Here is a 245110-nt window from a genome sequence, read left to right as displayed (position 1 = left end):
GATACTGCAAAATCCCCATTTCCTCCTGATCAACTGGGACTTGGGAGGCAGAGAATAGATGGGGACAGAGCCAGTCAGAATTTTTACTACCGGTTCTCCAAACTACTCAAAATTTCCACTACCGGTTCTCCAGAACTGGTCAGAACCTGCTGAAACCCACCTCTGATTACAGCCAGATTTATTGTCACAGCAGTTAAAATGAAGCAGCAATTAACATAAGTTAATTAATTAATTAATTAATTAATTTGTTTTGTTTTGTTTTGTTTTGTTTTGGGGGGGGGTTGTTTGTTTTTTCCTTGGAGCTGTTTGATTTCTCTGAAATTTGTTGAAATTTAAAGAGCCTTAGTGGAACTTACATTGCTCTGATTTCCAACAAAAACACCATAGTTAGTGTTTACACAGCCCATTTTAAATAGATACAATATCTTCATTTTTATGGTTAATCAAATCTCTATGAAAACTGTGCCTTGGAATCTGTCAAATTGGCTTGTAGGCCAGCAGCAGTACCAACTTTATTTTTTATTAAACCTTCCAGGTGGCATTAACTCCTTTCCACAAGAAATGCCTCTCCTGAAGAGCACATTCAGGCTGGGAATTCCGTAGGTGGTGCCATCACATCTGGAATGGGCCAGAGTAACACATCCTATTCTATCTTTCCCCGCCATCACTCAAATACCTATTGTATGATGTCTCATCTGTTTAGATTATAGAGGTGGCAATAAAGAGATCTCCAGATAAACAGTGTAACATGGTTCAAATAGCAAGGGGAGAATATCTATGACTTAATTCAACAGAATAGTGTAATGGGTTGAGTAAAAGCTGAGTGCTGTTACAATTTGCTACGTGTTAAGCAACTGAGTTTTATCTTTCTAGGAATAGCCTTGAAAGGAATTTATTCTGCAACATTACTAAAATTAAATGGCATTAATGCTTTAATGCGATAACTGTTATTGATGAGTAACTTCTTATGCTTACCAACTGTCCATACTGAGCTCCATACTTTGACACAGGATAGGCAATTGTAATCTGTTCAAGATACATTAAGAAAATATGTGGTTATTGCATGATTTGATACTTAAAAGGGATCACTGCTATATGTATCTGATAGAAATGTACACTATATTTGGGGTGATTCAGGCAGATTCATCAGCTATCCAACTGAAGCAATATTATTCCAAAGCAGTCCAGCTCAGACCAGAAGGTCTCAAATGTTGATCACTGAATTCAAGACATTTTTTCCCCACATATCTTTCCTCTCAAGAAAACCCCAGAAAATGGAGGAGGAGGAGGAGGAGGAAGAAATCTGGACTGGGAGAATACCAACAGCCCTTCACTTACAAGCATTTATTTAATGAGCATTCAAAATTGCAACAGCACTGAAAGAAGTGACTTATGACCAGTCCCTCCATTTAATGACCATTTGCAGCATCTTCACAATCATGTGATTGAAATTTGGGTAGTTGCCAACTGGCATGTTTTTATGTTAATTGCAAAATCCTGGGGTCACGTGATCATCTCAAATCGCTGGTTTCCAACAAGCAAAGTTAATAGCAATAGCACTTTGACTTCTACACCGCTTCACAGTGCTTTATAGTCCTCTCTAAGCGGTTTACAGAGTCAGCATATATTGCCCCCAACAATCTGGGTCCTCATTTTACCCACCTTGGAAGGATGGACAGCTGAATCAAACTGGAGCCTGGTGAGATTTGAACTGCCAAACTGCAGGCAACTGGCAGTCATGTGGGAAACTGGATTCGCTTAATGACAACATGATTCACTTAGCAACTGCAGTGATTAGCTTTACAACTGTGGCAAAAAAGGCGGTAAAATCAGATGCGACACACTTAACTGTATGGCTTAACAACCAGTAGTGGGTTTCACTTATCTTTGCTACTGGTTTGCTCACGTGTGCGTGCATATGCTTCACTATCGCGCCACTTCTGCACATGTGCAGAAGTTTCTGTGCATGTGCAGAGCGTATTTGATGATGTCTGGGTGGGTGGGCAGAGCCTCCCACCGCCACTGCTACCAGTTCACCCAAACCAGGGTGACCGGTAGCAACCCACCACTGTCAGCAACAGAAATTCTAGTGGTTGTAAATTGAAGACTACCTGTATAACATTAGGTCTTGTTTCAAAAAAGCTAAATATTACCTCTGTATGTTACCTATTTAATCTCTGCTCTACTGCACTTTTTAGGACTGGGATGCCAGCTGAATATTTATTTATTTATTTATTTATTTATCAAACTTATATACCGCACCATCTCCCGTAGGACTCAGGGCGGTTCACAGGCATATTAAAAACAATATAAAAACAATATAATAAATAAACATTAAAACCCAGTTAAAACTAAATATTATCATAGCCTGATCACTAAAACAGTAAAAACCAGTAAAACCCCCATTAAAATTTAGCTAAAACATTTTGTTCTTAGGCTAGTCCCGCACGCTGAAATAATAGAGTCTTCAGTTCACGTCTGAAGGTCCGGAGGTCGGGGAGTTGTCGTAATCCCGGAGGAAGCTCGTTCCACAGGGCTGGTGCCGCCACAGAGAAGGCCCTCCCCCTGGGGGTCGCCAACCTACATTGTTTGGTCGACGGCACCCTGAGGAGGCCCACTCTGTGGGAGCGCACAGGTCGTTGTAATACAACAGTCATTATCTTGTATCCCTTATTTGAAATTTTCCTCTTTATTGTTTAGGAACATATCCATAATGGATGCTATTTTAATATAAATTACTAAAATATGTATGAAAGAAGAAAATGAGGTGCCCTTTTGTCTTCTTAGCTAGGACTTTCACTAACTAGTGCGCTTTTTATTCATAACAAAACCTTAGCAGCAAAAGGTCAACTGAAGTGGAAAGGCTACTTCTACATGAAACATAATCATGATTACTCTGCTTAGAGGAGTAAATTTTTCCTACAGATTTCTTACAATTTTGCTAATAAAAACGCCTTCTTTAAAAGACAGATTTGTGGTGTGCACAAATGTATAAATTAGTACCCAAATTTGGTACTCTTTAATTTCTCCATAAAAGATGACTGATTCTACTCATTGCATTCAGACGAAGAAGAAAAAAGTCTGTTCACTGTCAGTCAGCAAATAACATTATTTAGTGGCATTAACCAAGTCTGCCCCTCTCACCATGTTTTAAAAATATATATTTCTCAAGAAGCTTCTTATTACTTCAAAGTCTGAGTAAGTTAGGTCAACATGTTTTCCTTCACCATTAAGGCATTTAAACCAGACATCTTTAGTACTCCAAATACAAGGAATCTTCTTTCTTGATGATTTGTGTTGCCAAGACCTTCCCTTTAGCTCAATCCCAGCCAACCTTTCTCTGAAATAGAGTGGCTTTCATGCTGCCTGTAATTGTCCCTTGGTTTATCTTATGAATGATTGTAAATCAGGATTCTGACATTGTGAGTTGTGACATTGGGGTGAGGGATGAGGTCTAAACCAAACATGAAAGGGTTTGGTTGAAATATTTTTAGGCAATCTGTACATGGCTCCAACCAGGGGTGAAATGTAAAATTTGTTACTACCGGTTCTGTGGGCATGGCTTGGTGGGGGGAGGTTGTAATGTGACTGGATGGGCGTGGCCAACTTGTTTGTGGGTTTTTTACTTTTAAAAGCTTTTTTTTCTACAACCTCTTCAGCTGAAGAACTTGTAAAAAATGCTTTTAAAAGCCTCTGATGATCAGGCAACTCAGCTGGGATCTCCAGAGGAGCCTTTTAAAAGCATTTTTTAAACAATCTCTTCAGCCAAAGAGGTTGTAGAAAAAAATGCTTTTAAAGGGTTCTGACGATCCAGCTGAGTTGCCTGATTGTCGGAACCCTTTAAAAGCATTTTTTCTACAACCTCTATAACTTCAGCTGAAGAGGTTGTAAAAAAAATGTTTTTAAAGGGTTCTGATGATCCCAGCTGAGCCACACAATCATCAGAGGTTTTTTTCTTAACTTTTAAAAGCATTTTTTCGGCCGAATAAAAAATGCTTTTAAAAGTAAAAAAAAAAAAAACCCTGATGATCGCACAGCTCAGGTGGGCATGGGGGGAGAGGGATTTTTGCTACTGGTTCTCTGAACCACCCACCGCCATCACTACCTGATTGGGTGATCTGGTTCGAACCGGGAGCATTTCACCCCTGGCTCCAACTATGCTTCATCCTCTGATGGGGAAAAAATTGTATAAAAAATGCTCTCTTTCCAGAAAGAAAAAGAACTAGGGTGAAAAATCATTGTTCAGGAGAGGGGGCCTATCTTATGAAAGACTTGCAATAGGCAAGTTGTTCCTGCTGAGTGAGAGCATTGTAGTTAGGGAGGCAAAAGGAAAGAGCTGCAACGACTCTGGCTGGAGTTTCTGCCAAAACCACTGAAGGACACAGTGGGGGATTCTGGCTTTTTTTCCATTTTTTGCTTCCAGCAGTAAAAAGCTTGGAAGTTGACAAGACTTAGCATACATTAATATGTCTTCCTTGGAAACTGACTTTCCTTCAGAAAGACAGTCTGTATCCTTCCAATTATGCTATGCACCCAAACCTAGTATACATAATCCTGTCTATGGCTGCTTTAGTTAGAGTTTCACAGTATCTGGAGTGCCCATTATAGACTGAAGTGTAATAATTTGAAACACCATGAATTCATAATTTTATTTCATGGAGAGGAATTGCATTCATTTAATAGTGCCTCAGAGATTAGAGTGCCTCAAGATTTGAGAATCCCTATTGTGAATTACGGTCAGGTTAATATTTTAGTTTTCTGCTGTCACAAATAGTGTTAGGTTGTAATTGTCACAAGAACCTCTAAGGAGACGTAGCACCACCTACACTGAGACTGTTATTTCACCACTGATTCCTGGCTGTACATTGCAAATCACCACCAAAACTATTTTCCTTTTGAAATACTGAAGCTCTGGAAAACTTATAATTAGGGATTTTTTAGCAAGTCTTGAGTAAATCTGGCTCTTGGTTCCTGATCGAATGAAGAATTCTGGCAGTTGAGGTCCATACATTTTATTTATTTATTTTGTCACAACAGAATATATAAGCATGAGCATGAAACAACTATATAACATATAAGCATATATATGATTATAAGTATGTAATAACTACATTAACTGGATATAATGAAAGAAAACAAGAGGACAGGAACGTTAGGCACGTTTGTGCTCTTATGCACGCCCCTTACATCTTAAAGTTGCCAAAGTTGAGAAACACTGCACTAGAATATCCTGGTGAGATATTTTAATTTTACAAAATTATTAAGCCTTTGGAAGTTTGCTCCTCCTCCTCTCCTCACTCAGATTCTGGGGGGAAATTAAAAGTGGACTGAATGTTGGCTTTTGTTCTGAAGACCAAAGGTAGATTTGACTTATGGTTTTCTCAGCATTTTGAGACAAACAAAAGCCAAGAGTTACTTGGAAAAATTGGGAGTCACACTAGTGGAGGCATGGATATGCTGACTGTGTAAGAGAAGAAACTGCTTATACATTGCTATCGGACTGGCATTTAAAATCCAGCCTCCAGACTCAAAAATCATCAGGAAATAAAAAGTAGTTTTGTGTTGCATTCAGAACGAAATGAAAGGATTCTCTTGGCAACTGAAATTAATTCACTATCAACAATCAAGAAAAGGTGAGGATGGTTGCAGTTGTGATCTACATTGAGAAGGAGAAGCATTTGCTTATAGGCTGTATATTTGTCATTCTCCACTTCTTGCACTTCTCTTTGCAATTTACTTTGCATGGGAATTGGGAAGACATGGGATAGGGACAATTAATGAATAGCTGCTGTCTGGTTCTAGAGCTTTTGATGAAGAAGAATATACAGTCCACTATTTCCAGATAAATTTGCTGCATGTTTCAAACCCAAGGAATCCAATACTGATTGCGCTACTTGATTCAGGAACATTGGCAAATACTCACAGATAAAAACATGAAAATCCCAAGCAGGAGGAAATACACGAATCTGAAATTCATTATGCTGAATACCTGCCAGGAGAAAAACAAAGAAACATTTAAACCACAAAGTATCTCCTTTTTAATTTCCCAGTTCAGTTCAGTTCAGTTCAATTTTATTATACCCTTTAGCCAGGCAAGTAAAACAGATAAAGGGGGAGAGGAATGAAAATAGGTAAACAACAACAACAAATATAGACCATAGACCTGCTAATATTAAATAACAAATTTTTTCAACATTATAGGTTGCATAAAACTTTTTCAGCAAACAGAAAACAGAATAGAATAGAATAGAATTTTTTTATTGGCCAAGTGTGATTGGACACACAAGGAATTTGTCTTTGGTGTATATGCCCTCTGTGTACATAAAAGAAAAGATGTTCATCAAGAATCATAAGGTACAACACTTAATTATAGTCATAGGGTACAAATCAACATAGGAGCTGTCTGATTGTCCAGAAATTACTGATGGAAGAAAAATAAGATTTAAAGCTAATGTTGCATGAAACCTGCAGTATAAAAGAATGTATGCTATTGATTCTACCTCTTGTGAACCACAGGAAAGACCACGAGCCATTGGGAGTCTAAAATATCTACAAAACTATGCAGAAGGAACAGTATTACTGTGAGTCCTGGTCAGAGCTGAAATCCAACAGGTTCTGGAGAACCGGTAGCAGAAATTTTGAGTAATTCGGAGAACCGGCCCCAGTGGAAGCTGGCCCCAGAGTGGGGTGGGAATGGAAATTTTGTAATATCCTTCCCTGGAGTGGGGTGGGAATGGGGATTCTGCAGTATCCTTCCCCTGCCATGCCCACCAAGCCACCAAGTAAAAAAAAATTGGATTTCACCACTGGTCCTGGTAAAACAAAACAACAGAAACTCAGAGAAATCAGGGAGTAGTCAGGTAAATGTAAATGTAGGGAGCCATCATTTTCAACTAATTGTTTTTGGTAATGCTATATACAGTCCTTTCAACTTATACGTTATCACTGGAGATAGTAAATATTTGCTGGATAGGTATCAGGCACTTTATAACCAGGACTCTTTCTGGGAAGATACAGTTGAAGCTGGGCAAGAGGTGATGCAAGTACTTGCCGATAACTAAAAATCGTGATGGTGGATGTAGATCAGCTTTGAAAGCAAACCATAACAAAAACATATGGATGTCACAGGGACCAAGTAGTCAGCCAGCTGCTGAAAAATGGGGAAAAAAGTAAAAAGGTGTAAAAAAAAGTAAAACGTAAAAAACAGCCATCTGAACAAAGGAATAAGAGGAAGGGCGATTAAATACTCCTTTTGTAGTATTTGAGCTGGAGGAAGCTATAAAGACTATGAAAATGAATAAAGCAGCAAGTGTTGATGATATAAGAGCAGAACCAATAAAGCAATTTTGTCCCCATACTCTGGATTGGCTTCTACAATTGATGAACAACTGTATAGTTTAAGATCTCAAAATTGTGGAGGCAGCCTAGAGTTGCACCCTTACTAAAACCTGGCAAAGATCCAGACGATCTGAAAAATTACCGACCAATATAACAGAATGTAACAGAATCATCAGTGCTTGGAACACTTTACCTGACTCTGTGGTCTCTTCCCATAATCCTAAAAGCTTTATCCTAAAAATTTCTACTATTGACCTCACCCCATTCCTAAGAGGACCATAAGGGGCGTGCATAAGCGCACAAACGTGCCTACCGTTCCTGTCCTATTGTTTTTCTTTTCTTCTTTCTATATATATGCTTATACCTCCTTATATTTACCCATATATGTTTATATACTATATAATCTTTTGTATGATTCCTACATATATTGTTGTGACAAAATAAATAAAATAAAATAAAATAAAAAATATCACTCCTCTGCCATCTCTGAAAGACACTAAAATGGATACTTCTCAACTGTATCTCTAAATTTATTGATTGAAAAATCATAAGAGAGCAAGCATGTTTTAGACTAGGGAGGTCAGAAAAACATAGTATATGTAACTTACTTAAAAGTTTAATTAATTTAATTTAATTAATTTAATTAATTTCAACAAGCATTTCTGTAATGTATCATTACATTATTTTCCCTGAATTGAGCAGGAAAGCACTTTAAACTTTCCTTTTCATTATTCAATCAGTAGAATAAAGACATGCCCTAAGGAAACTTTGGTTTGATTTTTATCAATATTTGGAAACAAACATTAATCAGATCATAGTACTGGACACTCTCAATTTCTTAAACTCTTAAGATATGGCATTCTACTTCCCAGATAGCAGCCCAATAGTAAAAAGGATAGAATGGGAATAATTTGTCTCGCTCCATAATGATGTTCATGCTACACAATTACTTTCTAACAAGCGAGCATATACACAGATATTCATGACAATCATTTCAAAAATATTTCTTACATTTCACCCAATGTTATATGAATATTACAACAGCATAGGAAGTAAAAAAAAAGTGGGTTTTTTTCTCCCCCTTTGCTTTAAAATTCAAAAATTATGTTTCCTCTACTACTTCAACTTTAGATATACATTTGATTAAACTTGTTTACAATGTGGTTTGGCCATTAGTAGGGGCTAGCCAAATCATTTGATTTTGAAGCTCCTGGAATTTGAGAATCGGCATTTTTATCCTGTGGCTTTCCTTCCTCTATGAAAAGAGATCTCTCTAATACAACTGATAGGGTCTTGCCACTAAAGATGTATATTTTTTGAGACCAGATATGTTTTTTGAATTGTAGCCTGTACATTTCCTCCATAGGAAAGAATTCAAACTTGCACACTACAATGCAGACTCATCCTGCCTTTAGAAAACTTTGATTATGAAGTTCAGGCACAAAGAGATGACCACCAAGCTATTATAAACACCAAGCTCCCTTCAAATCCAGCTTTATCTCATTCAACTAAAAGGTACTATAAAGACCAGCCTATGCTTACCAGATGCATCTTTGCCATAGTTCCTTAACAAAGGTGGAGTTCTTTTCCCTAAGATTATCCTAAAGAAGGTCCATGTGATGATCTTGCCAAAGCTCTGGATTCAGGTAGTTATGGAAAGTATTACTTTTTGACAGAGAAAGAGACCCAGCCCAGCCAGGATGAATGCAGGGTTTGATGTTCTTAATAACATCAAAATAGCCTCTTTGTCTTTAACCACAGTATTTCTCATGAAAGAAAACATATAATTATCTCTGTGTTTATTGAACACATTCCTCCTTTTGCAGGTCAGGTTTGAACTGTAACACTGCTATGTCTTTTCAAAAAGTTTCTCAGTGGTTCATTTGGCTACAAAGACTGTGAGCAGCTGTCTTTCTGATTCCCTGTTAATGGGAGTCTGGCTTTTAATAAACTGATGCAGCTATAAGGATTCTTATTCCATGTTCCAACTAGCAATCTACATACCAATCTTTTTTTTTTCCACCAGACTTTTATTTCCCACCTTTAGTAAACAATCAGTATCCTGTAGCTATTCTTCGTGCTACTTTCTCATAGGCTATTAGTTTGTTTAACTCTTTAGGATCTTACTTGCTATTTTTCTTCTCTTCAACCTTGGGGTCCTGCACTGTACACTCTAATAGTTCTCTTCCTTCTTAATGCCCTGTTTTAAGCCCTCAGGTCATAGTTCTTAGGCTGGATTTTAGAATAGAATAGAATAGAATAGAATAGAATAGAATAGAATAGAATAGAATAGAATAGAATAGAATAGAATAGAATAGATTTTTTTATTGGCCAAGTGTGATTGGACACACAAGGAATTTGTCTTGGTGCATATGCTCTCAGCGTACATAAAAGAAAAGATACCTTCATCAAGGTACAACACTTTCAACACTTAATGATAGTCATAGGGTACAAATTTAACATCCCCAAGTGGAACCTACAAAGTATGGTAACAGAGTATGGTGTTTTTCTTCATGAAAGTCTTCTGCTGTACTTCTAGAAGTGCTCTAGATGAGTCATTTCCCCGCCCCCATCTCTTCCTACTTCTCCCTTTCTCCCATAGTAGCCACTGAAACAACCTAATATTTTCAGTCTTCACTCTAGCTTTCTCTCCCCACCTTAGAATATAATACATTAACTAATTTGATTTATAATTTATAGATTTTAATAAAATTTATAAGTTTATGAATCTTATGGTTTATATAAATCTCAGCTACCCTAAGCCTACTGATACTAAAGACCAGAATCTTTAATTGGCACCACTTATTTCACCAGCCAGGAAAGGCTAAGAAAACTGACAAGGAAAGGCATCGCATTTCTTTTCCTTTTGCTGCTATCACTTTGTTCATAGGCATTCTCTTCTTTGCTCGGTTGTCAGAGCTCCTTTTCTTAAACTGAGGGTGAGAGTTCACTTTTCGGTGACTGGTACATTAACTTTCTGGTTGCTGAGTCAGAGAGAGGAAAGCCACACCTGCAACTTTAGGGGAGTGGTTTGAAGTGGTATCAGATTAAGGCAGTCTTCTCCCCTCCTTTTTTTCTGTTCTGATTAAACTCTCCTTAATCCTGGAGACTATCTGTGAAATGCAGTTCCTGTTTTTTTCTCAGGTTGTTATTTAGTTTTCTTTTCCACCATTGCAAGAAGTCTGACTTAAAGTAGGGCTGCAGACATTAAGGCTGTAATTGCCATGTGGAAAACCTGCACTCCTGCTGCGGGTAGACTTGTGCCTCTCCTTCAGTGCTTCGTGTGTGTCTGGACAAGTGGCGGAGAGTGACGTGATTCTCTCGCACACAGGGCCAGCACTGATTCATGCCGGGAGGCTTTCCAGCCATGCTGAAGCAGATCCTGTCCGACATGTATGTGGATCCAGAGCTCCTGGCTGAGCTCAACGAAGAGCAAAAGCAGATATTGTTCTTCAAGATGAGGCAGGAACAGGTCAGAAGGTGGAAAGAAAGAGAAGCAGTAGCTACCACCCCAAAGCCAATACTGAAGAAAGGTCAGTGCATGACCATTTTCTTTCTTATTTCTTGTCCAGAATTTTATCTCACTTTCCGAGCATTGACTCAAAGTTTGCCATAGGATACGTTTTGATGATGTTATTGAATGAAAAAGCAATATTCTGTAGCTTTAAATGATGTGTGCTTTTACATAAATCATTAAAAATTAAATCGGAATAACCAGCTGATTAGATAAGTGAGTCTTTTTCCTAAATTCTAAGTATGAAGTGAGATTGACCAGCGAAGTTGAGCAAATTTGACTGGAAGACTTTTTCATAGCTTCCTCGTAGAGAACATCCATCCACGTGGCACTTTGTCCAGTTCTCATCCCTCTCAAGCACTTTGAAGCAGACCTGTCAATTACCTTTCCTCCTTCTTCCTGCAGGACATTGAGAACACAATAAGCCAGTTCAGCTGGCCAAGAGTAGCCTGCAGAAAGAATGGGGAGCTCTCCACCTGAGCTACTTCTGGTGCAATTAAAAAAACCAACCCCTTCAGCATTATTCCACAGAAAAAGGAAATGAGATACTGTAAATTGCTAACATCGCCCTTCCATATTCTAGTACATGTACATGTGAAGTTTTTGTGGAAAGGAGGGAGTATTAGCAATATGGTGAGGCTTCCTAGCAACCAATCCCATTGATTGTGATATGATATTATGCCACATATGTTGCAATCAAGCATTTTTTTCAACAATCACGTTGTTGATTCTAGCAACAATCAACAGGAAGAGGATCCCATTGGGATGGCTGCAGGGTATGATAAAAAAGTAACACAGTGTGATTGAAGCTACATGATGCATATTAAAAAAACAGGCAATAAAGAAATAAGGCACATCCAATTCTTACGACAGAGTCGGGATCAGCCAAAATTATTTACTTTTCATTCCTGCTTATCACACCAGCATCCCCCACCCCTTTCCACTCAAAAGTACAAATAACAAAGGTGACAGTGAGTCATTTTAGAAGTAACTTTCCTGGCTTAGAAAAGCAAATGCAAATGCTTTGCCCTCTTCTTTACGGTGTGAAACATGTTATTCTTTTCAGTGGAATACTGAAGCTGGAGTTAGAGGGAATTTTATCACTGCAGAATCTTAGTGTGTGATTTTTATTTTTATTTCTCACTGTTCAGAAGTAAAGATGAATAGAAACTTTGTTCAGACTTCCTTGTAGAGGTTTCAGAAATGAAAGTTTCATGGTGAACAAAGAACTGCCCTTGTGTTTCATTCTTTTGCAGAGAATCTGGAGATTTTCCTGCAGGCTGAAAATATATGCAAAACATAGAGAGTGATATAATACTGCAGGTATCTTTTAAGTGATTATGTGCCATGAAGTTGTTGTTGGCTTTAAGTGACCACATAGATTTTTTATTGGCCAAGTGTGATTGGACACACAAGGAATTTGTCTTGGTGCATATGCTCTCAGCGTACATAAAAGAAAAGATACCTTCAGCAAGGTACAATACTTTCAACACTTAATGATAGTCATAGGGTACAAATTTAACATCCCAAGTGGAACCTACAAAGTATGGTAACAGAGTATGGTGTTTTTCTTCATGAAAGTCTTCTGCTGTACTTCTAGAAGTGCTCTAGATGAGTCATTTCCCCGCCCCCATCTCTTCCTACTTCTCCCTTTCTCCCATAGTAGCCACTGAAACAACCTAATATTTTCAGTCTTCACTCTAGCTTTCTCTCCCCACCTTAGAATATAATACATTAACTAATTTGATTTATAATTTATAGATTTTAATAAAATTTATAAGTTTATGAATCTTATGGTTTATATAAATCTCAGCTACCCTAAGCCTACTGATACTAAAGACCAGAATCTTTAATTGGCACCACTTATTTCACCAGCCAGGAAAGGCTAAGAAAACTGACAAGGAAAGGCATCGCATTTCTTTTCCTTTTGCTGCTATCACTTTGTTCATAGGCATTCTCTTCTTTGCTCGGTTGTCAGAGCTCCTTTTCTTAAACTGAGGGTGAGAGTTCACTTTTCGGTGACTGGTACATTAACTTTCTGGTTGCTGAGTCAGAGAGAGGAAAGCCACACCTGCAACTTTAGGGGAGTGGTTTGAAGTGGTATCAGATTAAGGCAGTCTTCTCCCCTCCTTTTTTTCTGTTCTGATTAAACTCTCCTTAATCCTGGAGACTATCTGTGAAATGCAGTTCCTGTTTTTTTCTCAGGTTGTTATTTAGTTTTCTTTTCCACCATTGCAAGAAGTCTGACTTAAAGTAGGGCTGCAGACATTAAGGCTGTAATTGCCATGTGGAAAACCTGCACTCCTGCTGCGGGTAGACTTGTGCCTCTCCTTCAGTGCTTCGTGTGTGTCTGGACAAGTGGCGGAGAGTGACGTGATTCTCTCGCACACAGGGCCAGCACTGATTCATGCCGGGAGGCTTTCCAGCCATGCTGAAGCAGATCCTGTCCGACATGTATGTGGATCCAGAGCTCCTGGCTGAGCTCAACGAAGAGCAAAAGCAGATATTGTTCTTCAAGATGAGGCAGGAACAGGTCAGAAGGTGGAAAGAAAGAGAAGCAGTAGCTACCACCCCAAAGCCAATACTGAAGAAAGGTCAGTGCATGACCATTTTCTTTCTTATTTCTTGTCCAGAATTTTATCTCACTTTCCGAGCATTGACTCAAAGTTTGCCATAGGATACGTTTTGATGATGTTATTGAATGAAAAAAAGCAATATTCTGTAGCTTTAAATGATGTGTGCTTTTACATAAATCATTAAAAATTAAATCGGAATAACCAGCTGATTAGATAAGTGAGTCTTTTTCCTAAATTCTAAGTATGAAGTGAGATTGACCAGCGAAGTTGAGCAAATTTGACTGGAAGACTTTTTCATAGCTTCCTCGTAGAGAACATCCATCCACGTGGCACTTTGTCCAGTTCTCATCCCTCTCAAGCACTTTGAAGCAGACCTGTCAATTACCTTTCCTCCTTCTTCCTGCAGGACATTGAGAACACAATAAGCCAGTTCAGCTGGCCAAGAGTAGCCTGCAGAAAGAATGGGGAGCTCTCCACCTGAGCTACTTCTGGTGCAATTAAAAAAACCAACCCCTTCAGCATTATTCCACAGAAAAAGGAAATGAGATACTGTAAATTGCTAACATCGCCCTTCCATATTCTAGTACATGTACATGTGAAGTTTTTGTGGAAAGGAGGGAGTATTAGCAATATGGTGAGGCTTCCTAGCAACCAATCCCATTGATTGTGATATGATATTATGCCACATATGTTGCAATCAAGCATTTTTTTCAACAATCACGTTGTTGATTCTAGCAACAATCAACAGGAAGAGGATCCCATTGGGATGGCTGCAGGTATGATAAAAAGTAACACAGTGTGATTGAAGCTACATGATGCATATTAAAAAACAGGCAATAAAGAAATAAGGCATCCAATTCTTACGACAGAGTCGGGATCAGCCAAAATTATTTACTTTTCATTCCTGCTTATCACACCAGCATCCCCCACCCCTTTCCACTCAAAAGTACAAATAACAAAGGTGACAGTGAGTCATTTTAGAAGTAACTTTCCTGGCTTAGAAAAGCAAATGCAAATGCTTTGCCCTCTTCTTTACGGTGTGAAACATGTTATTCTTTTCAGTGGAATACTGAAGCTGGAGTTAGAGGAATTTTATCACTGCAGAATCTTAGTGTGTGATTTTATTTTATTTCTCACTGTTCAGAAGTAAAGATGAATAGAAACTTTGTTCAGACTTCCTTGTAGAGGTTTCAGAAATGAAAGTTTCATGGTGAACAAAGAACTGCCCTTGTGTTTCATTCTTTTGCAGTGATCTTTATGGTATAGCCAATTTCCTGTCCATTCTCTACAGCCATCTCCTGTTTGGCGCATCAAGTACCAAGTAAATGACAAAGACCAGAACAATGTTTTCATGCCAAAATGCCCTGAGTACCAAATCTGTTGAGTTTTGAAGTACTACCACTGTAACACATTTTTAAAAAGAATAAATCTTACTAATTAGATATAGTTTGACAAAAGCATGGAATTATATAAGGAAAATAATAACAATTATTTTCAGCAATTTCACCATTAACCTCTGTCTCCAACGCCTTCAGCAAGAATTGTTCAGTGAAGATCAGAATCTACTGTGATTTATATATTTATAAATTGCTAGAACTATAAAATGACAATTTGGATAGAATATTCCTTATTTAAAGAAAGAGGCTCTTTGTGTGTATATGTCTATATCTCTCTCTGTATGTGTGTGCATATATGCAGTAAACACACACACAATATGTATATATGTGTATGTATGTGCATAATAAAATTATGAGATATCAGTGTTTAAGAATGGAGGAAATAGGACAATGGATATTTAGTAAAGTATGTGGTCAAGTGCTATCCTTTAGAAAAATGGTTTACAGAATGTCAAGGTTATCAGTCCAAGAATGCAACCAATAGAATGAAAATTTTCTTTCTCAACCAAAATTAAGTTAGAAACAAATATTGTAATAAATAGGCAAATGAAGACAAGAGCAGAACTATCAGCTTAGAGTCCATATGGGTATCTTTGGAATTTAGAACACTTCTACATGCAAAGGCAACACAGTGGTTTGATCTCTGATTCACCCTACCATTATTTTAGTAGGAGCATGAGTTAACTACTAGCCCATATCAATACTGTCAGCACATGTATGGATGAAGATAAATTTATTATATGAAAGCTTTGCTCACAGTTAGTTGCTAATGGTTCTTATTGTTACAGGACAGTTTTGTATTGTTTATTTTACTGTTTGTACTTTTATTACAAATGAAGGTGAATATATGTGTTGCAGTATCATGCTGCACGATCTGATCTGGGTTGGTACTTGACTAGAGGTTTTGTCTTCCAAGCTGGATTCCAGCATGAGTCTGAAAGCTCAGAAGACAAACCTCTGATCCCAGTGATTGACCCTGATCGGATCCTGTACTTGTATTGAATAAGTAATTCATTGGAATTTAGAACACTTCTACATGCAAAGGCAACACAGTGGTTTGATCTCTGATTCACCCTACCATTATTTTAGTAGGAGCATGAGTTAACTACTAGCCCATATCAATACTGTCAGCACATGTATGGATGAAGATAAATTTATTATATGAAAGCTTTGCTCACAGTTAGTTGCTAATGGTTCTTATTGTTACAGGACACCTGTACTAGGGGTTCAAACTGCCGAACTGCTGACTTTTCTGATTGACAAGCTCAGTGTCTTAGCCACTGAGCCTTGGTGCAGCCACTTCATTGCTGCCAGCTGACCACCACCAAGTTGCCTCTGTCCATTCACAGCCACCAAGTCGCCACTTACCATGGGTGGCAGGAGGAAGAGCTGGATGGGTGGGCAAGCAAATGTGGGCTGGGGGCTCCCCGTTTTCATACCTCCCACCACCTCCCCTGCCACTGGGACGAAGAGGCTGGGGGCAACAGCGGCGGTGGACGGAACGGGCAGCAGGGAGGTGGTGGCCGCTGGGGGCATCCATTTTCACAGGAGACTTTTTAAAAAACATATTGTTATGGTCAAAATCAATGTACTTTTTATTTAGGCATTGGCCAGTTTTATGTATCATAAAAGATGGAATTTGTGGTATAAAACAGGACTATTTAAGTCTCCTTCCCTCAAGATACCCATTGGTTATGATAGAGGGATTTCTCCCTATCTAATTTCATGAAGATGTTTTGCAGATGGCTTTGAAATAACAGTTAAGATAATTGAGGGCTTGGATAATAGTATTTTTCATGACCAGCATGTGCCTAAATGTTTAATTAGATGTTATGTCTATATCTCTCTGTATGTGTGTGCATATATGCAGTAAACACACACACACAATATGTATATATGTGTATGTATGTGCATAATAAAATTATGAGATATCAGTGTTTAAGAATGGAGGAAATAGGACAATGGATATTTAGTAAAGTATGTGGTCAAGTGCTATCCTTTAGAAAAATGGTTTACAGAATGTCAAGGTTATCAGTCCAAGAATGCAACCAATAGAATGAAAATTTTCTTTCTCAACCAAAATTAAGTTAGAAACAAATATTGTAATAAATAGGCAAATGAAGACAAGAGCAGAACTATCAGCTTAGAGTCCATATGGGTATCTTTGGAATTTAGAACACTTCTACATGCAAAGGCAACACAGTGGTTTGATCTCTGATTCACCCTACCATTATTTTAGTAGGAGCATGAGTTAATTAACTACTAGCCCATATCAATACTGTCAGCAACACATGTATGGATGAAGATAAATTTATTATATGAAAGCTTTGCTCACAGTTAGTTGCTAATGGTTCTTATTGTTACAGGACAGTTTTGTATTGTTTATTTTACTGTTTGTACTTTTATTACAAATGAAGGTGAATATATGTGTTCCAGGATCATGCTGCACGATCTGATCTGGGTTGGTACTGGGACTAGAGCAGGGATGTCCAAACCTGGCAACTTTAAGACTTGTGGACTTCAATTCCCAGAATTCAGCAAAGCTGGCTGAGGAATTCTGGGAGTTGAAGTCCACAAGTCTTAAAGTTGCCAAGTTTGGACACCCCTGGACTAGAGGTTTTGTCTTCCAAGCTGGATTCCAGCATGAGTCTGAAAGCTCAGAAGACAAACCTCTGATCCCAGTGATTGACCCTGATCGGATCCTGTACTTTTATTGGTCAATGACTAAAACAAACTTTCTGTCTGGATGAAATTACTACAGATATTTGTTAGTTCATGTACTTTAGCTCTGTTTATTCTATCAGCAATCTCTAAAGTCTGTGAATAGAATCCCCTGATTTCCATTAAAGTAGTACTACAAAAATATTGGATGTCCTTTTGACTTTTTTTTTTAATGGAAAGGCTAAATGGGTGCCTTTGAATTCCTTATGGAATTTATATAATTTCTAAATTCATTTGAGCATGTAAAATATTGGAGGCCACTTTGCCGTTCCATTAAAGAGTCAACCAGATGGAAGTGGACATGGATGGTAGAGGAACTTGGTAAACTGAACATACTTTGGATTACTGATAATTTCATTGATGTTAAAGCAGTTATATTGTTATTGTATAAATTATATTTAATATTATTATATTTTTATACAATATGATTTCCATTTCTTGGAAGAATAATATGTCAATATTAGTTTGCTCAACAAGGGCCACAAGCAAGATAGAATAAATCTTTTTAGTTTTTTCCACCAATATATATTGCCCTTGATTTTACAAACAGATCACTCCTCGTTAAATGCTAGAATGTATCTGGTATAGTAATAGTAATTCTGCTATTATAATAATAGAATTACAAATTTCTGGCCTGGAGCAGCTCTAGACAAATTGGTTCCCTACTTAATCTTCTACCAAGCTGCACTAGATTAAGTTTCTTGGACACTGCCATGACAGATATTTTTTAAAGAGTGGTCCATGGCAGGCACAAACATTGTTTAAGGGAAGCAGAAATTTCAGTGGGGATAACAGAAAGCAATCATATTGTAGCCTCTTTTTTTTGTAAATTGTAGACAGGCTGTAGACCTCCTCAGCCGGTTACTTAGCCTTCGGACCGATTTTTCCTCTTCTTCTTCTCTCCTGCATCCAGATGTAATTATCTTATCATGAAATATGAAGCATTTTCCTTTATGGCAAATGGTGAGGGGAGGGAGATGAAGGTAATGAATTTATCAACTATTTTGCACCGTAAATATTAGAAATGAAAATAGTTTGTGCTATATTTCATCTCAACTAAGTAGTCTATTGTTCATATGAATCAGTAACTGACCTCAATGGGCTTATGTTCTATTTTTTTCTTTTTTTGCAGTTTGATCTTGTTTTCCCCAAACAACTCACTTTGATCCTCATAGAACAAGGGCAGGCATTTCCAAACCAAATTGTTGCTTAAGGGACAAATTTGAAGGGAAACTGTGGAACATTAAGAGGTTAATTACCGACATGAACTATAAAATCTGATTTTAAGAGTGGAAGGATATTAAGAAAAAAGACAGAATTCAAAGTGCTTATATAAAATAAAAAACATCTGCCAGGTCACATATACACAAATCCCTACTTAATCTTCTACCAAGCTGCACTAGATTAAGTTTCTTGGACACTGCCATGACAGATATTTTTTAAAGAGTGGTCCATGGCAGGCACAAACATTGTTTAAGGGAAGCAGAAATTTCAGTGGAGATAACAGACAGCAATCATATCGTAGCCTCTTTTTTTGGTAAATTGTAGACAGGCTGTAGACCTCCTCAGCCGGTTACTTAGCCTTCGGACCGATTTTTCCTCTTCTTATTCTCTCCTGCATCCAGATGTAATTATCTTATCATGAAATATGAAGCATTTTCCTTTATGGCAAATGGTGAGGGGAGGGAGATGGAGGTAATGAATTTATCAACTATTTTGCATCAGAATATTAGAAATGAAAATAGTTTGTGCTATATTTCATCTCAACTAAGTAGTCTATTGTTCATATGAATCAGTAACTGACCTCAATGGGCTTATGTTCTATTTTTTTCTTTTTTTGCAGTTTGATCTTGTTTTCCCCAAACAACTCACTTTGATCCTCATAGAACAAGGGCAGGCATTTCCAAACCAAATTGTTGCTTAAGGGACAAATTTGAAGGGAAACTGTGGAACATTAAGAGGTTAATTACCGACATGAACTATAAAAATGACAATTTGGATAGAATATTCCTTATTTAAAGAAAGAGGCTCTTTGTGTGTGTATATGTCTATATCTCTCTCTGTATGTGTGTGCATATATGCAGTAAACACACACACACACACAACATGTATATATGTGTATGTATGTGCATAATAAAATTATGAGATATCAGTGTTTAAGAATGGAGGAAATAGGACAATGGATATTTAGTAAAGTATGTGGTCAAGTGCTATCCTTTAGAAAAATGGTTTACAGAATGTCAAGGTTATCAGTCCAAGAATGCAACCAATAGAATGAAAATTTTCTTTCTCAACCAAAATTAAGTTAGAAACAAATATTGTAATAAATAGGCAAATGAAGACAAGAGCAGAACTATCAGCTTAGAGTCCATATGGGTATCTTTGGAATTTAGAACACTTCTACATGCAAAGGCAACACAGTGGTTTGATCTCTGATTCACCCTACCATTATTTTAGTAGGAGCATGAGTTAATTAACTACTAGCCCATATCAATACTGTCAGCAACACATGTATGGATGAAGATAAATTTATTATATGAAAGCTTTGCTCACAGTTAGTTGCTAATGGTTCTTATTGTTACAGGACAGTTTTGTATTGTTTATTTTACTGTTTGTACTTTTATTACAAATGAAGGTGAATATATGTGTTCCAGGATCATGCTGCACGATCTGATCTGGGTTGGTACTGGGACTAGAGCAGGGATGTCCAAACCTGGCAACTTTAAGACTTGTGGACTTCAATTCCCAGAATTCAGCAAAGCTGGCTGAGGAATTCTGGGAGTTGAAGTCCACAAGTCTTAAAGTTGCTGTTTGGACACCTGACTAGAGGTTTTGTCTTCCAAGCTGGATTCCAGCATGAGTCTGAAAGCTCAGAAGACAAACCTCTGATCCCAGTGATTGACCCTGATCGGATCCTGTACTTGTATTGGTCAATGACTAAAACAAACTTTCTGTCTGGATGAAATTACTACAGATATTTGTTAGTTCATGTACTTTAGCTCTGTTTATTCTATCAGCAATCTCTAAAGTCTGTGAATAGAATCCCTGATTTCCATTTCTTGGAAGAATAATATGTCAATATTAGTTTGCTCAACAAGGGCCACAAGCAAGATAGAATAAATCTTACTAATTAGATATAGTTTGACAAAAGCATGGAATTATATAAGGAAAATAATAACAATTATTTTCAGCAATTTCACCATTAACCTCTGTCTCCAACGCCTTCAGCAAGAATTGTTCAGTGAAGATCAGAATCTACTGTGATTTATATATTTATAAATTGCTAGAACTATAAAAATGACAATTTGGATAGAATATTCCTTATTTAAAGAAAGAGGCTCTTTGTGTGTGTATATGTCTATATCTCTCTCTGTATGTGTGTGCATATATGCAGTAAACACACACACACACACAACATGTATATATGTGTATGTATGTGCATAATAAAATTATGAGATATCAGTGTTTAAGAATGGAGGAAATAGGACAATGGATATTTAGTAAAGTATGTGGTCAAGTGCTATCCTTTAGAAAAATGGTTTACAGAATGTCAAGGTTATCAGTCCAAGAATGCAACCAATAGAATGAAAATTTTCTTTCTCAACCAAAATTAAGTTAGAAACAAATATTGTAATAAATAGGCAAATGAAGACAAGAGCAGAACTATCAGCTTAGAGTCCATATGGGTATCTTTGGAATTTAGAACACTTCTACATGCAAAGGCAACACAGTGGTTTGATCTCTGATTCACCCTACCATTATTTTAGTAGGAGCATGAGTTAATTAACTACTAGCCCATATCAATACTGTCAGCAACACATGTATGGATGAAGATAAATTTATTATATGAAAGCTTTGCTCACAGTTAGTTGCTAATGGTTCTTATTGTTACAGGACAGTTTTGTATTGTTTATTTTACTGTTTGTACTTTTATTACAAATGAAGGTGAATATATGTGTTCCAGTATCATGCTGCACGATCTGATCTGGGTTGGTACTGGGACTAGAGCAGGGATGTCCAAACCTGGCAACTTTAAGACTTGTGGACTTCAATTCCCAGAATTCAGCAAAGCTGGCTGAGGAATTCTGGGAGTTGAAGTCCACAAGTCTTAAAGTTGCCAAGTTTGGACACCCCTGGACTAGAGGTTTTGTCTTCCAAGCTGGATTCCAGCATGAGTCTGAAAGCTCAGAAGACAAACCTCTGATCCCAGTGATTGACCCTGATCGGATCCTGTACTTTTATTGGTCAATGACTAAAACAAACTTTCTGTCTGGATGAAATTACTACAGATATTTGTTAGTTCATGTACTTTAGCTCTGTTTATTTTATCAGCAATCTCTAAAGTCTGTGAATAGAATCCCCTGATTTCCATTAAAGTAGTAGTACAAAATATTAAAGTTGGTATGCAACTTAATCAATAATATTCAAGATAGACAAGTCATACATTACTATAATAAATGTTGGAAATACCTTGAAATAAAAAAAAATCCACATTAAAAAAAAACCTGTATTGTACTGTACTGTATTATTATTGTTTGTACATATTAAAGATTTTAATATTTTAAAAATCTTTAATACCATGTTTCCCCAAAAATAAGATCCTGTCTTACATTTTTTTTAACCCTGAAATAAGCTCTTGGCCTTATTGCCATGCGCTCAAAAGCCCGAATGGGCTTATTATCAGGGGATGTCTTATTTTGGGGGAAACAGGGTATGTACAAACAATAATAAATAGTAATACAGTAGAGACTTCAGTAACAAATAATTTGTTGTATTTTGCAGTTGCTTATTAAAGTCACTTTTATCTTTGGATGCAAAACTTAATACTAATATAAACTTGCATCTCTAAAGGCTTAAGCCATCTAAATGGCATGAGGAGTACTATTAAAGTGTTAATAATCTCAAATCAATATTGTATAAATACCATTATACTCAAATTATAAAATGTATTATAATACAGGGGTACCTCAGAAGTCATTGTTAATTGGTTTTGGAAGGTATGAGGAGTACTAAAAATGACGAGTACTAAATGAACCTCGTAACTTACTACATGACCCTTTGTTTCATGTCTATCCATTTTCCTATGTCAGCAACTTTTTCAGCATGATCGATTTCCTGTATGTCTTCTGCAGCTGTCCCCCACTTTCTTTTGCAGTGATCTTTATGGTATAGCCAATTTCCTGTCCATTCTCTACAGCCATCTCCCTGTTTGGCGCATCAAGTACCAAGTAAATGACAAAGACCAGAACAATGTTTTCATGCCAAAATGCCCTGAGTACCAAATCTGTTGAGTTTTGAAGTACTACCACTGTAACACATTTTTTAAAAAAGAATAAATCTTTTTAGTTTTTTCCACCAATATATATTGTCCTTGATTTTACAAACAGATCACTCCTCGTTAAATGCTAGAATGTATCTGGTATAGTAATAGTAATTCTGCTATTATAATAATAGAATTACAAATTTCTGGCCTGGAGCAGCTCTAGACAAATTGGTTCCCTACTTAATCTTCTACCAAGCTGCACTAGATTAAGTTTCTTGGACACTGCCATGACAGATATTTTTTAAAGAGTGGTCCATGGCAGGCACAAACATTGTTTAAGGGAAGCAGAAATTTCAGTGGAGATAACAGACAGCAATCATATCGTAGCCTCTTTTTTTGGTAAATTGTAGACAGGCTGTAGACCTCCTCAGCCGGTTACTTAGCCTTCGGACCGATTTTTCCTCTTCTTATTCTCTCCTGCATCCAGATGTAATTATCTTATCATGAAATATGAAGCATTTTCCTTTATGGCAAATGGTGAGGGGAGGGAGATGGAGGTAATGAATTTATCAACTATTTTGCACCGTAAATATTAGAAATGAAAATAGTTTGTGCTATATTTCATCTCAACTAAGTAGTCTATTGTTCATATGAATCAGTAACTGACCTCAATGGGCTTATGTTCTATTTTTTTCTTTTTTTGCAGTTTGATCTTGTTTTCCCCAAACAACTCACTTTGATCCTCATAGAACAAGGGCAGGCATTTCCAAACCAAATTGTTGCTTAAGGGACAAATTTGAAGGGAAACTGTGGAACATTAAGAGGTTAATTACCGACATGAACTATAAAAATGACAATTTGGATAGAATATTCCTTATTTAAAGAAAGAGGCTCTTTGTGTGTGTATATGTCTATATCTCTCTCTGTATGTGTGTGCATATATGCAGTAAACACACACACACACAATATGTATATATGTGTATGTATGTGCATAATAAAATTATGAGATATCAGTGTTTAAGAATGGAGGAAATAGGACAATGGATATTTAGTAAAGTATGTGGTCAAGTGCTATCCTTTAGAAAAATGGTTTACAGAATGTCAAGGTTATCAGTCCAAGAATGCAACCAATAGAATGAAAATTTTCTTTCTCAACCAAAATTAAGTTAGAAACAAATATTGTAATAAATAGGCAAATGAAGACAAGAGCAGAACTATCAGCTTAGAGTCCATATGGGTATCTTTGGAATTTAGAACACTTCTACATGCAAAGGCAACACAGTGGTTTGATCTCTGATTCACCCTACCATTATTTTAGTAGGAGCATGAGTTAATTAACTACTAGCCCATATCAATACTGTCAGCAACACATGTATGGATGAAGATAAATTATTATATGAAAGCTTTGCTCACAGTTAGTTGCTAATGGTTCTTATTGTTACAGGACAGTTTTGTATTGTTTATTTTACTGTTTGTACTTTTATTACAAATGAAGGTGAATATATGTGTTCCAGGATCATGCTGCACGATCTGATCTGGGTTGGTACTGGGACTAGAGCAGGGATGTCCAAACCTGGCAACTTTAAGACTTGTGGACTTCAATTCCCAGAATTCAGCAAAGCTGGCTGAGGAATTCTGGGAGTTGAAGTCCACAAGTCTTAAAGTTGCCAAGTTTGGACACCCCTGGACTAGAGGTTTTGTCTTCCAAGCTGGATTCCAGCATGAGTCTGAAAGCTCAGAAGACAAACCTCTGATCCCAGTGATTGACCCTGATCGGATCCTGTACTTGTATTGGTCAATGACTAAAACAAACTTTCTGTCTGGATGAAATTACTACAGATATTTGTTAGTTCATGTACTTTAGCTCTGTTTATTTTATCAGCAATCTCTAAAGTCTGTGAATAGAATCCCCTGATTTCCATTAAAGTAGTACTACAAAAATATTGGATGTCCTTTTGACTTTTTTTTTTAATGCAAAGGCTAAATGGGTGCCTTTGAATTCCTTATGGAATTTATATAATTTCTAAATTCATTTGAGCATGTAAAATATTGAAGGCCACTTTGCTGTTCCATTAAAGAGTCAACCAGATGGAAGTGGACATGGATGGTAGAGGAACTTGGTAAACTGAACATACTTTAGATTACTGATAATTTCATTGATGTTAAAGCAGTTATATTGTTATCTTGCAGACCATGGAAAATCTGTGCAGTGGAAGCTTGGTGCAGATGGTGATATCTGGGTATGGATAATGGGAGAACACATGCTGGATAAACCATATGACCTTCTGTGTAGTGAGATTCTTGCTGAAAGAGTGAAGCAACAGTCACTTCAGCAAGTAGAGACAAAAAGGTTAGTACAGTCTTCCAATACTAAAAATAAATAAAATCTGTCATTAAAAGGAATTTAATTTGTAGTCCTTTTGCTCTGGTATACTGTCTAATATCTCTATTTAATAGAGAGGATAAAGGATGCCCTGCCTTGTTCCCTTCTGGATTTCAACTGGTTTTGTAAAATCTCCATTCACCATGATTTGAGCCTTCTGGAATGTATAGATCCATGATGGTGAACCTATGGCCTGCATGCCACAGGTGGCAAACAGGTGGCACACAGAGCCATATCTGTTGGCACACAAAAGTTGCCCTAGCTCAGCTCCAGTGCTCCAGCTGATTTTCAGGCCTTCCGGGCCCACCTGCTCAAGAAACAGGCTGTTTCCAGCCTCCGGAGGGCCTCCCGGGGGCTGGGGAAGGCCATTTTTGCCCTTCCCAGGCTCCGAGAAAGCCTCTGGAGCCTGGGGAGGGCAAAAAACGGGCCTACTGAGCCCACAGTGCCATCGTGTGCCAAAAGGGTGGGGAGCATGGGGGACAGGGCATATTGAATTATGGATGTGGCCATGCACACGCATGATCCCCCCGTACTCCCCCCGCTTTTGGCACGCGGTGGCCAAAAGGTTAGTCATCACTGGTATAGATGGACTTTAGACCCTGTATAAAGCCCAATCGAAATTCCACCTTTTTCACTACTTTAAATATAAAGGTCCAGTTCAAATTGTCAAAAAAAATTTCTGTATCCAGAAAAATTGATGCAACCTGTTTGTCGCTACATTGTTGTAAATATTCACTTATATTAAAAATTACTCTTACATTATGTTTTAATTGTCTTTTAGGTAAGAAACTGGCTGGGTTCGAGAATTGTTTTCTCCTTCAGCTTTTTTCCCAATCTCACTGCCTCAATATCCCATCCTCGTCACCAATGTTAAGTTTGGGCAATGAAGAGGCAGGAGACCAGTGAGTGACAACAGCTCTTTAGTTTATAGTGATCCCAGCAAAAGCAACAGGCAGAAACCCCTCTTTAAATACTCTTTTGGCTGAGGCTTCAACCAATTAGCAACGTGCTTTGTTCCCGCCCAAACTTCCCTCCTAAAGTTTAAATACATTACAATAATAGCAGACTTAGAACACAGCTCTGAGGAGAACCTGTGCTCAAGAACATGGTGTTAGAAAATTAGTTGCACTTACTAGGGTCTATCAGTGAGAAAACTAAGAATCCAGTTGCACAAAGGAGTATTGAAGCCTAAAAGACCCAGATTATCTATTAAATGTTGAGGAATGATTGTATTAAATGCTGAACTTCTCAAGCGCTCCAAGATCAGATGAAGAACAGAGGAAATAGCTTGCAGGGTAGAATTTTGAAAGTTAAATGAAGTCACTACACAGCATACTGACAAGAACATTCAAGAATGTGGAATGAAAGAAGGAAGAAAGAGGGCACCATTCATCCTTAGTTTCACCTGTGAAATGTTCAGGACAGGAAGAAGAAACCTATATTGATTAAATAAAACAGGAGTTCATTATTTAGTGGGCAGGATTGTTGACAGATCCTTGAGGCAGGCAGAAGCGCTGTGTTATTCTTTATAACTGCAATTATGCAGCTGCTAGTGATTGACATTTTAGTCCAAATGCAGATGCTGGGGAAGAGGACATTCAATTCCCACCCACCCCAATATCCAATTCTAAATCTAACTTCATGAAGCTGATGTTGACTTAGAGGCCCAGCTCTGTAATTTTCATAGCAAGACTATCAATACTTTCTATAACAGAGAAGTGCCATTGACCAGAGGGAGGGAGGGAGGAAAGAATCAAGCAATTTCAGTTATATTCATATGAATCTTTCATCTAAATGTGCGAAAATGTTAACAGTGATTTATGTGTCTTGGATAATTCAAGAGCCAACCTACCAGTGAATCACTTCAGTACTATGTAACATCCAGATTTAGGATATGAAGGTAGAGATATAGCTGCCTTTTTTTTTACATTAACTCTTATTACAGCTTCCTGTATTTGCTGCACATGCAAGTTAAAAAAACAAAGTTGTTTGAAAAGCTTCTGTTTCCTTGAAAAGCTCTTTCTTTTTCTTATTTTATAGAAGAACACCAATGGAAAAAGCTACAGAGAGTTCAGTATCATCTCCTCCACAGTTTTTATCAGAGCTCCAACCTGGATCTGAAATACAGCAAGACAATAAAAATTTTGTGCAAAGATATGTACCAAAGGGAGTGGAAAACACACCAACTGTTGGAAATCACAGAAATCTAGAATGTATCCAGGTAATGCTGTTGTTTCTTACTATTCAAATATTAAAATAAAATTTAGCTGAGAGGGAAAGAATTCCATTGTGAATCCAATGAATGATGCTTTTATGAATTACTTGGAGTCTCAGTGAGCATTCAAGTGAATCAACACTGAGTTAATCTGATGAAGATTAATTTACTTGTTTGCTACAGTAAGTTAAACCAAAAAAGCCTATTTGTGCCATAATGCTCAAACTATGCCTCCTCCCATTACAGGTGACAAAAATTGCTGCTGCATTGTAATATTATGCATTCAGGAAATAATAATTTTAATTTATATGTCAATGAATGACATATAAATTTGCACTTTATACATAATTGGGCCAGAAGAGTAAGGTTGTCATGCAAAGCCTAAAATGCAAGATAACCAGCCTAGCTAATTGAGCTTACATTTTTAGGGAACTAAACTAATTTCCTGAAATCATCACTCAGCAGAATTATTTGAATACTAACTCTGTTTCAACATTTGCAATGAAAAGAATATTTTTGAGCGGTCCTGCAAGATTGAGACTACAGGTACTACATCCTTGCATTTTAGTTTTACTTCCACCCTCATCTCATGGCTGAACCAGGTCATACTAAAAAGGGGGCTAAAATATCTGGGGAGGAACATTTCTCTCTACTATTATTTTCCTCCTCTATCCTAGAACCATTTAATATATAAAATTACCCCAATACCTGGATGAAACTGTCTATCTAGACCCGTTCCAGTCCGGCTTTCGGCCCGGATACAGTACGGAGACGGCTTTGGTCGCGTTGGTTGATGATCTCTGGAGGACCAGGGACAGGGGTTGTTCCTCTGCCCTGGTCCTATTAGACCTCTCAGCGGCTTTTGATACCATCAACCATGGTATCTTGCTGCACCGGTTGGGGAGTTTGGGAGTGGGAGGCACCGTGTATCGGTAGTTCTCCTCCTATCTCTCTGACCGGTCGCAGACGGTGTTGGCAGGGGGGCAGAGATCAACCGCAAGGCTCCTCACGTGTGGGATGCCGCAGGGGTCGAATCTCTCGTGTCTCCTGTTCAACATCTATATGAAGCCGCTGGGTGAGATCATCAGTGGTTTTGGGGTGAGGTACAAACTGTATGCTGATGATACGCAGCTGTACTTTTCCACCCCAGGCCACCCCAACGAAACGGTCGAAGTACTGTCCCGATGTCTGGAAGCCGTACGGGTCTGGATTGGGAGAAACAGGCTCAAGCTCAATCCCTCCAAGACGGAGTGGCTGTGGATGCCGGCACCCCGGTACAGTCAGCTGCAGCCGCGGCTGACTGTTGGGGGCAAGTCAATGGCCCCGATGGAAAGGGTGCGCAACTTGGGCATTCTCCTGGATGGGCAGTTGTTTTTTGAAGATCACTTGACAACCGTCTTCAGGAGAGCTTTTTATCAAGTCCGCCTGATTCGCCAGTTGTGCCCCTTCCTTGACCGGGATGCCCTATGCACGGTCACTCATGCTCTTGTTACCTCTCGCTTGGATTACTGCAATGCTCTCTACATGGGGCTCCCCTTGAAGAGCTCCAGTTAGTTCAGAATGCAGCTGCGCGGGTGATAGAGGGAGCCGCTCGGGGCTCCCATGTAACACCACTCCTGCACAGACTGCACTGGCTACCTGTGGTCTTTCGGGTGCACTTCAAGGTTCTGGTTACTACCTTCAAAGCGCTCCATGGCTTAGAGCTGGGTTACTTACGGGACCACCTACTGCTACCGATTGCCTCCCACCAACCCGTGCGCTCTCACAGAGAGGGACTCCTCAGGGTGCTGTCCGCCAAGCAATGCCGGCTGGCAGCCCCCAGGGGAAGGGCCTTCTCTGTGGGGGCTCCCACCCTCTGGAATGAACTTCCCCCAGGACTCCGTCAACTGCCTGACCTTCGGACCTTCCGCCGCGAGTTGAAGACTTACCTATTTATTCGCGCAGGACTGGCATAGAAATTTTTAGTAGCTTTTAATATTTTGATGTAAATTATATGGGGTTTTATGGTCTTAAATGGTTTTAATTTGGCCTGATATTTAATAGGTTTTTTAATAATTGTTTTATTGTATATATAATTGTTGTTTTTATTCTGGCTGTGAACCGCCCTGAGTCCTTTGGGAGAAGGGCGGTATAAAAATCTAATAAATCTAAATCTAAATCTAAAATTAGGTACAGTCTTTCTTTCAAGGATTTTTATTACTTATTTTTACTTGTATTGAATAAGTAATTCATTGGAATTTAGAGTAGACACGTTACCTTTTAGATAAAAGCAGGAATTTGTCATGAGTAGATTTTCAGTGAAATCACTTAGTAGAACTAATGTACCTATATGTTAAAACAAAGGCGTATTTGTCAAGGAGGCTGGTTCCTAGGTCACCTGGGCTGGTAGATAAGGGGAAAACAGGACCATTTATTCCCTGATTAAAGAAGGTAATCAAGAACTGGAAGAAAACACTTGAAAAAAATTCTGCGTTAGTGAGCGATGAAAACAGCCTTATAATGGTTATAAGCATAATGGTTTATCAACAGGGAGTATAAAATAGAGGGATCTCTTGCAAACTTTTTTTTAAAAAGCTTCTTTATTTTAAATGTGTTAGGGTTTTTTCTGGTATTTGGTATGTCACAAACTGCAAAATAAGCTTACTGTACAGTATGAACCCTGCCTCTTAAGGAACATAATACCTCAATACATATATTGAGAAGAATAGTATCTCAACAGCATCTGACAGTGCAAAATGTTTCCATGATCCTTTCTGCAGTCAAAAAAGCTGGCAATATCTAGGTAGCCATAGCTGATTTTTAAAAAGCTGACCAGTCAGGTCCTTTTAGTAACTAGAAGGATCATTTCCAAGTAATCCCAAGTCTGTAGACTAAACTGGAAGTTTGGGGGGAAGTGAGCAACAAGAGTAAGAATAACTGAGCACAGGGGAAAGTTTTTCTTAGAACTTCACCCATAATCATAAGAGTAGTGAAGCAAGCTCATTTCTTCGTTCTTGTTGAATCTTGTTGAGAGAAAGAGAAGGTAGGAGGGAGGGAGAGACACACACACAGAGAGAGATTATATATAATATCTTCTATATTATATTCTTTCAGTATATAGAAAGAATCTTACATATATAATACTTCTGTAATATTCTTACTTTCTTTTACTTCTCTCTTTTTCTTGCACTTTTTACTCCTTTCTATTCTCCTTCAGTTTGTATTAGATGTTAAAATTACTATATTACTATTATTTTACTAATCAAAATTCTTAATAAAAATTACATATGCTAATTACTGGCTGGAGGTTGGGATATATAATTGATTAACAGTTATAACAGTTATAAAAACAATACACTGATAATACCATACTGTGTGATCCTGCAGTGGTAGGTGTTAAAGGAGAGTCCTGAGGCACCCCACATTACAGAGGCCTAGGGATTGACTTCTTCCCTTCCTCTCACCTTACAAATATTTATCTTTTCATCCCATATGCCATCTCTTTTCAATAAACAACTCCATTATATTTCAGTAAGGGGTGAAATCCAGCAGGTTCTGACAGGTTCTGGAGAACCAGTAGCGGAAATTTTGAGCAATTTGGAGAACCGGTAGCGGAAATTTTGAGCAGTTCGGAGAACTGGCAAACACCACCTCTGGCTGGCCCCAAAGTGGGGTGGAAATGGAGATTTTGCAATATCCTTCCCCCAGCAGTGGGGAGAGAATGGAGATTTTGCAGTATCCTTCCTATCACTTGAAAATCTTTCTTCTATTTAAAAACTTGTCCAGTATTCAATTTTTGAAATTATGAAATTTATCTTTATTTTGTCTTGTAAAAATAAAAGCAGAATCTATTTCCCATGGTAAGCTGTTTGGTTTTTATAATTATTTCCAAAATCTTATTGCAAATTCAAATTTTATCTGGACTCCTAGTCTGTTTATAACTTTCTAAGATGAAGTCTTATTTAGCTTTTTGCCATTTATTTCAGAGGGGTGCGTGTGCAATGGTTCAGCAATTAAAGATGCTGAGCTTGTCAGATGGAAAGGTGACAGCCCAGGTTCGAAACACAAGCACTATGCAATGGGATGAGCTCCTGTTCTTACTTCAGTTCCTGCCCACCTAGCAAATTAAAAGCATGCAAATGCAAGTAGATAAATAGGTACCATTTCAGTGGAAAGGTAACAATGTTCTGTGCCCCTTGGCATATAATTATGCTGGCCATATATCCACGGAAGTGTCTTTGCCCAACACAGGCTCCCTTGGCTAAGAAACAGAGATGAGCACTACCCTGTAGAATCGGATATGAATGGAGAAGTGAAACATTTACCTTTATTTATTTCAGTTTCTTTAAATTTTTAAGCTTATGCTTAAAATTATCTTTCCATTCAACATTTTCAAATTTGTGGATATGAGGGTCTCTAATAGCTTAGAAGCAATTAATGAGCTAGTTCCAAAAGTGATCAGAAATGAGGTTTGCAAATAACGTTTAGCGTATTACATACAATGTTATTTCTTCTATTCTGAGTGAACGTGAGTGGTTTGTTTTTGAATACTTAGATCTTATGTTTTCTTTTCTTTTATGTACACTGAGAGCATATGCACCAAGACAAATTCCTTGTGTGTCCAATCACACTTGGCCAATAAAAAAATCTATTCTATTCTATTAATTTGTTTCTTTTTCTTTTTAGTTTACCTATGTTGCAAAGAATTCAGGGCAGTGTATACTTCCTCTTCTCTATTCTACAAAATTCTGTGAGGGATGAGCCTGCGAGATAGTAATTGGCTCAAAAATATGCAATGAATTGCCAAGTAGGGAGGGAGGCATTTGAATCAAGCAGGATCTATATACCGCCCTGAGTCCTTTGGGAGATAGAGCGGTATATAAATATAAACAATAAATAAATAAATAAATACCAAAGAATTTTACTCTCTTGAGTTTCTGAAGCACCCTTGGATCTTTTCCCCCCGAAATTTGATGTCTATTGTATTTATAATGTGCTCTCTAGTCACATGTATTTTAGCATTAGTACTATTAGCACCAGTTTTCAATAATTATATGCATTTAGTCTGCAAATTGCCTGAATGCCTCCACAGCTGTGTTGGATTGCAAGTTCGTTTCTGTGGGTAATATATTTCCAAGTAGAATTTGAGCCCAGTTTTAATTACCCCTTCCTGCTGACTCCAAGTTTCATTAGCTTTCTATTTGTGTAACCAATTAAGTGTTGTTTTGGTATTCAGTAATTGCAGCTACAACTCCTCAGTGATGTCAATTCCAAAATAAAAACTGTGGGAGGTTACAGTTGTGAAAGTGAATGGTAAAAAATAGATGGGTGGAGGAAGCAAATGGAAAATCTCTTCCTCCACTGCCTGCAGCCAAAATAGAAGAGGAATGAAAGGATATTTCAGAACAGATCAGGTTCTACATTTTTTAGATTACTTCCATCTGTGACTTGATAAGAAACATGCAGGCATAAAAATATTTGGGTAGGGCAAAGTGTAAATAGAGTTGGAGGAATGATTGGGAAACCTTTTGCTGAAGTCAACAAACATAGAGCTGAAGAAAATCTCCCACTATAATTTTGTTCCAAAGGTTTTTCAGTTCAAAGGTATTTTCAATCAATAAAAAATTCTGTAAAAATGGGACGGTTGCTGAAAATGGCTTCACTGAAAACCCATTCATTGAAAAGAATTAGACAGAATATTGGCTCATAAAGCTTGTGGCCATCATTATCTATGCATGTTAACGCTAAAAGTATGGAAAATAATCATGATGATAGTGAGTTAGTTCTCTTTTTCCACATATCTATGATAAACTGGAAATAAATACAAGAAGATTGACATTCCTTTATTCCTATCTCATTGATCTAGGCTCCTGTGACTAAACTAAGAGATGTGGGGCAGATATTGGTAGACGATTGCTCTCATTCAAGTAAATATAATTTTCAGCAGGTGAGGAAACAAAACAAATCTCTATGGGCATATACAATGCAAAAGACGTTTTGTCTTCGCCTTCAGTAGGCATGCCATTTTCTGAAAGCAATCAAACCCAAATGCAGTTAAAAAAATAACCCATGTAAATACTGAAATTTGCATTTCCAGATGATCTTGTTAATTTATTGTATATGATGGGAATGGGCAATAAATGGTGTCGCCAAAATTGTGGCAGGAGGCTGTGAAAAAGAGACTTTAAACAGCCACTTCTTGGCGAAACATGTAAGGTCCAAATTAGGGAAGACAGATATATTTGAAACAGCAATCACATTTTTTCAAACACAATACTAATATCTAGTATTATTGATTAACATACACTATCTGCTAGGCTTTTTCAGCTCAGACAAGAAAAAGTATTAACTATCATTGAATGGAGACATTGGCTCTTAAAGTGGCTTGTAGAGTATCATATTCTTGGTATCAGAACAGCCTTCCTTCATCCAGTGATCCTCAAAATGTCTTGTATATGAATCCCTATCTTTCCAGTCATTGTGGCCAAATTAATATATTTGGAGGTACCAGGTCAACAGAGGAGCTGGTAACCTTAATTTTAATCTGCAGTTTAAGTTATCACCAAGTTATGACAACATATGGTTCTTATTGGATCAAATGCTACACCTATTTATGAAGTCAAAATGTGAATTATTAGCATGGAAGAAAATTACTGGTACATTAAAGGAAACCATTACTGTTGTCTATCTTTAACAGAATAGAGAAATGCCAATGAAGACGACCACCACCGAGACCAGAACAGGAGAAGAAATAACGTTAGATTGCCCTTCTGAATCAATTCAAAAACTGGACAAAGAAGATCCTGATTGGCTAGAATCTTGTGCGGCTCACTAATATTGACCCTTTTATGTGACCATGCTTATGATTTTGAATGGAGAAAGGAAATACAAGGCCAACTATACAGAATAATACTACCCCTCAAATTTTATACACTTTTAGCCAGTGGTGAGATTCAAGGAATTTAACAACCGGTTCTCTGCCCTAATGATTTCTTCCGACAACCAATTTGCCAAACTGCTCAGAAAGTTAACAACCGGTTCTCCTGAAGTGGTGCGAGCTGGCTGAATCCCACCACTGCTTTTAGCCCTCCAAGGAATCCACCTATCTGGAGAGCTATGTTAACTAAATCAAATAACAAGTTGCAGTGCAGTAGCACTGATCAAACTGAAGGCCTCTCACCACTCAAGGTGTCCACTGCACATTCTATTCCCCAATCCCTTAAAAGCATTGTGAAGCTGATACGTGGTTCTCATCACTCACTGCCAACCTCAAAACATGGAGAACAGTATTAGGATGAGAGAAAGGTGAAGGGAGGTGGGGGTTTCCATCAATGGAGGATAGACTCCCCAAAAGCTTTACTAAGTTGCAGTGCTTCAGAAAAAGAAAAAGAAAAGAAGGAAAGGGGAAAGTAGGGGACAAAGCAGTTCTTCTATACAACAGACTAACTATACCCGGGAATTGAGCTAATGTCATGAGAACAGGCAAGTTCAAAGCTGATTCTGAACTGCTGTCCCGGAAACTGTCTTCATTATGGAAGTTCATTAATGTATCAGAATAATTCTACATGTAGTTTATTGCTCTCTGGCTTTCTCCTCTCATGGGCATGATTTCATAATTACTATAAGTGCTTCTGGTTCTTGAAAAAAGGGCTGGGTAACAATGTTCCTTCTCAATTTCAGTACGGAGATCCAAAGCAGCAGATGAAAGACGACGCTCCCTTGCTAAACATGCACGAGATGACTACAAGAGACTCTCATTCCAGGGCATCCGCAAGGACAAAGCAGCTGATGTTTCTCAAACCTTTCAGAAAGAGGTGCAAGGAAAGCCACTCCCTCCACCTCTTCCACCAAAGCCTAAAAACCTTACAACTAAAATAGCTGATGGGAAACCAGAGAGGTTAGTAAATTAGTGGGTGGCAGGAGAGATCACTCTACTGCTGAAAAAGACATATACCGCCCAAGATGGCTCTGCTGAATATCGTATTTCTTCCTTTTCTAATTGTTCTATGAAATTGGCCTGGGAACAATAAACTTTGCTTGCAATAGCAATGTTATACATAGATTTAAAGTATTTAATTGGACAGTCTCATTGCATGGTATAAAAATCAAAAGACTTTAGGTCAGACCTGGGCATTTTATAGCTTGTGAGCCGTATCTGGCATTTTGGCTGATCCATGGTGGCGGCTGGGCATCATTGTCAGCGTTTGAAGCATCGACGGGGCAGTATGGTGAAGGGTGCAGGGGCAGTGCGGCAACCCGCCACAAACAGTTCCAATTTTTCAAGAGGCCCCTTGGGAAAATTACTCACCCCAACTTTAGTTAATCCAAGGCATTGAAGAACTAATTATTGCCCTCCCATATATGCTGGTGGGTGGACACCCCTGGCTTATGTGTTCCCTTTAAAAAAGAATGTATTTAATTTGAGGTTTCACACACATATTAAGCATACCAAGTGTCCTCCCTCTAAGAATCTTTTTCTTGATATGCTACATTAATTTCAGGTTTACCAACCCATCAGGGGTGAAATCTACTTACCTTCCTTACTGGTTCAAAAGTTTACGTGCCACGTGCGTGCATGACATGTGTGCACAGACTTTCTGCACATGCGCAAAACCTTCTGCGCAGAAGGTAAAAAACACATTACTTTCTGGTTAAAACCAGAAAGTAATGACACCTAGGCGGTGGGTGTCAACGGTGGTTCGGCGATCACTACCAGATCGCAGAACCACTGGCCATGATCGCTACCGGATCGCGAGATCCGGTCAGAGCCAGAAGAATTTCACCCCTGCAACCCATCCTTCATTTTTGGAACATTGTCTTGTATTTACTAGTTTAACATGTTGGTAGATGATATTCCAGGAATGTCTTTCCACATTAAACTGCAAGTAGCCATATTCTGGGATTCATCTCTTAGACCAGGGGTCACCAGCCTTTTGGACCTCCAGGACACTAAATTCATAATTTTAAATCCCCAGACCACTAATATAATCTGCCTAATAACTGCCTGGGTGGGCATGGCTAAGTGGTCATGTAACTGGGTGAGCGTGGTCAACTCGATGTCACTCACGTTTTGGGGTGCCTCACCAGCCTCTACTTGCCCCTCCCCTCCCAGCCCCTCCTTGCCTGCCCTTCGGCTTCTTAGTGTCCCAACAGGAAGCAGTTGTTAGAGCTAAGCAGCTACTATGAGAAAAAGTTGGCAAAACAGCTCAGTTCAAATTGGATCTGACTAATAATAATAATAATAATAATAATAATAATAATAATAATAATAATAATAATATTTTAATTTTTATACCGCCCTTCTCCCGAAGGACTCAGGGCGGTTAACAGCCAGAATAAAATACAATATAATATACAATAAAACCCATTTAAAAAACTTATTCAATGTGGCCCTATTAAAATTATAATTAAAAACATAATACAAAACCCAGTTTAAAAGTCCAATTTAAAACCCATATTTATGCCAGTCCTGCTCGAAAGAAAAGATACGTCTTCAGCTCGCGGGGAAAGGCCCGGAGGTCAGGAAGTTGACGGAGTCCTGGAGGAAGCTCATTCCAGAGGGTAGGTGCCCCCACAGAGAAGGCTTTCCCCCGGGGGCCGCCAGTCGACATTGTTTGGCTGATGGCACCCTAAGGAGACCCTCTCTATGGGAGCGCACCGGTCGGTGGGAGGCATATGGTAACAGAAGGCGGTCCCGTAGGTAGCCGGGTCCTATGCCATGGAGCGCTTTAAAGGTGATAACCAGCATCTTGAAGTGCACCCGGAAGACCACAGGTAGCCAGTGCAGCTTGCGCAGGAGAGGTGTTATATGAGAGCCACGAGTGGCTCCCTCTATCACCCGCGCAGCTGCATTCTGGACTAGCTGGAGCCTCCGGGTGCTCCTCAAGGGGAGCCCCATGTAGAGAGCATTGCAGTAGTCTAGGCGAGAGGTGATGAGGGCATGAGTGACCGTGCATAGGGAATCCCGGTCTAGAAAGGGGCGCAACTGGCGAACCAGGCGTACCTGGTGGAAAGCTCTCCTGGAGACGGTCGCCAGATGGTCTTCAAAAGACAACCGTCCATCCAGAACGCCTAGATTGCGCACCCTCTCCATTGGGGCCAATGATTCGCCCCCAACAGTCAGCAGCGGTTGCAGCTGACTGTACCGGGATGCCGGCATCCACAGCCACTCAGTCTTGGAGGGGTTTAGCTTGAGCCTGTTTCTCCCCATCCAGACCCGCATGGCTTCCAGACACTGAGACAGCACTTCGACAGCTTCATTGGGGTGGTCCGGGGTGGAAATGTACTGCTGGGTGTCATCAGCGTACAGTTGATAACTCACCCCAAGAAGCCAGACCTCACCCCTCACTCCAGACCAAGAAGCAGGCTCAGCAGAAGTACCTCACTGAGGGCTAGGAGCATAGGCTTTCCAAGCAGAGGGAAGACCTGCGGGAGTGCAAGGCCAGGTACCAGTGCCTGGAGGTTCAGCAGGCTGAAATGGTCAGCCAGTCGATCAGTCCCACTGGAACAAGGCCCTTCAGCTCTTTGCCACCAGCGGCACTTCCCTCCAGCCTTTGCCCAAAGCCCTTCACCAGATGGCTGAAGCAGACTTTGAGTTGGAATTTCTGTCCTCCTCCGACCTGCATAAAAAGACCCCGAAGGGGGAAACTCTCCGCAGCAACATAAACGTTCATTGCAAGTATCTGTCCTAGGGGGCATAGTTTGAGGACCCCTAATTTAGTGCAATATAAAAATGCAAATAATTTTTCTGTGGACCATCAAAATTTTCTCGTGAACCACTAGTGGTCCATGGACCACCAGTTGGTGACTGCTGTCTTAGACTACTCACAGTTACTATCAATGTCTGTCAGTGGATTGCATTTTAAGACCATCCCTTTGGGCTACTCACATTTAGCAGCTGGATTTGTCAGTAAAAAACCGGCCTGCCTGCCTGTTTGTCCATCTGTCCATTCATCCATCCTCAAACTCCACAAAAGCCTCCTTCCAGATATCCTGCTTTTAAGTAGTATTTTTTTTCATTCAATCATGCATTTCATTAAGAAATGTGGTGGCTCAGTGAGTTAATGATGCTGGAGAAGGTTTCTGCTCCAGCATGTCAGGGTGAGCTCCTGTCACTTGCCTCAGCTTCTGTCCATCTAACAGTTTGGAAACATGTTCTATGTGAGTAGATAGATAGGTACCATTTTGGGTGAGTGATGAATTGGTGCCCTGTGCAGGCAGTCAGATTCCTGCAATCTCTGAACCTTCCCAGTTTGGCACCCATTTACAAAGCAACTCTGGGAAGGGAGGGGGCTTAGGATGACACTGCAGAAAGAGCTGCTTGTCTTTCTTTCTGGTGCAAAGGCAGCTCGCCCTCCATTAGTGCATCTTGAGAAACGTGCAAGTGTATCCCACAATAGAGCTGGTAAATTGACAGCCAAACTACTACTCTGCATGGTCTCCTGGCTAATGTAACAATGCCATATACTAAATAATCACAATAATCATAATAATTTGGACATCAAATGGATAGTTGGGCTGCCGTGGCTGGGCCTAGATAGTTATTGGATGCGGTCCCTATCATTGTTGGATTACAGTCTTCCGATGGTAGTGGCTTAGCCACCGTGAACCAATCCCGGCACCTACCATCACTAATGATGAGAATAAATCAACAAAATTCCACACCGGATTGGTCGTCACCTGGGTCAATAAGGGCCACGTCAGATGTTATGGTTCCTGGACATCTGTCAAAAAATGGGCTACAGGGCTCAGTTGTTACTGCTAGGGAATCGGGGCATGCAACTGCAAAGCAACTAGAACAAAAGTGCAAAATTTGGACAACCAAAAAAAATAAAGAAATCATTAAATGTTACTACCAGGCAGAACCAAGAACCAGGGTTTAAAAAAAGAATGATGCAAGTGTGGAAGGAAAAACATCCAGAAAGTAACATAACTGAACAAAGTTTAATGGATCAAAGATATTTCATCATCCATAATAAAGATTTCTCAGATGTGGAAATATAACATCTAGAAATATTGGCTAGAAAGAAAACAACAAGTAATGATGAACAAGCTGAAGAAACTGTTCCAACACCTGAACAAACTGACCAGCCAGCGGAAGAAACTAACATACAGGATGAAGATCTTCCTGTGCAACAATTCGAAAGTTTAGAGCTAAGTGACCTAGTGAAAAAACTGAAAGAAAAGATTGAAAACAACATCAAAGAAAACATAGAAAGAAAAAGACTGACTGCCATTTGCGAAGTGCATAGCAAATGAATGAAAGATCTACTAATTGCCATGAACAACATTTTAACTCCCATTCCATCCAGCGCACTACGTGAAACAAACCAACTAATGTACAGAACATCCACCATTATAATTGCAGAACTGGGTTATAAAATGCCATAAAAGAAACCCACTTGTTGTGAACCAGGCCCCCGGGCTTGGCCTCCTGGAGGAGGATGACTCAGAGAGTGAGGAGGAGGAGCTGGCAAGGCCTGCTTCCCCCAGGCCCTCTTCTTCCCTGGCACCGCCCCAGGAGGAGGAGGAGGGGCTGACAAGGCCTGATTCCCCTGGGCCCTCTTCCTACTTGGCAACGCCCCAAGAGCCAGTTGTTGAGGATCAATCCTGGCTTGATGCGAGACTGTGAAGACGTGATAGGCGCACGCAGCAGAGGAAAGGATGAGGCAAGCCCAGGGAGTGCTGAGTCATGGAGCGACACCCCACAGGGGATAAAAGCAGGAGGAGGAGCTCCGTGGCTCTTTGTGTTGGACAAAGCTGCAATCTTCGCAGGCAATCTGTTTCATGGATTGAAGACTGAATCTATTTGTGAGTGACTTTTGCTTTCCCTGTAATTTCCTGGTTACCTCGGTAACAGACTGTTTTCAGCTCGCTTCTACGAGATAAGAGTTTTGGCAGGCGCGTGGGAAAACGTGGCCAGAACATTTCTGTGCCAAAGGGAACCCAGCCAAGTGTAAATAAATTGTTGGCAGAAGGCTTTTGACTGGCTTATTTTCTTGGGAGTGTTGGGGGAGACAGAACATTTTTGTCCAATACCCCAACTAAATCATCTTCCTCCAACGATGGACCAGCAGCAGGTACAACAGCAGTTACAGCAGCTACAAGTGGCTAATCAACAGCTACAGCATCAAGTGGCTCACTTGGCAGTCTAACTTGCTGCCGGGAATGTTCCTGCAGCCCCCCCCATCCTCCCACTCCTCCTCCTCGTTGCAAATGCCCGATAACCATGCTGGATAAGTTTTCTGGGCAGCCTGAGATGTTCCCGACCTTCTTGGGACAGTGCCAGCTCTACATGGCTATGCGGCTGGAGGATTTCCCAGATGACCGGGCTAAGGTGGCCTTCGTGATTAATCTTCTTTCTGGCTTGGCTGCCCGATGGGCCATGCCCCTCTTGCTCCAGGACAGCCCCCTGCTGGTGGACCACCAGCATTTTAGGTAGCACCTGCGCATCATGTACAAGGACCCCGTTCGGACTCTGACAGCAACCAGGCGCCTTAGGGACCTCTGTCAAGGAAAGCACCCCCTCCAGGGGTGCATCGTCAAATTTCGTCTTTTGCGCCAGGATTCTGACTGGAATGACACAGTGCTGGTGGACGCATTCCAAGAGGGCCTCTCAGAGGAGCTGCAGGACAAGCTGGCCCAGGTGGAGGCGCTGTGGATCCTCGACGACTTAGTGCCCCTTTGTCTCTGCCTTGACACCCGTCTGCAATGGTGACCGTACCGTCGCACCCCCTGGGATCTGCCATCGACGTCTGCACCCCCGCTTCCTGCGCCCCCGGGTCGCCCCGCGTTTTGTGACCACTGCGGAGGAACCCATGGAGTTGGGAGCGACCAGATCTCGCCTGACGGCCCAGGAGCGGAACCGGAGGCACCAAGGGGATTGTGCCTGTACTGCGGGGAGCCTGGCCACTTCGCTGCTTCTTGCCCCAGAAAGTGAAGTGGGATGCGTGTGACCAACCGGGAAATGAAGCAGGCCTGACCTCGGGGAAACCAAGTCCCAACTGGACATTGCGAAAGTAGACTCTGGGCCCTTCAGCATCTGATTCTGAACACACGGGTGTGGTTGGGGAACCGGTCGGACGGGCTCCAGGTGCATGCGCTGGTGGACTCAGGGGCCACAACAAACTTTATGGACCAGGTCTTTGTGACCCAGTTTGCGGTCCCCGTGGTTCCGGTGGACTCTCTGATGTGGATAGAGACAATTGATGGGCAAGAACTGGTGGCCGGCCCCATTAAATTCGCCACCCAGCTTTTGCGCCTGGCCATTGGGGACCATGAGGAGGTGATCCAGTTTTATGTCATGGTGGACCTTCATTTCCTCTTGGTCCTTGAGTTGGCCTAGCTTCGGACCCACAATTCTCAGGTGGCCTGATCATGGAATGCCATCTCTTTCCCGAGTCTGCAGTGCGTCGACCACACCTGTGCCGGCCAGGACGTCGCCATCCTTGCCGTCTCCTTGCCTCCTGAGCTGATGGACTTCGCCGACTTGTTCATCGGCCCTACGATTGCCCCATGGATCTTCTACCCAGCACACTGTTGCCTGTGGGATGCCTGTATTCCATGTCGGAGCCCGAGTTGGCCACCCTCAGGGACTTCCTGGACAAAAACCTGGCCCGAGGGTTCATCCGGCATTCAAAGTCCCCTCTCTCAGCCCCGGTCCTCTTCGTGAAGAAGAAGATGTGGGACTTGCGCCTGTGCTGTGATTACTGCTGGCTAAACGCCATTACAGTGTGGAATTGCTACCACCTGCTGCTCATCCCGGAGCTGCTGGAGACGTTGCGGGAGACCTTGATCTTCACCAAGCTCGATCTCCAGGGGGCCTACAACCTGGTGCGGATGTGAGAGGGAGACGAATGGAAGACGGCATTTGACACCCAGTATGGACACTACAAATATACTGTCATGCCATTCGGGTTGACCAACGCCCCCGCAGTCTTCCAGCACTTCATGAACGCCGTGTTCCGAGACATGTTGGATCGGTTCGTAATGATCTATCTGATCAACATCCTGATTTACTCCCGGTCCAGGGAAAGCTACCTTCAGCACGTCCATTTGGTTCTGCAACACTTGCGGGAGCACCAACTCAATGCGAAGCTGGAGAAATGCATCTTCTTCCAGACTTCCATAGAGTTCCTCGGGCATATCATCTTGCCATGGACCTGCACAAAGTGGAGGTTTTGTGTAGCTGGGAAGCCCCTCATCGGGTGAAGGATGTTCAGCGCCTGCTGGGTTTCGCCAACTACTACCGGACCTTCATCCCGGGCTTTGCCATGCTGACGGCTCCACTTATCCAGCTCCTCAGGAAGAAGGTCCCATTCCGGTGGGGTCCCTCGCAGCAAGAAGCATTCGCAGCCCTCAAGAAGGCCTTCGTCACGGAACCCGTCCTGAAGCATCCCGACCTGCACTGGCCTTTTGTGGTGGAGACGGACGCGTCCAATGTGGCTCTCGGAGCGGTGCTGCTACAGGCCCTGGTGGATGGCAGCACTCTTTTTCCCTGCACTTATTACTCCTGGAAACTCAATCCTTCCGAGCGCAACTATACCATCTGGGAAAAGGAGTTGGAGGCTATCAAGGCCATGTTCGAGGCTTGGCGACACCATCTGGAGGGGGCCCGACATCAAGTGGAGGTCCGAAGGGACCATTGGAATCTCGAGCACCTCACCATGGCTCAGAAGTTGAACCAGCGGCAGATCTGGTGGTCGTTGTTTTTCGCCCGGTTCAACTTCCGTGTGACCTACATTCCCAGTGGTCACAAGCGGAGGGCAGACACCCTGTCCTGCAAGTCAGAGTACCTCTGCACCAAGGACCCCCTTCCTCCATGGATGGTGCTGCCGGCAAAAGCCTTGGCTGCAGCATGGGAACCAGTGGACTTGCGGGCCCGGGTGCAAGAGGCACAGCGCCAGGTCACAGCAAAGGAGAGCAGAGGTGGGCCCCGCGTCCCCTTGGACCTTGGAGGAGGACTTACTCAAGTTTTGAGTGCCCACAGGACCACTCCGAGCCCTCATCATGACCCAGTACCATGACAACCCTGCAGCAGGACATTTTGGGTTCTTCAAGACCCTCCAACTGGTGACACGGACCTTTTGGTGGCCCCGAGTGCTGCATGATGGACATACGTACGTGATGTCCTGTGTGCTGTGCCAGCAAGCCAAGGCCAACACGGGGGCCCCTCCTGGGCTCTTCCAGCCCTTGCTGACACCCAACAGACCCTGGGGGGTGATCTCCATGGACTTCCTGACGGACCTGCCACCGTCCTCTGGGTTCACCACAGTGCAGATGGTGGTGGACATGCTCACCAAGATGGCACACTTCATCCCGTGCCAAGGGCTGCCCACAGCCGCCAAGATGACCCGTCTCTTCCTGCAGCGTGTCTTCCGCCTTCACAGTCTGCCGGACAGGGTGGTTTCGGACCACGGAGTTCAGTTCACGGCTCACTTCTGGAAGAGCCTGATGGCCGCATTGGAGGTGCAGGTGTGTCTATCATCATTGCACCATCTGGAGACCGACAGGGGTATAAAGAAGGTCATCGGCATCCTGGAGTAGTATCTCTGTTGCTTCATCAACCAAGCAGGACAACTGGGCCGATTACCTGTCCCTGGCAGAGTTCACCTTTAACAACTCCCAACACACCTCCACCCAGATGACCCCGTTATTTGCCAATGTGGGGTACCATCCGCGTCTCTTCCCTCTGGCATCACCGGACTCTCCTGTTCCCGAAACACAGACCTTCCTGACAGAATTACACGTGGCCCAGCAGTTGGTACGTCGGCAGCTGGATCGGGTGAAGGAGGACTACAAATGGTCCACTGATCGCTCCGGACAGGTGACGCCCCCACTGGCGGTCGGAGACCGGGTGTGGCTCTCCACCAAACACTTCCCTTCCGACCGACCGGTAAAGAAGTTGGACCACCGATTCCTGGTCCGTTCCCCATCGAGGTGGTCATCAACCAGGTGGCCTACCAGCTGACCCTGCCGCAATCCATGCAGCTCCACCCCGTCTTTCATTGGTCCCTTCTGGTCCCTGAGGCCACACTGAGTCCCCTTTGGTGCCCAGCGGTGCCTGTCATCATTGCCGAGGATGGGTCAGAGGAATACGAAGTCCACAGCATTCAAGACTGCTGCTGGCTGAAGGGGTGTTTCCAGTATTTGATTGCGTGGCAGGGATACGGGACTGATTTCTCCTGGGTAGATGCCTCCGACATTCATGCCTCTGACCTGGTGCAGGCCTTCCATGAGCAGAACCCAACCCGACCGCATCCCGACCTTCAGCCCCGGGGGAAGGGCCCTGCGGTGAGGGATAGTGTTGTGACCCAGGCCTCTGGACTCAGCCTCCTGGAGGAGGATGAATCAGAGAGTGAGGAGGAGGAGCTGGCAAGGCCTGCTTCCCCTGGGCCCTCTTCCTCCCTGGCACCACCCCAGGAGGAGGAGGAGGGGCTGGCAAGGCCTGATTCCCCCGGGCCTTCTTCCGATTTGGCAACGCCTCAAGACCAATCTTGGCTCGATGCGAGACTGCGAAGACGTGATCGGTGCACACAGCAGAGGAATCAGTGGGGCAGGCCCAGGGAGTGCTGAGTCATGGAGCGACACCCACAGGGGATAAAAGCAGGAGGAGGAGCTCCGTGGCTTTTTGTGTTGGACAAAGCTGTGAATTTCAATCTGTTTCATGGATGAAAGAATCTCTTTGTGAGTGACTTTTGCTTTATCTATAACTTCCTGGTTACCTTGGTAACAGACTGTTTCAGAGATTTTGGCAGGCGCGTGGGGAAACGTGGCCAGAACATTTCTGTGCCAAAAGGAACCTAGCCAAGTGTAAATAAACTGTTGGCAGAAGGCCTTTGATTGACTTTTTCTTGAAAGTGTTGGGGGGGGGAACAGAACAAGAATAGAATAGAATAAGAATTATTCTAATTATTGTCATTTTAAATGTACACTAATCAGCATATATTAAAATGAAATTTTGTTGCTAATCATTATGCATATACCCACATATACACATATATATGACACAAAGAAACATCACAGTCTAGTTTGAATGTATACATAGACTTGGCAAAAAATAAAAATAAAAATCCTGCAAGTTTATAAGATGGATAGCATAAGGAACAAAGCTGTTACAGAATCTAGGAGTCCTATTACTATTTTGAAACCTCCTCCCAGAAGAAAGCAGCAGAAAAAGACTATGAAGTGGGTGTGGGGATCTCTAACAATGTTTTGAACTCTAAGCATATAGCACTTATAACAGTGGCGAGATTCAAATTTTTTTACTATCGGTTCTGTGGGTGTGGCTTGGTGGGTGTGACAGGGAAGGATACTGTAAAATCTCCATTCCCACCCCACTCCAGGGGAAGGTTACTGCAAAATCACCATTTCCTCCTGATCAGCTGGGACTCAGGAGGCAGAGAATAGATGGGGGCGTAGCCAGTCAGAGGTGGTATTTACTGGTTCTCTGCACTACTCAAAATTTCCACTACGGTTCTCCAGAACAGGTCAGAACCTGCTGAATAGCACCTCTGGCTTATAAGCAATACCCTGAAAAATGGGAAGCGAGCTTCCTATAATCATCTCAGCTGTCCTTACCACTCTCTGTATGAACTTTTTATCTGAGGCACTGCTGCCACCAAATCAAACAGAATGAAGTGGTGGTTTCAGGATTTACTAACTAAAAAAGATTGTTTATGTGAAGAAAGAAAACATATTACATAATTCGGAAGGGCAGAAATGGTAATAATCATGTTTAGAACTGCTGCAAAAGAGATCAGAACTTGCTTCCTTATATATTTCTTTTTCTTTTCTCTTTCTTTGTCTTTTAGTGTTTTCACTTTTCAGTCTTTTCATACTGGTATCTTTTTTTGGTTTTCTAATTTTCTTTTTTTGTTTCTATAATTTTTAATTCTGTAGAACATTCTTTTTCAATAATATATTTTAGTCTAAAGATTAGTATGTTTTTTATGCACATTTTCTAATGTGTAAGTGGGTTTTTTTCTTTTTGCATTAGAACTGAACTTATATCAAGCTAAATATTTAAACCACCTATTCTTTTGCTATGGCAGAAAGCAGAGCTTACAAAGATCTACCTCCAGTTCTACTCGGGAGAATATAGTTCGATGGTTTAAAGAAGAGCAGATCAATCTCCGAGCCGGCTTTGAGAAATCAGTGGATCAGATAGCACCCTGGTTTCACGGTACTGTACAGCCATTGACTTATCTCAATCAAAAGATATAGAATTCAGCCTGAGAGCAGTGTAGGATGGAGCATTCACATCTCTACTGACATACTCTTTCTTTCTAAATTGAGCGCCATCTTCACCCAACATGAAGACTTAGTGTATATTACACAGACATATGATGTTTTCCTTCTCCTTGCCACCGATACAGATCTACAGAGTGGTTTAAAACTTGTACTCAGTTATATGGAAATGCAATTCATTTGATTCTAAATATTGCAAGCATAGAAGAATTCCGTTAGATGCAAGAATATCATGCCTCATTTCTTCTTGTCTAGAAAAAGATTGCAGTTAGGAGAATTCAGAGAACTACCAGACTAACAAGAAATATCATATTTATGTAAGGGGATAAGCAGTGGTGGGATTCAAATAATTTAACAACCGGTTCTCTGCCCTAATGATTTCTTCCAACAACCAGTTCATCAAACTGCTCAGAAAGTTAACAACCAGTTCTCCTGAAGTGGTGCGAACTGGCTGAATCCCACCACTGGGGATAAGTGTTTCAACAAAATAAAGAACATTTCTATTAAATTTATCCTATATAGTATGCTAAACCAGGATGTTTCAGTGCCAATCAGAAAGATTTGATTTGTAGAACAAATAGTAATCTGATATCCAGTTCTTTTTTTTTTAATTGAAAAAGTTTTAACAAACAAAAACATTTTCCCCCTTCCCCCCCCCCCCACAACTTCCCACTCCCTTCACACACACACACACACCCCGGCTTCCTGGGTCAATCATAAGGTATTGTTATACATAAACCAAACATAGAATAAAATTTTCCCTTCTAATCCAATTAACCTCGTCCAAATCTTTTCATTTCCCAACCCCCCCATTACATAAAATAATACTTCCTAATTATTCAAAGGCAATCTGATATTTCTTAATCTGATATCTGTTTTGTAAATAATCAATCCATTTTTCTGATATCCAGTTCTTAAAACAGGAAGAAAAGTTCTGTACAACTAGAATAAAATTCCAGTTGTTTTTTTAATAAGAAAAAATAAAAGAATAGTTTAACAAGTTTCTAACTAGATCTCCAGAAAGAAATGATCTTGTTTAAAGTTACAGGTTACTCATTTACAATTACAATGTTAGTTGCAATTATAATATTACAAATACTGCAATAAAATATTTCACCTGGCTAAATCTGATTTGGCCATTTTAATTATAAGTTATGGGTCTATGATTATAATAAAATATTCTCTCTCATACAAAAGATACCATAAGGATTAGTGTCTATAAAGTTTTTTCAGCATTTGAAATATGAGGTATAAATCAAGGTAATCCTTGACTTACAAATAATCATTTTACAAACATTCAAAGTTACAATGGCCATGGAACAGATGCTTTATGGCTGGTTGTGGAATTTTGCAGTCACATGACCAGAATATTTGCAATATTTTTGCTGATTTGAAATGAATGGGTTTCCTTAACGACCACCATGTTCATTTAATATGAAAAATTAAGGCTGGAAAATTATTTTCAGTTATGACTGAAAATTATTTAGTCATATGCCTTAATTTACAATCATAACAATGTATGACCAGATTTTCAGTCCCATTTATATTTACAGTTGTCGGTCAAGAACTATCTGTATTGATGATAATTTTACAATACATAATCTAAGAATTTCTTGGCCAGGATCAACCATGAGCCTTGGAAAAGGAGAAACTATTAGAAAATCAGATTCAGAGGTGGGTTTCAGCAGGTTCTGATCAGTTCTGGAGAACTGGTAGCAGAAATTTTGAGAACCGGTAGTAAAAATTCTGACTGGTCCTGCCCCCATCTATTTTCTGCCTCCCAAGTCCCAGCTGATTGGGAGGAAATGGTGATTTTGCAGTAACCTTCCCTGGGATTGGGGAGGGAATGGTGATTTTATAGTATCCTTTCCCTGCAGTGGGGTGGGAATGGAGATTTTACAGTATCCTTCCCTGTCACGCCCACCAAGCCACACCCACAGAATCAGTAGTAAAAAAGTTTGAAACCCACCACTGATCAGATCTATATCTTCAATATAATAATATGAGAGCAACATGTTTTCTGCAGTAATGCAGTCTTGCAATTATTATTTACATGGATTTTCAATTTTTTGCAACCTGTTTTGGCTGTGGCTGTTAACTTAAAAAGAAGTTTAAAAAATTGGAACCCCTGCTGCCTGCTTCTCAATCCATGCAGAGTGATGAGTCCTCATGAGCACAAATACCTGCTATGTGGAAAGGGCTTCTGAATGTTAGCTGACAAGTCCTGCCTTTTCTGCCATATCTTTGAAAAATGCTATAAATGCTGTATTTAACAAAAGTGGAGTTCTTTTTTTGCTTTTTAATCTGTCAGGGGACTCTAGAGTTCTGCAGAACACATTTTTAAAAGCTGACATTAAGGCAATGCAGTATTAACTGGGAAAGTGGTTAAGTAAATGAAAACTCTGGACAAACTATCAGAAAGAAAGACAAAGACAGAAGGTTAGGCCTTTTTTTAGAGCATGTTTCCCATGTAACACATGTGGTACTTCCTTATTTATATGGCTTTTATTTTGAGAACAGGTATTTTAACCACCAAAAAAGCAGAAGAACATTTGGAGGGTCTGGCACCTGGAAGCTTTCTCATCCGAGTCAGTGAAAAAATCAAAGGCTATGTTCTCTCCTATTTGTCACCTGAGGGCTGCAAACATTTTCTGATAGATGCTTCTGGAGATTCATATAGTTTCCTTGGTGTTGACCAACTCCAACATTCAACATTAGCTGACCTAGTTGAATGTCACAAGGTGGGTCTCTTGTTTTTCAGCACATTCTATACAAAAACTAGATGTTTCTGTAGAATATATACAATACAAAGGCAGGATTGTTGTTAGTTGCAAAGTCGTGTCTGACCCATTGCGACCCCATGGACAACGTTCCTTCAGGCCTTCCTGTCCTCTACCATCCTCTGGAGTCCAGTTAAGCTCACGCCGACTGCTTCAGTGACTCCATCCAGCCACTTTGTTCTTTGTCATCCCCTTCTTCTTTTGCCCTCAATCTTTCCCAGCATCAGGCTCTTCTTCAGTGAGTCCTTCCTTCTCATTAGGTGGCCAAAGTATTTGAGTTTCATCATCAGGATCTGGCCTTCTAAAGAGCAGTCACGGTTGATCTCCTCTAGGACTGACTATATAATTATATATAATATTAATATAAAATATTATATATTAATAATCGAGAATAATTCTATAATTGCTTTAAAGGACAAGTTTGAAATTATCACCACTCCTTTCAATACAAATATGTCTCTTTCCATCACACAATTACAGACTAAATCCAAGTCAGAAGGAAAATTTAATCTTTCCTCTGATCACTTATCCATTCATACAATGCTCTTGCATAATACTATACAATATTAGATGAGATGAGAGCATTCTGGAAAAACTAAAAAGGACAACATGTCAGCCACTGTCAGTAAGTCCATAGTCAAATGATTGAGCAAGTGAGAAAAAGCCAATTTCTCTTAACTGCAATAAGCTCCATCTATTCCTGATGCTTGGTAAACAGCATTAACTACAGGGTCAGTTCTGAAATATTGTTTTGAAGTCTCTATGGTCATTTTTAAATTGAGGAAAAGTGAGCTATTGAAAATACATATCATTGGAATAGTCTGCGTCTCAGAGTCGAGGGTGCTCCATTAGTGAAAATTTTGAAGAAAATATAGGACAACCATTTGTCCAGGAAGGTTTAAGGAATCTTGCCTTCAGCAAGGGATTGGACTAGAAGACAACCAAGATGCCTTGCAGCCCTGATTCTATGGTTCTGTACAGGCTAGTGTTTGTGATGTCTTGATGAAATCAGGAATTACCCTTGTGATTCACTAAAGCTATTTTACAATTTACTCTTGTAATTCACTAAAGCTAGTTCAGTTTCAGAACTAAGATCCAATTTAATTTTTTTAAGAACAAGTGCATTAATATAATCTGCCTTGCAAAATGCATTGAAGCCAGTTGTAAATAACTAAGCAGTCATTAATTGAAGATTAAATACTAACTTTACTGGAGTTCAGTTCTTTGGGATACAACTTTAGAAGAGTGAATTCTTATTGGTGGTTCCTTTCTTTTTTAGGATGAGCCCATTACATCATTGGGGAAGGAATGTCTTCATTACCCCTGTGGACAACAAGGACAGTTACCAGATTATCTTGAACTTTTTGAGTGATATTGTCAAAGGCAGGAAAATCAGGAAGCCCAGGCAGTTTACATGAATATAAAGGCTTATTGCAAGCTTATGCTCTCTACAGGAATCTGAACTGCTAATGGTCAAAGCAAATAGGTGGTAGATAAGAATGAAATTCTAAGTGGGCTGGACTTAGATCTCTTGTGGACACGAAAGGACTTGAAATTGATGAGGCATCAATCTCCCTCAGGCTCAGCCTGATTATCTCCTACAAATATTTAGAAAATCCATTTACCATATGGAGGAAATTTATGGAAAGGGCAGCTGCTGACATGGAGCCAAAACCCTTTAATTATTACAATAGTTCCTTAACTGTAAAATCATTCTTCAAGTATGTTTGATAAACAAGAAATAAATTCAATTAAGCAAAAATTGGGATCAAAATCCTAAAGAAAGCAGCAAAAGAATAAAGCTACCGTTACAGGCAATTGTGGTAATGAACTTTCTTTGTTCAAACTGCAACCTAACTGCATGAACTGCTGTCAAATGAAGTTATAAGGAGCTATTCCAAAGAGTTGACATTTGACATCTCTAAATACATCCTTGAAAGGTTTGTATTTACATTTATAATTGTTTTATATCTCCACACTTTACTATTTTATAAGCTATTCAAAGTCACCTCGAGCCACAAGACAGGCGGCATTTAACGTTAATAAATAAATAAAAATGAAATAAATAAAATCGTTGAGGAAAACTCCAAATGCAGAAGTGGTTAGAAGAATCTTCGTAACTTCAAATCCCCTGAAAGGTTGGTTTTCATCACCAGGAATGAGTGATGAGTATAAACATGCCCATAGTGCATCATAGAACAACGGGTACATTAGAGCTTCCAACTGTTCACGTTTTTCTTGCTGTATTCTCAGTAAACAATATTGTTGGATAGTCACAGAGTTTTATAGAGAGTTGTTTTGTGTTCCTTTAAAAATGATAGTAGACATTGCATGGATCAAAAATCTTCACTGTCAGGTCTATGGCCTAGTTCTTTAGAAAATGAGTCTTTGCATACTGGACGGGCATGGGAGAATCAGCTACATTTTTGTTTTAGCATGGATGAATATAAATTTGTAAGCATGGGTACAATATGCTTTTCCTTCCTTTTTCTTCGCATCCAAGCTTACCAGGAAAAAGTTTTCTTGTTTGAAGAAGCTAGTGTATGAAGAAGCATAGCAAATAGTGAGCAGAGAGAAGAGTCTTTCGCAACAAATGCTCAAGTAAGGCAGATGGATATTGAAAGAGGAACTGCATTAAAAAAATAAACATTACAAGTGTTTCAGCATTTTATCATTTTCTCTGAAAATGTTATAAATAAATACATTTTTGCAACAGAACAAGCAGTCTTTGCCTATTCTAATTGTGCTTCACTTCACTTGAAAATAATCTCAGCTAAATCAAGTCGAAAGCATAATAGATGCTGAAGGATTAATACATTGTGAAAGGCTGTTTGCATTCTATATACAGAATTTGGATATGTCTCAACTCATTTTTCTAGCTATCAATATTAGCAGATTGGAATATTCAAATACATCTGGAAAATATACTTCTATTTTCATTTGTGTGTCTATTTCATTGAAGCTCCATTTTGAGGCATATTTTCCAAAGTTCAAATATGTAAAAAATTCAAGCTGAATTAGCAAGTGTAGTAAAATCATATATTATATTGGAATATCATCCCTGCAGAAATTATATTGGCCCCTATGCTGACACTCTTTCTTAAAGTCCAGAAGAATCAATGGGTCTAAGGAACCCAGAGTAGGATGGAGCCCATCAAGTGGCTCATTTGACTGTATGTTGTTGCCGGTGTGGGTGGGTTATTGTTTTTATACTGGGTTTTTACTGTTTGTAAAGAAATAGGTTGCAGACCAGCACTTGATAAAATAATCATGAAGCCTTAGAAAATTATTCAAATACTGATGTGATGTGTCTCTACCTACAATGAACAGAAATTAATGCAAGCCATTATATTCCACTTAGTTTTTCATACATGGCTTCTCCATTTTGGCTTTTTTTTTGTAAAATAAATGATGGCATAGTATAATATGTCATGTGTTGTTATTCATCTGAGGTTGTATTTATCTACTTTTAAGAACTGGTAAGGACCAGATGATTTTTACTAAGCCCTAATATGTAAAACCATAGAACCCAAAAAGAGTGTACTTCCTTTTTCACGACTATAAATGAAATTATAGCAACCCAATCAATCTGGGAGAAAAAGTAAAAAATGGAAAAGTAAATTGCAGAGAAGATTAGGGGACCTGATGAAGACTTAAACGTTCATCTGCTTCCCATTGGCTCTCTCTTCCAAGTGCTTCAGTTTCTTGCATTTGCCTTAAAACAGCCTGCATTTTACATACAATCAGTAGTATTATATAAAATCATGATGAAGGACTGACATCAGGGAATGACTGGAATAGTATGATGGCCATTTCACCTGAGCATTAATGTATTTCTTATTCATTATACTAAAATGGCTTTATCAATTTCCATTGTTTATGAATTCTTGTCCAAAAAATATAGCCAAATATCTTTTAGATACATGCAATTCATATTCCAACTACTTTTCAATACAGCAGTTAAATGAGATGTATAAATGGTTGTAAATTGTTCAATAAAGTGAAATTGGTTTGTAAATCTGTACAGCTTGTCTGTATTATAATGTGGTATTTTCAGGAAGATTCTACATTTAAATAGAAGCGAACTTATAAAAAACCAAATGAGATAAAATAAATTAATACTTTATAGAATCCAAGAGCAATCAAATCACAGTTTAAACAAATATATTATTTATTTTTTAATTTTTGGATTATGCTTTAATCTTAGATTCATAAATCTATTCATACATATTCATACATAAATCTATTTTAAACTTTAGGCATTTAGCATTCTACCTGTCACCAATTCACCTTTTTATACATTAATATGAAATAGAAACTGATTGTATTTTGTTCTCTCAGTTTAACATTGCATATTCATTTCATTTGACTCTTCATTTGAATTTGCATATTCGACTCTTCATTTGAATTTACTAACTTCTTCTCCAGAATTTTTCTGCAATGTAGGGGTTTTTTACTTTCTTTGAACAGCTTCAAGTTCATCACATAAGTGGCCTAGGCCAGAAAAAAATATTTATTATGTTCCCTTCATATTGGCTCATCCAATTTCTCAATGAAATGGGTGTATAAATGCAACACTCTGTACAATCTACTCATACATCATTTGAAGTTAGAAAACCAAATATGAAGCATCTGCCAAAAATAGTGTTACTTCACTGATGAAATGATACATTTGAGCAAAGTGCATGAATCCTTCTCCCTTCATTTCTCTATACAATCTCAAATCTTTTCTGGCGATTGGGAACCCACAGGGCTGGAGATGAAAAAGTAAAAGAAACCAAAAAACGGCCTGTCCTATCAGTTGAAATCTATCTGTATGATACTGGTTATCACAAACCTAAAAGTTTATGAAGTTCTATCTAAGTCCAAGAATTTCCTTTCTCCCTAGAAGCTGTTCTTAAACTACAATCTAGGTTTCATTTTTGCTTTGTGAAAGACCCATTTTGCCTTCATATATTCCTATTGTTTGCTTTTTGTTTACGGCGATAGGCTTCAATCTCCCGTTGGAAGACCAGCACACCTAGCTGGTCATGAGAAGCTTCATTCATAGCTTTAGACTGGATGCACATCTTGTATTGTTCCGGTGTCAGCTCATTTAAGCAATGCTTTTCATGCCAGAGGTGGAAAAGTCCCCGGACTGGTGTCCTGATAACCATGAGGTTGCTGTGAAGGTATTTACGGTACAGTTGTACATCTTCTCCTCCCCATCCTTTAATGTCAAGATCAAACCCTCCTAATGAGAAAAGAAAGAGTGGCAGCATTTACAATAAATAGAAAGATGAAGTAGGCTTTGATTGGAAAAGAACTACAGATTTGGGAAGGTCATTCTGCCTGCAGGCATTCATGAGTAGGCAAGCATAGATGAAATATGCACTACAATGTCACAAGACAAGTTCCACCTCTTGCATACTGCATGTTTTGTGGTAATAAAGTGGGAAAGGGCACAGCTTGGATTGTGCTGTAACAGTGTATTTTTCACCACTTTGGCACCATTATGGTTTGGATGCCTGTGTTCTGCCTGCTGTAATTATTTCATTTATTTCATATCTAAGTTTTTGCTTTCCAACCATTCATTCAGCATCTATTCAAAGTTTTAATAACACTGAAAAACAAGACTTACAAATAGTCCTCAAAGTTGCAATCAGCATAGTATCCATGAGGTCACCTGAATGCAATTCAAGCACTTGGCTATTAGCGTGCATTGATGGCTGCAGGGATTGCAGTTCATAAATGATTGTGATTTGTGACCTTTGCAGTTGGCTTTTGACAAGCAAAGGCAATGGGGAAGCCAGCAGGAAGTTTGAGTCACAGTCACATGACATCATGCCTTAATGACTGAATTAGAAGTCCATATTACCATTGGTGAATGAAGACTATATGTATTCACAAAACCATCATGTTTTATTAGCCCCCAATATTTCCCATATCTCTCTCTTTACTTTGTTTCAAGATTAAAAGCAGATAAGGACATTATTTTGTTTTGAAATCTTTGTTGATTTCTTAGTCCATGTGTACACGTTTAGCTGAAGTTCACATTTCCTCACATTTTAGTCAGAGAAAAAGTTCACGTTTTTAATATACTATTTAGAACAAGTAGTCAAAGTGGACTTGTTTTTTGCCATAATAAAAAAATAATAGTGGATATTTGCTTTGAAACAACAATAAATAACTCAATAGAAAAACTGAATTGACAAAGGAAATACAAGAAAAAGAGGAAACAGAATATTATATAGTGTGGGACAAATGGTATGAATGGTTAGAGGAGAGGGATGAAAGGCAAGGAGAGAGTAAATGAGGAAGATATAAGAGTGGAAATGAAGATATAAGAGTGGAAATGAAGTAACAAACAAAAGGAAATAGAAAAGATGCAGATCATAGGAACAAAATTGTGTACATTGTTATCTATATGTATATATGTAAATAAATCAATATTAGAATTATGTGTATAAATTGAAGGATAAATTGAAATAAGGGAGAAAAAATGAATATGTAAGAAATGTTTACTGATGCAAAATTGTTGAAAAGAAGAATATTCTAAAAAAAAAATTGTTTTCAAAAAACCCCCCAAAACTGTTTAATAAAAAATATTTTTTTTAAAAAAAGAAAAACTGAATTAATTATTGTTTAAAACAAAGAGGCCACAGGAACATTACACTCTGAGTAAACATTGTCATCATATAATAAAGTAACATATGAACTATTTCTAGATTTATAGTCAGAAAAGTGCAATATTTTATAGCAAAAAATACAGGATATGTACAATTCCCAAAAATCAATTTGCACAATCCACCTTACTTTCAATGTTTCCAAGTTAAGGGCTTTATTAATTTATCAATAACAAAATATGGAGTTCCATGAAATTGTCATGAATTTGGAAAGTAAATATTAGTAAAAAAAGGATTCCTGGACATGGAATAAAATGACAAAAACATCAAGTTACATTAACAAAAAATGGGAGAGTTCTGGAAGTGAGAATATCCCTCAGAAATTCTGTTTAAAGAATGTTTATACTTGAGATGATATTGTAGGAACATAATGGTAGAATAGGTAGAATTACTGGGACATAATAATAACTTGCTGGTGCTGTTTAACTTCTGTAAGAATTGCTTTGCTAAGAATTAGAGTTGCATCTGCTATTTGTTTCTACCAGTGATCTAATTACTGTTTTTGTGTACAAGTCAATGCCTGGTGCGGGTTATGTCATGGCTTGGCACGGTTATGTCGGGCAAATACCTGTGTTGCTAAGCACCCAGCCCCTCTGTTGCTAATGCAGGGCTACAAGGAAGGTATGGGCCAAGGGTCCAGAATTGGGTACTAAGCTTACGCTTCTGAAGGTATAAAATGTTAAGACCTTGGGGTTACGCCGCTGCCTAGAGAAATGTCAGCCAACCGACGATCCTGATTGGCTAAGACGCGAGCTGCTAAAAGGAGGGAAACCTGAATAATAATAATAATAATAATAATAATAATAATAATAATAATAATAATAATAATAATAATAATAATAATAATAATAATAATAATAATATTTTTATTTATGAAGCTTCCCTATTGGTTCAGCCATCTGACAGCTCTGTATTTAAGCTGTTGTCAGAGGGCAATTGTTTGCTGTTTGCCTCACGGAAGTTATAATAATAATATCAGAGTTGGAAGAGACCTTGGAGGTCTTCTAGTCCAACCCCCTGCCCAGGCAGGAAACCCTACACCATTTCAGACAAATGGCTATCCAACATTTTCTTAAAAATTTCCAGTGTTGGTGCATTCACAACTTCTGCAGGCAAGTTGTTCCACTGATTAAAGCCTGTTGCCTCTTACCTTGTTAGCATTAAGAGTTTGTGTTATCACCTGCAACCTGCCTCGCCTCAGTTATTGACCACCCGGGTTCTCTATATAGAGCATAAAAGGAAGCCATACCTTCCCCAAGATGTGACTATTCCTCACATGCGTTGTATCTGTATGTTCTGCATATAGTTTCACTCAGTATTTTGTTTTTAGCCAAAAATAAAATCTGCTTCTTTTTCCAAGCCTCATCTTCAGTCTCTCTCTCTTTGGCATCTCAGTGGCTTGGGGAAACTTCTGGGACCTTACAATATCATGTTTTTCTTTCTTTCTTTCAATGGGTATGTTTTATTTAATCAATGGTTATAGATTGTGAAGGTAGGTTGGTTTGCTTAAATATTAAATATACTAACATTAAAGGATGAGTTAGTTCAAATGGATTATGTAGCTGTGTACACCTTCCCCTTATCAAAAAATAATCTCAAATGTGTCAATAATAAACAAACAAACAAAAGAGAGAGAGAGTATTCTGGCACTGATGCCTGGCAAATTTGAACAAGCATAGTCTCTTACGGTTCAAATTAGCTTTTGTGCCAAAAGCTGGGGGGGTGGGGCAGTGTTGCAATCAGTTCATAGTTGAAGAAGCTAAAAGAGGCTGTCTTAGCTATAGCCTATTATTCCTTTTTGAAGATCTGTGCCATTTTGGGGATTTCTTCTTGTTAAGCAACAAGGAAGAAGGCTGCTAAGGCAAGTTAAAATGAAGAATTGTGGACTATCTTTTTTTTTTTTTTTTAAAGATGGAAAAATATAAGGGCAGAAAGTTGTGGTTCCAGTTTATTATTTTTAGTAATCTGTGGCTTGGTCTGCTTTGCTGTGGGTGGCTAAAACAAAAACTTTCAGATTTGTATGATTCCTGCTTGGTCAGCAATTCTTAAGCAACTTACAAAAAAGCTACTCTTTAAAGTTTAAAAATACGTTTGAAAAATCTTTAAATAAAATCTTTAAATAAAATAAAATAAAATATTTAAATAAAATTAATTTTTTTAAATACAATCCATCAGTTCATAGAAGCAGCTATGTTCCAAGGATGTTAAAAAGAGTACTCAAACTACTTCAGAGATGCAAATATGAGTAGAAAGTTACCAAACCACTGAGACAATTTCACAAGTAGCTGACAATGCAGAGGAGTCAATTGTAATTTTGGAATATAAATCCGACACCAATTTTTATTATGATGGTTTAAATAGAAGCCTCCCAACCCAATTGAAAGAAGATAAATATTTTTCACTTTAACTTTAAAGAATCTGAAAGAATACAGTGGATTTTGTTAATATAAATGGTGATAGTTTATAAAGATTATTAAATGCAAAAAGAAATACATATTGTTTCACCAGCAAGGAAAATAAAGCAGCAATGGTTAAATTGATTGTTCTATTCAAAGAGGAGAATATATTTATATTTTTTATTTGTATATCACTTCTGGATTATGTGCTTGTGATGAAAAAAAATGAAATGTTTACTTTGCTGATTAGATAGATTTGTTGTTAAAGGCTAGTTATATACTAAAGTGTAAAAATAAAAAGTTGAGGTTGTAATGTTGCTATCTTGTGCTAAAAAGAATCAAAGGTTAACACCTTTTTATTTCTTCCCTTGTACCCCATATTTTCTTTTCCCCTTTCTTTTGTCTTAATTTCCTATTTTCCTTTGTATTTTATATTGATAAAACAATAAAAATTATATGTAAAAAAAGCAGTGTCTTACCAATATTGATGTAATCAGAACGAAACTGACAAGTCATTCCAAACCCAAAGTCTCTCCAAAATCCTGCCTCTTTTTTTATTACCTGGAAGAAACAAGATATGTTTTGGCTTCAATTAAATTAAATCCCTTTTGATTTAATTCTTATTTTTGGCCCAGTGCAAATCTGCAGTGGATCTCCTAATCAATTAGAGGCAGATCCTTTAAGTTGTTAAACCTCTTGTGTTGCCAGTAAGGATTTATAAAAATGAAAATTGCCTTATCTAGAGATTTACTCATTATTTTTCAGTTTTTTCTCTCTTACTGGAGAAATAATAAAGGGATTTTTAACATTGTAATGAATAAAATTCAGTGGTTTTTGGGCATCTTTTTCTACATTGACACCATTAGAGAAATATAGAAAAGATCACTTTTTCTTCAGATGTTCCAGAATGTGATTTCTTTTTGAATTTCTTAAAAATTATACTGGCAATACCCGCTCCCTATTTTTCCAGGGAGCTCGGGAGGACCCCTTGCAAGGACGTACTGAGGAGTTTGGAATGTATCTGCACGATAAAATCGCTCAGATCCGGGACGGGCTGGACGCTGATTGGGTGGATTCGGGCGGGACGGCGGAGGCAGCTCTTGAGAATATTATTTGGAGGGAATTCGATTCTGTGACTCCCGAGGATATGGACAGGATACTGAGGGGGCTGAATGCTACCACATGTTTATTGGACCCGTGTCTCTCCTGGTTGGTACTGGCCACACAGGAGATTACACGAGGCTGGCTTCAGGGAATTGTTAACACTTCTTTGAAGGAGGGTGTCTTCTCCACAGCCTTGAAAGAGGCGGTGGTGAGACCCCTCCTCAAGAAGCCTTCTCTAACCTTCGTTTTGTGGCGAAGGTTGTTGAGAGTGTTGTGGCACATCAGCTCCCTTGGTACCTGGATGAAACTATTTATCTAGACCCGTGCCAGTCCGGCTTCCGGCCTGGGTACAGCACGGAGATGGCTTTGGTCGCGTTGGTTGATGATCTCTGGAGGGCCCGGGATAGGGGTTGTTCCTCTATCCTGGTCCTACTTGATCTGTCAGCGGCTTTTGATACCATCGACCATGGTATCTTGCTGCAGCGGTTGGGGGGCCTGGGAGTGGGGGGCACCGTTTTTCGGTGGTTCTCCTCCTATCTCTCCGACCGCTTACAGACAGTGTTGGCGGGGGCGCAGAGATCGACCGCGAGGCACCGCACATGTGGGATGCCACAGGGGTCGGTTCTCTCGCCCCTCCTGTTCAACATCTATATGAAGCTGTTGGGGGAGATCATCCGTGGTTTTGGGGTGAGTTGCCAGCTGTACGCTGATGACACTCAACTGTACATTTCCACTCCGGATCACCCCAACGAAGCCGTCAATGTGATGTCCCGGTGCCTTGAAGCCGTTCGGGTCTGGATGGGGACGAACAGACTTCGACTCAACCCATCCAAGACGGAGTGGCTGTGGATGCCGGTGTCCCGGTACAGTCAGCTAGTTCCGTTGCTGACTGTGGGGGGCGAGTCACTGGTCCCCAGGGAGTTGGTTCGCAGCTTAGGCGTTCTCCTGGATGAATGGCTGTCGTTGGAAGAACACTTGACGGCCGTTGCCAGGGGAGCTTTTTATTAGGTTCGCCTGATCCGCCAACTGCGTCCCTTCCTGGACTGGGATTTGTTATGCACGGTCACTCATGCCCTCGTTACCTCCCGCCTGGATTACTGCAATGCTCTCTACATGGGGCTCCCCTTGAAGAGCACCGGGAGACTTCAACTGGTACAGAATGTGGCTGCACGGGGGATAGAGGGAGCATCTCGGAGCTTCCATATAACACCTCTCCTACGCAAGCTGCACTGGTTGCCGGTGGTCTTCCGTGTGCAATTCAAGGTGTTGGTGATCACCTTTAAAGTGCTCCATGGCATAGGACCAGGTTACTTACGGGACCACCTACTGCCGCCAATAGCCTCCCATCGACCTGTGCGCTCCCACAGGGAGGGTCTCCTCGGGGTGCCATCAGCTAAACAATGTCGGCTGGCGGCCCCCAGAGAAGAGCCTTCTCTGTGGGGGCACCTACCCTATGGAATGAACTGCCTCTGGGGCTATGCCTTCTTCCCGACCTCCGGGCCTTTAAGCGCGAGCTCAAGACTTTTTTGTTTCACCGAGCAGGGTTGGCCTAAGAGTAATTTTTAATTGAGTGGTTTTATTACTTGTTATTTTAATATTCGGCCTTATGGTTTCAGATTTTTAAATTTCAAATATTGTGTTTTAATTTTTGTATATGTCTTTTTAACTTGGCTGTAAACCGCCCTGAGTCTTCGGAGAAGGGCGGTATAGAAATGTAATTAATTAATTAATTAATTAATTAATTAATTCATCCATTAATTAATTAATTAATTAATTCATCCATTAACTCCTCAGTATTATACCCATATTGCTTTGGGGAAAAATTCTGTCTAAGGAAGTGATCTGCATTTGACAACCTGAAATAATACTCACTGGAGCTAAACTCAAGGCCATCTAACTGATCATTCTCAGACTTCAATTCTCAGAAATCTTTGCATCCTAACTAGTGTATATTGCATACCCTTTTTAGAATCTAAAAGAAATAGTGTAAAGCTTTAGATTATTCAAACATAAACTAACATTATGTATTCATTTATGCCTCTGTCAAGCTCCTCACTAGGCCTACCCTACCCAAAGTAGGGTAGGCCTACCTACCCAAAGAGTATTATTATTATTATACTTTTTATTATTAAATTTCTAACTGATATAAATAATAGAGATAGTCAACAAATAACTGCAAATTTGTTAAGATTTTATTTTCTTAGAACTATTATTATTAAAATCAAAAAAGAATGAAGGGAAAAATATAAAGCCTGCTTTTCTACAGTTTAAAATAATAATAGTAGTAGTATATCATACTATTCAATTTTTAAATGAGTTAAACCTAAACTATACAAATACGGAAATAAAAGGTATAAATGTATTCCCGTGTCATTTTAAAATAGAACAATAGGTACCCTGTTCAGACAAGTATTTTAAAAAATCAATAAAACAGTTGCATGACCAATAAAATACATATCAATTAGTTCTTTCTAATTTATGGTCCAAGGCGTTTTAAAATGGTGCCATTAAGAGAAGCCTTCTGCATAATCAACAAGAATGGGTGGCCAACACTAGAAAAAAAACAAAACACCAGTCTCTGATGCTTTTTGATTTAGAATTTAGATTATTTACCTTAAAGAGAAGCTAATAAGTGTATTTGCTGGCAATAATCTTAAAGTACTGGCACGTTCACTGGTAGTTTAAAAATTTTTTTCTACATTCACATGCTACCCAGAATCCACTGCAGTTGGGTGGTCAATACATTTAAACAAATAAAAATAAACTTGTTATATTTGTACTATCAGCTTCCAGTAAATATTTTTAAGCAGATCCATTCTCCAAAAACTTAAGTTTCCAGACTGTCTTCAAAAGCAGCCTTATGCAGAATGTATTGAAAAGGTCTCTTTTCCAAGTACACGTATATTTGAGGCTCAAATCTCATTCCTTAAGTAAATTTGCAGTTGCAGTATTAACTCAGAATGGAAAAAGGCTCCAGCAAATATTGCTGAGTTTTAAAGAATTTTCAATCTGTGGATTTGGTTGAATAACCAAATACCTACCAGCTGTTGTTTTAAGGGTGGAATGGAATCATGATGTCCATATATTAGACTTGGATTGTACTGGCTGAAAAGAACAGGATAGAATACTTTCTTTCCTAAAAATAAGAGTTGGAAAAAATATGGTCATTTTGAAGAAGGTAGATTTCAGAATAATGAGTAGATATAGACACAGTAAGAGAAATTATGTTTCTGTAGGAAACAATCTAAATGCTACATTTTTAAATATATTTAAGTAAGGAGAAAGAATTTAAAGTATGATTTACACGTAAACACCTGTATGTGTGTCTTTGGCTGTTGACCCCTAGGAACTGCCTATCAAAGTCCCTACAGTTTTCTTGGTAATAGTTCAGAAATGCCTTGCCATGGTCTCCTTCTTAAGGCCAAGAGAGAGTGACTGGCCAAGGTCATCCAGCTGACTTCATACCTAATGTGAGACTAGAAGTTGTGATTTTCTGGTTTCTATAACATGATTCTACACTAAATGGCTCTAAATAATACATATTTCCTCTAAAATTAAAGAGGGTTCTAGCTTTTGCAGATCTCCCACATGCACATATACACAAAGTCCCACAGCCCCATAGTCTTAAAATTAAATTCCCATCCATATTTACGTTTTATTATGCCTTAGTTTGCTGTATTTCGGTATGGATTTATGGGATTGGGATTTTTCTCAAAGTGTTTTTTCAAAAGTCAGCAGGATTGTTTTTTCTTTGAGGAAGAAGTAAACATTTTGTTTCTCATCCAGGAAACGTCATCAGTTGAGATGGTGGGGTGATGGAAAGATAGGTACTGAGAATTGAGATTGAATGGTGGTGGGATGGAAGGATCGGTTCTGACCAGATGTTGGGGGCAGGGGATGAAAGGATTGTATTTCTTTGCAGTCATTGTTAGCATTCTCTGAGAGCTCTTGAGGCCACTTGGGGGTTTATCTGTGCCCTTAGGATCACTTGAATTAGAGTGTAATTGGTTGTGGAATCTACTGGGAACTGCTACAAGGGTTGCATTGTAGACTGGAGATAAGTGGTGTCTTATCCCTCCCACTCTGTTGAGAGAGGACTGCTCAATGTTAACATAAATGGCCTATTTTATTCCTCTTTGAAACCAATGATCCTCTCTATCCAAAATGTGGATTTCATTGTCTTCAAAAGTGACCTTTAATGGACTGCTGAATTTTGTCCTTATGGGTTTGATCTCTTATATTGTGCCATGCACTTGTGAAATAGTTGTTTTCCTTCACCAATATACAGATGGCACATGTTTCACTGTAATTATATTACATATATCACATCACTCTCAATTTGTGTCTAGGTTTTTTATCCTTGTGGTATAAATAAAAACACATGTGTGTTGTATTGGTTGAAAATTCTCCTGAGCTTTTCAGATATTCCTGCAACGTATGGAACGATAACATTGCTACGTTTGTTGTTATATTCTTTGTCTGTAACGGAGGAACTCCTGCTGGATCTTTTTCTGGATTTAGGTTTATTTTCTAATTTAGTTTTCAGCCAGACCTAGGAAATGTTCCAAAGACAAAAGGAAACATGGACTCAGCTGTTTGCATTAAAAAAATTAAAATCACCTGAGAGGGGAATTTTCCAAATTGTACCTCAAAATTTGATGCTTATCGATTTCAGATGTCTCTGCCCATTTACCTGGATCAACAGGTCCAGATTTTTCTTTAACTGTTTCAGTGACTAAATCACCTAGAATGACTTCCATCCCCCCTCATTATTACAATGATTATCATATTTATAGGGAAGAATACTTTCCATGATCATTACAGATGATGGCTATGTACATTGTCTAATTTTTGAAATACATACAGGAGAAATTAGCTGAGCTTTCAGATTATATTTACAATTTTACTAGAGGGAGTTATGAAGTATCTTTAGAATAACAAACTGCTTATGGTGCAAATTGAATTTCTGTCCATATCTCATGAATGAATGACTATACCTGGCTGTGTGTTTAATCTACATGTGTTCAGGAATTCCGTTGTGAAATATATATCCACGTCACAGAAAAAAAGTACAACATTGGTTCCTTTCCAAAATCTTGCACCCACATCCAGACCTTTCCCCCTGGAGAACACTTCATCCAGCTGAATAAATGTGTAATTTCTGAAATTAGCTGATCTGTAAGGAAAAATTATATTTAAGTTTTATCTACCTTTCACCACAGTTATCATTTGTATACAATTTTTTATTCTAAGAAAAACAGAGTCTTAGTGATTAATACATTTATCATAACCGACTCTTATATGCAGGAAAGTAAATCCTCCATCTAATGGCTTAGGCCATCATTTAGCTGTATTGTATGCTGCCCAGAGTCATAGAGTTATATAAATTGATTTAATAAATAAACACAATAAAAAGAAATGCTTTACCGTGATATATTAGTTAGTTTTTAATGCCACATTTTAATTTATAGTAAGCAGCAAGCTCTGTTAATTACCAAAGTTTCTTCTTGAAATGCCAGTAACATTCAGTTGAAGGAAAATATGATGCAAATCAACTGGATGTTGAAATTTGGGGTTGAAGCCAGACTTCTTAGAGCAATCAAGTGGAATCTGTAGAGGTTGTTTGTTCCTGTTGATTGCAATAGATCTAATCTAACAATGGTTTAGTGTGGACTCATTCCATTATTACTGGAAAAGGTATATGGGCTTAAGAATTTATTCAAAAATCTGTTATATAATCTGCAGTGTAATGGAAGTTCATAATACAGAGAGAAATCAATAGGACATCTTGCCTCCTTGTGGCAATTCCATCGCTGGAGGTTTCCAAAACAAAGAAAAAAGAGATAATGCCTTTTAAATTAAAAACATTAACTGGACAATGTATTTTGCTGAAAAAGATGAAAGGATATGGTTCTTCCCAGATTCTAATTAATATTAGAGGAGAAAAAAAATCTAATTAAGATTTTAGGACAAATTATCTGAATAATGATGATTTGCCAATAACAGTTTTGAGAAGAATTTTGCTTATAGCATTTCCAGTATTGTTTAAGGATACTTCTAAGTCCACAAAGATTGTAGAAAAGTAGTTCATTTCTGTTCAGAGGTGATTAGAATTACAAGGCAAAGATTTCAGCCAAACAACAATAGGATTTCCAGATTATCCTGAGATTTGCCACTTCTTTTTTAAAAAATGTTAACCATTAATGAGAAGAGTGAAATCAGGAAATCTACCTTTTCATTTTCTTTTGGTTTCTAAATTAAAAAATGACATTAAGTCAAATGTTTTACTCACTTGGATATGTTTTCTAGGATTCCTTTGACTTTGCTCATTTGTTCATTTCCAAAGTATACTACAGTCAGGTGAATTCTTCCATCTTGCTGCATAGCCACCTCCCTAAAATAAATATCAAGTGGAGGATAATAAGCATATTTTCTTACAACTTTAATTTGTAACTCCTTATATATTCACACTGCACCTTACCTTCATTCATTGACTTATCTTTATCTGTACCCACAAAACTGGCATGTAAAGCATTTTGACGTTGACTGTTCTGATCCCAAAATAATTTGCTTGGAACCTGGTATATCTGTTCTCACCAAAATATTTCAACATCGATATTGGTAATTTCAAACTTACAGAATTTTTTTTTGTATGTCCCTTTGATTCTATGTTAAATTCTGGCAAGTGCCTGAACAAGGCCCTGTAGTTTCTTGGCAAAATTTTAGAAGTGGTTTGCTATTGCCAGCTTCCGAGGGCTAAAAGAGAGTGACTACTCAAGTTCACCTTGCTGGCTTTGTGCTGAAGGAAGGACAAAATTAAGAGTTTCTTGGTTTCTATCCTGCTGCCTTAATCACTACACTCTCTATAAAAAGTGGCCCAACCTAAAAATCAATGTTTTAACTTTCATTTTAATTAAAAAAAATTTGGTCAGATTTTTTCAATCTTTAAAGCAAGACATACCATCTATTTGTTTAAATATTTCACGAAATATTAACAGGGCTTTTAAAATTCAGTAAATCTGACTGCATAGATCATTGAATAGCTGCAGACCACTATTTTCACCATTTAAATTGAAAAATAAGTGATTTATTCTGATATTTACACTTTCCCTTACAAATCTGCCCTTGTATGCATGCAGTTTTAATGCAAATTGTTAAATAGATTCTTGAAGTCTGTTACCGCAAATGGAGAAAGACAGTATGGTGGTAGCCAAATGGTGAGAAGCCAAACCTACTTCTCCCTTATATTTCCAAACCATAATTAGATATATGAGCTCCATTTTCACACCATACTGTATTAAGCTCTGGTGTGTTTAGATATAATTGGTTCAATAAGGCACCAGTGATTGGGTTGGCACATTGTACTAAGCCATATATTATGGCAACCAAATTATAATGAGCTAAGGTCACATAACATATTAAGCCAAACCAAATGAATCACATTACATGAATCAGACAAAGTACTGGCTAACAGCACTTTGGAATGCATGGGGTCTCTCCTTGAAGGTTTATTTATTTCTTATTTATAATTAGACACTGCCTAGTTTCAATTGACTCTGGGAGGCAGAGAGCATAAACAATAGAATAACACAACATAACAAATATACAATTCAGAAAAAAAGCATAGCAATACAGAGATGGCAGTTCCAACCAACACAACATATCCAATATGTTACAAGGAATACCAAACACCCTAGCTAAAAGCCTGGGAGATTTTAAAAGTCCTCTATAATGTCATCATGGTGGGAGCCACACATATCTTAGGCAGAATCTCATTCTAGAGGGCAGACTGTATGTCAGAGAAAGCAGGATTCTGGGTTCCTGACAGATAGCATTGCTTGATTGAAGGAATCTGGAGTGTAACTGTCCTGTTTGAATGAACCTTCCAGGCCAACACCACAGGACATGGGTGATTCCCTGAAGTAACCAAGTAAGCAAGCTCTATGCCATGTAGGATTTTATAGAATAAATCAACACCTTGAATTGCACTCAGAAGCAAACTCGAACACAGTGCATAGTATGTGGGAAAGACTTTGGGAGACAGGATGAAGAGATGTTGCCTAGGGAGTGGTCAGGTAAGAAACAACATAGCTTGTAGCTTAATAGCAGGTAGAGCAAGAGACTCAGAAGGGATCATCCCTAGTTTCTTTGGTTGTAAAGGAGACTGTAAAGGAGACATCATTATAATGATGTCAACTTTATCAGGAAGATGAGATGGGAAACACAACCAGATAAATTAATTCTATCTATTGTTCAGCTACATTAACCAGATCTTGCAAGTCCGCAAATACAATTCCTCCATCTTCTTCTGAATAAGAAGTACATGGATTAATGTGCCACCTCCATCCTTACTCTGTCACAGATTCTCCACAAGTACAACTAATGGTATCTCTGTATTGAATCTCTGCTTGAACCTGACTAGAACAGGTCTTAATAATCTGCTTCTTCGAGGGTTTTCATCAACTGCAGATTATTTTCTCAACAATGTTCCCTAAAAAAAAGAAAAAGTTAGAGACAGGGCAATAATTATCTAAAATGGTTAGATAATGGCCACCTCCTTGCTCAAAGAAGCCAAAACCAAGCACAGACTCAACCATAGGTCATCTTCCTGGCCACTTTCAAGAGGGAGTTTGGTTCTGATGAGCAGAGAACATTGTCTACTTCTTCAAGAATCACCAATTCAAACTCCTATTGCAGTTAATGCCATAAATTAGATTCTAGCCATCTTGGAAAGATTTGCCTAGCCAGAGTTCAAATCAGAGCATGTCTGAGCAACCTATACCAGAAGCATGTCTGAGCAACCTATACCAGAAGCCTGACTATTTCTCACTGGTTTGATATGAGTAGCAATTCTACTGACTCAGAGATTTTCCTAATCATAGCTAAATTAGCCATAACGAATAATTCTGTGTGATGAAGTTTGAGATCATGCTTTACATTAAGTCCAATATATTAACCAATAATATAGTTTGCTATAAGAAAATTATTGCCTAATTATTATTGCACTAAAATTATTGCACTATCATGTTGTGGTCTACTCTTACCTACATCATAGATAAATGTATCAAATTAATATTCTTTTTTTAATCTAGCATTAAAAAATAAATCTTCAAAACACAAATTCTAGGTACACTGCCCTACAACTTCTCATCTGCCATAAGAGTGCCAAGCAGCAATGATACCAACCTAAAATTGTGCATGAATTGCTGAAACTTTCTGACCCTTTTTGCCAGCGGCACGATGACATTAATAAGAGTGTGGGCCATATTGAGGTTTTCATTTGCAACCTTCATGATGGGGCCAAATGGTCGGAACAGAACAACGCGCTTAAATTCATATTCTTTGTCTCCTTTGAATATCAACTCATATAGTGTGCCTTTATCTCTTTCAGTCCGGCGAATGCCTATTAGAAGAGAAAGCAATCATTAGGTAGAATTTCTAAAGTAAAAATATTTTATATATAATTCCCCTGATTTTATTTCTGTAATTTTAGCAGTAGGCATTTATAATTTTATAATCTATTGTCTTGTTAATTCCTTAGAAAGATAAGAAATTGAAGATATTTGGAAATCATGTATTACTACAAATTATCTAATGGCTGTTGTGGTCCACCTGCTCTTTTAACACTTAAAAGAGCAGCAATGGATCTTAGGCTCTTTGTAAGAAAGCAGCATTGTTACATTTGTTTCTAGTCGGCGTATCTTGTTTCTGAACTTCATGGGGCTTTGCCAAGAAAAGCCTTGGTAGGGTGCTAAAGAAGACAAAGGTTTGTGATAAGGCCAAAGGACTTTTTCTGAAGGATTTGTTTTGGAATTAATTTGGACTAAGCTGAGAATGAAGTAATTCTCAGCTGTTCTATAAAATACGTTTGTTTAAGACTGATTGTGTCTGATAATAACTACTTGGGCCAAGTTATTAGAAAATGTAATACTAGCAAAAAATTATGAACAGTCTTTTGAGGACAGAATTACATGCAGCAACCTTATTTTCATTTAAGATATCCCCACCCACAATTTCTTCATTCATAGTGACTTCCCAGAAAACACACCTTCTATGAAATCAGAGATGGAGTATATTCGATGATTTATACTGCTGTAACTCTTTGGCCTATTTAAAATCTCCAGCCCTGATTCAATAGCTTCTGCCAATTCATCCCTCTTGTCCTTGCGCACAGGTTTCTCCTCAGGATGACGTAAAAGTCCCATCTCCAGCTGATAAACTTTCTGTTGGGTGAAACTCTCAAAGGGCAGTGCAGCATATTCATTTGGTAGCTTGATGCCAGTATGTATTTCTGCTTTGTCAATCTGGGAATGGAGGAACTGCAGCAGGGCTTTCTGGGACTTTTCAGAGTTTCCTAGGTCTAGTCTAATCCCCAGTTTGTCAGTATCTTGACCTTGCATATTCTTCAATGGTTCACTCCTTTCCTGAAGCTTATCTTTCAGCTCAGCAATTTGTCTTTTCAGGCTATTGATATGATCCCAATAATATTCTTCTCCTTTTTGTAGGATTGCCCGATATTCCGCTTTTCCTGTTGGGCTATTAATTCTGAGGAATGAAGATAGTTGATGGTTTCCTCGTGAAGTGCAGGTCAACATGTAGAACACAGATGCTGCACAGCAGAGGAACACAAGTATAACTACTATTCGAGACAGCCATGCTATTATCCCACGACGAACCATCATCTGCTAAACAGCTGGTGATACCCACATTCCTGTAACAGACTGAAATTTTCTGCCAGCTTTTTAGAACTCAATTCAGAAGTTATGCACATTGATACAACAGTTTTTAACTGGTTAATTTCAATATAACATGCATACAATATGTGACAACTGGACAACGTTGCAAGGTCATTTAGCGGTACTAAAACCTTCACTGAAAGACCAATGTTGGCATTTGAAGGATATATGTTGATCCTGGATAAAAATTGATAGTTGCCCACAGCAGAAAGAGAGAATGATCTGGAAGCCAAGCAAAGACATATTGGATTAATTCCCGTATGAAGCAGCTTCATCTTCAGAAGAAGCAGTCATTGAACGGTGTGATTGATTCACATCTGTTTGGCTACAGCATACAGATCTGACAACAAAGAGATTCTTATTTACCTAGATTTTAAGATAACTGGCTTCATGTCTAAAGGACTACTGGAGGAATTCATAGTCTCTTGGTTTCTAGCTTGATACCTTGAGTACAGCAACAAACTGGCTGTCCAGTTTACAATTAATAATGATAACAGTGAGAATATTCTTTCCTTCTTTAAATAAAACCCACTAATGTACTTATAAAAGAATAATTGGCTTCTGTTTTTAATTTATTATTTTTTTATTTTCCCCTCCTCTCAGGCTCTTATCTACTCTACTTTTGAAGTAAAGTTTTACTTGCACATAGCTCCATGACATGACAATTGTGCTAAAACTGATATCCCACCTTTGTCTTATTTTGGTTTGTTATTCATCTTTGAAAAGTAATGGAAACCATTATTTTAACACTCAAAATCATGCCTTGAATAATGAGTATTCTGAATTCAGTCTCTGACATCTCTACTTAAAAGGATCTTTTAAGGCATTTGGAAGGCTTGTGCCAGTCAAAAAGGAGAAAGTGCTCTAATTCAGCTGAGGTCATTTTCATAGATTATCATCTCCAATTTTTCAGCCTTTGCATGCTAATTGTTGTATTTTGTGACCTGCATCTTTTATCTCTTTTAGCAATAATATCTCTCTATATTTTCTAGGGATATTTGGAACATTTTTTAGTATGAGAACTATACTTTTTATGTAATGTTTTTCAAGGATGTGTAATCTGTTTCAATGCCTTGAATAAGTCCTATGTCAAAACATACTGGATATTTCTTATAAAATGAAATACTATTTTTTTTGCAATAGTTAGAAAGAACTGTTTCAGCTTTCTTTTCTCCATCCTCTATATGCCCATACTTTTAGTCTCCCTAGAGTGCAATAGCTGCCGGTGGTATCTACTTACTGAATAACATCAACATGGACTATGACATATATCTGCATCTACATACTTCATTTTGCAAATTATGCATCCACTGATAAAACCAGGGTGCCTATGAAAGGAGTACTACAAGTATAAATTCTAAACTGTACCTCACTGATTTATTTGATACGGTATTTGTTTTTGAAAGCAAAAGCATTCAACAGCTAACAAATTTTTCAAACATAAACTGCCAAAAGTTACCAATAACTACACCTTCATATATATTCAAGTTCTTATTCGGATAATCTTTCCTTTCTAGACATCTGGTTTCAATCTCAAATAGGTGATTATTAAGGACACATTCAACATCATCAAGTGCTTCTCAAGTTTTATGAATATTTTCACAATTCATCTTCTATGAGTTGATAATACGGATGTATTGTGGATTAGGACAAATTTCAATTTGAATTCCCACATACTGACTTTTATCCAAGGTTTCTGACTCACCATACTGTGAATTCTAAACATATGATAACTTCACCTTGAACACTGCCATTGATAAACTTTATCTATACAATCTGGATTTAACTAAGAGTTAAATCTTGGCTATAGAAATGGCACATGGGAAATTAAAATGATATTATGTGCATTCTCATAACCTACTTTCTGTAAATATCATAAGAATATGCCCCAAGACTTGTTTCAATTTACAATAGTTCACATGTTGAAATATTCACATTCAATAGCTGAATAAATTGAATAAATCAATAAGACTCTAAGACTTAAGAAAATCTGTCTGGGGAAAGTAACACCTGAAGTTGTATTTGCATCTCATGATTATGGAGAGTGACAAAAGAGCATTTGCTTCTGAATATTAATTCTATTTCTGAATTATATAGGCATTTTGCCACTATGGGGGATGGTGCAAAATGCAATTGCACTCAAAGCAATTTCTTACATTATCTCTTCTTGTCATCATTCCCCAAGTTTTGTTCTTGCTTGAATGTATGTATGTATGTATGTAATATGAAGCGAGAGGAAATGAAAGTACAGTCTAGTATCCATCTACTATATACAATACTTCATATTTCTGTTCTTTCAAAGCATCCTTTTTTCTGTCATTTCCATTAATTAATACATTACCTATTGTTCTTTAAACGACACTATCTCTTTTCGAGTATCTTAGCAACTACATTCAACCACAACTTTCTCAGACATTCCATTCTTCCAAACCCATTCATTATTTAGTCCTAATTCTGTTTGTTTGACCAAACATTTGTCCATAAATGTTTCATGACTACCACAAAACCTTGTCTTCCTCTGTTCTCACTGCTGAAATCATAAGCACTACCATTATTTTATATATGCTTTATTTCCATCATAACTTCATTCAGCAGAAAGTCTTCAAATCTATATTCATGCACAATACCATAATTCAAACGTATTATCATCCACTTTCTTTACATAAATATTCAATAATATTTTGATCTGCTGAAGATTAAAAATCTAATCAATACAAATTTTGATCATTTTCATGTTTATATCTTTTTGATCAGAATTTTGCCTAACACTTTCCAATGCACACTTAACTAACTAATCTCCATCTAGTTTTTGCAGTGATTCTTGCTATCTTTCCTTTATACTTCCAGTGGCAGTCTTTCGGATAAACAAGCTGCACAATTCATAATATAAACATATGCATATATTAACACTTCTATAGATTAACCAGCTAGATCTACTGTATTTTCAAACAATTTGTAGTATTTATAATGACCTTTTTATCATTTTTATTTTTAGAGAACATAACACTGATCCTATTTCCCTTTGACATACAATACTGTTCCCATACAAATCTCTGAAATGCTTCTTACAACATTTTTTCACTTTGCAGTCATTTTACCTTTTATTCTGAATTCATTTCATTACTACTAGAGTCATGTTGGGAGTGCCTGAAGGTCCTTTATTTGATCATCTAGCTTACAAAATAATTTTTATTTTTATCAAAATTACTTTACATTTTCTCTGCTTTTTTTATTTTCAATTATTCCTTGTCTTCTTTGATTACATTATTTAATTAACTTTGTCCTCTTTAGCTCCTTTTTCCTGTTTAACTTCCACTGTGGATTTTTACTCATCCAGTGTCTTTCATTTTGACATGCCAACAAGCATCTTTCTTCTGTGGCACTTTGTAACGTAACATTATTTACTCTGTTGTAAGACGTTGCCATACACTCTTTCCGTATATCTACTTTTCTTAAATTAATCTTGGGAGATTAATTTATTGTTTAATATATTTTCATATAGAACTTACATTTTCTTTTCTTGTAGAAATTCTACAAATTCTTGTAGAAATTTTACATTCCCTCTAGTTCTTTTCACTCTCAGCTTTTCTTTCATGTCCATTACATCTCAAGATCATGTTCATGTCTATTTTTTTTCACTCTTGACATTATTAAACAATGGCCATTCTCTCGTATTCAGAATTTCTCATCATCGTTATATCTTTCATTAATTCTCACAATCCTTCATGATAAATCAATAATTACTCTTTCATATATTTTATTTATTTAAAAGATTTGTGTAGCCACCCATTCTTCATGCAACTCTGTCTTGCTCCCAGTCAAAAATTAAAAGACATACGATCATATTAAAGCTATAATACCCAACTACTTAAAACATTAAAAATAACAAAAAACTGATGCCAAAGCAGTTCTAATGTGTGATTAGCTAGTCTTATCCCAGCACTTGGATCCAAGTCTTCAAAGCCTTACAAAAGACTGAAATGGAGGAAATCTGGGGGGGCATAGCTGCATGGAGTGATATAGACTTAAACTATGTACTTGAAATAAACAACTTATTCTGATGCTCATCAATTATCATTTTAGAATAGAATATAATTTTTTATTGGCCAAGTGTGATTGGACACACAAGGAATTTGTCTTTGGTGCATATTTTCTCAATGTACATGAAAGATACGTTCATCAAGAATCATAATGTACAACACTTAATGATAGTCATAGGGTACAAATAAGCAATCAGGAAACAACCAATAATTCATTTTTGTTTTTCCAAATGACCTGGTTACTAGCTGCAGCTAAATTTAAGATGGCGATGATGATGACTATCAGTATGCAAGTCTTTATTATTTATTCATTTATTAAAAACATTTATATGGCTGCAGAAGTCACTCTTGGCAACTTTGGGCAGTTCACAGGGGCAAAACCCCAATACAAAAACCTATACCCCCCACTCTTCCTGGCAATAAGTCAGATGATCCACACATCACTCTTGGGTCTTCAGGCCTGTTGGCAGAATCATGTTTTCAAGTCTTTGCAAAAAATGTCAAAGTAGGGGGGCTTCAAGAGCGATCAGCTCTTTCACCTAGCTACTTCTTTGCTCAGGTTGACAACAATCAGAAGAGGGTGGTTGGAATGTTTGGGATGGGAATGGAATGCCAAGACTATCTGCAGACCCTGCTGCCTCCCCCAAGGTCACAACGCAAAGTTGTTTGAATATGTAGCCTGTTCTCATAACAAAAGGAGCCTATTCAAGGGTTTTATGTCGATTTTGACCGTTTTAGCAATTTGGCCAATTAATATATTCATTTTAAATGTTTTTTAAATTTGTTATTTATATTATGTGTATTTTTGTATTTTTAATATGGCTGTAAACCGCCCTGAGTCCTTTGGGAGAAGGGCGGTATAGAAATTGGATTAATAAATAAATAAATAATAAATTCAATTAGACAATGCAATGAACTGAGGGGAAACAGGGAAAAATCAACTATAATTATGTGGCTTTTGAGCAGGGAATTAAGAGCTGGTTTTGCTTCTTCTGTGCCAAGGTATTCAATAAAGTTTTACTTTTTGGGAGAAACAATATCTGAGGAGTTCCTTTTTTGGATTCGCTAGCTGGTCAGCTGACAGGGGGTATAATCTTATCTCTGCAGGGATGATCCTCCACAGGAAACCATTACTGAAAAGATCCTTTCGATCAGTAGGATCAGAAGATCAGTAACATTCCCTATCTTCCCACCATAATGGACCATGTTGATATGAGTGGGAAAAGATAGTCCTTCAAATAATCTAGTTCCAAGCCATGTAAGGCTTTAAAAGTGACTGGTAGAACTTTGAATTGGATCTAGAAAGTAATTGGCAGCTAATGCAGCTCCTGCCAGAGATGGCATGTGAATTTCGAAATCGATTGGGCCCATCACAGCCAATTTTCTCCGTTTTTCAGCTTGACACACTTTGGGGAGGGGAGCAGGGAGCTTTGGAATGTCAGACCAACAACAACAATAACAATTTATTATTACAGTCTTAGACCAGAGACCAGAACAAATAAAAGCACTCAGTATATATACACTTAAAAATTCTAGTATAAAATAATAAATAACAACTAAAATCTATAATAAAATCCAGTGTCAATTATACATGGTCTGGTCAGTCAGTCAGAATGTCAGACCCGATGTCAACAACTTCCTGTCTCATGTGAACCAAGGTCATCCCAAAGGCACTGGCCAGAAACTGGTTACCAAGGAGATGCCAGAACACTTAATTGAACAAAATGGCATGTGGCAAGGAGGGAGGGAGGCATCTAATCTTTAATTGTACTGAAAGTGCAGGAAATAGTCAGAGCTGGTTTTAAGATCATCCATGGAGAAATGATGTACTCAGTAAAGCAGATTTTTTGAGGCAACTGAAAGTCTCAGAGCGCTGATTGATTTAGGTTTGTCAGTCAGAATCTTGACAGTAGATCACTTCTTACTTCTCATGCTTTAACTAGCAAACAAACCCTCTGGTGTCCTGAGCCCTGGCCGCTTACCCAATCACTTTTGAGAGGACAGAAAAGATTTAGGGAATGTTGCAGTGATGGAGTTGAAACTGGAGAGAAGCCAAGAATGGGGCCTGCTGGGATCTGCTCTGGTGGCCACTCCCCCAGTCGCCCCAGCCTGTGGAGCCATCCTATGCTTCCAGTGTGGGCAGCAGGGCCATACGGCTGCTGAATGCTTGGCACCCACTGCCCCATCAAGAGGGGGGCCTCCCGCTTCCACCAAGCCAAAGAACCCGCAATGAAAGGGAAGAGAAAGGTCGAGTGCAGTACATCAGGCCATAGAGTTCTCCTCCCCTCATAGCGAGGGAGAGGACCAGCAGCCAGCCTCTTATGAGAGTGAAGACAAGGGAGAGGGCAACTCAATGGTAAGTGGAGCTGTCTGCCCCTTCTCTGTTCTGGCAAGGATCATAGCTTCCAAATCAGAAGCCCAGGGAGAATTGAAGACACTCATAGACATGGGCTGCACCTGATGCTTAAAAAACTTGTCCAGTGCTGAAACTAGGAATACGAGCGAGGAAGCTGCCCCAGTCAAGCAGGTAGATGGGTCCATAATAGGAGACTCCCCCGCAATGCATCTGAACTAGCCTGTGCGATTGGAGATAGGTGAGCATTGGGAGATCATCCCGTTCATAATTGTGCCAAAAATGATGGAGGAAGTGATTCTGGGGATGACCTGGCTAGAAAAGTGGGACCCGACCATATGGTGGCAGAAAGGAGAAAGGAAAATGAACATAAGGCAGGGACTCTGGTGAAATCCAGCAGGTTCTGGAGAACCAGTAGTGGAAATGTTGAGTAATTCGGAGAACAGGCAAATACCACCTCTGGCTGCTCCCAGAGTGGGGTGGGAATGGAGATTTTGCAATATCCTTCCCCCAGGACTGGGGAGGGAATGGGGATTTTGCAGTATCCTTCCCCTAGAGTGGGGTGGGAATGGAGATTTTGCAGTAGCCTTCCCTGCCACGCCCACCAAGCCATGCCTACAGAACTGGTAGTAAAAAAATTGAATTTCATCACTGTAATAAACCCAGTGATAGTAGAATTGAAACTGCCATGTTTGTTAGAGAAAGTGCACCCAGTGTTTCACTTTAGTCTGCTCAAGCCGTTGAGCCACTAGCAAGGTTAGTTCCAGCTCCAATAGTGGAAGAGGGGAAAATCCACTACGAAGTCAAGAGGGTTTCAGGCTACATAAAGGTAAACTACAATACCTGGTCCTGTGGCAAGGGTATCCACTGGCAGAGGCTAGATGGGTGAAGGCAAGGAACATGAAAGTGGACTATTTAATAAAAAAGTTTCACAAGATGTACTGGGAGGCTTTCCCCCAAATCAGGGAGGACTCAGCTTTTGATAATGTGTGTGTGTGCTTGATGTTTTCTAGATGCATCTCATTCTTTAGGGGGATCTGACTCAACTTTGAAATGGATTGGGTCCGTCACAGGCAATTTTCTCCATTTCTCAGTTTGACACACTTTGGGAGGAGGAAGGAGCTTTGGAATGTCGGACTGGACATCAACAACTTCCTATTTTGTGGGAATCCCAACAGATGCGGGCCAGAGACTGGAGGAGACTCCAGAACACCTAAATGGATATGACCGATGACAAGGAGGGAGGGAGCTGTCTAATCTTTAATTGTACTGAAAGCGCAGGAAATAGCCAGAGCTGGTTTTAAGATCATCTGTGCCGAAATGATGTTCTCAATAAAGCAGTGTTTTGAGGAAACTGAAAATTTGAGTGCTGACTCGTTTGGGTTCATCAGTCGGAACCTTGACAGGTCATATATGTGCAAATCTATGCTTGTAAAAACCATTCTGTCTGCTGCATTTTGCACCAGTTGAAACTTCCAGATACATTTTAAGTTCCATGTATAAGTGCATGGTATAATTGTTATTTTAGCCAAAAGACATGTGTTTTCTATAAAGAAATATCTGTACATAAATGTTTGCTTCAAGTACACTATTTCAATATTATCTAACAGAAAGTTGGGGTTTTAGAAAATTAAGTTCATTTAAACTTAGAAAATTTTAGACAATTAAGGTTCACTATTGTATTCTCTATAACTATAGAGATAACTGAAGATCTAAACAGTAGAACATAGAACAATGACCCATTATTTACCACAAGTCTGGAAATCTGTTTGTCATGTTTCTCATAATATGGTTAATTTTACAGGCAATGTTTATTTTGTGGCCAAATAAAAGGTCATAGATAAAAGATAATCTCCTTTATAAATAAGTACGATTCTGTTAACGTAGATTTACAATAAAATAAAATTAGTTTACCTAGCTCTGTTTCCTCTTTGATTTATCTGATAAAGCTGACATCAGTCTTGCAAATCTGAAGATCTATATTCCTGTTGCCACTTTTAACCGTTTGAACCAATTAGGGCAAATCCTTCTAATGGGGCTTGGCTGATTGTTTCCTAGGTGGCAGTTTTCCCCCTTGTCCTACCAAGGTAGGACATATCCTCACATCATCACATAACCTCACATCACATATCCTCACATCATCTTTACATTCTGACTACAGAGAATTGTAAAAGGGCATTCCCTTTAGCCCTCTATAATATTTTTACATTTAATTAATAAAATTAAATGTAAAAACCTAATAAAATTAATAAAAAATAGTTATTATTAGAGTTAAAAATTTTGTTCATATGGCATGGAGAACAATAACATTCAGTGGAAACATTTTCCTCTTAAGAGTCTTAGACCCTTATTTAAAAAAAAACTTTAACTCTAAACACTCTGGGAAGTTCACCAGTTAAAAATAAAGCAAATATGTGGGTCAACATCCAGAGAATAAAAAGAAGACAGCCCAGTATCAAAGAGTCAAACAGACAATTAAGAATTTATCATCACTGAAATAAAGGTAAAGGTTTCTCCTGTTGTGTATGACTCTAGAGGGCAGTGCTCACCTCTTATTTTTTAGTTAAGGGAGCCAGCATTGTCCGAAGACATTTCTGTCATACCAAGGCACACAGAATGCTGTCGTCTTCCCATTCAAGTGGTACCTATTTATCTACTCACATTGGCATGCTTTCAAACAGTTAGGTTTGCAGGACCTGGGGCAAATAACGGGAACTCACCCCAACACTCAGGTGCTCAGGTCTCTAACTCAGTCTGTCAGCTTTCCAGATGACAAGCTCAGTGTATTTAACTGCAGAGCCATCACACCATTGAAATAGGATTATTTTAATGATACCTGATACAAATCTGGAAGCAAAGTGTTTCAAAACAAGGGGCTTCTATGGAGAGAGGTTGCTTTTGGGCCTATGTTTCCTTGAGCTATCATGGGACAGGTCCTTCAGCAATTTCTCTGCTTGAATTTATGGACTGGACAGATTCCATTGAAGCTTTTAACAAGCACTTTGAGTTGGATTCAGAAGCTAATTGGGAGCTAGCACATCAAATGGTTGAGTTTTCTTTTACTGCAGTATTTGTTATATCTTGACTACCCCCGTTTTATAATTACTGGCTTGTACTATGGTTTTTATTTGCTGTTTCACTTTTTTATTACTGTTTTTGAATTGAACTATAGAATAAAATGTCTTATCTTGTTGCCAGTGCAATGTTAGTTGTTCAAAGTTATTAGGCTCCACAAGAAGGCTAGAGCAAGGTTTTATTGAGCTATGCAATATTAGAATCTTGCAAAACTGATGTGTTTTTCCTCCTCTCCCTCTTATATCTTAAGTCAGTCAGAGTGGAGTTATTGAAGGCTCTTCCTAATACTATTTCCCAGGACTTAAAGAATGCTTCAACCATTTGTTTCTGTAATAGCTTCTGCATATTTCCCTCCATGTTTCTGTATATGCATAAACCAATTCACAGGTTTGCTAACCATAATATTCTGCACCAATTGCAGTTTTTCTATTTTCTTCAAAAGCAGTCTGTATGAATTTTCTAACTTTTTGAAATAGTTTGAGTTTGTTTTATGATGTCTCTTGGCTTATTGTTTACCTTGTTTGGTATATTATGAGCCACCCAGAGTCATTTAGACTCAGGCAGAATCAAATCAAATCACATCAAATCAAATGTTAGACCTGGCATTCTGTTTCAAGTTATTTTAATGTTAAAAATCTTATTTTTTATTTTAAATGTTAAAAAATCTTTCTTCTGAGAAAATTCAGTATATATAAAATGTATAGCTCTTTGTCTAAAAATGTTAGACAAGTGTGGTTTTGGATTATAGCAAACTGTTGAAGTGGAAGTAGATGCAGTTGATATTGAAACTTTGCAGTTTCAAAAGAGCCCATTTCTAAGTATTTTATATCAGAATGGACTCAAATTGTGTTTTATTAATTTTAATTGATTTGTGTAACTGACCATCTCACAGAAATGACTCTGGAGGCTTACAAGGATTAATATTAGTTTAGTTTAGTTTAGTTTTATTAGATTTTTATACCGCTCTTCTCCCGAAGGACTCAGAGCGGTGTACAGCCAAATGATAAAACCACACAATATACACATTAAAACAAAAAATATGGAGAAAACAAAAAATATGGAGAAAAACTCACACCACATGTAATCCAGGGTGCCCAGAGATAAACAATAACCGCACTAATAGAAAAAAAAAGACACCTAACAGGAGAATTCATCTGCCCACCTGGACCAAAGGCCTTAGTAAACAGCCAGGTCTATTATCAGAATATTGATGTCAACCTTGAAGCTGATCTGGCTGAAGCCATCTTGGAGCTTCAGTGTTGCCAAACTGAAGCAAGGGATAGGGAGTGGTGATTAAAGATAGCTGGGGTTGTATAGTCAAACTAAAATACTTTCTCTTGGGAACCAAGGACATTCTCACACCTAGCCGGAGGAAGGAGGAATGACATCACCAGACAGAGGACGCTGCCTTGATTGGGCCATGTGACTGATTGTTTGGGGTGGAGGGAAAATCATTTACTTTTAATTAGGTGAAAACCAAGGAGCCCCTCCAAGTTGGTTTTCACCAGATATGTGCCGATTTGATATTTCCAATAAAGTCATTTTTTGAGGAATCCACCTGCCTTGGAGTTTTTGCTTGCAATACAATATTTCCAATATTAATTGGAACCCTGACAATTGATATAACATATTATGCCTGCTTATGACCTTGCCCAGAAGTTTCATGTAGATGTTAAGAGTGGGGAAAAACATAGGCAGGGATGATCTCAGGGTTGACCCCTTCCAACATTGACAGGAACCGGCCCTAGAGGAAAGAGATACAGCATAACACATCTCCCATTCCCAATCCCCTGAGCCTGCTCAGAAGGATACCCTGATCATTGGTGATCTCTCAGTGAAAGCCACTGAGAGATTGATTTCCAGGAAAGCAACGAACAGGAACCGAAGAATGGACTAGTGCCTTGAAATTCCTTTCTGGAAACAGGGGAGTACCTGGAAATGCCCACAGTGCTCCAAGCAGATGCTCCCCATGATGAGACTGTAAGAAGGTTTGGAGTTCTGAGATTTGGAGAATCAGTTCTACCGGGGTTTTGGCAGTTCAGAACCTTCAAAGGGATCCTGGGATCACCTACTTCCTTCTCTCAATCACTTCTGCTTTTTAAATATGGAAGTCAAGTTTCATTATACTATAATAATAATAATAATAATAATAATAATAATAATAATAATAATAATAATAATAATAATAATAATAATATCAGAGTTGGAAGGGACCTTGGAGATCTTCTAGTCCAACCCCCTGCCCAGGCAGGAAACCCTACACCATTTCAGACAAATGGCTATCCAACATTTTCTTTAAAATTTCCAGTGTTTGAATACTAAGTGATTCTCCTACTTTCCTCAGTAAAACAAGTTTCATGGGACTTTAAGAATTTAAAAGATTTTTTAAAAAAATTTGGAAATAAGCAGCAAAAAGGTAATTAGGACATTGATATTGGAACATTATAAGTAGTCTAACCGGCCAGATTGACCAGAAATAAGATTTAGGAACTGATTATAAGAATGCTTCCTACTGTTTGTTTAAAATCCTATTAAAATATATATATCAAAATTTTGCATTTAAATGTAAAAAATTATTCCTTAGGAAAATGTTGCAGAGTACAAAGTGAAAAATGTGGTAAGAGACTTTGAAAGCTGGTTACAAGAGGCAACAAGAAAAACTACAGATAATTAATTAAGAAACCCACTAATCTTAAGATTGACTACTATTGTACAATTGAATTTAAAAGGGAGATGGAGGATACAACTGAGAATCAGTCTGTTTTATATTTAAAAAGTCAGGCTACAAGAATGATATAGATGGAACTTAAGCATGAAACTGGCTGATGTTTTAATAGCTAAAAGTGACACACAAATAATAAATCAGAAGAATGATTTGGATTTGTGGATTTCAATTCAAAAGACTGATTTGGATAACTTTCTGAGTTTGGATTTATAAAAGAGATGTATTATACTTATGAAAGAGTTCTTAAGAAAAGATAAAGAGAGAATGAAATGAAATAAATATTTGGACGTTACTTAAAAGGAATAAACATCAATACATGTTTTTTCTTAAATAAGTTTTAATAATGATGCAGGAAAGAAAATAAATGCTTTCTTTAAGATATTTTTATTGTATTTTTGGAGAAAACGAAAAGCTACTTGTAAAATATAATTGAAATTGAAAACCCAAAATTGCACTATACCATATTGAATTCTACAGTATAGTGCAATATCGAGTTTTCAATTTCAATTACATAGGATATGTTTGTGTTTTTATTTTTATAGTTATAACGTACACTGAAGATTGCATTTAATTTCGTTGTACCATATGCAATGACAATAAACTAAACTAAAGGAAAGAAAAGCATATGACATTGATTTACTTGTTTAATGAACACAACATATACATTTATTGTACTCGTCTTGATGAAGTAGGAAGTAATTTTGATATATTTCTTATATATCTTATTTATGTCTTATTATATTTTCCCTGTCCCCTTCTTTTCTCTGTACTTTTCATTTTTTATATTTTTCTTTTATATTAGTTTTTATCTTTGTATTTTTAAACTTTAATAAAAATTATTATATATAAAAAAGAAAACCACTGAAAAAGCAAGGAGGGCCAGTGCACAGCCTCCATCCAGAGTCTGCTAAAAGTCATTCAACAGAAGTAATCAATGTCATCTCAGTGTTATAAAAACGTGTAAATCTTGACTGAAAATGGTTCAGATAATTTGTTCTTTCGAGGGCCCTCCGTAGCTGTAAGGCATTTACCTCTCAACAACCTTCCTTAAAAAGACAAGGTTAGAATCACCCCCTCCTGCTGAGAAGCATTCACAAATACATGGACCCAACCACTTGCCCTATGCTAGGATACCCTGAGGCATAAAAATGGACAGGAATGTAAGATCCAGTTGGGCAAGCTCAAAGCTCTGAAGACCCTGTCCATTTCATCAGGATCAAGAAATCTGAAATCTCCCCAGGTAACTGGGCATGACTATGCCTAAGGTAACTTACACAGAACCTGTACAGCTGCATTTCAAATTCAAGCAAGTGTGAGCAACTTTATCCAAATACATTAGAATAGAATAATCTTCACAGCAGTCCTATAGGATTTCTGGCAGCTTTTCTTTGGTCTAGGCTGTCACATGTTAACTCCTGTCTCTCATTTATTTTTCTGATATTTCAGATATTTTAATCATTGTTAGATTTGTTTTATCCCACTTTTTCAGTCAGAAACCTTAGGTGGTATAAATAGCACCCCCTTCTTTTTACTTTTCCCCACAAAAAATCCTGTGAAGTACAGTAGGTTGGATCCAGAGAAAGTAACTGCTACAAGATTTCCCCCTGCACGTATGTGGTTAAAAGTGAACTAGAACTTGGTGCTAATCCAACTTCTTAATTAGATATACACTTACAATGAAGGATCAAATACTAATTGTGTAAAATACTGTTAAATTCTTATGTGAATTTGTACTATCCATAGTGTTAAGCTGAATCAGTCTGTAACAGTTAAGAAATATATGATTTTAACCAAGTCAAGAAGTGCAATTGCATTTTCGTTAAAATCAAGCATATGTACCTTAATCATTTATTATCTGTGAAACCTAGACAAATTATGATTCATTCTATATAAAACCTCAACATATATTTTAGCCCATTAGTCTTATATATTTTAGCTATTATGCTCACCACACCCAGATTTTTCTCCTTACATCAAACAAGCAATAAAATGAAGAAAACTTGTTTTTATTCTGCAAAATAAGAGGTAACATAGTTATCTAAATATGTTTCTCTCATAGCTATAAAATCAATCATATTATAAGCAGCTGAAATGCAAAAATCATGTACATAATTATGGAAACTGAAGGTGGTATAATGAGCCAATTCTAACATTATGTAAGTCATGCATTGTATTCTCAATACTACTGGAAACAGCTATGCATGCTTAGTAAAAGTGCACTTGATGCAAATGTACATATTGGGACAAAAATTGAAAATATTTTTGTTATCATTGATTATCTTCTTGAATCTCCAAATTCCATTCACCAAAAAGGTATGATCAATTTGCAGTGGATTTTAAAAATCTACACAATTTGAAGTCTTTTCTGTACTGTAGAGAATAACATATTAAGTTTTAAGCAACTGTTCCAAAATCATTGGATTCAAGAAATCTGGTTCTGAATAAGCATGCATATTTCCCCTGAAAGGATCTTTAATTGAAATACAGGTTTCTTAAAAATATTTAGTTGATTTTAACTTAATGATATTTTAAAAGGTAATAAATACTCCTCAGTTATAAGTGAATTATCTTTTCTATGTTGGAAATTTTGGCAGTGGTTTAATTAGGAAGCCAAAAAGGAAAAACGTTAGAAATGTTCATCTTGTGTAATATTTGTTAACAAAATACATACCAGCACACATGCAAAATACTAAATTTTCTAGAAGAATTAAAATTAACTTTTAAAATTCTAAGTTACTTACATAATTGCCAGCAGGTACCATGAATACAATCATCTGTTTTGGCCCATGCTATTTTCCAGAATTCAGAAGTGGTGGCTTTGTTCCATGTTGTTCCAAAATAAGAATAATTTATTATCTTCCATAACTCACTCTGGAAATCATGGAAATCTTTCTTTTTAAACCACACTAAAGACAACTTCTCACCCTCTGTACTATTTGAGTACTGCTAAATTGTCACTAGGTTGCAAAGTGTCATACTTGTTAAGGCATAGGACTTTTAGTGATCTGAATCGGCAGTAAAAAAAGCCTATTTCCAATTTAGAACAGGGAAAACAGGAAAAAGAAAAAAAAGCTTCATGGAATGAAATGGTCAAAAGGAACATTATCACATAAACCTGCCACTTATGGAGAGATGGGGGAATAGAATCCCACAAGTTTCAAATGCCCGAGGCAAGTTTCAAAGGAAATGAGAAGGGGGAGGGAGAGGGAGAGGTATTTCTCTGTACTGTCAAAGAGTTCAGTGTGCAAATCAGAACAGGGAATTGAGTTGTTAAACTGTCCAGCCCTGGCTGAAGGTATCTTTCCAATATGAATTTGACATATTCTTTCCACTGACTGGAAGGAAGCTTGCTCCCTCCTCCTGGTTTTTTCTTTTCACAGATTAATGGTGCTCTTTCTAGCAGTAGCTCTAGAAATTTCTGAATTTCCAGGCATGCATCTCAGGGCAATTAGAAGTACTATCTTCCACTTATGTTCTCAGAAATAAATCTTACTGATCTAAGTGAAGCTAAGTAATAACGAAATTTGCTTTTCACACTGTAAATAAGTGCTTAGTCAATTTTTAATAAGAGAAAAAGCTCCCAAATATATTTGCTTCCAAATATAAAGGATGTCAAGTACCTTATGTAAAATTAGGCAGAACAAAGCACATTGATAATTTATTTATTTCTGTTATTTATTTCTGAGTTAGTATATCACAGTTATCTTCAAATAGGGTCTAGATTAGAACAACACACTGTGGCCAATTGGCCAGAGAGTGTTGTCCTATTCCGTCCAAATATACACTAGCAGTCAATAAGACGAAGCAGAACAAATTGAGACAAGACAATGTCTGGCTAAATTAGAGTCAAGACTGCTGTTGTTGATCCAAAATAAATCAAATAATGGAATAAGCAACGGACGCAAAGGAAGACAAACTCAAACACCAAATAGGAGACATAGGAAGCATACCTAGAGTCAGACTTAGAGATACAAATACTCAAAGTTTGGGGAACAAACTGGGTGAACTTGAACTATTAATACATGAGAGTAGATATGATATAATTGTAATTACTGATACTTGCTGGGATTAGACTGGAACATATTTATAGGATACAAACTGTTCAAAAAAACCAGACCCCATAAAAGAGGAGGTGGAGTTGTGCTATATGTAAAAACCACTATATTGCTATAAAAATGCAAGAAGACAAAGACAAAAACCTCCTAGAATACCTATAGGTCAATATAAGAGAAAAAAAGAATGACATTGCCATTGGTGTTTACCACAGGCCACCCAATTAAGCTGAAAAAATAGATGTACTTTTGCTAACCAATTAACAAATGTATTTAGGAGACATATTACAATGGGAGGCCTCATTTACCCTGACATCAAGTGGATGGGGGATCAATTAACCTGACATCAGGTGGAAGACTAATTCTGTACCAAGTAAGAAACTGAATAGGTTCCTGACCAACCTGACCACTTTGTTGTCCAAAATACTGCACTTAATTCATGAACAGAGAAGATGTAATAGAGGGAATTGAAATTCCAGGAACTTTGGGTGAGAGTGACCATGTCATACTGGAATTCAATATAATGCAAACACAAGCAATGGACCATAATAATACCCAGGGTGGATTTGATTTAAATCAGGTCGATTTAAATTATTAGTAAAAAGGTTTGATTTAAGTCAACTCAATTTAAATAATAATTTTTAAAGAGCAACTATTATCTCTGTCCTGCAGCAGCTCCTCCTCTGGCCCTCTGTTGACTCACTGACTGTCCCAATATTGCAGAATATACCCCCTAATGCTACATAAGTAAGCTCCATTTCATGCTGAATAAACTAAATTATTAATGTATCTTAAATAGAAAACTATTTTTAGATAGATTTTTACTCCAAAAGCATTTTATTTAAATAAATTGATAAAAATAAAAAAATCCAATTTAAATAAAAAGCCATGATTTAATTTTTTTTAAAAAAAAAATCATCAATTTTTATCCTGATAATACCAGAGTCTTAACTTTTAAAAGAGCTGATTTTAACAAATTCAGAGAGCTTCGGAAAGGTTTCTTGGATGAAAATTCTAAAGGGGAAAACAACTCAAGAAGCTTGGGAAACTATGAAAAATATGATCATATGATTTTACATCATATCTTTTTCAATAAGAAATAATCTTTCAGAATGACTTCACTGCATTTATACAGAAAAGTCCAAGGTTGCTGGTAAATCATTTTACTATGCTGGAGATGCACTGAAATTAATGCTTTATTTAAATACGTTATCTCTACAGCGTCCAACAATTGTTCCACTTGAGAAAGAAGTTATTACATGTATTAACTTAACTTTAAGATTTACAATTTTTAGATATTTATATTATTTTGAAGTTTATCACATGGAAATGACATCTGGACAAAAAAGTGGATTTTACCTATGCTTAAAAGATTTTATGTTCAGCACTGGAAACACAACCTGGGCTTCAACTATTGAGTTTGGTGTTCAAAATTCAACTATTCCATGATCTACAGAACTGATTTATCAGCAATTTATAAATCAATAATTGATCAATACAAATAAACTATGGGTGATTGTAATGAATTATGGCTTCCATTCACTGAAATATTCATAGTGCAACCCAGGGATGAAATCTACTTACCTTCCCTACCAGTTTGGAAGTGCGCGCTCCGCAGGTGCATGCTTGCTCCGCTTGTGCACGTCACACGCAATTTTGGACTCTCTGCACATGCTTAAAGCCTTCTGCGCATTCACAGAGGGTCAAAAACAGGTTACTTCCTGGTTAAAACTAGGAAGTAATGATATCCAGGCGGGGGAGCTTCATGCCACCGCCACCGGTTTGACCAAACCAGTGTGAACCGGTAGCATTTCACCCCTGGTGCAACCTTATATACCCTGTTTTCCCCAAAATAAGATCCTTATATTTTTTTGAACCCTGAAATAAGTGCTTGGCCTTATTGCCATGCTCAAAAACCCAATTGGGCTTATTATCAGGGGATGTCTTATTTTGGGGGAAACGGTACGTTTGTGAATATATGTCCTTTTTGTCTCTCCTTTAGCATATTTGTCTTCTTTTATAATTGTGTGTTGTGTTTTTATTGTTTTGTATTTAGTTAATATAAAATGGAATGAAAAAAGATGCATAAATAAAATTAAATTTGGATTGTATTACAAATTGAAATAGAAAATTGAAACACAATTTTAAAAAGTTTAAAATTACAAGTATATAATATAGTGATTATATAAACATCAACTCATTAGACTAATGAGTTTTAGTATAAGATACTTTTTAGTACCAGATAATTCTTTTTAGTATCAGATAATTCTAGCTAGTGAGATTAGGGTCAACAAACATTTGGAGTCTAAAGGTCATACATTATTTCACCGTCTATATCATTATTGAATGAAAAGTTACATTTCAATTATTAGTAAGAATATTTTTTCCACCCCAGTTCATGAAGCCCTATACTAGATCTTCACAGGCAATCTCAATCCTGTTTTGGATTATACTCTATCACAAATGAACGGAAGAAAATATCACTAGTCTTGCTAATGGTCTTATTTTCTCTGAAGCAAGTTAGATACTCTGACCGAATATACTTACCGCATTTAAAACGCATAAATTGCCTGCAAATTGTTACATAGTATGACCACAAATAGTACGAAATGCGTTTACTTTACAATTATGGTCGAGTTTTGGAAACACGTTGTAAGTAGCAAATGAGTACATTAAGAGTAAAAAGGTTTACTCTTTACGTCAATGTAGCTATGATTAGACAGCAGATTATCTTGTGTTGCCAAAAACTAATGGAAAATGCACAAAGTCAACTCTAAATCTTTCCTTAATTTAATAAATATTTTACTTTTTAAAAGTCCCTCGAAAACTTCATATACAGTTTAACCAAGCGCATGGTGCTTCAGGGAGAGGTCACAATTTAGCTACAAAAATCCAGGGAATACCTTCAGAGCTACCAGCAGTGAACAGTATCACTCCGCCTGAGAAATATATTGCAGAGTGATTTGTACAGTAACCTCAAAGGGTCATGATACGGAAATCCAATTTTCAAACCAAATAACATTCACTCCGTCCATAGAAAAAGACCGCGTAACTTCAGATATTGAGCATGCGCAGAATTGTTCTTCGACTTCATTCGTTCTGGGAAGTAATAGGCTCGATTTTCACTGGGCCGTATGTACGCATGCGCACAGTTTGAAAGGCCTGCAAGATGTCGGCGCTGGGCGATTGTGAGTTTTTGGTAAAGCGAGCCCGGGAACTCGTCCAAGGAGACCTGTGGGCCGCCAAGGCTTGGCTTATCACCGCGCGGAGCCTCTATCCTGCCGACTTCAACATCCAGGTTGGTTGGTTGTGAGTTTGGTATTCGGAATGCCGCCTTTTTACGTGCTTTCCGGTGCTTCGCTTCAGCCGATCTCTACCGCCTCTGACCTGCCGCTTTCCAGAGAACTTTATCCTTCGCATTTGGAGGCAGCATGTTGGTTGCCTTTGACAAGAGGCCCTTTTCCTTGTGCGAAGGGATAACCTTGGACGTTATAAAAACTTTGTCCTTTTTAAAAAACTTGAGTAGAGAAATCCAAGATCGTATTATTTGTATTATTCGTTATTTTTCCTCTGCTTTACATAGAAATAAAAGCAGTTCATACACCGCTGCAGAATTGAATCTTTGTGGGGAAACGGATTGTCAGATTATTGCTTTCATTATTTAAATATTCGTGCTCCCTGAACTAGGAAAAACAACTAGTGTCCCCTCCCCTTTTCTTCCGTAGTGCAGGATTAGAAGACGTTGAAGATAGGTTTTAAACTCTTGTAAAATAATTCATTTTTATTATTATTAAAATATAAATTGGAAAATTTAGTCAACCTAAAGACCTTTTAATATTTTGTCTCTTTTCTTATACTTTGCATGGACCAATGTATCTCCTCTTCTCATCGTTCCTATCACCCATCTCCTCCTACTTATGACTGTATGGCTGTAACCTTGTTGCTGGTATCCTTAAGATTTATATCGACTGTTTCCTAATATGATTTGATTGCTTATTTGTTCCCTATGACTATCATCAAGTGTTGTACCTTATGATTCTTGACTAATGTATCTTTTCTTTTATGTACACTGAGAGCATATGCACCAAGACAAATTCCTTGTGTGTCCAATCACACTTGGCCAATAAAAAAAACACTATTCTATTCTATTAATTTGTTTCTTTCTTTCTTTTTTTAGTTTATCTATGTTGCAAAGAATTCAGGGCAGTGTATACTTCCTCTTCTCTATTCCACAAAATTCTGTGAGAATTTTGCGAGATAGTAATTGGCTCAAAAATATGCAATGAATTGCCAAGTAGGGAGGGAGTCATTGAATCAAGCAGGATCTACCAAAGGATTTTAAACTCTTGAGTTAAGCCAACAAAGAATTCTATCCTATCCCTATCCCTATCCTCTCTCTTCCCTTTTTTTCATTTTCCCAAAACACCAGCCACACTGAGATAATGCCTGCTGAATAGTGTTTAAAGTTAGCTAGGGAGAAGAACCTTTAAAATCTGTACAATTCTGCTCTAACCTGTTGTACACTGGGACTCACTAATAAAGGAATGGCCTGCATTCCTTTTCAATAACAGAGAAGTCCTCTTTGTTAGATTGTTTTGATGTCACTTTCCTGTTGAAATCTGTTCCCTCAGGGAGAATAGGTTTTAAAAAAAATTGAATGAAAAGAGGTTAAACCCTTTTGGATTGTGGTCTAAACAAGAGCTGATGATTGTGATCTTTGCTAGAAAGGGATTAAAGTTCCAGAAGAGTGCCTACACATAATTCCTCCTGACATCTAATACTATTTAAACCTAAATTAGGGGATCAAGAATGATATAAAATGTTTACAGCCATGATCTGAATTTAATACATAAAGAATGTGGTGAAAAAGGGATTGCCTTTCATAAACTTATTTTGAAAGAAGTCCTTCTGGAAAAATATTATAATATAAAGGAAGTAGGCTTTCATTATAAAATTTGCAAGCATCAACCTTCGACCACCCTATTTTATTCAGTTAATGTTTTTCAGTAATCTCATAAAACAGTTGGGTTAGACCCAATTCATAGTAATTGAGAAACTTTGGGGACATGAACAGTGAAACTTGTAGAATACCATAATTTTAATATGATGGAACTGATGGCTCTATTAGTATTCATGGTTCTGTTCTTCATTTTTTTCTCATTTTAGTTATGGTAAGGTAGAAAAGTTTGCAATACAAAGATGCTCAGTGTAGGAATGTTTTTGTCTCTTCACACTCCTCTTGTTTTCTAGTATGAGATGTACTCCATTGAGAAGAATGCAGAACGAACAGCATCAGCAGGCAGATTGTTATATGACATGTAAGACATATTTTACTGGATTTTACCCAAATAAGGATTGAATGGATGGGATAAGCTATTTCATTTGTAATTGGCCTATTTTATAATAAGATATGATACATTCTATTCCCTGCAGATGACCAAGTCCTCCTCTCTGAAATTTAAATCAGTATGAGAATAGCTTTATCTGCAGTTGCTTTTTATTGTACATGTTGTACTTGATGCATGACCACAATTGAACTCAACATTTATGTTGCTAAATGAAACATTTGTTAAGTGAGTTTTACCCCATTTTACAATTGGGGAGGCAACATGGCATAAAGAGACTGTGGGAGGATGCATGGATAGCCAGAAACGAAAAAGCCACCAAGCCAGAGGGGAGGCAAGCAAAGATGATGCAGGTCAGTGGCGGGGGAAAACGATTATAAATATGGGCTAGCATGAATTTTTATTATGTGACCACAGGGTTGCATTGGTTGTAAGTTCAAGGACCAGTTATAAGTCCAATATTTCAGTGTCAAATGGTCACTGAATGAATTGACATTAAATGAAGACTACCTGTAATAAATTAATCTGATAAAATGGACAATCAAGATCATGAAAGATTTATTTTTGAAGAAAGACATCTAGGTTTATGGTGGTATGGAAATGAAAGATGTGCAGATAGATTCAAAGTGGGAAAAGTGCGTTGGATTCAGCATGTGCATGCTTGTACCTGTTGGAAATCTTGCTTTATCCATGTTTCTCATAGCACCCATGCAATACCAATAAAATGTGCATTTTCCTAGAACCACTCAGTAGCCCCCAGAATCTGGCAAGTTTTCTTTTAGCTATCTTTGATGGGTATAACAGGTGCACCCACATTGGGTCGAAAGTACATTTCCTGCTTTGGATCCAAATACTGATATCTTGGGGAGAAAATACTTAACATATATATAACATGGATAGAATTTGTCACCTAATGATATCTATGAACAATAAATTCAGAATAGATAAAAACATTTCTCTCATAGTTATAATTAATGTATGGAATTTGTTAACATATTTTGATGCTTAGATGGCTCTGAAAAAATAGGTAATAGAATAGTTGTGGCTAAATGGAATTTCAAGCTTTAAAGATAGAAGAACAGTGTTAAGTGAGGGAATACTGAATAGTTACTTAGAACCCTTTTAGCAGTCATAGAAGCTTCTGGGCTGACCTCTTTGAGCTTTTATAGAAAAATAAAAAACTTCACACATCTCAGCTTTATTATTACGATTTTTCAGTGCAAAAAGTTTTTGCTAGCAAAGAAATGTTTTATTCTATTTTATGAGAGTAAGCTGAAATTATATACCTCAAGCACAAAATTTCTTAGGAGAAACTGTTTAAATGATGAATATAACATTCTATAGGTACTTTTATATAAAAACTTTGTGTATTTTCCTGATTATTTTCTTTTAATTAATATCGTTTTATATATTATTATAAAACATAAATATTATATTAAATTTATTTATTATTTATTTATATTTCACATTTCTGAACTGCCCACCTTCCTCAAAATGTTATTTGCTAAGGTTTTTATCTTAAGTTTAGTACTTTTACTACTGATGTCTTCAGTATTAAAAAAATAAGCTATTTGGTTTCTAACTTTCCCCTTTTTTATCCTTAACCAATGAATGTTCATATTGTCCTTTTTTTTAACTTGTTGGTTTTTGAGCATTGATCCTTTGATTTGCTAATTTTTTTTTGCTGTTCCATAGTATAACTTGTACTGCTGTTAATATGACCAGTTTGGCAAAACCTTTTCACTTTAATAGCATGTTTTTCATAACAAAATTTCGGCTGTTCTTAGTGATTTCAAGTAGAAATTTCTCTTCTCCCCTATTTTTTATTTCAGGTTTGTAAATTTTCCAGAACAGCCAGTAGTATGGCGGGAGATTAGTATTATCACATCAGCACTTCGTAATGATTCACAGGATAAGCAAACAGAGTTTTTAAAAGGTATAAATTTCTTCTAGACTTAAGTGGTGAAATCTAAAAATGTTCGCTACCAGTTCTGTGCGTGGCTTGGTTATGTGACTGGGTGGGAGTAGACAACTTGATGTCACTCACGTCACTCACTGTTAGAGCCAGGAGCTGCACATTCTGAAGCACATTCTGCCCTTCTGAAGCCCCCAACACTTTCAGTTTCCCTCGTTTGACTGCCCAAGCGAACCGGGGAGGGGGATGCTGCAAAAAAAGCTGCCTTCCACCTGGGCCGCCTCCTCCAGCCAAACGTGCCCAGCTGTGCATGCCCTTTCCTCAAATGGGCTGTGCATGGGGCGCTCGGAGAGCGAGCAAGCAAGAGAGTTCACCAACCTCTGTTTTATGTGTGTGAGGGAGGGAGGGAGTGATCTAAGGGTCAAGGCACTCAATCTTCTGGCAGTGGCAGGGGCGGGTTCTGAGCAGCCCTGAGTCAGCCAACTCCACCTGACCTACTTCCTGAGTCTCGCCGTTCTCCTCGCCCCCCTCTTAAGCAGCGGCACGGTCTGCGGGACAACAGGGCCTCTCATTTTTCCCACAACACAGCATACTACTTGCTATCTCTGCTTGTCTGCTTGAAAGTGGCAATCTTCTCTTTCTCTTGAGAGGCTGCACCATGGATGCATCGCTTGTCGGGGCTGAGCAGGGAAGCTGCTGTCATGCCACTTCCCTGAGCGCAAAGCTAAGGCCGTATGCTTCCTTATCGGGCTGGCCACTGGCAAGGAGCCACGCGGCCAACAGCCACTCAATTCCCCACGCGCAGCATCACCTAATGAATGTTGGCACGGGGGCCTCGGCTGCAGCACTGCGCCAGCCAGCCCGCCCAAGCCCAAGTTCGGCTGGCTGCTCCATTCCCACCGGCAGCTGGGCAATGCTAAGCGCAGGGTATTGTGCAGCTATCGGCTGTGTGGCTCTTTGCCAGTAGCCAGCCTGGTGAGGAAGCACACGGCCTCAGCTCTGCACTCGGGGAAGTGAGGGGAGGTGGAGTGACAGCGGCTTCCCTGCTCAGCTGCTCAATGTCCTGTATTCAGCATCACCTGGCTTGGGCTGGCTGGTTGAAGCAGCACTGCAGCCGTGGTCCCTGCGCCAACATTCACCAGCGAGCACAATTTTAGTTGGGCCATTCAAGGCCTCGGCTTTGCACTCAGGGAAGCGAGGGGGAGTGCCGTGACAGCAGCTTCCCTGCTCAGAATTGTGATCTAATGAGATGGTTGCATTGTTTTTAACATATTTTTTCTACTAACTTGTTCTATAATGTTGCTGATATATTTTAAAGTTTTATTTGTTTTAATATTTTAATTTTACAATTTTTATTGTGTGCCATTTTTCTGCAAGATGGACAGCTATAAATCTAGAAAAATATTTCTCTTTGGACAAAATACTTGAGCTAATGTGTCTAAGCTCTTCCTTAGATTTTTATGTCTTTTTCTCCTATCTTTACACCTTATTTTTAGTTTCCAATTTTTACCTGTATCCTATCTTTTAAAAACATAAATTCAATATTGCGCTCCTTTTAGGTTTGTTTGAAACTCTTCCTGGCCGAGTTCAATGTGAAATGTTATTAAAAGCTACAGACCAGTGCTTCAATACTTTAGAACGGGCAGAAATGTTACTTTTGCTTTTACGGCGTTTTCCTGAGACTGTGGTTCAGCATGGGGTAAGTGGGTGAAGACTGTATGCTAAACACTTGCATATTATTTCTTTAAAATATTATAAAGCTTCACAAAACAAATGGATGTATTTAGAATCAACTTGGTAGATGAAAGTACAGATAGATAGGATAGAAATAAAGGCAATTTCTAGCAGCAATAACCAATATTGGGAGCATGAAGTTTGGCCTATTTCCTAATAAAATGTTAGTGTCCAAAAGCTTAATTGAGATGATAATGTAGTTTTGTGTGCATATTCCTTCCTTTTTACTTTGAAAATAACAAGTCCTCAACTTGTTTATACAGATACAGGTAATCCTTGACTTACAACTATTTAAAGTTACAACAGCACAGAAAAAAGTGACAATCATTGCAGCATCTCCAACGTCTCGTGATTGATATCCAAGACCTTGGCAACTGGCATGTATTTGTGATGATTGCAGTAGTCTGGAGCCATGTGATCATTATTTGCGATCTTCCTGAATAATTTCAAACAAGCAGAGTCAATAGGCGAAGCTGGATTCGCTTAGGGACCACATGATTCACTTAACAACTAAAGTGATTCATTTAATAACCATGCAAAAAAGCTCATAAAATTAGGCATAACTCATTTAATAATTGCCTTTCTTAGCAACCAAAATTTTGGTCCCAATTGTGGTCATAATTGAGGACTACCTGTATTTTTGATTGTGCTGGCCATAGCATGTTAAATAGCTGTAGGTTTTGAAGTATTAAGGAAAGAATTGTCAGCTTTATTTATGCAATATGTTACAAACAATCTGAAAAACATGTATAAGGAAGAAGAAACAAATTTGATTTTCTTTTTGCAAAGGTGGGCCTTGGGGAAACATTGTTAGAAGCAGAAAATATTGAAGATCAAGAATCACCTGTTAATTGCTTTAGAAAATTATTTGGTAAGAATATAATTTTGTTCCAAAAATTTTGTTTTATACATTGAAGGTTGTGATAATCATAGTTGTAAAATCTTTAAAATATATGCTTGAATATGAGTTGTATGAATAAATTAACATTCATTTATGTCATCTTTTTCCTTTGGTTTGTCAACTGTCAGTGAAGTTGGAATGAAAAGTAAAATAGGCATGGTGAATATTATTTAAATATTTAGAACAACTTGGGAAATGGGGAATAATGGCACTTTAATTTACTCTTTATATTTGAAGCTCTTCTATTCTTTTTTGTATTATGAGCTCTTTGGGAACAGGGAATAATGATCCTGACATTTGTAGTAAAAAAAACCCACGTTGAATAAAATTATACAGGTAGTCCTTAATTTATAACATTTATTCAGCAACTGAAGTTATGACAGTCCTGAACAAATGGTGGTTACAACTGGTCATTGGCGTTCTGGCTGTCCCAGCATTCCCATGGTCACATGATTGTGCTCTGAAAGTTTGATAACCCATCTGCACTTACAGAAAATCAGTGGGGAAGCCAGCAAGAAAGGTCACAAATCGTTGGAGTAAATCTTCATCACTTTTTTAATTGTTGTTTTTAATTTGTATTTATATGTATTTTAACTGCCTGTGAACCGCCCTGAGTCCTTAGGGAGATAGGGCGGTATATAAATTTGAAAAATAAATAAAATAAATAAATAAATAAATAAATACTTGCACATCCTCCTTAGCCCTTCTGTGCTCTCACTCATCCCCTCACATCTGACTTGTGCCATGCCTCTTGCATACTCTCCCTAACCCATGCTGTGCCTCTTGTGCACTCCTTTGTACCCTCATGTATCCTCATGCTGCACTTCTCACGACCAGTCATACCCTTTCTCACCTGGATTATGCCTCTTGCACACTGTCTCTGACCTGCGCTTTCACACATCTGTTCACACTCTTCCTACTCTGTACCATGCTTCTCATACATCCTTACACACCTTCTTGATTCTCCCTTGTACTCTTGTGGGCCCTCCTCAACCCATTCCTGCCCAATCTTTCCCTCCTTCCCTCATCCGTCTGCAGGCCTGGGAGTTGCAATTTCCTTCTGGCTTCCTCACTAACTTTGGTTGTGGGAAGCCAGTAGCCTCACCTAATGATCATGGGATTTGGTTATTATAAATATAATGATATATAATATTGGGATCATGGAGATTGCTGTTGCTAAGCAATGTGATTTTGCTATATGACCTCATTAATTAGCAACAGAAATTCCAGTCTCAATTGCCCGTTGTAAGTTTAGGACTATCAATAATGATAAAAATGCAGTTGATTGATTTATTGATGTTGTAAACCAGTCTAATCTCAATGATTCTGGATTTTATTTTTTTTTTGTTTACATTTATACCCCGCCCTTCTCCGAAGACTCAGGGCGGCTTACAGTGTATAAGGCAATTTCAAACACAGATGAACACAGATGGCTAATTTCAAACACAGATGAACATTTCAGAAGGAGAACATCTGAAAAATCATTTTCTTCTTCCTAAAAGAGAAAGAGTGTCTTTTTGTTGCTTAATTTAAATAAACTATTAGTTTTAGCTATTGTTAGTAGGACTTTATTTTAAAAGGATTGCAGATACCTTGCTTAAGGAATATAGATATCACTTTGTTAAATAATGACATGATGCAGGAAACTGACAAATTTAATTTGATTTCATTATCATTTTTAGTTTGTGATGTTCTACCCTTAATAATTAACAACCCTGATGTACGACTTCCTTCCACTCTGCTATACAAGTATCTGAATAAAGCTGCAGAATTTTATATTAATTATGTGACTAGATCATCACCAACAGAAAACCAATATCCAGGTAAAAACACTAGATCAAAATGCACTAATAAAGTAGAAATGGAAAAGTAGAGAAATTAATATATATCAAAACAGTGGCTTGGTTCAAACAGCATATGAATATTATTCAAGAATCTTAAAATCTTTAATGAAGCAGTATTACCATGTTTACATAATTCTAAAAAAGACTGATAGAGCACAAGATGGTTGGGGCAGAGGGGCCTTTGCACTGTGGCAATGGAGTGGCTAGCAGCAGTAACAGCACTTGGATTGAGGTAGATGCCTGAGAGCAGTGGCAGCTGGCTGAGACTACTCAAGAACTTGGACATTTACCGGCATGTGTTGCTGTGCAGGATGACCAAAAGGGCAAAGATTGGGTGGGGCAAATAAAAGTGGGTTCCCTGCAGTTCTAAGTTCAGTTAGGCTACCAGATCCCAAATTTTGATCACATGACTGGGTATGGTGGCTGCAATGGCTGTAACTTCAGGACTGGTGGCAAGTACCATTTGTTTAGTACCACCATAATTTTAAGAGTCACTGAATGAATTGTTCTTAACCAAGGACTATCTATATGTCACTCTCAAAGAAACAAACTATATTGTGGATTATGTGATGATATTGTTTCCACAGCAGGCTAAGATAATATCTAGCATTCTATAGCATCTGAATTTCAAGTTAAATTCTCTTTCTGGTGATTCATGGCAACAGTGAAAATGATTTATATTATCTTCTTCCTAGTTGCTTTTTCTTTTTTCCATAGTCCTGATATTTCCTGCACAATTGCCATCCAAATCCAAGACCTGTTCAGCTTACAAACAAAAATAACACTGGACAAGTATTTTGTAATAACATTACATTAATTTTAACCTTAACTTCCATGTTGTGTGATCCTCCCTTCTGGTAAGGGAGAATGTAAATTTGGGAACTGATTTATCATGGGGTTCTTTTATATTTATTTATTTATTATTTACTCTATCTATCTATCTATCTATCTATCTATCTATCTATCTATCTATCTATCTATCATATTTGTATCCCGCCTGTCTCCCAAAGGACTCAGGGCGGTTAACAGCCAATTTAAAAACACAATATCCAACAAGTTAAAAACAAGATAAAATTAATATAACTTATGGCCGAATTATCTAAAAACTAAACAATAGCAATATAAAACCCCATTAAAACAGCATTTTTAGGCTAGCCCTGCTCGATGGAATAAAAGAGTCTTCAGCTCGTGGCGGAAGGTCCGGAGGTCGGGGAGTTGGCGAAGCCCTGGAGGCAACTCATTCCAGATAAATACACTTTATTTTTTATTTTAAGAAAATTTATATTGCTGCCCAACCCAATCTTGATGAGTCTGAGCGACTTAATGAATATTAAAACTCAGTATAAAAACAATGAAAAGTAATAAACCCCAGTCCTCTGGCAACAACATCAATCAAATAAGCCACTTGATAGGCTCCATCCCACTGGGGTCCCCAGGCCTGTTGGCAAAACCAGATTTTCAGGGTCTTGTGAAAGAGTTTCAAAGTGGGGTTCAGTCTTGTCTCCATGGGGATGTTCTACACAGTGGGAGTCGTCATAAAATAGAAATATAATAGAATATTGTCATTTTAAATGTCCATTAATTAGCAAACATTAAAATGAAATTCCATTGCATTCAGCTCTCAAAAGAACCATTATGCATATACCCATATATATATATGATGCAGAGAAACATCACAGTCTAGTTCGAATGTATACAAGATAGATGGCATAAGGGAAAAAGTTCTTTTTAATTTTTAAATTTTTAAATCTTTTAATTTCTCCTTCCTGCCCCCTCTTATAATTTAGTTTCTAGTATTAAAACTAGAAACTACAATTACGATGCAATCAGAACATCTGCATTCTTTTGAAAAACTATCACTGTTGTCTAAAAGCAAAATATAACCAAGTAATGTAAAAAATCTAGATGTTTTTTGAGATACTTTCAGAACAAAATTGGTCTAAAATCTCTAGATTTTTATTACTCTGTATATGTATAAAGAATTGAATTTCTGCTTCAAGAGGATGGTAAGTTAAACGTAACAGAGAAGATAGTAAAGGAAAGGAAAAGGAATTGAGAAAATAAAGAGATGAAATTGAGGACCCAGATTATTGAGGGCAATATGCTGACTCTGTAAACAGCTTAGAGAGGGCTCTAAAGCACTGTGAACAATATATAAGCTTTAAGTGCTATTGCTGTTGCTAATTGTAATATGTACATTGTTTTGTCTATACAGTAAGGGGTTTTATAATGGATAATTCAAATGATGATTGACAGAAAAAAACACTATGCCTTTAAGAACAGATTTCTTAGGGGCACAAAGAATAACAGAAGTAAATTAATGAAAATCACAATTAAGAATGCACATAAAGAAAACAAATCTTTATTGATTTCAAGGATTAAAGATAAAAATGTTTATAGAATTTAGTGGGTCCCCCCCTATGTTTGTCTTGGATTTATTTATTTATTTATCAAATCTATATAGCTGCCCTTCTTACCATAAATTACTCTGGGTGGCCTATGACAATCAAATGAAACCAAAATATAAAAACAATCATTTTTAAAATATGGGCAATCATTTGGTCTTAACAAACATTGGAGCACATCATTAGTATTTCATATAAATATACATTGCTGGAATAAGAACTAAAAGTTGTTTTTGGTGTTGGGCTAATTTTTAATCATTAATTAATTGATTTTATTCATTTCTAGGAACACAGGACACATCTGATCTTGTGTCCCCTAATAAACGAAATGCTCAGAAATATATTATTGAAGGTCTGACTGAGAAATCATGCCAGATTACAGATCCTTGGGAAAGAATATTCAAAATACTGTCCGTAGTAGGTGTGAGATGTGAATGGCAGATGGATGTGGCAAGAAGGTTTGATAAATTGTTAATTTCTTAAAATATATCTAATTAACTATTTGATGAACTTTGGCCTGATTCTTCTTGGCAGAACAATACAATTGGTCCTTGACTTATAACATTTTATTTAGTGAACATTCTAAGTTACAACAGCACTGAAAAAAATGACTTAGGACTGTTTTTCACACTTAGGACCATGGCAGCCTCCCCTTGATCATGTGATCAAAATTTAGACATTTATTTGTGTTTATGTTGCTGTAATGTGATCTCCAATTCTGTTTTTACAAGGAAAGTCAATGGGAAACCCAGATTCATTTAACAATTATATTACTAATTTAATAATTCCAGTAATTATTAAGAACTAACAGGAACGTGGTGGCTACAGGGACGCGATGGCTCAGAGGCTAAAACGTTGAGCTTGTCGATTGAAAGGTCTGCAGCTCGGCGGTTCAAATCCCTAGTGCTGCCGTGTAACGGGGTGAGCTCCCGTTACTTGTCCCAGCTTCTGCCAACCTAGCAGTTTCGAAAGCACGTAAAAATGCAAGTAGAAAAAATAGGGACCACCTTTGGTGGGAAGGTAACAGCGTTCCGTGCTCCTTTGGTGTTGAGTCATGCCGGCCACATGACCACGGAGACGTCTTCGGACAGCGCTGGCTCTTCAGCTTTGAAACGGACATGAGTACCGCCCCCTAGAGTCAGCAACGACTAGCACGTATGTGCGGGGGGAACCTTTACCTTTACCTTTATGGCAAGAAAAGTCATGAAATAGAGTAAAATTTACTTAACATTCTCAATTAGCAACAGAAATTTTGGACTCAATTGTAGACATAAATTGAGGATTACTTGTATATAAAAATAATAGCCCATTTTTTCAACTTTGCAGTGTTTCTCAGTGACATATTTTTTTTGAGAAGGAAAACAGTCACATGATTTCCCATCTAGTGATAGTTTCACTTAGTGATGGAATTGCCAGTCCCAAGTATGTTTTCTAAAGAAGGGCTATCTATATTGAAAGTCAAGTAGTCCTCGACTTAAAACAATACATTTAGTGACACTTCAAAGTTACAATGGCACTGAAAAAAAGTGACTCACAACCATTTTTTACACTTACGACCATTACAGAATCTGGCTGATGAAGTTGTGCATGTAAGCTGGGCCTCTGCCCTGATCAGCTGGCTGTGGAGAGACTGCAATCTTTTCTTGGCTCTTGCTAGCCTTTGAAGAAGTCAGCTGCTGCAAGATGAGAGTTTCAGGATGAACACCCTTTAACCTTTCCCTTGCTTAATCCCCCCCACCTTGAGCTGAAGAAAAAGTTCAGTCCAAAAGCAAAAGCAATTACAGCCCAAGTGTGCATCAAAGAACATGGCAGAAACTGTATCCTAAAGACAGCCATGTGGGCAGCAAAAAGCTTTCCAAACAAACTGCCTCTTTTTCTTTAGACCTGAACTTTTTCTTCAGTACCTCAACTACAAACAAGCTATAGAAAGATTTTCTTTGCTTCCTTCCTTCCTTTTCTCTATACTCTTCAGCCTGGAGTCACTCATCAAGGTTAGTGTCTTTCCAGGCATGTGGTAAGTTTAATAAATGAGGTTTTTAAAAGGGATAGCAATTGGAGGGCAGAGGTGAAGAATTTAGTTTCAGTACCTATTGGCTAGGGGAGAACTGCCAACAAGTTTTTTTTTTCCTTTTCTCTATTGAAGAAATGAGGGTTTCTGGGAGAGGGAGGGGGTTAAGCAGTAGAAAGACTTTAGGAAGCCAGTTCTGAAGCTGCTGCCTTTACAAAGGTTAACAAGAAGCAGGAGATGTTTTCAGTCTTTTAATGGCTAGCTGATTTGGAGCGGAAAGCTTTGAAAGCGCAGCCATTTCCATAAGAAATTGTTAGAATGTTAAACGGACTGCTTCTGGTGACATGGGAAGCAGGGCCATGCATTGTGGGGTCCTCTCAGAGTGGGATGAGGAGAGAGAGATCGGGGTGCTATAGCATTCCTATGGTAGGTTATAAAGGCAAATGAATGCTGGGGTGCTGGAGCCACCATAAATTTGAAATGGGGTTGTATGTAACGTGGGAGGAGGGTGTCTATTTTAACTTTGAATGGCTATTAAGTGACTTGTCATATCTCAAGGACTACGTGTACTTACTTTTAGCTGGCATATATGAGCCTCCCTTATTTTGTATTGTTCAGAAGAACACTTAACTTGAGAATAGGCTCTTGGGATAAAGTAAGGAAAATACTCAGAAACGGGTTTTCTATTTTTCCATTAAATTAATTTTTAGAATGTGTTTTACTTTATTGTATTTTATAAATTCCAGTATAACTGAATGTTCTTTTATCCATAGAAGCTTTGGTGACATATTGCTGAAAATGAAAGATGTCTGCAGATACATAAGTAATTATGATAATGAAGCTCATGCAAAGTATAAGACCCAAGTAGTGTATTCCACAATGCTGGTCTTCTTCAAGAACGCATTCCAATATATCAGCAGCATCCAGCCTTCTCTTTTTCAGGGTGGGTTGAAATGATGCCCTTCCTGTATACATTTGGGCAGGTTTGCCAGAATTATTTTTGTATGAAGTCTAACTTAATAGTGTTATTGGCATTTTGAAATGAAGCCTTTGCATTGAGATAACATTCTATTTTCCACACTTACTACATTCACACTATACTCAAAATCTAATTATGGCATGAAATTATTGAACAGTTCTAACTAGTGATAATTGCACTATGTATTAGCATAATCCACCTTCTCTTCCTATGTGAGCCTTGGACGTGATCTATGTGCATGTTTTCATAGTTTTCATAGTTCTTTTCACCTTTTGAAATAAGAGCAGGAAAAATTTGGTGCCAGAACTTTAGAAACTACCCTCTGCTATTATTAGAAATAACTGGGATTTGGAATTTTTCTGTGGCAGCATTCCCTAACATGGAGCCTTTTAAGTATGTTTTAAATATTTAATCAAAGAAACATGTAGCATTGCTTACATTTTGATCATAAACATTTGTGGTATTAATAACTAACTTATAGTTATAAGAAGCATATATTACATAAACCAATAATAACAGGAAAAATAGAAATATTTTTTTTTCATTTTACACCTAGGATCAACTGCTTCAAACCAGGTTCCATTGATTCTCATCGAGGATGTGTCCAATGTTTTTGGTGATACAGATATTGAACGTAGCAAACATGTTCACAAGAAACGGAAACTTGCTGAAGGGAGAGAGAAAACAATGGTAATCTTCTCTCCTGTTTTTTATAGAAATATTGCAATTGGTTGTAGCATTTGAAACATTGCCGAACGTTTTCTTTCCAAAATACTGATATAGATTGATACACAAAATAAACTTGTCGAAGAGAAATTTTAAACTTTCAAGATACATTCTCAGTGTCTGTTTTCCCATCTTTAGAAAATCTTATTCAGAGGCAAAAATAATCCCAACTGTTAACAGCAGTCTGGAGAATAGTTAAAACATTGCTTTTCTGGAAGGCCGTTGGTAATTACTGTATGTATTTTTAAATAAGCCAGGAATTTTAGGTGCCAGAAATAAAATGTGTTCAACTCATTTGTGAATGGATATATCTGTGAGTATGTATTGGAATACCATACCTGTATATCCCCTATATACTTGTATGTAAATCCATCTGCAGATAAGATGACTCTCATTTTTTAATCAAAATATGAAAAATGAATAACCTATGGGATTACTGATGGGTAAGCCAATTATGAAAAATAAATATACAAAAATCTTGAGAGTTATCTTATTCAAGAGTGACACAATTTTATAGTATTGGTTAAAATTTTGAGGGATGGCTTATCTGAAGATGGACTTATATGTGGCAAGGAACTAAAGGAAGATCCATATCATTAATTTTGGTTATTACTTAAAAATTTATTATGGGTTATTTTTCTCTCGGGGAAATACATGACTTTATAGTTTGGTTTGATCTAGTCGATTACTGCTTGGATTTTTGTGTTTTGTCTTTGGAGTAGAGCTCTGATGATGAAGATCCTTCTGGGAAAGGCAAAAATAGGCTCATTACAATAAATGCGACAGATCTCCCAAATTCTGTTGAAGTACAAGAGAGCTTTAGATTGGCTAGAGAGAGCTGGGAACTTCTACATTCATTGGAATCATTGGATAAAGGTACTTTACTATAATATTAAAAAAATATTTAGAGAGTTGTTGTAATTGCCAGTTCTTTATGTTGAATCTAGGTCTTAGATTTTTGACAGGGAAGGAGACATCATTAATCTTTCCTCGAATGAGACTTGCTGAAAATCTTAAATTAAAAATGAATAATTATTTTAATAATTATTAACATCTACACTGTTACATTTTTACTGGGTTGATGATGCACTGAACTTCAAAATAAATCTATTGCTGTTGGTTTCATTGGAACTGTTCTCTTTTTGATTATGAATCTAATGAAAAATCAAATATTTTGATATTTCAAAGGAGCTAATGCAACTTGAGGCAGTTGTTTACATTATCAGAAGCAGATATAATATGTTTATAATCAAATTTAAATTGATGAAACTTATGTCATTTTCCTTGACAACTCAGGAAGAACTGCTTCAAAGACATCTTATATTTTAATCTACTTCCCTTCAATTTACAGAATTTACAAGAATTTGTGTGTCTTGGAAGACAGATACTTGGCTTTGGTTGAGAATCTTCCTCACAGATATGATTATCTATCAGGTAAAAAGTGCAGGAGCAAAGAGACCTACCAACAGTCAATTCCTTAAGCCTTTGTCATAAGCATTTAGATCAAGGGTCCCAAATTCATCATCTCCTGCCCTGGAGACAGCGAGGGGCCGGCCCCTGCCACCTTGGCTCCAACCCAGCCTGACTGGGTGCTCCCCCTGGGGGTGTACACTGGAGGTGTTGAGCACACAAAGGCTGGTATCCTAGGTGAAAGGGAAGTGGAGCAAAAAGGTCACCAGGGATGCCAGGCCCTGCGTGCTCACCACCTGCACATGCATCCAGGAGACAGGGCTGAGGTGGCAGGGGTGGCCCCTCACTGTCTCCAGGGCAGTCCTGCAGGCAGTTCTAAGGCTGACCATATTCAAGCCCGGATGGCTGCCACAAAGTTGTATGTCAGCGCCTTGCTCGCCACCAGCATCTCCATGAGGGAACACGGGGCAGGGAAATGGTAACAATGTCTGGGATCGAGAGAAGAATGTCTCCTTTGGCATGCCATGTGCACATGCGCAGCTGCACACACACACCCCATTTCAAACTTGGAGACTTTTATCCACATCTGAGCTTACAAACTGCCAATCATGTCTGGACTTGGGGATAAGGTTCCTCTGTGGGTAAAACCCCCCAAACTTGGAATGTGGTATGCGTGCATATGCTTGGCTGCTGGCAGTTTGGGGAAATAAGCAGTTTACAAGACATCGAATTGTTCCCAAGTTGAATTAGCCATTGCAACTTGTTCCATCCCAACCCAGCTGTCCTGAGTCAGCTGTGCCTAGAACGGCATCAAGATGGCCACAGCCATGCCCACCTAGTCACAGCAACCCGGCTATTGGCCCTTTGAGGGTAACCATAATGCTGATGCAGCCATCAATGAAATTGAGTTTAACACCATAGCTCTAGGTTTAACAATTGTCAATAAGCAAGAAAAAGCCTGCATTGTGGATGTGGCAGTCACTGGAGACAGCAAAATAGGAGAGAGATAATCAGAGAAAGTCACAAAAATATAAAAACCTATAAATAGAAATTGAATGACTCTGAAGAAAGCAAATGCAGTATCAGTGGTAATAGGCACCTTGGATATAATCCCAAAACAACTGAAGCACCATTTGAATACTACTGGCCTTGACAAAATCACCATCTGCCAATTACTAAAGGCAGCTTTACTCAGAACAGCTTACATTCAATATTGATACTTTTAATACCAGCACTATCAAACAATGTCTGCCTGTCTGAGGTCCTTGGGAAGGAATTGATAAGTAAGTAAAAATGCCAAATCTAGTCTAAACAACTGACTGATTGTGCAGTGAGCGATAACATACAGCCCTGAGTAATATTCACCAAAAGTCATCTCACCATCTGGATTAGGAATGGGTATGCAGCTCTCTGGAGATTCCAAATCACCTATCATTTATCAGCCATCTATTGATCTCGAGACATTTATTAATATTGATCATTTTGTAGAATCTTGGTTTAAATGAATGATGAAATGTTTTAACTTAACATTTTAAGTAATCTTATAATCTTCATAGCTCTACAAGAAAATCCCAAAGAAGAATGGAACAATACTTCATTGAGATAGACTAAAAATAGAATCTTGTATATCTGCCTGTATTTGCCCTTCCCTCCCTATAATTGGAGATGGGGAGTTGGGGATAGGGAGCCAGTCTGAGTCCAGTCTTCCTGGACTTCATGCTTGCTTTTGCACCAGTTATTGTTTTAAACGCTTCTGAATTTTTTGATTCCCTACAATTTTGATGGATTATAGATAGAATAATAAGTAGCATTCCCTTCTTAAAAGATTTATTGAAGAAATATCTAAAGCATTTTGATGTTTTATATTAAAAAAATATAAAGTGCTGGTAAATTTTAAAGCTGCTAATGCAAAATTTGCCTCTCACAAATTTAGTATGCTAAATTCAGAGCTTTGAGCGTATTTTTTTTCTTAAAACTGGAGCATAAGAAGGACAATACCATCAACTTTATAAGGCTCTTTTAAGATCTATAAAAAACTTGTGTGAAGCTAATTACTAGTGCAGTGTATTATACCTGTCAGTATTAATATGTTTACTTCTATATGAAAATTACTATCTAGAACAGGGGTCCCCAATCTTTCGGACCTCAGGGACCACCAAATTCATAATTTTAAATCCAGTGCACCACTAATATGATCTGCTTAATGACCGGCTGGATGGGCGTGGCTAGTTCATGTGACTGGGTGGGCATGACCAACTTGATGTCACTCACATCGAGGGGCACCGCGCTGGCCTCTATTTGCCCCTCCCCTCCTACCCACTCCTCCCCTGCCTGTCTCGGCTCCTTTGGGCCTTAACAGGAAGCAGTTTTGGAGCTAAGCAGCCACCATGAGAAAGACTTGGCAAAACAGCTGACTCGGTTCAAATTGGATCTGAACGAAAAGAAAACTCAGCAGAAGTACCTCACTGAGGACTAGGAGCATAGGCTTTCCAAGCAGAGGGAAGACCTGCAGGAGTGCAAGGCCAGGTACCGGCACCTGGAGGCTCAGCGGCTGAGATGGTCAGCCAGTTCCAGGCCATGATGCAGTCCCACTGGAATAAGGTTCTCCGGTTCTTTGCCACCAGCATCACTTTCCTCCAGCCTTCGCCCAAAGCTCCACCCCAGGAGGCTGAAGCGGACCCCAACCCACACAAAAAGACCCTGAAGGGGGAGACTCTCTGCAGCAACACAAGCTTTCATTGCATGTGATCCAGGGGCCATAGTTTGAGGACCCCTGATTTAATGCAATATAAAAAATGCAAATAATTGGGGACCACCAAAATTTTCTCGCGGACCACCAGTGGTCCATGGACCACCATTTGGTGACCGCTGATCTAGAAGTCATGGAACTTTTGTAAATTATTTGCATTGTAAAATGGAACATTATTTTTTCAGTGATTTGATTTTTATTCTTTTGAAAGGGTCAGTATAAAAAAGCAATTGCCAGTTTACATCACTTAGCAGCTCTGCAAGGACCTCATTCTCCACAACAAATTATGGGGCAAGGATCACTAGAAAATCAACGACCTCTAATCCAGTTAGCGGCTTGTCATTTTGCCCTTGGAGAATACCATGTAAGCCCTGCCTGCCTGCCTGCTTTTTACTGCTAAATTTAGGATTTATGAGAAATGCAGGTTACTGAGACCAGATTCAAAATCTTTCTACTTTAGTATATGAATTTGACTTTCAATTTGATTGGGATGAGTGAATACTACTGTGTTTCTATGAAAATAAGATCCTGTCTTATATTTTTTTGAACCCTGAAATAAGCGCTTGGCTTTATTGCCATGCACTCAAAAGCCCAATTGGATTTATTATCAGGGAATGTCTTATTTTGGGGAAAACAGGATATATTCATTTATATATAGCTTATCAGCTTTCTTTTCATGCAAGTTGAAGAATATATTGCACCAGTATAATGTATAATATTTACACTGATAGTAATGAGGTGACTAAGGTGTTGGACTGACACTATGGATTCAGAGGCTAGTCCATTTTTGGCCATAGACGTTCACTTGCTGACTATGGACCAGTCATTCTCTTAACCAACTCTACCTTACAATGTTGCTGTATTGTTGGAGAAAGTAGCAGAAGGGAGGACTACATATGCCATCTTCAGGTTCTGCATGGAAATAGGAAATAGCTAACAGAAACTATATGTATATTAATAAAGGACAATATTTGTAGCTCGGGTTGAAATGGGGGGATCCTAAGTGCTCTCTGAGCTTGCTTGTTTTCTTGCAGACATTTTATTACCCTACCTAGGTAACATCAGTGGGGAGTTGTCTTAGAGATTCTTTGGTTGGGCTGTGTACTGATGGCTCTTTGGTAGTTTCTTAATTGGGGTATTGCTTACTTGATTGTTGGTTGGTCGGAAGTTAATCTATGCTGATCTGAGTCCTGATTACTAGAAGTGCTGGAGTCTTTTTCTCTTTTGGGCTTTTGATTGTCTCATTTGCACAAATAGACAACTACAACTACCGGTACATGGCCATGGTAGCCCACAAGTCAACTAAAGCCCTTGAAAACATCCTAAGCAAACTAAAAGACACAACAAGCCCAGAAGAAAAAACAGGAGTTATCTACTGCATACAGTGTAAGAAGCTGCAACAACCACTATGTAGGACAAACAGCCAGAAGACTGGCAGAAGACTGTTCATGTATCCATGAACACAAACTGGCAGTCAGAAGACATGATGAAAATTGTTTAATGTCAAAACATCTAGACAAATTTAACCATAGTTTTAATTGGAAAGATCTAACAATCCTAGACCTGGCCAAATCCAAAGAATGTCGGGGAATTTCTAGATGTCTGGCATTGAGAAATCAGTCATCAATAGAGACATTAACAGCATCTATAGACTATGAAAAGGAGACAATCAACCTGCCCAAAAGAGAAAAAGACTCTGGCATCTCTCCAACAGTAATCAGCACTCAGATCCTCATAGATTAACTTCAGATAACAATCAAGAAACTGCCAAAGAGCCATCAGTAAACAGCCCAGCCAAAGAATCTGTAAGACCGTTCCTACCCACATAGATAGCAACACACTAGTATATAAACTGACAGAAAACAGCAGTCAGTGGCACTGATGATGTTACCTAGTTAGGGTAATGAAATTTTCTGCAAGAAAATAAGCAAGCTCAGACATCATCTAGGACCTCCTATATATATATTATACAATTTATACACACAAACAAATTACATTAATTTCATTTAGGCCCAGAAGCTGACTGGGTGACTTTGGGCCAGTAACTCTTAGAATCATCAATAAAGAGTGGTTTGATTTGGGTTAGTAATTATGGTTACATCCACTCACCCATCTACCTACAAATATATGTGCGCCTAGAATTGTGCACCCGTTTCAGATCTTCCATTAAGTTCTCCCAGTTTTACCTGTAAATCCCAAGTCATAGTTAATGAGATGTGTATTTCAGTTCTATTTTTAAATCCTATTATTTAATCTGAAGAGAAAGACAGACAAGTCTTTGAAATGAAGAAGCCAGATGTGATTGCATATATTGGTTTTTCTTAGCAAACTTAATTTGCCGAAGAATTACACTGTATCCATTGCAGCTTTACAATTTGTAAATCAAGTTCTGTTGTAGTGCATTAACTGAATCTGAATAGGTAGGTTACCTAATTCAAATACCATTTTATCCATAAATCTATTCAGTTGGTCTTAAGCAGCCTCAGTCTCTTTTGCAATGTATATATTCAGCAACACAAGTTATTTTAATTTAATAATAACTTGAAGGTGGCTAAACAGTAATTCTTGTCTTTCAAAAATAAGATTTCTTTAAGCAGTACTTTTGACATAAAAAATTCCAAATATTTCAGTATTTTCTCCCTGCTGAAAGGATTCAGGTTTATTTTGACCAAGATCAGCTGGAGTTTCCTTTGTGAGCAAAACTGGAAAGAAAAACTGAAAACCATATATTGGTTGCATGACCTGTAATAGTAGTCTTCAGTGTTCACTCTTTAATATTATTACTACTGGCTTTCCCCCCACTCAATAGATAGAAGGGATGTCATAAAATGTACTTTCTCTCATTCCTAAAAACAATATGGTAACACAATTGCTAATTATTTTTCTTTGTTGTAATTTTTGATGTTTCAGACATTTCATATATATTGAAGCTTACCTTTTCTTTTTAGTTGACTTGTGAAAAAATTCTTGACTTAATGTGTTACATGACACTTCCCATACAAGAAGGAGCCAAAATTCAAGAAGATCAGTCTATATTAAAGCCAAAATTCAGGAAAGGCAAGTTATTACTTTATCTCCAAATTGTAGATGAAGAAAAGAATAGAGAAATAAGTAAATTGGAGTTTTTTAAATTATTGATTTCTGAAAAAATATTGAAAACTGTAAAATCTAGAAAGGGCTGTTGACAAAATGACATAAAGAAAATATGCTGCCCTTTAGGAAGAACTGTGGGTAAAAGCAGCCTACAGATTTTATATTAAAATAGTAACATGCTCTATTCCCAGAACTGGAAAAAGGAGTGGATAATTTGGGGGAAAATAACAGACCATTAGAATTACCAGTAATGGTAAGAAAAGAATTATCTCTTACTAAGCCCCTTCTCTGGATTCTAATAACTTACTAGTGGCTTTCAGTGGGAGTAAATATATATGGTAACATCTGGTCTAGGAGTAATTGCTCCCCACTATACAGGTGAAAATAACCAAGAGTTGAGTAGCTTATCACAGTGTAGGGCTGTGTAAATTACTTTACTATTCTGGGATGTAAAGATGATACATGAATACTTATCCAAATAAAGAATCATTTATGCCAAGAAATTAATCTATTTAGCACAGGAGTGTAAATTAAAGCATTCATACCTGGTTTTTGCTTAAACATCACCAGGTAAAGGAAGCCAAACATTATGCTGTGTAGTCAGCCACTATCAAACTGCTCTTATTGTTGGGAGGACTTTTTTCCTAACATTCAGTTGGAATCCGACTTTCTGTAACATAATCACACTTTATAGATATTAAAATGAATAAAATTTTAAGTCTGTCATACTTGCTTTTAATTCTATTTGATGTTAATATTTTCAAAACTATTATTTGTCTAGTTTCAGAGTTGAAGCTTTGGCCATGCACCAGTAAAACTGTTATGCCTTACTGTCTCAGGTTACTATTAGCTTGTTTTAAGGTAATTTATTCTTATTTGTGCTAAATAAATTGTTACTATAATAATTTTTTTGATATTTTCTTCCAATTTTTCATTCTGTTCATGTTGGCCTCAGTATCTATGTTAGCATGTATTAATGCAGTGCTTATTAAGATACAAACAATTTGAAATCAGCTTAATTGAATCATTGATATCAAGTAAACTAGAAGTCAATTTTAAGAGAGTTAAACATGGTTACCCTGATTACCAGTTAGTAATCAAGTTGCTGTCCTAATTGAAGTTTAAACATTTTCCACTTAAACGCTGAAGAATAACAAACATTCTTATAGGAAAATGAAGTACTAAGCAATATCTAAAAAAGAAACGCATTTCTATATATTTGGTAGGGGTCAGTCTAAATAAATGTTCCTTGTAGTAAGTGCATCATTATTGAGAAGAATCTTTTCATAGCCATTTGTAGATCAAATTTGTAGGAGACTTATAAATGCTGATTACTTCTTTAAGAAAGGAAAGATATAGCAGGATATTTCTGGGGCCTTCCAGCTGGATGTGAATTAAATGATTCCTTCACTGTTAAAGAATGTGGAAGAAAAAAATGACCTTTCAATTCATGTTAATCCTAGGGGTGTCCCAACACTCCTTGAAGTAAGTCTCATTCTCCTCTCAACATTGAAGGTACTTTGTGAGGACTATTAAGTAGAATAATTGACTATCAAGGTCATCTCAAATTTATGAAATTTTATTGGTTTGAATTGGCATCTTCATTTTTTAATATGAATCTTCAGTGTGTCATGTACATGACAAATGTTGGAACAATTATTTTCTACAGTGGTGTCATAACAGATTGGAAAAAATAAAGGTAAAAATTTTTTTCAAAACATTGAGAGGATTGACTTCATGAGTAAAACAATGGAATAAATATTTTTCTTATAGGAATAAATTGTGTTTTTCAGAATATTCCACCCTAATAACAGCTCACAAATTTTATATTTTGTTTAGAATAGCATACTGGGAAAAGTATGATTAATATTTTTGAATACTAAAACTGATTCTTAGAAAAAAATGAAACAATTTTAAGTACATCTGTTTATTACGTTTTTTTGTAATTTTCTGAGATGTTGTTTACATTGTTTGGTTTATTTTTTTTCCTAACAGCTGAAAGCTTTCACAGACAATAGGGATGATATGGCATTGGGTCATGTGATTGTGTTGTTACAGCATGAGTGGCCAAGGGGTGAAAACTTATTCTTGAAAGCAGTTAACAAAATCTGCCAGCAAGCAAACTTCCAATATGAAAATTTTTTCAACTACATTACAAGTATCCTTTGTCTTATTGGACCAATATAGAAAATAAACAGTTTGTTCAAGGAAACCATATTTTCCTGATTATTAAGAATACTGGAATCTACTGTTAAGAAATGTAAAAATCTAATGGAATATTATATGTAATAGTTGGAACAAAAGTAAAAAGCAAATAAAAGAAGAGGACAATGGAATTTTGAGTGTGGTGTAAGAAACATGGGTTCAGAAATATTGCTAAAATTAAAGAACATAGTGAATCCATAGACTGGTTAATGTAGTTTGTTTGGTTTCACCTAGAATAGAATAGAATAGAATAGAGTAGAGTAGAGTAGAGTAGAGTAGAGTAGAGTAGAGTAGAGTAGAGTAGAGTAGAGTAGAATAGAATAGAATAGAATAGAATAGAATAGAATAGAATAGAATAGAATTCTTTATTGGCCAAGTGTGATTGCACACACAAGAAATTTGTCTTTGGTGAATATGCTCTCAGTGTACATAAACAGATAAGATACATTCGTCAAGAATCATAAGATACAACACTTAATGATAGTCATAGGGTACAAATAAGCAATCATACTAGGAAGTAAACATCAATATAAATCATAAGGATGCAAGCAACAAAGTTACAGTCACTTAACATTGTATGAATCACATCATTGTGGTTTGTAAACCATAACTTAGGCCTTTTGTATTAGATATGAACCTGACCAATTTTGTTTACTCAGGAAGCAGGATTAAATAAACTATTATGAACGGTGCTTGAATCTTTTTGTTATTCTATAGAAAGAACAATCATATTCTTTAAGATATCGTATGCTTTATCTGATACTAAGAACCTTTGTACAAGAGGCCCATGTATAATCATTTATGTTCCTAAGTAAATTCTTGGAATTCAAGAGGGTTATTCCTATATGAACATATGAAGGATAGTTGTGTTACTCTGTTGCAAGGATAAAACTGACCAAATTACATCTATAGTTAAATTAAGATATAATAAACTAATAGATACATCATATCTTGTTTGCGAACAAAATAAAGATAAAAACTTTAAAGACACTAGCAACGAGGAATAAAATTAGGGCAGAGTAGAGAATCAGATAATAGATCATAGTAATTTCTCTGTTTTCAAAGATATTTTCTTTTGGACCTGAACATTTGTTTTAGATATTGATATGCTGGAAGAATTTGCCTACTTAAGAACACAAGAAGGAGGAAAAATTCATTTGGAATTATTGCCAAATCAGGGAATGCTAATAAAGTAAGAAAATATTTTTCCCAATTTTAAAAGTTTGTGAAGTTACTCTTAAGTGCTGCTATACTTTATTTGTTAAGCCTAAACTGATGTTAAAACACTATGGTATTTATGAACATTCAGATAAATGTTAGGCTTCTTTCTGAGTATATCTTAGATATTCAGAAGTAGAAATATGATTTTTTTTGTTGCTGTTGAGTGAGCTCTATAGCCATAGTAAAGATGATGTAGCATTAAATACTGTATCTTACTTGGGCTGTAAAAATAACTAATCTGGAATGGATGTAATTTTCACAAAGGAATAGCCTTGATATATTGGATTAAACTGATGGAGAAAATGTATAAATACATAACTGAAAATGATAGATATGTAGGATTCTCAGATGAAAGTTCTAATGATGAATTTATAATTGGATCAATAGCATATTATAAATATCTCAGGATAATATGTTTTACCAATTTTGTTTCCTTAACTGTAAAAATAGAGAAATATTATTGGAAAAAAAGAGAATATTATTTTGACAATTCGGAGATATCCGGGTTTGATACGTTTTATATGTACTGTGATATTTTGGAATAATGAGATATGATAAATGTCTTGGCTTCTAAGTATTTTCTCTTGATAAATATCTCTTTGCTCTGCTCTTGCTTGTATTCCTTTGAGCTGCAATTTAATTCATGATGTTGGTTATTATTTTTAAAGACTTGCATAGCATAGGCCTGGCTACCCGAGAGACTATTTGTTTCCAATGCTTTTTGCCTGCTCAATACGTTAACTTCAGGTCTTCTCTATTAAAATTGCCATCTTGTGGGACCTAGGAAGCATGTCTTCTTTGATGCAGCTCCCACATTTTGGAACAGCTTTCCCCCACCATAAGGATGGTGCCCTCTCTTCTAGGGTTTCAGAAAACTTTCCTGCTTTGGTCTCAGATCTGAGGTAGATGTTTATTATTTGTCCAGTGATTACTGTTTTGTCTTGTTGACCTTGGTTTTTATTAGATTATTTTCACCTGGGCTCTCAGATTTAACATTTTAACTGTTTTTAGTTTTTTTTCTAGTTTTATACATTGCCTAGAATCTACTGGAGTTTTGTGCCCAATAAATTTAAATAAAATAAACTGTTGAATGCTTATCGTAGCAGAGAATCAGCTAGATTCCGGCTTGATTTTCAAAGAGTGATCAAAATATTTCCCTCCACAAAAGGATATTGACTTGATAGTGAGGTTAAATTAACTGAAAAATTCATACAGGACTCCTGCCTTAATGGAGGGTCACATCTCACAAGTACATTGGTTACTAGTTTGCTTCTGGATTTAATTGAAGGTACTGGTAATTATTTATTAAGTCCTGCATGGCATAGGGCTGGATTATTTGTAGGATTGCCTCTCATCTGTCACATCTATCATGAGATCTGGTGGGAAAGAGAGGTTGAAGGTTGCTGCCCATAAAGAAATGTCATCTGATGTGACTCAGGAGGAGAGCCTTTTTTACTTTGATATCTGCCATTTGGAATATCATTCTTTCTTAAGTTGAATTGGCCTTCTAGAAGATTGAAGGAATGGCTTTGCCATCTGGTCTGAGGAGCCAGTAACATACATATGGAGCCTGCAAAATAACTATATTTTTATGGAAATTGAATGTTCTTTCCCACAAATTATTGAGAATGGGATGGTTTATGTTTTTTATTGTTTTAACTTTTTAAAATATTTTTTATGACTTTGGTTATTTTCTCATATTGTATTGTATTATTGTACTATATTGTATCAGTTTTAGGCCCAGTACTCTTCAAGATCTTCCTAAACAATTTAGATGAGAGAATAGAAGGGGAATTCATCAAATTTGCAGATGACACTAAGCTGGTAGGAACACCAACACCCCAGAAGATAGGCTCAAGAATCAAAAGGATTTTGACAGACTTGAACACTGGGCCCTATCTAAAAAAGTGAAATTCAATGTAGAAAAACGTAAAATTTTACACTTACACAAGAAAAACTAATTGTACAGGTACCGACTAAGTTAAACGTGGCTCAATCTTGGGAGTCCAGGTGGACAGTCACTTAAATACAAGTGCCAAAAAAGCCAATGCAAATTTAGGACGCATTAATAGAGGGATATAATCAAGATCATGTGAAGTATTAGTACCATTTTACAAAGCCTTAGAAGGACTAGGGATAATATATTGGTTTTTTTTATAATAATAGAATAATAAAGTTGGAAGGGACCTTGGAGGTGTTCTAATCCAGCCCTCTGCTCAAGTAAGAGACCCTATTTCATTTTAATTAATCAATCAATCAATCATTCATTTCAGACAAGTGGCTGTCCTATCTCTTCTTAAAAGCCTCCAGTGAGGAGCACCACAACTTCTGAAGGCAAACTTAATTGTTCTCACTGTTAGGACATTTCTCATTAATTTTAGGTTGCTTGTCTCCATTAGTTTCCATCCATTGTTTCTTCTGGTGCTTTGGAAAATAGTTTCACCCCCCTCTTTTTTGTGGCAGCCCCTCAAATATTGGAATACTGCTATCATGTCATCTCTAGTCCTTTTATCTAAACTAGTCCCTGCAACCGTTCTTCATATGTTTTAGTCTCTTGGCCCCTAATAATCTTTGTTGCTATTTTCTGCGTTGTTTCCAAAGTCTCAACATCTTTTTTACAATGCAGTGACCAAAACTGGATGCAGTATTCCAGAGGTCTTACTAAGATTTTATAAAGCAATACTAATACTTCTTGTGAAATGTGAAATATCACATTGGCATAAATATTCAGACCCTTTGCAACAACACTTGAAATTTAGCTCCAGTGCCTCCCATTTCTCTTGATGGTTGCTGACATGTTTCAATACCTTGATTGGAATCAACCTGTGGTAAGCTAAATTGATTGGATATGATTTGGAAAAGCACACACCTCTCTATGGAAGGGTTCACACCTGACAATGCATACTGTAGGAGAGCAAAATCCCTGAGGTCAAAGGAACTGCCTGCAAAGCTCAGAGACAGGATTATTGCAAGGCACAGAACTGGGGAATAAAATTTCTGCTGCACTGAAGATTCCTAAGAGTGGATTCATAATTCTCAAATGGAAGAAATTTGGCAAAACCAGGACTCTCGCAAGAGCTGGTCATGAGTAATCGGGGGAAATGGGCCTTAGTAAGAAAGGTGACCAAGAACTCGATGGTCACTCTGACTGAGCTCCAGAGATCCTGGGTGGAGATGGATCAGAGTTCCAGAAGGACAACCATCACTGCAGCCCTCCACTAATCTGGACTTTATGACAGAGTGACTGGACGGAAGCCTCTCCTCATTGCCAAACACAGAAAATTGTTGCCTTATACACTGTAAGCCGCCCTGAGTCTTCGGAGAAGGGCGGGATATAAATGTAAAAAAAAAAAAGCCTGCTTGGAGTTTGCAAAAAAGCACATGACTCTGAAACTGTGAGGAACAAGACTCTCTGGTCCAATGAATTCAACCTTGAACTGTTTGGCCTCACTTCTAAATGTTATGTCTGGAGGAAACCTGGCACCGCTCATCACCTGCCCAATATCATCCCAACGCTGAAGCATGGTGGGGGCACCCATAATGCTTTGGGGTGGGAGACTGGTCAGGGTTGAGGGAAAGCTGAATGGAGCAAAGTACAGGGATATCCTCAATGAAAACCTTTTCCACAGCGCTCAGGACCTCAGACTGAGCCGAAGGTTCACTTTCCAATATGACAATGAACCAAGCACACAGCCAAGACAGCCCATGAGTGGTTTAGGGACAACTTTGTGAATGTCCTAGAATGGCCCTGATTTGAACCCTATTGACCATCTCTGGAGGGGCCTGAAAATGGCTGTCCACCAACGGTTGCCAGGATTTGCAAGGAAAAATGGCAAAAAATCCCCCAATCCATGTGTGCAAAGCTTGTTGTGTCATACCTAAATAGACTTGAGGCTGTAACTGCTGCCAAAGGTGCTTCAACAAAGTAGTGAGTGAAGGGTCTGAATACTTATGCCAATGTGATATTTCAGTTTTTCTTTTTTAATAAATTTACAGACATTTCTAAAATTCTGTTTTCACTTTGTTGTTATGGGGTACCGAGTGTAGATTAATGAGAAAAATGAATTTCAACAATTGTAGAATCAGCATAACAAAATCGTCAAAAGTGAAGGGTGTTCTGAACACTTTCTGAATGCACTGTAGTACATCACATGTAGGATATAGCCTAGTATCTGTGATTTCACATCAAAATCACGGAACTGGAACATATTATCACCATTACAAAGCCCTACACATTATGGGTAGCTAACCTGGTGTTTTCCAGATGTGTTGTGCTGAAGTTCCCACATTCTTTCATTATTTGCCTTGCTACTTATGGTAACTTATGGTAGAACTTTTAATTGAAAACATTTGCATAGTAGGTGTTTTAGCATCCTGGAAAAAGGTTGTTCACTTCAGTGGAGATCAATTTTCTATCCATGAAGATTATCTGTTGGGCTTCCAAAATGGCAGGAATTGGAAAGCTTGAGCAGTGGAAATGTGTTTTCAGTCCAAAAACTATTTTGTTCATAATGCAAGGACATGTTCACAGATTATTTTTTCTAATTAGCTAAAGTTTACTGTGGTCATAGACTACAAGCAAAGGAAAGTATAAAAAGAAACTCAGGTCGCAAGAAGAAAGCTGAAGAGGTGATTAACCAGTGTCCACTAGGCTTGCTACAATTATGAATTTCTCTGACATACATTATGCAAAGTGAGAAATCTGCAAGGAAAATAATGCTGATATCATTCTGATTTGAGACTCTTATTTTTATGGATATGAGAGATCCTGATATTTCTGAATCTCTTATCTGTTATTGGATTCATGCTGCCATTCATATCCAGTGAGGTTCCAAGTTCAAATATTGAGTTCTATCAGCTATTACCAAAAGATTTTTGGTTTTAAAAAAAGATATTTCAGACAATTTTTTTATCTTCTATGCACGTTAGATTCTCAGTTATTCCAAATAGTAACTCCAAAAAAATAAATTTCCTTATAACATGTTTTTATTCCATCCATCATGTTTATTAGGACATTGGTTCTCAATATTTGGGGGGACATTATCAAGCAACCTAAATTTCATTATGATTATAAAAAGCCTATTTTATCCCAAAACATTTATAGTCATTTTTAATTTGTTGGGGTAAATTTTAAAAGTTTCAGGGTTTTAATCTTATGCCTAATTTACCTTTACACATGCTATTGGTTGAGAAGATAATAGCAGCCAGATGTTCTGCCTGTAGGGAAAGAGTTTTGTATTTTGTATAATTACAAGGTAATCCCTTTAACCATTTTGTTCCCTGGGATAGGGGAGTTAATTTCACAAAAGATTTTCTAAAGCACTTTTTTTACTAAGAATATATTCTTAAAACACTAAGTCTTTATTTTATTTTTCCCAGTTAAATTTGTATTTTTCAAAGCCAGTCAGTTTTAATTATCAGGTTGGCAGTAATGTGATGGAATGCATTATTGTGGTATACAAATAAAACTGACTGTCAACCCTGAAGCTGATCTGACCAAAGCCATCTTGGAGCTTCAGTGCTGCCACACTGGAGCGATGGATAGGGAGGGAGGATTAGAGATAGCTGGGGTTGTGTTTTTATAATAAAATGCTTTCTCTTGGGAACCAAGGACGTTCTCACACCTGGCCAGAGGAAGGAGGAATGATGTCATGATTGGGCCATGTGACTGATTGTTTGGGGTTGAGGAAATTTTTTTTACTTTTAATTAGGTGAAAACCAAGGAGCCCCTCAGAGTTAGTTTTCACCAGATATGTGCCAATACGATATTTCCAATAAAACTATTCTTTGAGGAATCCACCTGCCTCAAAGTTTTTGCTTGCTATGGATTTATTACTTGGAATCCTGACACTGACTCCATCCTACCTAACAGTTTCAGTTGCTAATCCTTCTATTATGACTACTAATGTCCATCTCATAGAACTATGAAACAATGATCTATTCTTCTATTATATAATAATTGTATGGAATTCAAGTCATAATGTTTTCTTTGATAGCAGAATCTTCCAACAGCTTCTGAAAAGCAAAGCATAATTATCCTGTCATGTACAGTGAACCCAACAGCTTTATCCCCTTCCTTTTGCTTCACTGAAAATATTAAAATGACTCTTTTTGGTGAACAGACAGGAAATTGGATCTTTGCCCTGAATTACTGAGAAAGGATTAGTTGCAATAGCAGTCTTTCCCCAGTTATAGTTCTGTTTGCCTTCTTTAGCTCATTTCTCTATTTAGCATTATTACACCTGTTGTAGAGTCTGATTTTTAATTGAAAGTTCTGTTTCAAACATTTAGGTTTGAATAAGTGGTTCAACTTTATCCTGCCACAACTTTATTATGAACATAGTGAAATTCCTCTCCAGAAGGAACATTTGCTGATCATAAAATAATTCCTATGTCCAATTTCTTGGAAATGTTAGTAAATGTGTTAGAGAGCCAGATAGGTGTAGTGGTTGAAGCACCAGGCTAGAAACTGGGAGACTCTTGAGTTTCAGTCCCACCATAGCTACAAACCAGGCTGTCACTTTCTCTCAGCCCTAGCAGGGAGGAAGTATCAAACCACTTCTGAAAAACCTTTCCAAGAAAACTGCAATGACTTGTCCAGGCAGTGTTCGAGAATCGGATCAGATTGAAATGGAAAAAACTGAAGGTATTATAGTGATAGTACTGCCTTGCTAGCCTTTCCTGCATTTATGTTGTGATGTAATTAATCTTGTATTTTGTAATTATTTCTATAAGAAATTAATAGATTTTGTCATGTTTGCATTGAATTAGAAAGAAAATTTGATAAATTTAACTAACCTAAATTTGATTTTTATTATTTAAAAAAAGGCTGACTGGTTTGTGTATCAGAATATTAAGATGTTTTATTTTTTTGGCTGGTAATGAAAATTAGATTTAATAGAATTCTTTAAAAGCTTTTGAACTGGTATGACTTCCAGTAGGGCTTCTCATATGCCAATTTTAAAGAGATATAATTTTGTTTTCTTATCTTTTTAAGATATATGAAACAAATTTGTTAGCTGCCATTTTGGCTAATGGGGACGTGGAAAACCATCTCTAAAGCAAAGCAATAAAATTATTGCAGCTTTTTATTGTACAACAGAAATTAAGAAAAAAATACCAATCAAAATACTGGAGAAGGCAAAAATTACAATACATATTTCCTGTAGTACATATGAATAATAATAAACTTCAAATGACATTAACTTGCAGCTATTACTGAAACGTCTTATTTTATTGCTAAATTTCTGTTTGGAAGCATTTGTAGTGCAAGTCAGTTCTGGAATGGTCAAGCCCTGGTGGTGCAGTGGTTAGAATGCAGTATTGCAGGCTAACTGCCCACAGCCTGGAGTTAGATCCTGATGGCGCTCAAGGTTGACTCAGCCTTCTATCCTTTCAATGTTGTTAAAATGAGGACCCAAATTATTAGGGGCAATATGCTGAAATTGCAAACTGTCCAGAGAGTGCTGTAAGGCACTACAGGGCAGTATATAAATCTAAGTGCTATTGCTATTGAAATGTTATGTTCTCTTTTCTCTTTCAAAATATCTTGGTTCTGCTGTTGATTTTTTTTCTTTTGAAAGTTGCTTTCACAAACTACTAAAAAAAATATCTGGGAAAGAATTATAGAAGCTGCAGTTTCCCTAGATGTGCCCTGGGCAAGAAAAGGAAGTAGTATACTTGATGCCAAGTAGCCCTTTCTATTTTGTAAAAGAAAGAGGTGGCTTGATTTATTATCCGTTACATTGGTAGACTAGTCTAACAGTAACAGTTTTCTTCCATTTGAAAAAGAGATAGGGAATCAGAGCATGTGTGCTTCAGGGGATATCTTATATTTTCTTCAACATGGTGAACATTTGCTGGACTTCCTCACTGAAATTTTACATGTCACCCAAGGATTGCTTACCACATTGTGTCTTTCTTGGTAAAGGCATTATTTATGCCAACAGGATTTAAATCCTCAGCTGACTTCTTGAATTCTCTTCTTTGGAACGCCTAGGCTTGTGAAGCTTTTCTGTTTCATCATCTCTAATAAAAAAAAATCAATTGGATGCCTGCACTTGGATTTAGACTTTTGATTTGTATTCCACCTCTTAATGTATGTTACTGGAGAAATGATTTTGTAGCACAGCAGGAAGTTGGTGTGTGTGTTTGAATGCTGCTGTTTGCTGTTTTTTAAAGGACTTCTAGCCCTCCGCTGGGGTTACTGCAGCAGGAATTCATACCTGTACTACAGCCCAGCATGCAGACTGCTGACAGGTACAAAGCAGGAGGACATCCCTGCTCATAGTGTGCTGTCTTTTCGTCAATATGTTGTACTGGTCATGGTTATCAGACCTTTGTTAATTCCATGCTTTTGTTTTTCATTTGTGCCTACATCATTTGGCAAATTGTTTTATTATTGTTAACATTTGTTATTTTTTCATAAGTTACTGGCCTATGTATGTTAAACTTTTAAGTGAATATATAATAAAATAATGCTCTATTTTTTTTCTGGACAAACTAGACCATTCTTTTACAATGTAGCTAAAAATTGACACTAATTTGTTAAGATTGGCAAGGATTTTTATAGCATTTTTCATATTCTTTACTTTCACTACATTGCTTGTTCCTATTTTCTTTGCCTCTTGAGAAGCAAATTTGACTATTGGCAGTGGAAGAAAATTGATCAATACAGTTTTGTTAGTAATCTTGGAAATAGATATATAGTCTGATTTCTGGTTTGCGGTTTCAGCAAGTTGTTTCTTCAACAAGAAATTAGCCTTCTATTAAAACACTATATGGGCAAGATAGAGGCAATGAAAAGACAACATGTAACTAATGTGAAGTCTTGTTTAAAATCAAACAAATGCAGCCTTATTGAATATACGGTTTAAGAACTAAAATGTGATTTTTTTTTTCTGGAATTGAGGTCAAATCGTGCATTTTTATTTTTTTGACAATTAGCCTCAGGTAATTCAAGATTTTGTTGAGTAGGCTTTATCTATTTTTTAGCTAAAATAGTCCTAATCATTGTAAAGCAATTTTGGAAGATTAAAAACTTGCAATTCATTTCTACCATTATTATTATTATTATTATTATTTATTCGATTTTTATACCGCCCTTCTCCCGAAGGACTCAGGGCGGTGTACAGCCAAGGTAAAACAAACAGTGCAATATACAATTAAAATACGAATTAAAAAACTTATTACATAATTGGCCTAAAAACTTTAAAACATATAAAACTAAAAACCCATTAAAAAATTAATAATAAAAATTTAAAACCAATAAAATTTAAGCCAGCCCCGCGCGAATAAATAAGTGTGTTTTCAATTCACGGCGGAAGGTCCGAAAGTCAGGTATTTGGCGTAAACCCGGGGGAAGTTCGTTCCAGAGGGTAGGAGCCCCCACAGAGAAGGATCTTCCCCTGGGGGCCACCAGCCGACATTGCTTGGCGGACGGCACCCTGAGAAGTCCCTCTCTGTGTGAGCATACGGGTCGGTGGGAGGCATGAGGTAACAGCAGGCGGTCCCGTAAGTACCCAGGCCCTAAGCCATGGAGCGTTTTAAAGGTAGTAACCAAAACCTTAAAGTGCACCCGAAAGACCACAGGTAGCCAGTGCAGTCTGCGCAGGAGTGGTGTTACACGGGAGCTACGTGAAGCTCCCTCTATCACCTGCGCAGCTGCATTCTGGACTAACTGAAGCCTCCGGGTGCACCTCAAGGGGAGCCCCATGTAGACAGCATTACAATAATCCAAGCGGGAGGTAACGAGCACATGAGTGACTGTGCACAAGGCATCCTGATCAAGGAAGGGGCGCAACTGCCGAACCAGGCGAATCTGGTGTAAGGCCCTCCTGGAGACGGCCGTCAAATGATCTTCAAACGACAGCCGTTCATCCAGGAGAACACCCAAGTTGCGCACCCTATCCTTTGGGGCCAATAACTCGCCTCCAACAGTCAGCTGCGGCTGCAGCTGACTGAATCGGGGTGCCGGCATCCACAGCCACTCCGTTTTGGAGGGATTAAGCTTGAGCCTGTTCCTCCCCATCCAGACCCGTACGGCTTCCAAGCACCGGGACAGCACTTCAACAGCTTCGTTGGGGTGGCCTGGGGTGGAAAAGTACAGCTGAGTATCATCAGCGTACAGCTGGTATCTCACCCCAAAGCCACTGATGATCTCACCCAACGGCTTCATATAGATGTTGAACAGAAGGGGCGAGAGAATCGACCTCTGTGGCACCCCACAAGTGAGGCACCTCGCGGCCGACCTCTGCCCCCCTGTCAACACCGTCTGTGACCGGTCGGAGAGATAGGAGGAGAACCACCGATAAACGGTGCCTCCCACTCCCAATCAGCAAGATACCATGGTCGATGGTATCGAAAGCCGCTGAGAGGTCTAATAGGACCAGGGCAGAGGAATAACCCCTGTCCCTGGCCCTCCAGAGATCATCCACCAACGCGACCAAAGCTGTCTCCGTGCTGTACCCGGGTCGGAAGCCGGACTGGAATGGGTCTAGAGAGACAGCTTCATCCAGGTATTGGGGTAGCTGCCGCGCCACAGCACTCTCTACAACCTTCGCAACAAAGTGAAGGTTGGAGACCGGACGATAATTACCCAAATAGCTGGGTCCAGGGAGGGCTTCTTGAGGAGGGGTCTCACCACTGCCTCTTTCAAAGCAGCGGGGAAAACCCCTTCCATCAATGAAGCATTTATAATTCCCTGGAGCCAGCCTTGTGTCACCTCCTGAGTGGCCAGCACCAACCAGGAAGGACACGGGTCCAGTAAACATGTGGCGTGGAGCCTCCCCAACAACCTGTCCACGTCCTCGGGAGTCACAAGATCAAACTCATCCCAAACAGACTCAACAAGATGTGCCTCCTTCCTCTCGCTTGGATCATCCCAATTTCGGTCCAGACCATCCCGGAGCTGAGCGATTTTATCGTATAGATGACCACTAAACTCCTTGGCACGTCCCTGCAAAGGGTCATCCCGCACCTCTTGATGAAGGAGAGAGCGGGTCACCCGAAACAGGGCGGCTGGGCGGTTATCTGCCGACGCAATGAGGGTGGAAGCGTAGGAACGCCTCACCTCCCTCATTGCCATTAGGTAGGTCCTAGAATAGGACCTAACTAGTGTCCGATCAACTTCGGAACGACTGGACCTCCAAGTACTCTCTAGGCGTCTTCTCCGGCATTTCATCTCCCTCAGCCCCTTTGAGAACCAAGGGGCCGGACGAGTCAGAGGCCGCAAAGGCATGACACGGTCCAAGGCCCCAGCCGCGGCCTGTTCCCAGGCCACAACTAGTTCCTCAGCCGAGCCGTGGGCCAGATCCTCAGGGAATGGCCCAAGCTCCATCAGGAACCTCTCAGGGTCCATCAGGCGCCTGGGACGGAACCAACGTATAGGTTCCGTCTCCCTGCGATGGTGGGTGATGGTTCGGAAGTCCAGGTGAAGGAGAAAATGATCTGACCATGACATCGGTTCTGTTATTAAGTCATCTAATTCCAGATCATTTAGCCACTGTCCAGAGATATAAATTAGATCCAGCGTGCCTCCTCCCATGTGCGTAGGGCCATCATTTACTCGAATCAGGTCCAAGGCCGTCATGGAAGCCTGGAACTCCCGAGCTGCAGTCGATGACAAGCCAGTCGATGGCAGGTTGAAATCCCCCATGACTATAAGTCTGGGGGTCTCAACCGCCACACCGGCAAGTACCTCCAACAGCTCGGGCAGGGCTGTGGACACGCAGCAAGGAGCCAGGTACGCGATCAACAAACCCAACTGATTCCTATGGCCCCACCTCACATAGAGGGATTCACAGCCGGCAATCTGAGGAACAGTGGCCTCCCTCGGCTCTAGATCTTCCTTAATGACAACCGCCACCCCCCCCCCACCCCTACCTTGGGCCCTCGGTTGATGAAATGCTCGGAAACCCGGAGGGCACAGTTCAACAAGGGGAACCCCCCCCCCCTCTGGACCAACCAGGACTCCGTAATGCCCATAAGGTTCGTGGACTCCCCCTGAATAAGATCACAAATTAGGGGAACTTTGTTGACCACGGACCGGGCATTACATAACATCAGCCAAAGATCCAAGCTCAGAGGATCATGGCCGCCCAAGGAACGGGTAGGGACTAAGGGGCCGGAGCACGTGATCGCTTTCAAACAGCGAGCACGTGCTCCCAACACTCGATAAGGCCTCCCCCCTCCGCCATATCTGCCTCTCCCACTTTCCGTACAGATTGAACGACCCTCTAATCCTGGAACAGAACCCTCCCCCCCTGCCTTCAGACCAGATGCCATAATGCCGCGAACATGCACAGGGGCTGGATCCCTCCCAGACGGGTTCTTTCCCCCACCCGTCATATCCCTCCCCCCCCCTTAAAAAACCCTTATTTAAAAATCCCCACAAATTCTTCTTGGCCGCATGCCACCTCTCTGGGTCCCAAGACCCTTCGTTAAGATAAGCCCTCGATAACTTGGAGGGTCATTCCTGCGAGGTGGGGGAACCTCGCAGTCGTAATAGTTCGGCAGACGAGTATCTCATGGAAGGATAATCGATAAAACAGCAGAAGAGTGTCCATCCCTAACCGGCGAAGATGTTCCAGTCGTTCCGATAGTTCACCAAGACCATTGCCTCCCTCTTTTTTGCCCATTTTTATTTTGAGTTCTCCACCAATAGTTAGAGGTTGTATAACAAAGAAATACGTTGTAATAGTCCATGGTGGATATACAGAAGTTTCTGGTATCTTAATAGTTCTTTTATGTACTGATGATGTCCCAACCCATTAAGACAAATTGGATGCGTGTGTGTTGCAATATGGTTAAATCTTACCCTTTCAAATTGCTTGAAAATCCATAGGTCGTAGCTGAGCGCAAGATCATTGCAATAGAAAAAAAAAGCAGAGTCTGAAAAAACTAAAATGAAGTTTAGAATGTCCATAACAAAATGGCATAATCTGACTCATTTCTGTAGCTCTTGGTGCTACAGTAGTGGTTATAGTGAAATCGGTAATCCTTGACTTACAACCAATCATTTAATGGCAATTCAGAGTTATGATGCTGCTGAAAAAAGTGAGTTATGACTTGTCCTCGAAGTTACATTTGTACTAACCGCATGGTCATATGATTTCAGTTTGGATGCTTGGAAACCAGCTCATTTAAAAGAGTTGCAGTGTTCTAGTCATGTGATCATGAATTGGGGCCTTCCCAATTGGCTTTCAACAAGCAAAATCAATGGCCAGATTCGGTTAACAAGCCTATTAAAAATGGTCCTGGAATTACTTGCTTAATAATTGCATCACTCAATAACCAAATTCTGGTCTCAATTGTGGTCATAAGTTGAGGACTACCTGTAGTTTAACAGTAGTTGATTCTTCTCGTTAGGCCATAAATTATTTAATTTCTTATAGAGACAGTTATGCAGTTTGTTTGGGCAGGGATAATTAGTGATGTCATCTCCAGAACTTTACAATTACATTACTACTTATATATTGACCTGCTTTTATTCTATTTTGGTAAATAATTTATGCTAAAAATGAAATATATTATTAGTTCTATTACTCTTTTAACTTGCAGTCATAAAAATATTCTTATGGCCAAATTCAAACCTGAATACAATTGTCTTTAGCATGAATATTTAATACACTGCATTAAAAAGATCCAGACATTTCAGGACTTAAGATTCTAGGATGTGTTTCCATACCTTTAAAATCATTTGGAGATTTTACATAAGATCTTATAATACATGTATGATACTTATCACAGAACATTCTCATTGTATAAATATTTTAAAATGTTAACTGGAATGTTCTACAACAAATACTATGCAGTTTTTATTTTACAAGATGTAACTCCATGGCCTTTAATTTTTTGTGTGTGTTATTATAATTGCAGACATCACACAATCACCAGAGGAATCACCAAAGGTGTGAAGGAGGATTTCCGTCTGGCAATGGAGCGTCAAGTATCACGCTGTGGGGAAAACTTGATGATGGTATTGCATAGATTCTGTATGAATGAGAAGATTTTGCTTCTTCAGACATTGAGCTGAGTAGACGTCATTTGAGCTCCTTCATTGGAGCTGAGAAGAAGCAAATAAGGAGGAAAATCATTATCATTCCATTGGGGCTACCGGTTATCCTTAGCTGCTGAAGCAAAGTTGCTGAAAAAGTATAGCCAAACTTCATGACTTCAACTTTTGACTTTGGCATTCTAAATAAAATAATTTTCAAAATTAATTAAAATCATCTTTTCATTTAAAAAAAAATCTAGTTCAGACCCAAGACTGGATTTAAAATTGTGGGTAAGTAATAGAAATCCATAATTCCATTACAGTCATGTTGCAATAATTCATAAGTCACATAAAGCCGATACAGATATTCATTATGATGTTTTGCCTGAGATCATTGTGGTCGAGTGTTCTACCTGATATCATCAAGCAGACAGGCTGGTGGTAGATACAAATCATTTGTAAGCTAGATTTGACTATTGCTTAAGAGCATCTTAGCTTTACAAAACAGAGTAGCTGAACTAAAGCCATGAAAGAGACTGAAGAGTACTGTTGTTCATTCCAGTCTATAATCCTGAGTGGTTCTCAGAAGGAGTTGTGGCACAATCAAATGAACAGAATCTTCCTGAGTTTGCATAATCCCAAATACCACTGTATGATCTATGTGATTTTTATGAGACAAATTTCTGAATAATTGTGTACCAAAAATTCTTTTGAAAATATTAGAAAGCATTCAGTATGTTTATTTAGAAATTGAATAATGTAGAAAATAAAGTTTGAACAAAGTCTTGTTTTACTAAATGGAAGGTGAACTAAATATACAGATTTCAGTTCAAAATAATCTGGAATGTAAACCAAATACAGAATCCTTCGGGGAAAAATGTGACATTAATATGATGAGGGGGAATACAATATTCTCATAGCCCATACTTTTTGATTTGGTTTAAGTTGAATTATATCTTCCAGAATATCCTTTTCCGGTAGAGTATATATGATATGATAACCCATAAAGATGTAGCAATTAGATCCTGAGTCAAATGCTCACTGTGTGATTGTGTATCATGCAGCTTCCATTTAAAAGGAAAATAGTTTTCAAATATTTCATGTCCTACATAAACAAGAATGGAGTTCATACCTGTAAAGAAATCAAAAACACCATCAGAAAAGTAGTAATGCACATGTATGTGTGTGTGTGAAATTTGTTTGCCACCTATCTTGGTTCGAAGCAGCTCTGGGCAGCTTATAACATTAAAAGCAATAAGACCATAAAAGATCAGTTATTTCTAAAAATAAAAATAGAATTACAATCCAAAGTTACAGTTAAAAGATTCAACAGAAGGGAGATGGGATTTTCTCTTCAACCACCTTCAGTGTGCTATTCCCTTGTTGGGGTCTCAAGCCTCCTGGCAGAATCAGGCCCTTTTGGAAGGTTGGGAGTCAATCTCACCTCAGAGTGAGATGTTCCAAAGGACAGGAGCCACAGCAGAGAAACTCTTCTGGACTTTGCCACCTGAAATTTCCTATGTGATGGACCCACAGCATGCCCGCTTTGCTGGGATAGGTTGGACAGGCCAGTCCCATTAAGGTGAGGATGGTTCCTTAAGTAACTTTGACCCATGCCATGCAGAACTTTAAAGGTAATAATCATCATCCTGAATTTCACTCAGAAGCAACATGGTGTATAACAGGGGCTACCCTAGGGAGTCCCTGGAACCACAATAATCCACATGTGAGATGACCAGGGCTTGAGTGATTGAAAAACATGGACTCCTGATCCAGGAAAGACTATAACTGGTGTACAACACAAAATGTAAAGGCTATTGCCACCTATTCTTTGAGAAGGAGTTGTGAGGTAGGAGATCCCCCAAGCTGCAGTTGGGTTCTGTAACCCGATCCAGAACTAAAGCTGTTAAAAGATCTTGAAGCTCCATGCACCCAAAACCATTTGTCTTGCCAGGTTTTGACCAAAGACTATTGTCCCCCATCCAAGTCCTTACAGCCTCCAGGCATGGCAAGATAGCAGTGATAGCATCACTTGGATTACTAGAGCTGGAGATACAAAATTGAGTATCATCATAGTGATACTCAATGTGTACTCAATGTACCATGATGGCAAATCATCTTACCCAGTGGCTTCGTATAGATTTTAAAAAGGTTGTAGAAAGTGCCGAGTCCTGCAGCATACTATAAAGAAGTGGCCATTGATCTCTCCCTGTTAAGACCAGTTGGGACTGGCCTTGGAGAAAGGAGCAAAACGAGGACAAGACTGTGCTGCCCAGCCACAACTCTCATAACTGGCCCAAAGGATAGGGTTAAGGCCTATCCAAAGGGCCTCTGGTGGCTCAGACTGCTAAGACAGTCTGTTATTAACACAGCTGCTTGCAATTATTGCAGGTCCAAGTCCCACCAGGTCCAAGGTTGACTCAGCCTTCCATCCTTTATAAGGTAGGTAAAATGAGGACCCAGACTGTTGGGGGCAATAAGTTGATTTTGTATATAATATACAAGTGGATGAAGACTATTGGTTAACATAGTGTAAGCCGCCCTGAGTCTTCGGAGAAGGGTGGGATATAAATGCAAATAAAAAAAAAAGGGTTGAAAGCTACAGAGAGGTCAGGAGCACAAGAATGGTTGCACAACTTTCCTCCTGCTCTTGCTAGATATCCCAACAAATGTGAGCAATGTTGTTTCTGTTCTATAACTGGGCCTGAATTGGACAGGAAGGAGTCTAAATAATTCAGGAAATTCTGAAGTTGCTAAGCAACCACCTCTTCTACCATCTTTCTGAGAAAGGAAAAATGACAAATGACAAAAATTGTACAGGTAGATAAGTTCAAGTGATAGTTTTTAAGAAGGAGGTAATCCAGGCCCTCCTTAAAGCCCTCAGAAGCCTCCCCTCTTGCAATGAAGAATTTATTATTGCTTAAATCCACCTGGCAGTCCCCATCCTGGAAGCTTTCACCAATCAGGTGGTTAATCCTATCCACTTCATCATGTCCAGCAGGATTGAACTGTTCCCAGATAACTGGGCAAGACCTTTCCTTGGGCATCTCATATGGACTTACACCATGCATAGGTTCCAACTGAAAACAAACCCAAGTGATTTTGTCCATTAGATATTGAACAAATTCTTTGGTTTGACCCTGAAGATGATCAACCAAGCCTTCCTATCCCAGGAGAGACTTGATGATACAAAACAGGACCAATGGGGGACACTGCAAATGCAATAAGGGTGTAGAAATACTGCTGTTTCTCTGCTCTTATTGCCACAAGATAAGCCATAATAGCAGCTCTAAATCAGATTTATCCTTCATTTTTCTCCAATGTGCTCTAGTCATTTCTTAATCCTTTCACACTCTGAAGCTCCTCCACGTACCTTGTGGAAAATTGGGAGAGTTGGGTTGAGAGGCCACATAGGCGCAGTCCTGGCTGTCCTTTGATTCTAGGATGTTACCAAGGCTTTGGCTGGGTTATGCAGCAAAATCCCTAGAATGTCCCCCAAATTCCCTCAACGTTCAGGTCCATCAGTTTTTGGAAGTAGACCACTCAAATGGGGCTGGCCTCCCTGCATGGAGTGTGTGTGGTGGCATAAGTGTTCTCAATAATACCAGGCTGTGAGCTGACTATAACAGGATAATGTTATATTCTTCACCACATCATGTTGCTCTGGCAAGAAGATTATATGTGTAACTACTGTCTCATGAAAACCATGAACTCCTGGGCCACTTCAGATGCCAAATCTAGGAATGGCAGGCTGAAGTCTTTCAGAACTTTAACTCTCGGGAACTCCACCACCTGCCCCAAAATGGCCTCCAGCAGCTCAGGCAGGGAGATTATCATGCAGCAGGGATGCTGGTACAATAGCAATAATCCCAACTGATCCCATCAGCCCAGCTTTAGAAATGGTCTCACAACCAGACTCTTGTTGAAGCATAGCCCCTGAATGGCAAGAGATTATCAAATGAACCCATCCCACCTACCCTACCCTGAAGTTTCTAGCTTCACTTTCAGTCATCTTCCATGGCTTCTAAATAACTTGAAAATTTCTATAAACCACAAATAATGATCCATATATCAAATTGCAATAATCATTAAGAGGATTAAAAAATTCTTATAGACTACAAAAATAATATCACAATGGAACAAAATGGTTTTTTTTTACCAGATGATTTCTAAACGTTTCTGGTTATCAAACCCACAAGTCCTGCCACCACTATTTTCAGTTGTCCCTAAAGCTACTTGAGTTTCTTTTATAATCAATCTAAGATTAGGTTTTTATTCAAAGATATTCCTACAGAATAAACAAGCCATACCATTCCAGCAGCTATTTCACCCATATTGCAGGGAATCATTAATTCAATGATAAGTTGATGATGGCATACGTCATGATTCCAAGAAATTCAGTCCACTTGTTAGCAAAACTTTTCAGGGCTACAGGAATTGAACAATGCATCTGGTGAGGTAGCCACCCTATTTCTCCCCAAATAAGGCATCTCCTGATAATAAGCCCAATTTGAGCACATGGCAATAAGGCCAAGCACTTATTTCAGGGTTCAAAAAAATATAAGATGGTCTTATTTTTGAGGAAATATGGTAGAAGAAAATAAACTAATGTAACACTAACTACATGATGGGTGGGAGAGAAAGAAACTGCCCACTACGAATCAACAGACAAAGAAAATCTACCAAGATCTTCCTAGCCACCTAGGTCTTTAATCTGGAAAAAGTTAAATAAACTATTTTATTTTTAAGCATACTCACCTGGATAGAAAAATGGAGCACCTGACCATACCTTCTTAACATCTATAAGATAGTATATCAACAGCAGAAGTATAAAGGCAAAGCTGCTCAATGTTGTCACGTATGAAATTGACCTGCAAGAATGTCAAAAAGTAATCCAAGGTTTATCTATCAAATATCAGTTTATAGAATAAAATTATTCCATATGTTCCTCACCATAAATTCTTGTTAACTGGAATGAAGCCTGCATCTTTTGAGCATTTTGTCAACACCATAGAAATGACACCCTAAAAAAAACAACAGATATTTTAAATGAAAATAAATGCTGGACTTACAGAATGTTGTTTGACTTGTCTGCTCACTTGCTTTGTTAGTTCATTCTCTAGAAAACTGCCTTATATTCCTAAAGCCTCAATAAGCAATTGCTCAATCATTTGTAACATGCAACTGGGAGCTTTCAATACATACCTCTTTCAATCAACAGTTTCTAAGATTTTTTTTCACTTCTCATATCATATAATCCTCAGAACATAACAGTATATCACTGATTGCTCTCCTTTGTTCTTTACATCTTCCTACAACTTATGTCTTCCTACTGCTCAGCTCTTGACAAACTCCTATTTGATGTCATGCTTGACTTGCTCTGAATTACTCCAGAGCTGCTGCTTTGCCAATTCTCGAACATAGAATTATACAGTTGGAATGGACCTCATGTTTTCTAGTCTAGCACCCTGCTTGAGCAGGAGACCTATATCATTTCAAACAAATGATTGTCCAGTCTCTTGAAAACCTGCAGTGATGGAAAACCCATAACTTCTGGAGACAAGGTATTCCATTGGTTGATTGCTCTGTTAGGAAATTTCTCTTTAGTTCTAGATTGTTTCTCTCGGTTAGTTTCCAACCATTGTTTCTTGTCTTGGCTTTTGATGCTTTGAAAAACAGTTTGACCCCCTCATTTTTGTAGGAGCCCCTCAAATATTAGAACAGTACTGCCATGTCATCCCTAGTCTTTTTCATTAAACTAAACATATCCAATTCCTGCAACCGTTTTTCATATGTTTTAGTATCCAGCCCCCTAATGCTTTTTGCTATTCTCTGCATTCTTTCCAGTCTCAACATCTTTTTTTTATTGTGGTGATCAAAACTTGATACAATATGGTCTTGCTAAAGCTTTGTAAAACAATACTAGAATTTCACGTGATCTTGATTCTATCCCTCCATTAATGCAACCCAGGATTGAATTGATTTTGGCTGCTGCTGTATATTATTAGCTCATATTTAAGTGATTGTCCACTAGGACTCCAAGGTCCCTCTCACAGTTACTGGCATTAAGCCAACTTTCATCTAATTTATAACGAGTGTTTTTTTTTCTTACCTTAGTGTAAAATCTTTTATCTATGTTGAATTTTGTTTTGTTAAATAGGGCCATGGTTCAAGTCTCTCAAGATTATTTTTTTTTATTTTGAGCTTGTCTTCTGTGGTGTTGGCTATTCTTGCCAGCTTTGTTTTGTCTGTAAATTTGATGAGTTTCCCTTTAATTTCCTCATCTATATCATTTATGAAGATGTTGCAGAGTATTGGGCCCAAAACAGAACAGGGGGGTACCTCACTGCTTATCTCTCTTCATATGGATGTAGTTCCATTGGAGACTACATGCTGAGTATAATTTGTCAGCCAGTTAAAAATCCACCTGCTCTGGTAGTGCCGGCTATCTCACATTTTACTAACTTGCCAAGAAGTAAGTTAGTAAGCTGATTACTTTATCAAATGCTGTACTGAAATCTAAGTATACTATGTCCACAGCATTTTGCTGATCTACTAATTTTGACCCTTTGTCAAAGAATGAAATGAGATTTGTTTGGCATTATCTGTTTTTGGCTTCTGTTTTAATCTTGTTTGCTTTTAGGTGTTTGCAGATTTGTTCCTTGAATATCTTTTCCAAGATCTTCTCAGGGACTTATATCAGGCTGATTGGTCTGTATTTTCCTGGATCTGTTTTTTTCCTTTTTTAAAAATGGGGACCATATCAACTCTTTTCCCAGTCTTCAGGCAGTTCCTTGGTGATCCAAGAACTTTGAAAGCTATGTTTCGGTGGCTCTGAAATCACATGTCAGTTCCTTCAGAACTCTGGGATGTAGTCCATCAGGACTTGAATGAATCCATCTAGAGATGACAGGGTTCTCTTATTCTTATTTTTGCATATTTTAATTTGCATTCTAAGTGTGATCCTCTAAAGAACTGAAATTCAGTTCATTGCAACTGAGAAATATTCACCCCTTTTGAGCCAAATTTGCCAGAAAACAACAGATAAACAGGGGTCACCAACCTTTTGGACCTCAGGGATCACTATATTCATAATTTTAAATCCTGTGGACCACTAATACGATCTGCCTAATGACCGAGTGGGCGTGGCTAAGTGGTCATGTGACTGAGTGGGTATGGCCAACTCAATGTCACTCAGGTCACGGGGTGCCTTGCCAGCCTCTACATGCCCCTCCCACCCAGCCACTCCTCACCTCCCCAGGCTCCTTAGGGCCCAAACAGGAAGCAGTTGTTGGAGCTAAGCAGCCAACATGAGAAAGAGTTGGCAAAACAGCTCAGTTCAAATTGGATCTGACCAAGGAGGCTCAGCAGAAGCACCTCACTAAGGACTAGGGGCATAGGCTTTCCAAGCAGCGGGAAGACCTATGGGAGTACAAGGTCAGATACTGGCACCTGGAGGCTCAGCAGGTTGAAATGATCAGCCAGTTCCAGGCCATGATGCAGTCCCACTGGAACAAGGGCCTCTGGCTCTTCATCACCAGCGGCACTTCCCTCTAGCCTTTGCCCAAAGCCTCGCGCAAGAGGCTGAAAGCAGATCCCAAGTCGGAATTTCTGTCCCCCTCCAACCCACAAAAAAAACCCCAAAGGGGGAGACTCTCTTCAGCAACACAACTATTCATTGCGTGTATCCGGCCCAGGGGCCGTAGCTTGAGGACCCCTATTTAGTGCAATATAAAAAATGCAAATAATTTTTCTGTGGACCACCAAAATTTTCTCGCATACCACCAGTGGTCCACGGACCACCAGTTGGTGACCTCTGCTTTAAAAGAATTGAGAAATAAATATAGTACTTTACCTAACAAGGCAATAGTGTAACTTACCATTATTATACTCCACGCACAAAATCGAAGAATTATTTGCTTATGCTGATCTTTATAAAACAAAAGAATTTTTCCTCCCTTGAAGAAAAACAAGAACATTAAATGTGGCTTAGGATGGCTTTAACAGACTAATAGAGTGCAACTGAGAACTAGTTCACAATGTAAATATTGCAGCATTAAATCTAATGTAGCATTAAATAGTTCTACTAATATCTTCATCTAATCTGATTTTGGAGTATGTTTTTCTTAACCATATTAAAATTTTTCTGTATTGTAATATAAATAAGAACAGTTATTAAATAATTAATTCTGCAGTTCTATGACTTGTTTGAAATGTTAAAATAAGTATTCCCTTCTGTTGTTCCAAAAAACCTATTTGAACACTTGTATTATTATCCCTGTGGGAGGGCCACCTACCCCTCATACTCATATAAGAAATTATAATCTCTCATTTTTCTATATAGCATTTGATGAAGCTTTTCTGCTTATGGAGGGCAAGAGAATACAATACCTGAAGTCCCAAAAATGCCATAAGAACAGAATTTATTGTTCCTAAAATTCCCTCAGGGTCAAAGGGGACTGTAGTAAGATACAACACCTACAGATTGAGAAGGGTACATTAGAAATTATTTTTAATTTTATAGAAACATTCGTTGCTAACTTAAATACAATTTCATTTAGCAACATTTTTTTTTCTAAAATTTGTTTGTCATCCATCTCACTGTGAGATGCCTCTGGGTGGCTTACATTAAAAGCAGTAAAACCATAAATATAGATAGATAAATCTAATAACAGTAAGTAAATATATAAGTATATGAAACAGTAAGAGTAAGAATACAAAGTTATGATTAAAAAATGGAAGCAGGATGCATAGCAGGGGAGGTACTTCCCCATTGAGGTCCCAGACCAAATGGCACAGCCAGGACTTCAGACTCTTAATGAAGAAGGGCAAGGGCAGATCTCATCCCAGGCACACAAGATGTTCCAAAGGGCTGGTACCTTGGCAGAGAAGGTTCTTAATTCTGGACCCCACCAGCTAGAATTCCTTGACCAATGGGATCTTTAGCATGCATCCTCTACCCAGCATGGCTGAGATGGTTCTTCAAGTAATCTGGATTCATGCCATGCAGGGCTTTATAGATAATATAAAGGCTTAGGACCCGGGTACTTACGGGACTGCCTGCTGTTACCTTTTGCCTCCCACTGACCCGTACGTTCACACAGAGAGGGCCTTCTCAGGGTGCCGTCCGCCAAGCAATGTCGGTTGGCGGCCCCCAGGGGAAGGGCCTTCTCTGTTGGAGCTCCTACGCTTTGGAATGAACTTCCCCCTGGTTTACGTCAAGTGCCTGATCTTCGGACTTTTCGCCGTGAGCTGAAAACGCACCTATTTATTCAAGCGGGACTGGATTAAAATTTTATTGGGGTTATTTATATTTTAAGATTTTAAATTGTTTTAAATTTTCGGCCACATTATAATATGTTCCTTTTTAATCTCTTTTAATGTGTATATAGTGAATTTTTATTTGGCTATACACCGCCCTGAGTCCTTCGGGAGAAGGGCGGTATAAAAATCAAAATAAATAAATAAATAAATAAATAAATAAATAAATAAATAAATAAATAAATAAATAAATAAATAAATAAATAAATAAATAAATAAATAAATAAATAATAAATAAATAAATAAATAAATAAATACCCCGAAAGCAAACCAGCAGTCAAATGCAGCTCGCAAAACAGAAGCGTAACATAGACCACTCTAGGGGATCCAAAGACTGCCTATACTTCCAGTTGAAGCTTCAGAATACTGTTGTGTAGCCCCGTGCAGAGCTTTAGTTCTAGAAATGTTGTTTGTTCAGATGTTTCTTCTGACCCTGAATTTCTATGTCACAATACTGGGAGCAACACATAGGCATAGTTATTCCATTCCAGTTAGAAAGTAGGAATTGTATGGGAATTACCGTATATACTCGAGTATAAGCCGAGTTTTTCAGCACATTTTTTGTGCTGAAAAACGTCCCCTCGGCTTATACTCGGTCTATCTGACTTATACTCAGTTTTGTTTTTTAAGCCCTCGGCTTATACTCGAGTATATCGGCTTATACTCGAGTTTTTTCTTTTTCACATTTTACGGACGGAAGCCCTGCGGTGCAGTGAGAGGCGGGCGGGGAGCCGCCAGCCTTCTCAGCTGAGGGAGGGAGGGTTTCCCCAACCGGTAGGTGCCTCATTTCCCACCCTCGGCTTATACTCGAGTCCCCAGTTTACCCCAGTTTTTGGGGTAAAATTGGGGACCTCGGCTTATACTCGGATCGGCTTATATTCGAGTATATACGGTACCTGTGCCTGCTGACTCTTAATGTTAGATATCTGGATGGAGAAATTTTATTTATTTTTTATATTTATTTTATTTTAAATTTATTTATTTATTTTAAAATAGGAGACCTAAAGTAAATTTAGAGCTATTACAAATGCATAATTGTTGTAACTATAGCAATAATTCACTGAAATTATTGTTCAATAGGACATAATTTGAGTTAAATAAAGTTTAAATGAAGTGAAGATTGGGAAAAATAGCCATGCCATTCTACTTATTGCTAACACTAGAACTTACTGAAAAATAGGTGAAATTGCTCCAGCCATTGTATTTCTTATCTGCTTTCTAAAGTCTTGGAGATGGAGAACCTCAACTATTTCTGCAACGTGCAATCATAAAATTACTTTAAGAAATTAAAGAATGGTAATGTTGATTTTGTAGTTTGAATGAAATTGTGAGTGGAAGTTTTGTCAGATAATCTGTATTTTCTTTATATTTTAAAAATATTTCTAATAAAAATATTATGTGAACACATTAAGAAGAACAGTTACTTGATTTCCAGGAATAACTACAGAAAATAAGAAGCTGGCAGCAATTCTGAAGAATTACAAATATTAAAATCATGATTTGCCTTCCAATATTCTTAATAAGCAGGTTCAGTTATTTTACAAATAGTTGATAGATGTTTGGAATATTTAACTTACATTAGAAGATGGATGTTGATACATATGTTTTCCTCCTAGAATCAAATGATCAATGTAAGCTGCTGCCCCTCCAGTACAGTTGGGAAACTTTCCAAAACTGCCAATACCTCCAGGTCCAAGGTAGCCTCTACAGAGGGGGCGGGGATATGTGAATCATATGTTAGCATGGGTGTGAGCAGACTGATTTGAAAAGCTCAAGCGCTCTTTTTGTGTAGTGTTAATATAAAGAGAAAGCAGCTCTGTAAGATGTCAAGATTGTACAATGGCTTCCAGAATATGTCTATTATTTCATTTCACTGCTCTTCCCACTGTCCATCAAAATCCCAAAACAGGAACCTCATGACAAAATTCTTAGCCTGACTATCCTATCTAAGCCATTTTCACAGTCCTTTAGGAGTTCTATATGCGAATCACTGTTTAAAAAAAGGCAGTCTAGGGATAAATAGCACTCCTGGAATAGCTAGCTCCAACTGATTTCAGTGAAGCTTCTTCATGAGAGTATTGTTCCTCAAGTTAACTAATGGCAAAGAAATATTATTTGAATGTTAAACATTGCAGTGTTATTAATCAGAACAGCGTATTAAATCTCATAGGTATCTGAAAAAGATAGAATTAAAAAAAAGGATTTAAGCTTCAACTGACTTTGGACACCCAGGTACACTCAAAAGGAAAGTGAGGCACAGCCAAAGTCCTTCAAGGGCCAACATAAAAAGCCACTGGGGCCAATAAGGAAGAATATCCTGAAGAGCAGGGTAGGAAGTCTCCTATTAAAACACAGGAAGAAAAGTAAAATGTGAGTAATTCAAGTTTCATTGGGAAACTCCTACAAGTGCTGGATTTGCTGAAGTTATTCACTCTATTAGCTATTACATTTGTATACTTTCAAGAGTTTTTCTTCTACTAAGTATCTTCATAACATTAGTTATTTCAGCCACTGACATATGGTCCAATCTTTTTTTTTCAGAATGGAAAAGAAAAATTAATAGAAGCTCATACACTTGCATTCAGTGTCTAGGCTATTTCAGTGGTTCTCAGTCCAAATCAAGCATTACAGTCAGATAACTGATTTGTTATCCAATAACTTAATTTTATCATTCTTCCATTTTCAATTTTTAGAGCAATCCATAAAAAAGTAATACATTCATTAACAAAGAAAACAACAATTAAACAAATATTAACAGTATTAAACATTAAAACAGTTAGCAACAATAAAGCACCTCAGTAAAGCATTAGGAAAGGCCTATCTAATCCCAAAGCCCATTCCTCACTCCTTTCTTTGGTTCATTACCTATCCTATCTAGATATTTGAAGGAGTGCTTTAAACCCGCATGTTTAATACATAGTTCAATTGAAGGTTCCACTTTGTTTTGGGTTTTAAAGCTAAGTGCTGCCTCTTTTGTCTATTCTAAGAAATAGATCAAAGAACTATGTTCAGTTAATAAACATTCTATAACCTGAACACATTTCAAATACTGAATGACAAGAACAAGAAGCAGAAATTAGCAACTTTATCCTTGAAAAGTTTAATAATCTAGGCTTCTATGGGATGCCTGAAATCACCTTTTGGCACCAACTGGAGAATACTTTACATTAACACTCATTCTGAGAGTCGTTGAGGCCACTTGGAGGTTTACTTACGCCCTCAAGGTCAACTGAATAGTACAAATGGGCATGGAACCTTCTTAGAACTGCTGAAAGAACTGTGGTAAACAGGAGATAGGTAGCTTGTTGAGGGAGGGCTCTTCAATTTTAACATAGATGGCCTCTTTGATCCCTTTTTCAGACCAGTTGTCCCCTCTGTTCAGAATGTGGACTTTGCTGTCTTCAAGAGTGGCCTTAGAATAGAATAGAATAGAATAGAATAGAATAGAATAGAATAGAATAGAATAGAATAGAATTTTTATTGGCCAAGTGTGATTGGACACACAAGGAATTTGTCTTGGTTCATATGCTCTCAGTGTACATAAAACAAAAGATACCTTCATCAAGGTATAACACTTAACAACACTTAATGATAGTCACAGGGTACAAATTTAACACTTAATGATACAACACTTAATGATAGTCATAGGCTACAAATAAGCGACCAGGAAACAATATCAGTATAAATCATAAGGATACAAACAACAAAGTTACAGTCATAAGTGGAAGGGAATGGGTGATGGGAACGATGAGAAGATTAATAGTAGTGCAGATTTAGTAAATAGTTTGACAGTTTGACAGTGTTGAGGGAATAATTTGTTTAGCAGAATGATGGCGTTCAGGAAAAAAACTGTTCTTGTGTCTAGTTGTTCTGGTATGTAGTGCTCTATAGCATTGTTTTGAGGGTAGGAGGTGAAACAGTTTATGTCCAGGATGTGAGGGATCTGTAAATATTTTCACAGCCCTCTTTTTGATTCGTGCAGTATACAGGTCCTCAATGGAAGGCAGGTTGGTAGCAATTGTTTTTTCTGCAGTTCTTTTGTCTCTCAAATGCAGATGGACTGCTGAATCTTATCCTAATAGTTTGTTCTATATTGGGCCATGCGTTTGTAAAGTGTTTGTTTTGTTTCTCCAAAGCACAGATCTGCACATTTCTCACTGCATTGTACTGCATATATCACATTGCTCAGGTTGTGTCTGAGTGTTTCAATCTTGGGGTGGACAAGCTTCTGCCTTAGTGAATTCTTGAGTTTTAATATGTGCATGTACACTATGTTGTATTGGTTGAAATCCTCCTGAGCTTTTCAGATATTCTTGAAACATATGGAATGACATGGTTGTTTTCTTTATTGTTCTCTTCTTAATTATGTACAAAGAAGCAAAACGCATGGCACAACATAGGAGAACAAACCCATCAGGACAAAATTCAGCTGTCCATCTGCATTTGAAAGACAAAAGCCACATCCTGGAAAGACGACTGCTGGTTTGAAAAAAAAGACTCAAACAAGCCATCTATATTAAAATTGAACAGTCCTCTCTCAACAGATGGGGAGGGATACAATGCCACCTATCTCCTATTTACAACACAGTTCTTTCAACATTCCAAGGTTCCGCATCCATTTGTACTATTCAGATGACCCTGAGGGCACAGATAAACCTCCAAATGGCCTCAATGACTCTCAGAGAGAATGCTAACAACTAATCATAACTGAGGAAGCTTCTTGAATGAGAAGTGAAATGTCTTCAAGGAAAAACAAAGAAAATCCAATTGCTTTTTGAAAAAGTAATTGCTTTGGAACAATCATGACCTGGATGACAGAATTTCCATAGATACTGTGGTAAGTTAACTATTGAAGCAAGGGAAATAACTGATACTTGCGCTTGGTACATTTGATAAGCTCTATTTCAGTTTTTCTAAATTTCAAATTGAAACGGTTTTAATTAAATTCTTTGAATTAGGAAAAGCCAATACTCTCTTCAGTTTAAGTTGTAATACTACTATTAAACCATTCACTGACCAGAACACTGTTCTCAGGTGCAGGTTTGGCAAAGAGCAGTTCTAGTATCGCAACAACAAAATACGTGCAAGCCAATCTTTGGAGCACACCTGGAATTCGTAGATTATCTAAGGAAACTAAAAAAACAACAACATAAAAGCAATATAAGTGAGCATAAAAGTTTACAGAATAATGGATGCAGTAGATCTGATACTGACCAATATATATTGTTTCCAAAGTAATAGTGTTATAACTGTATTTTAATCTAAGCAAATTAACCCAATTACTTTAAGAAATATTCTGTAGGAAACAAGGAAAATTAATTTTCTTGATTGGAAATGAGAAAAGTAATTTGTTTAAGGGAGGTTATTGAAGTTAATAATTCCAGTATTAATCTCAGTAGTCATCAATTTCTGTTATTCCATCTTATTTAGGTGTTCAAGCTCTCCTGGCTATATTGCTCTAAAACAAAAAGGATTTTGAACATTTATGAAATTTCTTAACTGGATTCTTACCACTCAATCTTTTTTCTATAAACAGGTATGTAATTAGATAAAAATAAATTCATGTTTGGAAATGTCAAAATAACAAAGGCTATAGTATGCTTTTAGAGATCACTGAAATGCAGAGCTCCCCTATTTTCAAATTCTGCTGTGCCCAGACAAAGATATTCCATTTTTATTTTGCTATATTAGAAAAGCTGCACTACTTTGTGTGTGAATGTAACAGTAACAGAATAACAGATTTGTAAAGGACTTCAGAGGTCTTGTAGCTCAACCTTCTGCTCAAGTTGGAGACCTTATGCCATTTTAAATGGCTGTCCAAACTCTTCTTAAAAACCTCCAATGATGGAACACTCATAACTTCTGGAGTAAGCCATTCAAGCAATTAATTGTTCTCATTGTCAGGAAATTCTCCTTAGTTCTAGGTTGGATCTCTCTCTGATAAGCTTCCATCTGTTGCTTCTTGTCCTGCCTTCAGGTGTGTTGGAGCATATGTCGCTCCCTCCTTTCATTATCAGTCATTCAAATATTGTAAGAGTGCTATCAAGTCACACCTAGTCCTGGGTAATTATTATTTAGTATTAACTGTTCAGACATGTCTAAATCTTGGTGTGATCAGGCTGGGCATGAAAGCAACATAGCAGGAGTGATGGCTCAACTCCCTTTTATTGCTCCAACTTCCCCCCCCACCACAGTTCCCACAATTCATTGTAAGTCCAAGAACAACACTCCAAACAAACACACGCACCTCCACTAGTTCATGGCTAATGTGAGTTCAGGAAACTTGATTCCAAGGAGTTCTCATCGCATGGAGGGGTCGCTGGGGATGCAGCACAACTCAAAACAGAGTTGTGTCGCTGAGTACTCACTCATGGCCAGGCCAGGCAAAGCAAGGCAAGTCGAACCCAGGCAAAGCAAGGCTAAGCACAGTTAAGACAAGGTGGCAAGATGTCACCAAGCATGCTGGAAAAAGGTAACACTTGTTCTCAACAAGCACCTCTCCCCACGGCATGTCTTTAAATCATATTCCCTAGGTGACCCTTGTGACGAAGGGCGGGGCAACCTCCCCCCAGGGCCGTTGGTTTGCCCTGCGCTGATCCTGCCTCCTCTCCATCCTCTGTGATTCAGATTTGGGCGAGGGAGGCAATCACTCCTCCCTAGAACTCCGTTGCTCCTCTGCTCCACTGCCTACTTTCACTCTTCTACTCCCTCACTTGGTCATCCTGAGCCCTCTCTCTGTCGCCAGCCACCCTTCCAAGGCCTGAGAGACCTGGGACTGCCTTGTCCTGCTCCACTGGTCGCTCCTCCAGGGTCAGAGAGGCCACGCCATCCTCCGTCAGCCCTGACTCTGTCTTGCCCTCCTCCTCTGATGAGGCTCTGATGGGTCCATGACATTTGGTGACTTTATAGGCAAGTGCTCCATGCTACCCAGTCAAGCACTGCTTCTTTGAATCAGCTTGGACGGAATCAAGCCAGTCTGTTCTTTACTTGCCCCTTCTTTTTGATCCACTAACCATTCCTAGCATCATTGACTTTTCCAATGAATTTGCATGTATGGCCAAAATAAATCAGACATAGTCTTGTAATTTTGGCTTCTAATGATGTTTCTGGTTTTATATAATTCAGCACACCTCTATGGCTGTCTATGGTATATGTAATAATTTATGTCAATACCACAGTTCAAAAACATCAATTCTTCTTCAATCAGCCATTCTTAGTGTCCAACTCTCATATCCATACATCATTATAGGGAAAACTATTTCTCTAACTAGTCTGCTTTTTGTATTTATATATATTGTATTTTTGTATTTATATCAATATCTCTGTTTTTCCAGATCTTATTCATGTTAACCATTAAGGTTATCCTGTGTTTGATTTCAACTACCATCTTGAACGATTTTTGATCCCAAGAAGATAAATTCTTAAACTAATTCAATTTACTCCTTGTTCATTTTAAACATCTCATATTCATTTGCAGCTGTTGTCATTATTTTTGTTTCCCTGAAGTTAAGACTCAATCCTAATTTTTTTCCACTTTCATCCTTAATTTTCCAGATAATTTTTTCCAGGTGTTCCTTATTTTCAGCCAAAGCATTGTATCATCTGCCTATCTCAAATTATTTTATAGTTCTGCCTCCAATCTTCATTCCCAAATCAGTTCCATATCTATTTTTTGTATGATCACTCCAACATACAGATTGAACAAAAATGGTGATAAAATACATCCCTGTCTAACTCCCTTTCTGATCCTGAACCAATCTGTATTGCCAGAGTATTCTCACTGTTGACTTCTGATCAGTGTATAGTCATCTGGTAAGTCAAATCAGGTGGGTTGGAACACCAAGATTAAACAAAGCCAAACATCATTTATCATTTAAAGCTTTTCTGCACTATATAAAACACATATAGAGATCCTTTTGATATTCATGTGTCTTTTCCATGATTCATAATTCCATTAATCTTAATAATACTGGAGGTATTCCATTAATACCTGGGGCTTTCCAGTTCAGTAATTTCTCCATGGCTATTCTATTTCTTCTTTCAAGATGATTGGCTCTTTATTATTTGAACAGTCATTGTAATCTTGATGGTAAGTCAAACTGCTATACAGTCCTTCTGTATATTATTTCTACCTACACTTTAACTTCTACTAGTCCCTCACTACATTGCCATTGCTGTCTTTAATAATTCCTTGCTATGCTAAAAGGCTGGATCACATCATTTTCACTACAGCAAACATGACCCTGTTATGTCCCTTCCTGTTAGCTTCTTCTAGATGTTGATACTGCTTCTCCCTCTGCCTATTTTTGTCTTTCCTGGCTTCATGTTGGAAAATTGCATTCAGGCTTATAACTTCAACCTTATTACCTTTGGCTCTGGCAGCGCTATGCTGATCAACTATTTTGATGGTGTCATATAGCCATTTGTTTGTTCTCTTTAGTTTTGACATGAAACTTAGTTTCCAGTAATTTCCATGATGTTAGCTTGGCTCTCGCACCAATATTCATTTGGTCTTTCCCTTCTAAATTCAATAGTTCAAACCTATTCTTAATTTTTATGGTGTACCTAAGTGAGATGTAGTTCATGTTGAATTTTGGGAAGATGGTACCTTTTTTCACTTTTCACAATTTGAGCTACAGTTTAGCCATGAATAGCTGATGGTCTGAGCTATAATCAATGCCAGAAATTCTTAATAGATGCAACTGAACCTTTCCAGCATTGTTGGCAATGTGAAGTCTACCTGATTTCAATGTTGTCCATTTGGCATTGTACATGTTCTGTGTTGAATAAACCATGTGTTCATTATGCTGAGATGATTTCCTAGCAAAATTGTACTAGGCGATCACCAGCTTCATTCCGATCACTTAGCCCAAACTTGCCTATAATTCTTGTAACTTCTCCTTGACCTACTATTACCCTGAAATTGCTTATAATGCACACAAAAATGGTTTTTTTTTTACGTTTCGGGATGTTTTTTCCCTTTGCAGAGCTGGAATGGGTACGGCCTGCATGTGACATATTTGGCCCGCAGGCCACCAGTTTGACACCCCTGCTCTATCATAAAGAGAAGGTCACTATCCATGTAACATCTCAACCTGCTGATGATAAAGATTTTGAAAGATCTGAAAGATCAAGAAAAAGTGTTTGGAAATTAAGTGTAACAATATGCTTTTATTGGATTTTAAAGCCAGATAATTTAACTGACGTACTAAATCTCTATATGAAAAAAACATGTAAAGTTTTCTTTAACCATTTAATTTAAAAAAAATTCTTAGTGCCCAAGGTTAACATAGAGAACTTAAGATAATGTGAGTAAATTAAAGGATTTCAGGCTGCAGAGTATGTGGTGGTTGTAGGAATCTCTTCAAAGTATAGGTAACAGAATTTTACTAATTAGCATTAATTTATGTAACTTCTGAGGTGAATAATAGAGGAAAAAAAGAATGTTTTTTCAACTAGGTGTTTCCAAAATGATACACTGGATTAAAAACATGAATGAATCAGAACAAAAGAAAAATTGTTAATTCTGATATTTGAATTAAATATAAATAAATCTATCCTCCAAACTATCATGTTTCTTCCGAAGTCATTTAATTCCACTCCCTTTATAATACTTAGATTTACACTCTTTATGTGCATTAAAGTAGGGTGTTACAATGAATTGGAAACAATATGGAAGGTAATTATCATGTTTCCCCAAAAATAAGACCCAGTCTTATTTTTTGGGGCCCCCAAAAATAAGCATGTCTTATTTTCAGGGGATGTTTTACCTGCTTACCTTAGGAACACTGCAGCCAGGCCTCCCACACCCCGACACCTGTTGTGCCGCTGCCTGAGTTATTCTGCGGCCACTTCTAGGCAGATGCCATGTGGTGTATTGCACTGGTGCCACAGCTTGCAGAACAGCGGTGTGACGTGCTACATGGTGTTTGGCCGTGAGCGGCAGCACTGGCGCAATGTGCCACGTGGCATCCAGCCACAAATGGCTGCAGAAGAAGTCAGGCAGCAGGAAGACAGGTCTTGGGGCATGAGAGGCTTGACTCCAGCGGTCCTAAGGTAAGCGGGTGTGGGGACGTGGGGCAGCTCCACTCCCCACCCCCACCCTAGCTTGATTTTTATGCATGCACTTCACCCCATCTTGTACAATAAGACAGCGGGATGGAGTAGGCGGGGTCTTAACTAGGGCTTATTTTTGGGCTTACATTAGGTGCCCCCCTAAAATCAAACTATGCCTTATTTTCGGGATATGCCTTATTTTCGGGGAAACATGGTAGTACTTTGCAAGAACTCATGTAGTTGCAACAGTTTGTACACAGTTGCACCTGTATGAATTTCAGTTTTTCCCAAAATTCTATTGTGATATACAAAGTATAGGGCACATTTTTAGTCAATATAAAAAATATAAATCTCTTAACACTTACGTGGTCCAAGGCAATAATTTGGGTTTACAACTATTAGTCCTATTAAAAATAGGAGGATACTTCTCCATAAGACTTTGCCCAGCAATTGCCATTTGGAACAACCCCGTCTTAACATGGCACTGAGGGACAGTGAAACTGAGGTGCCCATAATAAACACAAACCTAGAAAGGAAAAAGAGAAACAGAAAATCAGAAAACAACATATATTATATGATGAAATTAACTTCAAGAACTGAGAAACTATAGAGAAACAGATATGAATTTTGTATTGACAGTGAAAAGACGACATTCTGAATATTAGAGAAATAGTTGAACAGTTCCTCTCTTCCCCAAAGATCTACAAAAAATTCCAGAAAACTATTTCTCTGTTTCAATATTACTAGAAAATGCAAAAAAATTTGAACTCTTCTTTCACATTCACATTCTCAGCAGTTCTTTTGTGGGCTCCACAGTACAATCTATGTGGAACACATTTTTATATAATCAATGATCAACTACTCCAAGATTCTATTTTTACACTTACCAATTTGGTAAGAGCCTCCCTTGTATCTGTTACTTTCCAAATTTTAATCCAAAAGTCCTCCTTTACCCAAATTGTTTTGACTTAGCCTACTTCTTCATAATATAGAAAAATGTAGGATAGACAGCATCACTACCAGATGGATTTTAGTTGGCTGACCAACTGCACTCTGAGTGTAGTCGTCAATGAAATTATATCGATATAGAGGCAAGCATGCAGTGGGGCACCTTAAGATTCTGTTTTAGGTTTAATAATTTTCAACATCATCATGAACTATTTAGATGAGAGGATAGAAGAGGAACTCATCCAATTTGTAGATGACACCAAGCTGGAGAGAATAGCCAACATTTTAGAAGACGGTCTTAAGATCCAGAAGGAAGTTGACAAACTTTAATATTGGCCCCTATCGAGCAAAATGCAATTCAGTGATGAGAAAAGTAAGGTTTTACACTTATGCAAGAAAACCCAAATGTCCAGGAATAGAATAGGTGATACCTGGCTTATGAGCAGTAAATTGGGATCTGGGAAACCTAGTGAACAACTACTTAAATATGAGCCAGCAATGTGCTGCAGCTGCCAAAAAAGCAACACAGTCGTAGTCTGAATCAACAAAAAGATAGTATCAAGATCACGTGCAATACTGCTTTATAATCCCTTGTAAAACCACGCTTAGAATACTGTGTCCAGTTTTGGTCATTACAATACAAAAAAGATGTTGAGACTCTAGAAAGCTGAAAGAAGAGCAAAGAGTTTATTAGGGGACTGGAGGCTAAAATATGACAAACAGTTGCAAGAATTAGGTATGTCTAATCTAACAAAGAAAACGAATAGTGTGTGACATGATAACAGCCTTCCATTATTTGAGGACCTGTCATAGAGAAGAGTGGGTTGACCTATTCTCCAAAGCACCTGAAGGCAGAAGGCGAAGTAACTGATGGAAATCTATCAAAGAAAGATCCAATCTAAGGAGAAATTTCTGACAGTAAGAACAATTAACCAACAGAACAGCTTGTGTCCTGAAGTGGTGAGTGCTATCATTTATAGTATAACTTCCTCATTGAAAGTTTGGAATTGCATGTACCATTTTACTCTAAAACTACAGTTTAAAGAAAGAACTGTACCATTTAAAGAAACAGTAACCATTTTGATGATTAAAAATCCAACTAAACTTGTCCTGACCAAACTGACAGGCCAAATTAGAGATATTCCCACATGGATTTCTTCTGAATGGATTTAAATTCAAGCTATTAGTAATCAGCATGAATTACCATGGAAAGACGAGGTCTGCAATTGTTAAGCCTATAAAGAGAAACAGGCATTAACAGACAATTAATGTTCATAACAACGGAGAACTACTAGATATTTAAATAAAATATTTGGTTCTAAAGTATTATTAACAGTTAACAAATGCACTCTGAACTTTCTAAAACACATAATACAAGGTCCGCACATTGAGAAGAAGTATTCTGAAGTGAATAAGCTAAAAAAAGAAGAATTTGTTTCAAACTACATACAGGTCCCATTCCTCCCTTTTTTTCCTCTTTCTCTCATGGCTGTTTGTCCAACTACAACTATCAGTTAGCCTTACTGAACATTAGTTGGAACAATGAAATTTTAAAAACTCTTGAACTCCCAAAGCAGAACAGTAAATGAGGCAATTTCATTTTATTTAATTAATGTGGGAGGACAAATGGATTTTGAATATCTTACCATTCCAGCTCTGATGCTTGAAGAACCAATATTTTCCTCCACCATAATTCACAAAGATCATAATTGTAAGTGCAAGACTATAAAGTCAAATAGATATCATAATCACACACTGCATATATTAACAATTCTGAATGCACTTTTTTCATTATTACAGTGATAAAATATTGTTTCTCAATAAGTCTTCAATTAGTGAATTTGATCAATACTTTTATCTTCCAAATTGTGACAACACAGAGAAAATATTGCCTTTTAAATGTTACCAAAGAATTTTTTTTAATGGGGTAGGTGGGTGGGATATAGCAACATCAAAAGGGACCAGCAGAAATACTTAAAAAGATTTCATGAATGCTTTCACAAAACAGTTGCCAGAAGAATATGGTCGGTCTCAAAATGCTCATTTTTTTCCCTGGACTGTGCTCGCCCAGCCAGTGTGATGGGAACTTTTAAGAGTTTTGGGGGCTGGAATGAAAGCTCTATCCAGGACCTGGAGTTACATGAGCAGAAAACGCCCATTTCACTACTGGGTTTGCATATAAATATAAGACATTTGAAGAAACCTGAAGCAAGATGTTTCTCAGGTGAGTTCAGCTTGGAAGTGGGGCTTCCAGGATTTTTCACCTGGAAAAAATGGCCATTTAAAAAAAAAGACAAATATGGACAATAAAAATTGCCTATTACTACATTGAATAATGAAGTGGCTAAAGGAATTAGATATCTTCAGCCTACCAAAGAGAAAGTTTGGATATGATAGTTGTCTTTCAATATTCGAAAGGCTGTTACATGAAAGGGGCTCAATTTATTCTCCATAACACCTGACAGCAGGACAAGAAGCAATGGATGGAAGCTCAACAAAGGGAGATCCAGTCTGGAATTAAGGAGAATTTTTCTGGCAGTGGAAACAATTAATCAATGGAATTGCTTGTCTCCCAGAGTTGTGGGTTCTTAATCCCTGGAAATTTTCAAGAAAAGATTGGACAATTTTCTGGTAGAGTATAGGAGTCTTGGCTAGGGGATTAAACAAGAAAACCTCTAAGATTCCTTCTAGTGGCTAAGTCTGAAAAAAAAAAGTTCAACAATGTAAATACACAAAAGAGGGAAATTCTGAAATACAACTCTTCTGAATTCCTGTTTTACATATAACATACATTTCACAGATAATAAATTGATAATAAATTGAGGGAAATAACTTGGCTTAACAAATCTAAATTGTAGGCAAAGGTAAGATCTAAGTTCCAACAACCAGATTACATTTGTTCTCACCCATCTAACTTAACAAAATGCCCATTTCATACCAGAAAACTGCAAATTCCAGAGAACAATCTAGAACTACCTATGCTGGCAGAGGACTCATGCTGCAGACCCTGTCAATCAAGGATTTTCGGCTGACAGGATCTTTGATAAAATGGGTGGTATATAAATTTAAGAAAAAACAAGAGTTGCTCAACATGAATTTTCCAGGTATATTAGGATACGTATATTTCCCTGATTGCCACCCAATGCTGATGGTCATGTCAATGGCATCAGGCTGAGAAAGCTCATCAAAGAAATAGAAGTATTCAAAATAAATAGACATATTCTTTCACTTCCACAAAGAAACCCAGCAGATTAGTTTAGCCCCCTCCCAAGTAGGCAACATACAGTACAACCTCTTTCATGTCTCCTCCTCCATATTCTTGTGCATACATTTCAAAATGGTATGTTGATTGCAGTATCTGTTTTTATTACCCACAAATGCTTTTGATCAACATGGTTTTGTCAGTTCTTACTTCTGCTACAATTTAGATTTTCTCAAAAGAAAAAAGATGCAGCAGCTTCTCAGTTAAAAAAAAAACAATGCGAAAAAATAAAATGGAAACTATCCTAATTCCCAAAACAAGATTAAATTCTAATGATATTGTTCAAAGGTACCAGATCATTAATCCCATCCAGAAGTGCCTTAAGTGTGTTGCATTCTCTAAGATCAATTGTTTAACAGACAACAACCTAACAGGAAATCAGAACCTCCAAAACCAAGATAATGATTTCTGTTACCACAGGGATATATGAAGTGAACCTACACTTGAGACCAGTTCCTTACCACAGTAAAGAACAGAAAGTGCCAGTTGTATCAGTTTTAACAGATTATTTGTTACTTACAGCATCACTGTAAAGGACAAGTGGGTTCCATTCTTGGTAGCTGGCACTACTACATCACGAATGTGAATACTACTGCTCTTATAAATCTCAGCTGATATTTACAGAAAAATTGTAAGGAATGATCCAGAACTGCAATTTACCCTCTGAAGGTATCCAGGGAACGAAGTCTCTGTAGAGAGGAAACAGTGTTCCATACCCCTATTGGGAATTCACCACCAATGGAATCTATTCTGCTTGGGGATCCAAGCTCCTGAAAAATGAAGGCAGGAAGGAAAGATTTGCTATGAAAACTTAGTTATAAAACTGATAAGGATCTTTTCTTTTCATAATGTTTCCTCCATATGTATATTTTTTCACATGCCATGTTCTGTATTGAATTGGATAATTCTAGCATTGTTTTCCTTCACTCTTAGCATTTACCTATCTTTATTAATTTTTAACTTCATTTTACATTTTTAAAATATTGTTTTATGTAATATTTAAGGAAGTTATTTTTTACTATAACCTGTCTGAAAAGTTGTCATGCTACAAAACATGTAGCATGCTTCCAGTTTCAGTATTACATTTTAAAAACACATGCATTCAAAAGGAATATTTTGAAAGAAAATGGTTGAGGGCTGCCTAGCATTTCCTTATTAGATGCTAAATGCCTCATTTTTCTCCGGTAGGGGTTTCCCTATTTTTTCTCCTCTCCTAGGTGTATGTTTTTTCAACTATTTTTAAAAAAAATATTCTGTATATTTTATCTGATCTTTTAATTATAAATTTTAGTATTAATATACTGTTTACCAAAGCATTTCTAGCATGCATGTGACTATAGATCATGTCCAAACTTGGCAACTTTAAAACTTGTGGGTTTCAACTCCAGAATTCCTCAGCCAGCTTTGCAAAATAGAATATGCCCCTATACTCATCTAAAACCTCTGCATGCTATTCAATCTAAACTTTTGCAAATACTCTTCAAGGTTCCATGTTGTGTTCCAAATCTAATTCACATGGAAAGAGAAATGATCTCATTGGAGATGAGTTTGTATTTGCTGTCTCTCTTATTGGCTCAAGCTTTTTCTTGATGACTTCATGTCAAAATGGAAAGTAAAAATTGTAGCCAATTGAATTATTGTAGTATTTTTGTTAGCTTTCTTTCCTGGAAATCTGATTTGTTCAGTACATTGCAGAGCCATCCTTTTGATTCATTTTTATGTTCTTACTCTTGGCAGAACAATACCATTGCTTAGGAATGCTTAAGGTGTCATAATCCTGAAACTATGTCATAAAGAGTTATTTTATTCTTTTATCTTAATTTTATATTTTTATCTATTTTGTTTTACCTTCTTTTATTTTGTTTACTTCTTAAATCTGTACATTTTAATCATCAGGTTTTGGTAGTGGTTTTGTAGGAGATGACACACCTGAGCCTGAAAATGCATCATCAGTCATAAGTCCCTGTGTGCTTGACAGGTTTAACTGTATTGCTTTTATTGTATATGACCCTGCTTTTATGTGATGTTTTAGTATTATAGCTACTTTGCTGGTCATTGACTGTAAATAAAATACTATGCTATGCTTTCTATGGAAAAAAACATAATTTGATATTGGGGGTTCAGAGCTTAGCTCTTGAAAGAATTGGTTTTATAAGACTCATCAATTTTCTTTCTTTTTGCTTTAACAATCAGCCATCTCAGAAACAGATATTTTATTGTAGTATTTAGTCATGCCCTCCACAACAACTATATGGTGAGAGTGCTCCCTATATTCTTAAATGTCCAAATGAGCACACTGATCCCAATAGCTTGGATTAATTCTGTACATTTACTACTGTACCAATTAGTAATTAAGATTGCAAAATGAATTCAAAGACACATTTGGTGCTCTTTTAATTACATTTGGCCTCATTCTAGAGCAAAACAAAGAATAAGTATAGCATTCTTCTCTAGCATAACTAAACAGAGGTCAGTAGTAATATCATATCAGTGATAATTGATCAATCTATTTAGGCTGAAACAATGATATCCATTTATGCAAGCTTTACTAAACTCAGATTTGACTTTTATCTCTTTTTAAGTAAAAATCATAGAAGAATGAGTGTATGTCATTCAATCTCTGAAGCATTTATATGAAAAGCAACTCAGCTGCAGTGATATTAGGTTACCTTCCAATGCTTTGAAGGTTATCTGTTATGGTTTTTACACTATTATTTCATGATCATAAAGCTCTCAGGCATAATAGTTAACATGCATGATTGAACTCATCTGAAGACAATTTATTTGTAAAAAGAACAATCTAGTTATCAAACAATGTAGTTAAGCCTTCATTACTTATTTGTGTCAGAAAACAACAGAGTGAAGCCTAAAAAATAATGTATATGATCCCACTATTAAAGAACTTACTGAATTAATAAGTCGATCAGTTTCTCTAGGATCCATCTTTTTGAAGAACCAATTTCTTACTGGTTCAGTGCTATAAAACAGAAATTTAGAAAATCAGATGTTAGTGTTGAATACCACAAATGTTCTTCTGAAATCATCATTCTAATAATAACATTGTCACAATCAAGCACTTTAAAGCCATTGAAATAATTTTCTCTCAAAACAAAGCAATTCTGGGAGCCAACTGATAGTTTTAAGTCTTGGGGATAAAGTCCCCACTGAAGGCCCTTTCCTTAACATAACATAACATAACATCAGAGTTGGAAGGGACCTTGGAGGCCTTCTAGTCCAACCCCCTGCCCAGGCAGGAAACCCTACACCATCTCAGTCAGATGGTTATCCAACATTTTCTTAAAAATTTCCAGTGTTGGAGCATTCACAACTTCTGAAGGCAAGTTGTTCCACTTATTAATTGTTCTAACTGTCAGGAAATTTCTCCTTAGTTCTAAGTTGCTTCTTTCCTTGATCAGTTTCCACCCATTGCTTCTTGTTCTACCCTCAGGTGCTCTGGAGAACAGCCCGACTCCCACTTCTCTGTGGCAGCCCCTGAGATATTGGAACACTGCTATCATGTCTCCCCTGGTCCTTCTTTTGTTAAACTAGACATACCCAGTTCCTGCAACCGTTCTTCATATGTTTTATCCTCCAGTCCCTAATCATCTTTGTTGCTCTTCTCTGCACTCTTTCTAGAGTCTCAACATCTTTTTACATCGTGGCGACCAAAACTGGATGCAATATTCCAAGTGTGGCCTTACCAAGGCATTATAAAGTGGTACTAACACTTCACGTGATCTTGATTCTATCCTCTGTTTATGCAGCCCAGAACTGTGTTGGCTTTTTAACAGCTGCTGCACACTGCTGGCTCATATCTAAATGGTTATCCACTAGGACTCCAAGATCCCTCTCACAGGTACTACTATTGAGCAAGGTACCACATATACGGTACTGGTGCATTTTGTTTTTGGCCTAAATGTAGAACCTTACTTTTTCACTGTTGAATTTCATTTTGTTAGATAGCGCCCAATGTTCAAGTCTGTCAAGATCTTTCTGTAACTTGAGCCTATCTTCTGGAGTGTTGGCTATTCCTGCCAGCTTGGTGTCATCTGCAAATTTGATGAGTTCCCCATCTATCCCCTCGTCCAAGTCATTGATGAAGATGTTGAAGAGTACTGGGCCTAAAACAGAGCCTTGGGGTACTCCACTGCATACTTCCCTCCATGTGGATGTAGTTCCGTTGAGGACTACACGTTGAGTGCGGTTGGTCAGCCAGTTACGAATCCATCTGGTGGTGGTGCTGTCTAACCCACATTTTTCTACTTTATCTAGTAGTAGGTTATGGTCTACTTTATCAAATGCTTTACTGAAGTCCAAGTAAATTATATCAACAGCATTCCTCTGGTCTACTAATTTAATAATACTAATTATTATATAATTATACTAATTATATACTAATACTAATTAATAAAGATAAAAAATACTTCTCCAAAAGCATATGTTTTGGGAAAGATTTCTGGGAAAAATCTCAACACACTACCATATTGTTCAATGATTAAATTAAGGTTTAACATGCAAATATGGAAAAATTATGTATACATCCAATTAGTCTCATTTTAAAATATTTACTTACTTTATGCAAATCTGTCCAATCATCAGAATAATGAAAATACCCATGTAGATGAGAAATGCAAATAAAATAGCTGCATAAAAGAAAAGATAATTACTGTAAACAATAAAATATACATTCTAGAGCAAATTCTTTCATATAATTAAAAACAACAACAACAAAGGTCCATTTGTATTTATTAGGCTTATAATTGAAACTTTATTTTCAAGGTTGAAACCAAACTTTGTAAAAGCACAAAAAAGCATGGTGTTCCCATTATTAATGTAAACCATAAACGGATTTCTTTTTCACTTTTTGACAAATGTTTTGTGAAATACGAAAACTTCTAAATTATTCAACTCTTTCAAGAAGCATTATGAAAGGTCTTCACTGTAATATACATTTTTATGTAGGCTTCCTGGAAAAGGATTAGCTAGGAAAAAAATAATGATTAGACATTACAGCAAAGTATAACAACATATTAAAATATTTCAATTCAACACTAGGTAAGTAAAATGAGGTATAATATATATAGGTAATAAAATAATTATGTGATTTCCGTACAATATCCTAAAAATAGCCTATGTAACTATATTTCTTGCTAATGTGCTTTGACAGCTGCCAGAAAGAAATGATCAAAGATATTGCAGCAATATGAATGGAAACGGAGGAGGAGAGTGGAGGAAGCAACTGCAATACAAGTAATATAAAAAGCAGTAGATGCAATTGATATAAGATGTGCCTGTAAATTAAGAAGATAGTGTGTGCTCCTGTAACATATCTTTTTATATTTCTTGAACAAATTTGGAGTTCACTTATTTATTAATCTAACCTCATTTCTTGCTGCACAACAGATAGTTTTATACAGAACATGTGGAAAGGAAAATACTAAAGTCAGAAATAAAACCATCATCAATATTCTTAAGACTAGAGCTTGCATAAAAGAATACTAAAGACAATCGTTATTTAGAAGAAAAATGATGGTAATAGGAAAGCCTGACTTCTTTAAGCTTTCTAATGTTAACCACCTGTACTCTCCTCTATTATGGAATGATATCATGAATCAGTTCAAAGATTGAACTGAGAAGTGATGAAAGCCTTGAGAACATTCATCCAACCTACAGTAGGCATGTTCCAAAGACATACAACATCAAGTCTTTTAAATATGGGAAAGAAATAGAAGTCTAGAGATGCTTGGCTAACTAAAGATAGTCCTCATGTAGCAACTACAATTGGGACTGGCAATTCAGTAATTAAATGAAGTATCTGCTAATTGAAAAATCACGTAACCACAACTGTTCTTATGATTTTGCTTCAACCTTTCCTTTCATTTAAGCATCAGAAGATTATGATCCCAAACAAGTGAACCCAAATGGCTGGAAAGCTGTCTAGAACTTGACTTATAAGGAAGCCGGGTAAAAAGGACAAATCTTATAGTCCTTTCCCCCATTCCCCTATCCTGGAGTGAATGCTCACACCAGAACTGGGATAACTGGCAAGATGGTTTATATTTACATTAATGTTTGTGTATTTACATTATTTGGAGACGAGATTACAAAAGAGTAAGCAGGTACACAATGAGGAATACACGTTGAAAATAATGTGTTAGCCATGGCTGTTTGCCTTGCCAATGGCTTAGGTAACAAAAGCCTTTACTGTTGTGGGGGGAAAAAACCCTTCTTAGAAGAATGAAATATTTTGGGGAATATTAAAAGAAGCAGATTATATTTCCCCAAAGGGGAAATGGAAAAACATACTCTTAAAAACAGAAAGCAGACTCAGTCTTTCTTAATAGCCCCAGCAGATATTTTGTGCCCATTAAGAAAGATTGGGCCAGCCTATTCACAAAACAAAAGAACTTCAACTCCAGGGTGATGAAGCTTCTTTAGCTCTGACTGGATGGTGGGGAATGAAATAACGTAAAGCACAACATGGGAGAACAAACCCGTCAGGACTAAATTCAGCAGCCCCTGAAAAGACAAAGGACACTCTTATGAAGACAGCAAAGTCCACATTTTGGACAGAGAGGACTGCTGGTTTGAAAGAGGGGTTGAAGAAGCCATCTATGTCAAAATTGAACACTCCTCTCTCAACAGAGAGTGAGGGATATTACATCATCACCCAGTCTACAACAGTCCTTTCAACAGTTCCAAAAAGGCTGCACACCCATTTGCACAACTCAGGTGATCCTGATTACATAGAAAAACCTTCAGATAGCCTCAGTGACTTGTTGAAAGGATGCAAATGACCAACTGTCTACAAAGGAGTATAAATCCTTTCATTCCCCATCATCCAGGCAGAGTTGAAGAAGCTTCTTGGGTGAGAAGCGAAACAGTTTCAAAGAAATCCCCACCCCTGAAAAATCCAGTTGCCTCTTGAAAAAAGCACCTTTGGTGCAGATCCTATGCACTAAGGTGTAATCTTCAGTGATAATCTGGGAAGAGTTTGAACCTTATTATGATGAATAATAATAATCATCTCACTACAATGGTTGAGTTAGTATCATCATCATAATAATTATGAAGTGGATAAAGTCTTTCAATTTATGAGTTCCGCTACCTGTGCTTTACATAAGGTTAATATTTTCTTATGGGAGAAGGTGGCTCCATTTAAATGTGAATGCTTCATTGGATATCGGGCATCTCTCTTCTTGACCACATCACAAATGATACCATTCAAAAACATTTTGATATGGCACCAATTATAAAGAAGATGAGAGAAGGCCGGCTCTGCTGGTATGGAAATGTCCCGAGAGCAGCACGTTCTAAGACTGCCTACCAACTAGAAGTCAATGGCCAATGACCTCACAGGCACCCAAAACAAGAGATGGCAAGACACCATCAACAAATATATGCAAGCCGTGGGCCTGTACCCTGGAGACGCAACTGACCGTGCAATGATCCAAAAAGCGGACCCTGTACTTGCAGGAATATGCTAAGAAGAAGAAGGTGACTCCACTTGTCTTCAAAGAAGTAGTTGTCTGCCCTCTCCTCAAGAAGCCCGTACAGGACAATTTCAACCAATTTTCCTTTTAATGAAAGGTGGCACTAATCATGCTTTTGATCGCTTTTGGTAGGGGTGGAATGGGTAGTCCATCCATCTGGCTTTCTTTAATCTCTCAGTGGGTTTTGATACCATCAATCATGGCATCCTTCTGGACTGACTCAAGAGGTTGGAAGTAAGAGCCATGGTGTTGCAGTAGTTGTCCTTTTTCTGAGGCCTGTAGCAGCTGATGTTGACACAGGTAGTCCTCGATATGACAATTGACCTCAAAATTTCTGTTGCTAAATAGACATTGTCAACTGAGTTTTGCTCCATTTTAAATCTTTGTTGCCACAGTTGTTAAGTGACTCACTACAATGGTTGAGTTAGTAAAACAGTTAACAGAATCTGGCTTCCTCATTGACTTTGCTTGTCAGAAGATTACTCCGAGACACTACAACCATCATAAATATGAATTAGTTGCCTCTGAAGCATCTGAATTTGGATCATGTGACCATGGGGATGCTGCAGCAGTTTTACGTATGACAAATGGTCAGAAGTCACTTTTTGCATTGTAATTTTGATTGGTCACTAAATGAACTATTGTAAGTTGAGGATTTTTTTTATCGAGCTGTCATGATTTGTTTTATATAGTACTTCCATTTATGTTGCTTATATATTTTAAATAATTTTATATCTTTTGGTCACAAAACTTTAAAAGAAAACATTAAAATGCTTGCAATAATTAAAGGGCTAACTATATATCCACAGGTTTTTCTTTCAATCATATACTGTTTTGAGGTAGGAAGGGAGCAGGGAGAAATATTTTTATTTATCCAATCATTTTTATAATTGATTATATTCTTTCATTTTTTCAACAAAAGCAAATGCAACACTCATAACAATCACACCATTAGGAAGGTCTTATAATTAGTATTCTATTCCAACCCTATTAATCTACTAATTATCCTTAATATTTGAAAACTACTAATGAGTGGATAGCAATAGCAACAGTACTTAGACTTATATACAGCTTCATATCCTTTACAGCACTCTCTAAACTGTTTACAGAATCAGCACATTGCCCCCAGAAATCTGGGTCCTCAGATTTACTTCGGAAGGATGGAAGTCTAAGTCCACAGTCAAGATCAAACATCTGGCATTGGACAGAATTAGCCTGCAATACTGCATTCTAACCACTGCGCTACCATGGCTCTTAGGATAGTTTACCTCTGTTCTAGGCAGTCTATTTTACTCTTAATTCTTAGAAAATTCTTCCTAATATTCAGCTAAATTCTTTAATTTCAACCTATTGGTTTTTATTTTATTCCCAGTTTTAACAGAGAATTAGTCCAAACATGTTCCATAACCTGGATGGAATACTTCCATTAATTCAGCTAATGCTCATGTGGTGTCCTAAATTCTTTTCACACTTAATGTTGCAGAGCAATGTCTCCCCATATCTTGTTTGATTTTTTCCTGTCCAATGCAGAATCTTGTACTCATCATAACTGGATATAATGCTACAGTTGACCCATTGTGGAAGCCTGTGAAAGTTATAATATACTGTATTTTTCACTCCATGAAAGCTCCTGACCATAAGACGCACCTAGGTTTAGAGGAGGAAAACAAGGGGGGAAAAAATCTGCCTCTGCCTCCCAGCATCCATCTGGTATTCATCTGGCTAGTGTCCTTGCAGCAATCAGCAAACAGTCTGCCTCCTCCATGTCAGCTGCCTCCTCCGGAGAATGCTGGAGCCTTTGCCTCTGAGCAGCTGCTTGGCAGTTCGATCAACCTCCCAGAATACCACCGATCAGCTGTTCCAGGTGGTGGGAATTGCTGCTGCCATTCGCCACTGCTGCCTGTCACCCATATTTGCTCCATAAGACACAAAGACATTTCCACCCACTTTTGGGAGGAAAAAAGTGTGGTGTTTTGGAGCGAAAAATACGGTAATCAAGTATGGGAGGAAACAGGCTGCACTGATCAGAAGTGACTGCAGAGTTAGTTGGCAAATTTCCACTCTGCAAGTTTTAAGTTCCTCTTGCCCTATAGGATATAGGGTGAATTGAGATTGGATAGCACATCTGCATAGAAGTAGTTAAGCCAAACATGAGTGTACAACAATTAGTCAGTTTTCTAAATGAATTAAGGCAAGCATTAAGGCAACTAACAAACAACACAATTTATATAAAAGTTTAAAGTAACATACGGAGATAGCTGTTGAGAGGACTTTGACTGATAACTATATCACATGTAACATACATGATGTTACTCTGGAGATGCCTAATTCTTAAGGAATAGTTTCCATATTCTCCAAAATGATAATGAATCCTAGAGACAGCAAACAGGAAAAAAATACTTGTGAAGTTAGTTCAGTTTAGAATAATTCTGACAACATATGAACAGAAGCAGTGCCCTTAAGTTTAAAAGCGTTAAATATAAATAACTCAATTAAACATAATCTTAAACTCATCCAGTTTTCTCATTTCATTTGCTGTGATTTTTATCTTTGAACTGTTTATTCTACCATTTATTACTTCACTTTTTCTAATATAATTTTGCTTTTACACAGATATTTGGATATGTTATACTCAGCAACTAAAGTTGCCTATTGAATTTTGTTTACATAATGTTAATGTTTTAGTATAAAATTAAATAATATACCTAAATTGACATTTCAATCTCTTTTTTGGATAAATTATCTAAATAAATTATTTACAATACTTCTGTGATTTCTTTAAGTCATAACCACATAGCAGAAGCTAGGCATCTTAAAAGGACTAACCTGCACAGTTCTTTTCCTTCTTTAAAATTATTGACCATCAGTGTGAGAGAATGCTGGGTATCAACAGCTACAAAGTGAGTTTCTTTGGACGTTCTGTTCATCTCGACAGAAATCAGCTCCTGTTGCAAACACTAAAAAATGAGGGGGAAAAGAATAAAGTCCACAACAAATTGATTTGCCTTGCAGTAGATGAACCAATATTACCTTTAAAACAAAAAACAAATAGAAGGGTTACTGGATCTAGCATAAACAATGTGGTTTGTGCTAAGAGAAATAATTGCCTGTGGAAACTATACAATATATTCCAAGATTTTAAAATTGGCTTGATTTTATATATTCAGAGTTCTAGTATCTAAAATAAAATGCACTTCATTGGGCTAGCTGTATATATTTGCTTGTGATTAGACCAGTTTTCTTCCATAACTTTCACTCAGTTCAAACATGAATCATTGTTTACAAATCTGAATTCCAGCTTAATTCAGATGAAGCATTTCATCCAGCTTGAACCATTTTACAGGTATTTTGTTATAGGACTTTCCCCTCCCCTCAATATTTTAATTACCTCATAACAATAATCTGAGACCCAATAAATGGACAAGTTGTCAATGAGCAATTCATTATGAATTCGTAATAAAGCTTGATCCATTTTCAAGTTCCACAGAGGTCGTCTGGATATATCTAGAATTAAAAATGAAGGTGATTTAATATTTATGTATAAAAAAAATCAGAATTGGATATTTTTGTCTAGCAATTGAGACTTGAGAATCCTGGAATGGTCTCTTTTTTCTTGTGTACTTTGAGGCCTCAAAAAACATTTCAGAAAGGAAAACATAACCTGTAATGTAATGTGATTGTTATATGTTCTCTTTATACCAAGTAAACTTATCAACATAGCAGAATATTGCATTATATAGCAATAACATAATTAACCAATATAATAAAACTGCATTCTTCAAGATTATCTTTGCATTTTTCTTTACTAAGTACTTGACTTACAACAGTAGTGACAGTTTGAAGTTACAACAGCATTGAAAAAGTGACTTATGACTGTTTTTCACACTTGCGACCACTGCAGTATTCTCATGATCACATGATCAAAATTCAGACACTTGGCAACTGGTTCATATTTAGGACATCTACATTGTTCTAGGGTCATATGATCACTTTTCAACTTTCTGGGAAGCAAGAATCTGGAAAACCAGATTCACTTAACTATATTACTAACTTAGCAAATGCAGTGATTCACTTAATAACTGGGGTAAGAAAGGTCATAAAATGGAGCAAAACTCACTTAACAAATGTTTTGCTTAACAATAGAAATTTTGAGCTTAATTGAGGTCATAAATCGAAGACTACCTGTACCAAGCCAAAGTGCTGATTCTATAAGTGAAAAACAGCACCTTATGAAAGTTTATATAAAGAATAAAGCCTGAATTATACTAGAAACCAGTAATTTAATATATTTATATACTAATGTGCTTTTGTAGATAGGCTGCCTCTGTCCAAGCTGCAGTTTCCCAGTCTATCACTGCTTCATATCCTCTCCTTAAAATACTTCTCTAAGCATGGAATTAATTTTATTTTAAGATTAAGAAACAATGAATAATCTATTATTTTTAAAAATAAAAAATTAAGGAAAAAGCCTTGGTTACTGAAGATTTTTTTTTTGAGAAAAACAAATGCTTCCTTGTTAAATTGAAGGTTCACACACAAAAAGATTATTTCCTCATTTGTAATTTAGATTTATGTATCAGGAAGATGACAGCTGAGTGAAAGCAGAAGTAGAAAATGAAATAAGCAAGCAAATAGTTGATAGGAATGACCCATCATTAGATAATATACAACGAAAGGGTGGAGTCAAAGTGCTAATGGATGTCTGAATTTTTTTTTTACTTTAGAATAGAATAACAGAATTGGAAGGGACCTTGGAGATCCTCTAGTTCAACCCCCGGCTTAGGCAGGAAACCCTATAAAGTTTCAGGCAAACAGTTGTCCAATCTCTTCTTAAAAACTTTCAGTGTTGAAGCATTCATAGCTTATGGAAGCAAGTTGTTCCACTGATTAACTGTTCTGTCAAAAAATTGTTCTTAGTTCTAGGTTGCTTCTCTCCTTGATTAGTTTTCATCCATTGCTACTTGTCCTGCCCTCAGGTGCTTTGGAGAATAGGTTGAATCCCTCTTCTTTGTGGAAACCCCTGAGATATTGGAACACTGCTATCATGTGACCCCTAGTCTTTTTTTTCATTAAACTAGACATATCCAATTCCAGCAATCCAACTTTATATGTTTTAGCCTCCAGTCCCCTAATCATCTTTGTTGCTCTTCTCTGCACTCTTTCTAGAATCTCAATATTTTTTTTGCATTGTAGATGCAATACTCCCAAGTGTAGCCTTACCAGTATTAACTCTTCATGTCATCTTAATTCTATCCCTGTTAATGCAGACTAAACTGTGTTGGCTTTTGGGCAGCTGCAGCACACTGCTGGCTCATATTTAAATGATTGTCCATGAGGACTCCAAGAACCCTTTGTTACTACTATTCAGCAAGGTACCACCTATATGCTACCTGCGCATTTGGTTTTTCTTGCTTAAATGTATAAATTACTTTTTCACGATTGAATTTCATTTTATTAGATAGCGCTTTATGTTCAAGTCTGTCAAGATCCTTCTGTATTTTAGGCCTATCTTCTGGAGTGTTGGCTACTCCTGCCAGCTTGGTGTTGTCTGCAAATTTGACGAGTTCCCCATCTATCCCCTTGTCCAAATCATTAATAAAGATGTTGAAGAGTACCGGACCTAAAACAGAGCCTTGGGGTATCCTACTGCATACTTCGCTCCATGTAGATGCAGTTCCATTGAGGACTACACATTGAGTGCAGTTGGTCAGTCACTTACAAATTCATCTGGTGATGATGCTGTCTAATCCACATTTTTCTATCTTTTACTCCTGCTATAATATCCCTATTTTTTTAGCATTTGCAAAATTGATAACTTAATTTGGGCAGAGAAGAAAGCTGTGATTTAGGGGCAGATAGGGCATCAAATATGATCACTAGCCAAAACCTGGAGACTAAAATGAATATGACAAGCCAACAAGATCCCTCCTGACCAGATGGAGAACTGGCCCACAGCTTTTTTTTAATCTTATGCCCTGGATTTAAGTGGATGTTTAGCTTTTAAGTGTTGTTTTTAAGCATCTCCTAATGTCTTCAGAAAGAGAAAACAATAAACTGCAAGCCATGGCATCCTTGAAGCAAGAATGATGAATCCCTTCGTTAAAACGAGTCCAAAAATATTTTACAAGAAGAGTTCTCCTCTCCTCTGTAAACAACAAATACCTTATTCCATCAGACTTGAAATCCTGGGATTAGAAAACTTAGAACTCCGCCGACTCGGACAAGACCTGTGTTTAACACACAGAATCATCTATTGCAATGTCCTTCCTGTTAAAGACTTCTTCAGCTTCATATGGTGAGGTCAATAGTAGACAGTTTTTGGTTGAAGATTTTGGGATTTTGAGTAGAGACTATGGAGTCAGGTAATGAGTTCCAAGCATTAACAACTCTGTTACAGAAGTCATATTTTCTGCAATCAAGTTTGAAGCGGTTGACATTTAGCTTGAATCTATCTAAATTTTGAATCTGTTCGTTAAAAGTGGGGCCTTCCCTCCCTCCTTCCTTCCCTCCCCTCCCTCCTCCCCAACCGTCGGTTGATTCCCACTGCTGAGGAGCTCTTCTCGAAGGGATCTGGAGTCGAGCATCTTTTCACCGGGCAAAACAAAAGCAAATGAACTCTGCGCCTTTAAAAGCTCCTGCTAGAAGCGCGAAGGAGGCAGCGCTTACGAGGTACAAGAGGAGATACTGTGGCGGGGAAGGAAAGGCTTACCGTGGGGCTGAGCTAAGCCCGACACAAGGAGTGCGATAAGCGCCCCTCCGAGATAGGCGGCCGAGCGACCCCGACAATCCGGTGCCACCATACTTGCTGCTTTGCTTGAAAGCGGACGAGCGCACCGCTCTGCCTGGCGGAGGAGGAGGAGGAGGCGGAGGCCGCGGCAGCTTCCTGCCGTCTCTTTATCGCGTGCTCCGCGATATTTGGGGATAAAGCTGCGACTGGTGCTGCCGTTGGGTAGTCGCTGCAGTTGTCTTAGAGTTAGGTGGTCTTGAGCACTGAAGAGAGCGCAAAGGCTGCGAAAACGGGGCTCAATTGACCAGGTTTAATTTAATCTCTTTTTTTTTTTTGCATTCACCTGGCTTTGGGTTTATTTTGTCGTTTCTTGGTCAATTTTAAATACTTCTGCTCCTTGTGATGTCTGTTTTAAATTACTGCTGTCATTTCTGTTTTCTGAGCAGTTTTTCTCAACCTTAAAAATAAGTTGCCAGGACCAATTTCATGCTGGGTGAGGAATTCTGGGAGTTGAAGTCTTCTCATATCAAAGCTGTCAAGGTTAAGAAACACTACTCTAGAGAGAATACAGATAGGCCTCGACTTAACATCACAATTGAGCCCAAAATTTCTGTTGTTAAGTGTGCTTTGTCCGATTTTACGATTTTTGCCACAGTTGTTAAGTAAATCACTGTAGTTAAGAACATGGTTGTGAAGTGAATCTCGTTTCGCCATTTGCTTGTTAGAAGGGCTCAAAATGGGATCACATGACCTTGGGACACAGCAATGGTCATAAATATGAACCAATTGCCAAGCATCTGAATTTTGATCACATGATTGTGGGGATGCTGCAAAGATGGTAATTCTGAAAAATCAGTCATAAGTCACAATTTTCAGTGCTGTTATAACTTTAAATGGTCACTAAATTAACTTGTAAATTGAGGACTATCTACATTTACAGTACAATTTTAATTATACATTTCAGTTTGATGTTTACAAGATAAACTCACAATCTATACTATTTATTTATATTATTTATTTATTAACGATTTAACAAATTTATTTAGTATATTACACTTTTGCTGTGGTGATATCCCACAACATGTAGGTGAACCAAGTATGTATTTTGATATACTGATATAATAAATGATTACTGTAATTACTGTACTTTCATTTCACAAGTCATAATGCTTAAATTTAGAATTCCTATAACTACAGCACGGTTTTTGCTCCTAACTCAATTTGGACCATAGTGCTTTCCATTCCATATTTTAGATTGAGATAAGAACCTCATATACATGAAATTATGACCAAATTATTAAATGCCTTGATCTTAATAGGCAAAATGGGCACAGTACATATGTACTGTTTTGGCAAATAGAAAAACAATAGCATAATATAATTATTTCAATTCATTTTATTAGCAAGCATGTACAACAGATAAGTTAATGTGCACGTGCACACGCACACACACAAATGTTGGAATTCTGGGATGACTTAAAAGACATAAGGTTGGCATTCTTTTGAAGAACCCTTCCTATCACAATATGGATATTTAGGTTTCTTTGTTGTAATAATAATGAATCTGGTAGCAGCAATGAAATTTTAATAATGAAATGACCTAAGGGAGTTAATTTCTAAAAGAAATCACTCTAAAGAAATATCTCTAAAGAGCAAAGGTTTGGGAGAAGTTATGAATTGCTTCATGTAGCAGTGACATATAAGCATTTGGGAATATTTTTTTCATGACTATTGTCATGAAATTCATTTTTTTTCCTCATTAATCTACACTCAGCACCCCATAATGACGAAGTAAAAACAGAATTTTAGAACTGTCTGTAAATTTATTAAAAAGAAAAAACCTGAAATTTCACATTGACATAAGTATTCAGACCTTTGCAACAACACTTGAAATTTAGCGCTGGTGCCTCCCATTTCTCTTGATTTGCTGACATGTTTTACACCTTGATTGGAGTCTACTGTGGTAAATTAAATTGATTGGATATTATTTGGAAAACCACACCCCTCCTTTTAGAAGGCCTCATAGCTAATAATGCATATTGTAGGAGAGCAAAAGCCATAAGGTCAAAGGAACTGCCTGTAGAACCTCAGAAATAGGATTATTGCAAGGCAGATTTCTGGGAAAAGCTACAATAAAATTTCTGCTGCACTGAAATTTACTTAGAGCACAGTGACCTCCATAATTCTCAAATGGAAGAAGTTTGGCACAACCAGGACTCTTCTAAGAGCTGGTCATCCAGTCAAATGAGCAATCAGGAGAGAAAGGCCTTGCTAATAGAGATAACAAAAAAACCCAATGCTCACTCTGGCTGAGCTCCAGAGATCATGTGTGGATGGGACCGAGTTCCAGAACCATCACTGCAGCCCTCCACCAATCAGCTTTTGTGGCAGAGTGGCTGGATGTTAGCTTTTCCTGGGTGCCAAACACATGAAAGCCCACTTGGAGTTTGCAAAAAAGCACCTGAAAGACTTTCAGATAGAAGGAACAAAATTGTTTGGTCAGATGAAACCAAGATTGAACTGTTTGGCCTCTATTCTAAATGTTATATCTGGAAAAAAAACCAGGCATCACTTATCACCTGTCCAATATCATCCCACAGTGAAGCATGATGGGGGTAGCATCATGCTTTGGGGTGGGAGACTTTCAGAGTTGAGAGAAAGCTGAATGGAGAAAGTACAGGGATATCCTTCATGAAAACCTTTTCCACAATGCTAAGGATTTCATACTTTATTTATTTATTTATTATTTAAATTTATATACCGCCCTATCTCCCAAAGGACTCAGGGCGGTTCACAGGCATATAAAACATCAATATACAAAATTAAAATAATCTTTAAAAAACTTATTCCAATGCCCTATCATTAAAAATAGAAATATAAATATTAAAATCAATTTAAAACCCCTATAAAATTTAAAATCTAAGCCAGTCCTGCACAGATGAATAAATGTGTCTTGAGCTCGCGACGGAAGGTTCGAAGGTCCGGAAGTTGACGGAGTCCTGGGGGGAGCTCGTTCCAGAGGGCGGGAGCCCCCACAGAGAAGGCCCTTCCCCTGGGCGTCGCCAGACGACACTGCCTAGCTGACGGCACCCTGAGGAGTCCCTCCCTGTGAGAGTGCACGGGTCGGTGAGAGGTATCTGGTCGCAGTAGGCGGTCCCGTAGATAACCCGGCCCTATGCCATGGAGCGCTTTAAAGGTGGTCACCAAAACCTTGAAGCGCACCCGGAAGGCCACAGGTAGCCAGTGCAGCCTGCGCAGGATGGGTGTTATGCGGGAGCCACGAGGGGCTCCATCTATCACCCGCGCAGCCGGGTGGACTGAAGGTTCATTTTCCAACTTGACAACGATCCTAAGCACACAGCCAAGACAAAACAGGAGTGGCTTAGGGACAACTCCGTGAATGTCCTAGGGTGGCCAAGTCAGAACTTTGACTTGAACCCTATTGACCATCAGACATCAGAGGACAGAAAAGCAACCATAGCACAAGAGAAGTGAGCACTCCACAAAGCCAGAGTTGCAAATGCTGCAACAATGGTGCCCACACACACCTGCCCAACATGTGGCAGAATATTTTGTGCTCGTATATGCCTTACCAGCCACCTGCGGACACATTGTGGATAGCCTACAACCTGTTAGATGTGAAGGTCCTTTTCAAACACGATGGACAAACATCATCATCATCTCTGGAGGGAGCTAAATTTTTTATTTTTATTTTTATTTATTTATTTGTCGAGTACATATTAGATAATGTATGTAAGTATAACCATGAATTGAATATATAAAATGAATACAATTAAAGGGAACATGGCTACCCATCAACAGTTGCCATCCAAACTGATCGATCTTGAGAGGATTTGCAAGGAAGAATGGCAGAAAATCCCCCAATCCAGGTGCGCATAATACCCAAAAAGACTGGAGGCTGAAATTGCTGCCAAAGGTGTTCCAACAAAGTACTGAGTGAAAGGTCCCAATGTGATATTTCAGTTTTTTCTTTTTTTAATAAATTTTCAAACAGTTCTAAAATTCTGTTTTCACTTTGTCATTATGGGGTATTGAGTGTAGATTAATGAGAAAATGAATTTCAACAACTGTAGGATCAGTCTGCAGCGTAACAATTGACAAAAGTGGAGGGGGTCTGAATACTTTATGAATGCATTTTATTGTACACTTTTTAGTTAAGCATTTCTATTTTGCATTTTTATGTAAAAAATATTAAGATGTAAAAACATGAATGGAAGGAGACAAAGCATGATAAAGGACTGTTATTTGGATTCTCTGAGAAGCTAAGGTAAATACAATGTATATATCCATTCAAATATCTATCTAGACTAGAAACACTTAAATGTCCCAAAATTATCAAAGTTATATTCACACACAAATATGTAAAAGTCAACTATTTTTAGTTTTCCAAATTTATATTTTTAGTTTTCCAAATTTTCTTGTTAAGAAAAGATAATAGAAAGATATGTTTCCTCTGCTAGCTTCAGCACAGAAATGTTTTATATTTCAGTCAGAAGCTGAGAGACTAAAGCAAAGGAATATGTCACTCTACCCTGTTTTATCTCTATGTGCAAACGACGGACAACTCATGTGGCTCAAAGCAGGGAACCCTGGGATTGTATTATGCCGATAGTGATAATGGTATATAAACTGTAAAGATAGAAAACAGGTAAGCATAGTACAATAGGATAAATCTAATGAATAATATTTATTTCATTCGACCTGGAATTTCTGAGATGATGCAGACCAGAAAGATTTTAAATTTTTTTTACTCGGTTGTTTTTCTAAATCCTATCCATTTCTTTAAGATCTATACGTTAATTTAGGCATATCGGTAGAAATATATTCCATTACATTCTCTATATTAAACTGTCTCTAAGAAGGTGGATTTCCTGTAAACAGAAGTTGTGAAAATATTCCCTGAGAAACGGTCAGATTTAAAAAAACATCCAGAAAAGAATGTGGCTTCCATGAATTTATGTTTCTTTTGTTTTCATTATACACTTAAGTTTATAACATTTTAAAATTTATTTGAAAGCCTTAGTGAATTCAGCTAGACTTATTTGTCAATAGTATGCTATTGTATTTTCAGCACACTGTGTAAATAATACAGTGCTATTGACAGTAAATATTTCCTATTGAAATAATTAAAATGGCACTTAAAATATTGGAATTTGGGTAATACCTATGATGAAAACATTCATTAATGATTTCTACCAGGGATGCATAGAATTTGATAGTCAAACAATCTTTATTGTTAATCAGGATACCTGTAAGATATTCACAAAGATGGAATAGAAAAGAATAGAATAGAATTTTATTGGCCAAGTGTGATTGGACACACAAGGAATTTGTCTTGGTGCAAATGCTCTCAGTGTACATAAAAGAAAAGATACGTTCATCAAGGTACAACATTTACAACACAATTGATGATCAATATATCAATATAAATCATAAGGATTGCCAGCAACAAGTTATAGTCATACAGTCATAAGTGGAAAGAGATTGGTGATGGAAACTATGAAACGATTAATAGTAGTGCAGATAAGGTAAACTCCTTATGTAATTGAAGAGCAGAACCAAGTTATGAACAATCTTCTGCTTCCCTTTCCCAGATCCATAAGTGGTGTATACATTTATTCCCTTATACATATCATCATGTTCTCCAGAAGGGATATTTTGCTTCAGCAAATATAATGTGAAATTATGTTTTTTTTAAATTAAAGTGTTAATTGTATCTCATACCAGTCAGTAAACAGATGCAAATAGATATGTGTATCTAGTATTTGAATAAATTGGATCAATGCATATTTTCCACATTTGTGCAGAATTGTTTCAGTATATCATGATTTATGAAAGTAAACCTATCACCTTAACATTCTTATTTTATATGTATATTTCATATTTTTTTTGAGACCGTAGAATTGCTATGCACAAAAATAAAATAAAATAATTCTGAAATATTTAGTTCGGCTATTGCTCCTTTTGCTCCTTTGTATGTTCAATTAATAATTTGTTACTGGTTTTTTTTTCAGAAATTATGAAAGATGATAGTTACAACATGGACAAAAAAGGCTTGTGATTTAAAGAGTGATATTAAGCAAAAGCTGATCCTTTCAGCCTTGCTTTTGTTTTTAACTGTGCTGCTTGTGATCTTGTTTCTCTACCAATACGTCGGCAATGTATATTTTTCCTATGGAGAATCCAACATTGAGCAAAATTTCTGTCCACATGGTTACTTCAAATTAGGAACTATGAAGAACTGCTCACCATGGTTGTCTTGCCAGGCTATAAAAAGAGAAGTCCGTAAACTGAAACATGTTGGTGGAGGAGCTGTAAAAAGGGTTTGTTTAACTTCATGGATCTCAAACATAGTAAAATTTATTCTATACATTTCCAGGTCACTATTTATAGCCAATGATAACCCCAATCTACATATAGGCATTCTCAGAATCCACTACTGTTGTCAAAATGATGAAAGCAGTATTACATTGTTTTGTATAGAGAAGCAATTGCAAAACATTTACAAAAGGATAGTTTCTGTCATATCAGCACATTACTTTTGTCACCTTTCCCTCATGAAGATATTGCTGAAGAAATTTATGTTCTTAATATACCTGAAATCATTTTGTAACTAAATGCTGATGATTCCAGTTGAATGTGGATGATATCTAGAAATACTCATGTATACAGGTTTTACAAGCGCTTATAATACAGTAACTTATTTACATTTACTGAAGTATTTCTAAATAAAACTTTTTCTTGAGATATGGCATAGACATACTAAATTTTCTTGTTCTATTTACATCTAATTGATTACTACATTGATAAATGAACTCTCCTCTTTTAAGGTCAAAGTTGGCCATTGCCAAATGGTGCTGTTACCACCTGAATTAGAAAATGAATTTTAATTCCCAGCTCCTTTCCCCATCTTCTCTTTCCACTTACTTGGGAAAAGAAGAGCTCAATGGAATTTTGAAAGAAGTTTCTTAGCTTTATATACAATACACCGATTATGACTGAGCTGAGGTTTTCTGTCATAAAGACAGAAAAATATTCTAAGCTCATATTTTGAAGGAAAAAATTAGATGATGATGATGATGATGATGATGATGATGATGATGATGATGATGATGATGATGATTATTATTTAATTTTTATACCGCCCTTCTCCCGAAGGACTCAGGGTGGTGAACAGGCAGATAAAATAATACAATATATTACAATAAAAACACTCTTTAAAAAACTTATTCAATGGCCTAAAATTTAAAATACAATACAAAATATAAAATAAACCCCAATAAAATCCATATTTAAAAACCCTATTTAAGCCAGTCCTGCTCGAAAGAATAGATACGTCTTCAGCTCACGGTGAAAGGTCCGGAGATCAGGAAGTTGTCGAAGTCCTGGGGGAAGCTCATTCCAGAGGGTAGGTGCCCCCACAGAGAAGGCTCTCCCCCTAGGGGTCGCCAGCCTACACTGTTTGGCTGACGGCACCCTGAGAAGACCCTCTCTATGGGAGCGTACCGGCCGGTGGGAGGCATATGGTAGATATTTAGAAGGGTATATATTTTAATACTTTGAAGTATATACTTATATATTATAATATATACTAATCTCTAGAATAGAAGCTGGGAGTAGATATAGGTATATGTACTATAATAAAAATATTTATGGTTCTTTTATAGAAAATATTCCATGTTAGTTTACAGATATGATTATAGATGGATTTGACCCACCTTTGTAGGACACAAGGATTACTTAAATGCTGCTGACTAGTTTTCTATTATGCATGATCTGTTCTGAAATACTGAAATATAGTGGCCTTTGTTATAACTGGATGCTTAGTAAGGGTTTGGATCTCATCATAAAATGAATAGCATGTTTAAATAATAGTGAATATTAGTGGCTGTATGTGTGAGATACATATGCATTTCTCTCTTCCCCCACCTTTCTTTTTAGATCTTTCTTTCTGAGTGGAAAGAAAACAAAGTGGCACTTTCCCAGTTAACTGTGCCAGAGCTACAAGAAGACTTTATTCATGGGCTTCAGATGCTAAAAAAGTTACAAAGCAAGCATGTGGTCAAACTCCTTGGATATTGTGAAGAGGAGTTCATGATTCTTACGGAGTATCACCCATTTGGATCCTTGAAAAATGTAAATGAGATATTGAACCTTCCAAAATATAAAAAATATAATACATGGCATAACAGATTTCTGCTTGCCATAGGCTATGTGAATATTATCCACTTTTTACACAACAACCCCCTTGGCACTTTTGTTATGTGTGACTCCAGTGATCTGAATAAAACACTATCACAATACTTACTGACTAGTAGCTTTCACGTGGTTGTGAATGATTTGGATGCCTTGCCCCTCTTGAATAGGAGGGCTGGTGAATTGATCAAATGTGGCCATCGGGAACTGGAAGGTGAATGGGTTGCTCCTGAGCAGCTTTGGCCATATGGAAAAGAAGTACCTTTTGAAGACCATCTCATGCCTGCCTATAATGAAATGATAGACATATGGAAAATCCCTGATGTTTCTAACTTTCTCCTGGGAGATGTTGATGGGAGTGATCTTGTCAGATTTCACTTATTCAATATACATGAAACATGTAAAAAGAATGCAGCTGAAAGACCTTCTGCTCAGATGGTACTGGACATATATAACAATGTTCTTGCCTCACTTGTGAAAGAAGCAACTCTGTCCAATACAAGGGACATGTTATAAAAAGATTAATGGAATGCTTTGACAGCACAACTAATATTGGGTATGTTCAATGTCCAGTGTTTGATTTTTTTTTCAATATGAAAAGTAGCTGAGGATATTAAAATATAAGCATAAATGGAGAAATTCTCAAATAACTAAATGTTTGTAAGAGCTTGTATAGGAGCAAAAGCATGTACTTGAAAATTCATATTGTTTTCATATTTTAATTTTAAAATAAAATTTCTGAATCATGGTAACACTAGTCTACTAAACACCAGTCATTTGTTAGGGGCAATTCTAGTGGTTCTTTAATTTATGATTGATAATTGTGCAATTCTTTTTCTTGAATTTTTTTTTTAGAATGTTCCCAGTTAACCTCATTTCTGGTAAATGAGGTTATGGTAAAATTCTGATAAATGAATCCTGGTAAAATTGCTCCTTGGATTTTAATTCCATCAAGATGTTAATGTAATCTTGAATAAGTTGTGCTACGATCAATATATGAAGAACAAACACTTGATTATGTAATTATAACAAGTGCAGGAATGTTATGGTTTCAAATAAAACTATTATGGCCTAAGGAAGCATTGCTGCTCAGTTAAGCTAGTTCAAATGATATGAAACAAACCACTGTACAAATTCCATGTTTCCTTGTATTATTAACAAAAGCATCTATATTTCCTTAGGAATACTAATGTGAGAGGATTTTAATATTTTGACAAATGCACTTTTGGCAAATATTTCCTGTGTATAATGGTTTAAATCCACTCCAAAAAATCTTTTGAAACTCAAAATTAACTTAAGTGGGAGAAAACAATGCTGATCGAAGCCATTTTTCAGATATAACAATGGATAAACATTTTTCCAAAGGATGAATGTTTTCAGCAGGAAGCCATTTTTTGGGCTCATTTGTGGTCATAAGTTGAGGCCTGCCTGTAGTGCAATTGGAATTAATAGAGAAAATTTATTTCAGCTAGGGATGTTTGGATTTTATGAGATAGAGTGCAAATGTATTGTTCAGGAAAAGATTTATTAACCAATAGGTCTCTTGATTCACCAATATTTCTTTCCATAGTTTTACTTCTGCTACAGCAGACATGTCAAACTCAAGGCCCACAGGCCAGATCCTAGTTTGGGATGGCTAGTTTCGAATTGTGATAGTAGCAGAGCAGTGGTGGGTTTCACTTACCTTTGCTACTGCTTCACTCATGTGAACGCCATTTCTGTGCATGCACAAAGTGAATTTGATGACGTTCAGGCGGCCCACTGCTGCTACCGGTTCGCCCACACCAGGGCTAACTGGTAGCAACGCACCACTATATCAGAGTCCCATTAAGATTTCCTTCCTTTTTACATGCTAACATTGCTATTTCAATCAATCTCTGAATGAGAGAGATACAAAAATACCACAAGTTTATTTTGCTTCTCAACAAACATAAAGAATTATGTGATAATGGCTAGAATGATTAGGAAATTGAAAACTAACCATACAAGAAGGAATACTGGTGTGCGTATGCTTAAAGTATTTATCCAGTTCTGAAGGGGTTATCAGAGAGGTTCCTGATCCAGTGTTGCTTCTAAAAACTTGAACAATTTCTGTGAGGAAAAATAAACATTTTTATCGGCTTTGGCTAATAAGCTAGTTGTCACTTTTCCTACAGGTGACAACCCGTCTACCCTTCATCCTGCTGTAGTCATCTGTCAAAGTGTATTGTTTTCAGAGGCTTGAAATTTTAGTGGGCCAAATAATGCTGCAAGATTTTTGGAGATTGAGCAATTTTCCATGATACTTAAGCAATTTATTAGCTGCATAGGATGTTTCTGGGCTCAATATCTAATGCTATTTTGACTTGGGAGTAACATTTTAGAAAGAGTTTATACTCTCACATCTTTCAGTTTGAACCATGAAAGCTTTTCTAAAGGTTGCTTTATTTTTTTTGCTCCTGATAAGTGAGGAAAATAACAATGTTTTCACTGAAAAAAGAGAATAGTCTTATATGGCTAATTTTGTTATTTTGTCTTTGAGTGGATTTTGTTTATTCCCCACTCTTTTTAATATCCGTTACATTTTTATTTTTTACTGTAAATGTTGTAGATTCTTAGTCAAACTGTGAGTCTTATTTCACTCCATGCTATTTTTTATGTTACAGTTTATAGTCATATTTATAGTTACAGATATGATATAAACAGATATGATAATGCCAGCTCAGGGAGAGGACTCAGCTGCAATCCAGATGAGCTGAGGAACTGTGGGGAGCCTCCCATGTGTTGCACCCCACTCAGCCTTCACCCGTGCTCCTTGCTGCCAGCATCTCCCAAAGCCGCCACTGTTGGAGCTGCGACAGGGACAGGGACAGCCAGTAAACTGGGTGCCCAAAAACAATGCAGAGGCATGGGCGAAGGCTGGGATGGGGGGGGTGCAACACGCAGGAGACTCCCCACAGTTCCTTGGCTCGTCTGGGTTGCAGCTGAGCCAGCGGAGGCTGTGCAGGGCAGGGTGAGATGGGAGCGCGCTAACCTTGCCCTCCCCAAGTGCTGGACTCTGCCGTTGCCATTGCCCCCGGCCTGCCGGCTCCGGCTGCAACCACGGGGAAGACCCATCAGACGCGAGAAGGGGTGCTTTTCGGCCAGGAAGGGCAATGGAGGGAAAGCTGAGATGACCACTTCCGCCCCACTGTGTCCCGCCCTGGATATGGGGCCAGAGTGTCAAAAAAAAAGTGTCCAAAAGTCCCAAAATTTTTTGCCACCATTTCGGTGGGTGTGGCTTGGTGGGGTCATGTGACTGAGTGCATGAGTGACATCAAGTTGGCCATGCCCACTCATTCATCTCCCCCCAACCCACAAAATTTTAGAATCCACCACTGGGCAGTAGTGCAACCCACCAACTCTTGGTCAGTGCACTCGGGGGCTGTGCAGCCCAGGGGTGGGTTCCAATTTTTTTTACTACCGGCTCTGTGGGCATGGCTTATTTTGTGAGTGTGGCTTCCTGGTCATGTGACTGGTGGGTGTAGCTCACTGGTCATGTGACTGGGTCATGTGACTGGTGGGTGTAGCTCATTGGTCATGTGACTGGGTGGGCATGGCCAAGTCAAGGTGTATATGAGAAAATTCAAAAATAAAAGTATGTAGATATATAGGTTAGAAATGATATAACTGGAGATTCAATTTTGCTTAAGTAGGGAGGTTGGACTGGATGACCTGCAAGGTCCCTTCCAGCTCTGCTATTCTGTTAAATTTGTTATACATTATTCTGCTTTAAAATAGTGGAGAAGAGACATGCTGAAAATTTAAGTGTTGTGTTAGAATAAATCTTCTTTGTTTGAGGCCAGTTAGAAAGAGGCCCAGCTATGACGACATCCCTTAATGCCAAGGCAGTAGAGATAAGGAAGAGCCATGCTTGCAAAATATTTTATGGATAGAAAAAGGGAGCTATTGGTAATAATAGGGAGGTGTTGAAGAACACGAAATTAGAGAAAGAGATGGTATTGTCTCTGAAGGTGCCCTGGATTAGCTGTAATCGGTCACTGGATCCAGTGTAGGAAGGGCATTGGGGGCGTCATGATAGGGAACTATAAAATGTGGTGCTTTTGAAATTTCAGGTGTGGCTTACTGGCTCTTGTTGAGATCTGCTGGGATATATCCACTCTATTTTGCAAAATAGATTTTAATAAAAATCTCTTTGTTTTCATCGACTAATGCTTGTTGGCTGAATCATTTCCAACGAAGGTCATTGACTTCTTTGCCTTAATGACCCCCAGGCAAAAGCATCAGCTGAAAGGAACACTTAAGTACAGCCATTAAGATAAGGGGAATCAGGCTAAAAATAACTCTCCTGGAATAGAATTAACTTCCAGGATAGGAAAGACAAAAGACTTGGGACCAAGATTAACCCAGGTAAACAGGAAAGTGGCACCCAGGGCAATCAGAAACACATCAAAAGGCATCAAGGCATGGCTTCCTGTTCATGTGACTGGGTGGGTGTGGCTTCCTCATGTGACTGGGCAGGTATAGCTCACTGGACATAGTGGTGACTATGTGGTGCTCACTGGTGGGCATGGCCAAGTCAAGGTCACTGACTTCTTTGCCCTAATGACCCCCAGGCAAATCACCAGCTGAAAGGAACACTTAAATACAGCCATTAAGATAAAGGAAATCAGGTTAAAATAGGCTAAAAATAACTTTCCTGGAACTCCCCATTTTCTCTTTCATGGCAGAATTAACTTCCAGGATAGAAAAGACCAAGATTAACCCAGGTAAACAGGTAAGCAGCACCCGGGGCAATCAGAAACACATCAAAACCCATCAAGCTTCAGGAGCTCAGAAAGCTTCAAAAAGCTGAACATATGAAAGCAGCTATTGAGTCATATAAAACATGGTTGCTGCAAGAAGCAGCTGCCGCACAAAAATTACACAATCTCAAAAACCACTTATATACACTTACACACAAAATCTCACATAGCTGTACATATGAAAGCAGCTATTGAATTTGAGTCACATAAAACACAACCACATTCCATGTGACTCAATAGCTTGCTTTTATATGTGCAGCTTTGTGAGATTTTGTTTCTGTGGTGAGTGTGAATCATCACACAAACACACAAAGCTTGCACAAATCTGAACATATAAAAGCAACTAAAATTTCCTAAATTTTATGTGATTCTATTTCCTCAAAAAAAAATAATCTAAAAACAATAACATTTTTTAAAAAATATATTTCCTTAAAACAATAACATTTCCAAAAAAGATACATTTCCTAAAAACAATAACATTTCCTAAAAATAATGTTTTTAAATCATAAAGAAAAAAACCCCAGCCACTTACCCAATTGAAGGTACAAGGCAGGCAGCAGGCAGGCAGATTCAGTTGCTCGCCGATGAAATGGATGCCTTTCCCTTCAAGCCAGGCAGGTCTGCCTGCCAGCCTCTCAGGATTCAGCTCCTGAAGGCTGGAGTCTGTACAAGGCAGGCAGGTAAGGCAGCCTGGAGGGACAGTGGAAATGTTAGGCCACCTGGGATGGAGCCGAGATGGTCCCGAAGCCTACTCCAGCTCCAGCTAGCTAATAGAGGCCGGGGATTCGGCCTGCAGGCCAGCAAGGCTCCAAGCAAGCTCCAAATGGCTAACAGAGGCCAGGGATTTGGCCTGCAGGGTTCCAGGTGAGCTCTAGACGGCTAGTAGAGGCCGGGGATTCGGTCTGCAGGCCAGGGCTCCAAGAGAGCTCCAGATGGCTACGGGAAGCTGGGGGTCAGGCCAGCTAGTGTTTACCTTTAAGCAGGAGGAGGCAGCTCTGTTGGCAGAATGCACAGACGTAAGCGAGTTCTGAAGGTGAGGTCACCACTGAGACCAGGAAATTGAGAGTTCAAATCTTGCTTTAGCTATGAAAGCCAGCAGGGTGACTTTGGGCCAGTTTCTCTCTCTTAGTCCAACCCACCTCCCAGGGTGTTGCTGTGGGGAAAAAGTTAAAAGCCCCCATTACTTTTGTGATGTGCTTCCTACATACCTTAATTAACTGACTAGCAAAAAGTCCATCTCTTTCATCTGTTTAGTTGGGTGGCCTATAGTATACACCTATGGCAATGTCATCCCCCACCCTCCTTTAGTATTGACCCAAATGCATTCAAGGCAGTTTTCATCATTGTTGTGCTCTATTTCTGTAGAGATGTACTTATTTCTTATATATAGTAGAACTCTACCTCCTCTTTTAAATAATTTAAATCCCTCTAGCTATATGTTCCATTTGTGGGTTTCAACCCGCCAAGTTTCCATAATGGCAACAATATCATATCTCCCCCCATTTACTTGAATTTCTAATTCACCCTATTTATTCCTCATATTCTGTGCATTGGTGTGCAGACATTTGAGTCCATTTTGACTGACCCTGTGTTTACTTTCTACAAACCTGTATTGTGCCTGACTTCCCTTATTTCCTTACCACCTGTTTGATTAGTGTACATGGTGTGGTACTCACTATTAAACGCTTGATTTTGCTTACCCACACAAAACATCTATGTTGTTACCCACACAAACATCTATGTTTCTGATAATCCTATTAATTTTAGATTGTTGGGGACAGAATGTTTTGTATCAATTAATTCTCCGTCCCTGCTGTTTAGTTTAAATGTTTATCAAGAAAATCTGAATTTAATGCCAAGTAACTCAGTCCCTTTCTTTGATGGATGCAAACCATCTCTTTTGTACAGTTTTTCATTGAACCAGCTTCAGATATCATGACTAATATAACCAAACCCTTCCCTTTTACACTACTCCTTTAGCCAAACAATCCACTATATGCTGGCCTTTTCCTTTTTAACATAACATCAGAGTTGGAAGGGACCTTGGAGGCCTTCTAGTCCAACCCCCTGCCCAGGCAGGAAACCCTACACCATCTCAGTCAGATGGTTATCCAACATTTTCTTAAAAATTTCCAGTGTTGGAGCATTCACAACTTCTGAAGGCAAGTCGTTCCACTTATTAATTGTTCTAATGTCAGGAAATTTCTCCTTAGTTCTAAGTTGCTTCTTTCTTTGATCAGTTTCCACCCATTGCTTCTTGTTCTACCCTCAGGTGCTTTGGAGAACAGCCCGACTCCCTCTTCTTTGTGGCAGCCCCTGAGATATTGGAACACAGCTATCATGTCTCCCCTAGTCTTTCTTTTTGTTAAACTAGACATACCTAGTTCCTGCAACCGTTCTTCATATGTTTTATCCTCCAGTCCCCTAATCATTTTTGTTGCTCTTCTCTGCACTCTTTCTAGAGTCTCAACATCTTTTTTGTTCCTTATATGCATGAAAACCTCTGAAAAGGAAGCCTACAGCCTATACTACTAAATGAAGATATTGAATATGTTCACTGCCTTGAATTATCTGTAAAAATAATAAACATGGGTTAAAAATAAATAAATGGGCATCTGAGCTTAAAACTACTGATATAAATTGGACCTGATCATTTTTAATATGTAAAATGTGTTCTGGGGAATATTTTGCAGTACGAGGGGCATATGAAAGAAAACTTGACTATGGAAATAGTTAGGCCTTGTTCATAAGATGTTTGAATGGTTCTCACACTATTGGTGTTGTGAAGGGCTTTGAAGACATGCCTCTTCGTCCAGGCCTTTGCTGAGGGTGAGTGACACTTCTTTTTTTCTGTGTTCCCATCCAGAGTTTTTTCTTGAGAAATTTTATTCCCTTTTTGTTATTTTTTGAATGCTATTTATTTTTAAATGTCTTTGTAAATTGCCCAGAATTTCTGGGAGTTAAATAGTATAACAATTTAATAAATTATTAATAACACCATTCTGGCAAGCAGGCAGGCAGGCAGGAAGGAAGGAAAGAAGGAAGCAGGGCTGAAATGTAAAATTTGTTACTACCGGTTCTTTGGGCATGGCTTGGTGGGGGTAATGTGACTGGGTGGGCATGGCCAACTTTTTTTTTTTACTTTTAAAAGCATTTTTTCTACAACCTTTTCGGCTGTAAAAAAAAGTTTTTAAAAGGCTCCTCTGGCAATCCCTGCTGAGTTGCCTGATTGCCAGAACCTTTTAAAAGCTTTTTTTTTACAATCTCTTCGGCCAAAGAGGTTGTAAAAATGCTTTTAAAAGCCTGCGATGATCAAGTAACTCAGTTGGGATCGCTGAGGAATAAAAGTTTTTAAAGGCTTCTGACGATTCCAGGTGAGTTGCCCATTTTTCAGTTATGACCTTTGCAGCATCCTGATGATCATATGATCAAAATCCAGATGATTGGCAACTGGTTCATATTTATGACCATTGCTGTATCCCAAGGTCATATGATCCCCTGTTGCAACTTTTTGACAAGCAAAATCATTGGGGAAGCCAGATTCACTCAACAACTGGGCTACCAACCAGTGGTGGGTTTCAATTTTTTTTACTACTGGTTCTATGGGTGTGATTGGGTGGGCGTGGCTTGGTGGTCATGGCAGGGGAAGGATACTGTAAAATATCCATTCCCACCCCACTCCAGGGGAAGGTTCCTGCAAAATCCCCATTTCCGTCCAATCAGCTGGGAGTTCGGAGGCAGAGAATAGATTGGGGCAGGGCCAGTCACAATTTTTACTACAGGTTCTCTGAACTACTCAAAATTTCCGCTACCAATCAGAACATGCGGAAACCCACCTCTGCTACAAAGTTATTAACCACAGCAATTCACTAAGCAACTGAGGCAAGAAAGGTGCAAAATGGGATAAATCTCACTTAATAAATGTCTCCTTAACAACAGTAATTTTGGGTTCGATTGTGATCATAAATCAAGGACTACCTGTATCACAAGTCTGTTACTTGTCCCTTTACATTATTTCTGCATTTGGAAGATTCACTTGACCAGAATGCTCTTTAAATGAACAAAAAACTTTATAGAATAAGCCATAATGTGCTGATAGTAAGCACATTATGATGTGGGGGGGGAAAGGAAGCTAGAAAAATATATTAGATTCCATTGAGTCCTATTAAAATGTTGTTGCCTTAAGTAGAAATCAGCGGAAGCGGAAGGAACATTACCTTCATTATGAACTGGGATTGTGCCAGCACTTTCTGCCTCATATCATGTTTCCCCGAAAATATGACATGTCCCGAAAATAAGGCCAAGCCTGATTTTTGGGGTGGGTGTAAATATACGCCCTCCCCCAAAAATAAGCCCTAGTGAAGGGGTGGGCGTGGCCAGCACAGGAGACAGCCCTTCCCTTCCCCCGTCATCTCAGGGCTTCTCGGCCTCTTAATGGGATCAGCTGAGGTGCTCCGGCCACCATTCAAGAAACAGCTGATTCGCGGGTGCTGCTCAGGCCCCGCCTCCAGCAAGCACGGCCAATTGGGGCTACAAAAGAAGCCAGAGGGCAAGCGGCACAGCCCCCACACCTCGCACCCTCCTTAACTAACAGTGACAATCACAGCAGGCAATTTCGTCCCTGGAACAGGAAAGGAAAGCATGGAAATCCATATAGCTGGGACATTGGAAGAAGCCCTACGAGGAGACGCCACTGTCGATGTGCAGGAAATCTCCTGCACATTTCCTGCACATCGGCAACAGCATCTCCTCACAGGGCTTCTTCCGATGTCCCAGGTGTATAGATTTCCATGCCTTCCTTTATGGGAGGTCGCTTCGCACCTGCATATTCACACTGAAGGCTCAAAATGGGGTGTTTGAAAATGGGGAGGGGGGATTTTGCCTCTTATGTTGTTCACAGTCTGTGCTGAGCTTCAGAACAAGGTGAGAGCAGGAAAATCCCACCCATTTTCAAACCGTTCGCAAAAAACGCTCCATTCCGAGCCTTCAGCATATTCTAGGTTTGCAACATTGAAGGATCCAAATGGGGCGTTTTTGCAAAACAGCTTGAAAATGGGGAGGGGGATTTTCCTGCCTCTCATCCTGTTCTGAAGGAAAAGACAGTGTGTATGTGAGAGAGATCCCTACCCCCTCACCCCACCCCAAGGCAGCCACATCCCTCCACTAACCTGCTTTCCTGCTCCATTCTCCACTGCCACGTGCAGGGCAAGAAAAGTAGTCTGTGGGACTACTTCCAACTTCGCAAATTTTTTTTTTTTTTTTTTGCGGGAAATTGGAAGGTCTGAATTTCTGGTTTGTGTGGAGAATTTGGATCATTGCGGCCGCAGGCAAGCTCAAAAATAATAACACCTTCCTTCTTTTGGGGGATCAAAAGAAAATAAGACCCTGTCTTATTTTCAGGGAAACACGGTAATATTTACAAGGCTGAAGAAAGCTAGCTACACAATAAAAATGGAGCCAACATTCTGATAGCCTTTGGGAAATAATTCCCAAATAATCTTAAAACGAAAGTTTTATTCTAGAATACAATAAGGCTACTTACTGAAAGACAAAATTAGTACATTTATACAATTTTTCAATGGAAACAGAAGTTATTTAAAATACTCTTGTTATTTTCCTCATATTATGTGGAACATACAGCTGTGGTGGCATAGTGGTTAGAATGCAGTATTGCAGCCTGACTGTGCCTACTGCCAGGAGTTCAATTCTCACTGGCTCAAGGTTGACTCAGTCTTCAACCTTCCGAGGATAGTAAAATGAGAATCCAGATTGTTGGGGGCAATATGCTCACTCTGTAAACCACTTACAGAGAGCACTATGAAGTGGTTTATAAGTCTAAGTGCTATTGCTATTATTAAAAAAAATTAAATTACAAGTTAATAAGATTGTTTGAGTGTGGGTCTTTTAGAGACTGCTTTGTGTAGGGTTTTTTTTTTTATTTGCTTGCCTTACTTGTATAGGAATTAAAGTGAAGGAAAATCACATTTATAAACAGGTTTAGAGATACATTGTTTTGAGCAGAACCTCTGTTCTGACGCAAGTTTGTGATCCTGTATAAAATGAGGTCAATGCCTTTAAGACTGTATTCTTTATCATTTAAGAGGCAGATCTAATTGAGCCAGTCACTTTTAACACAAATTCTTCAGCAGCAAAATTGCATTTATTTTTGCACAGATATCAAGGGGTATTGAGGGACTTCACAAACAGAAGGGCTTTGAAATGCAATAGGTTGTTCTTTACTTGACTCAGGCATGTAGGCTCACAGCAATAGTACATTCTCTTTCCCAGGTTCTAGGAAACTGCGTAGGAAAAGTGGAATGGAGAGACGGGTCTTTTCTGCCTTTAGGGGACACAGCTGATTTCTCTAAAACGACGGCATTTCATCACTCGCAGGAAGGTCTCCACTTTGTGCAGGTCTTTCTTGAAGCAGGACAAGAGATTGTAGTTTTTCAGCAAAGCGACTTCACTCCGGAGATTTAATTCAAATTTTTCATAGGTGGGTCTAACCAGTTGAAGACCCTGGGAAGTGCCATTGTGGACCTCCTGGAAATAGATATTGTAAGTGGAAAGAGTAGTACGAAAGTATTAAGAATCTCATTCTGCTTCAAAAAAAAAAAAAAAAAAAAGCATGTGCGCGCGCACACACGCACACGCACACACACACACACACACACACCTCCTCAACTCAGAATTACTGAGTTAAGTACTTAAGCTAGGAAATTAATTTATAATAATGTATAATTTCTAATATATTTTATGTAATGACATATATAGTTATAATGAAATATATATATTTTATCTAATATCATTTCTAATATCTTCAGTACTTGAGGATTGGGACATACTGGGTTTTTATGATTGATTTTGTGGACTTTCTATTTCATGAACATAAAAGTGAGCCTGTAGCTGCATCATATTGACCCTCTGAACTCCATTCCACCAAGGTCCATGGATGAAGGTTCAACTATGGGTGGGTGACAGAATTCCCACTTTTCTCAACTTTGGGAAAATATCTGAATATAGTCTGACCTCCATATTGCTTACCAAGTTTTGAGTTCTGGAGCAGGAGGCCGAGGGCTGTGCCGGTTGCAAATTAATGGGGGAGTTAAATGTGTCTGGAAGACATGGAGTGGAAAAACGCTACAATAACTATGAAGGGCTGATCTCATTCTGCAGATTCCATGATCATTGAACACAGATCCTTGTGAATTCATTTTGGGGTTTATTTTTCTTTTGGTCTTAAAGAATACCTTAAATTCATATAGTTTCTAGTTACAATCTCAAAATCATGAAATTTTCTTTATCAATAGCCCCATTTCTGTTACAGTTTGATACAGATAGTCTTCAACTTATGATTGTAATTGAGCCCAGAATTATGATTGCAAGTCATGCTGGTTATTAAGTAGGTCATCAGCTGACCAACCTGATTTTACCTCTTTTGTAGCAGTTAAGCAAATATAAAAAGGAAGCCCATTGCCCAAGCAACATCCCTCCCCTTACCCCAAAAAAAGGGCACGGGAAGGAGTTTTTTTGCTGGAAACTGGAAGCAAATACCGACTTCCAGCAAGAAACATCATACATTGAGCGATCTAATAGGGTGTGGCAGGCTGTAAATGAGGACTGTTTGCCAAGAGCCCAAAATGCGGTCATGTGACCAAGGAGGGAGCAGCCATTGTAACTTTGAATCAAGAATCTTTTTGGTGATCCATTGTACCCTCAAATGATCACTGTGACTGGCCATAAGTCAAGGACTACCTATATTTTTTTATATTGCTTTATTAGTGTTAATAATTCGTAATGGCAAGGCTTTCTCATTGGAAGGCAATAATTTTATATCAGTTAGAGAGTTGGAAGGGACCTTGGAGGTCATCTAGTCCAACCCCCTGCTCTCACAGGAGACCTGTACTAGGGATTCGAACCGCTGAACTGCCGACCTTTCTGATCGACAAGCTCAGTGTCTTAGCCACTGAGCCACCTAGTCAACTTTTGGTGCCTGGGATTGTTCTGATTTTAGGAATAGAGAGGTTGGCCTTCTCTAGTTTCATAACATTAGCCAGGTGGAACAGCACAATCTGTGATTGTATTTAAAAATTGCTCCTTGGAAGGGATTGCTTACCCTCATAAGAACTTGGATACCTTGTTCCAGGTCTTGGAGTTTTTCGTAGACTCTGTCTGAGGTCCCAAATACAAGACTGTTTGTAAACATCCTGCTTAGAAACCGTACAGGATTTAGCCAGGACTGAATGAGAATCCGTGAAAACCTCAGCAGTTCTATGTCCTAGAAAAATAGATACATTTAAATTAAAAACTTCTGTTTTCTATCCTGACCTCCTAGAGGCCAAAGAAGGAGAACTAGGATACTAGCATTCACTTGTCTGTCCTAAGATAAATGGCAATAGAAGTTCAACAGACAAAAAAAAAATCCAGCCAGGGTAAAGCGCCTATTTTCTGATCAGTTCCTTCAGTCGGCTTTTAACCTAGTATCTTGCTAAACAGCAGTGACATACTTTTCATTATTGCAGAGGACATTTATGGATAGTAATAAATAAAAATGCTTCCTGGATGGCTTTTAATTGTTTATAGATAGAATATATCTCTTTTGCTTCAATGAAAACATGACATGTAAAACTAATCCATAATACAATCTGATCTCTTTTTGGCTTAATGTGGAAGCTTCTCTATATAGGAAATAATTAAGAAACCAGCTGGTTTTGCACGTATATGCATGCGAGGAACTGGAAGACCAGGTGACGGCACAGGTGTACACACCAGAAACTGGAAGCTCAGCTTCCCAGCGCTCGCATGCGTGAACTAAACTTATGCGCGGGTGATACAAATAGTATATTTTCAGAAATTTAAATTGTCACAGGGAATTTTATGAAAACCTAATGAAAATGTTTTTAAATAATGCTATGAAATATTTTTAAAAAGTCAATTAAATTAAAAAAAAGGAAAGTGCTTCAGTATCGGACAAAACCCCTACCGCCCACCATGAAAGCTGGAACACCCACTAGTGGGCGGTAGGAACCAGGTTAACTACCACTGATCTAGATCTTTGCTGATCTTGGCCAAAGATATTTGAACTATGCAAATGTAATAAAGCAGAGTTTCTAATGTTCTGCTTTCTAAGGAATCAGATCCTGTAACATAGAAATGAGAACCTGGCAGCCCTTCAGATGATTGACTATGGCATCTAATCCCCCTTCACTTTTACCCGGGTGTCTGACTAGCTGACTCTCCTCCAATGTTTAGGATACACTTATTGCTCTTTGTTAACACTTCTTGGAAACTTTGTGAAAGTGGGAAGTTTTCAGATGGGCAACAGAAGATTATATATTTGGGGCTCTAAAATAATTCTTCTATTGAATAAAACATGATAGGAATCGGCTTACTGTTTTTTGTTGAGTTTCCTCTTTCCTCGTGGGTGAAGGGATAGTGTCAGAATAACAATATACAGTCTGAGAATTCTTCATGGAGTATCGCTGCTCTTCTGGGATATAGGAACGCTCCTTCATAAATCCCATAAAATGCCACCATTTACAAAGAAGTAGAAACAGTGAGAGTGTACAGAGTCTTGAATAACATTATCTAAAAATTTACTAACTGAGCAAAGACATTAAATCAGAAGCAATGAAATACTAATATTACTTGGAAGAGTAAGCAGATAGTAAATATTTCAAAAGAGAGCCTTATCTAAAAATTGTTCTGCTTTGTGGCAACTCTAAGTTGATACGGTAATGGAAGATTTGAGAACGTATAAAACATGTGAGGGGGAAAAAAAACACTTTTCCATATCATTAAAAAAATTAAAGTGCTACTTGTCATACTTTGGATACCTCTTTTTTTACGCTTTAATATATCCTGTGACCCTAGAGAATTCCCCATGTTACTTTTAGATGAACCTGTTCTGCTTCCAAACTGGTCAACATTCTGGCTTGTTATTACCAGAAATGATGATGCAACCTAAAAGTTTAGCTGACCTAAAAGATGGACTGCTACTCACAAATTCTTTGTAGGTATTTGTTGCGAGCTGATGGAGGTGCTGTGCTCTTAACACAGCATTGGTAAACAGACTGGAGAGTGGCACTGTGGGGAAGGCTCCTCCGTCTGTCCATTGCATAGCCAAGATAAGCAAGCCAGTGGTAAGCAAAGAGGACGGTCTACTGGTCCCTGCAGAGGAAGATGAAGGAGGTTGGCTTCTTAAATAAGGATGACGGAAACTTAACACATGCAAAAGACACACATGCACAAAGATTCCACCTCTGCTGATGCTTCAGTTAAGCATTGCACCAGTTGACAGAAGCAAATAGGAACCCATGTAAAACAGAAGCATTGCTATACACAACCACACAGGATGCATGATTTGAACATCCACTCCCTCTTTCTCTTCAAACTGACCATCACAATGCTTCTAGGTGAGTTGATAAATAGGAAGCTTTACAAGTTGCCATTGCAGCAGTTTCACACATACATGCAGTTCTTGTTCTCCATTTGTTAGTTGAGCATTTTTTCAGATACCTGTTTGTGCTGAGTAAACCACAATTAGTGGCATTCTCTCTTTGTTTTTTGCTTCTCCCTTGGGAGAATTGGGTCTCACTATTGCTTCAGGTTTATACTCACCTGTATAAAATTTTAAAATTTCAGTAAAGAAAATAAAAATAAACACACCTTCTAGCTCCCAAATTTAATAACCAGAACTGCTTCCTATATTTTACTTAATAATATGTTTTGCCTGAAAAATTAATAAAACAAGATTTTTTTCAATATAAAGGCTGGACCCACTGAATGGATGTCTTATAGCTATTAAAGATTCCAGTTCTCCCATCCATTAAAAAGTAGTAACTTCCCTATTGATATTCAGAAGCTTACCTGAAGCCATGTTGTATCAGCAAATCACAGAGGTGTTCTTCAGTTTTCTTGTTTCTGCTGCCCCTTCCATTCTGAGCTGTTTTTATACACGAATATAATAATACATATATACACAACCATGTAATTTATTCATCTCTGGAAGCTCATCGACATGCACTGATGCATATATGGAGGGGTAAGACATGTGAATGAATAAAACGGGAATGCTGAAGCCTGGACTGTATCACCCAAAGGGATGTGAAGGGGAAATTGTCTCAGCTGTGGCCCATGGGCTTTTGTGGCAGCACCATCATAAGATTGCAACAATAGATGGCGTATTAATAATAAACAACTATCACAATATATAATATGCCATTTGTTGTTAGTTGCAAAGTCGTGTCCAATCCATTGCGATCCCATGGACAACGTTCCTCCAGGCCTTCCTGTCCTCTACCCTCCTCTGGAGTCCATTTAAGCTCATGCCTACTGCTTCAGTGACTCCATCCAGCCACCTCGTTCTCTGTCGTCCCTTTCTTCTTTTTCCCTCAATCTTTCCCAGCATTAGGCTCTTCTCCAGTGAGTCCTTCCTCCTCATTAGGTGGCCAAAATATTTCAGTTTTATCTTCAGGATCTGGCCTTATAAAGAGCAATCAGGGTTGATCTCCTCTAGGACTGATTGGTTTGATCGCCTTGCAGTCCAAGGGACTTGCAGGAGTCTTCTCCAGCACCAGAGTTCAAAGGCCTCACTTCTTTGACGCTCAGCCTTTCTTATGGTCCAGCTTTCACAGCCATACATTGCAACAGGGAAAACCATAGCCTTGACTATACACACTTTTTTTGGCAGGGTGATGTCTCTGCTTTTTAGTACACTGTCTAGATTTGCCATAGCTTTCTTCCCCAGGAGCAAGTGTCTTAATTTCTTGGCTGCAGTCCCCATCTGCAGTGATCTTGGAGCCCAGGAAAATAAAATCTGTCACTGCCTCCATTTCTTCTCCATCTATCTGCCAAGAATTGAGAGGGCCAGATGCCATGATCTTAGTTTTCTAAATGTTGAGTTTCAAGCCAACTTTTGCATGCTCCTCCACTCACATCAAGAGGCTTTTTAGTTCTTCTTCACTTTTTGCCATTAGAGTGTATCATCTGCATATCTGAGGTTGTTGATATTTCTCCCAGCAATCTTAATTCCAACTTTTGATTCATTTGGCCCTGCCTTTCTCATGATGTGCTCTGCATATAAGTTAAATAGGCAGGGTGATAGTATACAGCCTTGCCGGACTCCTTTCCCAATTTTGAACCAATCAATGATTCTGTGTCCAGTTCTCACTGTTGCTTTTTGACCCACATACAGGTTTCTCAAGAGACAAATAAGATGGTTTGGTACTCCCATCTCGTTAAGAACTTGTCACAATTTGTTGTGAATCACACAATCAAAGGCTTTAGCATAGTCAATGAAGCAGAAGTAGATGTTTTTCTGGAACTCCCTAGCTTTCTCCATGATCCAGCTTATGTTGGCAATTTGATCTCCAGTTCCTCTGCCTCTTCGAAATCCTGTCTGTAAGATTTCTTGATCCACATACTGCTGGAGCCTAGCTTGTAGGATTTTAAGCATAATAATAATAATAATAATAATAATAATAATAATAATAATAATAATAATAATAATAATAATAATAATAATAATAATATTATTATTATTATTATTTTAATTTGTATACCGCCCTTCTCCCGAAGGACTCAGGGCGGTGCACAGCCAGAATAAAAATACAAAAAGAAACAATTCATATAATATTAAGAACACCCCTTAAAAAACTTATTCGATTGGCCAAAAATTTAAAATAATCTTACTAGCATGTGAAATGAGTGCAATGGTGCGATAGTTTGAACATTCTTTGGCATCATATGCCATAGTTAAGCAATAAAATAATTTGGCAACCTAAATCCTCCCATAAAAGGTGCCAATTAGAAAAAAAAAGTTTGATGTTGAAATCAAGCACAAGAGTGCCACTATCGTATTCCATGGAAAAAAGAATTTTAGATAGCAGCGAAGGTCATGTTTCCTGCTTTCAACTATGTGATTTCAGATACTGGGCTGGGAACAAGGTCTCAGGAGCTAATCTTCACACTCATCATGAGGTCCTTAAAAAAATTGGGGTTTTTTTTTGGGGGGGTGATGGATCCTTTGAATTGAATTGTTTTCAGAAGCTGATAAAACCAACAGTAACTGCAGCAAGAACTGGCATGATGATTTTTGTAGAACCATCCCAGCAAATACTTGCATTAGAATTTGATTCTGTCTGACTCTCCTCCAATATTTAGAATACATTTGCTATTCTTTGTTGAACATTTCTTGGTTCTTTTCAGTCCTGGCCCAAGGCATTTCATAACTAAAGCAGATTTTAAAAGTGCAAAAAAGAATAGATTACACCAGTTAGGCACCACTTTCACCCTAAACCGTCTCCTTGTTATAGTACTGCCTCAAGCAGATTGCTTTTAAGAAGGAGGCTTTTAGGAAGAGACTGGACAGCTACTTGTCTGAAATGATATAGGGCAGTAATGGCTAACCTTTTTGCCATCGCGTGCCAAGAGCAGGGGGATCATGCCCCACCTCCTGGGCATGCGACGCGACCCCCATGTGACCCCACTTTTGGCACAAGATGGCCCGGTGGGCCTGGTAGGCCTGTTTTCACTCTCCCAGGCTCCAGAGCCTTTCTAGGAGTCTGGGAGGGTGAAACAGCCTTCCCTACCCCTGGAGGCCCTTGAGGCTGGAAATGGCCTGTTGGCGACTTCTGGTGAGCCCAGAAGAACCGAAAATCAACTGGCCAGCATACGCATGTGTCCCGGAGCTGAGCTTGCGTACCCACCAATATGGCTCCGCGTGCCATCTGTGGCATGCGTGCCATAAGTTCGCCATCACGGTATAGGGTCTCCTGCTCAAACATGGGGTTGGACTAGAAGACCTCAAGGTCCCTTCCAACCCTATTATTCTACGTTCTATGCTTTGCACTGTTAATATGTCTGCTTTCCTGCTGAACAAAATTTTCTCAGCCAAACATTTTGTTTAATACTGTATGAGGGGGAAGTATAGATTGATCGATTATATTAGCCCACCCTTCATTCAGGAGGTCTAGGTGGAAGAAAGAGCTCCGTCTCCTGTTTTTCCCATATGCAAACCATTTTCCTACCCAGCAACCTCCCTGCTTGAATTTTTTATGAAAACACTCTTGGACATTCAAGCAGTGCTATGAAGCCTTAGGCTACTGGTCTGGGGTGAAAGTGACATATCAGCAGAAGGTTCCACAGCCAAAACTTAGCATTTCCATTTCAAAGAATCAAGTTTCCCTTCCTTCAACAATATGGAATGCTTAGATTACTGGGAACATGTGGCCACTGGCCAAGCAGACTTTTATGTGGCTTACTGAGACTGGAGAACCACACTCACTTCCCAAAATCTACTTTAAAAATGGGTAATAGTGTTTCTCCCTACGATGTTATGCTTTGCCTTTATATTCCGCCTGGAACCCCAGGACTCATGGCACCATTGGACAGGTTGTAGCTAACAGGTCAGACTTCTTTGAGGGGACTTAAAGAATGACATACAGAACTTCTTTCAAACTGGGAAAAGTAAACTTGTTTTGTGTTGCTTGTAGTGGTGGTTATGAAATTGTTATTAAAAAGTGAAATGGGTAGCATATCTGTCGGCTTTCTACCTCCCTCTCACAAATCTTTAAAAGGTCTACCAATTTTGGCTTGCCACCTTGGGAACTTGGAAAAATGGTTCTTGGAATTGGGGGGGCGAGAGATGACAAATTACCTGACTGTGATCTAGCTAATCAACCAGAATGCTGGGGAAAAGATAAACAGCAACACCAGGTGTTTTCATAAAGATTCAGTATGGGGAGCTTTAATTTTGTTTCCCCAGCACGTTGGGGTATATTGGATGTTGCATAATTTTATTCTTTTATGCTGCCTTCTATCTTCTAGCTCTTCCCGGTTGCCTACATGGCCTTCATCAAGAAGATACTTTAAAAGTCAGGAGTTTACACTGCCAGAGTTCCACACTCTGAGGACTTGAACATGTATGAAAGGAAAAATTGTACTTTCAAAATGTGTGTGCAGAGGAAAAAACAGGTATGAATATATTTCTGTGTGCTGGTTTGCTTTATGTGGGTGAAAAGGCCCCATTTCTTATAGTACTGTTTTTATGCTAATTTAAATGAATGCTAAAACAAGTCTAAAAGTTTGTTAACTTCACATCTTAACTGTGTAAAACATTTTTAGAAGAATAGTTGTGCAATTACCTGTGTGTAAAGGCATTATTTAAATATTTAAAATACTTTGCAAAATGTTCTTTAAAGCAAGAATATCAGAAAAGTGAAAATTTCCTGAAAATTATTTCTTTACAATATTTTTATTCTGCCCACAATGCTATATCTCTCCCTAGAGAGATATCACTTAAACAATTTCATCTACTGGGATCCAAGAAAAGTGCTTCTCTGTTGACATGCCTGCCGTATGAAACAGTTTGAAATGTGGATGGCCCTGATGCTGCTGTCTATCAGGGGCATTTAAAACCCAAAGTTTCCCTAGGCACTAGGTCTGAAGATTTTGTACTCCTCTGCATTGTTCTTGATTGGATGAAGTTGTCCATAATATACTTTATTAGTTTTAATGTATGTTTTGCCATTATCAGATGCAAAATATCTGGAGCATACATTAAGTTGCAGTTCAGAAGATGTATTATTCAACCTATACGCAAGAATCTAGTCAACTAAAAGTTCAATACTAAATTGACACCAAATAAGAGTCAGCGAAATTCAAGAGGAGTTGGACTTAGACCATTTATGGGAACGTAAGGACTCTAAGCTGATATTTAGCTCCATCCCCTAGGTCTGGCTGCGTCTTCTCTTGCAGTTATTATACCGTATTTTTTGGAGTATAAGATGCACCCTTCCCCCCCCAAAAAGAGGGTAAAAATCTGGATGCATCTTATACTCCAAATATAGCCCACACAGGTTCTTAAACGGAGGTTTCAGAGGCTGAAAGAAGCTTCAGAAAAGAAGCTCCCAAACAAAGCTTCAGAGGCTTTTTTTCTGAAGTTCTGTTTCAGAGGCTTTCAGAGGCAGAAAAAAACCAGCAAGGCACAGAACTCACAACCAAGGAACCTATTGCTAAAATTCACCTCTGGGAACAGCTGATTGGGGGTATTCCGGGAGGCCAATCCACCTGCCAATTAGCTTTTTTCTTAATTTCCTCCCCAAAAGCTAAGGTGCGTCTTATACTCCGGTGTGTCTTATAATCAGTAAAATATGGTATATAGTTTGTGTGCTGCCCTAAATCACTTGCTGATTGGGTAGATATATAAACTGTCTGAATACATAAAATGTACAACTTTAAAACATCTTTTGCGTAATTTAAAAAGTTGGTAATGATTGTCGTTGTGGAAAAAAAGACTGAGTTCTTATCCATTCCTTAAAAATCCTTTTTGTATTCTAAACATTAACATTAAACATTAAAATACATTCTAAACATTATACAAAAGGTAGTAACCTTTTGTATAATGTTTCATTAGGCACAATTATGGCATTGATTTATCTCTATGTATACTCAAATGAAACTTTTAGGCTTTAGTCCCATTGAGGAGTAAAAACTTTGTTTTCTTTTGAAAACCAAAACTAAAGACACTCAATGTTCAGAATATGGAGGATTTAATAATTGAGAGAAAAGTTCTGTTATTTAGGTCACAATGCTGAGTATGTTAATCTTTACATAGTAAGTGTATTGTTTACTCATCAGTCCGTGGAGTTGGTAACACGCCCACAGGGGCTTATGCAAGCCAGCCAGGGATCTTCCAATCTGTAACATTTCAAAAAAAGGTTTGATGTCACTCCATTAATAAACACAGATTTAGGAGGTGAGTTGTGTGCCTCTTCCCAGAAACCCCTCATATGGACATGATGATAACATCATATAAAGGTCATCTCCTAGGAAAGCCATTGTGGGAGGGAAAGAAAGAAGTTGCATCCCATCCATCTTTGATGTCTAATAACTGAGGAGGCAGAAAGACCTGGGACTGTTTTTTTCTTCCTTTCCCTCAGAGTTGGCTTTAGATAATGGCCATATTTTGAATACTTGAATATAATTCTGGTCACTTGCACCTCATGAGGTTGCATCATTGCTGGAGACTACACAAAAGACAAAATGGAACACACTTTCTTTGAAGAAATATGTCCTAACTCGACAGCCTCCAATGTATTCAGTTATGAGGCTTGCTCATTGGGATTCTCATTGGGAGTCTGGGAGTTGTAACTAAACAGAGGGAACTAGGGTGTGGAAGACAGTGTGGCTCAGGAAATTATCAGTGAAAGAAAAGGATAGGATAGGAAAAATGCTTCAGAGGTTTTCATTAGCACTTAGCATTTGGTCAGTAAATTGCTGTGATGGGTTGCATTAAGTATCAAATCAAATAAATTCTTCATTATGCTCAAGACCATTACAAAGAAGGTGGGATACAGTTATTAAAAAAGCACAAAGGAAAAATCTGAATCATAAAAAATAAAAAGCTAGAAGATATAAAAGATATGATTTAAAATTAGTTAGTTATAGGAAAGGATAAAAGGTTTGTATGTGGAAGACTGCTCTCTAATACATAAACTAGTGGCTCTTTAAGTCTAGTTTATAGCACAGGTCATCAACCAATGAATTTTGAGCACTGCTGCATGGAAATTGGCATATTTCAATATAATCATTGTTTCTATAGTTTTGTGATCACCTTAAAGACTAATAGAGCCAGTTTGGTGTAGTTATTAAGACACAGTCTAGAAATTAGGATTCTGTGTCCTGCCTCAGATACAAGGTCAACTAGGTGACCTTGGGCCAGTCACTCTCTATCAGCCTTAAGAAAGAGGCAATGTCAAACTTAGACACTTTGTGTCTAAGGCAGGACTAGAACTCACAGACTATAATATCTGTAACACCATCTGTATCTGCCTATTCCAGGTCCTCAAAAAGTACTTGAAAGATAGATAAAAATGACAAATCCAGCTGACTATCTAGCTGACAATGTGACGGATAACAACAACAACAACAACAACAACAGCAATAGGTCCTGGATGCTATCTGGTGTGGTACCTATAGTTATGGAATTACCACTTTTGGATTAGTAGTACCTTAGCTTAGGGGCTCAGGGGCTCAGGGGCTAGGATGTTGAGCTTGTCGATCTAAAGGTCAGCAGCTCGGCGGTTCGAATCCCTAATGCTGCCGTGTAACGGGGTGAGCTCCCGTTACTTGTCCCACCCTCTGCCCACCCTAGCAATTTGGAAAGCACATAAAAATGCAAGTAAAAAAAATAGGGACCACCTTTGGTGGGAAGGTAATAGCGTTCCGTGCGCCTTTGGTGTTGAGTCATGCCGGCCACATGATCACGGAGACGTCTTCGGACAGCACTGGCTCTTCAGCTTTGAGATGGAGATGAGCACGTATGTGCGAGGGGAACCTTTACCTTTACCTTTTAGCCACCATGAATCAACCCAGGCACCTACCATCACCAATGATGAGAAGAAATCAAGAAAATTCCACACCGGATTGGTCGTTGCCCAGGTCAATAAGGGCTGTCTCAGATGCTATGGCTCATCTGTCAAAAAATGGACTACAGGGCTCAGTTGTTACTACTGGGGAATCAGGGTGTGCAACTGCAAAGTGACTGGAACAAAAGTGCAAAACCTGGACAACTGAAGAAAATCGAGAAATCATTAAATGTTACTACCAGGCAGAACCAATAGCCAGGGGATTTTTTTAAAAAATTGATGCAACTGTGGAAGGAAAAACACTTGGAAAGTGATGTAACTGAACAACGATTAGTGGATCAAAGACTCTTCATCATCCGTAATAAAGTTTTCAGAGGTGGAAATGCAACATCTAGAAACAATGGCTAAAAAGAAAAACAACAAGAAGTAATGATGAACAGGCTGAAGAAATTGTTCCAACACCTGAACAAACTGACCACCCAGTGGAAGAAATGAAATGAAATGACACGTATTTAGCCCATATCATTTAATCATCATCATTTCTTTAGTACTTATTATTTATTTATTTATTTATTATTTTATTTATTTATTTTGTCATATCAATATATATAGGCATTAACATGAAATGAAATAGCTATATAATATATAAGCATATATATGAGCATAAGTATGTAATAACTATATTAATTGGATATAATGAAAAGAAACAAGAGGACAGGAACGGTAGGCACTTTTGTGCTCTTATGCATGCCCGTTACAGTCCTCTTAGGAATGGGGTAAGGTCAATAGTAGATACAGGGTGAAGATCCTTCTGTGCAACAATTCAAAAGTGATCAACAACTCAAAAGCTAAGTGATCTAGCAAAAATGCTGAAAGAAAAGATTCAAAACCACATAAAAGAAACACACAGGAAGAAAAAGTCTGCCTGCCATTTGTGAAGTGTATAGCAAGCAAATGAAAGATCTACTAAATGCCATGAACAACATTTTAACTTCCATCACATCCAGCACACTACATGAAACAAACCAACTAATGTATAGTTCATCCACCGTTATAACTGAAAAATTGGGTTATAAAATGCCAAAAAAGAAACCCACTGGAACATCAACGTGAAATTTTCAACTTGAAAATAAAATAAAAAAACTACAGGATGTCAGCAATTTGAAATACTTGAAAGAAGGAAAACTAAAGAACAAAAAACTGAAAAATAGTTACACAAAAAATACAACCTGGATGAAAAAACAATAACAGAAATCATGGAAGAACTAAAACAACGTGTAATAGCAACAGCAAATTCCCATCACCTGTAATCAGTGGTGGGCTACTGCCGGTTTGGACCGATTTGGGCAAACCAGTAGTTCCGATGATCAGCTGGCCCCTCCCACCCGCCTCTGCTATATTTCCTTCTTTCTGGCTCAGCTGATTCACGTGGTACAGCTGATTTCCGTGCCTCTGCTGTTCTATTTACCAGGGCTGCCTTAGAAGATAAGCAGCTGAGCTTCAAATTGCTGCATTTTGAACATTGCGCACAAGTGTGTTGGGCGTGCGCACACGCAAAGCACACATTCACAAAATTGGTTGTTAAACCAGTTGCAGCTCACCACTGCCTGTAACACCTTGTGAAATATAGATATTGGTTTCATGTTATAGATAGGAAATTGAAGCTGAGAGAGAGACCATCTTGTGTGAAATTTAGAACTAAATCAGTTCTTCTTCCTTGAGGATATAGTATTTATTTGAATATTTCCACTGAAGACATAGTATTTCAAATAATCCTATTTAGCCACACACACATAGATTCCTTCTCAACATTTTATGGATTACCTGCAACCTAAGCTAGCATCTCCTGAATGTATCAATTTCAGTCTAGACATTTAATTCTGATTCTAAATACACATGACTGGGAGTAAAGAAAAATAATCCTGAGCTTTCTTGGGTAAGATGTTTTTATCTGATTATGTTGCAGATTACTTATTTTTGAATAACACCGCTTAGAAACTGTGTTTGAAACTATTTGATTTGCAGATGCAGGCCCTCTTAGCTACAAAGGCTTGTGGCGTTCAGGGAACTTGCTTGTCTCCAGAGAGCAAATGCTAGGAGAGGAGGAGGCCGACCCACAACAGCAGACTTCTCATTCCAAAAAGAGCAAACACCGGGCTAGTGCAAGAATCTGTCTTAAAGGTCTTTGAGAAGTTGAAGAAAAGGCCCTTTTCCACGAGGGCCATTAGGTGGCCCTGGGGAATGGGCAGCCAGAGAGCGTACTTCTCTTGGGACCGACCCTTCCCAGATTGAGGAAAGCGGCCTCAGAAGCTCCTCAGCTTCAGTTGGGAAAGAAAAGTGGCCTCACAGGGGGATGGTAGTCCACTCAGACTGCAAGTGTTATAAGGAAACGCTTAGCAGAGTGCTTCTTGGTAGCCTGCTTTCAAAGCAGGACCATGACTACTTTTCCACTGCTGGGCTTTCCCCCTGTGTTCCTGCTATGGATACTGACCCTGCTGCCTTGCTGCACAAAGGGAAGGAACTTTTGGGCAGCCATATACCTTGCTCCTTTCCTTTGTCAACCAGCTACAAAGCCTGTTGGGGTTTGTTGGTTCCTCGCAAAATGCAATTTGCTGGTTGTAGCATGCATTTCTCTGCACATAATACATTTATCAGGAATTGCGCCCTCTGAAGCCCCATTCTAGGCTCGGCAGCACTTTTCTGCAGTTACTTCGCTTTGAGGAGAGGGGGAACCAGCATGGAATTGGACTGCCTGAGCCAATGGGAACTTGAGACAGGTTGTTTTCTCAGGGGGAGAAACCCTCAGGAGGGGAGGGGTGAGGTGAGGCCAAGCAAGGGAGGCCAGGAGACGGGGCTAGGCTGAGGCAATTCAGCCAGTTTGCTGAACTGCATGCAAATTTAACAAGCGGTTCTAGCGAACTAGTGCGAACCAGCTGAATCCCACCACTGAGGATGGGCCATCACTTCTCGTCCCAAGAATTGAGCAAGTGGATACCCCACTGCATATTTCCACTGCATATTTCCCTCCATGTAGATGCAGTTAAGGACTACACACTGAGTGCATTTGGTCAGCCAGTTATGAATCATCTTGTAGGAACACTGCCTAACAGACATTTTTTTAATCTTATCAAGTAGTAAGTAGTAAGTTGTGGTTTACTTTATCAAATGCCTTACTGAAGCCCAAGTAAATTATATCCATAGCATTTATCTCATCGACTAATTTAGTCACTTTGTCAAAAAATGCAATAAGATTTGTCTGGCATGATTTTTTTTTTTTGACAAACTCATATTGGCTTTTGGTTTTGACTTTGTTTGCCTCCAGTTGTTCGCAGAGTCATCGCTTCAATCCCAAATATTGATGAAAGGCTGATAGGTCTGCAGTTTCCTGGATCCATTTCCCCCCTTTTGAGCATGGAATCACAACAGCTCTTTTCCAGTCCCCTAGTACTTCCCCAGTGCTCCAGGATCTTTGAAATATATGGTTCAGTGATTCTGACATCACATTTGCCAGTTCCTTCAGAACCTTGGGGGGTGTAATCCATCTGGTCCTGGTTATTTGAACTCTAGGGTATCTTACCATTTTGTTGCCTATTTGAACTTGCACTCCTAATCTGTTTTTTATGCTATAATTTTGGATAGGTTGGACTGTTTTCTCCTTTTGTGTAAAGACAGATGAAAAAAACAAGCAGTTCTGCTTTCTCCCTGTTGCTTGTCACCTTCTTGCCATTTTCTCCCATTAATGGAACAATCATTTCTTTGACTTTTTTCTTGTTTTTTACAAGTTCAAAGAAGTTTTTGTTATTTTTGACTATTTTGAGCCTTAGCTTTCTTGACTTCATCTTTGTAGGCTTGGACTATTTGCTGATATCCTGCCTTTAGTTATATACCCCTCTTTCCACTTGGTACTTGTCCTTTATCTCTTTCAATTTATCAGAGATGTTATTTTTCTTCATTGGAATTGTGATAGACAAGGCTTTTATAACCTCACTATTCAAAAATTCCTCATCTTCTTGGGTTGTTTTCTCCTGGAGGATTCTTATCCATTGAATCCTTCTCAAGGTCTCTCTAAGTTTATTGAAACCAGCTTTCTTAAAGTCCAAGACTCTAGATTGACTTTGGTCTATTGTGTGTGCTTGCATAATGTTGAATTCCAGTATTGCATGATAACTTCCCCCCAAGCTTCCTAAAACTTCAAAACCTTCTATCAGGACAACTCTGTTAGTGAGATTAATTCCAATATGGCTGATCCCCTAGCTCCCTTCTCTACCTTTTGGGAGACAAAGTTGTCTGCTAGGTTTGTCAGGAACCTGTTTGATCTTCCACCTGGTGCAGTTTGTCTCCCAGTTGATGTTGGCATAATTAAAGTCCTCCATTACTATTGTGATGTGCTTAGATCAGTGGCCCCCAACCATTTTGGCAACAGGGACCAGTTCTGTGGTTTTTCCGTGCCCCGAGAGAGGATGGGTGCTGAGGATGGGGCTTCTCTTGTTTGCATTACCTGGTTTCTGGCTTGCTGTGGACCCGTGCAGATTCACAGCCTGGGGTTAGGGACATCATTAAGATGCCTAGGACTTTAAACTATCTTAATCAAAGGATTTGGTGAATGAGATGGAAAAAACCATACCTGTGACTACAAGCAAGGGTCCCAGGGTGGCCCCAAAGTACTTGCAAATCCAGAAGGAAGAAGCTGCCATAGCTGAGCAAAAGCTGAGCTAGAAGGAACATATATTGGATTGGATTAAATCAGAGGTTTGCAAAAACAACTTCAGCCTTCAATTTCTTATATTCTTTTGACAAATGGCTGACACTCATGGGATGAGCTCTTGTTTCCTATCCATGTAAATTTCGTCATCATGGGACAGTTCCTTGGGTGATTTGTGGGCAAGGGAGAGCTTTGAATAGGGTGCAGTCAGTCACGTGCTGAGCAGTTTGATTGGCAAGAGTTGCACTTAGTGACTGGGTCTCACATGGAAAGTGGAGGAAATTACTCTGATTCACCACCATTTTTCTTGTTGAGGATATTGTGCTTTGAATTGCTTTATTTTATTTATACCATGCTTTCCAAAGACTCCAGAACAATATATGGAAGAAAATCACAACTAAGAACAATAAGCAACAGTAAAAACAGGAACAGTAATTGAGTACAATAGTTGAAAATAATTTATTATGGCTAACACATAGCCACCATTTCTGTCATTTTAAGGTTATTCCTCCCCCAGGAGAAAATTTATATTCACTGAATTCATGCTGGCCACTGAATAGGGCAGTAAATGCATTTGGCCAGCTAAACAGGTCCAGGCAGCTGTCCACTGGATGGAGTCATGGGCATCAAAGCAAACCTCTTGAATCAGAGAGTGGGTGCTGCCTAACTCATTCTCTGGGTGCCAGAAATATTCCTGAAAACTCCCCAAAAGGAGATGAGGGGGAAAGGTGCATCTAATAGGGTGCCCCAATTCAATGTCTGACTATTCTTCGTGAATACAACTAGCATTTATGAAGTTGTTTCAGTAAAAGAGAGTTGTCTTGGATGTTGGGTCAGATGGATTGAAAAGATTCCATTATTTGTTTCTTTCTATAAGCTTCAAATTGGTGGCTTCTTCCTTCCTGCATAAAATTCTCCAGACTTGATGCTGATCAGGGCTGCCTGCTTAAAGGGTCAACTTGACATGCATGCACAGCTTCCCACAAAGCTAGAATGGATCTTTAAATTTATTAGCCTCATCATTATCCATTCCTGTTCATCACCAAATCTGGTTTCATGTTAACTTCTTGGTGCCAATAAAAACAGGCATTGTCTCAGATGATGAACTGTATGGATCCTCCCCCTTACTCTGTTGTCTGCACTCTTTGTTCTCACAGGACATTTCTTGGACATTCAGAATTAATGTTCAACAGGGACACACTGTTCCCACAAATGAGGAAAACATTACATCATGGATATATTAGCAAAAGAATTGAAAATAGAAAACAAAGGACATCATCAAATGGTCATGGAAAGAGTTCTCACATTGCTTGTTTTAAAAATAATGCAGTACTCAGCTAAGATGGAGTGGAACTTAAAACTTTTGCCTGCATATGCTCTATTCACCAAGATTGCTTTGTACTTTACCTTACATCTGAGGTGGTAATATTGTGGTTTTTTTAAATATGAAATCAGAGATAGCCCATCACAGTGCCCTTTCTCATATCTAATAATTAGTTTAAAATTTGTTTTTTTTTAAAAAAAATATTAACGATTATTAATTTAGGACAGAGAGTAACAAGCAGTTGCTTTGATGGGACCTGCTTCCAGTGGGGCATCCAGGAGTGTTAGCCTTTGATTCCAAACATCCCTCTCCAAAAGATGGAATTAGATCTGAAACACATTTCTTGACATGAGGATAAAACAGGTATCTTGTATTGGTGTCTCCTTGAAGCAGCTTTTTCCACTCAGGTGCCTTTCAGATGCTTTTTATCTTGGCCAGTAAGAGTTTTGCCTAATGAAGTCCACTGTGAAGCTGAATGGAATAATAGACTAATATACATTAAGTATATAAAACTGTAAGACAAGCCTTACACATTTGGCTCAATACACATCACACATTTAATTACAAACTTATTAGATTTTCCCTTTAGTTTTTATGAATTTAGCCTTTGTGATTTATTCCATAAATAATTTTCTGGTAATCAGTTTGTCACAATATGGAAACTATGTAATAAAAATGTCTACCAAGATAGTTCAAAACACTACTTTTTTCTAAACATTTTATATATAAGTATTTTATATATATATATATATATATATATATATATATATATATATATGTATATGTATATGTATATGTATATGTATATGTATATGTATATGTATATGTATATGTATATGTATATATGTATATATTTGGACAGTTAAAATTGTTAGTTATCTAGAAATCACAGATGCAGGACAGGTCAGGCTCAAGACCATTGGCAATTACAATTGCCTTCTTCTCATTCTACATAGAAAAGCTAGAGTGGTTCTGAATTACTTCTGGGAAGCTACATGAGAATATATAGCGTGTAAGTCCTTGACTTACAGTAGTTCGTTTAGTGAGCATTCAAAAGGATGGATAACAAAAACAAAAGAAACAAAAACCCAGCCTCTTCTCTGTAGGGTTTCGTTTACGGCCCTGGAATTTGTGGAAAGATCATGCAGTAGAAGCCCTTCTAATTCTTGAGAAATGTGAATGCCGGATCGATCAGTTCCAGACTGAACACTACTTAATGGAGGACAGGGAGGTAAGACCAATTTAAGATACTATCAGTCTGGAGGAAAATAGATGCTTTTCAAGAGTTCATACATAGGTGTATACAGCACACTCTACAGTTTGGGAACTCATCTGAAAAGCTCCTAATTCTAGAAGTACAATATCGTGGTAGAAGTGGGGAAAAAACATTTAGTGTTTGCTTTATAATTTTAGATGCCAATTTTCAAGGTCCAGCTGAAAAGGTGGTTGCTCCTTGGGTATTATTTTGTGGCTCTTCTTGCTCCAGAAAGCATTATTGACATCTGTTTAATCATCTATCCAAGAATTCTTGAAAATTATTCAAAATCCTTAAAGGTAAGTGATGACTTTTTACAGTGGAAACATTAACGCATGCACACTTAGATATTTCTCTGATATTTAAAGTCATTAAAAATGCTTCCTGTGGGAAAGCGTTCCTTTCCCTATACACAGCATAAAAATATGTATTCTGACCTTATGTGCAGGTTACAATAACTGAAATATTACTGCAGTCTCTTTAAGGTAGCCAAAGTCTGAGATGATTAGTATACTTTTAATTAAAAGTTTTAAGTTGGGCGATTGAGGAGACAGGAGACAGGTCTATGTGAACAACAACATCTTTATTTCACAGTGAGAATTCAGCAAATGTACAGTAGGACAAGCTCTCCTTATATAGTATTTTGGCCAGGGTGCTGGCCAATAATCATCAAGCTTTTTTCCACTTAATTTTCCCTCCAAAATTAGATACATAACACCCCTCCCTTCCCAGAAGACACTTAGGCAACTATTTACATAAATAATCACGCAGATGACTAGGGCGTTCCCTGATCCTGCGCAGTTCAGTCTGAGGTGGGGATTTGGGCTGGTCGGAGGGACTCTTTGTTTCTCCCTGCCCAGACAATGGAACCTCCTGGATTTTTTTATGGGCATTGTTTCCTTTGGCTGGACTGGCTTCTCGAGAGGGCGGCACTGGACACTGAAGTCATGAGGTAAGTCTTCCAGCCACTTTGGGTTTGAGTTAGCTGTCAGAGGAAGGTTTTGTGAGTCAAGGACTGGTATTGTTGGTTTGTACTCTGGCTCGGTGGCCAAACGCTTCTGTAGTTAGTCTATGTGTCTGCGCCAGACCTGTCCGTCACCCATATCTACTGTATATGACTTGGGACCAGTGACTTCAGAGATTTGCCCAGCTAACCAGAGGGGACCATCCGCATAGTTCCTTGTGAACACCGGTGTCCCAATGGAGAACCCTCTAAACTTTTTCTCGGTTTCCCTATACTCATCTGGGGAATAACTTGGATGTAGCCAATCCAGAGCATAGCAGAGTTTTTGCCCCTTAAAAGCACCACCGGGCTTCGCCCTGTGGCCGTGCATGGTGTGACATGTTGGGTAGCCAGGAAGGTATCGATTCTGGCCTGCCAATCCCCCGACCCTAGTCTGTCTAATGCTTCTTTAGCAATTCTCATGAATCTTTCAGCTTGCCCGTTACTAGCTGGATGAAAAGGTGCTATTAGTGTGTGTCGCACCCCCAATTCCACCAGGTATCCCTCGAACTGTGTGGCCATAAATTGAGGCCCATTGTCAGGCACCATTGTGTCCGGTAGCCCATGTGTGGCAAATAGTTTTTGGAGTGCCTTGATTACAGCCTCCGCAGTGGTAGAATGCATTAATATTATTTCCAACCACTTTGAATAGGTGTCAACAATTATTAGAAATGTTTGCCCATGGAATGGTCCTGCAAAATCAATATGAATTCGCAACCGCCCCCCCCCAGGGGTTTTCCCATTCCTTGACCGGGGCTGTGGGGGGAGCAGGCCTTGACTCCTGACAGGGGGAACATTTAGCCACCCAATCAGTAATGCTGTCATAAATCTTAGGTCACCATATGTAGCTCCTTGCCAACCCTTTCATCCTCACGATTCCCGGGTGCCCCACATGCAAAATATTCAAAATGTTTCCCGTAAACTTAACGGTACAACAACTCAATTACCCCACAATAGGCAACCCCCTTGTATAGTCTGTTCATTTTGTTTGTGAAAAAATTGTTTAAAATCCCCGCTCACAGAGCCAACCGGCCACTCCCTATTCACACAGCCAATCATAGTTCGTAATACATGATCCTTAGCAGAAGCTCTTGCCACTTCAGCAGAAGTGAGAGGCCACAAGTCCATAGCGTCGATGAGCAGAATAGGGATCCCTGGGGTCGGGTCCGCCTCCTGCTTTATAGCCCCTGTGGGTGTCACTCTGTGACTCATCGTTCTCTGACCCTGTCCCAACGCCTCCTCTGCTGCGCAGTCTCACATCAAGCCAAGATTGTTCTTGGGGCGTTGCCAAATCAGAAGAAGGCACAGGGGAATCAGGCCTTGCCAGCTCCTCCTCCTCCTCCTGGGTCGGTGCCAGGGAGGGAGAGGGCCCAGGGGAAGCAGGCCTTGCCAGCTCCTCCTCCTCATTCTCCTCCTCATTCTCTTCCAGGATTCCGAATCCGAGAACCTGGGTCACAACACAGACCAACACAAGCGGAAACATCCCATTATATTGGATTAGGAGGCTGTTGGCAGAAAGAAGTCTTTTTACAGCTGTAAATGCCTCAGCTTGCCCCAAACCCACAGAGACTTCTCTGCGAGCAACCGGTGTAGTGGCTCAGCTATTGTTGCTTTGTCTTTTAGGAACATTGAGTAAAAATTTAAAAGTCCCAGGAATGCCTGTAGCTCTGCCTTGTTCTAGGGGTTAGCACATTCCTAATGGCCTGTATTTTGTTCTCTGTGGGGTGAATACCAGTTCCATCTGTTTTGTATCCCAAGAATTCAACGGCACTGCTATTTTGCATTTGTTTTGTTAAACTTGCAGTTCCGCATTCCGAAAAATTGTTACTACTTCTCATAAACGGTCTCCCAGTTGTTGTTCGTCTGCTGATGTGACAAGGACTTCATCAAAATAGGGGACTACCCCTGGAAGTCCTTGCAACAGATGCTCCATCACACTCTGAAATAGACCAGGGGCTACACTAACCCTGAACTGCAGTCTTGTGCATTTGAAGGCACTTCTATGGGTTAAAATAGTTTGTGCCTCTGTGGTAGCGCCATCTACTGGCAGCTGCTGGTACGCCTGTGCAAGATAGAGTTTAGCAAAAATCTTGCCAGGGCCAGAGAGTGTAAAAGGTGTTGCACAATGGGGACCGGATAGGCACTCTTTTGGAGAGCTTTGTTTAAGGTCGCCTTATAGTTGGCGCATATGCGCACTGACCGATCGGGCTTAAGCAGTATCACTATCAGTGTCTCCCATTTCACATGGTCCACTGGAACTGAGATTCCCTGCTGTATGAGCTTGTCTAGATCTATTTTTGGCTTTAGTGCAAAAGGCAGTTTCCTAGCTTTCAGTCTAACGGGGACTACTTTAGGGTCCAGGTTGAAAGAGATAGGGATCCCCATATACTTGCCAAGACGGTGGTCAAAAATGTCCTGGAATTCGCGTGGCAGGTCGTCCCTCAAACTGCTTCTGCTAGTGTGGATTCTGGTGACCCCCCAGTCCCAAAGCCTTGAATTAATCTAAACCTAGGAGGCTTGGTAGATGTCCGCTGACCACCGTGAAGGATAGACTCTCATTGTTCTGGCCGTACGTGACCTGGAACATTCCATAGCCTTCTACAGGGATGCGATTTCCCTGGTAATCTTTTAGTCTCAGATGTTGGTGTTTCAGTTGATATCTTTTTAAGTTTGGAATTGCTGCTTTGAGCTTGGCCCATGACATGATTGTAATGGAAGAGCCAGTGTCAATCTCCATCTGACAGGAGCGCCCTCGATCTCAACGGTGATGTGCATCTTCTTTTCTGGGGAGGTGGTTACTTGGCCTATTCGAGTTTGAAATGCCTCCGGAGTTTTGAAATACGTGCCTTTCTTTTGCTAGCCAGTCTGTCCTTTCTCCTAGTTTGTTGCTGGCCAGTTTGGCTAGTGACTGCTCTTTGTTTATAGCTGGATGGCTGGATTGCCCTGCACACCCTTGCCAAGTGTCCTTTCTTGTTGCAGTGTCTGCAAATGGCGTCTTTGAACTGACAGGTCTGCCTTTGGTGGAATCCTCCACAGCTAGCACAAACTTCTTTTCTGTCCCCGTCATCGCGCTTGTGTCTATCTGTTTTGAAGACGTCTTCAGCGGTCTCATCCTCACTGTTGGTCTGGGCTGCTTCTCAATGAACAGGAGCTGATTTTTGTGTCGCCTGGTGTGGTGCTGGTCACTGCAGGGTCTCGGCGGCCTTGTTGGACAACTCATGTGCCCTCGCCTCGTCTAGTGCGATGTGCAGGGTAAGGTTAATTTTGGCTAGCAGTTGTCTCTGGAGGCGAAGATCTCTAATGCTGCAGATTAGTTGCTCTAGGAGCGCATGATCGAGGTCTCGTACTCGCAGTGCATAGCGGCCTTATGCAGCGCAGCCATGTAAGCGCTTATCGGCTCTCCCTCTCTCTGCAGCCTCTGCTGAAACTCATACTTCTAGACGAATTTAGACGGTACCGGGGAGTAATATGACCTCAGCATTGTCTGTAAGACCTGCCAGGGTACCAACTGTACCAGAGTCAGTTCTGATAGTGATTCTGCCATGTCAAATACTTTGGGGCCACAATGGCTTAAAAAAAGGGCCCACTTCCAATTGTCGGACAGCCCTTGCAGATCATTAGCTTCGAGGAAGCATTCAAACCGTGCCATGTACGATCCCCACTTCTCTTTCGCAGGATCGAATGGCATTGGCAGCGTGTAGGCGGACATCGTGTTGGTCATGCTCAATTCTTGCAGACTTGTCCGCCTGGCTGGATTTGTGGTTGTCAGCTCTTTTTGTGTGCTATCTGTCTACCTCGATCCCACCTTCACCTGCAGTGTTAGGTTGGGTGATGGAGGAGACAGGAGCCAAGTCTATGTGAACAACAACATCTTTATTTCACAGTGAGAATCCAGCGACTGTACAGTATGACAAGCTTTCCTTATATAGTATCTTTATTTATTTATTTATTTATTTATTTATTATTCAAACTTATATACCGCCCTATCTCCCAAAGGACTCAGGGCGGTTTACAGGCATGTAAAAACATCAATATACAAATTAAAATAATCATTAAAAAACTTATTCTAATGCCCAATTATTAAAAATATAAATATAATTAATGTAGGGTCGGGTCTGACCAGTTGCCATTTTAGAACGGTGGGAGGGAAAAAAGAGAGAGTAGGAGGTAGGAAAGAGGAGAAGAGGAAGGAAGAGGTAGAAGAGGGAGAAGAGTGTAGGGTGGAGGGAGGAGAGGAGGTAGATAAGAGAAGGAGAGGAAGGTTTGGAAAGTAAAAGAAGGTAGAAGAGGGAAGAAGGTTAAAAAGGGGGGTGGTGACTGGGCAGGCCCGACTAATTATATATAACTGTACATCGGATGAATTATTTGATATGATTGTAAAAATAAAACTTTTTTATACAATCTCCATCTGACAGGAGCGCCCTCGATCTCAACAGTGATGTGCAGCTTCTTTTCTGGGGAGGTGGTTACTTGGCCTATTCGAGTTTGAAATGCCTCCGGAGTTTTGAAATACGTGCCTTTCTTTTGTTAGCCAGTCTGTCCTTTCTCCTAGTCTGTTGCTGGCCGGTTTGGCTAGTGACTGCTCTTTGTTTATAGCTGGATGGCTGGATTGCCCTGCACACTCTTGCCAAGTGTCCTTTCTTGTTGCAGTGTCTGCAAATGGCGTCTTTGAACTGACAGATCTGCCTATGGTGGAATCCTCCACAGCTAGCACAAACTTCTTTTCTGTCCCCGTCATCGCGCTTGTGTCTATCTGTTTTGAAGACGTCTTCAGCGGTCTCATCCTCACTGTCAGTCTGGGCTGCTTCTCAATGAACAGGAGCCGATTTTTGTGTCGCCTGGTGTGGTGCTGGTCACTGCAGGGTCTCGGCGGCCTTGTTGGACAACTCATGTGCCCTCGCCTCGTCTAGTGCGATGTGCAGGGTAAGGTTAATTTTGGCTAGCAGTTGTCTCTGGAGGCGAAGATCTCTAATGCTGCAGATTAGTTGCTCTAGGAGCGCATCATCGAGGTCTCGTACTCGCAGTGCGTAGCAGCCTTATGCAGCGCAGCCATGTAAGCGCTTATCGGCTTTCCCTCTCTCTGCAGCCTCTGCTGAAACTCATACTTCTAGACGAATTTAGACGGTACCGGGGAGTAATGTGACCTCAGCATTGTCTGTAAGACCTGCCAGGGTACCAACTGTACCAGAGTCAGTTCTGATAGTAATTCTGCCACAACAAATACTTTCACAATGGCTTGAAAAGAGGCCCACTACATTGTCGGACAGCCCTTTTAGATCATTAGCTTCGAGGAAGCATTCAAACCGTGCCATGTACGATCCCCACTTCTCTTTCGCAGGATCAAATGGCATTGGCAGCGTGTAGGCCGACATCGTGTTGGTCATGCTCAATTCTTGCAGACTTGTCCGCCTGGCTGGATTTGTGATTGTCAGCTCTTTTTGTGTGCTATCTGTCTACCTCGATCCCACCTTCACCTGCAGTGTTAGGTTGGGTGATGGAGGAGACAGGAGCCAAGTCTATGTGAAATACAACATCTTTATTTCACAGTGAGAATCCAGCGACTGTACAGTATGACAAGCTTTCCTTATATAGTATCTTGGCCAGGCTGCTGGCCAATAATCATTGAACTTTTTCCCACTTAATTTTTATTTATTTATTTTATTTATTTATTTGATTTGATTTTTATACCGCCCTTCTCCCGAAGGACTCAGGGCGGTGTACAGGCATAATAAAAAACCGGCAATACAATATACAGATTTAAAATACGATTAAAAAAACTTATTTAAATTAGCCCAATGATTAAAATTTACCATACTAAAACCCCGTTTAAAATTAATAAATTTAAGATTAAAATCCCGATTTAAGCCAGCCCCGCGCGGATAAAAAGGTGAGTCTTGAGTTCACGACGAAATGTCCGAAGGTCCGGTATTTGGCGTAAACCCGGAAGTTTGCCCAGAGTGTGGGAGTTCTACAGAAGGCCCTTCCTGGGGGCCGCCATACATTGTTTGGCGGATCGGCACCCTGAGAAGTCCCTCTCTGTGGGAGCGTGACGGGTCGGGTGGGAGGCGATGGCAACAGCGCGATCCCGTAAGTACCCAGGTCCTAAGCCATGGAGCGCTTTTAAAGGTCATAATAACACCTTAAAGTGCACCCGAAGGCTGAGCAGCCAGTGCAGTCTGCGCAGGAGTCGGTGTTACATGGAGCCTACGGTAGCTCCTCTATCACCCGCCAGCAGCTGCATTCTGGACTCAACTGAAGCCTCCGAGCGCACTTCAGGGGAGCCCCATGTAGAGAGCATTACAGTAATCCAAGCGAGAGGTAACGAGCACATGAGTGATGACTGTGCATAAGGCATCCCGATCAGGAAGGGGCGCAACTGCCGAACCAGGCGAACCTGGTGGAAGGCCCTCCCTGGAGACGGCCGCTGAAATGGTCTTCAAACGACAGCCGATCATCCAGAAGGACACCCAAGTTGGCGCACCCTATCCTTTGGGGCCAGTAACTGCCTCAACAGCCAGCCGGGCTGCAGCTGACTGAATCGGGTGCCGGCATCACAGCCACTCCGCCTTGGAGGATTGCTTGAGCCTGTTTCTCCCCATCCAGACCTGCGTACAGCCTCCAAACACCGGGACAGCACTTCAACAACTTCATTGGGGTGGTCCGTGGAAAAATACATCTGGGTGTCATCAGCGCATCTGCTGGTATCTCACCCCGAAACCACTGATGATCTCACCCAATTCCGTAGTAGATGTTGAACAGCAGGCGCGAGAATCGACTGTGGACCCCACAAGTGAGGCCTCATGATCGACCTCTGCCCCCTGTCAACACCTGTCTCATGACCGGTCGGAGAGATAGGAGGAGAACCACCCGGTGCCTCCTCCCAATCCCCAATGGGCGCAGCAGGATACCATGATCGATGGTATCGAATGCTGCTGAGAGGTCTAATAGGACCAGGGCAGAGGAATATCCCCTGTCCCTGGCCCTCCAGAGATCATCCACCAATGCGACCAAAGCTGTCTCTGTGCTGTATCCGGGTCGGAAGCGGACTGGAGCAGGTCTAGATAGACATCTTCATCCAGGTGTTAGGGCAGCTGTCTCGGCACTCTCTACAACCTTCGCAACAAAGCGAGGTTGGAGACTAGACGATAATTACCCAAAATAGCTGGGTCCAAGAGGGCTTTCAAGGAGGGTCTCACCACCGCCTCTTTCAAGCGGCAGGAAAACCCCATCCAACAAAGAAGCGTTGATAATCCTCTGGGGCCAGCCTCGTGTCACCGCCTGGTGGCCCAGTACCAGCCAGGAAGGGCAGGTCCAGTAAACATAATCGTGCCGTGAAGCCTCCCCAACAACCTGTCCACGCCTCGGAGCCACAGGGTCAAACTCATCCCAAATGTGCTCATACAAGGCCTCCTCTCCTCGCTTGATCATCCCAAATTGATCCAGACCGTCCCTCAGCTGGGCGATTTTATCGTATAGATAACCACTAAACTCCTCGGCTCGTCCCTGCAAAGGGTCATCCCAACCTCCTGATGTGGGAGAGCGGGTCACCACAACAGGGCGGCGGGCAGTATCTGCCGACGCAGCTGAGGGTGAGGCGTAGGAGCACCTCGGCTTCCCTCATTGCCACTAGGTAGGTCCTGTATAGGTCCTAACTAGTGTGAACAGCTTCGGGCGACTGGACCTCCAGGTGCTCTCTAAGGCGTCTTCTCCGGCGTTTCATCTCCTCAGCCCCTCGGAGAACCAAGGGCCGGGCCAGAGACCTGCCGGGTCAGGCCGCAGGCGCGACACGATCCAGGGCCCCGCCGCGGCCTGCTCCCAGGCCACGACCAGTTCCTCAGTCGTGCTGTGGGCCAGATCCTCAGGGAATGGCCCAAGTCTCTGGAACCTCTCAGGGTCCATCAGGCGCCTGGGGCGGAACCACCGTATAGGTTCCAGTCTCCCTGCGATGGTGAATAGCGGTTGAAAGTCTAGGCGAAGGAGAAATGATCCGACCATGACATTGGTTCTGTTCGCTAAATCATCTAATACCAGATCATTTAACCACTGTCCAGAGATATAAATCAGATCTAGTATGCTCCCCTAAAAAGCTGAGGGGCCATCATTTACTCGAATCAGGTCCAGGGCGTCATGGAAGTTTGGAACTCCGGGCTGCCGTCGATGACAGGCCAACTGATGGCAGTTGAAATCCCATAACTATAAGTTTGGGGGTCTCCACCACAGCAGCCAGTACCTCCAACAGCTCGGGCAGGGCTGTGGTCACGCAGCAAGGAGCCAGTGCGCGATCACCAAGCCCAACTGATTCCTATATCCCAGCGCACACAGAGGATTCGCGGCGGCAATCTGAGGAACAGTGGTCTCCCTGCTCTAGATCTTCCTTAATAACAACCGCCACCCCCACCCCTACCTTGGACTCCTCGGCTGATGAAATGCTCGGAAGCCTGAGGGCACATCTCAACAAGGGGACCCCCTCAGGGCCCAACTGGTCTCAGCGCCCATGAGGTCCGCGGACCCCCCCTGAATAAGGTCACAAATCAGGGGAGCCTTATTAACCACGGACCGGGCATTACATAACATTTTTCCCTCCAAAATTAGATATATAACAAAAAGATTTTTAAAAAAAACATAATTTGTGTTGTGAAACATATTGCTCATGAAAAGCATTTGTCTTGATGAAATAAAAGCATCACTCTTTACCAAAAGAAATATAGACATGAAGAATGATACAACAGATTGATTTAAAAAAACTCAGCAGTCTAATCAATTAATCAAAGAAGCGATGGGAACCTTCTCATTGGAGGTGAGAGATGAGCTAGACTGGTGGTTAATCTGGGATGATTTAATTTGGATTCCTCAGCTGAAGAGAAGGTTGGAATTAGCAGTTTAAGTAGCCCACCCATGATTCAAATTATTTTGTCTCCTTATGCTAATTTAAAATCTGGTTTTATCATACTTAAAAAATATATAATAATGTTAATGATCTTTTTTTTTTTTATTGAAAGAGTTTTAAAAAACAAAAACATTTTCCCCCTTTTTCCCCCCCTCCCAAAAACAACAACCCTCCCCTCCTCCCCCGGCTTCCGGGTCAATCCAAGGTATTGTTATACATAAACCAAACATAGAATAAAATTTTCCTTCCAATCAAATAACCACATCCAAAGCTTTTCATCTCCCAACCCCTCCCATTACATAAAATAACTTTCTAATTATTCAAAGGCAATCTGATATTTCTTAATCTGATATCTGTTTTGTAGATAATCAATCCATTTTTCCATTCAATTAAATATCTTTCCTGTATTGTCTTTTAAAAAGCTGAGATTTTAGCCATCTCAGCCAAATTAATAACTTTCAATATCCATTCTTCTATTGTAGGTATCTCTTCTTTCTTCCAGTATTGTCCAATCAACAGTCTTGCTGCTGTTATTAAATTCAGAATCAATTTAGTCTCAATCCCTGTACAATCCGTTATAATTCCCAAAAGGAAAAATTGTGGCAGGAACTTTATCTTCTTCTTCAGTACATTTTGAATAATCCACCAAATTCTTATCCAAAAGACCTTAATTTTCTTGCAAGTCCACCAAATATGAAAATATGTAGCATCATCACAATCACACCTCCAACATTTCGCTTGGATATTAGGATACATACATGATAATTTTTTGGGATCTAAGTGCCATCTATAAAACATCTTATAAAAATTTTCCTTAAATTCTGTGCTTGTGTAAACTTAACATTTCTAACCCAAATTTTCTCCCATGTTTCCAACATTATTGGTTCCTGAATATTCTGTGCCCATTTTATCATACAATCCTTTACCAAATCCTTTTCCGAATCTATTTCAAGCAACACATTATACAATCTCTTTATATGCTCCTGGGTCTGATTTCTAATTTGCTTTATTAAATTTTCCTCCTTTGCATTATACCAATTTTTGATCTTCTTTCCATCTAGCACTTATTTGCCCATATTGAAACCAAGTATAATTCCTCCCTTCTTCATTTAATACCTGTAATGATTTTAATTGCAATCTACCTCCTTCAGCATACAAAAGTTCTTTATAAGTAATCATTTCCTGTTTCTGTTCTATATTTATATTCTCTATTGCATGTCTAGGGCTCGCCCATATAGGAATCTTGTATTCTAATTTATAGGAATATTTTTCCAGACCATAAAGAGCACTTCTCAACACATGATTCTTAAAAGCCCTATCCACTTTTTTCATAAAATAAATCGCATGCCATCCATATAACAAGTCATAACCTTCTATATTCAAAATTCTTTCCTCTGTTAAGTTAAACCAGTCACTTATTACTGAAAGGGCTACTGCTTCATAATATAGTTTAAAGTTAGGCATTCTTAAACCACCTCTTTCCCATGAGTCCTGTATTATTTTCATTTTAACCTCGCCTTTTACCCTGCCATATAAATTTATTAATCCCAATCTGCCAATCTTCCAAATTTTTATCCTTTTTAATTATTGGTATCATCTGGAACAGAAACAAAAATCTAGGTAACACATTCATTTTAATAGCCGCAATCCTTCCCAATAGGGATAACTGCAATTTCTTCCAGCCACTCATATCATTCTGAACTTTTTGCCATAGCAAGTCATAATTATTCTTATAAAGTTTCTTGTTCGATGAGCTAATATAGACCCTAAATATTTAACCTTTTTTACTACCTCAAATCCTGTCATTTCCTCTAGTTTTTGTTTCTGTTGTATAGACATATTTTTAATTATCACTTTTGTTTTATTCTGATTTATTTTAAATCCTGATACCTTTCCATATTTATCAATTACTTCCAACAAAAATCTACTTGAATTTATAGGATTCTTAACGTAACCACTACATCATCTGCAAAAGCTCTAACTTTGTACTCATATTGTCTAATCTTAATTCCCTCTATTTTCATTAATTCTCGTATTTTATCTAATAATGGTTCCAGAGTCAAAACAAACAATAATGGTGATAAGGGACATCCCTGTCTCGTTCCTTCAATCTTAATAACTTCTGTCAAACTACCATTTACTATAATCTGTGCTGTTTGCTCTCCATAAATCGCTTTAATTATTCTAATAAAACAATCTCAAATTGCATTTTCTCTATTAATTTAAAATAAAAATCCCAATGCAATCGATCAAAGGCTTTCTCTGCATCCACAAAAATAAGTGCTGCTGGTATTCTTCTTTTCCAAATATTCCAATATATTAATCATCTGTCTAACATTATTCCTCATCTGCCTCCCTTTTATAAAACCAGATTGATCAGTATGAATTCTTTGTTGTAAATCTATCATTAATCTATTGGCTAGTATTTTTACAAAATCTTATAATCATTATTTAAAAGTGAAATCGGCCTATAGTTACCAGGTTTAGAGCAGTCTTGCTCCTCTTTGGTATCAGTGAAATAAAAGATGTTTTCCATGACGGGGTATTCCACTCCTAATTGTATCTGATTAAATAATTCTTTAAGTGGGCCTAATATTTCATCCTGTGTTTTTATAATAAGTTGCTGTAAGACCATCTGTACCAGGGTTTTCCCATTTTAATTGTTTAATTGCCTCCACTATTTCTCCAGTAGCTATCGGCCGTTCAGCTCCTCCTCTGTTCTAATGTTAGAATATTAACCTTATAATCTTTCAAATAATCATAAATGTCCCTATTCAATATTTTGTCTTTTGCATATAGTGCAGTATAAAATTCTGAGAATGCCTTTTAATTTTATCCTGTTGATATATCTCTTTACCTTTATATTCTATTTTTGTATGACACGTGCTTTCTGTTTCTTCCTTAAATTATATGCCAACCATCTCCCAGGTTTATTTGCATTACAAAGGTATTATGTTTAGCATATTGTATATTCGTTGCCACCTGGTCTGCCATTAACATATTAAATTGACTCTGTAATATTTTTATAGCCTCTTTAAGTTTGTGATCTTGTGGGTTTTGAATTAATAACTGTTGCTTCCTTTGAATTTCTTCTTCCAAATACCTACGCTGCCTTTGTTTATTATTCCTTTGCCTATTGTCCAAATAAATCAATATCCCTCTAATAAACGCTTTGCTCGCCTCCCACACAGTTCCTATAGGTGTCCCTTTGTACATATTAAAATCAAAAAATTCTTTCAACTGTTTCTTACAATAAGTTACATTATCCTCATATCTAAACAGATTTTCATTCAACCTCCATGTTCTACCACCTTTTTTCCCTTGTAATAATTCCATCCATACTGGGCTATGGTCAGTTAAACACCTCGGAAATATCTTCGTTTTCTTCACCCTAGAAAGCAAGTCATTAGAAATTAAAATAAAATCAATACGTGAAAAAGATTGATGCCTATCAGAAAAAAAAGTAAAATCTCTCTCATCTGGATTCCGTAACCTCCATATATCTCTAAACTCAAAGTCTTCCATCATTTCAAAAAAGGATTTTGGTAATTTTGCATGTATAGGTATCTTCTTGGAGGAGGTTCTCTTATCCCTTCTCGTATCAATTACTCCATTCCAGTCTCCTAATAAAATAAACGAACTATAATTCCAGAGGGTCAACCTCTCGTGTAACATTTTGTAAAACTTTTCTTGTTGCTGATTAGGGGCATAAATACCTATCAACAAAGTCTTTTTTGCATCTATCACCAGTTCAATAGCAATAAATCTTCCTTGAATATCTGCCTCAATTAACTTAGCTGGTATATCCTTCCTAATATATACAACAATTCCATGCTTCTTTTCCAAAGCTGATGCAACAAAATGTTTACCCAATTTTGAGTTAATTAAATATTTTTGGTCTGATAATTTTATATGTGTCTCTTGCAAAAAAATCACATCATTTTTAAATTGTAGTGAAATATTTTCCTTCTTTTCTGAGCTGAATTCAAGCCATTAACATTCCATGACAAAATTCTATTTGCCATTACTGGCCTCCTGAAGCTTTGAAGCAGACAACGGAAGCTCCTCCTCCAGTATCTTCCGTCTAGCTCCTCCCACAGCTTCCATACTGGGATCCTGACTTTTACTTTGAGACTGTTGCTCTTCTTTACGCTTAAGAGCTCCTCTTGTCACCCTTTGCTCTTGTGGTTCCTCTAATACTGGCAGCAATGAAGGCTCTTGGATCACCACGCCTTCTTGAATCTGTTGAAGTTTTTCTATCACTTCTATTTCGACTTTCAAAACTGTAGAAAGAAAATCCTTTGCCTTTAAAACAGTGTCAATTCTATATCTCCTTCCTTGATAGAATACTGTCAATCCAACTGGCACCTCCCATCTGAATTGAATCTGATGTTTTTTAAGTTCTTGTGTAAAAAAAACAAATTCCTTCCTATCTCTTAACATCTTTGAAGGAATCTCTTTCAGCACCTTCAGCTCCTGTTCTCCAATTTTTAAAGTTGTCTGATATGAAACTTGCAGAATCTGATTTCTCATAGTCCTTTTCACAAAATAAACCACAATGTCCCGAGGAAGCTTTCTCTGTCTTGCAATCCAAGAGTTAACTCTATATATTTTATCAATTTGGTAAGCTACCTCTTGGGGTTCCACTTCAATAAATTCAGCCAATGCTTCTGATATAATTTTTCTTAAGTCTTCTCCTCGCTCTTCTTGCATACCACGGATTCTAAGAGCTCCTTCCATAAGTTTATATTGTAATATCACAACCTGATCTTCATTTTGATCCACTTTTTTCTGAACACCTTTCATTTTGTCTTCTAAATGCTTATTTGACTGAGAGATCTGTTGCATCTCTTCTTCCAATCCCTCAATTTTTTTACTCAGTCCTTGAACTGCCATGAGAATATCTTCTCTTATTTTTGCATTAAAATTCTCCATCATCTCTTTTTGCCTATCTTCAGAAAGTTTTAATTGTACTTTCAATATATCCTCAAGACTTGGTTCAGATCCCCTTCTTCCAGAAGGCTTTAAAGGTTTAGCTGCCATTCTGTCTTCAAAAGAATCAGGAATTTAAACTTAATAACTTTCCTTCCCTCCTTTCAGTATAAAAAAACTCCGTTTGTAACAATCCACAAATAACGCTACTTTATCGTACTAAAATTTTTTACTTTCACTTTCAGACGCCATTTTAAAAGTCAATTAATCAAAGAAGCGATGGGAACCTTCTCATTGGAGGTGAGAGATGAGCTAGACTGGTGGTTAATCTGGGATGATTTAATTTGGATTCCTCAGCTGAAGAGAAGGTTGGAATTAGCAGTTTAAGTAGCCCACCCATGATTCAAATTATTTTGTCTCCTTATGCTAATTTAAAATCTGGTTTTATCATACTTAAAAATATATATAATAATGTTAATGATCTTATGTTCTTGGACAGAGATGTCAAACTCAAGGCCTCTGGGCCACATCCAGCCTGTGGGATTCTTAGATTCATGCCAGGAGGATTGTACTGGAAAGAGTGAAGGAGTGGCCTGCAGTGCCTCTGCCAGAAAAATGGCGCTCAGGAGGGCCTCATGCGGACTTCCCAATCTCCATTTTAGCTGGCTGAGCGCTGCAGGAGGACGTCGCAGCTGAAAATGGAGCTCAGGAGGGCTGCATGCATTTGATCACACGTTTTGCATTTTGCTTACAGAAAGTGGCATCTGATGACACACTTTGCCCTCCCAGACACACCATGATCAACCTGATCCAAGGAGAGCGAGAACAGCAGCTGCCGCCTTGAGGAGGAGGTAAGCACAGCTGTGCACCAACATGGGGAAGCAGGGTTGGGCTGTAGGGTCTCGGTGCCCTGGCAGCTCGAGGGCCAGGCTGGGTGCTTGCCCTCCACTGCCTAGGGCTCTGGACAACCTGCACACGAGTCCAAGGTCATCTGTGTGGCCTGAGAGGGATAGAGATAGAGAGACAAGGATTTGGTGGTCTCCCCGGTCTTGCCTTCCTCCACTGGAGACAATTTTTTTTTTAATTTGCATTTATATCCCGCCCTTCTCCGAAGACTCAGGGCGGCTTACACTATGTCAAGCAATAGTCTTCATCCATTTGTATATTATATACAAAGTCAACTTATTGCCCCCAACAATCTGGGTCCTCATTTTACCTACCTTATAAAGGATGGAAGGCGGAGTCAACCTTGGGCCTGGTGGGGCTTGAACCTGCAGTAATTACAAGCAGCTGCTGTTAATAACAGACTGCATTAGTCTGTTGAGCCACCAGAGACCCAGAGACAATGGATCCCCCCAGCCTCACCTGGGCCACCCTGACATGAGTGACACCAAGCTGGCCATGCGAACCCTGGCCACGCCCACCTCAGCCATGCCCACTATGCCCATGTCCCCCACGCCCTCCCTAGGTCAAACACAACCCTGATACAGCTCTCAATGAAATTGAATTTGACACCCCAATTCTACGATGTATGTTAGACTTCATTGGCAGTGTGATACTGCTAAGCAAGGCTGCTGATAATACAGATGATGTATTGTTAATTAACAGCAAATTACAAGTCTTGAATTATCTAAAGATACATACAATAAAGCAGGTGGGCAAAGCTATATTTCTTCTAAAGAGCTATTTGGAATATTGGCTAATTATTTTACTTAATGTAAAGTGTGAGACATTAATGAGATAGCAGTGTGTACTTCCCCCTCATCAATGCTGGATGCTGTGGTCTTCCCATTGATGCCAGCATCATCCTCTATACACCATCTGTAGAAAGAGGAACTTCAGCCATCAGGTCTGAAATTAGGCTAAGAGCTAGTAGGCTCTGGTTTAAGAGAATGCAGTTGCAGTCCCCTTGAAAAACTCACCCATACGGAAACCATCAGGTTAAAGTGAATTTTATTAAGGATCTGCAAGTCAAATAGGGAAGGCTGCCTCTGTCAAACCATTGCTTGGGATATATATATATACAGGATATTTTCAAATCTTTTTTGGAAGTTTTTCCAAGAAAGTTTCCCAAATATGTTGATTTACTAATCCAGTGAAATAACATTTTTCTTTCCTGTCCCATGCAACTCTTTGAGAATGAAAAGGGAGAATCTAACGAAGTGTTTCTATTTTCCTTCCACTGATTTATGTAAATGTTTCATAGAAATGAACTGGAAATAAATGGGGAGGTTTTTTTCGTTGTAGAAATTACTGTCATGTAGACTTAAGTCTAGATTCCATTGAATTTGCTTGCTTCTCCCAATTAATCTTTCTTTTACCTAGAACATCCTGGGGGAGACACCAACATGCAACTGTGAGAAAACTGCCAAAATGCAGTCAAAGCTATCATCGTTTTGTGGTAGGCATTGCTTTCGTATTTCTCTGCTTTTTGAAAATGTTCCAGGATGCTGTAGTAATGTATGAAGTGATCTCTTGAAGCAATGTATTCTTATGAAAAGAATAAGAACTTGAAACATTAAATAAAAAATAATGAACAATAGGAAGAAGTAAAAGGTACCTGCAGATTCTCAGTACAGTAACTAGAGTTTGAATAGAACCCAGTAAATAGAGATTTAAATATATAATGAATACATATACTGGTACCATAAGAATAATAGCAACAGCTTAGCTTTTTTAAAAATGGAAATTAGAAGAAATGTACAGAAGACATAGATGAATAAAAAAGCAGGCATGACAAATTTAACTGTCATTAGTTTTGTCTTGTTATTTCCACGGCATCTTTGTTTGAACTAAATGATTTTTTTAAAAAATATAATTGATTACTGAATGATAGAGTGTGCCAAATTTCACAGGACAGGTAGTCCTCAAGCTACGACAGGTCATTTAATGGCAGTTCCAAGTCACAAAGACACCCCCTCCCCGCCCCCAAAAGCCACATACAACCCTGCTGCAAAGTTACAAAATTCTGCAGAGCTGATCTGGTCATTCATCCTTAGGACCATGCAGCACACCCACCTATCTATTCCTTCCCCCATCCTGTCCTACCAGGTGCCTAAACACCCTGGGCCTGCTTTGTCCCCCACCTGATTCCACCTGGAACTACTGGAGTTCTGGGCAAAGCAGCCCTCTCCCTTCCCTGCTGGCTTACTTCTGCCTTTTGAAATCTGAGTTAGCTCTGCCAACAACAGAGACCAGAAACCATACAGAGGGCTAAATAATTCTGCTCAATTCCCAAACATGGAAGTCCATGAGAGGGACAAGATGTCAGCCCTGGATCCATCTTTGGTCAGTCTTTACAGGGCTGCCACAGTGGGAACAGGAGAGTAGAGAAGGGAGTAAATCATAACAACATTCTTTCATATGAGATCAAGATCACCTGGAAGTGAGTAAACGAAGTTTGGCATCAGCTGAGGCAAAGGATTGATTGGGCTATGTGATGTGAATGTCACTGGACAGGGCAGGATGTGAATTTTAGTGTAGGTGGGAGAAAACACGGGATTTCAGATTCAAGTTTTCCCCAGATGTGTCAATATGACTTCTCTAATAAAATCTTACTTTGATGGACTTTGTCTAGGAGTGCGGAATTGCAATGAGGAGTTAGTTGGAACGCTGACACAAGAGAGGGTGAAATACGCAGGTTGACTCTGCAAAAGATGTTGAGACTCTAGAAAGAGTGCAGAGAAGAGCAACAAAGATGATTAGGGGACTGGAGGCTAAAACATATGAAGAACTGTTACAGGAACTTGGTATGTTTAGTTTAATGAAAAGAAGAACTAGGGGAGACATGATAGCAGTGTTCCAATATCTCAGGGGTTGCCATAAAGAAGAGGGAGTCAAACCATTCTCCAAAGCACCTGAGGGTATAACAAGAAGCAATGGGTGGAAACTAATCAAGGAGAGAAGCAACTTAGAACTAAGGAGAAATTTCCTGACAGTTAGAACAATTAATGAGTGGAACAACTTGCCTGCAGAAGTTGTGAATGCTCCAACACTGAAAATTTTTAAGAAAATATTGATAACCATTTGTCTGAAATGATGTAGGGTTTCCTGCCTGGGTGGGGGTTGGACTAGAAGACCTCCAAGGTCCCTTCCAACTCTATTGTTATTATTATAAGCTCCCATAGAAGCAGTAAATTTGCAGATGATATTGTGATGTGTGTTTTATCATTCTTTATCAGATGCCTTTGTTCCTAAATGCATATAATCCCAAAATAATAGACAAACCTTTTTTTTTCCTGCTAGGATCTATGAGGACCACAAAAGGAAAAGAAACTAGGAATACTGGATTTGTGTATTTTCAGCCTCATGAAGCTCCATCCCTGTGTTTCAGGCAGAGTCTGCAGACAAATTAATAGGACAGGTTGGTAGATTAATAATATTTTTCTTGTTTCTAAAGACCACAACTTCAGGAAAAAAATAAGTAAAAATACTGAATGACAAATATTTCTTGTATGTTATAATGGAATATAATAATGCATTTGCATGTGCATGGAAATTATTTATTTATTTAATAAATTTATAGGCCACTCATCTCATATGACTCTGGACAACTATAAAAGACCTCAAATGAAACCCACGACTGATCATATCACTACCATTATTTTGAGATGCTTAAGAGATCAGTAGCAACAATAACGTTTCAAATATAGAATAATATAGCAGAATCAATGATTCAAAATCATGAGCCATGCTGGACTAGGCCCCAGGCCATCTGAATAAACAGGTATTTTTGCAGTAGCAAATTAAATTCGTATAGGTAGTCCTCGACTTACAACAGTTTCTTTACTGAATAAAATTACAAAGGCCCTGAAAAAAGTAAGCTATGACCGTTTTTCATACCGCAGGGAGCCAGAGCCGGTTCACTGGTTCCATCCCAGGCGCCTGATAGACCCAGAGAGGTTCCAAATGGAGCTTGGGCCATTACCTGAGGATTCGGCTGGAGATCTAGTCGCTGCCTGGGATAGGGCGGCTGCTGGGGCTCTAGATCGCCTCATGCCTTTGTGGCCTCTGACCCGGTGCCGATCTCGACTAGCTCCTTGGTATTCTGAGGAGCTGAGAGAGATGAAGCACCGGAAAAGACGCCTAGAGAGTAATTGAAGGGCCAGCCATTCCAAATCTGACCAGACACTAGTAAGGTCTCACATTCAGACCTATCTAGTGGCAATGAGAGTGGCAAAACGGGCATATTTTTTAGCTCTCATTGCATCGGCAGATAACCGCCCAGCCGCCCTGTTTGGGGTGACTCGCTCTCTCCTTTGTCAGAGAGCAGTGGAGGACCCCTTTACATGGGCGCGCTGAGGAGTTTGGGCAATATCTGCACGATAAAATTGCTCAGATTCGGGAAGGTCTGGACTCAGATTGGGTAGGGTCGGGCGGGGTGGAGGAGGCAGGTCTTGGGGTTTCCATCTGGGAGGAGTTCGATACTGTGGCTCCTGAGGACATGGACAGGATACTGGGGAGGTTGAATGCCACCACATGTTTATTGGACCCGTGTCCCTCCTGGCTGGTACTGGCCACCCGGGAGGTTACACGAGGCTGGCTCCAGGGAATTGTCAACGCTTCTCTGGTGGAGGGTGTCTTCCCTACCACCTTGAAAGAGGTGGTAGTGAGGCCCCTCCTCAAGAAGCCCACCCTGGATCCAACTTTTCTGGCAAATTATCGTCCTGTCTCCAACCTTCGTGTTGTGGCGAAGGTTGTTGAGAGTGTGGTGGCAAGACAGTTCCCCCAGTACCTGGATGAAACTGTCTATCTGGACCCATTCCAGTCTGGCTTCCGGCCTGGTTACAGCACGGAAATGGCCTTGGTCGCGTTGGTAGATGATCTCTGGAGGGCTCAGGATAGAGGTTGCTCCTCTGTCCTAGTCCTATTAGATCTCTCAGCGGCTTTTGATATCATCGACCATGGTATCTTGCTGCGGTGGCTTGGGGGGCTTGGAGTGGGGGACACCGTTTATCGGTGGTTCTTCTCCTACCTCTCTGACCGGTCACAGACGGTGTTGGCAGGAGGGCAGAGATCGGCCCTGAGGCGCCTCTTGTGTGGGGTACCACAGGGGTCAGTTCTCTCACCCCTTCTGTTCAACATCTATATGAAGCCGCTAGGTGAGATCTTCTGTGGTTTTGGGGTGAGATGTCATCTATACGCTGACGACACTCAGCTGTATATTTCCACCCCTAATCACCCCAACGAGGCTGTCGAAGTATAGTCCCAGTGTCTGGAGGCCGTACGGATCTGGATGGGGAGAAACAGGCTCCAACTCAACCCTTCCAAGACCGAGTGGCTGTGGATGCCGGCATCCCGGTACAGCCAGTTAATTCCATCGCTGACTGTTGGGGGCGAGTCGTTGGCCCCCACAGAGAGGGTCCGCAATCTAGGCATTCTCCTGGATGCACGGCTGTCGTTAGAAGAGCATATGACGGCCGTCGCTAGGGGAGCTTTTTATCAGGTTCGCCTGATACTCCAGTTGCGTCCCTTTCTAGACCGGGTTTCCCTCTGCACAGTCACTCATGCCCTCGTTACATCCCGCCTGGACTACTGCAATGCTCTCTATATGGGGCTCCCCTTGAAGGGCACCCGGAAACTCCAACTGGTCCAGAATGCGGCTGCGTGGGTGATATAGGGAGCACTTCGAGGCTCCCATGTGACACGTCTCCTGCACGGTCTGCACTGGCTCCCGGTGGTTTTTCGGGTGCAATTCAAGGTGCTGGTTACTATCTTTAAAGTGCTCCATGGCATAGGACCGGGTTATTTACGGGACCGCCTACTGCCGCCGGTAGCCTCCCATCGACCTGTGCGCTCCCACAGGGAGGGCCTCCTCAGGGTGCCGTCGGCCAAACAATGTCGGCTGGCGATTCCCAGGGGGAGGGCCTTCTCTGTGGGGGCTCCCGCCCTCTGGAATGAGCTGCCTCCGGGACTTCATCAACTCCCCGACCTCCAGACCTTTCGCCGCGAGCTGAAGACGCTTTTGTTTCATCACGCAGGGCTAGCTTAAATGTAGTTTGAAATGGGGTTTTTATTCTTATTTTAGTTTTTATGCCATATATTGAATAAGTTTTTTATACTGTTCTTAATCTGTATTATATGTAATTTTATTGGCTGTGAACCGCCCTGAGTCCTTCGGGAGAAGGGCGGTATATAAATCGAATAAATAAATAAATAAAATAAATATGACTGTTGCAGAACCCCATGGTAATGTGATTTACATTCAGATGCTTGACAACTGACTCACATTTATGACCATTGCTGTGTCCTGCAGTCATGTGATAACTTTTTGCAACCTTCTGGCAAGCAAAGTCAATAGGGAAACCAGATTCACTTAACAATCGTTTTAGTAGGTTAACAACTGCAGTGTGTCACAAGATTGAGGCAAAATTCATTTAACAAATGTTTCACTTAGCAACAGAATTTGGGGATTAACTGGAATCATAAATTGAGGATACTGGTATAGGTTGGAAAAACATAAAGGTGATATGAAGACAATCCAGTCTTCTAATCTAGCAACTCTTGAGGTCTCCTACATTGGATGTAATATGAAATTTGCTTTTTCCATTTTACCATCTGCTGTAAGGGTTTGTTTGTATTGTCCAATGCAATCAGATTTCTTTCTTGATCATCTTGATCATCAACTGACAGCCCACAGTGGATAGGCTTATTCATTTTTGTCCCAAATATGCATTGCTTTATGCTACCTAACAGTGAATTTACTATTTAAATCTCCATTTCCCCAGTTTAGAGAAATCATTTATAGACTACTTCTATTTCCCTTTTCTTTGATGTTTCTAGCACCCTAAGAAATTTGGTATTGTCATGAAACAAGGACAACTAATTTTCTATTTCTTTTTATGTAGCTACCTTTATTTCACTTCATACTCCTTTGTTGTAGAGGTGTTGCTCCATCACTTGCAAAGGACATTCTCAGGAATCTTCTAGAGTGGCACCTGAACAGAATAATCATGGCATTAATGAGCAGTTTGCAATAACATTTAAATACTTATAAGCCGGGGTGAAATGCTCCTGGTTCGGACTGGATCACCCGATCCAGTAGCAATGGTGTCAGGTGGTTTGGAGAACTGGTAGCAAAAATCCCTGCCATCCTCCCCCACCCTAGCTGAGCCACGCGATCATCAGAGGTTTTTTCTTTTTACTTTTAAAAACATTTTTTCTTTGGCCGAAAAAATGCTTTTAAAAGTAAAAAAAAAAAAAGCCTCTGAACCCTTTAAAAGCATTTTTTTAACAACCTCTTTGGCCAAAGAGGTTGTAAAAAAAAAGCGTTTAAAAGGCTCCTCTGGCAATCCCAGCTGAGTTGCCTGATCATCAGAGGCTTTTAAATGCTTTTTTTCTACAACCTCTTTGGCCAAAGAGGTTGTAAAAAATGCTTTTAAAAAGTTCCGGCGATCAGGCAACTCAGCTGGGATCGTCAGAACCCTTTAAAAGCTTTTTTCCCTCTGGCGATCCCAACTGAGTTGCCTGATCATCACAGGTTTTTAAAAGCATTTTTTACAACCTCTTCGGCCGAAATGCTTTTAAAAGTTGAAAAAAAAAAGTTGGCCACGTCCTTCCAGTCACAATACCACCACCCCCACCCCACCACCACCACCAAGCCATGCCCACAGAACTGGTAGTAACAAATTTTACATTTCACCCCTGCCGTTGTTCCTATGTTAAATAGCATTCTTCTAGTTGTGGTTTTATTTATTGAAAACATATTATAGAAAATTTAAGAAATAAATTTAAATTTGAAAAGCTTAGTTAAATGACTTTTTTCTATAGTAACCATGCTAAATTACTGATAAGATTAATGTAATTTTTCTATTACTGATATATGATTAAGTATTCATAGAGGTTTTCAAATAAACCAAAGGATATAATATACATAAAATGTAAACAAGTCTACATTATCCTGCCAAATCATAAATCATGGTGTATGCAGTATAATGGTTGCATCTGTACAATATGTTAAGCTAAAGCCAGAGTAGGCTATAACTTTGCACAATATCTCAGTTTATTTCAATCTGCTTTCCTTTTTACTTCCATCCTACCATATCCCTTAGAAATCCCTCTTGTGTTTCTCACTGGTTGCTTGGCAGTTTTCACATAACAACAACTTGAAATTTTGAAAGAAGCAAGAAATTCTGCACTTACAAAAAGAAAAGCAATAAAAACAAAATCATTCCATGAATAAAAATAAAGGGTATGACAAAAATAAAGTTAATGTTGATTTCAATAACCATTTTGTTAGATTACCGTATTAGTGCCATACTAAGAGTTTAGAATAAATATAAAACAAAGCTCTCTATCAAGTTGCCCCTTTGGGTGTACCCGGTGTACCCGGTGTCTCATAAACCAGGCTGTGGTGAGCACAGCTATGGCAGTCATCTTTCATAGTGCATTGTTTTCAAAGAGTCTTAAAATTTCAGTGGGCCAAATAATGCTGCAAGATTTTTGGAGACTGAGAAATTTTCCATGCTACTCCAATGATTTATTAGCTGCACAGGATGCTTCTGGGCTCAACATCTAATGCTCCTTTGACTTGGGACCCAAGATTTTAGAAAAAATTTATACTCTCATATCTCTCAGTTTGAATCATGAAAGCTTTTTCAAAAGCTGCTTTATTTTATTTTTTTGCTTCTGACAAGTGAAGTAAGAAAAATTGAATGTTTTCCTTGCAAAGGAGAACAGTCTTATACAGCTAATTTTGTTATTTGGCCATCAAGTGAATATTGTTTTATTCCTCAGTCTTTTTTCTACATAAGTAGGATTAGTCTTCTTCATCTTCCTCTCCTTCTGAACTTCTGTAGACATAAAAGGAATAAAAGATGATATTACAATATGGTTACAGAGCTACATATTCTTCTAATCAGTCTGTTCAACTTTTGTCAAGCTATTATTATTATAATTATTCAGTACCCTTATTCTCAGGTGCTTCTAAAGAAATTAAGCAAACACAAGTAGTAGAAACACATTAAGCAAACACAAGTAGTAGAACAAAGTCAAACTAGAGTCTTGGACATTAAGAGAGCTAATTTCAATAAACTTAGAGAGATCTTGAGAAGGATTCCATGGATAAGAATCCTCAGGGAGAAAACAACTCAAGAAGCTTGGGAAATTTTGAAAAGTGAGATTATAAAAGCGCAGTCTAGCACAATACCAATGAAGAAGAAAAATAATAGATCTCAAAAGAAACCAGCATGGATGCATAAAGAACTATCTGACAAATTGAAAGACAAAAAGGACAAATATAAAAAGTGGAAAGAGGGGCAAATAACTAAGGCAGAATTTCAGCAAATAGCCCGAGCCTGTAAAGATGAAGTGAGGAAAGCTAAGGCTCACAATGAACAAAAGCTAGCGACAAAAGTAAAAAATAAAAAAAAAGTATCTTCCAACATGTTAAAAACAAGAAAAAAGTCAAGGAAACAATTGGCCCATTGCTGGGAGAAAGTGGCAAGAAGATGACAAGCAACAGGGAGAAAGCAGATCTACTTAACTCATTTTTTGCATCTGTCTTTACACAAAAGGAAAAAACAATCCAACCTATCAAAAACAGCACCACAAAAAACAGATTAGAAACACAAGTTAAAATAGAGAAGAAAATGGTAAGTGAACATTTGTCTACCCTAGACAAGTTCAAATCACCAGGACCGGATGGATTACACCCCAGGGTTCTGAAGGAACTGCAGACGAAATCTCAGAACCACTGAACTATATCTTTCAAAGATCCTGGAGCACAGGGGAGCTGCCAGAGGACTGGAAAAGAGCTGATGTAGTTCCCATCTTCAAAAAAGGGAAAAAAACAGATCCAGGAAACTACAGACCTATCAGCCTGACCTCAATACCGGGGAAGATTCTGGAAAAGATAATCAAGCAACGAATCACCGAACACCTAGAAGCAAACAAAGTAATGACCAAAAGCCAACATGGGTTTGTCAAAAACAGATCATGCCAGACTAATCTTATTGCATTCTTTGACAAAGTGACAAAATTAGTAGACCAGAGGAATACTGTCAATATAATTTACTTGGACTTCAATAAAGCATTTGATAAAGTAGATCATAACCTATTACTAGATAAAGTAGAAAAATGTGGCTTAGACAGCACCACCACCAGATGGATTCGTAACTGGCTGACCAACCGCACTCAACGTGTAGTCCTCAACAGAACTACATCCACATGGAGGGAAGTATGCAGTGGAGTACCCCAAGGCTCTGTTTTAGGCCCAGTACTCTTCAACATCTTCATCAATGACTTGGACGAGGGGATAGATGGGGAACTCATCAAATTTGCAGATGACACCAAGCTGGCAGGAATAGCCAACACTCCAGAAAATAGGCTCAAATTACAGAAAGATCTTGACAGACTTGAACATTGGGCGCTATCTAACAAAATGAAATTCAATAGCGAAAAAAGTAAGGTTCTACATTTAGGCAAAAAACCCAAAATGCACAGGTACCGTATATGTGGTACCTTGCTCAATAGTAGTACCTGTGAGAGGGATCTTGGAGTCTTAGTGGACAACCATTTAGATATGAGCCAGCAGTGTGCAGCTGCTGCTAAAAAAGCCAACACAGTTCTGGGCTGCATAAACAGAGGGATAGAATCAAGATCCTGTGAAGTATTAGTGCCACTTTATAATGCCTTGGTAAGGCCACACTTGGAATACTGCATTCAGTTTTGGTCGCCACGATGTAAAAAAGATGCTGAGACTCTAGAAAGAGTGCAGAGAAGACCAACAAAGATGATTAGGGGACTGGAGGCTAAAACATATGAAGAACGATTGCAGGAACTGGGTATGTCTAGTTTAATGAAAAGAAGGACTAGGGGAGACATGATAGCAGTGTTCCAATATCTCAGGGGTTGCCACACAGAAGAGGGAGTCAAGCTATTCTCCAAAGCACCTGAGGGTAGAACAAGAAGCAATGGGTGGAAACTGATCAAGGAAAGAAGCAACTTAGAACTAAGGAGAAATTTCCTGACAGAACAATTAATAAGCGGAACGACTTGCCTGCAGAAGTTGTGAATGCTCCAACACTGGAAATTTTTAAGAAAATGTTGGATAACCATCTGTCTGAGATGGTGTAGGGTTTCCTGCCTGGGCAAGGGGTTGGACTAGAAGGTCTCCAAGGTCCCTTCCAACTCTGTTGTTATTATTATAAATATCCATATACTGAAGTGACATTATTTTTTTGAGAAGAGCAAGAATTTCAGTATTTTAGAACTGCATTTCAACCACACTCTCATAGCCAGTTGCTTTAAGAGAAAAGTCCTCGGTAATCACCCATAGAATCTTCTCCCAATAGCTACTTTGGGTCTGGTAGTATCACTTTCTATCTACGGTAAGGGAGAAGTGAAGCCCTAAGGTGAGCTGTAAGTTTCCAGAGGCCTCATATTGGCCTTCCAACAAGACTGAGGAAAGAAAACTGGCTTCTCTTTTTTGACATGTTTGAATGAAATTAATCAATAAATGTTACATAAATGTTATAATCCACCTGGAATTACCTATATGTGAGTTGGGAAATTATATACATTTGTTTAATAAATAAGTGAAATGCATGACTATTTCTATCTCCCGGTTAACAAGCATCTGTGCTAAATGAAATATTTCAATAGGAGGAATACAATGGGTGCAATTAAAAAAACAGGGTACCGCTTATTCTAGTAAACCAGTGTTTGGGAAGATTCTTATTGTGGCATCCAAGTGTAAATGTACTTAGGAGTAAAACACACTGTATTCTCTGGGGTTCATCTGTGAATTGGTTATACAGATCAGGAAGCATATTCTTGTATTAAAACCAGAATTGTAACAGGCAGAACACAATATTATCTTGCCTACTGAGATATTTTAACGAGTCCTTTGAGTTTCTGTTTGTTTTTCACTTTCTACCTTTTGTCAACAATCCTGGAATCTTTTCCTGGATTTTGCCAACACAGCCTCATCCTACATCTCGCAGTACTTTCTGTCCTGAGTAGTACAGCTAATTACTAGTAGTACTAGTATTTCAGGCTAACTCTGCCCACAACCAAAAGTTATACCCTGATCGGCACAAGGTTGACTTACCATTTTCCCCTTCCGAGATTGGTATTGCTGCCATATTGTTGGGGGCATTATTCTGACACTTTAAACAGCTCAGAGTGCTGTAAAGCATTGTGGGGTGGTATACAAGTCTAAATGCTATTGCTTTTACTAATTCTGTTGCAAAATACTAGCTTCTTTGACAGAAAGCAACGATTGACTTCTAAATCTGCATTTCCAGATTCTATTAAACCAAGTTAATATGAAAACATCATTACATATTTTAACATATATTGGAAAATATGATCCCCAAACTGAATATATTAAGACAATCTGAGAAGTCAGGTATTTATGTGCAAATTCTTATGTTTACTCTATGAATTGCAATGTTGCTAGGCTAGATTTTTCAGAAAGGACATACATTTTCTCTGAGAAGATCTAGATTTGACAAACATAGGAAAATCACCTAAAATAACTGAAGCTTGAAGCTAATTTTTCATATCTACTAAATGTATCTTTGTTTTCTATGTCCTGTATTCTAGAAAAGAAGCCACACAAAAGAAACTCTAGGAAAAAAATCCTCATTCTTTCTTTATATTTTATATTTTTAGAGAGAAATAATAGTTTTATTGTTTAATATTTTATTTTAGATTTCATGCTATTTTAATCATATAATGCTCTAGCAGAGGGCTTTATTAATTTACCAAGCATTTCCATTTCTTTTTTAATTGGATTTTTATTTTTAAATATTCATCAATATCAATACATGTACATTGTAGCCTGTGGTATAATTCATTTTGATACAAATAGTAATAGTAGTAGTAGTAATAGTAGTAATAATAATAATAATAATAATAATAATAATAATAATAATAATAATAATAATAATATTTAAATGTTCAGTTGACTGAGTTTCATGTTTAATGAATAAAAGAGATAATAATAATAGTTGTTACATTAATCAAATTTATACAATCCTAGTAATTATATACATGATTGTTTTAAAGTAGTTATTCAATATTTTAATGTTCCATTTTAAAGCCAATGATATTCTTAAGCATACATAGTAATACCATCTTTCAACCTCTAATCTTTCTATCTAATTATTAAAAATTATATCTGCCTTTTTCTTATTTCTACCTCTATTCTAACTTCTAGTTATGCCACCATTACTAATCCTAGTGTTAATATACTTGTTTATATTAAGACATAGTCCTTCATTATTTGGTTGCCCAAAGTCACAATATGCCATTCAAGTACCAGTCATCCTATTATTTAAACATACCTAATAATACCATCTTTCAACCTCCAATCTTTCCTTCTAACAATTGCTTTATATAAAGGTGTGTATTCTTATTTCTACCTCTATTCTAGTTTTTAATCAGGCCATCATTATATTAGAAAAAAGAAAAATAATAATAATTCCTTTCTATCCATCATCTCTTGCCCGTTTTAATACTTCAATTCTTACTAGTTTTTTTGGCTTGCCTCCCATACTCCTCTCTTGGATCTTTGTCTCTATCAGCATCTGTGTCTTCACCATTCAGTCTGAATATTTCTCCCATCTCTATCTTCCTTAGCTGCCAGGGTTACATACTTCTGGTTGATGCTGTGGTGAGATCGGATGTGAGGAGCAGGTCTTTGCACTCCCACACTAAGTTCTCCCCATTGGAGGACTCTGAAAGGAGTTAAAGCCACCCTATAGGGGTACTGAAGAAAAGAGGGGTGCCCTGCAGGTTGCAGAGAGCAGCAACTCTCCTGCTTGGCCCAGGCTTCTTCCCTCTTATCCACGATGAGGAGAAGAGTCAGCCATTATGGCTGCCATGAAGCTGGGACAACCAAGGCAACAAAGAAATGTGGAGGAACAGTGTAAATGAACAGTGACTGGAGCTGGGTAAGAAAATTCCTTTTTTATTTAGACCCTAACCTTAAAAAAAGAGAGGAAAATCCAGGAAAAGAGACTCAAGAACTATTTCTTAAAGCAGCAAACAACCATAGTGAGAAAAATCCTAGACCTGAAAGAAAAAAACTAAGGGGAGAAAAGCTAAAGACATTTTAAAACATAGAAAATTGGATTTTTAAACTGAGTAGGCATTGTTTTGGAAAGGCATTATAAAATGCTGGAACTATCTGCTTGAATCTACTTGAATAGCTGACGTTGCTTCCATAAATTAAACTAAACTTGGATGAATGAATTTATCAGACTTGAAACAATGCTGGAACCTAAGCTGAGGGCACCATCTACTGGTGAATGGAAAATATACCATACCCCTAAAAGACTAGGAAAATTCTTGATAAGAGAAATAAACAACATTCATCTGGAGGACTGTGGTGATACTTACTGTTCTATAACTATCTACTTTATGATTACTGGAGACTCTATTGTGAGAATAAATAAAACTCTTAAAGAAAGTAAAGTGACTCTTGATTTGTGGAAGCTGCCTGGACTACTTAAATGGAACTGATTAATAATCCTGAAATGTAAAGAACTATGATTATTGAACTTTCTGAGGAGCAACATTGGACTTGAATATATTGTTTCTGGACTTGAGTAAGAGCAGAAATTATTAAAATAAGACAAGATGCTCCCTCAGGGGGAAATGAATGAGTTTTCAAGAGAAATAGTGTTGATGTTTCAAAGCATTAGGGGCACTATAACAAAGAATCATAAAGAGATAAAGAACCTAATCAAGACATAAATGAGAAAATAGAAAATATGCTACAACTGAATAATGAATGAAGATCAAAGAGCCCAGGAAAGACAGGAGACAGCAGAAAGAATGGAGGATAAAATAGAACAGACAAACCAGGAAAAGAAGCAAGAAGATGAGAAGGAGAAGACGATAAACATAATATTGACTGATGAAATAAAGCAAAGGAAACATACTTTAAGAGATTTAAAAATGGAATCAGATAACCTGGAAGATACCTTTGAAAGGGAGATAGGGGTTTGGACAGACACTCTGGAGTATTTCCATTTCTAAAAAAAAGCCACTTGTTCATAAGTTACTGCAGGTTTTCTGTTCTTCAAATATAGAATCCAGTATAGGATCCAATTTAAATACAAATGCAAAAGCAAAACTGAAAAAAGCCTCCAATCTGTTAGAATCAGATAGAAAAATGATTGGAAATTACATCCAAGTGTATGCAACAGAAACACACAATGAATATACACTGAAAGGAGCATCTGCTCCCTTTTGTAATAGGGGTTTGATACTCCAGAATGGGAAAAGGTAAAACGTTGTTGCTCTTTTCTAGTTTTTCTCCTTCGTTTTCCTATTCCTACTAGAACTTTTTCTTTCCGCTGTTGAACAGTGAGATTATGAGATATTTTACACATTAAATATCCTATAATATGTCTACTGTCTACTGTTGACCTCACCCCATTCCTAAGAGGTCTGTAAGAGGAGTGCATAAGAGCACCAACATGCCTACCGTCCCTTCCTAATGTCACCTTTAATTGTATTCATTTTATGTATTCAATTCATGCTTATATTTATATATATTATTTAATATGTATTTGACAAAATAAATAAATAAAAATAATGCATTCTGAATCACTTCAAAAATTCTTAAAGAGAAATACTCCTGACTTACATACTGAAGCTACTTACATTTTCTTTGATACACCTTTAGTTCCTTCTTCTTCGGAAGCCCTGGTTAAAAGAAAAATTAAAAGCAGAATTTAAGTATTGTTCTGGCAGCAGTTGATTATTTTATCAATAGTGTTGGAGCACTCATAACTTCTGCAGGCAAGTTGTTCCACTCATTAATCGTTCTGTCAGGAAATTTCTCCTTAGTTCTAAGTTGCTTCTCTCCTTGATTAGTTTCCACCCATTGCTTCTTGTTCTAACCTCAGATGCTTTGGAGAATAGCTTGATTCCCTCTTCTTTGTGGCAACCCCTGAGATATTGGAACACTGCTATCATGTCTCCCCTAGTCCTTCTTTTCATTAAACTAGACATACCCAGTTCCTGCAATCGTTCTTCATATGTTTTAGCCTCCAGTCTCCTAATCATCTTTGTTGCTCTTCTCTGCACTCTTTCTAGAGTCTCCATATCTTTTTTACACGGTGGCGGCCAAAACTGGATGCAGTATTCCAAGTGTGGCCTTACCAAGGGATTATAAAGTGCTATTAACACTTCACGGGATCTTGATTCTATCCCTCTGTTTATGCAGCCTAGAACTGTGTTCGTCATATATTTTAGCTTCTAGTTCCCTAATCATCTTTATTGCTCTTCTCTGCACATTTTTTAGAGTCTTGCCTGTGGGGGGGGGGGGATTGCCTCTTAATTCACCAGCCACCTCCAGTGTGATGCTGTCTCTTGTTGGGGCCCCAAGCCATCTGCCAGAGTCAAATCTTCAGGCCTAACCTTATGGAAGGTCAGAAGGGTGGGAGATGATTTCCCCTCAAGGGTAAGTTGGCCCAAAGGGCAGGAGCCACAGTAGAGAAGGTTCTTCTCCTGGATCCCGGTAGCCACAATTCCTTGACTGATGGGGCCTGAAGCTTGCCTCCTCTGCTGACGTAAGTGGGGTGGGCCAGCCTCAAGGGGGCGAGACTCTTCCTCAAGTAACCTGGACCTATTCCATGCAGGGCTTTAAGGATAATAACCAACTCTTTGAATTGCACCCAGAAGCAAACCAGCAACCAGGGCAGCTGTTAGAGCAGTGATGTAACATGGGCCACTCTAGGAGCCTCAAGAACTGCCTGTGTTGCAGCAGTTCTCTGCATCAGTTATTGCTTGTAGGTAAGCTTGCTTTTTGTATGGGTTCCTCATGCACTAGAAATACCATTTGAGTCCTTTCCTTCTGTAATGTATTTTGAACTTTGAGAGGGAATTTTGGGCGGGAAAATTGCACGTTGCTGATTGGTTGAAGCCTCAACCAAAAGAGTATTTAAAGAGGGGTTTTTGCCGGTTGTGCTTGCTGGGGTCACAATAAACTAAAGAGCTGTTGTCACTCACTGGTCTCCTGCCTCTTCATTGCCCGAACTTAACATTGGCGATGAGGATGGGATGTTGAGGCAGTGAGATCGAAAAAAGAGCTGACGGAACCAGGAATTCGAAAAACCCAGCCAGTTCTCGAAGGCGGAAAATAGCGATGTCCAGCTACACGCCGCCAGCGCCATTTGACCCAGCAAAGGAGAAATGGGGGTCTTACATGGCTCGTTTCGAGTGTTTCCTCGAAGCAAACGAACTACAGGGAGTCTCGGATAATCGGAAGCGAGCGTACTTCCTGAGCCACTGCGGTCCAGAGGTCTTCGATACGGCAGAGTCACTCTCAGAGCCAACGCCGGTACAATCGGTACCGTGGCAGACACTACAAACAACACTTTGAGCGCACTATGCACCCTCAAAGTTTGTCCAACGGTTCGAGTTGAGGCAACGGGTACAGCGAGAGGGCGAATCAATAAGCGTGTACATGGCCGCGTTGAGGAAAGCCGCAAACCACTGTGAGTACAGAGATTTGGAGGATTCCTTACTCGAACAACTCATTTGTGGGGTCAGGGACATCAGACTACAAAGGCGGCTGCTGTCTAAAAGCAACCTGACTTTAGCGATAGCCCTGGACGAAGCCAGAGCTCACGAGATGTCCACCAAGGCGGCGGAGACCTTGCAAAAGCCAAACGTGCAGGGTGCTGGGACAAAGACTACACCGGTCCACAGCGAGGAAATCCAGGCCGAGTCGGAAGGTGAGGAAGAGGAGGAGGTGCTCCACACCGGGAGGCTGGAGAGAGGTGACCGGGACGAATGTGTGAGTTGTGGGGGGCAACACCAACGGCAAAACAGCAGATTCAAAGACGCGGTTTGTCGGCGGTGTGAAAAAAAAAGGACATATAGCTCGGGCCTGCCGAGCCCCCCAATCTTCCCGCCAAAAATTCAAACCGACCAATCAGAGTGCGGGAGCAGTGAAGCGGCCCGGGATTGGTCCATTTAAAAAGGGCGCGAAGTTAAACCAGACCACTGTGAGAGTGGGCCACGCATCGACACGACTAGAGAAGAAAATATTTACCCAAGTCTACATTGAAGGGGTGCAGTGCCCAATGGAAGTAGACACGGGGTTGTCAATGACAATTATGTCCTGGGACACCATCGTGAGAGACCTGCCAGCCATCGCAAAACGTCAGCTACAAACCCAGAAGCTGAGAGTGCAGGACTACCAAGGGAATTAGATCCCTGTTCGTGGAGTCACATCCGCCCAAGTCAAATATGGACAATTCAAAAAGACCCTGCCAATCACCATAGTGAACGGAACTCTACCGAGCTTGCTAGGGCTGGACTGGTTCCGAGCTTTGGGCATGGGAGTGACCGGGGTCCATAGGAGCGACGTCATCCTCAGAGACGAACTACTAAAGGAGTTCGAGGACGTTTTCAAGGATTGCCTGGGCAAGTACGTGGGGACCTCTATTTCTTTCAACCTTGACCCCCAAGTCGCCCCCATCCGGTTAAAGGCTAGGAGGGTTCCATTCGCCCTAAAGCCCAAAATTGACCGAGAATTAGACAAGCTAGTAAGCCAGGGAATATTAGTCCCCGTCGATCATGCAAAATGGGAGACACCCATAGTAACCCCAGTCAAACCGGACGGATCGGTCCGGATTTGCGCTGACTACAAAGCAACACTTAACAAAGCATTGCAGAAAAGTGCATACCCCGTTCCAGTGGTACAACATTTGCTGCACTCATTAGGGCAAGGGCAGGTCTTCGCCAAACTCGATTTGGCCCAAGCCTACCAGCAGCTACCTGTAGATAGCAGCACGGCTGAGGCACAGACAATTGTCACGCACCGCGGGGCTTTCAAATGTACGCGACTCCAGTTCGGAGTTAGCGTGGCCCCAGGTACCTAATGGAGCGATTATTACAGGGCCTACCAGGAGTGGTACCATACTTCGACGATGTATTGGTATCAGCTGAAAACTTAGAGGAACTCGGTGGTAAAACTAAGGAAGGTGTTGGGCATTTTTGGGTCTGCTGGGCTTTAAGTTAAGCTCAACAAATGCCACATTCGGGTGAAATCTGTAGAATTCCTAGGATACCGAATAGACAGGGAAGGGATCCACCCCACGGAGAGCAAGGTACGGGCCATTAGAAAGGCCCCAGCCCCAAAAAATAAAACAGAATTACAGGCATTCTTGGGGCTTGTTAATTTCTATGCGGTATTCTTGAAGAATAAAGCAACAGTAGCCGAACCGCTACATAAGTTGCTAGCAAAGAAAGCTGTGTGGTCCTGGGGCAGAGAAGAGGCTAGGGCATTTGAGGAGGTAAAAAACCTTTTGTCCAGCGACAGCCTCCTCATCCAGTACAATGGCACGTTGCCACTAGTGCTAGTTTGCGATGCTTCACTTTATGGGGTGGGGGCGGTGCTCAGCCATAGGTTACCGAATGGAACAGAAGTCCCTATAGCGTATTATTCCCGGACGATGTCCTCTGCGGAAAGGAACTACAGCCAGCTAGATAGGGAAGCGTTGGCCATAGTCTCCGGGGTTAAGAAATTCCACGAATACTTGTTCGGCCGAGATTTCGAGATAGTCACGGACCACAGACCCCTTCTAGGACTCTTAGCGGGTGACCGCCCAACACCCATGGCACTTTCTCCCAGGCTGACCCGATGGACTATTTTCCTAGCGGCATACTCCTACAAATTGGTCCACCGCCCAGGAAAAGACTTAGGGCATGCGGACGCTCTGAGCAGATGCCCTTTACCAGAGACAATTGAAGACCCCACCCCGGGGACACCCGTCTTGCTAATTGACTCTTTGGACTCTGGCCCAGTCACATCCAAGCAGGTGGCTAGGGCATCTTACAGGGACATTACAATATGGACTGTAATCGGTTGGGTGCAAAGGGGTTGGCCCGCTGCGCCAGGCGAGCGTTTCAAAGACTTTGCGAAAAAACGATCAGAACTGTTGGTTCAAGGGGGGTGTCTGTTATGGGGGGATACGGTAGTTATCCCAGAAAAATTACGCGAAAATGTGTTCGAACTGTTGCATGTGGGCCACCCAGGGATTGTGAGGATGAAGAGTTTAGTGAGGAGTTATGTATGGTGGCCCTTAATGGATAAGGACATCAGCGACAGGGTAGGGAAATGCCAATCCTGCCAAGAGTCGAGGTCGCTACCCCCTACAGCCCCAGTTAGAGAGTGGGAGAAACCCCAGGGGCCATGGTCCAGGATTCACATAGATTTTGTGGGGCCGTTCCATGGGCAGACCTTTTTAATTGTAGTAGATGCCTACTCAAAATGGTTAGAAATCATCCTCATGAAAAGCACAACGGCCGAAGCAGTAATAACAGTCCTAAGGCATCTATTCGTAACACACGGCCTGCCCGACACCCTAGTCTCTGACAACGGCCCGCAATTCACGGCAAACCAGTTTGAGGGGTATTTAGCGGGAGAGGGCATCAGACATGTCCTCTCAGCGCCTTTCCACCCGGCAACGAACGGACTTGCAGAACGTTTCGTTCGGAGCACCAAGGAAGCGCTATCTAGGATAAGTCCAAGCGACTGGCAAACGAAAATAGACACTTTCCTGGCCGTCCAACATAGGACCCCTTGTGTAACAACTGGCCGCATCCCAGCAGAACTCTTAATGGGCAGGAAACTCAGGTGCCCACTAGACCGACTAAACCCAACTTATACCCCAGACGGGTACAAGGGTATTCAAGGAAAAACCAGGGAAATGACAGTGGGTGACCCAGTATGGGCACACAACTATAGTGAGGGCCCAACATGGTTAAAGGGGGAAATTCTGGGCATAACCGGACCCAAATCATACGTAGTAGACATGGAGGACGGCCGGGTATGGAAACGCCACATAGACCAGTTAAGAAAACGTATACCAAACAAACTAGAAACCAAACAACCAGGCCCTGACTACCAATTGTTTGAATCTGCAGCTGACTCAAACCCAAGGCGAGCGGAGGACTTAACTGATTCCGATGAAGTCCAGCGACGCCAACCGGTTCCTCCTGAAGGCAACAGGAACGACTCAGCCAATAATCCAGGGCCGGACGGCCTAGAGGAGGAGCTGGGAGGAACAAACAGTCCCTCCGACCAGCTCGACTCTCTCCCAGAGAATGAACTGCGCAGGTCAGAAAGAGTTAGGAGACGCCCTGTTTACCTGCGTGACTACGTAGAGAAATAGCATGTAAATATTATGTAAATAGAGGTACAAAGCGTTCTGGGAGGGAAGGAGTGTAATGTATTTTGAACTTTGAGAGGGAATTTTGGGCGGGAAAATTGCACGTTGCTGATTGGTTGAAGTCTCAACCAAAAGAGTATTTAAAGAGGGGGTTTTGCCGGTTGTGCTTGCTGGGGTCACAATAAACTAAAGAGCTGTTGTCACTCACTGGTCTCCTGCCTCTTCATTGCCCGAACTTAACACCTTCCAAATGCTTATGACTTGCTTTTCTTTGTCTCTCCAAATTCAGTCATGAGGATTTTATTTTATTTTATTAGTAAGAAGGTTCTCTTTCATCTCACACTGGGGGCCTAGAGGACAGTCAACCCCATATTTAAGCCTTCTTGTCTAAGTCCCAGTCAGGCTGGAACAGAGTTTTCAGGTACATGAATTTGTGGCAGAAGACGTCAAACCACAAAAGCATTTCAAATGGACAGCTAACATCAAAAACATCATTAAAAAAGGACAACAAAGAATGTTCTTTCTGCGCCAACTCAGTAAGCTCAAACTGCCCAAGGAGATGCTGATCCAATTCTACAGAGGAATTATTGAGTCTGTCATTTGCACCTCTATAACTGTCTGGTTCAGTTCTGCAACCCAACAAGAAAAACACAGACTTCAGAGGATAATTAGAACTGCAGAAAAAATAATTGCTACCAACCTGCCTTCCATTGAGGACCTGTATACTGCACGAATCAAGAAGAGGGCCGTGAAAGTATTTGCAGATCCCTCGCATCCTGGACATAAACTGTTTCAACTCCTACCCTCAAAACGACGCTATAGAGCACTGCACACCAGAACAACTAGACACAAGAACAGTTTTTTCCCGAAGGCCATCACTCTGCTAAACAAATAATTCCCTCAACACTGTCAGACTATTTACTGAATCTGCACTACTATTAATCGTTTCATCGTTCCCATCACCAATCTCTTTCCACTTATGACTGTATGACTATAACTTGTTGCTGGCAATCCTTATGATTTATATTGATATATTGATCATCAATTGTGTTGTAAATGTTGTACCTTGATGAACGTATCTTTTCTTTTATGTACACTGAGAGCATATGCACCAAGACAAATTCCTTGTGTGTCCAATCACACTTGGCCAATAAAATTCTATTCTATTCTATTCTATTATGCAAGGCACTTCTCCATTGCTATTATACCAGCAAACAAATCAGTTTTGTAGCATCATTAACTCCATTTACTTACAACTGAAGAGAGTGAGAAGATTTCATAAAATCTTCCTTAATGTGCAGAAAAATAAATTAAGCCCCCCTGGGAGGGAGGCACTTTCTGCTACTCAGATTTGGGCAGCCAATTATCTTGGGCAGTTTCCTGCGCTCAACTAGAAACTTTCATTTGGGTTTGGGGAGTGGGGCAGTCTGGAAAAAATGCTTCTTTTTGCCTTGTCGTTTCAACCAGGTTAGTGAGTGCTCGAAGTAGGAGGCATCCTCTGCTTCCCCCAATTTGAATTTTTAATTCTGAATGCTCTTAGAATCTGAAATGTGTTCAGCTACTAAAAAATAAACCCTTTATTGTTCCAGATTATTTCGTACTATTACAGTACAGGAGGAATTAGGGTATTACAATTCTGCGTGCAGTGTATTTTATACTTAGTTTATATATGCAAAGGTTGTTAGGTGTGTAAAGTTGTTGATTTTAATAACGATGAAGCTGCAATAGTAATAGTACAAATTAGATGTTGTTTTAAACAAACACGTTACTTAGAAATAAGTTGGAGGAAAAAAGTTCTAAGTTAAAGAACAGCCCTTGAGAGCCTGTAATACTCACTCAGTCTTTGGAGTGGCTTCACTTGTGGGCGTCTCTTTTTCAGACCTGACAAAGAACAGACAAACATTTTAACAGAACAGAAGTTGAAAAGAATTTTGCTCTAGCTAAGATTGTCTCCTTACCAATAAAACAATACATATTGTTTTGTTTGTTACCTGGTATGATTTGATTGCTTATTAGTAATCTATGACTATCAGTGATCCTATGATTCTTGTTGAACGTATTCTATTTTATTTTTCTTTATGTACATTGAGAGCATATGCACCAAAGACAGATTCTTTGTGTGTCTAATCACACTTGGCCAATAAAGAGTTCTATTCTATTCTATTCTATTCCCAAGAAATATCTTGGAGGAAAAAGGTTATAAATTAAATAACAATCCCTGAGAGACTCTACTACTCACTCAGTGGTTGGTAAGGTTTCGCTAGTGGCTGTTTCTTTTTCAGACCTGACAAAGAAGAGGAAGGTGGTTTAACAGAAGTTAAAAAGAACTCTGCTACGACTGAGATTGCATCCTTCCTACAGACACATTATTCTATGAAGGATTATGGCTCATTTCTTTTCAAACTTCTTAAAATGCAAGGAAGTTTTAGACTGGATTTTCTCAACCTGCTCTCTAATAAATAATTTGGTTTCAGAAAAAAATTATCATGTAATTTACAACTTCTTCACTGCAAAAACATATGGACTACAAATCTTGATCAGGCAAAGCAATAGATGCAATCTACATAGACTTCTGTAAAGCCTTCAGTTCAGTAG

The 245110-nt window shown here is 38.8% G+C and overlaps 6 protein-coding genes across 16 annotated transcripts; 3 read left to right on the top strand and 3 right to left on the bottom strand.

Moving 5' to 3' along the window:
- Window positions 1-13024: 13024 nt before the first annotated feature.
- Window positions 13025-70195, top strand: SH2D4A (SH2 domain containing 4A). Of its 3 annotated transcripts, XR_009154852.1 has the most exons (11): window positions 13025-13446; window positions 25000-25159; window positions 27233-27413; window positions 33253-33333; window positions 34084-34207; window positions 35067-35283; window positions 46439-46569; window positions 49155-49375; window positions 50694-51354; window positions 54404-54585; window positions 70085-70195. XR_009154852.1 is itself a non-coding variant. In XM_058180461.1 (10 exons), the coding sequence occupies exons 2-10, from the start codon at window positions 13260-13262 to the stop codon at window positions 50784-50786; spliced, it is 1395 nt and encodes a 464-aa protein (XP_058036444.1). In that variant the 5' UTR covers window positions 13031-13057; window positions 13245-13259; the 3' UTR covers window positions 50787-53410. The 3 variants fall into 3 exon arrangements, 2 of the variants coding, with proteins under 2 accessions (XP_058036443.1, XP_058036444.1); XM_058180461.1 differs by lacking the exons at window positions 54404-54585; window positions 70085-70195 and having other exon boundaries at window positions 13031-13057; window positions 13245-13446; window positions 50694-53410; XM_058180460.1 differs by lacking the exons at window positions 54404-54585; window positions 70085-70195 and having other exon boundaries at window positions 50694-53409.
- Window positions 53585-70353, bottom strand: CSGALNACT1 (chondroitin sulfate N-acetylgalactosaminyltransferase 1). 2 transcript variants are annotated; one of them, XM_058180458.1, is made up of 7 exons: window positions 69628-70353; window positions 68766-68982; window positions 65872-65973; window positions 64577-64755; window positions 62621-62715; window positions 58955-59036; window positions 53585-54647 (listed from the first exon to the last, which is right to left on the bottom strand). In XM_058180458.1, exons 1-7 carry the CDS (start codon window positions 70259-70261, stop codon window positions 54364-54366), a joined length of 1593 nt encoding a protein of 530 aa, XP_058036441.1. In that variant the 5' UTR covers window positions 70262-70353; the 3' UTR covers window positions 53585-54363. The 2 variants fall into 2 exon arrangements, with proteins under 2 accessions (XP_058036441.1, XP_058036442.1); XM_058180459.1 differs by lacking the exon at window positions 58955-59036 and having other exon boundaries at window positions 54372-54647.
- Window positions 70354-89685: 19332 nt separating this feature from the next.
- On the top strand, window positions 89686-129323 carry INTS10 (integrator complex subunit 10). 6 transcript variants are annotated; one of them, XR_009154850.1, is made up of 19 exons: window positions 89689-89858; window positions 91811-91878; window positions 93738-93841; window positions 95380-95519; window positions 96344-96425; window positions 98138-98278; window positions 100991-101162; window positions 103486-103655; window positions 104248-104381; window positions 105140-105293; window positions 105769-105851; window positions 108788-108940; window positions 111525-111633; window positions 112451-112530; window positions 113665-113827; window positions 114973-115066; window positions 121627-121741; window positions 123277-123354; window positions 128974-129030. XR_009154850.1 is itself a non-coding variant. In XM_058180453.1 (19 exons), the coding sequence occupies exons 3-19, from the start codon at window positions 91817-91819 to the stop codon at window positions 129128-129130; spliced, it is 2076 nt and encodes a 691-aa protein (XP_058036436.1). In that variant the 5' UTR covers window positions 89747-89858; window positions 90286-90308; window positions 91811-91816; the 3' UTR covers window positions 129131-129323. The 6 variants fall into 6 exon arrangements, 4 of the variants coding, with proteins under 4 accessions (XP_058036434.1, XP_058036433.1, XP_058036435.1 ...); XM_058180453.1 differs by lacking the exon at window positions 121627-121741 and adding an exon at window positions 90286-90308 and having other exon boundaries at window positions 89747-89858; window positions 128974-129323; XM_058180451.1 differs by lacking the exon at window positions 121627-121741 and having other exon boundaries at window positions 89686-89858; window positions 113728-113827; window positions 128974-129323.
- Window positions 129324-129810: 487 nt separating this feature from the next.
- On the bottom strand, window positions 129811-167672 carry HGSNAT (heparan-alpha-glucosaminide N-acetyltransferase). Of its 3 annotated transcripts, none has more exons than XM_058180454.1 (18): window positions 166881-167670; window positions 163560-163675; window positions 162998-163128; window positions 162422-162543; window positions 157252-157321; window positions 155586-155655; window positions 153339-153448; window positions 151063-151139; window positions 150621-150651; window positions 148834-148994; window positions 143430-143545; window positions 140632-140753; window positions 139990-140116; window positions 137483-137569; window positions 136972-137049; window positions 134045-134115; window positions 133850-133962; window positions 129811-130223 (listed from the first exon to the last, which is right to left on the bottom strand). In XM_058180454.1, exons 1-18 carry the CDS (start codon window positions 166969-166971, stop codon window positions 130042-130044), a joined length of 1875 nt encoding a protein of 624 aa, XP_058036437.1. In that variant the 5' UTR covers window positions 166972-167670; the 3' UTR covers window positions 129811-130041. The 3 variants fall into 3 exon arrangements, with proteins under 3 accessions (XP_058036437.1, XP_058036440.1, XP_058036438.1); XM_058180457.1 differs by lacking the exon at window positions 166881-167670 and adding an exon at window positions 166334-166455; XM_058180455.1 differs by lacking the exons at window positions 150621-150651; window positions 151063-151139 and having other exon boundaries at window positions 166881-167672.
- Window positions 167673-172938: 5266 nt separating this feature from the next.
- POMK (protein O-mannose kinase) lies at window positions 172939-179250 on the top strand. The gene is given in 3 exon segments (XM_058180462.1): window positions 172939-172965; window positions 172967-173242; window positions 174861-179250. Coding segments are annotated over 3 exon segments (1074 nt in total). The 3' UTR covers window positions 175632-179250.
- Window positions 179251-186241: 6991 nt separating this feature from the next.
- On the bottom strand, window positions 186242-209621 carry LOC131198196 (somatotropin-like). Its single transcript, XM_058182695.1, has 8 exons — window positions 209397-209621; window positions 207945-208001; window positions 202895-202982; window positions 190769-190844; window positions 189903-190098; window positions 189292-189408; window positions 188016-188177; window positions 186242-186442 (listed from the first exon to the last, which is right to left on the bottom strand). Exons 1-8 carry the CDS (start codon window positions 209619-209621, stop codon window positions 186242-186244), a joined length of 1122 nt encoding a protein of 373 aa, XP_058038678.1.
- Between the last annotated feature and the right edge of the window lie 35489 nt (window positions 209622-245110).

The sequence above is a fragment of the Ahaetulla prasina genome, chromosome 4 (assembly GCF_028640845.1).
Source record: "Ahaetulla prasina isolate Xishuangbanna chromosome 4, ASM2864084v1, whole genome shotgun sequence".
NCBI lineage: Eukaryota > Metazoa > Chordata > Lepidosauria > Squamata > Colubridae > Ahaetulla > Ahaetulla prasina.
Note: the sequence above shows the minus strand (reverse complement) of the source record. Positions and strands in the feature narration are given on the sequence as shown.

Coding starts and splice junctions, on each gene's coding strand:
- INTS10 (XM_058180450.1), top strand. CDS start 89,730: ATGTCGGCGCTGGGCGATTGTGAGTTTTTGGTAAAGCGAGCCCGGGAA. Junction 103,656..104,247: donor CCAGCCTTCTCTTTTTCAGG/GTGGGTTGAAAT, acceptor TTTTACACCTAG/GATCAACTGCTTCAAACCAG. Junction 115,067..123,276: donor AATCAGGGAATGCTAATAAA/GTAAGAAAATAT, acceptor TGTTTTTTAAAG/GACTTCTAGCCCTCCGCTGG.
- LOC131198196 (XM_058182695.1), bottom strand. CDS start 209,621: ATGACGGGGACAGAAAAGAAGTTTGTGCTAGCTGTGGAGGATTCCACC. Junction 188,178..189,291: donor AGGAAACTCAACAAAAAACA/GTAAGCCGATTC, acceptor CTATTTTTCTAG/GACATAGAACTGCTGAGGTT. Junction 186,443..188,015: donor GTATCCAAGTTCTTATGAGG/GTAAGCAATCCC, acceptor ATCTATTTCCAG/GAGGTCCACAATGGCACTTC.
- SH2D4A (XM_058180461.1), top strand. CDS start 13,260: ATGCCGGGAGGCTTTCCAGCCATGCTGAAGCAGATCCTGTCCGACATG. Junction 33,334..34,083: donor GTAAATATAATTTTCAGCAG/GTGAGGAAACAA, acceptor TATCTTTAACAG/AATAGAGAAATGCCAATGAA. Junction 49,376..50,693: donor ACCTAGTTGAATGTCACAAG/GTGGGTCTCTTG, acceptor TTTCTTTTTTAG/GATGAGCCCATTACATCATT.
- CSGALNACT1 (XM_058180458.1), bottom strand. CDS start 70,261: ATGATGGTTCGTCGTGGGATAATAGCATGGCTGTCTCGAATAGTAGTT. Junction 64,756..65,871: donor ATCCTAGAAAACATATCCAA/GTGAGTAAAACA, acceptor TTTTCCTTACAG/ATCAGCTAATTTCAGAAATT. Junction 62,716..64,576: donor TAGATTAAACACACAGCCAG/GTATAGTCATTC, acceptor TCTTATTTTTAG/GAAAGAAAGTATTCTATCCT.
- HGSNAT (XM_058180454.1), bottom strand. CDS start 166,971: ATGGTGGCACCGGATTGTCGGGGTCGCTCGGCCGCCTATCTCGGAGGG. Junction 163,676..166,880: donor GGGCTTAGCTCAGCCCCACG/GTAAGCCTTTCC, acceptor TTTTAATTCTAG/ATATATCCAGACGACCTCTG. Junction 134,116..136,971: donor GTGCGTGGAGTATAATAATG/GTAAGTTACACT, acceptor TGTTTTTTTTAG/GGTGTCATTTCTATGGTGTT.